General features: G+C 37.5%; 1 protein-coding gene across 2 annotated transcripts; it reads right to left on the bottom strand.

The window, feature by feature from the left end:
- Positions 1-20,351: 20,351 nt before the first annotated feature.
- LOC131984035 (glypican-6-like) lies at positions 20,352-209,611 on the bottom strand. 2 transcript variants are annotated; one of them, XM_059348900.1, is made up of 10 exons: positions 209,109-209,611; positions 171,896-172,054; positions 116,829-117,220; positions 92,633-92,798; positions 70,228-70,358; positions 65,460-65,603; positions 61,858-61,887; positions 29,614-29,744; positions 25,756-25,931; positions 20,352-22,475 (listed from the first exon to the last, which is right to left on the bottom strand). In XM_059348900.1, exons 1-10 carry the CDS (start codon positions 209,266-209,268, stop codon positions 22,252-22,254), a joined length of 1,713 nt encoding a protein of 570 aa, XP_059204883.1. In that variant the 5' UTR covers positions 209,269-209,611; the 3' UTR covers positions 20,352-22,251. The 2 variants fall into 2 exon arrangements, with proteins under 2 accessions (XP_059204883.1, XP_059204891.1); XM_059348908.1 differs by lacking the exon at positions 61,858-61,887.
- Between the last annotated feature and the right edge of the window lie 38,919 nt (positions 209,612-248,530).

Genomic DNA, 248,530 nt, shown 5'->3' with positions numbered 1-248,530 from the left:
TGTGGCTCGCAGTACAGCGGCACTTTCTAAAAATAGCACACATGTACAGTCTGCGGTTGTTAAAAAAGATTCTGCAGATTCTGTGGATTCATGTTGTTAAGCCGCTGACCTTAGGTTTAGGGCAAAAAAACTTCTGGTTAGCCATTATAAAAGATAGTTTAAACAGTAAATAAACTGTTACATGAATCATGTTTTTGAGCGTAACTGGTTCAAGTGACCCTTGTAACTACTTCGCTTCCAGCATTTACGTACATTTATTTACTGTTTAAACTGTCTTTTATAACGCCTTACAAGAACGCTTTTTGTCCTAAACCTAAGGTTAGTTCTTTTACAACATTTTTAAAACAGCAGACCATTCGTTTGTGCTATTTTTAGAATGCGCCGTTGTACCGCGGGCTGCGTCGTGATACGTACATATATGTGCCACGACCTCTTCTGCCGTTTATGCGTTTATGGAGAACTTGTTGCAGCCTTTATCAATCTGGACTGTTTTGGTGTGAGATGCAGTGTGTGATGTCTGTCTCAGATAAGGACATAAGAGTGGGTTGTTTACTCCTGTTCCATCCTTTTCCTGACCAAAAAACCTTCACTAAAGGGCATAAAAAACATAATAACCAATGGTCCCTTTACTTTTTCTAATAAGAGGTAACACCTAGTTCCCTGTTTTAACACTTTTGGAGGGCTGGACTCTGTCAGTGACATCATTTATTTATAAAAACTGTTATTATAATTCGCATTATATGCTGATGTATTCCTTATGTCCTGTCAGTCACATGATAAATAGTGAAATTGACTCCGATCCCGCGGGAAACCCACAGGAATCCTTTGACCCACAGGATTCCTGAAAAAATGTTGGTTTCTAGTCTGCCTTTTCTTTTATATAATCGAACTAGACAACTTGGCTTGTAGTGCTTAAAGCACCAAAGTAAAAACATTGGAAAAACTTAACAGGAATGTGTCTTTACAGAAATCGTGAGCTGGTAATTCATGATAATCTACAGACGTTGTGAGCAGTTTCATGTAGGAATAAAATCGCTTCTATTACTGCTCACAGCAGGGTCGATCTACTGTAGATTGATACATTACATTGATACACTAAATGTAAAAGAAAATACTGTTAAGTTCGGGGTGAACTGTCCCTTTAATAGAAATGCCTGAAGATGTAATTCAAGGACATATTAATCAATGAAACACTTATTTCACATGTTTATTTCACATATTTTATTATGCTGGGGCTGTTAAAATCAGGTAAGATTTGATCTTATATGTTTCTGCACTAGAATTGATAATTTCCCAAGATGTATGACTCTGGGTTTTTTTTTTTTTTACTGTTTATCTTTGCTGATCATTTGATTTTTAGTTTATAGTTTACTAACTATACCATGTGTTGAATGGCTTGCAGCCTAAAAGCAACTATAGAAAACTATCACGTACAGTGGAACCAGTTGGCATTTCCATAATTATTTTAATGACTGACTGGAAAGATTGGGCTTTTCACGTTAGTAATCCAATTAAATGAAACAAAAATACTGACTACTCTAAACACCAGATGATGTGATTTGTTGAAATATTTTGCAAGAATGATTGGAGCCAAACCACATCAACAAATCAATGGGTCATGATTTAATGTTTAATTTTGGACAGGTGCTCAAAATGCAGTTTTTTTTATGTGGAAACTGGCTTTTGGCATTTTTCATCATCAGTAATTGGGAGATGAGAAACCTGGACAGTAATAAGACAGTGTTTTTTCACTTTGCACAGAGAGATCGAGAAATAAAGGGTGATATTAATGAACTCCTGCATTTTAAAAAAGGTAAAGAAAGGTATTTTTTTGAATAGCTCTCCTTGAAGTCGTTTCTCTGAGCTGAAGTGAGTCCAATTACAATACACTTTGGTGTCTTCAAAATTTCTCTGAGGTAAAGCCTCGATAGTATGAGCCGTTGTCTTTGGAGTCTTTTATCTCTGCACACTGAAGAAAAGGCTCCTGGGACCTTCTAAGGAGAATAGTGCTGAGCGCTGCTTAAACGTATACAGAGATTAATTTCATATTCCCATCGAGGTTTCTGTTTCACTCAAAATTATTACTATGACCTTGACAACGGCTAACGTTTAGCCTCAACTTAGACGGGAGCTTTAATCATCACAGTGCAGACGCAGTCGGGGCTTTGTATCGTTCTTCAAGTTGTTCGTGGTAAAGCCAGTGTTTTCACAAGCTTAACTCACACAGGGCATGTCTTTCAGTGAGTCAAGGAGATATATTGTTGTGAAATATCAGTGAGGTCATTTTTAACTAAGGACGGATTATTATTAGGCAATTCCTGAACAAGTTGTTTTGGCCTTGCAGGCTTTTTGTATATTGTCAAAAATGTATTAACGGCTTTTTTTGGTGAATTTAATTAGTTTCATCATGCTTGTCCTTGTCTTACTACATTTTTCCAGCATGAACATGGTACACAGTACACCTGTTAAATGCATTAGCATTAACATAATGATGCATTTAGCTTAAAGATTCATTGTTGCTAAGTACAACCTCACAGAGCTGCTGTCCTGGCTGTAGCTTCTTAGTGTGGTTTTATTTTAATAAATGCACATCCATTTAATGCATTTATTTATTTTAACTTTTTTCAGTTTTGCTTTTGTTTCAGGAGCGGGCGGTAGCTTCTGGTTTCTTGGCATCGGCAGACTAATTCACAGCTGCATGTTTGTCTGTTATTTCTTCGCTCATTTTTGGTTTCCAAGGGACATTATCAATGAGTGCCGGGCAAAATACCTCTGAATAGACCTACAACCAGAGCAAAAAAAAGCATGTGACATGGCGCTGAGTGACACATCCAAGCTATAACCACACTTAGTCACTTTTCAAGCAAAGTAAAAAGTCTTTGCCCTCAAGTCAAGTCCCAAGTTCTACAGTTTGAGTTTTGAGTCCTTTTAACTACAGAGTAATAATACTTAATAATGGGTTTTTTTCTCACTAATTTAGCAATGTTGTCTGCAAAGGTACTTAGCAGAGCAGCTAGTTAGCTAGTTCACCGTTCTTTGTACAACTTCAAATGTCGGATGAAGTGGACAGTAGTATGTTTTGCTTACTGCAATTTGTTTTTTGTTGACCATGTCGTAGTTTTTATACCAAACAAAACTATCTTTGGTATCATTTTTACCAACTGATGCCGTTTTTTGACAGTTGTTCTTCATTTGTTTTCCTGCAATTTAAATGGATGGATGCTGTCGGATCAAAATAAAGTGGATCGAATTTGATTGGATGTCGTGCCGACAGCAAACTTCAGACACACACAGACAGACACAGCGAGAGACGCACACATTTACACACAGAGAGAGATAGGACTGTCCTTAGTAACAGACTTTTTAATCTTCGGTTTCAGGGAAAGTAGCAAGTCTTTTCAAGTCCAAAGGCTCAAGTCCAAGTGAAGTCACAAGTTATTAGTCCAGGTCGAGTTGCAAGTCTCTTTACATTTTGTCAAGTCGAGTCAAAAGTCAAATTCAAATTCATGACTCGTGGTTTCAACATTAGTAAAGCTGTTCACGTGTAAATTCTAACCGTACAAATGTTATGTGCGTTAAGGGGTTAAACATAGTGACATCAGACAACTTTTGCCTCTGTTTATGATAAAGGAGAGAAAATGAGTCATCTTCAGCACTCGTCTCATTTATGTTATGGTTTTTAAAGCGATGAAGACAGTCAGAGAACAGTTAGATGAGAAATAGGATGTAAGCTCTATGGGAGGATGTTTTTTCCCTTGGCAGCTGTCATGTTTTTCCCAAATGATGTAAAGATTTTCATGTATTTTATTATCAAATGGCTTGAAAAACAGTGCATATAGCTCCCCGGGCTTGCCTAGGTATGAGCCCTGAATGTTTATAACTCCTGGTCCTGCTCCTGATGTGCATCATAAAAGTGCACTGGTTTGAATCTGAAGTGTTGCTCTCTTTTTATTTGTTTTAGGTAAGTCCACTCTGGCGTTCAGCTGCTTACTCACAGGTCTGAGCTCTGTGTAGCATTATGTGAACTTTTAATTAAATGCACTCCTACACACACACACACACACACACACACACACACACACACACACACACACACACACACACACACACACAGACACACTGTCTCTCTCTGTCTGCCCTGCACTATGCAAACACTGTTACAAACTGAAGTAGGAGCAGTAGCAGCGGTGGCAGCGGGTGGAGCTCAGGTCAAGTGCTGTTGTCGACCTGTTCAGTGTAAAAATACGGAGACATTATGGATAATCACAGGTATATTTTACTGAACATTCACAGCTTGGATCCAACAGTAAGGTTAAGAACCTGCATTTATTCATGACTGTGCTGTGTCGTTTCTATTATTCATTTATTTCATTTTTCATTTTCAGACAGTAAGCGAACAGTCAGCGTCAACGAGCACCAAACCGAGCCACCCCGCTGGCCCATAGGTACCTTTTACATTTCTTGATGTGTGTTTTCAGACATTAATGGCGAGCTGGAGACACAATGACACACACACACACACACACACACACACACGCACACCTACCATCACATAGATAACAGCCTGTACCTTCTCACTCTCATGTTTTCTCCCTCAGAGAATGGAGTAAACAGTCCCATCAATATAGTGTTTTCCCGCTGTCTACCCACCCACTGCTTCCAGATTATCAGACAGGACTACAGCACAGGTTTCACTATAAATCCTCTCATCCCTTCCCTCCCTGGCTTTCCTCTTCACTCATCTTCTTTTTTCATCAATCCGACTTTACTCCTCCTCTCCCACTGAGATGAAGTTTAGTTTAACAATACACTATTTCATTCACAGTAATACATTTTAATCTTTTCTTTTTCCCAAACATGTGCATATATATATATATATATATATATATATATATATATAATATGCCTCATATAGTGTATCAGTTTGATTTATCTCAGCTGCCAGAGTATCAGTCATTGGTGTCTGCCAGTTCGACCTGAAATCTAAATGTGGCAGACTTGCTGGGACGTGAGCCATGAGTGCCGGGTTTATTCTCCACGAGCTGGGGACTGGGATCAGGTGTGCGAGGATAAGTGACCATAAATAAGCTTGAAATATGTGTGCAGGACATTTATGAAAATGTAATTTGATGTACTGCTGTGGTATCGAGTGAACCTGCTGTCTGGTTTAAAAAAAAGAAGATGAAGAAAAAAAAAGTCTGAGCATAAAAAAACAGACGGATGATAGAAAAGGACAAAACAGAAGAGCATGGAAAAATATTGAGATATATTGGATTAGAGAGATGAAATCTCAATTGGTGACAAGGCTGGAAACACACAGTAGTATATGGTACAATATAATTTTCAATGAACTTAATAAGATTATGTTAACACTTTATACAAAGGAACTCAGAAAATTATGTGCACAGTGTTTTACCAGCAAAGTAAATGTGTTGTGCTGCAACATTTTGATTTAACAAAATAATCAAGATCTTTGTTGGGTAAAAAAAAATGCAACATATTACAATTACTGTAAGTTTTAATACAGTGTGCAGAGTTTGTTTCTTATTTTTCTTTATCCAACTTCTTTATTTCTTTATGTAAAAGCATTTATAATGACTTATAAGGTCATCATAGTCACTCTTGGACTATTAACATACTTATAATGTGTTACAGGATTAATAGTATAATGTATTATAACTGCAAGAATGACAATATGACCATATATTATTAAAAAATGCTCTATGCCGTGTGGCGAATGTTATTATATTGTAATCAAGATTATTAACCATTCTATGCTAAATTAATATTTTGCTTCTTTTTTCTTTTCAGAGCAAATTACTGTAAGTTTTAATACAGTGTGCAAATCTTTTCATTCACGTTTGTTTCTTGTTTTGTTTAGTCTAATGGACTATAGGCACACTTATAGACAGTATTAATATTATTATGTATTTCAACTGACAATATGAACTTATGTCATTATTAAATGATTTATGTTGTTATAGTGTCATCAAGATTATTAACCATTCTGTGCAAAATTAATATTTTTCTTTTTTCTTTCTTTTTCAGAGCGTTTTAAGAGGTTGAGACAAATTACAGTAGAAACCGATTTATTTCTTCCTGATGCGCCTGAAGCTTGAAGAGAACATTGTCCTCATCGTCTTTATCTCCATGTCTGCCCCTGGAAGGCCACACAATGCAGTATTGAACAGAACAGAGGGCTAATTTGGCACACGGTGCTGTCACTAATCCTTGAGAAGATTTAAATCACATGCACACTAAATGCTTTCTTTATAAAGGAGGAGCGAAAATATAGAATTCATCTTCTCGTTTACACCTCACTGCTTAAAAATCTCCAGTTATAACTCACTAAATGCTTCTGTAAAGCTTTGTCCGGAGTGAAAATCTTCCCAGCAGCAGCTTTACCATCATCACTTTCAATGATGTTCTGGGAGAAGAGCTCTATTTTATTTACTGACCTACTTATCACAGCTCACACAAGCATGGCTTCCACTACTAACACCATCCCCATGGCCGCTGACCTATTTGCCAGACGAGCCAACCTTCGAAAATTTTAAATTTCCAGATCACATAAGTCATGCTTAAATCTCTTCCCTAATATTTCTCCTCGGCTGCACACCACCACCTCCTTCCGACTCCCACCCGCTCTCTTCTCCCAGTTCCACGGTGCAAGGTGGGTGTCCCGCTGAACATCAGTTCGTGACTGAGGTCTGACACATCTTCTCGCCGCATCCAGGGCGAACATACTGCCAGTTCCATTTACGACACAAGCCGATACATTATTCATGCTTCTTAATTAGGTAGTGAAGCAGCAGCTTATGCTGGTGAGACATTTAGTAGATCAGGTTCTTCAGATGCTTCTTTCAATGTGCCTTTGCCGTCGCCGCATACAAAAGCAAACTTGATAAGAAATGGCACTGTGACAGAGGTTGGAGAGGATGTATTTTTAACTACAAGCGGTTATATTATTGCGAACATTTTAAGAAAGGTGCAGCTGAAAAGATATCAGAGCAGACGGAGTAAAACTCACAGGCAGGATGATGAATATTATGCAGGACATCAAGGACACGCTGAAGATAATCAGGTGGTTTTCATTGATCGAATATTTGCTCCTGATGATGCAAAGAAAGATGAAAAAAATGTATTTTTCTAACCTATCTGACCATGTAAGTGTTTGTTCCTACCCTCTAAATGTAACGGTGATACACATGTGGTTAACATCTTGGTTAGCTTTGGACAACAGAACTACTTGGTCAGGTTTAGGAAAAGATAGTGGTTTGATTTAAAATAAGTACATTTGTTTCATTGCTTCACTTCTGGATGTTATTACATGATGTAATAATGCATGTGACATACAGTATAACATGACACAGGTACAGCTTTTGCTAGAAAACTGATTGAAACAGTTTAATTTTCAAGGTAATTGCAGATTAAGCTTTTGATGCATGTTAAAGTATAATCTGTGACATAAAAACACTTTTGTCAAAAAAGGTCAAATTTTAAAATGCTTTAAATTGACCAATTATAGTCTTTGGTACTTAGTTATTTTTGTATTTAGTTACTTTGGCACTTAGTTAATTTCATATTTAGTTATCTTAGTATTTAGTTACTTTTGGATTAAGTTACTTTGTTTTAATTACTTTTGTATTTACTTACTTTTGGATGTCCAAAAAAAGGAAAATAGGTCAAACTATACTATATTTTGTCGAAAAAGTTCATATTTTAAAATGGCTAAAAATGTTTTATGTTTGTTGCATTGCTTCACTTCTTGATGTTAGTACATGATGTCATAATCCATGTGACATACGGTAAAATGGTAATTGGACTGCACTTACATAGTGCTTTTATCCAAACCGCTTTACACTACAGACTGCGCTCATTCACCCGTTCACACACACATTCATACTGCCCAAGGATACTTCAACATGTAGGCTGCCATGGTCAGGGTTCAAACCACCAACCTTCCAAACAACGACCGACCGCTCTACCAATTGAGCCACAGCCGCTAGAACGTGACGCAGGTACAGCTTTTGCTTGAAAACTGATTGAAACAGTTTAATTACCAGGGTAGTTGCAGATTAACCCATAAGAACCCAGACCCAGTAATCCTTGAAGGAAAATGATGGGGGATATACCACAGACCAAGTGGACCACATGATGATTATGTTTTAAAGAAAAAATTCTACCCCTAAATGTCAAAGATCTGTGATGTGACATAAATGTTACATTGGGTGTTTATGGTATTTATGTTTATGATATTTCTTATTTTAAAATTAAAAAAATAGACACATTTTCTGCTTACAGAAACACAAATCCGCCTTTGCATCTTTGCATCTCCACAACATTTAGCAAAATTGTGACTTTAATTTGTTCAGGAAATATGGTCAGAACAAGTTAAATGCAATAAAGGACATTAACGGATTGTTACAGACATTAACAGAATTGTTAAATGGGTTTAAATTTAGCCTCAGAACAAAAAATAAGCTTTTTGAAATTAGCTACTTTTTCACATTTCTGTTTACAGTCACAGGCACATTTTGGAGAAGTCACTTCTTGTTAAAGTCACATGACCACACCAGGGTGTTGAGTATACATTGCTTAGGGATTTAATGAGTTAATGTGAAGCATAAAGCTGAATATGGGAGATTATAGAAGATTTAAAGTGTTTGTTACACGGGTGTCACCATGGGTTCTTATGGGTTAAGTTACTGCCAATTGGCTAATCAGTTAATCATTCATTCATTATCCTGTACCGCTTATTCGAACCGGTCGCTGGAGCCGATCCCAGCTGACATTGGGTGAGAGGCGGGGTTCATGCTGGACAGGTTGCTAGACTATCACAGGGTTCACACAGAGACAGAAAAAGCTGCATGTTTTTGGACTGTGGGAGGAAGCCGGAGGACCTGAGGAGAACCCACGCTGACATGGAAGAAAATGTAAACTCCACACAGAAGAGCCGCAGGCCGGAGTCAAACCAGCGACCCTCTTGCTGTGAGGCAAGAGTGCTAACCACTACACCATCATGTAATACTCAACCAATCATGTTAGCTCTAACTTTGATATTGTTTTTAAACTATCAGATGTTCAAAAAGACAACTATTAGGAGGAAAATTGATGTTTGTCTCTTTAAGGCTTACTCCTTGACACAGCAGGCTCGGGGTTCGAATCCAGCTTGGAGCCCTTTCCTGCATGTCTTCTCCTTTCACTCTGTATCTCCACCACGATCGAATAAAGCCAAAAAAGCCCAAAAAATCAGTTATAATATTAAAACTTGTTTATTCATGAACATATTCAACAAAAGGCTGAATGCTGGCTGCAAATGTTGTATTTTCAGAGCCAACTAATCTGGGCTGCTCTGGGAGCTAAGCCTTTTTAGTTTCCTCTTGTCAAATGAAAAAAAAGCTGAAAAAAGCCTGTGTGCTGTACCTGTTGGCACTGGAGCCGTATGCCTCTCAAAAGGCAGTATGCAAAACCTCTTCTGGTTTTTTTAGAGTACAGATCAGTGTGGTGACAGGCCTAATATCCACTGCAGATTCCTCTCTTTCTCAAGTCAAGTGGTGGGTCAAAAGGGATAAAACCGCTTCCTTTCTCCTCTCTGATACGTGCTAATACGCAGTCTGTCAGTACTGAGGTGGCAAGGCCCTCAGGGAGGGTTTTGCACTGAACTATTTCTTGTCTGTAGAAAGATCAGGGAGGGTAATCTCTGTCTCTGCTATCCAGGACTGTGCTGCTGTGTAATTCAGTCTTTATCCTAAATCCGGGGAGAGAAAGACAGCAGAGAGGGAGAGATAGAGGGAGAAACATTTGAAAAGCTCTAATGTAAGAAAAAAAGGAGCATATTTGCAATAGTTACATGACTGCAAAGAGGTTAGGGCACTGACAGGGGGACACATTTTCACATGTAGCTTGAAAGAAAATCACAAAGACTCTTTATACTCAAATCAGTTCACAACCAATGAGTAATATTTTAAACAAATGAGTCCAACAGTCTTGTCATTCTGCATTTCATGCATCAAATGAGCCGTTCAAAGACAATAAACGCTGCAGAGCAAGGTCATATCAGTCGGAGTGTTGGTGTATTTAACCTGCAGTGTTGGTTTTAAAATGAAGCATAAACACAGAGAGTGGGTGGAGAAAACAGCAGCATCTGGTCTTATTTTTTCCATCATAAAGTGCATTTTTTGTTCAAAAAAACAAACAAGGGCGGACTTTTTTATTGACGCCTGAGAGTCTGAGAGAATATGATGCTCGAGATTCTCTTTGAAACTTATTTATGTCTTATTATACAGTACTGGGTTAAATCCATTTAATTGCTCAACTCTTGTGGGAGTGAAAATTGAAAACCAAGGTTTAATTTCATAGGTCTCTATTTTCAAGGGATTTTGCAGCGTCTCTAAAGCCCTCGCACTATTACTTGTCATGTAAAAAGCAATTACAATCAGTGCGTGGATGAAATGTGTCATCAGAGAATCCATTAACAATGTCCTCAGACCTTAATATTTACAGTCACCACCCTACTTTCAGAGGCAACACTGAGTTTTATGAGTTGTGAAGGACAATTAAAAGGCATTGGTCTCATTGTCAGACCTGCAGTCTATTTGAGGCTATTATGATTTCACAAAGGTTTTTATTACCGTACTATTGCATTACATCAAATTATACAAATGTTCCTGTTGTGTACAAGATTTGATCTGCTATCAAAAGCTCTTTTGCTCACACATCATTAATCAACTTAGTGCAATAAAAAAGGTCTTTAAAAATTTGCAAAGAGAAAACAACATTAGAGTGTAATTGACATTTTTGTTTTTTATCTTTAAGAAGACATTAACCAACAATTAAACTTTATTATGATCAGGCTGATGAAGTTAGCTTTGTCTTAAAGGAATAGTTTGTCATTTTGTGAAATAAACTTATTGGCTTTTTTGCCAGGAGTTGGATTAGAAGAGTTACCACACATTAACGTTTTAAGGTTGAGGGAGAGACAGCCTGAGACCATTGACCAGTGCTTGTGTTTTTAAATTTGAAATTGTTGTCTGTTACAGTTCCCACACTTTTTATTGTAAAACACTTTTGAACGTTGAAAACTGTATGTTTTAACTTCTACTGTCACCTCCCTGTAATTGTTTCTATGATGTGTGCTGCTGACCTCTTGGCCAGGTCAGCCTTGTGAAAGAGATCCTGATCTCAATGGTTTTTTATCTGGTTAAATAAAGGTTATAATAATAAAAAGGTTGATTCAGGAGATTTGGATATTACTTGGTTCTAAAATTCTCAACTTCTAAGAGTAACTCTTAATCTAGTCTTGTTACAAATCTCTGCTACATTTATATAAAGAACATTTGTTCCAAAATAGAATACTTGGAAATTGATTGAAGCATTGATTAAAATTTGGACCTACAAACACATCAAAAACATCAATGAGCTTAATTGAGGTTTTCATTAATTAATTTAAATGTGTGATATGGGGGTGATACTCCTGTGCAGTGACAATAGATTCTGATTCAGATTCTGATTCACTCACTCACTCTCTCATTTGAATACTAAACGGTGATTGGGTGTTTACTGGAGGGAGGTTTGGGTTAAAATAAGTACGTTTGTAGACAGTAGATCACATACAGCCGGCACACAGCAAGGAGCTGAAGCTTTGGGATGTCCAAAAATGTAAAAAAAAAAAAAAAAAAAAAGTCATACTAGTATGTCAATTTTTGTCAAAAAAAAAAAGGGTAAGGTTTCTTCAAAACAAAAAGTAAACAGGACGAGTCAGTGAAATACAATGCATCTTCTCTGGCACTTTGTATTCAAATTAAATGTCTACAGATTATAACCACTTGACTCTAACTGGTTATAATATATGTAGAAATTATGTTGTATTACATTGACTTTAAATTATTTTATTGCATTAAATTTTAGATGAAGAAGATAACAACATTTAGAACATGGGTCTCAAACTTGTGGCCCGCAGGCCAATTGTGGCCCTCGTGATGATATTTTGTGGCCCTCACCTTGATATGAAAGTTTAATGTGATTTTTATATGAATGGCACTTTACTGTGTTATGTGTGGAAGGTCCCTTTAATTACTTTTTTTGATCATTTTATGTCTTTTTTTGGTCATTTTGTGTCTTTTTTTGGTAATTCTGTATATTTGTTTGGTCATTTTGTGTCTTTTTTTTAAACGTTTTTTAGTGTTTTCTCTGTAATTTTGTGTCTTTTTTGTAATTTTGTGTCTTTTTCTTTTGGTCATTTTGTGTCTTTTTTTTAATTACTTTTCTGTCTTTTTTGGTCATTTTCATACTACCTCCAGCGACCCCCAGGTGATTTGAGTTTGAGATTCCTGATTTAGACTTAAGTAATAAAAATTGGACTTACATTCCTGCTTTCGTTTCCTCGGCTCCTCTGATAATGACACCATATAAACTCTCAGGTCTGAAGCCTCTGTGCTAAATTAAATGGCAGCCGCAGCTCTGCTTAAATACAGATGATCATACAGCTCCTTAAACACCACAGTTAGACCTTAAACCCACTCACAAAAAGTGCATCCATTTCTTCTTTGCTCAGCTGCTAATCTGTATATTTAAACTGAAGACAAGTATGTGGACTGCTGCATAAATCCTCAGTAAGACAGTAAAATATAGCTTGAAATAATGCATTTCTAAATGTCATATGACATGTTTAAGTATTTACAAACACTCACCAAATCATCTCTGCTGTCTCTTGATGACATTGTGGCCCACATGCTTTTAGCAGCCGTTTGCTGAAACAGCAACAGAAAATCTTAATCACTAAAATTAATAGAATTCTAAAACTGTCCAGTTGTGCGAAAGTTATTCAAATATTCTGAATGCAAAGATAAAGCGTAGAACAAATGGTTTCAATTAACTTTTTTCTTTTTTTTATTATTAAACTATGCCAGCAGATCAGATGGCGCAGCTGCAGTTACAGCACTCGTACTGTATTTCTCCGGCACTACAGTGAAGCAGAATTAATTCTTTCCACAGTCACAGGGGGGTTTTGCCAAGAGCAATCCAAAATTATCAAGTGGATCCTGCAAGAAAAACTCAGCTCTCTGTCTTTGAAATCCATGAAGTTTTTGTATTTCGTCTCGAGTTTGGCCCTTTCACACTTCTTTTCCATAATTGAAGCACATAAATAATTGTACAGAGAGAAAGAGAGATTATAATGAATAATTCTGGTTCAAATGTGAAGCCGTTTCGTGTTGTCCCCGTTGCTGTTGTCATGTGAAAATGAATAAATTGATGTTTGGTGGAGCTGCTAAGATGTATTGAATGTTGCAGTGCAGTAAGCTTTTTTTTTGTCTCCGTCTTTTCTGTCAGCCAGACGTTTTGCTGCCTCCCCTGACAAATGGTGACAGCGAGTCAAGTTTGACGACTGATAGATTACAGGTAGCACTTTATACATTAATCTCAGCTCCACACTACATGTTTCTTGCCTGTTTTTCTCTCTTTCACTTAATCTTTTAGTGGAGGAGAGGGGTTCTTCCCTTTCTTTCAGAGCCAGTAATCTGTAATCTGCTGCAAATACTGTGACACGATGGACAAATAGGTGCCAGAAATGTAATTAACTCCACTGAAAAGAGAGTTCATGCCAATCCACAACAATATTTATACCTTACAGATAGTATATTTTCTTATATAACTAAATATTTTATGATTGACGTAGCCCAAGTGTAGCTGAACATGAATGTATTTATATTACTTCTTTTGCCACTGATGGCAGTCTCTAAATATATATCACCGCAGAGCTGTTTTTGTTTACAGTTCAAAGTAATTTGTGAGAGAATGACTCGGTGAGAAATGACAAACTGACTGAAAAGTAGAGAATTAATATTGAAATGATGTAATTTAGCTTGAAGACGAGACATAAAAGAGTTTTTTTTTTTTTAAATCAGAGCTCCTAAGAGTTCATTAGTTTGCATGCAGTAATATTTCTTTTAAAGAAAGGAATCCATTTCATAAGCAGCGGTCTGTAGTTTAGCCTCAAACTGTATTTGCTCAGCTCCTCATCACACTTTTTAAAGTCTTCTGAAGGAGGACCTCCACTATAATCTGCTGTTTTAATGGAGGGGAGGAGTCTGAAACCCGGAAATTTAATCTGATGGTCAAAAATAGAACTAATTTAACCTCTGTTACTCAGCAGCTCTCAATAACTTTACAAGGTAAACTGAAATTATTTTTCTTATCTAATGGATATTCAGATATAAAGGCTACTATGCAGTTTTAGAAGATAAACTTTAGTAGCTGTGTCAAGATGTTAATTGCTGAGTGGTTATGAAATGTCAAACATGCAAAGAATTCTTATTACAATCACCTCAGGGTTTCTCAGAGTCACTTTATACTGAACTAGAGAAACCATGTATCTCACAGTGAGACATTAAGAACGATAAAATCAGTGATGGCTGAATTCCATTTAGCTGTTTCTTTTTAAGAGTAGTTTGGGTGCTGTCAAACTGTCATGGCTACTGGGACACTTGAACAGAACAGAGACGTCATTATTGTTACTAACACCTGTGCTTGTCCTGCTATGACAAGTCAAAATCTGCTGAGAGAAATGTCCATATGTTGGGCTGTCGATGGTGTTTCACTCAAAAGAATCACAAAAGACAGGCTTTCAGTCAGCTTCTCCCGGTCAGGTTTCCTTCAGTGTTCATCTTTTTCTCTTTTTTTTTCTTTTTTACCAGGAGCTGATTTATCTGCAGACGTCTCCTCCTCTCCAAAACAAACAGACCAGGTGATTAAAATCGATAAAAATACTGAATAAAGCTGCTTCAGCTAAAAAAAAAAACCCCAGTGTTTCTACAATGCTGTTAACATTTGCTCAGCTTGTTTTTCTGATAATTTAAGATCCAGACAATTCAAATCCTTCATCCAGTTAAAATTCATAGTTAAAAAAAATCTACAATGTCATTTAGCAGATGTCTTTATCCAAAGCGACGTACATTTGAGAAATCATACAACACAAGCAAGGATGAAGTCCTATTAGGACGTAAGTGCTTTTAGGACTTAAGTGTTTTTGGGATGCAAGTGCAGGTTTTTTTGTGTGTGTGTGCTGTGTGTTGATTATTTGTGTGTTATCAGTAAAGAGCTTGGTTTTCAACCTCATAAATTTATCTAAAAAAGGATATCATAAAAATGTGGCTTGAAACTGGATAGAAAGTTGCATGTGCAAAGGGGGTATGATCAAAACATTACCTTAATTGAAATTACAGAATTCTCTGGGTTTGAAAATTATTAGAAAGATTTGGTATAATGTCACTACACAACTCAACTAAACGTATTACATCATCTTTCCAATGCTAATATATTGATTAAAGAATTTAGATGGACGGAAATAAACTGCACATAAACATCCAGAACCCCTGATAGTATGTTGATTTTTGAAAGAAAATGACTTTTTTTGGTCAAATTTTTGGACTTCCTAAAATATGGTGTTTTTCTGTCATTTATGGACAAACAATGCTATAATATGTATCAACATACTATCATAAAGTCATTTTTAGCATTTTAAGGCATTTTTTAAATTTGACCATTTTTGACAAAAATCGACATGCTATAGTATGACTTTTTTTTCAGGGGGGAATTTTGGACATCCCATAATATGGTGTTTTCCTGTAATTTAAGAACAAGCTATGCTCTAATATGTATCAACATATTATAATGAAGTCATTTTATAGCATTTCAGGCATTTTAAAATCTGACCATTTTTGACAAAAATCGACATGCTATAATATGACATTTTCTCTTTTTTTGTTGCATTTTTGGACATCCCATAAAATGGTGTTTTTCTGGCATTTATAGACAAACTATGCTCTAATATGTATCAACAGACTATAATAAAGTCATTTTTAGCATTTTAAAATTTGACCATTCTTGACAAAAATCGACATATTATGTATGACTAGTATGACTTATTTTTTGTCTAATTTTTGGACATCCCAAAATATGGTGTTTTTCTGTGATTCATGGACAAACTATGCTCTAAAATGTATCAACAGACTATAATAAAGTCAGCAGGAGATATATTTATATAAAAAGTTTGTTGCCCTGATAACTTTATAGCCTTCATAGAAGGAAGGTTGAAACGGTTCAGATATTTAATTTAAATTTTTATATTTTATATGTTTTCATAGGACAGCAATAATAAATGCAGACACAACAGAGAAAATCGAGTAAACGTCATTTTTTTTAATAAAATGTTTATTATTACCTTTGTATTATTTTCTGTATACAAGAATGTGTAACAAAAGCCAAATAAGCAATCCATTTTAGTCTTTTAAAAATGGTAAGGCATGTCTGCTTATATAACCATCAACTTCAGTTCCCCCAAAACACTTCAAACAGCGTGCACTGACAGCTCCAAAAATCTTAATGTGCTCCTTAGTTATCTGATTTTGCAAATCACAACAGTACCACACTCACAGCATATGTTTTTTAGCAAAAGTGCAGCAAACGATTAACATCAAAATGGAGAAGACCTTGCATAACACGTTTTTCTAAACATTCTGTAAAAAACCTCAGCCGACCACGATTTTACTCTTGTTTTTTTTTTTTTTTGTCAGTTTTTCAAATGCCAAAGAGAATGAACGAGACAAAAACAAACAAAAAAGGCTCACAGACAAATTAAGTTAAGCACTGAAGCGTCTCAGACTGTGATACTGTATGTCTGACCAGGGTAACGTAGCTTGTCAGGAGAGAGAGAGAGAGGAATACACAAGGCAGTGGGAAATGGCAAACATTCCTCTCATCGTAACGAGAGAAGCCTGTTGTTCGAACCAATACGAGCTCTTTGGAAAAACTCAGCCTACTTCTGAGACAGTCTGTTCATGATTCACTTTCTTTACTGTAAATAAGGAGCAGCAGTAAAGACCTGCTCTATCCTCCAAAACTCTTGTTACAATCACAGATCTTGTTGAGGCTCTTACGGGTGCTTTCGACCTTTGTGTGGCTGCAGATGCTTAACAAGTTTTTATACTTTCAAAAGGTTTCTGGCTCACTTCTGTTATGATTCCACATTGTTTTTTTTAAATACTTAATTTATATGGCTGTGTTTGACTGCAGTGATTAATAACCCACTAATTTCTAACACTTCTAATGTACTCTTTTCTCTTCCTGCTCTATACTGTATTTTTATTCACTTATCTACCAATTATAAAAAAAATAGCAAAAGATCATCTGAATTCAACTCTGTTTCTGCCCAGTTTAATCTAGTTTTAGGGAACAATATGACAGAAAACATATATTTGTGTTAAATCCTAAATGTAGAAGGTGTATTCTGTAAACGTCTGAAGCTGAAATTGAATCATCAGTCTGAGCTTCAACAGTCCAACAGGCCCCTATGTAACAGAAGATGATTTTTACATGAAATGATTCCAATGATGTGATATTCAGGCCTGCACTCGTGGGTGTGTAAATCCTGACAGATCAGGAAAACTGTTGCTGCACATCAGGCTCAGCAGCTCGTTACGTTATTCAATATTCATCACATTATAAATAGTTACTGCTGGATGTCCATCCTGTCTAACTACCTCCCATCTGTCTGACCCACTGAGTGAGTTCAGATCAGGATCCGTCTGCTTTCACCTCTGCCCAACACAGCTGGGTGGTTGATGTTCTGTGTTCATGTAAAGATGATTCGGTGGAGGACACATGAGCAAAACAAAAAGTGAGAGAGAATTTAACCCTTGTAACTTCTGCATAAACACTGTTTTACATTTAGATTTTGAGAGGTTGGTATACGGCTCTGGAGCCGTGAAGCTAAAAAGCCAGGACTTTTTCAGACTCATTTTCAGTTGATTCTGTTCCATAAAGTAAATTTTACAAAGTACAAACTTAGAAACAATGGCTAGACCTGTCACAATAATTACAATTTTCATCGATCAAGCTCACCAAAAATGATTAAGGTCATGTCCATTTATCGTCCGATATTACCGATTATATAGACATTGACATGATTTAATAATCCACATGGGGAGATTTTGGTATTTTGGCATATTTCTTTCCATAACAATGTCAAAAAAAGTCTTAGAATATTATGTTGGTAATAGTAACAGTATAGTTAGTCCAAAAATATTTAAAAATCACCATAATATAGTATATTCAAAAATTGAAGGTAAAAAAACGCCATGCTACAGTACGTCAAAAAAATAGTCATAGTATAGTTTAAAAATGCCCACAAATGGAAAACATATTTCATAAAAACATATATATATATTAAAAAAAAGCCATAGTATAGTATGTCGGAAAAAAGTAAAAAAAAAAAATGGTCATAGTGTGGTTGGTCCAAAAATGCCATAGAATAGTACGTTGATAATGGTAATAGTATAGTATAGTAAAACAACAAACAAACAAACAAACAAACGCCATAGTATAGTATTTTGTTTTTCACATTCAAATTTAAGTGTCTGAATAAGAAATTATTTTTTTAAAGGGCATACTGTCAATATTATGCTGTAATATCACCATTATATTAGTCGCATACAATTGTCTTAAGATGAAAATATCATTTATCACAATTTTTTGTGACAGGCCTAGCTAACTGGTGTAAACTAACTGAATTTACTTTAAGGAACTGAATCGACCAGAAATGAGTCACTCAAACTGAAATCGGCATTGATTGAGGTTCTCTTAGTCACCACTGTGCTGATGTTTGCATGTACTTTTTCAGCCAATCAGAATGGATTTTCTGACCCAGATCTTACGATTGCTGATTGCATCCTAACTTTACATCTACTTTTTCCTTTGTGATTGAAAGGACTAATGAGATGAATTTGAGATTTGTAGCTTAGGGTTGTTCTTGGCAGTCGTCTCCCATTGCTGCCGTGTGACAGATGGCTTTGTTTTATGCAGAAATTGAAAATATACATAAAAACAAATCTGTCTTGCCTTTGCATTGGTTTCCACAATGGACAGTAACATTGGGGAGGACGTTGGTGATCAGTTCAATGCTGGATGGAGGCTTGTCTCCTTCCACAGTTAAATTTTATGCACCAATGATTTAATTGTGTCGTGCTGATTTTGGGGGGAGGCTGCTGTTCAGTCACCTTCTCCTAAAGCAGTTTCTGCAGGGAGTGAGGCGACGGAGGTCAAATGTTTTCCCATCTGTTCTGCACTGAGAGCTTCCTGTGGTGACTGGCGTCTCTCAGGTGAGTCATACGAGCTCACTGAGGGGAGATTTTCCCTTAAGGTGCTGTCTGTGAAGAGAACCATGCTGCTGCTGCTACTGCTGCAAACTCGGGCTACTCTAGTTGTTTGATCATTTGAGGGAAAAACACAAGCGCCGCTCTTCATCCGCACCTGTAATTTGCGCTGTAAAACATCAAATATGTTTTCAGGTTTGCAGCTTGATGCTTATTTTTTTTTTAACTTGTGTGTCCCGTGCTTGCTTCAGTATGCTGCTTGTGAAGTGCAGTCTCTTTGAGATGCTCACAGCAGCTGTTAATATGTCATGGCGATGGGTTCGGGGAAGGCCCCTGTTGAGACAAGAGACTTACTTATTGGCTATGTGAAAGCATTTCAGGTGCTTATGAGCTGATGGGATTGGATCCTCCAGGCACACTCCAGCATGAGGGCTGGCTGCCTTAAATACCCTCTTTTGTGGAACAGTGAACATTCGTCTCTTTGTTTGTTTGTCTGTACGCCTGCAACATTTCTGGATCCTCCTTTTTCTGAATAAAGGCCACAGAGTTGTGCTGGGGAAGTGCGAACTACTGACTTTGCTCCCTCCAGAGCTTGTTGTGAGATGGAATTAAGGTTATTAATAGTAACCCTAGTTAGCTGTAATGCCGAGACACTGCCTTAACAGATAACTTTTATTTTGCTGTAGAAACAAAACTCACACTCACAGAAAAATAGTAAAATTTTGCTCTCGGGGCGGGGCTGCTTGACCACTGCCCTCTTCTACGTTGGCACCGCAAGCCTGTTTTCAAACACTTTTTACATGTTAGCACACCCCAACTTAACAGAGGTACAAAAGCACAAACATCACTGCTAGCATATTTCATTATAATTATCAGGGCCCAAGCACAAATCATACACTGAACCCTACTGTAACTAAAGAAATGATTAGGGCCCAAGCACCAAGTGGTGCAAACACACGATTGTTCCCCTAAGGTTTATTTTATCATTAAGCGTATTATTACTTGCTTCTATTACTGGAACAAAAGCATACTAACTACTGATATCCAAAATAATGACATCATAGACACTCCCATTAACTATTTCTGTAAGCACTGACCAAAGGCGTTGTTTTAAAAAGTTTTAAATTGAATACATTTCATCTAAAAGCCATCATCACGATGCTGAAACATGCTTGTTTTTTCCCCTGACAATAATTTTCTGTGTATGTTTCTACGTATACTTGCCACTACTGCGCACCCAGATGCACTAATTCAAGATTGGAGGCTGCCAACGTTGCTGCTTACCAGTATATTTTTTATTTCAGCGCCCATGTTAACAGGTTAAAGCAGCTACACAGCTTCGACATGACTAATTCGGCACATCTTTAGCTTATTTAACATGTTAAGAGCATGGTCGCCAGCAAAAATAGACTGTGAAAATGATTTCTTGACAGGTAATTACACCTTTCACAGCATTTTCAGTGTCTGTCTGTAAAATGTGTCACAGACATTAACAATAATTATCCTTACAATTAGTGTTTGTTTCAAATGATAAACCCTCAACATTTCCGTGGAAAGGGTCCTGTCATTTAATAGCACAAGGCTCTGAATTAATTCTGTTGTTGATTATCAAAGGCAAACTCAATGTAGAGAGACAGGGCTGGCAGCAGCAGAAACGCTGTCTGTGTGGACACCACATATGTGCAAACCACAGCAGTTCAACATGGTTTTTGTCACACACAGGTAGAGGTAGGCATGTAGCCTGGGCATAAAGAAGCATGAGCACTTATATATAAGGTGGTGGGTCTGTTCTGATTGGCCGAAAAAGCAGATGAACATTTCAGCGTGGTGAACCTGCAGAACCTGGCAGAGGGCTGTGTGCGAGCTGGAGTCGGGTTACAATGCGTAACCTTGGATATATTTGATATGAACAAGTAATGAAAACATTCAACATAAGTCAAATTCATAAATAACTAAAGCATGGGAGCCAAGGAAATAAATGAAAATGTCATGAGCATATAATATATCACTAATATACTCTGAGTCCTCTGAGAACTGAAAAAGAAATCTGAACTGTTTTAGTTCATCATATAAGTAACAGAAGAGAGTAAATCAGGAATATAGTTAGCAGGCAATTGTAGTATAATGGCTTAGTGTTGTTGCAAAAACTGTTTTTTTCCCTCCATTTTACAGGTGATCAAATAACTTGTAAAAACAAATAATACATTTATATAAAAAAAAAGTAGCCATTAACTAAACCAGTAAGATTACGTTACAGTATCTTCCAGTGAAATACATACTGCAACTGTTTATAAGTACAATACAATCAGTTAAATGATCTGAAAATATAGCTCTTCTGTCTCTATGGGGTGAATGTTTCCTGTAGCTTTATAAACTTATGAAGCCGACAAAAATAATCTGTGCAAAGTAGTTCTCTTAGTGCAGTACATTAGCACTTTCTTAGAGATAATCAAATGTGCAACTATAAAGTGGCTGTAAGAACTGCAACCTGAAGCCACACTGATATGACCAAGCGGGAAACCAGGTACTGCTAGCACTGTACAATCCCGTACCAACCAACCTAAAACTGTGTAGCCTGCATTTATTAAAAAAAACAAAAAACAAAACAACAAAAAAAATGTTTTTGTCAGGTAACATCATTTCCACGCATGCACACAGTAAGACTTTCTCCTTTTGTCTGAGGGGGACAAGACTAAAAGGACAGGAACGGGTGCCGTCTCGATTTCACAATTTCATCATACAAAGGAAAATAAAAATTAATTAATTCCCCCTTTATCTGAAAAATCAGATCACATGGTTTTCACTTTCTAGAAGAGAAGTATGTTCTTTAAAACCCACTAATGAGAAACACAACATTTTCTTTTTTTTTTTTTTTTCAGAGATGTGAAAGCTGGTTCAGTGATGGCACCGAGCATTCTTTGGGGGACGAGCAGGATGCAGCGCTGCACTCACTTCCAGTCCGACCGTACCACACAGTAAGCCATTCTCGACAGGTTTCCAGGAGCTTCTACATGTCCAGAGAGGGAACAGCAGTAGAACTTGCTGTTTAACGTACTGTAAGTAACAGTACAAGAGTCAGTGAGCAGTTCACACTCGTGTATTATCTCCATTGAGTCTGCATTGCCCAGAGTGGGAGTGTGAAGGCTGCCACCACCAGGAGTAGGGACGGTTCGCGGGAAAGGGACTTTCCCGCGGCGGCCGCTGCTGCGCGCTCGTCGCTTCTGTCGGCTCCGATCACAGGAGCCTCCGTTCCAACAAACACAAACTCTGTCGTGCAGCCGTCAGAGCAGCCGCTGCCGCTGCCGGAGCTGCTGCCTTCATCACCTGCAGCAACAAAATCACACAACATTTAAAATTGAAATCCTAAAGTACATTTTTGAGTTTAAAGGGCCTTTGCAGGTACAACATTGGTAAGATTTTTATTTAAAAGGAAAGATAAGAGCAAAGGACATTTATTTTTTTTTATTTACTGAGAGTAACCGCCATGAAGCAGGTGACTAAAGCATGGAAACAATCAAATACACCAAAATTAAGAGCATTTGTATTAACAGCAGAACAAAGTTTAGAGATGGAAAGACTAACTTTTAGAAATAGGGAACAAATACATATTTGGAATAAGTTATACTGTAAAGAAAGGCTGATAAAAACAGTGGAAATATTTAATCAAATTAAGAAGATGAACTAAATGGTACCAACCCCAACACTAACACTCACATGCACACACACACACACACACACACACACACACACACACACACACACAGATACAGGAACATGCATACAAGCACCACCTTTTATTTTCTCCTTAGTTTATTTTAGTATATCTTAGTATTTTTTATTTTATTATTTTTATTTATTTATTTTTGTTGTCGTTAGTTTGTTGTTTATTCCTCATTTGGGAAATACCAGTTTGCCTTGTATATATGTTTGTCTGTTTACTCTATGTTTTGTTATTTACTTTGTGAATATATACCTTGAAAAAAATGCAAGGTACAATATTGTTAAGAAAACGAAATGATTATGTTTGATTATGTGTTGATTATGTTTGTGAAAGTAAGAAGCCTTGCAATAAAGTATTAAAAAAATGTTTTAAATTGACATAAAAATAATTGTGATCCAAGCAGTAGTAATAGTTCACATCCTAGTAATAGAGGTGGTGCAATTAATTTTGCTGATTAAAATGATTTTGTTCAGTTCAGTAGAACATATTTGCACTATTTTTTTTATATGACTATGCAAATACACTTCAGTACATCCATCTGAATTGATCACATCACCATCCTAACTCTGTTCTTTGGCTCTGATTCTGGCTGGTTCAATCTGTTCTATTCCGTTTAGTACAGAACTAGGTGAAGCACTAATTGTTAAAGCCCCCCTCAAGACACATTTTAAAATATGTAAAAATACCCTGCCATGATTAATATTTTGTTTTACTAGATGTTCCAGATAAAAAAGTAAAATTAAAAAGACTAAAAATGGACTGGAAGGAAAGATAGACTTGTATTTTCAGTTTGAATACTTTGCACATATATATGCACTCTCCCTTTCTTTTATTCTGTTTTGTTGAGCTACTTCTGTGTTGCAACAGCCTGGATTCAGACTTTTTGGAAACTAATTTGCCTTAATTCTGCAAATAAAACAAGGTCCAGTGCAGTCTTATGTCTTGTAATACAGTAATCTCTTCTCTGTGTAGGAGGGCTAATGTGGACCAAAACAAAACTGTGAGGGTTTTATTGTGTTCCAAAACCTCACAGTGAAAGCTTCACACACTAATTACAGTATGTTGAGCAAAGAAGGCTGAAGCTGATGGGATTTAAGACTTTCTTAAATGCATCATTAGTACTTCATTTCTGTGTACCCGCATAACTTCTGCACATGCATGTGTTTACTTGCCGATTTGTTTATTCCAGCAGGCGGAACAATGGATGTTTTAAAAGGAGAGGGGGACTCATTGAGACAGCAGTGATTGAGTAAGCTTTCCAGAAAGATTTCATTAAAATTAATTGACTTCCCTGCAAAAATTTCTTCTCCACACAAGTGCTGGTACGACACCTTTGCAGGTGATGGAGTAAAAAATAGGTTTTGCATGATTGAAAATGACCAAAAAGTGTTCTAATTAACAGCAGTGTGTAGCCTGGCTAACACCAGACTAATCTCAAATGAGATTTAGTCTGGAAACCAGCCATTCATTTCTCCGTAGAGGAGGTGTGGTTTACGATCCTCCGGAGCCGTTTATTGGGCGCTTAGAATGTCAAATATCAAAAGCGTCTGTAGGTAGCTCTTAGCCAATCAGATCAGTTATACCAGATGACGTATGTAGAGCGACAGAAATTGATGTTTGTTGTGTGTGTGTCTGTGAGAGAGTGTTGCTTGCTGCTTTGCTTCTCCAGTTCTCGCTTTCTGCAAGATTATTTATTTTCACGCTTTATTCCCCCTCATGTCATTCAGCCACACACATCCACTGATTTTATGGGCAATAAACAAGCTGCTGCGGGTCTCTTGGAGGCTCCGCTGTCCCCCGGCTCGTAGCCAGATCACCGGCGTTACGGTAGCGCCGGTGATTAGCGGCGCTAGCGGCTAATAGCCCCGCTACCGTAACGCTGGTGATCTGGCTACCAGCCGGGGGACAGCGGAGCCGCTGAGAGACCTTTAGCCTTTCAACTTTCGCTCTAAACTATTTAAAACACCATCTACAGCTAAAGAGAGTTTCGCATCTGCAGCAGCCATGTTGGATCCGTAAGAAAACTACAAGCTTCTAAGTGCTGAGTAGTACGCGTCATCGTCTTGCCGTCCCTCCCCGCTCTGTGATTGGATCCCTAAAACAGGGCTAAGAAACGGCCCTGGTTGCCAGACTGGATGGAGGTTCGAAATGAAATTCAAGCGCGCAAGGCAGTATGGGTATACCGAGGCTAAGCACTGTGTGCAATAGGAAGATCTTTAGAGAAAGACTGTTCCACTAACAAAGCATTATATAGTGTTTATTCTTATGCATCCTGCTTCTGTGAAATTTTCACCTATGCAACACATTTTGTTGCTGCAGTTTTAGGTCTCTGGTGTCAAAGAAGACACCACCCCTAACAAACAGAACACAACTATGACAGCAACAAAAATGGAGTTGAGGTAGAAAATTTAGTGGCAGTAGTCGCGCAGACACACATTTCATTTGAAGCTGTGAGAAACCTGCTCGTTGTCAGCTGAATGGGATCCACATAATCAGGAAGAAAGAATGGTTTCTGTCACGGCAGCATTGGAGATGTACATCTTCCTAAACATAGCCCTGGCTGTCTGTCATTGTCGGTGTCACCATACCTACAGCTATTTATTCTCCTAATAATGTCAGTCTTGCCTCGGTGCAACACTGATGCATCCTGTGGAGTTGTATGATGAGTTGCTACATGAATGACACCTGAGATCTTATTTCGGTACAGTTTATATTTCTGCAGGGATATTTGTATGTGTGTGTGTGTAGTCTGGCCCAAATCAAAACCAACATGTAGTGACAGAAATCAATACAGAAACTTTTCACTCTGTATTTTACTTCAAATTATTGTTATTATCTTGTCTCCAACTGCACTTGCAAACATCCAGAGGTATGAGAACTCACTTGAGTCCTGAAAGTAGATGTCATTTCCATTGTAGGCGTTCTTTAGCTTGTTGGTCATGACACGCAGAGCCATGATCTGCTGTCGTATCAGTGTGTCGGGCCGGGTGATATCCACATCCACCTCTGGGTTGTTCGCCTGGTTGGTAAGACCCTCCTTCACCACCTCAGGGAAATATCTGGACACATGACACAGCAAAAACTTTAATCACCTCTGGCTGATAAATAATATCACAATATTTTTAGGCTAGATTGTGATACACAATATGTATCTCCTCTGAAGCAGTTCATAAATACCCAAGTTAACCCTTTGATGGATACTTTTCACACCAGTATGATGATTCTGGTTGTCAGTGGTGTAATGTAAGTAAGTACATTTACTCCAGTACTGTACTTAATTTTGAGGTACTTGTACTTTACTTGAGTATTTCCATGTAATGTAACTTTATACTTCTACTCCTCTACATTTAGCTGACAGATTTAGTTACTTTTCAGGTAGAGATTAAACATAAAAGCATGATCATGAATGAATAATACATTTTTTCATAAATTAAACCTCATAACAGTATATTAAGTAGTTAATATGAGCCCTATCTTTCCAAAATGAAAATGCTGCTTACATAAATGCATCAATACGAATAATCCTATAATATAGTTGGAATACATAAAACAATCTGATGAGGCCATTCTGCATAACGAGCACTTTTACTTTTTATACTTTAAGTACATTTTGATGCTGATACTTTTGTACTTTTACTTAGAAAGTTTGTAATGCAGGACTTGTACTTGTAGTGGAGTAATTTTATAGTGTAGTATTAGTACTTTTACTTAAGTATGGGATCTGAATGCTTCTTCCAACACTGCTGGTAGTCCCTGTAACACATGTCTGCATTATAACATTCTGGTTTATATCTATAAGAGGTGTCTAATGGAAGAACTTTAAACATTCAGGGAAATAGCGGGAAGTCACAACCTATTTAAACAAAACAGTATTCATTCACACCAGGCAATTGCACACATGGGCTCTTAAATAAAAAAAACTATGGCATGATTCCAGTTACTGTTGTAGATGGCTATAGTAGAGCTGGTAGTATTGATGCGTGGCTCAGCGTCTCTCCAGATTTTGCTAATTTGTAGTTATTTTCCGATTAGTTTCAAGTCTCGTCGCTGTTGCCTAAGTATCATATAACCAACAGGAAGTTTTGACATCAGCTCTTGCGATGCTGATCCAACTCGTTCTAGAGATCACCGAGATAACGGGGGGATCTGCTGATAAGAAGTGCTCACAGGCAGCTTCAAGACCGCAAGCAAAGACGAGGGCAGAGAGGAGGGCTAAGGGCAGCATTTTCCTCGCCAGTGTTTGGCTTTTGGTGAACAAAATGGAAGAACTGAAGCTCTGGAGCACCCCTTATGAATGGATTATTGATTGCAACTCCTCTTTACACAATTTTGTTTTGTAATTCTGTATTTAATACAAAGTACGCCCCCTAATGTCCATTGAAAGCAGGGTTCATATGGATGCTTGAAATCCTTGAAAATGCTAAAATTTTAGTGTTGTATTTTCAAGGTTTGAAAAGTGCTTTTGGATTTTGGATAAAGTGCTTGAAAATGCTTGAAATTCTTACTTTATTTCTCTTGCAATCTGAATATAGATAATCACATGTTCAATGAAAAAAAAACTGAATTGAATATTGAGATTAGCAAACTGTACTTTTGGTTGTTAAAAGTGTAAAACCATCACTGTTGGTATAGTTGAGTGAAATTACCCCTTTTAGCATGTAAGTACTCATCTAAAACATGCAACTTTACAGCCGTTGTAAGGTCCTGGAAAAGCTTGAAAATGGACCTTGAAAGTCCTTGAAAAGTGTTTGAATTTGACCACTCAAAAAGTGTATGAAGCTTGCAGGAAATTCATGTCTTTACAGAGGGATGAACTTTTCTACTTTTGATTTCATCTGCTGCAAAATTTTGCATTTTTTAATGCACACAGAGCTAAGTGGAAACAAGGTGTCAGACCACAGTGTGTGACCTACACTACAGCTCAAAAAATTTGGGGTCACTAAGAGATGTCCTAATTTTCTAAAGAAAAGCACAATCTTTAAAAATTAGAATAACAGACTTACAGACTAGACATTGTTAATGTGGGAAATTACTATTCAAGCTTGAAACGGCTGATTTTCTTATGAAATATCTATTATTTATTGTCAGCAAACATCTCTTGTGTTCCACATTTATAGTGTTGAAAAGCTTATTGATCATTAAAACACCTCTGCATTATGGTAGCACAGCTGAAAACTGTTCTGTGCTGATTTGAGAAGCAATAAAATGATCCTTCCTCAGGCTAGTTGAGTATCTAGAGGTAAAGTTGGAGATTTGTACAGATTAAAATGATTATTTCTACCCTTGTCAATGTCTTTACTATATTTCTGATTCATTTTGTAACTCACTTCATGAACAAAACAGTTTGTTTTCATGGAAAACAACACAGGCATGTTCTGGGTGACCCAAAACTTTTGAGTGCTAGTGTACGTTTTTTTTCTCTCTGTCTGTGAGAGAGTGAAAGTTATGAAACACCACAGTGACTCCCATGTCAGACCTTAAAAAAAAAAGGGACAATTTGTACTCCATGTCATAAATGAGTCATTAACTACCTTCAACATTAAACAAGTCATGTTGTCAAAGCCTAGAGGCTGTTCTCTTTAATTACTTGTTCCCTTTTATATGTGTTGTCTAACATTACTGTGTTGTGCTCTTTCTGCCACCAGAACAAATGCAATCAAATTACAGCTCTGATCCAGTTATCTGACCTTTCACCCATTGGGCAACCATTGTGTCCTTCTCTTTCACTTATTAAAGTGTGTTTGAACAGTGCTTTGAATCCTTGCTTACTCCACAACACCACACTTGTGTGAATATCTCATGATCTTGGTGTAACAGGCTGAACAGAACTCACAAAGTAGACCAATTGAAATTAGACAGAATCATAAGAGCTACTCTTTATTTTAACGTCGGCTCCTTAAATCAAGCAAAACATAAGTGTGTAATCAGGCTCAATAGCCTATTTAATGTTGGGAGTGGTTGCACTTTGCTACTGAGAGCCCTTAACATGTCTGATGCCCACAAATAACTACTTTATTTCTATTTTAACTGAATAAATCAAAAACAATTTAACTGCCGTGCAATTAAAAATAATGAATCTGCGATCACAAGACAGGAGCGTTTTTTTAAATTGCAATCTTTCTTTAAGTTTTTTTGTGCATATATGTCGATGTGTCACCATTTCAGCTATTAATTTGATAAGTTCTATAAAAAGTGAAGTGTGCACTGTGCATATTTGTTGTTAAGTAACAAGAGAATCAGATTTTTTCATAACGCATTCCTAACATGGTCTGATTTACAATAAGGTTTTTATTTTTTATTTTTTTATCATCTCTGGGCAATCAATTTACCTTCCAGATTTAGAGCGATGCTTAAAAACGTTACTGGCACAAACAAGAAAATTAACATGTCTTTTATTGCACCATCTGGTGATTTTGTTACTTGGAGAGGGCCAAAGTGATGGGGTGATATATTTCCTCTGCCAGCATCTCTGGTTCACTGTGAGAGGAAACAACTTGCCGCCCCATCTACTGTACGGCTCGGCGACACTCCACACGCTGCAGTGGTGATAAGAGGTGTTGGAAACCCAACAGTCCTCTCCGAATTCGAGCCTCGGAGCTTATATAGAAATATAAGCACTAACTATTGTACTTCCAGAGAGAGTGTTAATCTGGGAACACAGTGTGGTTATTTTAATCCCTGGCAGGCAAAATGTGATAACCGTAGAGCCGGGTGACTTTGCTGTGGTTATAAAGTCCTCACCTGCCCTTCGTGTGGCTGTTCCAGCACTGATCCTCGTCCGACTCTGTGAGCTTGCCCTTGGCACAGATGTCATCTGGCAGGTTGGACCAGAACCTCTTGGACTCCTTCAACTTCTCTTTGATGTCAATCACCTGCCATGGGCCAAAACAGAAATGTAATATATTAAAGTTGATCATTTTCAAGGTTAAGAAGTCAGGCTGAGAAGTGAAGCGAGTCAAGTTTTTCGGCCGTGACACAGAAGTACATAAAACTTATGCACATCTCTGAATATTAAACTGATTCCAAAACTCTGAACCTCACAACCTGTCAGTGGGTTTGAAAGGCATGTTTTCTTTGAAAAAAAAATCTACCATAATAACATGTATCATAGTTATACATTTAGAAATATAAATGATTGTAAGATTTTCCCTAATAGAACATGTTTGACAAAAGCTGACAGGATGTTTACACGGCACAGAGATGAGAGGATGAAGAGGTTGTAAGGACACTCTCAGAAATCTTATTCTTATTCATTTTAATGCCTGGTACAACTTAAGGTACATTTGTTTGGACAAATATCATGATAACAACAAAAATAGCTCATAATGTTTCATTTAAGATATATAGCCATTTTCCATGGTCAAATCATTATAAAAAAGCAAACAAACATGGGAAATAGCTATATATCTCAAATGAAACATTATGAGCTATTTTTGCTGTTATCACTATATTTGTCCAAACAAATGTACCTTTATTTGTACCAGGCATTAAATGAACAAGAAACCAAGGATGGTCTAATATTTTTTTCCATGGCTGTACTTTTTTAAAAGCATTTTTTAAAAGTTAATACTAGTAACCGTGTAGAATTAAAAAGAACAACATCTATTTTGGTTGATAATAAAATAGTAATGCTTGTTTCCAAAAACTACACAAAATGCTCCAAATGATGCTTCATTATATTCTGGCTTCCTCCTGGGTTTATTAATATAGCAAGGATGATTTGTAGAGCTACTTGAAAAATAAACTTTAGCTGTACCAGGCTTTAACATGAACAATAAATTGAAAAAAAAACAAGGATGGTCTAACAATTTTTTCCATGACTGAATTTGTACCCTTTTTAGGACCAAAAAGGTCTAAATATGTTCCCAAGCAGTAAGAAGTACATATATGTACCGTTTCTTCTAAGTGCTAAGGTACAATATCAGGAGACAGTGTGTTTTTGTTGAAAAAGAGAAAGTTGTGTAAAATATGAATTTTACCCTTAGATTTGAAGTTCTTACTATTTTATGTAAGGAAGATTTTAATTTGCAGGCTATAGTTGAGTAGCTTGAAATTCACACTGAAACAAATACTTTTAAAATGTTTATTATTTAATAAGTAGTTCGGAATCTTAGTGGTAGGTACAATAAATACCCTTTATCAAGGGTAAAACAGCTGTATCTTAGAGGGAACTGCCCCAGTGACAAGCCATTGTACCACTAAAGGTACAGATGAAAATGCAAATACACAAGTTTAGTCTGTATAGGAGTCCCCTTTTTTCAACAAAGGTGACAGATGTAGGCACTTAAAAAAAGTCTGCATATAAAAGTATGTATATATTCCATTTTATTTACATTTTCTAACTATAAATCAGAAAGATACGTTTTTCTATTTTGATGATTTAAGGTTTTACAACTGTTATACTGCAAAAACACCCCAAACATTTTTGAGTTCTCCCTACATCGAGCCATGATTGTGCTGTTTCCTTTGAGGGGCAGGGATATATTTATTTATTAAAGTAAAAAACGAGGCCACATGCTGCTTGGGTTTCAAAACAACTTATCAAAACTATAGTTTGGAAAATACAGTCAACAAAAAAAATCTATGTATTTGGTAAGACAAATTTTACAATGGATAAAAACCCCCAGAAAAAACTTGGTCATACGTGCTCTAGGAAAAAAAGAAAACAGACTCCCATTTTAAACATTCATGTGGCAGCAAAAGTTTGTGTCGTTTCACAACCCCTTCTGTTCATTTATTCCACCCGGACAGAAGTACTGTTGGACTGCCCGGGGTGTTTTTTCTTTCCATTTTGCTTCTTGTCCACTTCTGTCCATATTGTGTTCATCTCTGATTCATACAAGGCAGACAGACTTGAGGTTTGGAATTTGATATTTGGCATGGGCGGTCACTCCCGACTGATTCCATCTGGACTCAGCAAGAAGTTCGAGCGGGTGATCACCAAAAAGCCAAAAAAAAGGAGGAAAAAAAAAAGAATATGAGGACTCATCATGTGCAGAAGCACATTGTGTCACAACCACGAAGATACACAAAAGCCATACTCATCTAAACATAAGGTAAGATATTCGCTAAGGTATATACTATTATTTACCATATACAGTATCCACCATATGTGTAAATATGTTGGATAAGCAAATGTTCATAATATAAACAAAGTCACTAAGATTATGTCACATACAGCATGAACACACAGTATATTTACCTGCTGAGAGTTAAATGAGAAGATGGATAACACATGTCTATTCTTAGCAGCTTAGTTTAGCATGACGACTGGTAACAGGAGGAACTTAACATAATAACAAGCACCTTTAAAGCTCACTTATTAACACTTTATATCAGACTTAGTTATCAGTTCAAAAGACGATGTGTATAAAAACAACAAACTCAAAGTGCATCTTCAAAAATCTTTTATCACGAGTTGCGATAAAGCGTGAAGTCTCCTGTAGGGTTAAGATAAAGATTAGGTCAACAAAAAACTTTTTAGGAGAGTTTATGAGAGGACAGTTTTGCCTGATCAAAATGTGACAAGATGAGATGATGTGAGGCATTGAGAACGTGCATGAGACACAACACTTTGTGACGCAGAATGTCACTAGGAGAAATACCAGGTTTTTAGGGAGTACTAGTCCAGCACAGCACCCCCAAGAGAAACCACAGAAACGTGGCATTGTACAGTCATGGAAAAAAGAAAATTAGACCATTGTTTTCTTCAATTTCTTGTTCATTTTAATGCCTGGTACAACCAAAGGTACATTTGATAGGACAAATATATTGATAACAACAAAAATAGGTCAATTTAAGAGCTGATATCTCTGATAATAACCAAAATCATGATCAAGAAAACCATGGAAAATGGCTAGATATCAGCTCTTAAATTAACCTATTTTGAGCTGTTTTTGTTGTTATCATTATATTTGTCCAAACAAATGTACCTTTAGTTGTACCAGCATTAAATGAACAAGAAAGCAAGGAGAAAACAAGGGTGGTCATATATTTTTTTCCATGACTGTACTTCAGCTTTTTTTTTTTTTAAAGTAACTATTACTAACAGTGTAGAATTAAAAAGAACAACATGTATTTTGGTTGATAATAAAATAGTAATAATAGTTTCCAAAATGACACAAAATGTTCCAAATGATGCTTAATTATATTCTGGTTTCCTCCTGGGTTTATTAATATAGCAAGGATGATTTGTAGAGCTACTTGAGAAAAGCCGGAGAGAGACGAAGAAAGAAGGTAGTCATCTGCTTAACCCTGTAAGACCCAGTGTTGCAGAATTACAACAATTTTGGTTATCCCCAAAAAACCACATTCAACCACATTAACATGATCATTGGGTCCTATTGTTTGTTCTCACAATGCGTTTGGATCCAACATTTGTATATAAGGCCCGCCCTAGGGTCAAGAAGTCACACAACTTCCAATTTTTTGATCGAGCAACATCCCTTCGATTTACTGGACTGGATTAATCTGATTCAAGTAAGTAAAATGCTTTGAATATTTTTTTTTGTGTTTATTACAGTGTCTAGAACATGAACATATGTAGTGTTTGTGGAAAATGTGCCCTACATTTTATTTAGAGCTTGTTTTATAAGTGTTGCAATATTACAACGTTGGGTCAGAGTGGTAGTCAAAACAGCCCTGTTTTTGAGAGGAACTTCAATTAAAATTTTTACAATATAACTTTAAACTACACATGATTTACACATTCTAGCCTGAGCCTTATATTGAATTACATATTTATTGTATTAGAAACTAAAGTGCAAAGATATATTGCTGTATCTAAACATTTTAATTTACTTATAATGATTTTTAACCACCTTCAACACTCTCAGTATTTTCTCCTTATCACAGAATGCAGGACTTTTTACCAAAGAAATTCTGTTTGTACATGTCTGCCCTTTGTCTTAGTCTCTATTGATAAGAAAATGCTCCTATCAATTCATAGTCAAAGCAGTTGTGGGGGATGCTCCTGGTGCACTTGTTGCATTGTTCTGGAACAGGTGCTAATGTTCAGGAATGTAAGGTGTGGTTGTAAGGTGGAGGCTACATGCATTCCTATTAGGATGATAATCACAGTCTACGATAGGTCAATCATACAGTATTGTATGGCCTGTGAAATGTGTGAATTGGCTACTTCAGTGCAATGTATAAACACTTCAAAATGAAATCAGTCTCCCCACCACCCCATCTTTCCTGCTCGTCATCCGGAATCTAGTAAGCATGTGTGCTATTTGTATATACAGTGTACATTTGTTTCAATTTTATTTTTTCCATTTCAGAATGCCACCAGCAAAGAGAGCTTGCATCCTCTCTCATTCTGGTAATTATCTATTCCTGCTATTTACCTTGTTTGTGATATATTTGACTGGTATCTTCATGCGTATTTGAGATGTATATAAATTGATATATTTGTTCTTTTTTTTCCTAATCAGGTGGGCACAGCACCCAAAACTCCAAAGAGAGGACGGCCATCGGCAGGCAACAGGAGCCCAGACGCAGCAGGGAGCCCTTCGGATGCTGTAAAGAGACCATCCTCTGGTGATGGGAGTCCAAACGGTCCTTCCTCCAAAAAAACATGTGCACACCCCCCTCTGGATGTGCGCAGAGACCTCACTGGACACTTTCCATACAAGACGACAAGAGGACGCTGCAGACATTGCAGTAAAGGGTATACAAATACCCAACGCAGCAAGTGTGATGTCCGCCTCTGCTTTTCAGAGGACAAGAACTGCTTCTGGGACTATCACTGCAACTGACTGCAACTTAAAATGTAAATAATGTAAATAAATGTCAAAATGCTTGTTTGAATAAATCACACTTCATAACAACATGACTAAGATTATTATTCATGCTATATACTGGTTTGGGAAAAGCAAAACCCTGCAAATGAATCCTTAGTTATGTACTGTTGTTCAGACAATGAGTGGAAATACAGGAGATTCTGCTACCCATTAAGCCCAACGTTTCAATATTACAACGTTTCCATAAAAACTTACTAAAACATAACATTTTTGAAAACACTCCATTTTCACCCCCAAAGACCTCCTACAACAACATCTTAATGGTTGAAGAATTTTTTTTTTGCGTTTTTCTATATCTGGGTTTTACAGGGTTAAAAAATCTGAACAAATACACAAACAAAATTCCACCCGCAAAGAGCCTTGTGGCAGACAAGTGATGTATTCATCGTGTGTGTGTGTGTGTGTTTGTGTGTGTGTGTGTGTGTGTGTGTGTGTGTGTGTGTGTGTGTGACTTGCCAAGAAAGAACATCGTTGATGGGTCACGACCTTCTCTCTGAAATTCTATTGCTTTCAACAGTATTGCAATTTTTTCTGTAAATTGTTTTGGACTTGAACCAATTTCAGCTGCTGAATTCCTCAAGGCTCTGAAAAACATAGACTGCTAAATATCTGTCTCATCCACTTTATTCCCAAATATTTCAAAAACAACATCTGATTTAATGCAAAGCCCAATGCCTCTACTCTTAATCCTGGTAATATTTCAGCCAAGCTGCCAACCGATACAGACACGGATATATTTTTCCTCAATTTCAGAGAATAAAGCCTGTTATGTTAATAGTTATTGCTCTTTGCTGAACCTGCCCCGGCTAAAATATTTGATCCACGCAGTTAAAAGAGTTCATTCATATCTCAGCTGTAGGCAGAAACTTTATTAAATGTCTAGACATATAGAGCAGAACACAAGGCATTGCACACCTCCCACGCCTTTAATTAACGAGTAAGGAGTGATAATCAGCAGTTACCACCTTTAAACTCTGAGAAAATATAGCTAATGCATCCAAGATTCTGCCATGTCAACCTGCTTGTTTATATAAATATAATTATCTTTAAAGCAGTTACTTGTAAATACATTTTATTCCATAAAATATTCCTACTGCAACGTTAAATAAAATAAAAAATCAAGAATTAATTGCCAAAAACAACTCAAGCTCCACCTATTAGCTTTTCCTGGATCATTCTTCTGTATGCATGTTTGGTAGTGATAAAATATAAAGCGTGTTATGGTTGAAAGCTGAGTGGACCTCAGATCTGGATTGGTTTGCTAATCTTCTATTTCCAAAGGTGGTACAGAAATTGGATGCTTCAGTTTCAAGGCTACAGGAATGTGCAATGAATAAAATCAGAATTACTGAGCTTGCAGTCCCCGTCTCATAGAAATAGAAGACTAGAAGAGACATTTAAATTCAAATCAACAAAGCAGGATGGCAGGTCTTTCACATTAACTATTACTACTACTAATATATTATATATATATTATTTCAGAAATAATTGCAATAAAGTATAGGAATGCAAGTACACCCTTTTTACAGAGCAATGAATGTTTAAGTGTGTGTAGAATCACTCTCTGTTGTAGTCTTAGTCTATTTCTATGCTCCATCTGTTGACGAAGACCATGCAATAAGGTTGAAAGTTCCAGAAAAAGCTACAAAGTGGATCATGAGTTTTGTGACAATCTATGAAAACAGTGACGCAATCAAAATACACTTTTGTCAATAATATTACAGACTGTACAACATGCATATGTATACATATAGTGCAATTACTAAATACAAAACTAGTCTATAATAACAAGGTTGAGAGCCATGAAAATGTATTTTATCACACTCATTTTATACAGAAAAATCGTCTCTGAATAGATGTGTGTTTAACACCTGCTCTTCCTGTATGTATCGCATTAATATATTCAACAATTAATCTGAACACTGTATATTTCAAACAGTGCAGGGATTAATAAACGCTATTTTTCTACTCATAACAGATCAGTTTTCATACATTTTTCACCTGTGGTATCTGTGCTGTAGATTGTTTTTCACGCTATTAACAGATCAGGAACAATGTATATGCTTGTCTTACACTTGAACAGAAAACTGTGTTCCCCAGAGTTGCACCTTAGCTGCTGTTTTATAATACGTGTTCATCAATGATTTGGAAGAGAATATCTTATAAACATTCAGTTGTATATTTCAGTATGTTCAACATGGAAATGTTCAGTTATTTAATTACACTTTACCCTTAAAGCTAAACTGCTCTTAGTTACTATTGCAGTGTTTCTTGAGCTTTCCATTCTGTGGCAGATTAATCACTGAAACTCTCGATCATTTTTGAAACAATGGGTCTTTGACTTGGCACAAAAGTAAACAAAATCAGCCTCTCATTTCTGACAGCTGACAACGACAACTGCTGCTAGCAGAATTTAGCAGCTGTAGCTAGCTAGCATTACATTACCCCTCGATGGCTGAAGACTGTCTCCAACTGACTTGTTTAGAAAAAAAGAGAGAACAATGCAAATGTATCCCAAATATGCTGTTCTGTAGCAGGCAAAAAGTAAAAGACATGAAAAAGAGGAGTAGCCATGCTCTGATTGATACACGATCGCTCATAAAGTTTGAATAATTTTGTTTTCAGACACAATCCTCTGCTAATTGAGGTTTAATTTTCATTGTGATATGTTTGGAATAGATTGATTAATAAAGTTTTGAGAAGATATACATTTTCACTGTCTAGAATAAATCACATTTTCACAATATTTTTTTCATGGAAAGAGGTAAAATAGATTTTTTTCCAACTTTATGAACAACCGTGTAGTAAACCCCACTATTACAGTAATGAACAAACACTGATTTTGAAGTTAGAATACAGCAACAGGTAAGTAAGAATTTGCGACACTTTCTTTTTGGATAAGTGTTGTTTGAGGGCTATTTTGGGCTGAGCACTTACTAGTTTCCCTCTGTGAATTACAATTGGTCGTCAGCTCTGCCTATTGGCTGCCTTGCGGTGAAACCAAACAGTGGAAAGGTTTTTTTTTAACTGAAAGCCTATACAGACATCAAGCTAAAAGATCAGACTAACAAGCACTGATTTTGACGTTAGAATACAGCAACAGGTCAACAACGATTTGTTGCACCACACTGAGCTTCATTTTGGCTCGCATGGAGAATACATCCAAATGTTATATCTATGGCACAAATGCGCCAACATCACCAATCTCTTCAACTCTTTAAGATGGCAAACATCACTCTAACTACTAACCCCAAGGCACACCCAAGGCCGTAACTAGTAGATGAAGAAAACCACTGAAATATACAGCACAATGCTCTGCTGTTCTGCAGTAATTGCCGGCTTCAGATCTTCAGTCAACGATCATGTACTGTTTCTATGAAGTCTGTCAGTCATGTCAGCTGTAAATTACGGGTGCACTCTGCATGTTAAAGCAGTGTGCTTTGCGGCTGGTGTTTAATTCAGGATGTGGGAGCGACACCTCTGCTGTCTGAGACTGCTGCTGGAGAGACAGTTGAGAGAGAGAGCGGGAGCTATCAGGTTAGCTCCACCAAGCCTGAGGTAATAACCCAGTGAGCAGCAGCATTTCTTTATCTTGGCTTTGGCTGCAGGCCACAGTAGCCTGTGGTTCATTCAATAAGGCCCTTGCTGAATAGAGTAAACACCTCATACAGTATATATCAACTCTGCTTCTTGAGGGTGCTTAGAATTTGACAGGTTATATAACTACATCCCGTTATGCTAAATATTTAACAGTGTTACACATCTGCATGAGCCAGCTGTTGTTTTAAAAAAATAATCTCTCACAGAGATATTAAGAATTAATTTAGGAAAAGGTGGGAAATGGCCTGGTCATCTATTTTATACACTTAAATGTTCATTAAGGACCTGTCATCTCTTTCTCTAATCCAATCCTACCTACCTGGAGTCTAAAAGCGTGACAAACTGAAAGATTTTAGAATCGTTTCATTGGATTAACATATTTTAGTGGATTCATCTCTTCATACCCATTCCTTGGACTTATTTTATTGGACTCCTTATACTGGATTTGCTACATTAGTTTGGATCCGTTATAATCCTATTGTAGAATTTTAATCCCATTGCTGCATTTTGTATTTCTGCTAACTGCTACAACTTTCTGTTCATGTTTTGCAATTGCCACTTTCCCACCTACAAGTCCTACTGAACTCCCTGCTGTCTGACGAGGAAATTTGTTTTTTCCTCCTGATGTCCTCGGGTTTTTTGTTTTTTACTTGGATGTTTTGTTCTTTACTTCAGGATTAAAAACACTCACCCAAAGCCAATTCATACATTATTCTTTGGCTTCTAAAAAAAACAACAAAAAAACCCATTTCTCATCTTTAACCTTTTTTTTTTTTTTTTTTTTTAAATCTTCACTCCCGTGTTACAGTTAAAACCCTTATTTAAAGTGCACATGGACATTACCGATAGCCAAAAAAAGAAAGATGCACATTCACACTAACACACACACACACACACACACACACACACACACACACGCACACACACACAAGCGACCCTCATCATGTCTCAGCTACACTGGGGATTTGGAAGAGAGCATACAGTGAAGCCTCGGGTCTTAACAGGACATGAAAGGCCCTGTACCAACAGGATGCCACTGCAGGAGACTGCCCTCACATTTGATGTGGTAATCCTGTCATGGAGACACCAAAGCTGGTTAGGTTTAACACACGCTGGTGTAGCTGTGATTCATGATGGCCTGAAGCTTCCCGGCATTGACAACAAAATATGGATCAGATCAGAATGTGCTGGGTTATTATACTTGAACTTTAAAATTTAACCGGAGTAATGTGACATTTATGTGCTCCTCTCTGACAGCGTGTCTGCAAACAGGTGCATGTCAGGTGAAGTGGAGGCAGGCAGGATAAATATATGTAAACACAGAAGTAAATAAATCCATTTATGATTCATTTGGGAATCGATGCCTATGAAATGATAATGCAGTGTATTCCATGTGTGCAATATAATGTGGTGTACACGTAAACAGTGTCAAGAGTTCACATTGCAACACAGCAGTAAACAAACACTTGTTCATAAATAAATGCAAGCAACACACATGAACACACAAGGAGAAACACACACTGTGCTGGGGGTGGATTGTGAAGACTAAAATCCAACCATGAGACATTACATGAACGCCCAGGGCAGTGAGTCTGACTATAGCAGTTACTGCTTTCACCGCATCTGTGCTGCTGCTGCTGCTGCTGCCGCAGGATGAGACGCAGCCGAGCCTTCAGTGTCTCTGCTCGTCTCGCTGCAGCCAGAGTTCAGTACCGCACGGCTTTACACAAACCTCTAAATAACTGATCATATCAACCACAGGTTCATTGGCAGAACAGATCGAGAACAGTGATACAGTTGGACACATTGTACCCGTTAATTCGCTCAATTTGAGATTTTACACTCAGTTGCCAGTTTATTAGGCATACCTAGTTGAAATTGATGCTGTCTAATATAACTGCCCTGCAATAAATCATAAAGTTTTCAGTTTTTGTTGTTTTAGAGAGGTGTTGTTTTAACTGTATTGTCCCTCTGGAGGCTGAAAATGTTGTTTTTTTCTTTATCTCTTTGCCACTGTTCTGACATGTATGAGAATGTCACTAATTATTATGTGCTTAATTGCATTAATATATTCTTGGTTATGATGAATCAACCCTGTAGCCAGAATAAATGTTGGCATTGTACGTTTCTGCAAAGCACAGATAACGATGAATCACTATATTTTTTAATTAACTACCTATCTGTTGAATATGTTCTCATTATGACACGTGATGACTATTTTAAATGTGACACTGAAAACGTGACAACAACACATTGTAAAAATTAAAAATTGACGATTGCTGTTTTTAAGACATATAGATCGCTGTTTTTATCTCTTTAAATCACTTTGGTTAAGGTTAGGCACCAAAACCACTTGTTTAAGGTTGGGTAAAGATAACAAGGTTATAGTTAAAAAACACTAATTCCAGGGACACAAAAACACTACAACTGGAGAGACAAACACAACTTCCTAAAGGTCAAACAACGGGATACAAACAAAGATTAAAGGTCCTGGGTTGGTTGGTCCCACCCTCTCAGACTAACAATATATTGCAAAAAAACAAAAACAAAACAAAGAAAAAACAGCTGTTGCAGGTTGACATATCTTTGATTTGCAGAAACATACCATGCAAACAGTTTTTGCCTGCCACTGGGTTGTGATTATATGTTCATTTCTTTTTAATCAGAAAAGCCTAACCAGGGACAGGGTTCGCAAATTAGCTTTGGCTAGAAGTCCTGTACCCAAATGCCTGTGGGTGTAATAATAATAATAATGAAAAACAAATTACAGCCTTATATCCTTAAACGATTTTTTAAAACTCAACATAAAAGCTGAGATGCATAATGTCCCACATGTTGTCACCCTCTATAGATAAATGAGATGTTTTAATTACAACAAAGATGGAGAACATCCACAGTCACATATGTGACGTTGTGTCATCATGTACAGCTGAGCAAACTAATATTTTACACAATCTTTGGACTTGACATACTACAATCTTTTACATGTATGCTGACAAATGTGTGAGTATGTGCTAATACTTTTTGTCTATCAGTGAACTGCATGGTGGTTGTGAAGAGCTGTATACAGAGTGGGAGTGGAGCAAGGTTTAAACACTTGCTTACATCTCTGTTAACAACAGCTAGCCTCTGCCAAAGAACACACATGGGTCAGTAACAAAATCTTAATCGATATCACAAAAACAACGTGATCCACTGTGAGTCACTGTGAGCTATCTGCAAACCAGATTTGATGGTAAAAAGCCAACAGTCCTCTGGGCTAAGGTTCCTGTGCTTATGTTCATCTTTCAAGTCTGACCTAATAATTGAGAGGGCTGCTGTCATCATCCCTCTTCTTCATGTTAGCCGCATGTGTAGTTGCACTACAAAGGCATCTTTTCTCAGGCAGCACGGGGAGGAGGCTGATCGCAGTGACCCCGAATACTTTCAACGTATGCCTCGAGAGCGCCGTGTTAAGAAACTGAAAATATCTGAACCTGTCTTGTAACAGTCTGAAAATGTAATTTAAGACATATTAGACATCAATTACCCATACATGCAACTATTTACGCATTCAGTGATCCTTTCACATTTATCCTATTGCGATTTAAAAGCTAGTCCAGGCAAGTGTGACTACGCTGAAACCTGCGTTGAAAGTCATATACCGATATATTTAATAAATATTCAAATATATCGGTTATTGTATTTAAATTACTTTAAAAAGACACAAAATGACAAAAAAGACACAAAATGACCCACAAAAATACACAAAATTACTGAAAAAGACACAAAATTACAAAAAAAGACACCAAATTATAAAAAAAGACACAACATTACCAAAAAATAGACACAAAATTACATTTCATAACATTTCCACTTTTTCAGGTAACAACAACATGGCAGATAATAAACTGTCCAGTAGCAGCTGCCTTTCTTTTTGTTAACGTCGTCATAGAAACAAGTGAAACAAAGCTCCAGTTTGCGCAATAAACCTTCCACACACAACATAGTTTGAGACCAATGATCATTAACCAAACAGCAAATACCAGACAAATAACAGAACATTGTGACAACATGAAGTGGACTCAAAATTAGTAGTTTCACTGGAACAAAATCCAAAAGAAGAAGTGCAGTTTTACCATTCTCATCTATCCCCTCTGTCCTTTCTGTACTGCCTGAATCAAATATTTTAGTCAAACAAAGCTTAATCTTAACCTTCCTCCCTCTGGGTTTGCTGAGTCCTGGAAGTGGTGTCAAGTGCTTGTTGATCCATCAGAGCATGTAGGGCACCCTCCAGCAATGTATGTTAATGTAGGTCCAGTTCTTTTAATTAGGACTTCCACAGGTCACATCCACCTGCTTCAGTTTAACAGCCATACAGGCAGCTCCAGCCCCAGCTGCTTTAAACTTAGCAATTAACTAGCCTCATTAAACACAGGGACAGCAAATCAGACAGAACTCACTAAAGGAAGTCCAGCTTCTCATTATAATCCTTTTGTTTTGTTAAGGTTTTGTCTTGGCACATTAAAAGCCCTTTCTTATATGAATAGCTATGTTTCCACCAATAAAATCCTGGTAATGATTAGGCTCCACTGACTAATGAAAACGTAATATGACATGGGACTGCCCGTCACACAAACAAATGAACAAACAAAGCAAAAGGAAGGTTTTGTCTCATTGCGACATTACTGCTGCTGCTGTAGAGAATGAATTGATGCACGTTGGACGTTATGAATGAAATGTACAGGAGAAAAATGAAACTACGAGCCTCTGTCTTGACAGTAAATCATGTTCTGAGTGTTTGATTGTTATTTATTTGTGCTTTAGAACGTAACAACCGTGAAACAATTAGAAAATAACTTTTTATTGCTGTCATTCACCGGCTGTCTCACAGCACCGCTTCTCTCGCCCTTTAAGCACCGGACTTGTGTGAGCTCTTTATCTTTTTCGCTCTGTCTTTTTTAAAGTGAGTCAGGACATCGATAACTTTACTTTTAATGTCGTCATGGAGAGATAAATCTTTTCCCCTCATCCTAAAATAGTCCTAAATCGATACTAGAGTACTTCCTTGTTTTATGAATGAAGCAGTAGATAAGCAGCTGTGATCCAATCAGTGTTGGTCATCCCTTCAAACCCTACCCCGAAAGTTTCTGAACTTTCAGAAAGTACGAGCCTCTGATCAGGGCCTATTTGGGGGTTAAATGTCCCCAAAACCTAATTTAGACCCTGAGGTCTTAACCCTCTGGAGTCTCCAAAAGCACCAAAGCATGACTTCTCCTTCACATCCAGACTAGAAAACAAAGCAGCGTGGAGCCCTACTGTAAATTTACCTCTAAAGTTCTGGCTGTAAACTCCATGAGGCCAGTTTCAGTTTGATGATGATATACCAAGTAAAACTGGAGACAAGGTCAAATATATTTAGTATAAAATTATAGAACTGGATGTTATATTTGCAACCTTTGTTCACATTTGCAACATTTAAAATTCTTTATTGAGCATGGTAGTGTTTTGAAAGTAAAAAAAAAATTCAAAGTCACATTTTATGTTGGACTAAAGGACTAAAAAAGACACAAAATGACCAAAAAAGACACAAAAAGACACAAAATGACTAAAAAACACACAAAATGACAAAAAAAACACACAAAATGACCAAAAACACAAAAAAATTTGAAGACAGAATGACCGAAAGAAAAACCCCACAGAGGACACAAATGACCAAAAAAGACACACAATGACTTGCAAAGACATGAAAAGGATTTAAAAAATGGACAAAATAGCCCAAGACTCCATAGAGTTAATGCAATAAGTTCCTCTAGTAGTCCCGAGGGAAAGTTTGTGCGGCCCAAAAGGAACTTATGCTAATAAATGTCAACAAGACACGTGCAGTTGCTTTGTGCAACCTCAAACTGCCTGGCTGTGTGAGGAGACGTATACAGAGTGGGAGTGGAGCTGCAGCCCAGTGACGCAGGGATTAAACACGGTGATTGACCCCTGCTTACATCTCTGTTAACAACAATGATTCTCTGCCCAAGAACACACACGGGCCATTAACAAAGCCTATCTTAATCGATTTCACAAAAACAATGCGGGCCAGTGTGACTCACTGTGTTTGAGAAGAAAGCATTAATCGAAACCAAAGCATGCACCAGCAGCCTGTCAGGCCTGTCAAATGACTCATACAACACATAGTTTGTTTTTTTTGGGAAAAAATGAATAATAATAAAAAAGAAAACAAGGACATCTTTGAAAACAAGCACTTTCCGAACAGCAGATGGCAATGAAGTGAAGTAAAGCAGGTTTACAAAAAAGGTTGGTTAAAAGATTTTTTTAATAAAAGGATACCGGGGCACAACTCGCCTTCACTCCACAGCTTACAGGAGCTAACTGATAAATCCCAGTGCCCCCTGATCGGAGTCTAGACAGTGCAGCAGCCACACAGGTCTTGCAAAATGATCTCAATGTGTGTTCAGGCTCATGTTGATTTAAAAGCCCAAAATGTGGTTTGAATACGAACAATAGAAATAAAATCAATACAGGTTTTTCAGAGGAAGCCAGTGTTGGAAGGCCACAAAGAAGATAATGTGTTTCCTTATTCTAGATCCAATAAGAAGCCCGGCTGCAGCTTTCTGAGTTATAAATATGTCAACACAGGAACTATAATCATGACCATGTATGATGGTATCCTGGATGTTTGGAGGTAAACAGGTCCCTTTAAACCATGGGTCTCAAACATGCGGCCCGCGGGCCAATTGCGGCCCTCGTGACGATATTTTGTGGCCCTCACCTTGATATGAAAGTTTAATGTGAGTTTTATATGAATGGCACTTTCCCGCGTCGTGTGTGGAAGGTCCCTTTATTGCGCAAGCTGAAGCTTTGTTCCACTTGTTTCTATGACGACGTTAACAAAAAGAAAGTTAGCTGCTACCGGACCGTTTATTATCTGCCGTGTTGTTGTTACCGGAAGAAGTGGAAATGTTATGGAATGTAATTTTGTGTCTTTTTTGGATAATTTTGTGTTTTTTTGGGTCATTTTATGTCTTTTTTTAAAATCATTTTGTAGGGTCCTTTAATCACAAGGTTGGCCGTTTGTTCCCTGGCTCCTTCTTGACTCTTTTTCTCCGAACATAGAAGTGTTACATGCAGAGATGGAACGAATTTCTATGTGTGGACATGAATTCTTCTGGCAAATTGCTGATAAGAGTCGAACAAATCATAGGCATTTATTGGACTAAAGCAAGAAGAATATGCAAAAATAATGCCTTTTAGCATTCACATGTCTTGAGAAAAGGTGAAGGCCATCCTTTCTGAAAGAAATATATGTGACCCCTGAATACATTAGCCTGTAATTGTCAGTCAGGACACTGCAAGTGGACAACAGCCTTGTGTCGGCCAATTGCGGCCCTCGTGACGATATTTTGTGGCCCTCACCTTGATATGAAAGTTTAATGTGAGTTTTATATGAATGGCACTTTCCTGCGTCGTGTGTGGAAGGTCCCTTTATTGCGCAAGCTGAAGCTTTGTTCCACTTGTTTCTATGACGACGTTAACAAAAAGAAAGTTAGCTGCTACCGGACCGTTTATTATCTGCCGTGTTGTTGTTACCGGAAGAAGTGGAAATGTTATGTAATGTAATTTTGTGTCTTTTTGGGATAATTTTGTGTTTTTTTGGGTCATTTTATGTCTTTTTTTTAAAAATCATTTTGTACCTTTTTTTAAAAAAAAAAATTTGAGTTATTTTCAAATAATTTAGTGTATTTTTAAGTAATTTTAAGTATATTTTGGGGTCATTTTGTGGGGTTTTTGGGTCATTTTGTGTCTTTTTTAAGTAATTTAGTGTTTTTTCAGTCATTTTCTGTATTTGTTTTGGTCATTTTGTGTCTTTCTTTTTTTTTTCTTTTAGTAATTTAGTGTCTTTTTTTGGTCATTTTGTGTCTTTCTTAAGTCATTTAGTGTCTTTTTTTGGTCATTTTTATACTGCCTCCAGTGGCCCACAGGTAATTTGAGTTTGAGACCCCTACTTTAAAGGGACAATTCACCCTCAAATCAAAAATAGCGTTGGAGATATTGGCTGTAGAGATGTCAGCCTTTTCTCTCGAATATACTGTGTCACTATTTTCTTTCAATCTGCTTACAAGGTCTGTGGATTATCTTGAGTAACTAGGGCATGATTTTTTCAAATTGATTTTTTGGAAGAAGCCCTGTCTTGTTCCATTATATTCGGGAAAGGCAGACATCTCTATGATCAATATCTAAAACACTTGGTGACTCACATAAAAACAATCTAGATTGATAGACAGAACAACAGGTAAGAGGAAAAATTATGTATTTTTGATTTTAGGCGTGAACTGTCACTCAAAGCATATTTTCTCCAACAACTCCTCACTACAGTATTAGATTAAAGTTTAACTCTATGGAGTCTATTTTGTCCATTTTTGAATCCTTTTCATCCCGCCTGTATACGCCACTTAAAAAAATGTTTAAATTTTTTTTCAGCACAACCTCACCTATATGACCTAATAATAATTGATTTTTTATTCTGACTTACTGGATCAACATTTTGAACCAAAAAGAAACAAAGAAAAACCAACATAAATGTGATCTTGTGATTGTGTGTGATCCTGTCATCCAACTCTGGTTTTTATTCTAGTGTGACTCTATTTTATTTGTGTCTTGTGTGTTTAGTGTGACAATTTTGGTCATTTTGTGTCTTTTTTGGTCATTTTGTGTCATTTAGTCCAACATAAAATGTGATTTTGAATCTTTTTTTTTAAACTTAAAACACTATCATGCTCAATAAAGAATTGAGTGTGAGCAAAGGTTGCAAATATAACATATAAGAGAGTTACATCCAGTTCTATAATTTTATACAAAACATATTTGACTTTTTCTCCAGTTTTACTTGGTTTATCATCATCAAACTGAAACTGGCGTCATGGAGTTTACAGCCAGAACTTTAGAGGTAAATTTACAGTACGCTGCTTTGTTTTCTAGTCTGGATGTGATGAAGAAGTCTGAATGCTTTGGTGCTTTTGATGACTCCAGAGGGTTAAACAGTCCTTTATGAATACACAATTTTCTGCAAAAGTAAAGTAAAAGTGACTAAAGTAAATAAGAAATGTATATATTTTTCTTTCTGTCTTGTATCTCACTGGTTTGAGTTCAACGTGATGTCATTTCTAAGCATCACTCAGACTTTAGCGATATTTGAATTTAAATGTGACGACAGTTTTTGTGGTTTGTTTGGGGTTTGTTCATTCAAATTTGATCAAACCACCCGAACATAGTGAGAGATTTTTACGGTTAAACCCTCGATAAATAATGCATGTTGTTTTTTCACAACTTTATCTTTCCTAAAGCTTACCTAGACGTTGCTAATTTAGTCATGAATATTTAATGTTATGTAGATGTTTTCAAGTCTTCAGACTTAAAGAAAAAACAAGAATTTACAACTGACTTGAAGCTTATGGGCTTCGCTTCTGTGCAATTTCAAATTAGTGATGCAAATGCCTCATATATATCTGTTATTCCTAATTAAAAATGTAAATTAAATAAATAAGGCATACCAAATTGAATGTAACAATCTGTTTAAAAAAAAGAGCAGGGGATTGGAGTATTTTCTGATTGATACCGATGCTGCCAGTGAGAACATGTTCACTTCATCAGCGAGGACGGCGGTGGCTCAGGAGGTAGAACGGGTCGTCCTTTAATCACAAGGTTGGCCGTTTGTTCCCTGGCTCCTTCTTGACTCTTTTTCTCCGAACATAGAAGTGTTACATGCAGAGATGGAACGAATTTCTATACGTGGACATGAATTCTTCTGGCAAATTGCTGATAAGAGTCGAACAAATCATAGGCATTTATTGGACTAAAGCAAGAAGAATATGCAAAAATAATGCCTTTTAGCATTCACATGTCTTGAGAAAAGGTGAAGGCCATCCTTTCTGAAAGAAATATATGTGACCCCTGAATACATTAGCCTGTAATTGTCAGTCAGGACACTGCACGTGGACAACAGCCTTGTGTCGGTTCAAAAGCAAAGCGTGGGATGAAGAAAAACTAGTCTGCAGGAACTATACTGCACATCTTTTATATCTTTAGTCTCAAATTACAGGTTATTTCTTCAGCAGGGACACTTTTTTTTGTCATTTTAAAAGACAGGGGACTCCTGGATGTTTGTATCTGAGAAGTAATATGATTTTATCTACTGGGATATAATGTTTCTAACTGTGGAATCACTGATAATCAGATCTGATGGCCGGGATGAGGGAGATGCTTCGGTGCTAACCACAGCGCTCCCAGGCACAGTTCTTATAACTGGTTCACGCTATGACAGGTACAAGGTAGCAGCGAGGGCCAAGGTAATAGCACAGAAAGATATCCGAGAGCTCGGCAGTCTGCAACTCTCTGGCCATTACACAGAGAATATTAAATATGTTTTGCAGTAAGATTTTCAGAGGTGAAGAGGATGGAGAGGAACCCCTGCTGCTGCCGTGTCGTAGCAGGACAGAGAGCTTCAGAGCTGGCCGCTTTTAGTTTCACATAGACAAGAGCAGTTATCACAACCAGGTGTCGAGTTGTGTGGAGGAATGGCTGACATGGGAAATAACAAGCGCAGGTCAGTAGGAGTTCTTTTAAGGAGGCACAGCTTGTAGCAGGATAAGAGTGTATCAGAGGAGCAGTTTGCAGGGACTTACACATGAGGACTGTTTCAACTGCCAGCTCAAGCTGTAATGCAACATCCACCTAAAGTGATTTGACAGTATATATTTTACAGGGATTAGATGTACAGTATATTTATGTTTCAGGGGTTGTGAAAGCACTGCTCTCTAACTATCACAACAGGTGAACTGTTTAATGCAATTTTTTCTGATCATGTCTGCAGCTAATTATGTAATTAGTGGAGGTTTTGTAAGCGTAATTATATGTCCCACACATCTGTTAGTTCCAACAACAGGCAGTAGGTATAGTTAGCATGCAATTTGCAACCCATCCCCATGACAACTGTTTTTTCCAATAACCTCCATGATTTTTACAGCACTGTTTGTGTTGTGTGTGTGTGTGTGTGTGTGTGTGTGTGTGTTTGTGCACTTGTTATCCCTGTAATTATATTTGCGATATAGTCATAAAAGGATTTGCTCATATTACATCGTATTTACAGTTTGTGTCTGTCAACAGGATCTGACATTGCATCTTCAAACATGCAGCTTCAATGGGAGTGAAGAAATGAGAACCCACAAATGTGCAAAACGAGGAATCTAATCATCACAATCATTTTAGCTGGCTGTTATTACAAATTGTGAATACAAAAATATTTAAATTTTCATCCCGTGAGAACAATGCCAAAAATAACAACAACCCACATTACACAGTATTCTGTTTTTTAAATAATATAAAGCTGTTAAGATTTTTGTTTTTTGCACTTTCCAAATCAAGGACAAGTAATAGTTTTTTAAATGAGCATTTGGGTGCTGGCCTGTGTCTGATTCAACTTGTAAAAGGTCAGTTGTTATCAGTTGTAATCAGGCTTGAGCACATGAATAGATTAGAAGCATAGAAACCTCTAAAATGTGGCGGGGAAGAAGAGAAGAAGAACTCAGGGAAACTAGAAGGCAGCCCCTGTCTGCTGTTTTTTTTCTTAAAGAAAAAAAAGGGGGAGCTCTTTTACATAACCAACTGCTTCTGTCAGTCTTGTCATCATTTCTCATGCAGCAGAGACGGTGCCCTGTCCTGCTCAGGCTGAACAGACAGATATTGAGCAGAGGCGGAGTGCTCGCTGTGCAGAGCTGCTTCAGTTTCACACCAATATCAATGAATATGTGTGTACGCAGCACGCATGAACGACTGAGAGACTTTCTGATTTCAAGTGTTCCTTTCACCTTTGCTCTATTTTTCAGTTTCAGTATCGAATACACTGTGAAACACCACAAACACATGTTAATATTCTGAAGCCCAAAGGAGGACACCTTTTTTCAATTGTGTTAATAAATATGCAAGGTTTAAAAATATTCTGTCACTATTAATATAAGAGTTCATCTCATTGTCTCAAGATAATACTTTGTACTGGAAAAAATAACTTTGTCAGCTGATTATTATTGTAAAATATAAACATTTAGTCTTTCACTTAACTGGAGAAAACTGTAAGTATAGGCTGAAATCTTCCCACGTATTTTCAATGAAGTTTGACCTTTTTTGAAGGTTTTATTGCAACAAATATAAAGAGACAGTATCACAGTAATGTAACCCAATTCAACATATGTCTTGAGCTTGTTACTTTACATTAAAAATAATAAATAAAACAAAACATAGCAGTGATTAAGTTTTTGTGTGGATTGAATAAAGATGAATTTATCAGTTGATTAATCATAAAAAAGAGAGACATAGGTTTTTAAAGATATTCCGACAGAATATCTAACAATTCTCTCTGTATGCCAATGTTTATAACTGGTTTGAAGAACAACTGAACAAAAAAAAACCCCAAACAAAACAAACACCTCCATCCATTAAAGCACCTATCCCTTCAGAAGTCTTCGCACGGGCTGAGAGGATGCTGCTGCTGAGGGACTCTGAATCTGTTCAGGATTTATAATTCAGGCAGAAAATCAAAGATGGAGACCAGAGCGGTTAACACTGAGGTAACGACTTGATTAGGTTTCACCATGAACTTCAGGTAAATGAAAGACGTAGCGTCATTTCTAGCACATCAGTGCAAACAACACACAAACAGACACAGACACATGCACACTCACACACGCGTACGCACCAACTCTTCCTTTAAAGGCCTATATCTGAAACTTTTATAAAGTAGCACCACTGTTGAGACACAAACCTGGCTTGCAGGACATTTTATTTCAACTATCTCTTCAATGTTCCAACAGACAACCACAGTCATGGGGCGCCCACCCGGTGGAGCGTGCACGCCAAGGCTGCTCTGATTCTGACCTACGGCCCTTTACTACACGTCGTCCTCTCTGTCTCTCTCTCTGCCCCCTTTCCTGTCTATCTTCAGCTGTACTATCGAATAAAGGCAAAAAGCCCCAAAATAAACTTAAAAATCGAAAACCACAGATACAAATGCACAGAGAGAGAGACAAAGTAAAAATCTTATATCTTGGGTCTTATGTATTATATATGTATACGGCAAAACTATTGGAAACCGCCTAACTAAATGAATGTGCTTAATAGAGAACATTATAAAAGGGTGAGGCAATAAAAAAACAATGTCATTCTTCATTATGTCTGCATAGAAAATGCAAGCTAAACCTAAATTATATATTATTTTTGTCTTTGATAAAGTATAATTACTTTTCTATTGGACACAACTGAAGTGGTTTTACAATAAGCAGTAAAATTGGACCTTAAATGATAAGGCTACTGAGCAGCTTTAGTGCAGCGCATTCGTGCTAAGCAAACCGTGACCTGACTAATGTAAGCACAGATGGAAGTTTCATACACAGCTGGTTTTGTGTCCCATCCCAAGGGTAAACACACCGTTTGGGGGAAAAGGCTTTATAAACAGATGCTTCTCTGTGAGGTAAAGTTACTAAAGAAACTTTTACAAAGAAGTCGGTTACAGTTTGATAAATACGGTAAAAAGCATAAAAATGAATGCACGCATTAACATCTGGACTAAAATAATATGAATCACTAATTATTCATCATGTGACATTGGAATGTATCCAGCATTACATACCAATATTGAACCCTTAAATGATAAAAAATATGCAGTTCCACACTTCTATAATTTATGGAATAAATGAGTTTAAATCCCATGCATGTGGGTGTTAATTTGATTTTTCATTGAACTATTGAGTCAGGAGACTTTAAATGTCAAAAATGTAAATGTGTTCATGTTTTAGGCCATAAATTGACTGGCAAAATCTCCAGCTCACACTGGAACAGAGTCAACCCCCTTCATCAGTAAAAACAGTAATAAGCAGGGATGGAAATGGGTGAATAATTAACAGTGGGGGTGACATCAGTATTGATTGACCCTGGGCTAGTTTTAGGCTCAAAGACAACAGAATTGACTGTCGTTTCTTCCTTTGGATTTTTTCTTTACTTTTAATAAATCCTCTTTAACTATTCTAGTATCTGTTTTGAAGCATATTCAGCTAAGTAAACTTCTGTCATCTTGGCACAAACTTTATGGACTGAAGCAGAAACGGCATATAAATGGAGCAGAGACTGTGGCACTGCTGGAAAGAATGGAAGATTTGACCGATCTTCACCAGAGTTATGTAATCTTGATAAATATGCAAGGAAAGACAGCAGGATCACTCCAGTTTCTAGGCCACATGGACACCAACAGGATCCACTTACTGGTACGTGAATTGGTCTCTCTGCATGGAGGGATTTACACTATATAAAGCTTGGTTAGGACTCATTCTAAAAAGTAGGAAAACCTCCAAAGGGAAGCAGCACAAAATGGTCAGTTCCTCGTTATGCTCATAGCAATTGGGTTAGCTTACCTCCAACACAATGGCCCTGCATTTTGTGATTCAGTGCTTTGAATAATGCACTTAATAGGATTTCCTTGAACACACTGTGGTTCATTTCAGCCTGCTTGCCGACCCACATAGATGAGTTTAGCTCAAAAGGCTCTGCTGTGTTGAAGGTAGACACCTTCTACCTTTAGGCAGCCGTGCTAACCGCACTATGTCATGGGAAACAGCGGTGGGCTAAACAGCCTTGTGATGAGCAGAGAGGCCGGAGCTGAGGCAGATTCCAGTACATGCTGGGGCTTTCTGGCAGCGTCTACTGACAAGCTGCTCAGAGGGGGAAAGCAGCCAGGTTTGGTGGACCAGTTTGGGCCCAGATCTAGCTCGGGATGGGAAATTACTCTCACTTACACTGAGCTGAAGATCATGTGGTGCCAAAATTCTTCGCTACAAGAGCGGGTAAAGGCCGGTACCTGCAGGTTCAGTTTGTCAGGTTTACTTTGTGAGCAGCGGATGAATAATGACTACAGAGATGATTAGCTCCTGACTGTTGGTGATTTTACAAAGAAACTTTCACTCACTGCTACACGACATGAGTCTGGTGATTGGTTAATTAATGAGAATCAGGCCAGCACACTGAAAAGACTACAGCAGTGCACGGCCCCCAAATACATACTGGTTCAGGGTGTTATGGCAACCTTAAAATAAAATGAAATAAGCACTAAAAAATGAATGTTAATAGAATGAAACCAAATTAGAACAGTATCCTTTAAGAAAAACTTAAACTAAATTGAAACATTATTATTATTTTATGATTATACCTGTTTCAAAAACTAATAAAAATGAAATAAATTGAAATTAATTTGTGTTTTAGCTATAATATATACATATATACATATATACACACATAATGTATTCTAAATACTACTGAAAAAGGAGATGGCATACATTTCCGGCAACTTTTGTGACATTGAAGCACAGAAACTGATTGGACTTGACAGTAGTCGGTACTACGCTGCAATTGCTTCACATTAAAATAGTGCTGAGATTAAACATTAAAGGGGCCGTACATGACTTCCAGGACATTTGCATAGCAGTAAACGTCCTGAGTCCTCTCTTGTAATCGGAGCTCCTTTGTTCTTTGTTGTAGTGGCCAGATCGGCCGCAAAGGAACCTACTCAAACAACTGATGCACTCTGTTTTAATAGAGACATTCACTCCAAAGGGTTACCTGCCCTTATCCTGTTTCCAACGTTTCATAATGAATGATAAAACTCGGATCATGAGACCGATACACCATCTGTGTTCCCACAGAATGTCCCTGTGTTTATTCATGATACATGTTAGTGCATGTTCGTACCATTAAAAAGTGACACAGAGGGGCATCATTAAGCGACCACATGTGACCAGTCAGGAATGAGAACATGAGCCGCGTTGATGCAACATGACTCAGACTAAACCATAGATAAGCCCTGGATGTCAGGTACAGTCCCTTTAAACATTATGCACCCCCCTGCAACCACATATTATGTCCGTATATGTAGCTGCTTATTTCTGAGACCTTACACCTGCCCTGACAAAAACTAACTACTGTAAAAGTAAAAATAAATAATCAAAAACTACCTTTCAGAATTTTTTTAAAACTGGCAAACATATTCTCAAAAGAAGAGACGAGAAAATCATCACACTGTTGGTATTAACATGCAGCGGGATATTAATTAACCTTGCAGTGTTAATTTATCGAAGCTACAAGGCAGAGATGTGTGATGATTTGCTGTTAAGAATACTGTTCTCTAGTGGCCTAAAATAAATATTGTATCAGCATGTACCCAGCACCTCTCACTTAGCCAGGTTTTATTGGTCTACTTTTAATTATGAGTGCAAACTGCAGAAACCAGCTAATAATCACCTGATAACAAGGCTGTGGTAAACTATGCTGCCCCGAGGTGATGCACACTTTCACATGTAAGAGATTTCTCTACGTGAAAGGCTGCCATTGACGCTCATTAAGTCTGAGCAGGTGAGCCTGGAAATCTTTGAGGGAATCTCACTCAGAACATTTCAAAAACTGTTGATTTTGTCGGTATAAAATCACACAGCACTCTTGTAGTGCAAGGTAAAAAAAAGTTCCCAGAAGAGTGAGCAGAGCAAAAGCCTAGAGGAGCTTGCAGAAAAAAGAGCAGGAAACAACCAAACAAAAAAACATCACGTTGGTTTTGTAAATTACCAGCAAATGTATCTTCCTGCAGCATGAACCATTCTGTACACATCTTGCAGGCAGCTGTCTACCACAATAGGTGTCTCGCACTAGTTATTTTTTTTTCCTTTTTAAACAGAAACAGTCACACACAGTACTGGGAGTTCCTTTCAGGCTAGATTTCTGCTCAATATTATACATTTTTCTGAGAAAATGGAGAATTAAAATCCCCAACAACCATGAAGAACATTTCACTGCTTAATGCATCAGTTGGAGTATGCACTTCTAACTTAGCAAAGCATGAAAACACTAAAAAGAATTTTATGTGAAGAGTATAAACATGCAAAAGAGCAAATTACCCCAAAATAACTGTGAGGAAGTAAAGCAGGACGTAATGATAGGTAAAGGGATGAAGCTGCTTTAAACATGAGAAGTTAGCAGGTGGCCACATCGATCTGTTGTGTCTGTCCACGTACATAAATCTTAATTCAGACCGGTCTCTGTTGAGCGAGCACGGCTGATTACACATCAGTCTCTGTCAGATTTCCATCTCTTTTGACAGACAGGATCACCTCTGGACAGACGGATTCATCGCCCTCCATTAAGCCATGGAGGTGAAAACTGAGACAACCCAGTTCACGCCATCCCATTATCACAGAGGCATCATTAAATGCTTCAAATGAAGATTTAAAAGAGCAAAGCAAAGTGCTGGGATGATTGCAGGTTCTTCAGGTTAATTTTTTTAAATTGAGTTTACACTCAACAGTCATTTCTTTTTGCTTTGCTTTCTTTTCTGTGTTCATTGCATGAACACAGCATGTTTTTCTTCCTTCTTCTCACTTCTCCCAAACTGTTCAATGTGAAATATGTAATTTTCTGCCACTAGACATCTCAATACAGATGGCGCCAAATAATCCACAGAGGTCTACTCTTCTCCAGAACAAATGGACCAAATTATTAAAACCATTAAAAACAATGAATAAAGCAGTTTCACATTAAAATTGGTGTTTTGTTCCAAAGCTGTTTGGCACATCAGAGGGACTGCTAGCCAAGCTGCAGCTAACGTTTGCTCCGCTGATTTCTCTGATAATTTAAGATTCAGACATTCAGAAGGTTCCGAAATTACCCACAGAAGTCTCCTACGCTCCACAACAAATTGACCTGGTGATTTAAACCACGCTAAATGAAGCAGTTTAATGTTAAAAATGTTACATATATTTGTAACGGCAGCAGAGGGGCTGTAGCCAAGCTGCTGCAAATGTTTGCTCATCTTGTTTCTCTGCTAACTTAAGCTCTTCAGATCTGATGACTAAAATCCTTGATCTGGTTAAAAAACATAGTTAAAAAACAACCACGATCGAAAAGTTAATCACAAAAATAGGGCTTAAAACTGGAAAAAAGTTACCTGCGCAAAAGTACTACGACACCATTGAAAAGCAACCAAATTTATCAGACTGTTATTGTGATTAAAAATACAAGTTCTCTAGGTTTGAAAATTGTTGGAAACATTCAGGATAATGTAAGTGCATCTCAACAAACTATATAACATAGGTCTTGACATAGGTAGCAGGACCACTATGAACGGGACATCCCGGCAAGGGTGGAATATTTGACATCGTGCGTGACGTCTAACACAAACCTCCCACTTGGTCAGACAGTCATCGAATCATCAGCATACACAACAACTGTGGCCGCCATCGCTAACTGTGCAGAGCGTCCACCACTTATTGTAAACAAACCATCATTCTAACTGCACACGTGGTGTCTGCTGCTGATCATAAACAAACAGAGGTCGCTAAGTGAACACATACTGCTGCAGCACATACACACTGTACTGCTCACTATGAACGCACTATGCCCTAAGGAGAAAAGCCGGCACAGATCTTTCCGGCAATATAACGAGACATTTGCGGGACTGCACTATAAAAGGGGCTTTTAATAACAGTCAAAATACAAAGGAGTTACTACGCGGACAAAAACAGCATATAAAGCACAAAAAAGAAACCACCAATTGATTTGGAATTCACTGATTTGGTGGAAAGAGTAATGTTACAAACTGTAGCACAACACATTACTCTCAGGTGGCACTCTTCCATTGTCCAACACTTAAAGACATGTTATTTCAAAAGACATTCAACTTCTGACACCACAAAGTATATAATTCTTTCCCCCCCTTTTGTCAGCACAATGTAAGCTGACGGAGGGTGCTGTTGAGAAACCCCAACAGCACTCACACCCCGTGGTTGTTACTGCTGCTAAAACATTAGCTCAGCATGCCCAGTGAATTGAATTAGTATGCCAGGGCGATTAACTGGTCTTAACACTTGTTCTTTTTTTGCCTGCTGATCCGTACAGAAATTGTGGCTATCGAAGAGAAAAACTGTAGAGAACCGATCTGCAGTACATGCCACAATTCCATTAGAGCTGTAACTGGATCCATTTTATGGCATGACTCATGGATTTAACCAATTTGGCCGTGTTACCATCAGTCATAATTGGCAGTTGTGTCTGCAATTGCACTGGGCGGAGTGATTTCTCAATGACTGATTACTCTGGCAGGAAGAAACTTTCATGTGGGAATAGAGATTTCTACTCCCATTCAGAAGCTGAGGGATGTTCAGCTCTGGGTTTCTCTCCACACATTCACATTCACAGTGTGTTTCCCTAAATCTCCATAAAACCCTCTAGTCCTCTCAGTGTAGTGCAGCTACACATTACTAATGCAAACTAAAGTATACATAGGTGGTGCACATCAACACTGGATTACTGTGATTGATTGAAGAAATAAAACACTGATCATTTATTTTACACTTCCTGAGAAAAATAGTCGGTGCCAGATCGTTTCCTGGCCCTGGCGCTCTGCTAAAACAACGTGAAATGGAGCGTGGAGAAAGGCCTGGCCACTGCTAATGACTGATTTACTTTCTTTCCAACTGCATCCCCATTTCAACAGTGCTCAACAACAAACAACCCATTAGAGAGGCGCAAAATATTTAGAAATCGGTCAAATAAATCAATAATGGATTCTCCTCAGGACATCCATCACGTCGTTTTTTCTTCGAGCATTTGTGTAATGGAGAAACTGACAGTAATGTCCTGTCAGCAATGTTAGTTTAAGCTGACAGAGAACAAAGTAATTTCTGTCAGATTTGCGTCATCAGACATCTGCTCATCATTGGCAAAATAAATGAAGAATATAAACGCTGATGTACACCCAAGGTATGGACTTCTTCACAACACCCTCAGAATGTAAATGTGACTGTGGGACACATGGTGGAGGAAAGGCTCCAATACTACACTGTGAACTTAACATGTTTGTTTATCTCGCAAGGGAAGACTTACTTTTAAAGAGTTGCTTCCCATCACTGTAGCATTTTACCACCTGGACCGATCATCTTCACACCTGACTTGGCGGAGCAGAGATTAGCACAAGGCTGAGCGGTGGTCTAAAAGTGTCACTTAATTTTTTTTTTTTGTGAGGTCATGCTGTTAAGGTTCACCCCCCAATGTAGAACAAGCAGATTGTATATTTCGCAGCATGTTTTCCTTTAGAGTAATAAAGGAGGAATCCATTTACTGCATGTCTCAATCTTTGGGGTTGTTTTGGGGTTATTTCTGCTAATGTATCTCTCATCCTCTTCCTTTTCAACAACCATTGTGTTTCTAACTCTTAAACACCAAAGTCACACAATAACAGAAAACAAAAGAATCGATTGAGGCAGCGGAAGACCAGCAATTCAAAAGGTGTCTGGTGGCTTTGACGATAGATGAGAACGGCTTTAGTTCTCACCACGTAAACTTAAGCAAGACTGTCTGAAAGCAAGGTATAACTTTGAGAATATTCTAACTAAGGCATATGCTTAAACTGGTGTTTATTTATTTTTTAGGTGCATTTTGCTGATTCCCCTTTCCAAAGTGAAGAATTGTTTGGTGTCAGTAATCCTGCCTGCTGCTCCAAACTGGAAAAAAAAATCTGTTTGACAAAGAGCTGTGACACTGCAAAAAAAAAGTTGGTAAACTTTTCAATTGAAGACATGGACGGCCGTCCACCTCAAGGTGTTTTTTTATTAATTTTTCAAAATAGCATTATTTACGTAGGACGTGTTGCGCCATTGCACTGTTTCCGATCGGACGCCTTTCAGGGGAGCTCCGTCCCATTGTGTGATAGGCCTACACCTGGTCAGTAACACAATTCACTCTGGATTTACACGCCTGACTCATCTCATCTGTAAGTCTATTTAGCCTACCTATCTTTCGGAGTTTTAAAGTTCGCTACAAGGTTCGATTTTCCAATAATATTCAAATAGTTTCCAGCGAATATAAATGTTCAATGTGTATGTGCTGGCTGGTGTGCGTACCTTATGAAAAGTAAGTGTTTTATGGAGGTGCAGACGTTGTTGTAGTGCGATTAGCATGCTAAGCGAAGATTTAACTTTATTCACTTCTTATGTTGCATTACTACGTAATTCAGGGATGACATTCGTGTTGCTTAGCGTAATGCCCATAATCATTTGATATGTGATACTTACATGCAATGTCGTATATCAGCTAATCGGGTTCATGTTAATGTACTTTTAGTGCAGCATACTGCATAATGTGCTATCTCACGATTAGCATGCTAAGCAGAGATTTAAGCCCTTTCTTCAGCATCAGTTTGATCCATTGAAAACAGTAAAAACAAAACTTTATTAACTGACACCTAAGCATAATACAGATGGTAATATAGCCTTTCTGTGTTATTTAAGGTTACACTAGCAAGAGGCATTAGCATTACCTACAAAATACAATCTTGCACTATACGAATACATACTTCCTACGGGCACTGGACGACCACCTACTGTTGGTAATACACTGACAATGCATTAGAGCTTCATACATCCCCACTTTGAAAAAAAAATCTCAACTATTCTTTTAAAGCAACAACTTGTTCTTTTGCTGGCACGGCCTCTGGGGCCCATGAATGAACGTCTGTACAAAACTTCATGGCCATCTTTAAAATAGCTGATGAGAATATTTAGTCTGGACCAAAGTGGTTGATCATCCAACCGACAATGCAGTTCTCAGGGCCATGCAACCGCCATGTCTAAAAACGTAAAAAAAAAATCTGAGCTGAGCCAATGCAATGTACAATGTAACATGCAATAATGTTAAATTTTCAGATTAAGTGGGGGGTTGTGGCCGACATTAAAAATGTCATCTTTTTTTAATGAAACATCAGTTTCTGTGTGCTGCCATCACATAATCATCATTTTTTAAACACATCAATATGCAACAAAACAATATGCACACAAAGTATCAGACAAACCGACTCTCTGGGTGCTTCCTCTGCTTGTGCTGCTGTAGACAGAGGGACTGTGGATCAGCCCTCTGTGACTCTAAGAGAAGCTTTCCTTTGAATTAGAGGGAGAAGGTCGTTCAGTCCCAGTGATGAATCAGCACCACAGAAAGACAGATTTCTTTGTAAACACTGTCGGGCCCTACCATTAATATATATTATACAGTATCATACAGTTAATTAGGATTCAGTTGTTTTGAGGCAGAGTCCAGTAATCTCACTTAAACTAAGAATCACAGACGAAGCAAAACAGAGCCAGCCAATCATAAATCAAAGCATATATAAAACCAGAGTACGTTGTTTAAAGAAGTACTACTATTTGTATTTACTGTACATTGTATAAACTGTATGAACTTTATAGAAAACCCCATCAGCTTTAAATCGTTGAGCAAGTGAGGTGGAAAAAGGAAGAGGATTAGACGCTATGTAAGCACTTGCATCTAATTCAGTTCTGATCGGAGTTGCACATGACAGACTGGGATGTTAGAGACACATAAGCACAAATCACCCCAAAACAGACCCAGATTGAGACATAAAGTAAATGGATTCGAGAGGAAAACACTTGAGTGAGTATATAGGGAGCAATGATAACTGAAAGCTTGTTCATAAACCTTGATGCTCAATCAGTAATCGCAGTCTTATTTACTAAACCTTTTGCTCCTTGTTTCTGTGCCTGCAGCCATTCAAAGATTTAATCAAAACTAGCTGATCTCAGACAAATCCCACCAGTGAACTGCACCTTTTGACCTTTTCTTTCCTCACAGAATGTGGGCACAAGTTGGTCCCATTCACTGATTATGTAATTAGCTGCTGCCTAAGCAATGAAAACCTTAATTTAATGCAGATTGTGGGTGCAACACAGAAATTTTGCCCCGTCCTCAGCAATTCTTAGCTTAGCTTCCGTGTCGGTACATACAACCCCACTTCAATATAACCAAGATTTCTGCAAAAGGCCATCATCATGGCATTTGCCATATTCAAGATGATGTTAAAAATGATTAAATATTTGATTAAAATAATGAGAAACCCTGCTCGACAAAATCCTTCAGATTCTCCTTATAGAGGAGAATTAATTAACAAACAATCATGCACAACATCAAGCAAAAACAGGAGAGCATGCTTTGTTTCTATCTCTACCCCACAGCTGGTGCACAGGCTTATCCCAGCATGCACTGGGGGAAAAGCACTCAGGATGCTTTACCAGGTCAGCACAGGTTTAAAACAGTAACACCTGCAGATCGCAGCTATGGGCAAACTATTTAGTCTTCAATTAACCTGAGCTGCATGTCTTTGAATGATGGGAGAAAACGTTTAAGAGAAAATCCTAAATTCACACTCACAGCTGTTCAACTGTAAGGAAATAACAGCCCCAGCCCAGCTGCAAAATCTAAATTATTTTAGACAAAACAAGAAACAGAAAAATTATAAATATTGACTTCAACACCTCAGTTCAGTTCCAGACTATAAAACACCCCAAATAATTCAGCCAAAGAGAATAAACAGCCATGTCACAATCATGCAATCAATATCAGCTTTGAATAATGTAAAGGAGCCGAGCTCTACGGGCAGGTTGATTAAAACACCACAAGACAGATGACTTGGTGAAAGTAAGAGGAGGAATGGATGGCTTACACTGTGTTGCATTGTCTTCCACACAACCCTCTGGGAGCAGCAGAGAAATGAAGAAGAAAGAGATTTAATTGGACATCGGAGAAACTGAGAGACTGAGAGAGAGAATAGGAGCGAAAGAGTGTCTATTAGTTAGTGAAGCAAAAAGTTAAATGATAAATGGTGCAGCTGAAATATTCCATCCACCAGACTCATCTCACTATGAGATTTAGTACCTCGAAACCATTTTATTCACATGAATTTTCTACTGTGCAATCAGTTTAAAAACCTGCTGTCATCAAGTCTGATCGATACAAAGATCAGGCATGCAAACAGCGGCATTGATGGAGAATTAGCCTAATAACAGAAGTTACTGCTTTCAACTCAATCACCTCAGCCTAGCAAAATATTCAATTATTGTTTACAGATATTTTTTGGGATTGTAGCTGTTTTATAGATTTTTTTCAAAGGAATGCAGGCAGAGAGTAAAATGACTGAGGTGTGATTAAGTGAGTAAGAAAGATTTCTCCTCAGCCTTTACAAGAGGTTGGCCTGAGAGCTTGTAAAATGGAATTATTAATAATAGTGCAACCTGTGGATTTTCTTTAAATGTGTTTTTGCCTTGTAGTAATCTTTTCCTTTCACACTTTGTCTGATGTGTATGTTATAAAGCGAAGAGGGTTTGGCTCCATTTTTTTTCCTGCCAAGCAAGCTCTGCATGTAAAGATATTCTTAATTCAACAATAACATTGCAAGGATGTGGCCATGTATCACACATTCTTCAACTAATTTATTTCTCACAATTAATATAAGAGTTTCAGAGGCGACACATAACTCTGCAGCCTTTTATCTGCTTCTTTGCTCCTGCATGGTTTCCATTTTAATCCTGTCAAACAACTTCAGTGGAAGATTATCAACTGTTCCTTTTATTTCAAAGAACAATAATGTATTTAATAAGTGGATTTGCCAATTGGACAGAGGATTACATAAAGGAAGCATTTGTAAAAACGGACTGGTCAAAGGACAACTTGGTGACATAAAAAATATGGTTTAATAATATCCAATCCATTGTCTGACACCATGGTGTGTTATTTTAATTCAGAAGAACTAACAGTGTATCACAAAGATGTCACAAATTATGTAACTCATTATCTCTGCTTAACTACAGGAGATTGCTTCTATGCTAATAGGTCCACCTTTTGACATTTGAATGGATAGCAATAATGCAGATTGTCATGGATAAGTCTAATTCACTTCTTTTACCATTACATTATGCTATATTTAAAGTTTGATATCTATTAACCCCTTGTCAGCACCTAGAGGTACAGGGCTGTAACTAATAGTTTCAAGCTTCAAAACTCTAATTTATCATGCTGCACAGCTTTTTTTAATGTCTTTTTTATGTTTATTCATTCTGTTTAAACCTGGTATTTATGCACAGTTGCACATAAATACTGGGCTTTACCAATATTACACGGTTAAGTGAATAAAGTTGGAATGCTTTTGTTCCAGACACAATCCTCTGTTAATTGTGGTTTCATTTTTATTGTGATATGTTTGAAAGAGATTGATTAATAAAGTTTGAGAAGATATACAATTGTTTCAATACACTACAGGTGACCATGGATTAATTAATTATACATTTTTATTATTATTAATTCAGTGATTTCTGTGTAGGATTTTTTTCCAAAACATCAAAGGTAAAAGTCAATATTATTTTTGTGGGGGGAAAAAGTAGATGCAATCATGCATCTCTTTTTATCTGAAAAATTATTATGCTTCAGTCCATCTTTTTTGGCATTCAGCTTTTTCAACATTTTCACTGCACTCAAATGGAGGCACATGGGACTGTCTAGCAGTGTCCATATATGACATTTATATGACTACAATAAAAAAAATCTATTTCTTTTTATTTATCAGGCTAGGCTTGTTTGTGACCTTGTTATCTAGGTTACAGCCTCAGCCCTTTGCACAAGGAGGAAGTGTTGGTCGCAGCAAACTTCTGCACCAGACTGTTCAGATATTGAGTGAAAAAAAGTGCAAACATTTTATATGTTCTGATTTATTGTATTGTCATTTCTTGCACAGCATGATGTCGAGCCTGAGGATGCAATTATAATTTAATCATTGTTTTATTTGTTGCTGTTTTATTGAATTAGCCCGCTGTCTGCATGTGTTTATGTTGAGAAAACTAACAACTTATATTTAAGAAAGAAGAAAAGAACGTTGATTTTATAATGTAAAAAAAGCTGACACATTTAAATTGATTAACCCAGTTATTTAAACTAAGGATTTTGTTCAAGGATTTATTTTTAATAAGGGGATGAGATGCAGACTTTTAGACAACAGTTTTGGGTTTGTGGTGACTGATTTAACCCCGTGTGGAGTTGAAGGCCTCTGTGTTGCTTAATAATGAAGCTCGACACAGACTGCCTCCTACTCATTGTGTTTCAGTGGCATAGGGTGGAGAAATGGATCTTTTTATAGCCGCAATTAATGTCTTAGGATTTGCCATCATCCTGAAGTTTGGTGGGTGGAAGTGGAATCTATTTAAGCCTCCTCCAGAATGATTCTCTGAGAGCAGTACAAATTCTGGGTTATGGCACGGGTCACATTTTTGGTGATTAAGTACATTTCTTAATCTGTTAAATAGTGCCTTCCTGCAGCCCTGCACACTCTGAGGAATATATCCGAATCGACATGTCTAAAAGGTTAGTGCAAGTCATGCGCTTTCTGCAACCTCTGGCACTGAAAGTGTAGGAACTGAAAATATTTTAACTCTGAGCACAGCATGGAGGCACACGGATCCTGGTCTCTACATGGACTACATGAACTACATGAACATGGATTTACAGTGCTTTTTCTTGGAATCTTTGAGGGCCCTGATTTTTTTCTGGTCTTTGGACTGGAGCCCTGGTAAGTTGGCCTAAAGCTCAGTTTGCCTCCACCAAGAATGTTTCAAAAAAATTCTCAAGACACTTCTGTACAGTTCTGAAAACCAGCTGGGCTGATAATTTACAGAGGGAGAAAAGAAGAGACTTCAGTCTTAATTAGGCTTCAAAGTGAAAGCCCAACAATTAGAGATTTATTTTAGGAACGTATTGCTTTTCTTACCTCAGATTACTTTCTACTTGACTGTTATCTCTCTCTAAGAACCTCTCGAAGGATCTTTACATGCATATTTTATGTCTTACTGTGTTGTATTTTTCCACTATTCTTTTTTCTGTTTAGCACTATAAATGGAAACTAAAATGGCCTTTACCTTTGGTTCAAATATTTTTTCTCTATTTTGTCCATTTATTTCTTTATGCACTTTCCAATAATAATTTCCAAACTTTGGAACTCTCTGCCTCCACCCACACGGTACGCTATTTCTGTTTACTCTATAAATCACCTTAAGACTTATCTTTTTAGACAGGCATTTGGATCACCAGCTTGCATTGTACATATTATTGTATAATGTTATGTTTCATTGTGTTTTAATAGTTTTTTTATTGTCTTGTGTTCCTTTTTTCTGTAAAGCACTTTGTGATTTCATCTGTGAAAAGTGCTCTATAAATAAACTTACTTACTTACTTACTTACTGACAATAACAGTTTACAGTACTGGGTCTCGTCTCTACGTACCAGTCTGTCCAGGCTTGTTCCAGCTGCTGTGGTTGGCCTCTCTTCAGGGGTGTAGGGTCGAAAACGAGCACTGAACACATCTGAGATGCCACGTGCAGACCTGCCTATTCCTGATGGCTTTGGTTGGCCACACCCTTGAAAAACCTAATTAGAACATAAAATGAACAGAACACAATTACCACAAAGAGGAGACAAGCACAAGGGGAAAGTGAAAGAAGATACAGATTTTTATGTTTAGCATTTACAATATCTGGAGGAAATCATTAAGGCAACATTATTTGTTCACAATATTTTTTCATTATTGTGAGATGTGAGCTTTCACCAGCCTGAAGCTGCACAAACTCTGCACCAAGTCAAGAAAAATCTATTTCTTCATAGAACACGCAGCCGTTTTGACCCCACAAAAGTTGTAGTTTGCTTACACTGCTGACATTTCCCCCTTCAAAAGCTTGTGTCAATTTGCTCACAGCCCCATTTCTGCTGTGTGATCTGAGATAGAAAACGATGTGGAGCCAGCCTGGAACTAATGCTGTCTATCAGTGCCTGAGTCTCCATTTACAGGAAGTGTCATATTGGTGGCAAAAAATGAATTAACCCTTAATATGCTGTTATAATAAGCCATTGTTACACTTTTACACGGTACAACATAGTGGCTTCAAATTTAAAATGAAAATCATACCTTTGACCTGGATTTTTGGCTCAGACTGCAACCAATTTATCACAAAAATACAATAAAAATGAGCTATTACTGAGTATAGTTGAGTCATCGACTCAGTCCTGACAATTGTGCCACTTTAACGCATAAGTTGGCAGTTTTTCGATTCAGGTCTGGTGGTTGACTTCCACATATATCGGGTGGGTGCATATTAAGCCTGAACCTGCCTCAAGCCTCAACCCTGAACCATGCATCACTATTAGGGAGGAAAAGTAGCCTGAGGAAAGATCATGTGCGTAGGTGAGAATGGGATGTGAATGGGCTAAACTGAGCAAAAAATAAAAATGTACCAAACACGTGTAATATGCATTAATATTATAGAAGAAAGTATAAATAATACAACAAAATCATAGTACATGGTGATCATCATATGCTACCCATAAAATATCTGCTTATGGTTTCAAATCAGAACAACATGAGTCTATTAAACATGACAGTTTTGGCTTCAGAACAGAGCCGCAACAGTTAGTCAGATACTGGATTTGTCAGAAAGAAAAATAATCCCCAACAATTTCGATTAATCACTAAAATAATTTTTCATGCAAAAATGGCAGCAAATACTGTTTTTGTTTGTTTTATATCGTATCAAATTGAACATTTGGTGCTTTTGGACTGATTTTTTTTTTGGACTTTGAAAAATTGGGATAAACATTTTTCACTATTTTCTGACATTTTATATCGACCAAACAATTACAAACAATTATTAATCTGATTAATCAATAATGAAAAATAATCATGAGTTGCAGCCCTACTTTGGAAAGCATAACATTTCTGTATTTTATTTTAAAATGTAGTGATAGACTGCTGAGTAATAATCAGTACTTAACATATCTATCAGAGAACGCTCTCTTGAACAAACAGTGGATTTTCACAAAGTGAAAGTTATTCAACTCTGCCAAAATAACTAAAGTTTGGCTGTTAATTGTGAGACAAAAACAGAAGTGTAGATCTATTATTGCTTGAACCTAACACTAATCAATGTTTAGTTCATAGAGGTTCATTGTGAGAATAGATTGTTTTCAGATGGCTTGGTCTCTACAGGCTCTTAGGGCCCACACAACACACGTCCAAACCACAGAGCTCATTAGCATTCCTCTCTGGCCTGTCTGCCGGCCCCCGGCTCAGTATGTGATGGAGCACTCTAATGTGCTGCATGGCTGTCATGACAAGAGGCTGTCTTTTCTCTAATATTTATCAATTCTTCACCATGATTACAATTCTACTATACTGTACATCATGCAAGCAAACCGATTTTCAACAGGTCAGAGCAGCAGGAATGAAGGCAGGTTTGGTTAAAATGTGACTGTGGGGGAAAGATTGTAATCTCAGAGCAATCTGTCAGCCAAGCACAACCTTGCAGGGATGGAGCGTCAAGAGCATAGACAATAGGTAAAGTTATAAATTGCAGCCCTCTTCAATTGGGAAAGTATGTGACATCTAATTCACACTGACCTTTGTAACTCTGGCACGAGGATAAAAAAGGGACTGAATCAAAAGGTGAACTGAAAAATCTGCCTTTTACAGGAAGACAAAGACAAACTATTCTGTGTGTCATAATATCCCGAATGTGCTGCTTGAAATTTAAAACGGTTTCAATGACTAAAAAACAAATCAGTAATAAAGAGGAAAATAATTGCTTCCATTTCATGGGAAACTGTCTCCTTAAATCGCCTCTAATACTAGATAATTATTGAAAGACTATTAGTATGGTTATACTAAGATTCAAAAATACTTTTATTAAGGTTCAGGGTAAAAGGAACCAAAAAAGTATTTTTATTTTTCAATGTTAAGAGAAATTGCTGTTTTTTCTGTACTGTGCAACTGTCAATATCTTACTACAACGTGCTATGACATCCAGCAGTGAAGCTAATGCGTACAGTAAAATTATAACATCAATACAATGTTCAACACGCTCATTAAGCCATTTTTAGTATGATAGTTTTCTTGATGATATTTGATTGATTCGACATGTAAAGTTATCTACAGTAGCTGTATGAGAAGTCGAATAATCTAATGCTACGTTAGCAAGTTAGCATGGCAACATAAAGTAACATTACTTGCCAGTATTTCATTAAAATGAAATGACATAATGTGAATAAACATGAGTACGTGGAAAACCGTATGATATTTTGTTGAGTTGCTTATGTGTGAAATACTCAGTGATGGAGTGTTCTGTTTAAGGCTTTTATTGTGAAAGGGAAGAACTGAGGGAGTGAAGCTGTTATGTGCTGATATTGATAATGTGGGCAAGAAAGAGTTCGCTGTCTTGGTTCAGACTACAGAGCCTCCGTGTTATTATTTTATTACCTTCATAACTATGGGCACAATAATAACCCTCAGCTAAAATCCTCTTTACTTATAATAATAATGTTAACTCTCAAAGGATATTGTTTCTGCCTGGTCATGTCGGATAGATTGATGCCACGCTACTTCATGAAATCATCAGAAACTAATTCTGGACCCTATATTTACCTTTGAAACTCAAACTTTGTACTCCATAATAATGTAATATGCATACTCAAATATTTATGACTAAAAATGCCTATTCCTGATGGATAGATTGTGGTTTTTGTTACATCTTGAATAAATAAGAACATCCTGCCTTAGGCGTTGACACAGAGTTGGTATGAGTAAAAATTTTAGAGAAACAAATTAGATGCATTGACACTGATGGTTTTTGCAGTATATGTTCAGTTTCACCATTTTGTGATAATATACATTATGAAAAACTTTTCTTCTTTTATTATGATTAGAAAGATTATTGTGATGTGTAAGGGTGTGATGAGTTATAACGATTATTTCAAAATCTTTGCTTGTAAATATATAAATGTGATTTTTAGGAGACAGATTTGTATATTAAAGCCTACTATGTCTTCTAAACAACAACAACACATACATTCAAACAATAACTATTGATTTTTCACCCATAAATTAACAATTCAGGTTGAATAAACAACATTGTATTAATTAAAAGTTAATGAGTTGAGGGAGGCTCAAAAAATGTGCTTATTATGTCCTGTCTTTCTCTTTTCATGTTTTGTATTGTGTTGTGTTATTTCAATTGTCCTGTCTTTTCATTTGTGTCATTTTTATGTTTTCCATTTTGCACTAATTAATATAGTTAAAACTTCCAGAAATAGATCCAATTAAGTGACCCATCCATTAACCCGAGCCTCCTCTCTTTGCAGACTTTGTCGCTCTTTATACTACGTCAACAAATGTCAATATTGGTAATAAAAAGCTCCTGGCTGATGATTATGTGAATTATATACATATTATATTGCATTTCATGTATGAGCAGTGAATAAGAGCAGCCGGATCAGAGAAACTGTGTCTCCAGTATGTACAGTAGTTTGGCCACCAGAGCCCAGTAAATCTTTAATAATCAATTTGAACCCTCTGGGGTCTATGATAACGTGGCTTTTTTCAAAGTGCCGTAACAAAAACGAGATCACGTGGAGCGCTGCTGTCAACTTCACTCCAAATTACAGATGTGAAACTTTCTCCAGTTTTTTTGTTTGACGTTCTGAGGTCACGTAAAACCAAAGATATGATCGTTTTAATTTGATAGTACAAAAAAATAAAGTGTAAAGAGGATGGGACGAAGCAGGCGTAGCATTCTGTAAAAATGGAAAAAAAGGGTCTAATCATCTAACACTAACATGTTTTATTATATTTCAATTTTACCTTTTATATGTTCATATTTGTAACCTATGTTTACATTTTCAGCTCTTAAACAGTTAATTGAGCACATTTGTGTTTTTTATCGTCATAAATAGTATAATTTTATTTCAGATTTCATGATTTTTGGGCTAAATATGTTATTAAAGTGGGTTAAAGTGAAAAAATAATTGTCAGATCATGTTGAAGTTCTGCTGAGAAAATACCAAATACCAAAAATGAGTATAGTTAATATTATGTGGTATATATAAAGGGTAAATAGGCTCAGACCCCAGAGGGTTAACTATGCAGTGTTTTCAATATAACGATATACTACCCCTGAAGAAATTCACATCACTGCATGGTGAACGAAGCTAATTCAGGTGACTGTACCTTGGCTGACACTTGCATGCTGTTGTCCTGCATGGTCATGATGGCCTCGGAGATCTTGATGTCGACCGGCTCTATAACGGCTTCGATGTTGAAGGGTCCCTCCAGTCTGTCTGCCACCAGTAACATAGCATCTGTCATAACACAGAGGACACATGTCAGCGCAGAGATATTAAACACTCACAGACATTTTACTACTCCTGTTTACTCACACACGTCAATATGTTCACATCATCTTTGAGCATTACCAATACTCAGCGCTAAACCCTCAGGGTGCTTTGCTCCGTCATGTTTGTATAACATGGCTCCAGCTAAGAGAACAAAAAAACGGCCGCCCTCTCCAAATGTGTTGACTGCCAATAATCACAAACACAAAAGGAACCTGCCAGTACCTTCATCTAAACACACAAACAGACAGAGATCTCTGGAGCAGCTCCCGTGTTTGTAAGAGGATGTGCAACATCAAGTAGAAATTAAATTTCAATGTGCAAAGCTTACAAATAGCTTATACATAAAACAAATCATTGACTTGCATACATGCTAATCACTCCAGAGAAACAACACTCCTGATTTATTCATCTATTTGCATTAGTATTTCCAAATTGTGAAAGCATATCAGGGAATGCATGAATTCATGTCTACGTATCAATCTTATAATTACTTTTTAATTACATCTCAGACCCTAACTGAGTTCTTTATTTCAAACATGAGTTTTGCAAGACACCAAAAGCATGCAAATACTTTACTGTTATGCATCAGTTCTGATGGCAAGTGATGCATAACAGTAAAATGCACACAAGTGTTGTATTTGTTTTGTTTTTTTTGCCAAAACCTACATTTCTCACATCAAATCTGATCACGTCGTTAAAAAACAAAAAAAAATATTGACTGTGCTTCACAGACAGGTGTAATGAGAACAGGCAAAAACAAACCAAAACACAAACAAAAAGGGACCATGACCTTATTTTTCAATAAAACAATGTGATATTCATTTGTTCAGTCAGAAGAACAGCTCTATTGACAGTGTCAGACTGGGAGGACATAATGTGTTTGATATTTTTATTAACACTTTATCTTGTCTCTCATGAAAAAGTAATTAAAAGTCCACCAAGTCTTGTTTGAGGTGTTAACACTAGTTAAGTAGTTAAAGTGAGAACAGTGATATCAATAAGACTTCCATCTCCGTGCACTGACATTTGCAGCGACCAATTAGGGAAAAGCCTATTTGCCCCTACGGGAGCTGCTCTCTGCAAAAGGGCAGCAGAAACACTGTTCCTTATCCACTGAGTCTTCAGCAGCAGTAGGATGACAGTGCAAATCATCATAAGCGATCATAGCTAGAATTTTGATGCGGGGTGATTATTGGCCTCTTGTGCAGGTTTCAAAGGGATTCAAAGCCTGATGACTACACTCTGGCAAAAATCAGAACATCCACCATGCCTGCTGGTTTAGGCGAGGCAAACCAAATAACCATATAAACTGCCAAAAAAACTTTTGAAAAGACTTCTGCTGACATTTGATATTTTATTTAATAAATATAATACATAGTCAAACAAACCCGATGACCTTCTGCAGTACATAGTGTTTTTTTTTTTTATGCAAACCTAATATTATTATCCATTTTTTTTTACTTATTGAGTTTTTTTATTAGTTCAAACTTCTGTAACTGTGACCTTACTCAACACTGAGCTCAAAATAATATTTCATTAACACAGATGAAAAATATAAAATATGATTAATATTAAATTAACAAGACAATACTTTCTAATCAGTTATGATATCAATTCATCGTTTGTTTGGGTCAGTGTTTGGCTCTTCAGACCATCTGCAGTGACTCCCTGTGGCTGTGACTAACAAAAATGATATGAAATGAAACGCTTATTTCTTTACATTTTAATTTTCATTCATCATTGGTCTAGGCCCGAAGCAATTTGTATTCTTTAATTGTAAAAATGTGTAGCTTATATATGGCATAAATGGTCAACCTAAATGTGCATCAGAGCTTACGGCTCGGCCTAGTTTTGAGTTTCCCTGACTGGGCTAGCTTATAGTTGCAAAACTCCTGAGATATTTCTTCGGTGCCCAGACTCTTCTGACAAAACCATATTAGTAAATGCACATTATGATCTATAAGTGATGTTGATAGGCTCATTTAGACTTATGGGGCTGTTTTTGTCCTCATTGTAAGGCTCAAAATAAGGCTTCTGGTTCCGAAATTCTCTTTTTTGGCCAACAATGGATCTTTTGTTAGTAAAGGATGTAAAGTGGCATTTGTTTGAAATCTATATTGCAGTAAAATATTCCCAGCTCAGTTATCTGTTACTGACGTGTCACTGTTGATGTTTTATTGTTGCAGCACAGCTCACAACCAAAAAAAAAAAAAAAATCACCAGTGAGCTGAGAGAAAATGTGGGACTTTGGGAGCATGAGTGAGCACTTCAACTAAATCAGGGCAAGAAGAAGAACGATGAAACAGGTCATTTGTCAGTGCCTTCCACAGTGGTATGACTCAGTCAGTGTTTTCTGATCCTCCATCCTGTGGGTTAGGTATGATTCTGTTTATGTAACAGAAACTACAACCCTGATTCCAAAAGAAGTCGGTTGCTGTGTAAAGCATGAATAAAAACAGCAGGAAGTTGCACCTTTGCTGCAGTGACTTTGTACAGAGCTTTATCTTTACTTAATCCTTTTTAACATAAATAGAAATGTTAATAGTTTTAAATTCAAAGTGAGTGAATGGAAGAAAAATCTAAAAAAAATCGATATTTGGTGTGATCACCATTTGCCTTCAAACTAGCATCAATTCTTCAAGGCATTTTTTCACACCGTCCTAAGACTTTTGCACTGTACTGTATATATACAGTGCTTAACAAATTAATTAGACCACCCTTTTATGCCACAGCTGTAAATTAACAGCATTAGTAATTACCAAAATAATTTTCTATGTTTCTGTAATGATTGATACATGAGTATATAGAAGCTCTTTAACTGAAAATATATTTTTAATACTCAAATATAATTATTATTGAATTTTCAAATTTACTGTTTTACAAAAAACCCCTGTGAAAATAGTAGAGCACATAACTATTTCTTCATTAATATGTCAAATTATAGTTATTTACTTTCATTCCTGAACAGAAAAATGAATTTTAGTGGTTGAATGTTATGCTTGATTAATTTCTGACTTCTCAGAGAAGCCCAGTGAGCCGGCTCAGATTTGGGTATAAAAAGGTGAATTCAGTTTGTTATTTGCCAAATAAATAACAATAACAGAAACTACAACCCTGATTCCAAAAGAAGTTGGTTGCTGTGTAAAGCATGAATAAAAACAGCAGGAAGTTGCACACTTGCTGCAGTGACTTTGTACACAACTTTATCTTTATAAATCCTTTTCAACATATTGTATTGTGACCTGGTGTGGAACTCTTACTTGTTTAGTAAAGGAAAAAAAAGAAGCTAAGGAGTCTTGTAAAATTGACAAATAAGATCATTGGGGTAAGTCAGGTATAGCTCTCACAATTACAGTGTAACAGGCCAGCACCGAGGAAAGCCAATACTTTTCAAGACTGTCCTGACCATTCTGCCCCCGCAGAATGAGTTTGAGCTCCTGCCCTCAGGCCAGCATTTCAGAGTGCCTGTCATGAGACCCAAGGAACATAAAGTCTGCCTCCTCTCAGTGGCTATTGACAGGGCAGGATATTAAGCTCACCCGCTTGACTGAGCGGAGTGATTTAGAGGACAGGTGAGTACAGAGGAGAGAGCATTAGCCCGTTTAAAGAGAGGCGAATTAAAAGCATAAAGATTAATACTCATACCTGGTATTGCCAATTAATATTGAATTAAGACGTAATAATATCCAGCGGGCCCTGTCTTTGCCTAACAGTTGTGCAACCAACCTCATCAGGAAGGAGGTAAATTTAAGCATATATCTGTTCAATTTAAGACTACATCAAGTAAAAACACATACCTTGGCCAACAAGGTTTTTGGTTTAGAATACTAGAAAAAAGTGACAACAGATTTGGTTCAAATCAGGAGGACAGATGGTTGGCGATAATCAAACTGATGAGATTTTGGTGGTAATTTGAATCTGGATGAGACCAAATCAAACAATTAATGTGTTTTAGACAGAACGATTGGTGGGAAATCTGGGACTTCCAAGTGTTAATATGTACAAATATAGATTAACATACAATTTTCTCAGTGGCTGAAACCCAGAAGACTGAAAAAGTTTCTACATCATGAGACAAAAAGCGCAAAGTTTCCACTGTAGACTCCATACGATGTTGAAACATGTAGCCTTCTCATTTTGGTACATGATCATTGCAGCATTGTGTACTTCAATTGTCTTCATGTATGTTTTAATGTAATGATTCGTTTCTTTTTTATCTCATATTCTGTTCATATGTTGCCTGTGATTTGCAATGTATTGCCAACTGAGCCTTTAAAAGATGCCTCCTTTATATGCACTCATGAAACCATTACCAAAACTTTTACACTCTTTTGTTGCCCCTGTTCCAACTTTTCTGAAATGTGTTTCAGGCATCAAATTCAGAATAAGCAGATTTACAAAAAACATTAAGTTGATCAGGTAAACATAAATATATTGTTTGTAATTTAATATCTGTCAAAAAGTTGAATATTGCAATTGATAGATCAGTAAAAATAATTGGATTTACATATTTTTCCAAATCATTTAGCCCCATTTCAAAGATATAAAAAGTATATAAGTTTTAGGCAGGTGTGAAAAAATGCTGTATAATAAGAATGAAAAATCTAAATCAAATAAATATTTGGTGTGAGCACCCTTTGCTTTCAAACCAAAATCCACACTTTTAGGCATTTTTTCACAACTGACTCAAAAGACTTTTGCACAGGACTGTATATATACAGTGCTTAACAAATGTATCAGACCACCTGTTTATGCTACAGCTGTCCTAAATCAACAGCATTAGTAATTACCAAAATCATTTTTATGTTTCTGTATTGGTCGTTTGTAGAAGCCTGTTAACTGGAATTATATTTTTGATGCTAAAATACAATTATTATTTTTATCCATGAATTTTCAAATGAACTGTTATAAAAAAACCTGGAAAAATAGTAGAGCACATTACTATTTCTTGATTAATATGTCAAATTATACTTATTTACTTGCATTGTTTTAGTGGTTGAATGTTATGCTTGATTAATTTCTGACTTCTCAGAGAAATCCAATGAGCTGGCTCTAAACTGGGTATAAAAAGGTGAATTCAGTTTGTTATTTGCCATACAAATAACAATAACATTTTAGATTGAAACAAGTTTTTGAAACATTTTTATGACAGGTGGTCTAATAAATTTGTTAAGCATTGTATATATACAGTCATGGAAAAAATTGTTAGTTAGCTGATATCTAGCCATTTTCCATGGTTTTCTTGATAATGATTTTGGTTATTATCAAGTAAACCATGGAAAATGTCTAGATATCAGCTTTTACATTAAACTCTCATGAGCTAGTTTTGTTGTTATCATTATATTTGTCCAAACAAATGTATCTTTAGTTGTACCAGGCATTAAAATGAACAAGAAATTGAAGAAAAAGCGTGGTCTAATAAGTTTTTCCATGACTCTATATCAAAACACTAAGAATTTTGAACAGCCATTCCCAAACAACAACCAACACATTAAACCTGAAATCTGTCAACTCAACTTGCCAATCCCTCTCCCCACCTGAAAACACTCAAACCTAGCAGTCTAACAACAGTTTATAGTAGTAGAATATAGATATTTTGAGACTCTTAAAGAACAAACACATAGTACCTTCTTTGTTTTAGATTGTGTAGGTTGTAAAGGCTTGTGTTTTAACGGCGTACTGAGTGAACAGGGCTGCAGACAGACCCCACTCTTCTGTCTGTTAGTGGCTGTACCTTTGAAGAGCACTCCTGTTTGTTTACTCTGGAGTCTCAAATTGGGCGTGATGCTTGGTTAGATTTCCATCAGGAGCTGGCTGGAGGTCACTGCGGGGGGCCAACCCGAGTCCTGTGAAGTCTTCAGCTGCCTATGTTTAGCAGGGTACTGCTCTAATGCTATGGCAGAAAGAGCCTCGGTGGAATACAGTGAGAGCAGGGAGGAAATTGGCAGCAATTCTGTTACTCATTCTATAAAAGACTCAAAGACCTAAATGATATCCTCAACTGAGTTCTGACAACCTATTTTTCATATAGCTTAATGAATATTTGATGGATTGTGAGTATGAGTCAGCCATATGAATTGCTGCGAGGAATTGTTTCTTCTACATGCTTCAATAACTTCTGAAATGATTTCACATACGGGAACACTTTTTAAAAACGATTAATCTGTTCTAACGATAGATCAAAGCACAGATCATAGTGCACAGGCTGTGATGTTTTCATTTTGCACATGTTTAGCTTTTAAAGCATTGGAACTTTCACTTAGTTTGGTCTTATACTTGTCCTGGAGCCCTTTTGTTTGTTTTTCAGCAGTTGTTACTGATGAAAAACTATTGTTTGAAAGCATTTGATGTTATTTTTTGGTAATTATTTTAAGATTCCCAAATTTCTGTGACAACAGCTGCTGACTTTGTAACAAGAGTGTATAGAAGAGAAAGAAAAATAGCCAATATTTGTTTTCTCATTTGTGCTATGTTAATTTAGTTTAGTATCATTTTCATGCAAACTAACGGTGACCTTTTGATGGTGAGTTCAAAGAGTTACTTTTCAGAAGGGAGTGGGGTCAGGACTTTATTCAAAAGGGTTAAAATAACCATTTTTTTTTTTTCAAATTTTGGTTTATAATTTCAAGGCTTGCAGACATTAAAAAGGGTGCTTGTTAAGAATTTCCAAATTCCACTTCTAACTTTTTATTTTATTCAGCCTGCACTCAAGGGAAACTGTTTCTGTCTGTCTACTGACTGCCAGATTTGCATCATCAAAAAGCATTTCAATATTTTTTTAGAAATATACAATTTACATAAAAAGTGTTTTTTGGTACGGCACTGCAAAACCCAGCTTTGAAAACAGTTTTCCTGATGGTGTAAACAGAGTCAACTTAAAAAAGTGCAAGTTTAAAAGTATTCATATTTCACTTTTCCCATCCTTTGTTGTACATCAATACTATAAACATAACCTCTTAACCCTTTTCTTCTTTTTAAATAAATAAAAAAAAAGCTTTTACAAAAATGTTTTTCTCTCATCCCCCATGAACTGAAATTGACCTTGACTGATTCAGGGACATATTTGTTTTGGCATCAGTTTCATGTAATGATTAAATAATTATTTTGCCTTTGGTATTAACAAACAAACAATCAATTTGCACCACCATCCATCCATCTATCCATTGACTGACACAGTGGGTTGCATTGGCATGCTTGTTTACTGCTGGCTGCACGGTGCCAACATTTTTTTCCTTTTTTCTCTTGCTCCAGGCTGCATGCTCCGTTATTTTCTAATAGAAAACTCTCCTTTTTTTCCACTCACCTAGAGGGATTTGGAGCGACTCCAACAAACTACCGGCAGAGTCTCTGGGGGGATACAGCAGTCATTCATGTGTGAATCTGTGACAAATCAACAACTTTTATGTGAAGAAATTGATAAACAAATAAAGGATTCCTGATAATCAAAAGCATTTAACCTCTTGATTTTTTTTATTTTATGACTGTTTTATTAACTTGTGCAGGTATTTATTTATTGTCTGACCTCAGTAGCAGATCAAATTGACTTCTTTTACCTCTGGTCACTGCTCAGTCAATACAATTTTGATGTGGTGAGTTGTGCTGGAGTGTTCAATAAATACACCCACTCTAAGATCAATTTCTGTCACACACTACTAGATCCATTCTGAGCAGGTACCTATAAAATCAGTTATAATATATGTGCTCTCTGGTTTCCTGCCCATTGCTGAGAAACTACATAGTTTAAGATATTGACAAGAATAATATTGACAAAAAGTGAGTTTGTGCCCTCTTCCACTTCATTTATAATTTTACTGAGGTGAACTGATCCAGGCACTTTGCTGAGCTCTTTGAAATATAAGAGAAATGAAGGTGGAGACATCTGAGATTTACCTACAATACGTTAACCGAATGGCCAAAAATCTTTGTGAGTGGGAGTTCATAATGATTTCTCTTCTTGTTCATTGGCTGCTGCCAGGATCTCAGATATCAGTGGTTGGGAAATCTTGGACTATTTCACACCACACACTGGCCCGAGTGAAATTAAATCTTACTAGGCTCTGCATGGCTGCGCTGGAGTCAATGGGAGGATCAGAGTGTCAAGTCTTGCTCAAACCCAGAGTACAGAAAGGGTCCAGTCAGGCTTAGACTGTGTTCAAAATCATGCGGTGTGACCTTGTTTTAGGATTAAAAAGGCATATCACTATCTAAATGATGTGAAGTGGAAGCTCCAATGTCACATACTCTTCAGTGAAGGAAAGAGGCTTGAGAAAATGTGTAAAATACTGACTGAGGTGAAAAGTTCAATCTGAATTAAAGCAGTGGCTCTCTTTTTAAAAAACGTATTATTAAATCAGTGTTTCCTCAACCATTATATTAGTGGGGCGATATTTCGATATAAAAAATATATCAATATATTTTTAAATGTTATATGGAATTAGACCATATCGCATATATCAATATAGTTAAATTTTTTCCTGTCTTTATATATAAATGCTGCCTGTACGAGGGTTTGTCATATTTAGTTCTTTTGTAATGTTTGTTATTATTTTCTCGTACAAATATATTTATTTCAGAAAAAGATTGGAATGATTGGAAATTTAATTCCATAGACTATTTTTGTTTAATATATTTTTTTTTATTTAAATGTGCACTAAATGAGCTCTGATTTTTCTTTAAATACTCCTGTTGTTATACAGTATTTATATTCACTTAAATAAATGGTTTCAATAAAACTACTTGTGACATGTCATATTTGACTTTGACTGAACATTTGCTCGCACTTTGCGATAAAAATAAGAGCACAGTGTACTAAGAGAATCCACCACAGAATTTACAAGAAGACCGTCAAAATAAAATGCCTTAAATAAAATATACAAGAACCCTAATTCTCCTTTACAATATTTCATTAAAATATACAATGATTAAGATCAGTGTAGGTCACCAAATTTGGGATTTTTTTGGAAAGAAAATTCACCGGACCCCCTTAGCCAGCTATTTGCAAGTTGGAAAATATGTCACCCCCCCTCTCCCCACAAAAGCTGTAACCCTAGGGGAAACACTGTAAATACAATAAAATCACTAAATCAGTAAATTCATCTTTCCAGCACAGCTTCGTTATTGCAGCAATGGCCCCTCTGGTGTTGATGTGAATTAAATGGAGGGTAATTCTTTTATATTGGAAACGATGAACATAATGCAAAGAGAACAGCCATCCAGTGCCCACACATTCAAGTTAAATAATAATAATTCAGAATGGTAGTGATGAAAATGGAGAGAAGAACTTTCACCATCTGCCAGTGCAAACTGGAGAAAATGTCTGCACACAAACACAAAGCATCTAACAATATAAGTTGATGACATCCTGCATAAATTTGTGTTGACAGCTGATTATTCTGTTGCCAGGGCTGGTGTCTCTCTGCATGCTGACAAATTGCACTCATCATGACAAAATGTCTGATAATGATGTCTAAACAGTGCATGACTGAGATCAGTTTCTCTGCACACATGTCATGAGGACGATGGAGTCTGCGCACCGAAGATTAAAAACTTTAAATCAAAATTCAATTGGGAGATTTTTCATTACTTCATGTTTTGCTTTAATAATAATGACACAATGATTAAGAGGACATTTAAAGAGTAATACTTTTGATATATAATGTAAAAACAAATTCACTTAGAAGTGGTAGCAGAGTTTGTATTCGAATTATGCAATCTTTTTTGGCTGGCATATTAAATATGACCAGTGTACAGTAGTTTATTACTAAATAACAAAAGCAACTCTCCAACTGTGTCTCCAGTGGTGCGAATGTCTCAATTTTAGAGACATCACTGCATCACTGAGCATGCTCAGAATCGTTGTTTACATGGTTTGCTAGTTTGACAAGCTGAGAGGAAAACTACGATGGCTTTGTTCAGTGAGGGAATGTGTCACCTAAGTACTGTACAACAGCACGGCTCTTTGATGTACTGTCTGTTACTGCTCTCTCTTTTATATCACAGGATATAATTGCTACTCAGCACCTGCAAACAATTCATGGAGTGCCTCTGGGGAGATTATGACTGTCCAAAGTACAAAACCTGGAAAAAATCCAGATGTTATTGCTGAAAGAGAAACAAACAAAAACGTCTATTTGGTAACAATTCCTTGTGCATTTACCTTTTGTTTAGCTCTTTTATCTGTATTTCTCATCATCAAAAATACTGTTTCACATTACCAGTATTGTGGGTGTTTAGTGCTGTTGAAGGTTCTGGGTTTGATTTCCGATCCAAACCAGAATGTTTTCTTCCCGCATTTTGAAAAGAATAACAAATAGATCGGAGAGTGAATATTGATTAGTGACTAGTTAAAATGACACTTAATCTGTGTTAGCCTTACAATGACTCCCCGTCTCTCCCTAATACATGTTATAAAAGGCTACCTTAGAGCATTAAATGCCTTCTAAAAGCATAAAATGGCCAGTGCAAATGACTAAAAGTCAGTGCAGTTTACATCCACTCCAGGATTACAAGCAGAATAAAGCAATAGCTTCATTACTGAAACTATTGTGTAAACACCTGAATTGTATTTGCAATAAAGTTGTAATCAGAATAAGCACAGTATAACTCGATTAACAGAGCTGAGTCATTCATCTGTCTTTGCATGTAAACAGAATCTTATGCTTTACTTTAGCTTCTTAACTGTCTGCAGAAGCCACAGAAGGTCAAAGGCTGAACCTGATGCTGGAGAAATGACCCCGCTACTTGCTGTATAGAAACAATCACGCTTGATTTTGCAGTGATAGTGAAATGGGTTTAGGTCAATTTACATAAAAAGTAAAGAAGCCTGTGAAGGGGTTTCATAAATAGGTCAATGTTGGAAAACAAATAACTGAAAAATACATTAAATTTAAACTATAAAATAAACGATTTAAAAGCAACATATTCTGATCAAGAGTTTCACATCATATATTACAATATCTGACTATTCTATTTAATGTTGTCAAACAGTTGCAGCTGCTGTTTAAAACACATGGTTAATGTTGTGAATTTGAACTACTTGGTGAAGGTTAAGGCAGCAAAATTACTTGGTTAAAGACAGGGAAACGATCACAGTGTGGCTTAAAATAACTTCTTCTGTACATAACTACTGGATGCAGTTACGTGACTGGCAGAAGTGACGTAGACATGACGTAGGACATGACATATCTAAAGCATTAAGTAAATCTACGAGGCACTAGAGACTGCCTACAAACGTATGGGTGATAATACGCTGTGCCTCCTGGCTCACAATTAGGTGGGTTTTTTATGAATATCTGCATTGTTACATATTGTTTGACAGAGATCTGTGCCATGACTCAGCTGCTGCTGCATGGAGCTCTACTTTCCATTTATAATTGCAGAGCCCTTCGTCTAAAGTATTGATGTCACAGTCATACATTGACTTTTTTTATTTCATGAACCTGGGTGCTAAAACACAAAAATGTACTAAAAAAAAAAGCAGTAGTAGTGGTAACATAAACTGCCTTGGCAAGGCAAAGCAGACACTAAAAATAACAAAAAAAGGGACCTAATCAATATTTTTCCCTTCGGGGCAGGAGATCAGAAAACACGTTTTGTGAATGATCACGAGTCTCTTTTTGAAATGCATTGAAAAAAAATAGCAACTGATTATAAATAGTTTAATGCATGCTGCTTCTTGAGCAATTTATACATTTTCTAACATGAAATTGTAGAAAGCTGAGATGTGTAAAATGTAAGCACCATTAAATAACATGTGGAACCCTGCAGATTATTCTGGAGAGCCAGTGCAGTAAAACTGCTCTACAGAGACTAACTGCGGTAAAGCTGTGGATTATTTTTGTGCAAACAGACCACTGAGCTCTCTGACCTTTCTTTGAGGGGCTCAGTCTCAGCGGATGAAAACACGTGCAACATGCAATAAGAGATTACAAACACATTATGTCTCTGCCAACGTGTTCTCCAATACAGTGACACACTTGTGTTTTTATTTTAAGTACCAGAGGACAAACTGGCTTGCAGATGCTTCATGTTATTCATCAAGACATGATGTGAGAAAACTTCAAATCAGCTTTAATCCTTGTTCTGCCACGTTTCATGCAGCATCAATAACCCTCAACCTGCATTCTTCACCTTTTGTTAAACTAACTTTTTAAACGCATCCACATTAGCGCACATGTTTTATGTTGGAAACGCTGATTGTTTGTGTGAAACAAGCCTTTCACTCTAACTCTGAACACTCCTGGTCTAAACACAAACACTGCCAACACCACTCTACTACAAGACGTCTGACGTCAGTTCTCTGCAACAAGTTCTCCTGTTTACAGCTGCAAGAGGTGAATCAATCACCAAAGACTCACTAACTTGCCAACATCTCTGTCTGTCTTTGGGGAGTCTCCAGAGGCCTTCTCTCATGTACTTACAGCTGAATCGCAGCTCAAAAAACAAATATTTTGTGATAGGACTTTACTGGCTTTCGGCTATGTCTGGATTACTTTAACTCATCTGAAGTCTCAAATACCATGTCTGTTGTTCCTGACATATGAACTCTCATGTCTTTTTACATTAACACTTTTCTCTACTGCTACAGCTGTAGGACACGACTGGATAACTTTATTTTCCTGTGCCTCCCTTCAGGAGTTTGTTTTGTGTTTTACAGTAAAGAAAACAGTGAGAGGAGATGTGATGTTCACTGTGATGGATTACTAAATGAACTCAAGCATATTCGTCACACATGCATAAATGAATACAAACCTGTGGCTGCCCGGAAGCTATTAAAAAGGACTCCTGCTATAAAATATACAAACCCCAATTCTAAAGTAGTTGGGACGCTGTGAAATATGTAATTAAACAAATCCTTTGCAGACTACATTCAGTTGAATACAGTGGAAGGAAAAGATATCTAATAATCAAACTGGGAACTTTTGTCGCCCATAAAGTTGGAACAACTTTGTTGTCAGACACAATCCTCTGTTATCTGTGGTTTCATTTCCATTGTGATATGTTTAGAAGAGACTGATTAATAAAGTTTTGCGAGGATATACACTTTATCTGTCAAGAATAAATCACATTATCACAATAATTTCATGGAAAGAGGTAAAAAACATTTTTTGTGTTGTAGATTTTTGTGTTGTACCGTATATTTATATATATACACATCTCCTGATCAATAAGCTACACCTGTTTGTTCACACAAACATCTAGTCAGACAATCACATGGCAGCAACTCAATGCATTAAGGCATGTAGACATGGTTAAGGTGACCTGCTGCAGATCATAGCGAGCATCAGAATGGGGAAGAAAGGTGGTTTAAGTGACTTTGGTTGTTGGTGGCGGACAGGCTGGTCTTAGTATTTCAGAAACTGCTGATCTACTGGGATTTTCATACAAAATCATTTGTAGGGTTTACAGAGAATGGTCCGAAAAAAAGAGAAAATATCCAGTGAGCGACAATTCTCTGGGTGAAAATGCATTGTTGATGCCAAATAACCACTTGTTACAACCAAGGTATTCAAAAGACCATCTCTGAAAACATCCAACCTTGAAGAAGATGAACTACAGCAACAGATGAACACAATGCCTCTTTCTTAGGTACAAGCTGCACCTAATAAAATGGCCAGTGACTGTGGGTGTGTGTGTGTGTGTGTGTGTGTATATAAATATATATAAAGGACACTGACTCTGAATTTGATGCATTCATTTTCATTCATTCACCCATTCTTTATTATGTCCCAACTAGGGTTGTAACATTAATGCTCTGGAAATGGTTTAATTGTTTCCACTAAGGTTAAAAAAAGGAAACATGTGGTGGTCTGTAGCGTAGCGGGTTACACAGGCGCCCCATGTATAGAGGCTACAGTCCTCGCTGCGGTGGAGCCGGGTTCGAATCCGGCCTGAGCTCCCTTTGCCGCATGTCCTCCCCTCTGTCACCCCCTTTCTATCTGTCTCTCACTTTCAATAAAGCATGTAAAATGCCAAAAAAATAATCTTTAAAAAAAAAAAAAAAAGGAAATATGTTAACATTGTTAAGCGATACCAGAGTGGTATCAATCTTCTCATCCAACTCTCAGAAAGAAAACAACTACTTTTCCAAAAAATGTCAAAATATTACTTATGGTATACATGATCGTGAACAGACTAAAATATGGAATATAGAATGGTAAAGAACAAGTATGCCTTCCATGAACATATTTTTTTAGGTAAAAACAGCATTCACTGTGTATGTGTGTGGAGGCTATAAATCTGTTAAATAAGGTATAAGTGGCCATCAGCTGTGGTAACTCACAGCATTATGAGGATGTATATAAGGTATAGCTGCCTAAGCATTACTGCCACTTGTACAGAAAAGTAGCATCTTGCAGACTCTGCACAGCCAGTAGCAATTAGAAAGAAAAGATTCCTCATTCTTGATTATGCTGAGGATATGGAGATCACTTTCACTAGGCTAAGTGAGTCACACAGCCTTCAGCTCACTGACAGGCACAATCCCACTAGCTAGCTTGTTTGTTCCTGTCATGTCTGTTACTGAGACCATCATGCTTGATAGTCAGTTTGAGTGCCTGTGGGTCTATGTGTGCGTGCGGTAAATGTCTCAGGTTTCACTTTAAGATTCCTCAAGTATGACAGAAAAATGCAGCATCTTTAAGCCCACTGAATTACTCTTCAGTTAAAGCATGAGAATGCTAAGTGACATTGTGGAGCTTTTTACAGTAAAAAAGGTTGAGAATTTGTCGACATCTTTAAGGCTGCACTGTGCAGTGAAAGCAGAGTGGGAGCTTAGTTTCTGCCAAGCCATCTATATCATTTAAAGCAAAGCACTGGCAGGGCGTTCATCTTCATAATCTCACACACATCACTGAAAGTCCTTCTTGGAGGACAGATAAAATATTGCCTTGAATGCTCATGAACTGGGGGATTGTGGGGAGGTCCAGTTACACTGGGACACAATCCGCGCAATTAAAAAGAAATGAGCAAATAAAATCAATGAGGATCGCTTACACTGTGGTGTCAAAGGACTCAACAGAGGACAACACAAGCCTATATCTTAATTAGGAGAAATAATGTACAAGGCTCAGAGAAAGTAATAAGGGAATACAATGATATTTACAAATCACTTCTCATTTAAAAGGGACAGTGAGTTAATTACTTTACTGTAAATACAGAGAAAGGCCTTCATCATACACCTGCTATGTCTGTCAGTTAACCATGATTGTATGGCAACATACATACAATAAAAAATGTCAATACTTCATTCAACAATGATTTCTTGATTTCAGACAGAGGTAGACAGAAGCAGGTATTGACAATGTGTACTTAGATAGCTAATTAGGCTAACATTAGCTACACAAGTTGATTTGAAGCAGTGTCTCCAGCAGACTTCCCTGTATTCAGTTGGCTTCCTTCAAAATAAAATCTTGCAGAGGGAGATGATACAGATATAAGGCTTAAAGACAGGAAATAAATAATTATATCTATATCTTGATATAGCTCTTTAGTATCCAAACTATGATGAGGAATATTGACGCATTGTTTTGTTCTAACATAACATTATTTGACTGCTAAACTTACTTACTTCATCATTTTAGATAGTATCTTTTCACTTTTGGTTACAAGAAAATATACTTTCAGGATGATAACTTAACTGTGAATGTATCGAGTAAACTTCCGGAAATCTAAAAAAGGCTAAAACAACTGCTAACATTGATAGCATCCAGGACAAGTACAAACAGCCTGGAAATACACAGCGGATTTTCTAGTCCCTATTTTTCTCATAACCTGCAATCCCACAAAGAAATATACCCTACATAGTTAATGACATGCTAATGCTAGGCGTTCAGTTACTAAGCCAGCGAGTAAGACATGCAAATAATTGCAGCTTACATAAGAGCCTTTCCTTACACTTTTGTGCTTGTGTCTTTTTGTTTTGGAAAGACAATGAAACCCCTTACACGTCTGAAGGCCAAGTGTTGCTCTACTACAGCCCCATGCACACCACTTGAATACATTCATGTCAGGCCTGTTAAAGCACATAAACCCAGGTTGAATTATGATAACCGTTGTTGTTGTTCAAATTCAGAAGGCAACTAGCAAGCAGTAGAAAAAGCAAAAGGTATTTAAAATGGCAAGTTCAGCTACAAAGTCCTGCCAAGACAAGACTCTTGTACCCCTCAAACTACTGCATTGTTAGAGTTCCAGTTATAAATCTACCTACATTTGCATAAAGCAAAATAGCCTTGTTGAAGAGCCTCCATTTGGTTTTGTCTGAGATAAGCACTGACTTAAGGTTATGTAGTTGGAGTGAATCAAATAAAGATTGAACACATTCAAAGGCTGGTTGTGTTGATGTTGCAGAACAATGTCATCAATATAAAACTGTGTCATCAGCATATACGTGAAGATATACATGGCCTGATGGGCCTGCTGTTCCGAGTTATGGTGGTTGGGTGGTTGCAAAACTGATGATTGGACAATCACTGTTTGGGGAACGGGTTTATCAAAAAATCAATCAGAATCTGCGATTAACTTTGGCCATGTATAGCTGAAAAATGAAAAATGACGTTGATCATGGTGTAATCCTGAAAAACTGCAGTAGTGTGTGAATAACAGCATGTGTCCTCTCTCTCTCTGTCTCTCTCTGTCTCTCTCTCTCTCTCTCTCTCTCTCTCCCTCTCTCTTTCTGAGGGTATTTTAACAAGGTGCTGACAAGAAAAATGATAATGATGTGTCTGTCATGATGCAGAGCCTGCGAAATTTGTCATGATGGCAGGTGACTGATGGTCTGGTATCACCCATTGGCCAAACCATGAATTCTTTCCCTGAACATTCAAACACACACACACATACAGACACACACACTTAAAAGTCTAGATGTCTAAAATCACTCAGCACAGGTACGAGGAGGTAAATCACATCCTTCCTCAGGTTTATGCTCATTGTTCACTGACAGTCTGTCTTCCATTTTCAGCCTGAAAGGTGTGAAGTCATTACGGTAACCTTTACAAACTGTAAACTACTGTACTGTGACTGTAACTTTGAAATGTATGACATGGACGCTGTAATCATTCTTCTTCTTTTCTGCATGGTGATATGTAGGCTACATCAAAGTGCTCACCAAGGTTATTATTGTCTCAATGTTACACAGATTTCAGGAGTAAACACAGCAGAGGCACATTAGTTCTGCTCTCCTCTGTATTGCTTGTACAAGCCGCAGTGTGGTGCAGACATCTTAATATCCAAACTGCCTTTGTTTATGTATGCATATTAAAATCATGAGCGGTTATCAATTTGTCAGATTGCCTGAAATTTACTTTCAGTCTCAGGCTTGTAAGTCTTGTTGATTTGTTTGGTGTTACAGCGTGTCTCATAAATTCCTCTGGTTGTGCGTTGTTATAGCTCTGTGTTAAGTGACATTTTAATGGCTTTGTACAGCATTTAGAGCACTTGAGAAGAATCCGACTTCACCCGCTCGACATGCTTACAGCTGAAATCATGTTCTTTTGTTATTGTTTTTATGTCTATCCATTTGTTTTCTACTATAAATTGCAAAAGACAAAGCCACTATGTGATATGGATAGGGGATTTAAAAAATAAATCAAATTTTATTGAGTATTATTGAGAAAAATAAGTTTAAAACTTTAAGTATTAGTGTACATCATACTAAAGGATAAGTAAAAGATAAATTATAGGGTGATGTATATTCTAGAAGTGATACAAAAGTGTCTCTAAATACAAGATAAAATAAGACTTCACTGATCCCACACCAGGGAAATTCACTTGTTACAGCAACTCAATAGTCAAGAAAGAGTGACCAACATGCAAATGAAAAAGTAAAAACAAATAAACAAACATATAAATTCTACACTTATACAGATATGACTAATTGCACAGGTAATCACACCTGTGAGTGTATCAAATACAATACAGGTTATCACTAGGTGAAGATTTTTTAGTTTGTTTTGGAAAGAAAAACAGCAAATGGTAGCAGGCTTTGATGTCAATATTACATGATTTCAATGCCTTACGTGCACTTACTTGATGATACATTCATGCACAGATAAACTGTAATAAAATTAGGCAGGTTCACTATGTGCGTCTGTTATTGGGGACATGTATTGCATTTAGTGGCAGCATGAAAATAAAACAGCTACAACTACTCAACTGTTGCAATAGAGTTCTCTGTTTTCACAATTCCAGCAGAGGCACCATGTGTCTTCTTCTGTATTGCATCAGATGAAATACATATTTTTTGTGGTGAAATGACAGATAAGTCCTGATCTTCATTTTTCAAACAAAATAGAAAATCAGCTTTGTGATGTGACTTTCATGTGTTGCTGTGAATCTGTTTTGTGTGTCTGAGAGCGAGAGCGAGAGAGAGAGAGAGAGAGAGAGAGAGAGAGAGAGAGAGAGAGAGAGAGAGAGAGAGAGAGAGAGAGAGAGAGAGGTGGGCTCCATTTGTTGTTCAGCACTTGCCAGAAATCGTTCTCTACAGACATGTCAGCAGCAGTAGTTGATGTCTCGTGTGTTTTGTGTTTTGGGAATGAGGGAACATGCAAAAAAGCTTTCTATAAATGTTTTACAGGAGCAGAAAAACAAAAGTTAGTTCATACAGTGCAGTTGTTTTGCTCTATTGCTGTGATTATTGAAAACTAGTTTCAAAGATTTATTTTTTTGTTCCGACAGTAAAACTTATATAACTATATATAGCCCATGTCTATAAAGCTTATAGACTCTTAACGTGTTGTAATCTGCTTATAGGACTGTATTATTATAGCTAGTTGTATAGGCACTCATTCATTTCATAATGTAAATAAAGCATTTTATAAAGACTTAAAGGTCACTCATAAGTATCATAATACTTCATAATTTCCAGTCCCTCATTGACATTGTTTTTTCAAGCCCATGTTTATAATGCATTATAAATATACTTGCAAATAGTTATAGAGTAAGGATAAGCACTATTATCACAATACAATGCTTTCTGGCAGATAAGTAGTAAGTCATTATAAAGTTAGAATTGTTGCTATATAGCATGATAGTACTTATATCAATAATTATACAGTGCTATAAGCCTATAATAATGCATTATAAGTATGCTTACACACAGCCATTTAGCTATGGGTTAGATGATTGTTTATACTCTGTATTTTTATTATTATAGTATTTGTTTTTAAAGAGTTATTTAAAATGTGTTTTCATGGGTTTATGAAAATGTAATGCCATTAATTAATGTCTGGTTAGGCTAAAATATATTTTCTTATATCCTTATAAAGCCGTTTCATTATGGCTTTACAAATGCTAATATAAAGAAAAAATATTCTAAAGCCCACTGTTAAACTGTATTGAGCTGGGAATGAGTCAAGGACACACACACACACACACACGTGCACACACACACACACGTGCACACACACACACACACACACACACACACACACACTTACCTCATTTGACACAGTATGTCGCTGCCAATCATTATTTAGCAATTATACTCAAAGAGAGAAAAGTGTCTAGAAGCCAGCTTGTTATATTTATTCTCTTTCAGAAGAAAATGCTTGGCAGTGCTCATTTTCTGTTTTCCTGGCTATAATCACAGCTGATATTTCTATACACTGTAAATCACAGGCATACGAGGTGCTGTACATGCCACATGTAGAGTTTCAAAAACAGGCTGCCATTTTCACTCATCATTGAAAAAACGTACAGAACTTGAACGCAGTCCTCGTGTATCAACTGTACCACCATTTCTCTGCAATGACATTTCAAAAATGCCTATAAATGTTCAAGCATGTCTGTAGATCAGTATATACTGTACATCATAATTTAATGCAGCTTTGGCGTTATAAAACTGGCCTCTTTTTATGAGATTGTTGCATTTTGAGTTTTCAGTAGCAATTTCTCCATTTGACAGATGATTGTGTTTCTTTTTTCAGACTCAGTGGGAGATTTCTTTTCATTGGAATTAGAATTCGTCAAAAAATTCGCTGAATGCTTAACTTATAACATAAATTCCATATATAATGAACACAGATGACCATGAATTTAAAATGAATTAAAGTAAAATTCAACGCTGATATGAGGAAACCTACATTCTGGGTGCTGTAAATCCTCAAATGATGTAATTTTTCATGTTAATGAGTTACACACGTAAAAAGCTCGGCTGACCAAAAACATGACCACGATAAATTAACTTGCTCCTCTAGTCTGTTATGCACAAACCCTTTAGAGTTATTCTATTTTAACCTTGTCCGAGTTTCCTGGATGACGTTAAATGCTGCACTACAACATACTGGGAATAGAGAGAAAGGCTTCTCCTGATTTTACTGATTTTACAATATGTCCTGATGCCATAAAATATGATGTTGGATTGTTTAATTACCTGGTGATGTTTTGTTTTTATCGATTGACTTCTAACAGTACATTTACAATGTTAAGTATAATACTAATCTGTCGGCCATGTGTTTTATCTTCATAAATCTCTCTCCAAAAAAATGTAAATGTTGCAATCGTCTTTTTAATTTTGATTTGTTCCGCTAAGTTATAATGAGGAGAGCTCAACTTTGACAATAAAACATTATCTGTTTTAATAAAATGTTATTTGCTACATAAATATCCCTGATTCTGCTGGATTTAGAAAGATTATAGACAATTTTCAGACCTCATCTTTCTCCTGCTCTAGAAGTTTAAATTAAAACCTTCACTCTTCTTCTTTCTCGTGCCTTTACAAATTAATGAAATCAATAGTGACATTTAGCATGAACAAAGTCCACAGGTAGAGTAAATATCATTAAGGGCTCTTAAAAATTGAAGGCTGTGCCTCTTTCCTTCTCTAATCAGTGATGATTTGAAGGGATGGCAGAGACAGACTGTGCGGGCTCAATCCATAAATTTCTATAATGCAAAGATGTGCTCCAGTGGCGAGAAGTGACCTGTGATACATTTAGAAGTTGTCTCTGAAAGGCAAATCAATATTTCTTGCAAGCTGCATGGTAAGCAAATCGAAGTTCTTTAGCAACAGATAATGAATACAAAATGTCAGTAGACATCAAAAAATTAGTCTTTCATGGTGAAAATAAACATCCCTTGGGTCCTAGATTTCTAATTATAACTCCCTTAACAACAATGTCTTTCCAAACCCCCCAAAAAACAATGTCTGCACAAAAAATGGTTCAAAATTAAAAATGCACTTTTTCTGCACCCCAAGGGTGTTTTTGTCTAACCAGATTCATCATTCTGTTGCAACAACAGCTTTTCCCATTACTGTCAAGCAGAGCGTCCCTTTGCGGCAATAGATTTGCCTCTTCACAACCGAACAAGACACTAACTTTTTAACACATGTCATAAAGCTGCGAGACATCTCATTCAGTGCATAGGGGCCTGTGTTGATCTGAGACTTCAGACATGCCATCGGAGAGAACAAGCGGTACGTCATCTGATGGTTTCTCAAATGACAGGCCTGTCACAGAACAGCCAAAAGCTTAGAAGTGCAGTTCACTTGACACACAGTCTTCAGGGATGTCTTTTTGAAAAAAACGACGCCCCATTTATATATAAAAAAAAATCTGTTAGTGTGGGTGGGAGGATGGGATTGGGGTACATAACAAATAAAGCGCTGGCCTACAAAAGATCCAGAGGGAACACTCTATGTGCCTCCTTGGTATCCATTTAACAGGAGGGCTTACAGCATCCAGCTACTTACAGCCGAACCGAAGTGCTATATTACTCACCGAGCTCAGCTGGAAACACTATAGAAAATGTGTTTGCCTAGGATCTGCTCTCCTTTATCAATCCCAAACAGCAGGGACCAGAGCTTTAAGCACTATGCCAGGGTTCCAGCAACAGCAAACAACATTTCAGACAGAAAAAAGAAGAAATGGTTGCACAAATAAGATTTCAGTTTTGTCTCTGTAAATCCTTTAAAGCTGAATCTAACACAGCACATCCTACTGAATTCCCACAGAGACTATTCAAAGAGACTGCCTTTGAAAAGTAACATGCAGACTTAGAAGTACAAGTGTGCAGACAGACAGACAGACAGACAGACAGACAGACAGACAGACAGACAGACAGACAGACAGAGAGACAGACAGACAGACAGACAGACAGACAGACAGAGAGACAGAGAGACAGACAGACAGACAGACAGACAGACAGACAGACAGACGCAAACCTCAAAAATATTACAAAGAGAATGAGAAACAGGTGCAAGCGCACTCGATTTTGAATCAGAATCTTTTATTTCTTACCGATGAAGAGGTTCCATTCAGCGTCTAGGTCTGCCTGGTTTGCTAGACAGCCCCTCATAACGTTGTGACAGTAGTTGTGACAGGGTTTCAGCCCAGGCATGCCGCGACAGTATGAGCAGTACAGCATCTTGGTCAGGGCTTTGACACATGCTGGAACTACATTCACCTGTGAAGCAAACAGACATTCAGTTTTGTCAAGTCTTTCTATGATCATTACTGTCTCCCATTCTAACCCTCCATACCAGAGATGTATTTTGTCATTTCTTTAGCACTGTGTGTCAACTTTTTTGTAGACATAAATCAATAATAAACATTCTGTTTTTTGTTAGGCACCTATTCAAATGTTTAAATTTAGGGTGTATAATGGTTTAAAAAAAGATAATGAAAAACACATGATGGCCACTCCCATGCTCAAGTATGTTCCATAAGTGGTTACAGCTAATTCTGGGTTGATACCATTTGTTTTACAGGTTTTGGGCCAGAAATTTAACAATTTTATTTCCACTTGAGAATTGAGAAAACATGTCAAAAATCCTTCTCCAAAATACCACAATAAAACAGCAAGACCTTGAGGAAAACCATAATAAAAATTCCATAAGATTTCTATTTTCAGTGTTTACATTGCACTTTGTTACATTGTTCAGTAAACTGCAGAGAAACTCCCTTATTGTCAATAGACATCCCTGAATGCTCCAGGTCTCTAGTTTGTCTGAAGGTCACAACAGTTCATTTTATATAGTGCGTTTAAAAAAAGTTCTCACTACAATGACACAACAAAAGTCTCAGCTTTCCAGTGATACCCAATGTATGCCATTCGAACACTGTTCAGGGGCCCCAGTAAAAAGAAATATTCAAACACAATAGGGGAAAATAACACTTATACTGTAGAGAAAAACTGCATGGTTTCTGCCCCAAACTGCATGAGGTTATCATAAAGTGGCCATGTCCGTCCAAAGAAGTCATTTTTACTCAGATATTTTGAGGTCAGAGGTCAAGGGACATCTGTGAAAATTGCCACGCCATTTTTTTCTTTGAAAAACAAAAAAATGAAATAGAAGAATTTAGCCTACATTTGAAGCATTATTTAGCCCATAACATGAAAGGAATTCCTAACTATATCTTCCAGATTCATATGATACCAGTATCTTCACAGTAAAAGCAATAATAGCCTGTAAAGCCTGTAAGACAGAAGGGCGGCTGCAGACGCTGGCGTCTGAGCAGAGTTAAAAAAGTTTAAACCTCAGTAATAGACATGATGTATGATTTCTAAAATGAACATGAAAGTTGGGATTAAAAAAAATATACACATAATATTTTTTGACATTTCTGTATTTCTATAAAACGCCACAGAAATGAAGCATCAACACTGAGGAACGCATATCCCGACTGAAAGTTCAGGGGGGGAAACGTCAGACACATCTCAACTTTTGACAAACATCCCCACACTACATCACATCTCCTGAAGCTTGAAATGTGAAAACCCACCAGATAAAACTATATGACAAGACGATGTTTACAACTCTGTCCATCTCGATTCCTTGTGAAGGCTGTGCCTTTTGTTGTTGGGCCATGTCATTGTACCAGCTTGAGTGAAAGCGACAGGATTCTCACATCTGCTTCCCTTCAGAGGTGGGGATGCAGAACGAAGAGTACATCTGATAATTGGCCTGTCAGCCTCTGTATTCATGCTTGACTTTAGATTTTGTCCAGCACACACCCTGGAGACTGATGGTGTTGGTGTGTGTGTGTGTGTGTGTGTGTGTGTGTGTGTGTAGAAAAGGATGTCAGATTGGCCAGTTGTCATAAAAAGACCATACAACTGGATACCATCTTGTTTACTTTGAAGGTTTATCTGTGAGGTACCAATCTAGCCATCACCAAAAGTGATTTTAAGAGACACTTAAAAACACAAATTTAGTCAAATTCTAGAGTAATTCCATGTCCACTCATCAGACCAAAACAGTGATTCATTTCTAAATGTCAAGTCAAATATTTTATTTTTTCTCTGGTTACTTTAAAAATGTGTTCCAATACATTTACCAGTTACCTCAGGGATGGGCAACTTAAATGCTGGAGGGGGCCGCAATTTTTCATCAACACTACATAGGACCAGGCACTTTGAATATGTTTACAGTGCAGTAACTTAACATATTTCATGCTCAAATGCATGTTTAACAGTATAAATAGGAATACAAAAGGTTTGAAGCAAATAAAAAATAACCACTTACTGTGATTTATTTTGTTTTCAGTGCAAGAACAGCAGACCAATATTAATTGCAAGAAGTAATTTTGTGCATTTTTACACAGCAATTTTAAGATTTCATGCTCAAATGCATGAGGTTGTACTGAGGGCCACTTCAAGTATGCCCCCGGGCCTCCAGTTGCCCATCCTTGAGTTACCTTAACAATGTAGTCAGTTACCTAATCCAAGTATCACAATATTAAAGTAACTTAAACTGATTATTTTCTGTTACATTTGTACCTAATTTATTAACTCATTGAATATCAACTATTGAGCTGCGAAGTGCACTCAGAGAGCACAAACCTCCACGAGGCGTGCCCTATCTAAGGTTCTGTCTTAAAGGGACGTTTACATGAATTCTACAAGACAGGAGTTCATTTTTCACATTATTCTCACACTACATGCTGCAGCACAGATGCCCTATCGTTAATAAAAGTTCAAATAAATGACTGTATCTGCCCTGTGATTTAGTTCCGCTACAAAATGATATGGGCTCTTCCTTGGCTCATGCTCCACCCTTTCAGAGTTGCATGACAATCGAGCCAGTAGTTTTTTCATAATCCTGCTGGCAGACAGCCTGGAAACCAGTCAAATCTGCCAGGCTCATGTTTTATTTGCTCTGGCAGATCAGTCAAGTCGAACAGATTTTCACTCGGCCTGGTCCTGAACAGGTTAATCACAAATGTTTATCTCTTGTAAATTTATGACCCGGCTGCCGTGTTTTTCCTGCATGAAAACAGACCTACCACCTCCCCAACTTTCCTGTCTCACTCAGTAATATGTCACATGCTTGGTTGCGGGTCTTTTCAGAGGCATTTAGCGCTGTGCCCATTGATGACGCACCTTGGTAATCAAAAATAAACTGAGAGGTTTCAGACAAATTTAGGAATTAGTGATGTCAAATAAAGAAACAAAAAAATGGATAAAACCTTCAAGTGACAATAATAATTATTATTAGTGCTATTGTGATTATTATTGACGCTAATGAGTAGTAGCTGTTGTAAAAAATGATGCATCTTTTTTCCTAAACAGATAATTACTATTTTTTGTATTCTAATTAGGTAATCTCCTTCCACGTGTAAAGTGTTAATCTTCTGTTTTATAGCCTTAAATTTCAAGTTTTCCTTAAACAATTTAACAGTCTGGACAGCCTCAAACACACATTACCCTCAATTCAGACAAGGAAACACTGTTAACCAAGAAAACAGAGGGATCTCTTCACCAGCATGCAATTCAGATGAGTTTGTATTCTGAGAAGAAATTTATTCATTGCTCCTTTTTTGTTTTACCGTATGTTTGTCAAAATTATAATTGCTAATTTGACTTTTGTTAGTTTTAATAGCGTTGAAAGAAAGACCAAAGAAACCTGCAGAGACAGGCAACACAAAGCCCGGTGATATAAATGCAGCTGAAGATAAAAGTGAGACGGAGCTGAAAACAGAAAACATCAGTGCACCTTTGTAGCTCCATGGCAACATCTGATGCTGTACTGTGACACTACATCCACTTTCAGACTTGTCAACAGTCTGTAGTGTCTTTGATTGTACTGGTACAATGGCCAAAACACCTGTGTGTGCTCATGTGTGTGAGGGAGAAAAAGAGAAGAGAAAATGGGCTGGAGGAAGATAAAGAGACACTGAGAGCAAGAGGAAGACAGATATGTACATTATTAGTGTACTTGCTTCCACTACAGCAACAACAAGAAACCCATGGACCCTCTTTGACATTTGCAATCTGCCGCTGACATCACGCAATGTCTTGTAAGAAGGCCATTAAACTAGGCTGCTAGTTGCCAATTCCATTGCTGCATGTCATCTGCTGGTATGTGTTGGACTAAATTGTTTATATCACTCTGGGAGCGTAGTTAACATATGGGAATTTCTTACAAACAAGGTTCATTTCACAGCTGACATGCATAGAAACCACTAATGTGTCATTATGTTAGAAACATATTCTGATGTTGCTAATGGAGCTTTAGCTGGTTTTAAGATATTACTTTAGGATTAAATACAACCAAATTCACCATTAATGTGTGTGTGTGTGTGTGTGTGTGTGTGTGTGTGTGTGTGTGTGTGTGTGTGTGTGTGTATGTGTGTGTGTGTGTGTGTGTGTGTGTGTGTGTGTGTGTGTGTGTGTGTATGTGTGTGTGTGTGTGTGTGTGTGCGTACCAACTGTATTACTGTTCATTGTGGAAAATAGTAAAGTTTATCTATTTATGGCCAACAAACAGTTAATTCAGTTTGCTAGTCAGTAAATGAAAACCAGCTTGTGGGAAAAATGTAAATCATTTATACCACTTTACTTTAAGTCCCTTTATAAGCATGTGTAAGCATGAGGGCTATGATGGATATTATCCTCCATCTTTTTTTAAATGGGTACAAGTATCTGAACTGTGTTTTGGCGTATTGATGTAAGAAGCAGATTGTGAAATAAAAGGCAAATTCTAAAAACAGAAATTATTATCTGACTTTAAATTCCCAACTGTTCTTCAACAAATCATGCATGACAGATGCTTCCATCAGCGAAGATAACATAATCAAAGCTTTAAATAGCAATATTTAATCAAAATCACTTTATTCTACTTGACTCATTTAAAGTTTGGCAACAAGAAGCTGTTCTAACCAGATCCTGTAAAGACATTGAATTCTGTGCTGCTCCGTGCAGCTGGGAAGTTGAGATTAACAGTCACACCACAAAACTTCAGTGAAACTGTGACTTAACTGTAGGCTGGTTACACAGAGCAGAGAGGAGAGGACAAGAGGACAAGAGGTTGAGAGTAGAAGTTGTATACATATGAATAGTTCAGTATTTACAGCATATGGAGCTTATATTTTTTCCAATATTAGTATTGCTTGTGGGCACTTGCATTTTTTTTTTTTTTTGAAAGCTACATTTTTTTTCTTTTTCATGATTAAGGACATTATAACAGTGTTATACTGCACAAAAGACAGTTTTGAGTTCTCCTCACTACTAGCCATACTTGTGTTTTTTCCATACAGTTGCAGGAACATATTTATATATTGCAAGTAAAATGTGACAGGAGTGAATAACCCCACTGACAAATTATAACAATAAAAATTATTATCTGATTTTTAAATTTCCAATTGTCCTTGAACAAATCATGCATGATAGATGCTCCCATCAGGGAAGATAACCAAATCAAAGCTTTAATCAGTGATATTCAATCAAGATCACTTTCTTCTACATGACCCATTTAAAGTTTGCCAAGAATAATCTGTCTGCACTTACCAGACCTTGTAAAAACATTGAATGCTGTAAGCTGTTTACACAGAGCACAGAGGAGAGGACAAGAGGTTGAGATTAGAAGTTGTATAAATATAAATAGATCAATGTTTGCTGCATATGGAGGCTACATTAATTTCCAAATATTAGTAGCACTTGTGGGCACAACGCTTTTGAAAGCTAAATTACTTTTTTTTTCATGAATTAGGGCATTGTAACAGTTTTATACGGCACAAAATACAGTTCTGAGTTCTCCCTACTTCTAGCAATGATTGTGTTAGTTCTATAGAGTTGCAGGAAAATACTTAAATATTGCAAATAAAATGTGTAAACTGTGACAGGAGGGAATAGCACCCTGACACTGCTCAGGGTTCGGAGAGTTAAGGGGAGGCTGGACTAGATGTTGGGTTGCTGTTCTTATGTCACACTGTGCTTCAGTAAATGCCCATATAAGGGCCACACATCCTCATTCACATTTAAAGGTCACAAGGACATTTACTTATTATAACTTAATTATTACAACTGTCACTCATTATCTGTTTACCCCTCAGCCTAAACTTTTAAACAGATATAAACATTTATATTGGCCTACAATGACATTGGCATTGCATTGTGTTATAAATAATATATTAAATGTTTATGTATTGTTTACTAATGCTGAATAGAGGTACTTAAAGTAAAGTGTTGCCACTTTATTTATTTATCAATGATTTATATATTTATTACAGTGGGATAGGTTTCTAATATCCATCTGCATGGACCCTTCACAGTCATTAGATTTTATGCACAACATTAACTCGCATTTAATTTTTACATTTTGTGATTTCCAGGCTGTGCTGGAGGGAGTGCAAAAGAAAAAAGAAAAAGAAAAGGAAGAGCAAACAGAGAAAGAACCGGCTGTGTGGAGAGCCAAAGACGCTGCCAAAGACGCGGAGAAACAAACACCAAGAAAACAGAGAGACAGATACAGATGAAGCAGACGGCGAGAAAAACCGGACAAGACACAAGCAGACAAACAGAGGGAACGGGCAGGTGTTACCGCCACATTTGGACAGAGAAACACAACCGAGTACATGCCAATCACAATGTTTGCTTTGGAGAGAGCTGTCTCTTCTTTCCCAAAGAGTTTTTCACTTGCAAATTCACACTTAATGATTTCTATAATGATGCATTATCTTAAAGTACGTGTCAGGTTTTGTTAGCAGATTATAAAAGGAGCAGATACCAAATTAAAGTCAGTTTTTTATTCATAAATTGACAGATTTACAAAGCTTGTATTAGTACTATCCGTAGCCCACATGCAGCTGTTACCTTTAGATCTCAGTCTGGTGATTCTGTGCCTGCACTTCACTTTCTGTGTTGACAAAATCAGTCAAATCTGACTGCTATATGCAATTCACCAGTCTCCTGTAACTGAGACAGGGACGAGACAGTTTTTAGATTGCACTTCCACCTCCACCTGCATCTCCAGCAATCTTTACACCCCCCCTGTCCATGACTCAAACCCCACAGATTAAATATAACATTTTCCTATCAAGCTATTTGAATCATTTTATTTCACAGGCTAATTTGCATATAAATATATTTGTTGTAGTGACAGAAGAAAGAGAGAGGCAGAGCTCATCCCTTTTGTTTTCTCTGTCGGCTCAGCCCCACCCGGTCACTGTACCTGGGCAAGGACATTAAATCCAGTTTAAACCACTATCATAAAACACAAACTAGCCGACAGGATGACTTTGGAATATATTCCCTTAATAAATTCACTGTTCCTCTGCTATGGTATAAATGATGGCAGCATTTCAGAGGAGCATAATGAATATATAGTATACTATATCATCTACTCAACATCAGAAAACCATTGCAAATGTCATTTTGTACAATTTAACACCATCACTTTTTCTTCAAACTTTTACAATAAAGTACAGTATTAATTCATGAGGAAATTAAATAATTAAAGAAAAAGTTCTGGGATTAATCTGTCAATTCAATTAAACTTGGCCCAGTTTCTAGACGGCCTATTTAAGAGACATGGAGAAAACACGGGGAGAATTTTCTTAACTGTAGCCCCGCTCCAACTGCACTCTTTACATTCAGTGTGGCGTTTTTAGTGGCAACCAAAGAAATATATTTCATACAGCGAATAGGAAAAAAGCGTTTTAAGCTGCCCTTGAGCTTTGTGAGCCTTTAGAAAATTTGCATTAAAATGGTTCCTCCTAACACAATTATCTTACAGCGATTTTTACATCACTGCAGTTAGCGCACCCAGCAGTCGCTGTATGCCCTGGATGAAGGGTAATCTGATAATCTTGTTAGCACTTATTTACAGTTGAGTGGATGGAATATTTCACAGCAGGCTGAGTGTTGGACTGGGGCGCAAGATGCCTCAGATCCAGAGTGAGATTAAAACACTAATCTACTCATCTGATGTTTAAGTGCTGTGATAACGCCGCATGGAGAGCATGTGTTTGTGTGTGAGTCGATGTGTGAGATTGGCAGCGGTGGAGGATTCAAATTCTCTACTTAGGTAAAAGTACTAATACTGCAATAGAAAAATACTCTTTTTCAAAAATAAAGTAAAAGTCCTGAAACATGTTTATGTAAAAATACCCGATAAAACTATCAAAGTGCTCATGAAGCATAACAAATACTTTTACATATTAATTAATTTGTATATTATCCTCAACCGCTTATATGAACTCAGGTCGCAGGACTGGAGCCGATCCAAGCTATCACAGGGCTGACACTAGAGATAGACCGATATATCGGCCAGCCAATATATATCGGCAGATATTTGCGTTTTTTACTTGTATCGGCATCAGCCGATACGTGCGTGCGTTTGCCAGTCAATTAGCCCATTTTACTGAACCAACACCAGATAAGGCTCAGTGCATCATCTGCCATTTGCTGGTGAGCTGCTGCTGATACCGGAAAAAAAGAGAAAACACGATATGTGGACTCATCAGTGGCGCCACCACCTCGAGGCCTTTAACAACATACAATGTTTGCTATCCAACTGTTAATATGTTTTGTTAATAAATGTTCCTTTTTTGTTTAAATTGAGACTTGTGTAACATTTGTTGTCATTGTGTCATTTTTATCATGTAAATGGAGGGAGAAAAGTCAATATCGGCTTCAAGAATCGGCCCCAAATCTGCATCGGCCTTAAAAAACCCTTGTCGGTCGACCACTAGCTGACACATAGACACAGTCAACCATTCACACTCTCATACACACCTACGGGCAATTTTAGAGTCCCCAATTAAACCTGAGCTGCATGTTTTTGGACTGTGGGAGGAAGCCGGAGGACCAGGAGAGAACCCACGCTGACCTGAAGAGAACATGCAAACTCCACACAGAAGAACCCCAGTTAAATAAATATAAATATAAATATATATATTTATAATATTGGATTGTCATGTATTAACCCTTTGGAGCCTTTGGCTATTTTGACCATTATTGACTTTTCATTCTGCCTGTATCTATAAAATGTTCACAATGCCATGTTGGTATCATTTAGTTTGGCACAATCCCACCTATATGACCTGATAATGATTTGTTCACACTGACTTATATTTTGAACGCAAAACACACAAAAAAACTGAACATAAAATTGGATTTAGAAAATACAATACTGCTCAATGAATAATTTTAAATGTTGCAAATGTGAACAAAGGTTTCAAATATAACACATAAGAGGTAAAATGAGGATAACATCTAGTCATATATTTGTATACTAAATATATTTTACCTTATCTCCTACTTGGCCTATCATAATAAAAAAATGTACAGCAAGTAGCTTTTTACTGTTGTGGTTGGTTGAGATGAAGCTAATTTGTAGTTTATTTTATACTTAAAGCATCATATCTTATCAGCCTTTCATGCATTTGCTGTATAACAACCTTTACCAAAGTTCAGTTACCGATCGAATGCACTTAATTATATTTAGTGTTTCGTAAAGAAACGCTCTGCTTCCAAATCTAAGTCGGGTGAGAAATAAACAGCAGCCTACTCATTAGCCTGCTGCTCCAAAAGAGCAGCTTGACGATGCAGTCAGCGTTTCAGCCAGACTCCTGATGTGAGCATTAACTTTATTGAGGATTGGAAATGTGAGATTATAAACGCAATGAGCCCGAGCAAAAATAAAGCAAGCCACTTCTCATTTGATCCACTAAAAGGCCGCAGTCGGAAGCCATTACACTCACCTGAATTCAGTTTCAGCAATGAGACGAGTTCAAGATAACTAAATCATTATAATAAAGGACAAGGCTCACTATCATAATGAGAGATAACTCTAAAAGACAATCTTGGAAGACATCACCTTGTATATCCGACAGGGTGTTGTCATGCACATATGGCGTGAACTCCCTTTAGGAGTAACAGAGTGGGAAGAGCACAGACGATGGAAATTGCTTTGTGCCACAAAGTAATGAAGTTGTGAGAAATGACAATGACTTTGCAAGCTACCAAGGCCAATCAAGGGGAACACTAGTGGGACAGCAAGACCGTCGCCAAAAAATTGTCTCAATAGTTCTGTCATAATTATTGTGACAGGCTGCGTTACTTCACACTGATTGGACATGGATGTAAGACTGCATTGGTGCCCCAGTGTCCCCACTCAATTCCACAGCCATTAGTGTCAATGGCAATATGAGTGATCTGTCACTGTGCAAATCAGACGACCATCTGCTACCAAGAGAAACATGTGCCTGGTCGCACCCAACGTCTGTGTAAAAACTTCACTTACTTCTTCTTACGCAAAGGATTACATTAAAGGGTGCTGCAATAAAAATCTGAAATTAATTCCTTAGGTTATTCATAACATCAGCTGGAATATGTTCACAGAAGGTAACAGTAAAACCTTCACACAGTAGCCTACTGCTGCACTGATGTGAGCTAATGCTTTTTAATCATAAAAAAGAAGAGACTGTGAAAGAAATAAGGCCAGTGCATAGATAGGTTTACTTTCATCATATAATGTAGTGGATATGATTTATGGTTCGCCTGCATTTGCTTTATGTGCTGGTTTTTGTTTAAAAAAATCTCATAAAGCTCAACTATCAGTATGCTATCGCTTACGGAAAAATGAACAGCATGGACTCTTATGTTTTCTTTTGTTAGACTATAGTTTTCTGAGAATAAAAGCGTGTTTTCTTTCCATTACATTTGACAGCTGCATTTAGTACTAAGAAAAGGGTTATATTCTCACATCCAATGAGCTCATAAAAATGAGATGCCCCGTTAGATTAAACTTAATTCAGCGGTTAGAGCAGATTCTTCTCACAGGTTAATATGTCAATTTGATTCTCTCCAGCTTCAACACAAGGTGCAGTTAAAACAGACTAAGAATACAAATCTAAAGGAACACCTTCTATGCAACAATATGTCACAGATTTTTAATGAAGAACTACTTCATAGAAGGCTGAGACTAGGGAGAAACCTAAATAGATGTATATATAGATATATGTATGTATGTATGTATGTATAGATGGTTAATAGATGTATAGATGTATATATATATATATGTATATATGCATATATGTATAGATGTATAGATGTATAGGTGTATAGATGTATAGGTGTATAGATGGATAGATGGATAGATGGATAGATAGATAGATAAATAGATAGATGAAGTACTTTGAATACTTTTATTAGATGGTTACTCTCTTACTTAACTTCCCCATATCACGCTGACTTTGTGAATGGCCTAATGGAAACATTAAATATGATAAATACTACGTAATAAAAACTATTAAAGGCATACTATGCCTATGACTAGGACTTTCTGCTTGGTGTTTGTAAACACAACATTCAAACTAGGCCCCTCCCCCCTGCCCAGTGAATGTGAAAGCACTTGACTTAGCTTTTATCCCTGCTTTATTTACATTTTTTTCTGTGCTAGTTACACCATTTTCATAGCTTAATTTCCAAAGGGTGATGCCCAGAAGCATCCCAAACACACACAAAAAATACAGGAGGAGGGCAGATGTAGATACCACCACACACTTCAAAAGTGAGGATTGAGAGGGATAACTTATGTATTGGGCTATAACTTGATTTTTAGGAATGTCCTGCATAGTAAACGCTAATACTGCTGTGGCACATTGAGTCTTTGTAGTTGTTTAAAGAGGAAACAAAAGAGGTTTAAGGGAACATGGGAACAATCTTTGTGATGAATGAACTCTAATGCTAAAACTGTCCTCTCCAGAAAGTATTGCTTCCCTTCATCCATGAAGGTAATCTGACCTCAACCAAGTACTAATTGCCTAAACATAGCCACAGAATCTGGTTTGTAGTAGAATTGTAAATTGTTGATTGAGCAGTAGCATATACTTCAGTTATAATTTATATTAAAAACTGATACAATATGTGGTGTTTTTTTCATATATTTGGACATATATTTGAATACATAACACAACATCACAAAAAAATATTTGCTGCTGTAAAAGACAAACATGCCATTTTGCAAATACATTTAGAGACTGCGAGGTTAAACCAATGTGTAAGCTTGAGATGAGTAATAACCCGTTGGAAGTCGGGAAGTTGATAATAAAACACGGTCTATAGCACATTCACTAATCACGTCTCCTTTCTGTGCTTCTCTGTTGAACTTTAGAGTCTTCCCTCATCTCACAATGTTAAATATAAGATGGAGCCGAAGACAGTTCCAGAGAGGCTGCATTAAAATCACTTCCTGTCAAATCAATGAATGTCTGCAACTGACAGAATAATCCACATGTGAGCAGCTGTGCCTCCATGACACAACGCAGCGGGCCCGGCGACCCACACTAGTCAGCTCTTTGGTGAGGCATGGGATCGCCCGTTGATCCACCCTGACGTGTGCCATGTTACGTGGCATGTCTGGAGCAGCAGTTGGGACTGTTTCTTTTAATTTACCAAGACAAGTGCAAACATGTAAAAAGCCAAGCCCGTGCTGCTCGATGACGAGGCACAGTGTACCATGAGCCACTGAGCATCTCTGCTGGGAACAAGACCTGCATACACTATATTTTTATCCATCTGTCATGGCGCCTCCTGGATTAAAGCAAAGCACTCACCCCGTGTCCATCTGACTCTGGAGGTCTGCAGCCAGGCTGAATGTCAGGGGCAAACGGGTCTCATGTGGCTGCCAAGAAACCTCTGAACAAATGTCACAACATCGGTGCTGACAACCTTCTCTAAGTGCTTGTTAAATAAAGATGTGGTGCCATCCACTTTAAGTCAAGGTGCAAAAAGTGGTCAAAAGACATGATCGGAGCTGACACAGTCAACTGATGTGACATATTTTCACTAGTTTTGGGATAAGACAGATTTTTTCTTGAATTTGATGCATATTTTCCTTCATTTCTAACCATTTCCCATCCTTTATTTTGTTCTAAATGCCCTCCCGTTGAGCCTGACTGACTGATTGATTCAGAATGAATTTGAAAATGATATACTGTAAAGAGATGTATCCAGTATATTTCTTTACTATCCTTTCATATCATGTGCCTGTATTTCAGACCACATGCTGTCTCTCATTCTTTCCAGCATTCTGCAGTTCACCACAGATCAAAATCTTTTAATTAAAAAGGACATCTTTGGTGCAGCACATTTCCCGATGACGTGCCAACCTTTTTGAGCCAGTTGCCATCTGCCGTCACAGCACTGTGGCTGAGGCCTTATCCCCAGCAAGCTGTGTGAGCTGTGAGCCAGCGAGAGAGAGAAGGAGACAGACAGACAGACAGAGAGAGAGAGAGAGAGAGAGAGGGAGGGAGATGGAGAGGGAGACAGACAAGTTGTCCGGTGCATCTGTAGAAGTGGGCTTCAGCTGAGAAACATGGATGAACCATACTCTCTTATGGAGGAGGTCACTGAATCTGCCCTGAGCAAAATCTGCTGTCAGATTGTTCTTGTTCACTTTCTAGTTGTGTAGCACATTAGCCACAAATACTCAGCTACACAAGACTTGATCACATAAAGGACAATGCAATATATTGTCACTTTGATGACTATATAAATGGCTTTTTTTGTGTTTCTTCATCAAATACTGCTGTTGAATTACTGATAGGAAATAACTGCAACCAGTAAACCAGTGTTGAAGAGCAAAAAAGCTTTTAGGCACCTCCTTGAGTGTGATTTAGTTACTCAAGCATGTCTTTATTAATTTTGCTCAATTACCAATAATTTTATTTTTTAATTACTTGATGAAATATTTAATTGATTTATGTGATTTTATCTGTTTGAAATGTACCTTAAAGGGAGATTTTTTAAAAGTATTTAGTGCTCTCATTAGTGGTGGGTACGGCAGTTCTTTTCAGGGTACTAAATCACTTGAATTCGTCCATTAAAAAGATAAGTACAAAAGATTTGTTCATCGAATCATTCAGTTCTTAACCGGAGCTATGACTGCGTATCAGCACTCAATGAGCTGAAATACGGCCGATCTTTCAGTTCTGCTTGCTAAGTGAACTGAGAACAGCCATTTCTTAATAAGCCAATGACCTGAGTATTTAGTTGGCTAAAGCCACAGTTTGTAAACTGAAAGCTACTACAAGAAGAAGAAGAAGAAGAAGAAGAAGAAGAAGAAGAAGAAGAAGAAGAAGAAGAAGAAGAAGAAGAAGAAGAAGAAGAAGAAGAAGAAGAAGAAGAAGAAGAAGAAGAAGAAGAAGAAGAAGAAGAAGAAGAAGAAGAAGAAGAAGAAGAAGAAGAAGAAGAAGAAGAAGAAGAAGAAGAAGAAGAAGAAGAAGAAGAAGAAGAAGAAAAGGAAGTAGTCTTGAGTGGGGGGAGTGTTTGCATCTCCCGTGTTCAGGGTTGTCAAAAGTATTGATAGTCAAAAAAGTATCGATACTAAAACGTAGTATGATACAATACTCATTTTCAAAATTTTATTATCGAACTTACCAATTACTGATGTTATTGTGGTCGGTGGCCCGCATTAATGTTGGCCGTGTTATTATTAGCCATTAGCCGCAGCTAGCAATTAAAGGCTGACGTCACGTTAATGATTATAAACAACATAAATAAATAAATCAGGCACGTAGTATGCCCATATTATGGTAATTGACACAGTGTCAGTATACATAAGCATAGAGTTAATAAGTTTACATAAATGTTGGTGACTGAAAAATGTTATTTTCTCTCTTGAAGTCTTCAGAATGAAGCAGAGAAAAGTCGACCTGCAACCAAACAGCAACACACACAGCCGACTCTGTGTTTGACCAACAACGAAAATATGCCTGTTACTTTTGACATGTTGCATTTTTCTTGTTAAGAAAAATATTTCTGTTAAATTTTGTTTTTATCCTTGTGGTACCGAAAATGGTATCGAGTATCGAATATCAAGTTGAAAATTTTAGTATTGTGACAACCCTACCCGTGTTTAATCCATCGCGCATGTGATCACGGTCGAAACTGTTGCTAAGCGACTACCGAAAACTAGACGTCACCTCCGGAGTCTCATAAATCCCTCTGGAGCCATTTTTGGAGATACGCAGTGAGTGGACATTTGAGAGGGCGTGGCCTGAGACTTTCCCAGCGGCCACTCTTCCCCCTAAAGGAAACACGGCTATTGATCTTAGCTTCTGTGAACTCAAAATGATGGAAATCCGTTGTAGCGACAGAGAAATTTAATCCATGTGCAATTATATGCAGATTTATTACTGGAAAAAAATTAACAACACAGTCGTTGGAGGGCTACGCACGCATTCATAGAACATGGAGTTACATGCAGTAACTACTGTTTCCCACTGCTGGTTTGAAATAAAATGCTGTACCCAGAGGTAGCTTTGATTGCTGAGTGAAGTCTCTGGTGAGGGCAATGTGCTTAATGTTCTTTGAGAAAGTTATTTGTTAAGAAAGCCTTCAGAGTACCTCAGCAGAGTCATATCTGTGCACATTCCACATTGAGAAGGCATGTTTTTAATTCCAGTTTAAATATTCACACTGGCCACCATATCAGTGGACAGTGAATTTTTCCACTCTTAAATCACCATCAAAGGACTGCTGCTCAGTAGAATCACCACTCAAAAACCTAAAATCTGTCAGGCTCCAGTACATACTGTTGGCTTGTAGGATGGAACAGAGACACAACTAGCAAATCTCACACTAATCATATCTGCAGTTACTTGCTCTGTGGCAGAAATTTAGTGCAGCGAAAGTGAAAATATAAATGATAAAATATATAAATAAATAAAATATATAATATAAATTACATTAATAAATGAAAACAAATATAAATCAGCACACATAGCGTGTTAGCCATCTGTACTTGTTTCCATCCCTTTACTCACATTTATTTTTTATGAATTCAAAGTACTGATTCAAAGTGACACTGTTGTCTGAGTTTGTATTATTGAGTGTTATGTGCACTTTACTGTGTTGTCCTGACAGAGACTGGGCTAAATATGGGCTGATGTATGGCACAAAGCAGAAAAGACAAAAAAAAAAACGCCTATGGGAACCACATGTAAACTGATGCTGATATTTCTCACATGTCAGCAAAGACTGTAATCTGGCAGAGCATTAATCTAAGGTAAATGTTGTGTAAAGATTAGAAACTGCCCTGGAGCTTAATGTCAAATTATCTGACAGTTCGTGGTAGGAAACGAGTGTATAATGAGATCAACATGACAGTGTAAGCCAGCAGGAAAAAACAAATCCCTGAGTACAAAATACCTTCCTTCCTCCCATCATCATGACTAAATGTGCACCGTGGACTTGGCCGGCTTCCCGTGCGTATGCAGAGTGAGTGATAAGTGCTCTAAATGCCTGAACTTTAAACCTTTCAAAAGGTCCAAATCCCTGCAATCTTCTCTGAGCAGGTCTTAATGTGGTCGGACTGTGTTTTAAGTACCCACAGGATAAAACTCTTAATGGTCATCATAAACTGTAATCCAGAGAGATTCTGCTCTTAATCCAGGATCGGGGTCCAGGAAACTGTTCAGTGCAAGTCGAGAGCAATCCCATTTTATGGAGCGATATCTCTCCTGCTCTGACTCGGCTGCATGCAGCGCTGTCTGTTAGCAGTAATTATGTATGGCTCATCATCATCAGTGCGCCATCCTGTGTAAAAGTAACGCGGAAAATTGAACAGACAGATGGTTGAAAGCAGCCATTTTATATGAAAGGCACATTTTGTCATTTTAAAACCGCGGGTTTTCACGAATGATTTGGTTATTTGAGTTAGAGCCTTAATGGTGGCTAGTTAGAGTCACTCACCAGGGGCCATGTACAGTATGCAACACTTCATGGAAAAATTGCACTAAAGACCTATGGCGGAGACAAGATAATACTTTCTGCATTTTTTAATAATGCTTCTCAAAGACAAAATTGGCATTTTAAGCTCACGAACTCTTAAAGTATGCCATTATTGTACATCTTTGTGGTAAAATGGTTATGGCGAAAGGAAAGAGAAATGGAGAAGCTTTTGACTGATGTAGAGCCCGATGGAACCCTTTGTATAATTAATCAGATATATATTATATATTAAATATAAATCAACTGAACATTTGTGTTAAAATCTGTCTGTGTTCCACAAAAGGTCAAATTACTTAAAGGATTCTCAGTGGTGCAAAGAAACTAAGTACATTTACTAAATGTACTCTTCTCGTCTAGGCACCAATTGGTAGAGAGTTCAGTGGTGGTTTCTGTCTAAAATATTCAAATCTTCACCAAGAAAACAAAGGAAAAGAACAGAGTAGAAAAGAATGGAGACATTTTATTGCTACTGCTGCAGTTTTATTGATGCACATATATTGAAACTCTGCATTTTAATTATTGTATTTTTATGTTATTTTCACTGTTAAAGCACATCTTATTTTACATTAATTATAGCCGTTTTTATGTTCATTCTACGTCTGTTTATGCCATGTAATTTTAATTATTTTCTTTTTTTTTTCCAAACACTTTGTGCTGCTACATATTAGGTTTATTATTATAACAACATCTTGAGCTTGTTGTATTTTACTCAAGTATTCTCATTTTAAGCTACTTTTTACCAGTAATCTACAAAGATATCCATCCACTACATGATGCTTATAAGATATGACTTCTAGTGGTATAAACTACAATAACACTAATCCAAGAGCAGCTAAAAATCAGCATCAGAAATCACACAATGCAATCGTATAAATGATACAACACACTGAAGTGCTGCTATCAACCATTTTCCTGATTATCCATTATTGTCTCAATTAACTGATAAATCCTTTTAATGTAAACTGTCAGAGACAAAGAGATTTACTTTAATATTATTTAGACCAGAGAAAAGACACAAATCCTCACATCTGTCACGCTGAAACCAGAAACCAGTTACCAGAAAGAGCCTTTGTTAAAAAAAAAAAAACTGCTTCATGGTTAATCATTTATCAGAAAACATGCAACTACATTTTCTGTTGATCAAATAATAAATTAATTGGCTCGACATTGAACACACATGATTTTGGTTTTGATTCATTGGAGCATTTTGCTGTAAATCATTTTGTTTGTTCTATTTTTGCTTTACTTCTTTCTGAAGAAATATTTTAAATGGCTGGATTTATTATTAAACCACTGCTACAGAATAATAAGTAACCTTCATAACAGTTTGTCCAGCATTGAGGCGTGTGTGACCTCCCTTTTCTCCGAAGCAAACTAAATCAACAGACACAGCAAATACAGTGATTCTTCAGAGTAATTGCTAGAATACGACTCACACTATAAAGTATATCCTTTTTGCTAATTAATCAGGTGGCAACCTCCAGGTCTGAGCAGGAAGGCAAACCAGGAAGTGCCATAAGCTGCTTTCCACCAAAAATTCCAGCAGGGGGCGCTAAGTGTGGCTGCAAAAACATTTCTGTCCATTTATTTCAATGCAAAATGAGAAAACTTCTCACTTGATTTTTTACCTCAGAATTTTTTTTCAGGACAACACTATGGCCTCAATCGCTAGTAATTTTTTTTCTTTAAGATAATTTGATATTAATGGTGTAAATAATGGCTCCATTTAGAAGAAAATAGAAGATATAATAAAGAATCATATGATTTGGGGCGTGGCTACCTTTGATTGACAGGTCACTAACAAGGCGAGCCGTCATCAGGAGAGAAGCAGAACAATGCGTATCCATGGCAACGTGTCAATAAAGTTATATATAACGTTATATAGATATAAAAAAAGGACGTTTACCGGTTTGGTCTCATAACTTTGACCCTTTCACTGTATTTTCACTTAATGACAGTTTATTTGAAAGTTTTGTTCAGTAAAAATGTCTTCACTCCAAGGAGTCGCTGTTCACTTTTCTTCAGTAAGTAAAGTACATTTAGTTTTTGTTTTTAGTTAGACAAAACTAACATCCCAGTTAATGCTAACATGAATTAGCAGCGGCTTCACTCAGTCAGGTTAAGGTGTAGAGAGGCTGTAGTCAGTGATCAGATCCCTCTCCTCCTCCACAGTCCAAATATGGTCTGCTCCCCGTATCGGAAACAAGATGGCGACGAGTGTAACGCTGAACTCGAGGCTTCCAACGGGCCACAAACCAATGGGTGACGTCACGGTGACTACGTCCATTATTTATATACAGTCTATGTTATTAATCTGAAATTGCACACAAAGTTTCTAATACATCGGTGCTGAGTTTATTTCTAAGAAGAATCAGTACTCAAAGGTTGTTTGCAGGCAGCTTCCTGTGGCTGAAAGCAGAAAGTATGTGGGGTGATTCTTAGGTCAAGGTGATTCGTCATGTCAAGCAACTCTTCACCTCCACTTCTATCGTTGTTCACCAGCCTGACAGCCTTCAGCAGTGCCACACCGTTTCCTGGCTCCACTTCATAATTAATGAGGAAGCAAGGAATATGGGATTTGATCCAGAGTGAGGGTGCCTTTTAGGCTGGGGACAGATGTATAGAGGTGCTCATTTTAACTCTTCATCTGAAGTGGCTGAAATGCCACTGAGGGATGGTGGAAGGCTCGCTCAGTGCCAAGATAAAAAAAAAAACCCTAATAATAAACAGTTTAAGATGAGGGACTCTTCAGAGATGATAAACGGCAGCAGGAATAGAGCACTTTAATATGTACATATCATGATGTAAAGTCCCATGAGCCTCCATTATTATGTGAGGACAGTGGGTACAGGAGGAGGGTGATAATATATCAAGCTGATGGTTCGGTTTCAGACACAATAGTAATAAAAGCTGGCAACGCTTTAGTGTCTGGTCTAATGAAGAAAAAAGGATTAGGAATTTGAATATGGAGTCTGTTCTTGGCGGTAAAGAAAATGCCTTTTTTCTTTACAATATTCAATTTCAAGCCATGTTTCATTGCCACGTTTTTTTTCATAGAACTACATTATAAAAAATCTGAATATTTAGTTTAAATGAGTAGCATCAGCAAGAAGCGTTTTCTTTAAATGGCATATCCATGAAAAAGTAAGTAATAGTCTCAACATGTCAGTTAAACACCATGACTGAAATTGAACACTATATCCAAGTGTATTTATTCTGTTCAAGGTTGATGTTAAATGACATTTCCCCATTGTGGACTTTGAGGAACTCTCAATGGAATAAAACATTGGCACAACTTGATAAAATAATATTTGATTTAAACCTGAAAGTATGTTTATTAACTCAAGGAAGTGTTAACATTATAATATAGTGGCGTAATCTTGGCTGTAGGACCACAATGACTAATCAATCAAGAGAAAATGAATTGATTGACAACTATTTTGATTATTAATTAATGGTTCCAGTCATTTTTCAAGAAAAAAAGGGATGTTAGAATTTTTTTTGTCATAAAATAAAAATGAATAAATCATTTTTGGATGATTTTTGTTGACACTACTTTTTGACATTTAATTGACTATTAATTAAGAAAATAACCAACAGATTACCAACAATGATTATTAGTTGTAGCCCTCATTAATTGTTTTTGACTAATTTATACAAAACAGCATTTTCTGTAATATAACAAAGATTTCCATGAGTCAAAACTAAGTTGAGATATTATATAATGCATACAGTTCTGTTCATAATCTGCCCGGTTCTATGATCTCTCTGTCTCTGTACAGCCGGAGCTTAACGCAGGAAGTTGGTTAAGCCTCCAACATGAGATGATTAAAGTTCTTTCTGAATCTCAGCACATCTCATTTACTTTTTGCCCTCTCACTTTCTTTCTTTCCTCTTGTGACAATTTGTCTCCCCTCTTCGACTGAACGGCACAGAGAGCTTAAGATAAAAGCAGATAAAAAGGAATCAGATCACTGCTGAACTCTGAAGACATTTTTAAAACTGATGTTTGAACTTGTGAAAAAAAAATACAGTTTTATATCGTCTGTGTCAAACTGCAGGTGAAAAATACTCATTTGGAGGGAGACAACTTTTCAGACTGAAACTGTCATCATAATTTATCAGCAATTTAATGACATTATTAGATCAGTAAGTGTTGAAAAATACCTTTTATTATAGCTTATGTTTCCAAAGGCTATAGGCTATAATGGGACTTAATGTGTCACATTTAAAAAAGTATTTTTGGGAGTATGTAATGAGTATTTTTGTACTGATTTATTCAATGTTTATAAGTGCCATCATAGGCTTAAAAGTATCTTATATAAACTAGAATCCAAAAGACAAAATGTAATATATGTTGATGATGTCTATTAGTGAAGTTGGAAATCTAAAATGACCTTAAATCCTAAATAAAAACTTGGTAAACTAAGCTTTCCAAGCACTCATCTTACATCTTTAAAGTCATATTTTTTAATTTTTCATTAAGTGATGAAATTTGGCTTTGAATTCAGCAACTGGCTATTTGCATCTATTTCATTAAACAGAGCAAAGTGCTGCACCACCAACAGCCAACATCTTTGGTTATATAATTTTTTATAGTTTAGACGTTGATGGAAAACTGTTGCATAACTTTCTGTGTTTAACATGGAATTAGAAAACATATCCGCTAAGCTTTTAAAAACACATTTCTAATCTCTTGTGTTTGATAAGGCTCAAAAAAACACATTTATTTTTCAGAATCAAATCAACCAATTTCTAAAACCATAAACAACAGCAAAGAAAAACATTCTTATTATCATCAAATTAACTGTCAGTGTGGAAAATGTCACTTATTTTTCTGATAGAAAATGTCCAAAAAGTAACAAAATGAGAAAAGCAAAGAAAAACACTGCAAACAAAACCAGATCCAAAATCTCTGGGGATGCACGCTTTAATCTTTCCTCTTTTGCAAAGCTTTACTCTCAGCGGGTGAGTCTTATGAAATGTGGAGCATACTGTGTACTATGTACTGTGTTCTGTGTACTACGCCAGTTATATGAGAAAATGTCTCACACTGCCCCTCACAGCCGGAGATCAAGTGCATCCAAAAAAAAAAAAAAAGAAGAAATCTTTAAATGGAATCAAAATGTTTGTTCTGTATTTCTGAGCTTTTAATAAATAATTCAGATGCAATCTTATCTAATGGAGTATGATGTAAAGTCCAGTGAGGAGGTTTCAAAGACTCGAAAGTAGGACTGTTGCGGATAAACCAAAGGGGCGTAGGTGGACAGGCCATGTGTGTACAGTAGCAGAAAATAGCATCACATGAATGATTTAATATTTTCTTTAAACCATGTTTCTCTTGAGTGTGAGTCAATTAGAGTATTCAGATAATATGGAGTAGAGTAATTTATGGCCTCATGAAAACAACCCAGTGTTTTTGAGAGTAGGGCTGGGTTTAAAAAATATATAAAAACAGATTGTTATTAAATTTAATTTTCCATTATCAATTCATACATTCTCAGATCGATCTTCATATATCTGTACATTCCTGTGTTTGTATGAAGCTTTTACCCAGCCTGTTACTCTTCTTTGGCCAACCCCTTCTTCTCCTAGATCAGGGATGGGCAATTCATTTTCTCAAGGGGCCACATGAGAACTGTGAAGGTTGCGGAGGGCCGGACCAAAACTCTGAACTAAATTCTGCTCAGTATTAATTTCATTGCTTTATGAAATGCAGTAAGCTATCTGGTTTTGAGCTGTTACTGGTAAGAATACCTGTTATGATAAGGCTATGTTAATGTGGAGGAACTCAAATATAGCAGTAAAAAATTGTATAAATCATTATCTCACTTTTCCATTTATTTTAAACTGAGAATACGTTCAAACCATAAAAACAATGGAGAACATGTATGTTCAGCAGTAAATCAGCACTTTATTAACTTTATGCAAAAGCAATACGTGTTTTTGATAAGGTAACAAGGTAACAGTGTTTCTGTGCAGGTGCACATGTGTCCATGCATATAAGTACATCGCCTTCAAAATAAAAGCACCGTGGTTGTATTGATTTCTAATTTCCGAGTAACCTCATGTGGGCCGGACAGGGACAGCCAACGGGCCTGATGTGGTCTGCCCTAGATGCATAATCTTTAACCCTGTTAGTCTCACGTGGCTCTACATGCTTACATCACACAGTTTTTTCACACAGACCGTGCAATCACTATTTTTAATGTCTAAAAATACCTGAAAATAATAAACAGAAAAGAGATCAAACAAGCTTGTCCTCTATCGGCAAACCACAACAATCCATCTTTTGTATATTTATTCTAAAATTGTTCCTCAATAAATGTTCTTTAAGTTAATATGTGTTTTAGTTATATTCTTTATCTATACACTTTTTGTTTTTTACCCTAGACTGGCGAGAAACCATCTATGGTAACTTCACTGACCTAGATTTGGAACATGAATTTATTTATTTATTTATTTATTTTTTAAGTCACTTAAGATAAATAGTCTTTTAATATCCTCCAATGGTTGAAATTTTGAATTTCAAAATATTTCAATGAGTGCCCTATAAAGGGTTAATAACAATTAATATGCACACACCACCTGCTGGACAGGAGTGTAAATTGTTTTAATTATGGTAGATCACAAAATGTCAAAATGACGGACAGCCTTCAGAAGGAAAATAGAATATTTGGTTAACGCAACCACTGGTCAGGAGCTGCTCAAATGAAAGTACCGCAAAACCTACAGGCAGATGTGTGGTTGCATTCTGGATAACACAAATACTTTTCCTAATTCCTCTATTCTGGACAATGCCAGTCATCCTCTGCACACTGTCATCAGTAGCCAGAGGAGCTTGTTCATCAACAGGATGCTCCTCCCAAAGTGCAACACCAACAGATTGAAAAACACCTTTGTCCCCCATGCCATTAAACTGTACAACACCACACTTGGAGGTAGGCGGTGGCAAAGGAGGTCAGAGGTCGGGGAGGAGCACCACTGCCTGACCCACTACACAATATCAACCACAACTTGGCCATTTCATACACTGTTTTTTTTTTTTTTTTTGCACTAATTTGCAATTTCCAATTTTGCACTCCCTCATGTATATATCCACTTGTAGTATTTATTCTTGTAAATTATTTCCCTGTATTTATGTCCTTTGCATTTTGTAATTTTTCACATCTATCTCTCTATCTCTCTATCTATCTATCTATCTATCTATCTATCTATCTATCGTATTGGGTTGCTTGTACAATTTACAGCATTAAGTCTCTGAAAATCTCTTGCATATACAAGATTTTTATTTTATTTTAACTGAAATATATGCAATTGAATTGATATCAGAATGTGGATCTATAAAAAAAATCATCTTTATACCCAGCCCTAAAAGTGAGAGATATTCTATTTCAGGATATTTGCAATGCAATTAAAGCACAACTCTGCTTATGGATTACTTAACAGCTATGAGAAAAAAATGAAACTGACCTTGGCGACCCTGTTGGCGACCTCCCGTCCCACCATTAGCCCCTGGACAAACGTCCGTGCGGCGATGAAAGCCCTGGTGACCTGGGCCTTCAGTTTCCTGGGCACATCTCCAAAGGGCTTTAGCTGATCTGCATATTTACTGACACACTCCAGGTAGTCGTCTGTGAAGTGGTACTGGGAGTTGAGTAACTGGAACATGCGCTCCAGCAGCCTGGACCAGAAGTCGTTCAGCATCTCCTCCAGGTTGACGTTGCCCCCTGTGTAGTAGCGCTTCAGCTCAGTGAACAGGTCCTGGAACACCTCTGAGTTCTGCATGTACAGCTTCCCGTACGTCCGTGTGAACATACTGTTGAGAGACTTCTCAGAATTGTCCAGCAGCTCCAAGAAAAACTCTAGATGGATGGATGGTTTGGGGAGAAGAGGGAGGGAGGGAAGGAGAAGACAAACAGCCGGGTCATTGTGCTGGTATTTAAAGTATCTGATGTCTTTTCCTACAATATAAACCAGGCAAATACTTTCAAATGCACACTTTAATCTAGTCTGAGTACTGCCGTTGTACTGTTATGTCTCATTTTATGGCTCTGCCTGCGTATACAGGAGCAATGTATAGCAGCCAACAATAGGTATTTGATTATGTGAAGAAAGTCAGTCCAAAGCATTAATAATTTAATAGTAGAAATAATGGGCCACAAGGACTATGAATGATTAATGTAAAGGTTCTGATTGCATACTGTAACAAAATATTCATAAGTTTTAGACACAGACACTAGTGTACATTATCATCCTGAGCACCCACCATTATTCCCAGACGCATTAGTCCCTCACTGAAACAATTTATTTGTCCACCGAGGCAGCTGGCCTATGAGCCTATAATTGAATATTGTGTTACCGTATATTGAAAGAGGCTTCATTCGCTCCGAATTATCTGAAGAGTATGCTAAACATTTCAGATACAAAATTTCACAGTGAAACAGGGACATCTGTTTTATTTCTAGTATTACTTTTGCTGGTGATTCAGTTACCAGTGGCGGACTCAGGCAGGTCTGTGGGGCAGCTGCAAAAACTAAAAGCAGCACCAAAGGTTTACTACATGGCACTGCATCATGTTTTGTCAATTTTAAGACCACTCTGTGGGACACTTTATTATGTTTCAGCTACCATAGGGGCACTTTGCTGTGTTTTATTTCAACATGAGAGCACCAAGGGGGGCAGGGCACCCTTGAGTCCTTCTATGTCATTCATTAATAAACCCTCCTTAATTTTGCTTATCTAAATTCAGGTTGCAGGTAATCCCAGCTGACATTGGATAAGAGGCGGGCACATGCTGGGCAGGGATTACCATTTCCGCTCTCATTCACACCTACGGGCAATTTAGAGTCGCCAATTAACCGAAGCTGCATGTCTTTAGACGAACCTGGTCTCACAGGAATCCGTGGAATAGCCACGGAATCACTCAAATTTCTGTGAAACTGACACGGATTTCGCTACAATGCAAGTTAATGACAGTCATATCCCGTGGCTATTGGTTTGTTCCAAGTCATGTGACTTTCAAGGTCCCGGCGGTCAGAACAAAAAACATGGCGGACAGTTCTCTCATTTTTAGTGAAAAAAATCAATATTTTGACTTAGTTTCTGCATAAAAATGGATTTTGATCACATTTCTAGCAATAAATATATGATTTATTTTCTAAATATTCACTCAGTGAATGTACATAGTCACTTTGTGTGTTGGAATAGCCACGGGATATGACTTGTATTTGTATATACTTGATATAACTTGCATTGTAGCGAAATCCGTGTCAGTTTCACAGAAATTTGAGTGATTCCGTGGCTATTCCACGGATTTTGAGTTAAGCAAATCCGTGGTTATTTCACATATTTCTGTGAGACCATGTTGCTTTAGACTTTGGGAGGAAGCCATACACAAGCTGGCGATGGGATAACATGCAAACTCCACACAGAAGGGCCAAGCCGGATTTGAAATGTAAACCCTCTTGCTGTGAGGGACACCTTGTCTCTGCTAAGTCCACCAGTGCACCTTAAATTGTGCAACATTGTCATTCAAAAATAAAACACAATATGAAATATCTTTTAAAAATCCTTAAAGCTGTGCAGAAATGTAGATTCTTCACACTTCTCAAGGGCGAACAAACTAACTACTCTTCAGTTCAAGTGAGGATAAAACCATCTTCAGACATCTGTGGAAACTGTCTCAGCTTCAAGCCTCTGGGCAGGATTTTCCCATGGCAACAGTTAAGTGGCAACCGTTAACTTAGGTGGTGGTTCGCTACTGATTGTTGAGCGTCAGACTGTAAAGCTTATGAAAGCTTCCTCTGCTTTATCAGCAAGCTTATGGTTATGTATGTTAGGATCTTAAGAGGTCTGTTTACTTACATCTTTCAGCATTTGGGACCATTTTTACTGTCAAGGTTGTGTTCTTGGAAAATGACTTTGAAAGTGAAAGATAGTCTAGATTGCTAACATCTGCACTGAATGTTATTTTCCGTCCCGATACCTACATATGCAGTAAAGTGCCTACTTGTGTATTATATCTCTGGTAACTGCCACAGAGCATAAGAGCCTGTCAGGCTGTACGCATGTTGAAATTTATCAGAGCTCCCGGGGACACTTGATTAATAAGGAGCTGTTACTCGCACATATAAATACTGTATGTGGCTCAGTCGGGTTCCAATGATTTGTTGGAACAAGTGGAGCTTTAATACCCGAGAGTTCGTTGATTTGATTATGTCAAACTCACACTTCATATAGAGTCCATGTGTGTTGAGCCAGTACATATGCAGAAATCCCTATTGATCAAGACAGATGAACTCATAGAAACAGTAATCAATCTGACACAATGAAATTAGATCAATAATCACAGAAGTCAGTTAATCAAAGTTCATACAAAGAAGTCACAAAGTTAATCATACTATGAGTATGACTAACTATACAGTATTACGTGTACATTCTTACACACTTAATAAAGCAATAAAATCAAGCTACATACATGTGTCCACGCAGAGAAGACATGACATTATTTTGAATGTTTTTGGTCAGATAACATCTTTATTTTTTTTTATATCTTTGATAAATGGATGTGATATTTAATATTTTTGTTGGCAGTTTGATATATATGATTTAGACATCAAACTGCACATCAACCACAACAATGCATTTCAAATTTAACATTCCCAGCAATGATATTATTGTTTCCTATAATCTACCCAAGTGGCTTTCTTCCATGTGAGCACCTGATCTCCTGAGCATTACCACAGCCAACAAAGAAGAAAATAATAGAGGAAAAAAAGCAGCGTTAGCTGGGGAGTCTCACTGACGCTAAGCAAATAGGATCCCATGGTCCTGAGTGTACAGGCGTAAATGTTTGGAAGATCATAACACATCTCTCCATGCACAAATGCCAAATATTTCTCCTCCCTTCTCTGTAAACAAACACGCTGCAGACATTTATCGTGCCGTGCTTGCTAACAGACCATACGGGGACTCTGCTCCTCCTCGGGTATTCTGGCTGGTTGACATTTCTTTGCATCGTTAACGATCGCTGTCACATGGTGAACATGTCTACTTCTAATAATACATTTCCCTCCTGTGGTTATATAACTAAACCATAAGGAATGATGAATCAGTTTACACAGAGTCTGATTTGTTTATAGTGAAGGTGGGCTGTGCTGTATGTGATCAAGGAAAACAAAGGTTTAAGAAATGCTTGAAAAATAAAAAATGAAAAAACAGTGGAAGCTCAGCTTACACAAACTTTAAGATAAACTTGTTAGAATATTTCATTTCATGTTTAATTGTTATTCATTTTCAGTTGATGTCATGTGAAATACTATCAAAGTTGAAAGGTCAAGTGAAAAATCACCATCAACAACAAAATAAAGCAGTTACATTTAATCCTTTTTTATTATTTTTTATTTAACTTCAGATGTGGCGACACGGACAGGACACTGTTTGCTGAAAAGAACTGCGGCTCCTACAGAAGTTAGCATAGATGCTGCAATAGCACCAGTTACACTCACGCTCATAAGTTTGGGGTCACCCAGAAAATGTCTGCATTGTTTTCCATGAAAACAAACTGTTTTATTCATGAAATGAGTTACAAAATGTATCGGAAATTTAGTAAAGACATTGACAAGGGTAGAAATAATAATTTTAACCTGTACAAATCTCCAAATTAACCTCTAGATACTCACCTAGCCTGAGTAAGGATCATTTTACTGCTTCTCAAATATAAAATAATGCACATTTTAGTTTTAACGACCATTCAGCCTTTCAACACTATAAACATGGATTAACACAATGTGCCACTGGAACACAGGATTGATGGTTTCTGAAAATATGTAATAGATATTTCTTAGAAAATCAGCCGTTTACAGCTTTTTATAGTCATTTACCACAGTAACAATGTCTAGACTGTATGTCTGTTATTTTAATCCAAAAATTCTAATTTCACAAAAAGGGCATTTCTAAGTGACCCCAAACCTTTTAGTGGTCGTGTATATTAGAACAGGTGAGTATTTCTTTATTGAAAGAAGAGCAGAGAACATCACTGAAGTCTTTTCTCAATGGAAAATATGTTTTTCCTTTTCTCAGACTGACTTTGGCAAGAGTTTGATTTACCAGCTGTCCCCGCTGGTTGTGGAGAAAATGGAAAAAGATGCTGACTGGTTGAAGTTAGCCCCTGCTGGACAGTGACTGACTGATAGTTTATCTAATCACCTGCCAAGCATTTCTTCTGAAAGTGCCTGCCCTTTTTCCAAACAGTTTCCTTTGACGGCTTCTCAGCCGGTTCTGCGTAACAAACCAGTGCCTAAACTGGTTCCACATGCTAATGTAAGCTGAGGTTTGGTTGCACATCACTTCCAAAACTGGTGGGAGTTACAGTTCATGTTTAACTGCTCTGGAATCCCTTTGATTCCCTTTTCACGCAACTCTTTTAGCCAATCCTCTTTTCTCACTAGTGAAATGGCACAAGATGTTCACACCTGGAACAGGTAGATCAGTCCCTCGACACTTACTCTAGTTTCTTTAGAACTGAGTGACCTGCCATTACACCCACATTTGTTTAAATATTAAGACCCCGCAGGGCCTTTTTCATTCCATTTTTCCAATTGGACCCAGATCAAGGACATGTAAGCCCCTGTGTATTGTGCGTACAATTTTATATCTGTGTTGCAATTTAAGTAGCTCTCAGGATAATTCATATTACAAAACAAAAGCAGCACAATATTATTCATATTATTTAGTTATGTGTAAAAAGACACACCGGTGCATATTATTCAATTCCAAAGACGTTCCTTAAGACTAAACAAGAGTTTAGACTGATATTTTCTCTTCTACATTTGACACTTTTTTTTTATCTGATAATGTGAATTATGAACTATATTTTCTACCAAGCTGCTAATCCTTAAGATACATGATGTTGCAGGGTCCTCTATGAAGTACTGACAATAATATTTTTAACTAAAATACATACAGTACTTTAATAAAAGACCTGTCCCTAATACTTTGACTTCCTTGCTTAAAATAAAGTTCTTCTCCATGTAACTGTTGATTACAAGGGGGTAAAAATGGACTGTGTTTCATATTAAATGATCAAATCCAACACAATTACTCCTATAAAAGAAATTAACCAGTAACACAAGAAAGACTGGGCTAAGACGAATTGTGCTCAGCAAAAAAAAAAAAAAAAAAAAAAAAAAAATCTGAGCTCATGAAATTAAGTTTTATAAAGGCTAATTGAGTCCCAGGGAATGACATGAGAGGTCATTAGGAACAGATCAGCAGCAGTAGTGTGAAGTTACTGAGACAGATAATAATTACATAATTTAACCAGATAAAATAATGGCTTTGAGAATGTTTTACCTTCAAGCAGGTAGAAGCCAGAAGTGCCTCACTCCACATAACGACATTCAGGGTTTCTATGATTATATGCAGCTGACAGAAAGCAGCTCGGCTCAAGCAGTTAGATTGTGGTGATTGATTTTTCAATCAAAAATCACTTGAAAATGACTGACTTCAGTGGTCTATTATCATTTAGACTATTGTAAAGTCCAGAAACCAGGAACATTTAGTACCGCACGTCATCATGATGCATCTCAGCAACAATGTATGAAATTACACTTTTCATTTCAGAATGTCTTTCTAAGCTCCACTAAGTGCTAAGTAACAATGATCCAGCTGATTGTGAGCAGGAGCATCACATACAGGACTTTAGGATCTTCTTTCCCAATAATGAATGTGTGTCATTTCCTGCTTACAACGTCTGTGTGCGTCTGTTTGTAAAACAGTCAAGTTTTTATTTAATTATCGTGGGTTTACCTCAAGGGGAAATGAATTGTTGGGTATTTTTAACACAATTTAAAGCCTTTGCTTTGGTAAACTAGTCTGCTTTTAAAAAGTTGCTCATGACATATTTTACTTTTAAATCACCATCGCTGAGAGAACAAACCAGCGAAATCGTTTGAAAGTTTAACGTTACATAATCTGAAACCAACTGTTCTTGAACTAATGAGCAGATACACGGAAAAAAATCAACACTCTCCTCTTGTGTAACTGTTGGGTCTTTATGTGATTTCAAGGCCTTTTTACCTGGAAAACAGACTGGAGAGTTTCAGATAGCAGCTACAGCTTGCCAACTCATGAAGACTGAATTGCTCACTGTTGGCCAAAACACATATTTGGCCAGGGAATTATCATTGAGAGTTATTGACCTTGGACAACATTCAGCTATCCGGCCTTTAGGGTCTTAATACTTGGCAACATGTCGATACATGGGTGTAGGCCACTGACAATACATTTTGGAATCGTCCAAATCTCTTAAGCAATGGGGATTTTAAGAATCAAAATAAGTTAGGAAAGGTAATGTGGATGTTGCAAGGACATGGAGAAAAAAACAAGAGAAGGCTTCAATTTCAGAGCTGAACTATCTCTGTGAAGCAGACAGGCACCCTGTACTAAAAGGTTGCTCCAAAGTTTCATCGTCTTCCTTTAAGTTATACCCCAAAACCATACATACAGCACTATATGAATTATGGAATATATATATTACAGCACAAAAAAATTTGCTCGGCTAAAATTGAGAGAAAATCAAGCCCAGAAACAGCTGGTTCTGCTGTCAAAAACCTCAACATTACTCATGTGTACAGGCAGCCAAAAACGAGCTGTGTCTTCATATTTCATCGTCCGCAGAAATGTGTCTGCCGCCATCTTACTGACGTGGTAGTGATTGACAGCTAAGAGAAGTTTAAAAGGGTGGATTCCCGTGTTTGGTTGGAGGCTGGGGTGGTGCATGGGTCGAACACACGGTGGACTTTTGCACCGGGGAGCGGGGTTTGCGTCCCGTGTGAAAACAAAAGTAAACCATTTTTAACTTAACTACGTTGTTAAGGTAAGTTACGTGAATCACGTTTTTGAACGTAACTTGCGGTTACGAAAATAAATGCATATAAAAGCATGTAAATGTGAGGGTCATGTGACTGCTGTAAGTTACGAAAAATATTAATTAATTAATTTTTTACGTCACATGACCCTCACATTTACATGCTTTTATATGCATTTATATGAATTTATTTACTGTTTAAACTGTCTTTTATAACACCTTACCAGAAGTTTTTTTCCTGCGCCGTTGTACTGTGAGGCCCAAGTTGTTATACGTACCTACAGTCATGGAAAAAAATTATTAGACCACCCTTGTTTTTTCAATTTCTTGTTCATTTTAATGCCTGGTAAAACTAAGGGTACATTTGTTTGGACAAATATAATGATAACAACAAAAAACAGCTTATGAGATTTTAATTTAAGAGCTGATATCTAGCAATTTTCCATATTTTTTTTTTTATAATGATTTTGGTTATTATCAAGAAAACCATGTTAAATGTCAAGATATCAGCTCTTAAATTAAACTCTCATGAGCTATTTTTGTTGTTATCATTATATTTGTCCAAACAAATGTACCTTTAGTTGTACCAGGCATTAAAATGAACAAGAAATTGAGGAAAACAATACTCTAATATTTTTTCCATGACTATACGTGGTGTAATTTGTGGTATGACACACGACCACTTCTGACGTTTATGTTGGAGAACTTGTTGCCAGAAAATCAGTGGGAGTGAGGAGTCAGAAACAGAAAATGTTAAAAGTCGGGTTTCTGATCACAGAGAGACACTGAATCTCTGAATCACTGAAACTTTGGACTTTAGGTTTGACTTGCACCAGTACGTATTCAGTCAAGTTCAGACTGCATTTACTCATGGAAAGCATTTTTCTAAACTCCACTGATCACTTTACTAAAATCTTTTTCTGTCCTGTCTCAAAGCCTGGAACAACTTTTGCATTAAGTTGCAATAAACACGCAGCCTCGTCCAAAACTCTCCAACAGATCTGTGATCTGAAGATGAGAACAAACAGACAGTGTGTCATTGTTGCAAAGAATGACTATTCTGAAATGTTTTGCCCTTTGGATGAACTACACAACTGCTGATTGTTGAAGGCACTAAGATGACCAAATTAGCTGTTTTATCTTTTTCATTGCCATGTGTTCTGTTTGGACATGATTATTTCAGAATAGATATGGTAAATTGAGTTTTTAGGGTTGTGCATATTTTAACAAGCCATATCAGAGTTAGAAAGTTAACAGGGAAAAAGAGAAAGCTTGTGATATTATTGTGCGTCACTAAAATAAAAACTTTCTTGACGTGGATTTAGTGACTCCAGTTGATATTTGGTTTAAATTTATTTTAATAAATTTAATTTATAAGATACTAAGTGACTTTGTGTGGTTTGGTTACATTATTATTTGTGTGTATAAGTGGGAGTCTAGAAGATAATCTGAAATACATTTACATTAACAGATGTTGTAACATGTTTCTCTCTTGTATCAACAAATAGAAATAATTTAATCATAAAGTTATGTCAATCCATCCAATTACATTTTAACACATCTTCAGGTAAAAAAAAACAAAAACATGTGTTAAACTAAAATGTAATGTAGTCGTGTTCCACCTGACACAAGTTGTTATTCCTGAGCTGCATGTGTTAAAATTAACACATTATGGGTTTTTTTTTTGACAAAAAAAGGTTCACAGCTCTTCAATTTTTCTTCAATTTTCAAGCAATATTGTTACATACAGCTGCTGTTTAAATCCCACTTATGATCATAATTATCATCATGTAGCATCTTGACACCTTTAGATATTTTTCCAAAAGGGAAGCACAATAAATCAAAAGCCTAATAAATCAGTATAAAAATGGTTGTGAAGTAAAAGAGCACATTTGTAGCAGTCTTGATTGAGGTTGAGGAGATTGAGGTTGGACTTTGTTATTTTCATTTTGCGTACAAAATAGAAAACGTGTTAGTACCCTTGAAGTAATTCTGAGCATGAAGAATCAATTTTCTCTGAGAGCGGTTACAAAGTGCTCCTTTGATATCTGGCCTAATTACTGTAAATAATTATCATGATTAATAAAGGTGACCTTTCTGTTGCTCTGATAATAACACTTTATCCAAAGAAAAAAAAGACCTGCATTCAAGCATTAATTCTACTTCACCCCACTTGAAAACTCATTTTTTATTGGCTCAAACAATGGAATCTCCAGTTCATATTGTGGTTAATTAGGACCAAATTTCAATTAATGGTCCAAGAGCCTTGAATGACCAGAGGGTAGTTATTGTACAAAGCTTAGCCTGGATATTATTACATCTTATATCTTTTAGTCTGCTAATGTAATGCATTTTGAATGGAGTGAGAGAGACACAGAACTGACTGTATAATGGTCAGAGGATGTGAAACATAGAAAATGAATAAAAGTAAGATTAATTCACATTTCTCCTCACATAATCCAGAATCAAGACCTGGAATATTGACATGTGAACTAGAACCTGACCGATATGGGGGTTTTGAGATGGATACCGATATTGACTTTTAAAGGGGAAAAAAATTTAATTGATAACCGATATGAGATCTGATATAAAGACTCTTTGAGCTGAAATGAAAATAAACCTTTTCTAATCGATTCTGCACCGATACAGCTATGGACTGGTACCCAAAAGGCTTCTTTCTTCAAGAAACAACCTCAAGAAAAGAATATTTAACGTATAACTACAAAGCCTAACTGCAGTAACTACGCAAAGGGTAAAACTGAGGAAAAACTGCTTTATTACTTATTTCTACATGTATTGATGAAGACATTTTCTGCTCAAAAATCATGACGATTTATTTAACCTTTGACCACAAAAATGTAGTAACTCCATTCCGGTTTTGCATTGCTGTAAAATGTTCCAATAATGACTGCAGTAACTACAATATTGTTGTCCTTTCAGCTTTTACATTTTGTTTTCAGTCAAACATTTTCAAACTGATTCTCTTATAAGTGTGTTTAAAAGTGTTTAACAACTCTATTAAAAAATGTGTCTATTTTAGACTTAATATTATAAAGTAATGTTATATTTAAGTCTTAATATAATTTGAAAAGTGAGATAACTTTTCTACTTAATCACTGATAATAATTTCCCTATCAAATAAACTTAAAATTTCTATTATTCTTGTCTTTACTATTCAGCACAATGAAGAAATACAAGGTTGGGGCAGTATACATATAATGTATTACATTGTTAACATAGAAATAATAAATGAGAAAATAAAGAATAAAGAATTAAATTAAATAAATGGCTAAATAAACATAGGTACAGTCAATTACTGACATTAGAATAAAAAAAAATATATTATTTAACATTATTTCTAAATATCCCCAAGTATCGTTTTCTGCATTATTTAATGTGTAAAACATATTTTTTCATCGCAAAACATATGCACCGGTACTGAAAGATTTCAATATGTCTCTGATAGGCAAATATGGGTCAATATAAACGCTCAACTGATATTTTATTTGTGCTCTAATGTGTGTAATCACATTGACACTCATGTCCCTAAAATGTAAATCATTTGAGGCTCACTTCTTTCACTACAGTTAGATTTATCTTATCATTTGTTCAAGCTCATTTTTGTTTTCAGTCTCTGTGTTTTAGGGCTTTTTGACAGCAGCACTGATCATCCTCAATCATGTCAAAGGGGGAAAGTTTTCGTCAACGTCAAGTTAACAGTGCAGTTTAGCCGCCTAAACTGTTTCTAGAGTACTGAGGCACTGAGGGAAAAGAATGGGTTTAAATTGAAATAACTGTTGTTTTTTTTAACACAGTTGAGTGCACATGGACAATATGGCCAAGGGGGGGAAATGAGACAGGGGAACTTTAATAACATAATTTGAAGCCATGGTAACAGCAGGACTCAGTCGGACTATTCGATGGATTGCCAAGTTTTGTGCAGGAATGTTTAGTCTCCAGAGGATAAATCACACTGTCTTTGGTAGTCGAAAGACATTTTTGTGTTTTTAGAGAAATATTTCAACATCTATTGGATGGATAGACTTTATTAAACATGGACATAGTCTCTGTGACTGTGATGGCTCCAGCTGAAGCCATCTTGTTAGTGCCTGACTTAACTCCAGGCTAATCTAAAAATGGGCAAAGAGAAGGAGCGTGGGTGAGCTGAGTCGGGCTGAATGAAGCCTGGTTGCTGAAAAGTGACATGTCAAAGCACCCATGGCCTTAATTATGTTTAATATACACAGGTCAGTTATATAAAAACTCAATGCTGTGGAGCTGTCATGAATAATAGAGACCAAAATGGGTTGTAGATGTGTTTCTTTCTGCTGTAATATTGGTAATTTAACATGGGCGTCTATGGGGCATTGCCTATGGGGCATCGCCTTAATTATTGAGCCCCAGACGGAGCCGCTTTGGACAGCAATGAAATTTGGCCCAGACAATCAGGGTCCCCACAGGGGGAGTAAAAAGCCAGTCATCATAGGGAATGGGGAGATGCAATATTGCTTAAATTTTGGGATAATTGTGCATATTTTTTAGATATTTCTGGCGGAAGGCATTCAAAGTGTCGCACTAAGTTGTCCAGACATTTTATGTAACAGAAATTGTTGTATTAATAATAAAAAAGACAGCAAGAGAAATAAGTTCAGACGCTTTTACACCTTTGGCCAATTACTGCATGAAGTGAGCATGAATGTCAGATTGTTCGTTTCGGAAAGTTACAGAAATAGTCGGACAAAGGCTTCCCTGATCTGACCTCAGAAAGGAGCAATGTGTTTCTGGAGCTATTAAACCATCTGAAAAACACTAATGAAGAAGCACAGTGGCAATTTAAGTCTTGTTCAATCATAAGTTTTTTAACATTGATGTAATTTAATGAAGAGAAATACACTCCTCTCCACTCTCTTCATTCAAAAAACATTGATGCTGAGACTCTACTGGTCACCTTCAAGGCTGACCAGTAAATTGTGCGAGACTAGCAACTAACCACATGTGTGACCTTGTCAGCCCCTGTGATCCAGATCCTGTTACAGACACGGTTAGTGTTTCATATTCCAGGTTGAAGACGGAGGTGTCACATTTCACCCACTGTTACGTGTTTTGTATTTGAGGAAAGGAATAAAGCTATTTCAAAATAGGTTAATGTGAAGACATGCTCTCATATAGTGAGAGCAGTGGCCCAGTTCTTATATTAAAGATATTTGTGTTTTAGCTTGTATGCGTCGGTGGCAGAGTCACTGAGATGACACAACATGTCAAGTGAAATCATTGTAGTCTGACAAAGAGCATTTTGTATTTCAGTGTAAGGAATCAAAACCAACATCTGATGTTTACCTTTGATGTTTGCTGTCAACCTTAAACATCCAACACACAATAAGTGTTGTGTGTAACAGCAATTTTACAGTATGCCTCAGATGCTCAGGCTGCAATATGTTTTTCCATCGTGTCCTTATCTGAATCTCCTTTGCTCTGTCAAACCCATCAATCATTCTTTTTATTTCTTCTGCTTTTTTTTTCCCATGTGATGAAATGTTGCAAGCGACTCGACCCAAAACGATGAACAAAAAAACAAACAAAAAAAATAATTTATAACCAGTCTTAACAGATGTATATATTATATGATGCTAAATCAAACAACCTTTTTCCATTTATAACAGTTTTGTAATACAGGAAAAAGTCAATGGAATGTTATATTTCACTCCAATAATGGCCTCTATATATAAAATATACAAAGCAGGTGTGCTTTATTATATACTCCTTTCATCAAAGAGCCCTAGCACATGTTAGCAGTATGTGCACTGTGTACCCAAACACACCCTGGTAATTTACATCTCATTGTTATTCACAATTTAAAGCCTGTACCGCGCTATATCACAACAGATACTTGAAATGACTCCATGGTTTGTTTTGTTTAGTTCTCTCCAATATTCATTACCTGCACAAGATACAATGGAAGTGTGTGTGTGTGTGTGTGTATGTGTGTGTGTGTGTGTCTTCAGCCAATTATGATAATACTGTTTTCCGTCCTGTTTGTTACCCTGAACAGATTGCGAGAGTGGACAAACAATCTGTATATATGTTTTGGTTCTCTCTCTCCTCTCTATTTGTGGATACTTATTTAAGTATTAGTGGAAAACCAAACAATGATCAGCATTATCAATACTTTAAACAGGATTGATCCATTTTCATTTTAAGATTGACTGTAATTACTGCGCTTGCAATTAGTGATTTTCATTTATGCAATTGGTATTGTATGAATGGTTGGTCAATCGTTTAGTTTTTATTGGCCTCCTGTTATACAAACTATACTAATATATCCGAAAGATTTTGCCAATACTGTGAGAATTCTGCCCCCTGCTACTGTGTTCCTCATTAGGTTTGGTTCAGTATTACATAAATAAGATGCACAACAGAAAATGGGAAAGTTACCAGCACACAATTCTGAGCTTTCTCATTACTGTCTGTCTCACTTTCTTTCTCCCTTTGGAAACACATTTACACCGTAGCAAAATAACAGCATTTTCTTAATTGTTATAAATTGCATTGCAGAATATGATTTTGGGGTGAAGAGAAAAGTTTGTAAGCAGGACAATACATGGTGGTAAACTGGAAGACAATCGAGAAAAAAAGCATTTTTTAAATTATTATGGCTAAATAGTTAAAATGTTCGACCACTGTGGGTCTTTTTCAGGGCTTTAAATAAAAGGTTTTTCTGCTTTCCAAGGGCACCTGAGGCATTTTTTAATCTAAAAGTATAATATAAAGAGCAACCAGTTATCTCTTTTTACCTAGTACATGGTGATATTTAGCGTTTCTACAAAAAAGATGAATAAATCAATAAACAAACAAATTCACTCACTCCTCTAGGGTTTCTTTTTGGGATGAAAAAATGTAGAATACAAGTAGAAAGAGCTGTACAACTGACAAGAGACTCATAATGTCAAATGATTTAAAAGGGCGCAATTTGCTGCAAGACACTTAAACAAAACTAAATGATTCAAAATATTTCCTACATTAATAAAAACACATTAACTACATATTGGGAATTTTTGAGAGATTCATACTGTATTCTCTCAACTAAAGAGTTTGATTTTAATCTTCTCACCGTATCTCAACTCTTCATGCACCTAAATATGAACCATACAGTAAAAATAAACAGTCTCATTCACAGAATGCTTATTACTTCCTGACTAAATGCTCTCGCTCTTCATTAAAAATTCAGAAACATCTGTTTTCAATCATGTTGATGCTGATGAATCCCAATCGTTCATTAATGGAAAGCATGATAACAGGACCTTAATTATCATGAATTAACATATCCTAATGACACTGGATGAGAAACGTCACATTAGTCGGTGGAGAACACCCACATTTATAATCAAGAGGACCATTGAGGCATTGATGAGAGTAAATAAGAGCTCCAAGCTTCAGGGGCCGCAGATCCAACTATGGAGCAGCAGCAGAGGCATTAGCGCCTCACAGAAGAACAACCTATGACAGAAGATCACCGAGGAGGTGAACTCGCATTATTATCCCTTCAGAGCACCAAACAAAAAGTTATCCTGACTTTCCAATAAAGTGTAATACAGCAATGCAGGGAAAAGTTAAAGGCCACAGGAGAAGAGCCCAGTGTGCACTCGCAAACTGACACTGGGCCTGTTTCAGTTCCTGGCGTTGTTCCAAGTCAGAACAATGACATCATACCCATCGCTGAAGCTTTTCACCAGCCGATGAACACAAGGGAACAAACCAGATCAGACTGTGGGCTGAGGAGAAGGACAGCCAGTCTCCCATGATCTCACTTTCCTTCTTCAAATTCAGATCATTTGGGACTTTTGTTGTAAGTCGCCAATTCCATAATAAATCAGATAAAAATGGCATTTATAATAAATGGCCACTTTTGCCAATATTCATTGCATGCAAAGGGTGCTCTGATTGATCAGCCACCAATCGATATCAAATGATTTTCAATCTAAATAGCTTGAACGGTTGTCTCGATAAAGTCTGACCAGAAGAGCAAATCAGATGATGCAAAACAGGCAAGATATTATATATGCCACTAAAATGATTTTACCAGTCTGGCAGTTCTACTATAGGTGTGAAAATGACAATACATTAAAATACCCATTGTCTTCAGGTTATGTGATAGTCATACTTGGACACATATTAAAAACTGCCAGCTTGGCCAACTTGTCTGACAAGTGACTATATCTAGTTAGCAGCTGTGTAATTCGTTCACGATTGTGTTAATGTATAGACCCAAACACATTTTAAAATTAGCTAAGCTACGACTATAGCTAACTGGAGAGGGAGGGGAGCTTCTGGCAGTGGCAGCATGTTGCACCCATCACATAGCTATAGTAGTGAAGGGTGTGTATGTGATACAACAGCCTTAAAAGTGGACATTGGCTAACTGAGAGGCTCAGCAGCTAGAGATGTTCTGATACCATTTTTTTTCCTCCGATACCGATTCCGATATTTGCGCTGTGGGTATCGGCTGATACCGAGTACTGATCCGATACCAGTATGTTATAAAAAAATATCATACTACACCTGCATGACTGTGATATGATTATCATTGTGGTAAGGCCTGGCTCAGGTTAAACCCTTTGTAAAACAGGAATAAATACTGCAGATTCAAGCCATTTATTTTAACTTAAAAAAAAAACAAAAAAAACAGTATACAAAACAGTTGTGCAACTTAAATAAATAAATCTAGGAATATATTTAAATTAAAGTGCAGCCACAATGTTGTAAAATGAAGGTACAGTATAAAAAACAGTAGTCCAACAGCAACTTAAATAAATGAATCGCCACTGTTTTAAGAGTGGCAAAGAACAACTATGCCAGAGCTTAACCGAGCAAACCAGTAAATAGTTTACTAATTTAATAAATTAGGTGGTATCGGATCGGTGCCTGGAGTCCAGTACTCGACAATACCAATGCCAGCATTTTCGGCAGTATCGGAGCATATCCATTCAAATTGAATGGATATCGAAGCAATTTCCGATACTGGTATCGGACTGGGAACAACTTTATCAGCAGCCCAGTGACTGGTGCTGCTGGTCTGTCACAGGCTGCTGCTAAATATGGTCAAGTGAGCCGTTGTCAGCCTCCGCCTGTATTTTGATGGCTGTCTATTCATGGTGTTACGGTAAGGGTGTTTGGAGAGACCAAAAAGGACAAAGAAATAACCTCATTTCAGCAATTATTTTTCCCACTTGATATACCAAGTAAAAACAACATTATATGAAATGAACATTAAGAAAATACTGCATGTCTTTTTATCTGGGATTACTATAGCCAGCCTTCTCTATGTAATGTCCAACTTAAACTCTGCTCTGGTAAGAGTCAGAATAAATTGGACCACAGAAAGTGTTGACAACTACAGCACACTCACTCTAAAAAAGTTTTTTCCTTTTTTTCTTAATGGATAAGGTGTTATCTTGCCTGTGTGACTATCTTGCTTTTTAACATGGCATGTTCAGCTGCACAGCATGAAAGGTTTCATATTATTCTTTGCCATTCATGTTCAGTCTGAGAGAAACCAGTGAGTGATTGAGTTGGAACTAGCTCCTCGAGGGAAAAGGGAGGAATCAGAGGAATGGGAGCACATTTTTAAAGTCCACCCCCCCCCCCCCCCCCCCCCCCCCCCCAGGGTAAATAGTAACCAAAGCCATTTAATTTATGTGTTATTACATTTAAAGTAAAAAGACATTTCATTACACTCTCATGAAATCAATTAGACAATAGACATTTGTTAGTTACCAGAGAGAGATATACTCTCTTTAATATATCTGGTTGTATTTGTCCATTGTGATGAACACTGCATATCAATGAGTATAAATACTTTATGGCAACATTGAATCTATTTGTGCACCAATGAGATAAAGTTCCTTGATTTTAAAAGGCATTAAATTTGCTAGAATTGCTACAAAAACACATTGCCATCTGGTGTTTAGAATTTCCTGAAAATTTACTATTTCACATTAATTCTACATCTGTTTGAACATTTTTTTTCTCCACTGATGAATAGTTTTTATTCATTTAAATCAAGACAAATGGTGCTACTGATAGAATACTGATCGGACCCAGTTTGTTCACACCACAACTTTCTGTATAGCCTCCACCTATACAGACTGCAGATGAAAATCGCTTTAAGAAAGATCTGGTGAAATATCCCTATAAATAAACAATAAAATCACTATTTGCACACTGTTGCACTGCATACATGTTAGGCTGCAATGCAATATCCTACTTGATTTTTCATAAGCATTCATTTTATCAACATCAGTACAATATCCAAAGGTATTTTTATCCCAAAATTGCCATGACCAGATTTAAAGCTAAGGTCACTTGAGTCTCTAAAAGCAGCTTTTACTGCATCCACTCAGTGCCTTTATTGGCTTCTCTAAACCTTCAAAATGAATGGATAAAGAGACACTCAACTCTGACATTTGAAGGGGATCCAAATTTGCGTTCCAAGTGCTTAAAATGTTCTCTTTGGATGCACAGGGAGATTTAAATCAACTATTAGCGTGGAAAATACATACACACAGAGCAGATATTGATTAAACGGTAGGTCAGTTCATGCATGAATGTTCATCAATCAAAATCAAATTCACTTTAAAGTCTGACTTGGAGCAAAGAGATGAGCGAATACATGAATACCAAAGGCCTTGATCCTCGGGCTACATCGCTCTACTTTGATGACAATGCATTTTCAACTGATGACATTGTGTGCAATGATACTGTACGGAGCGGCGACCAGGTGGTAAAATCCATTCTCGCCCCCATACATGATGCATATCACACTGGAGCTGACAGCATCAATACAGGGGGCTCGTAATTAAAGCCCTCTGTTGTAGGATATAGAGTAAAGGGAGGCAGGTTTCACACGGCCCATCAATCACGCACTGGCAGCTCATTTAAAACATCTTTAAAATTAAAGTTGCACCAGCCACCGCCTTTTACAAAGAGCAATTGTTTTCTGACAGCTAAGTGAATCTCTGCTGAAATCTCTGGGAGAAAGGTTGAGTGTAGAAGACTTTTATGCAGAGAGCTGACAGACTGAATTGAGAAGGAGCCCATTCTCTGTTCTCAAAGAAATAACTCTGGCTGTACTTGATGCTCTGTGATAGCAGCAGAGAGGGGGTCACATATTTGCCTTGGATAATGGGCTTTTAGACATAATGGCTCACAGCCAGCTAGCCAAAACAGAGAAATTTCACAATTCAGCATCTGTTGTATTAGAAGATGCTTGATGGTGTCCAAACATACCATCTGGCTCTGTAAATAAAGGATGAGTGGATATTGATGCCAGTTTCCTCTGCAGATTTGTAAGGTAGCTGAAAGATAATTTGTATCCAATGAAGCGTAATGAAGGAATGTTATCACATACCCATTTCACCCACCAAGCACTGCACGCCTTAGTAAAAACAGGGAAAGATGAAAATGATAGTATTAGTTGAAGTCAACAAAAGGTGGCTAAATGTATGCATGATTGCTGCCATCATACACAGTAATAATACAATGTATTATACTTAAAGTATAACAAATTAGGTTACTTACAGGAAAGTTGGTGAAGATTTCAGGAATAATGATTCATTATCCCTTTTCGAAGAAGCTCTTTAAATATAAATTCATCTATTTATAAGAGCAGTATACAAGAAGATTCACATTCTAATATAATCACTGTGGAGCCAGGCACACGTTGTCATTCCCCGCATAAAGAACTGCTGTCATTAAAACCTGATGCCGAGCACCCTGGATTTATATTCCACCATGCAACTGTTAAACCCCCATAGCAGAGGCAGAAATACTGTATGTTTCAGTGACAGGACAAATCACCGAGATGCATAAAGAAGAGGCGCTTTGCTTTATGTTATCTGTATGTGTTTGCTTGAGATGCAGAGCAGCTACATGATAAAAATAACAGGTACTGTATGTTAAACAGGCTCCCTGAAGGCAGGCAGGCAGGCAGTGATTGGTCATTCCAGTGAGACTGTCAACACCAGAACACGACGTGTCCTCCATAACATCCTGTTCCTTTCCTCTCTCCGGCTTAGCTCATCGAGTATGTGGTCGTTAACTAAATTACAGATCTATTTCTATACAAGTCAAATCCACAAGATATATAGTATTATGGATTAAAAGGAGTCTTGATTTTCCCGTAGACTCTCGTAGGGTCAATCACCAATTAAAGGGATAAATAACACCTTTAGTCTGCAGTGTAATCACCTATCTTGGTCATCAATACTGTAAATGTGCAAATGCAGATGCAGTCTAGATGCTGGTGGCAGTAGGTGAAGAGTGGTTGTTTAACACAAATGTATTTATTGATTCAGCAAATCCTGACACATTCTTAGCATATTATTCTTCAAAAACAATATATAATATGGCATGTAATCAGATTGAAGCTCAGTAGGTTCAAACTCTGGGCAAAACCATTAGTCAAAATGAGCTACTTGTGGGTATCTAAATCAGAGGTTCTTAATCTTTTTTCAACCAAGGACCCCTTACAAGATGAAGAACATATCGAGGACTCAGACATATACATTCATAGAAAAAGATATTAGACCAACCTTGTTTACTTCAATTTCTTGTTCACTTTAATGCCTGGTACAACTAAAGGTACATTTGTTTGGACAAAAATAGCTTATAAGAGTTTAATTTAAGAGCTGATGTCTAGACATTTCCCATGGTTGTCTTGATAATGATTTTGGTTATTATCTAGAAAACCATGGAAATAGCTAGATATAAGCTCTTAAATTAAACTTATATGAGCCATTTTTGTTATTATCATTATATTTGTCCAAACAAATGTACCTTTAGTTAACATGAACAAGAAATTGAAGAATAATATTTTTTTTCCATGACTGTATGTCCCTTGGAAAATTAGCCTACTTATTTTGCACTTTTACACTTCTATAGTCTATATCTTCTATATCTATTCAATAGTTTTGTGGGAGAGAGAAATGTATTAGAAAGATTGTAGACGAGTATTAAAGACATGCACAGATTATAATATAGTTTATTTGCTTGATTATGAAGTAATGTATGACCTTTTACAGATTTAAACATTACAATGACAGCTGAACTATAAAGCCTTTTGTAAAATAAATAAAGACACATTTCAGGTCATGATGATTCAAATGAATGAATTTGAAAACCTTTCACAGACCCCCTGGCAGAGTGCCACTGATTTAAATTTCATGCTACCCTAATGGGCCTATGTGTGTGTAACAAGGGAGTGAAACTAAATTTCCCCTTAAGGGATTAAAAAATATATGCTGTTCTTAGTATTGTTTACTTCTAAGATTAAGATTTGGAAAATCTATAATGAGCATATAAAACACAAGGCACTGATGTACAGTAAGACGAACCATTCAATATTATGTATGCAGCTAGCAACAGCATTAAAAATGCAGCTTACAGTTACTGCATCAATAATAGTAATCCTATAGGACTGTATAATACATTTAAGTAAGACTTTGAATGCAGGACTTCCACCTGTAAAGGGTTTTTTTTAACAGTGGTATTTTTACTTATGCAAAAGCTCTGAATGCTTTGAGTCCCACTGTCCAAAATTAATTTTGAGGACTTAATAAGCAGAATTTTAAAAAGCATGTTTTTTATATTTCCTCGTCAAATAAATTTGGTTCTGATTCAGCAGCGGCCCTCTGTACCCAAACATATAGTGTGATGTTGGCGCCAGCATAAGAAGCAGCAGGAGGCACGATAAAAGAACATCTAAATCATTTAAAGAGAACACTGATTTGTGATTGCCTCCGGTGTGGATAAGACAGGGCAATGATAGTTTAAGACTTGCTGAATGATGGCGTGAACCAGGAGGGAGCTGCCTTTTAAATAAAGGACGGTGGTAAATTATATGAGAAGACTGGAGCCAAAAGGCACGGCTTCAGCATAATAATGAAATAAGAAGGAGAGGAGGAGGAGGGAAATGGCCTTTGTAACTGATCTTTCATCGAGCTCCGTCTTCTCTTCTTCTTATTGCCACTTTTACATACATTATTCTCCAGTATGGAAAAATACGACCAAAACAGGATTTTTAAGATATGTGTGTAAGGCAGTATGCAGTATTAGCCCTAATATTACAGAAAAATTGCCGTTAAATGGTAACCTGAACATTTTTTGGGCCAATGGCATATTGTGTTCCTCTTTTTTGCACTTTGCGACTGCAGCATCACTGAAGTGCTTCTGACAAAATCCGATCCAAGTGCCAACACTTTCTGACAACCTCATCAAAGAGATGAGACCAGTAAACCAACAAAGCAGTAGAAATATTGGGCAGAAAACGGGCATTATTAACAAGCACGCAGAGATAATAAGACCCACTGAGCGATGAGTGGAAGTGGTTCTGACGGCTGTGACCAGGCTACCGCTACACAGTCGCTAGTTTGAATCTTTCCCTGCTCTGTGTCAAAACCAACAAGTCTCAGCTCTTCCGGCATGCAAGGTCTTTAAAGAGGGAGGCAGTCTGTCCCCACATTCATCACTTCTGCCACCCATCAGCAGCCTGTGTGACAGGGGTGGAAGCAGAACAGCGCATGCTACATGAGCCTTTCATTGTGAACCACAGGAGATGTGCAGTCCGCGGGCCACAGAGCATGATGGTCAGCTGGTAGTTTCAAAAGTTTCTGTCTCCTCTTACATTCAGGTCAAATAATAGCATCAATAGTGCATTTTTTACTAACACCTTTCATGTGTTCATTGTTGGAACATAATCAAGTTATCATTGCACATAATGTGATTCAGAAATATTAAGCTTAATGGAAGCTTAATGGGCTTGTTGTTGCCATTTTTATTCACCTTAATATTCAGTGTAACAAGGATATTATGCAGTTATACAACCCTGGTTCCAAAAAACGTTGGGACATTGTCTAAAGCGTAAATAAAACAGAATGCGATGCTTTGCTAATTCTTTGTGACATATATTCAGTTAAAACTATACAAAGACAATTATTTAAAAACCCACCTAACCAACAGCAGGTAAAGGTAGGGGTAGTCCAAAGGTATTAAGAGCAAACAGAGTTTTAAAAACACATTCCTCTCTTGCTCCACTCTAGAGATGGTCCATCCTGGGTGCAAGTCGGCATAGCACTTACGTGCTAAAACTGGTAATGGTAACACAAATGAGGGTGGCATGGTTTGAGTTGGAGCGACCAAAAGTGCCAAATGGAAAAGCCCTATTGGATTGTGGGTCTCTCAAGTGAAACCAACATCAGCTTGTCCATCATCTATATGTCCTTGTTTCGGCTTAGACAGCTTTTACCCCTCTCCAGCGTACGGCTGAAATGATTCGCTGTTTTGCTCTTTGCTGTTGTTATTTTTTGTTAAAAAGTGGCCATAGGCCAACAAATGGTTGTTATGTTCTCAAAATGGTCTATAATGGCAACTAAGGCAGCTATTACTGTCGAGCCCTTTCTATTAGTGCCTTCAAAAACTCAACAATTTACGGATCTGCCACCCATTATGGTATGCTTAAGTTTAGGCAACAAAACTACCTGGTAAAAAAAAAAGGGAAAATAAATTGCTGTTGACTATTGTTTGACTATTGCAAACAGTCTAATTTTTCTGGTGAGGACAAAATAAAACCGTTGGTGCACATATTTACACATTGTGACAGGAATTTCAGCATATTCAGAAAGTGAATTCAAGTTAAAATGGGACATTGTCTGCCCTTGGCAGCAAATTTAAGGTGCCATATTATTTGTGCCTTGCAACTCCCAGACAAGGACATCTGTTTCCTCTTGGGAGAAGCCAGTCTTAACTCCTCGCTCCATTGCAAAACTGACGGCACACCATGTGGGGGAGAGCTCTGCTTTTTAACGGGAAAGAGAGGAAGTGATCTGATAGACCGAGATTCACACTGGCCCCTAACACACCTGCTGATAATGTATTTTTTCTGATCTTATCCCACTCTCACCTGCACTGTTAGAAGTTTGCCTCTGTTCTTTAAAGTAACCACACTGCCTTGTGTGCCTGTATGTCCTTAACTTCACATTATACACAGCTGATTTGACATAACAAGAATTTGTGGTATTTAAATTAAATCCACATACAGTAATACCTTGAACATTTTCAATTACCTTTGTGAATTGGACAGTAGTGAATACGTGAAACAGCATTTTTTTTAGCCTTTTTCTAGGTGGCTAAATTACATATTGATGCTCCCCAAGTCCACAGCAGCACATTGCTTAGCTCTGTGTTGGTACTCCTGCCTGCTTTTCCGAACTGGAGCCGTACGGACCGTCATCTATTGTGAGTAATACTCTGACAATAGAGACAGAGCACCACACATTATACCAGAGGGGAAAACTATTGGTGCCATGGTTTCTAGCTAAAACTATTAGATTCAAGAATATCATGTGATTATTTTAGCACTCTGTGTCTACCAGAAAAAGTAAAAAATGGCTGTGGGATAAATTTTAGCAAGCAAAGGCACTTACTGCATAGTTTTCTGAATCATCCACATTCTGCAACAACACGAGTTACATAGTGTTAAAATGCTTCAGCTAAATTTACAGAAATGTAGTTAGCCCGTAACTTATTTTGGAAATATGACTTGGTGACACGGCATAAGTAAGTTAACATTAACCCTCTGGAGTCCATTGATTCATTGAAAATATACTAAGCATGTTTTATTTACAGTAATAGCTTTATTTATATAACAGACAAGCTGAGAAGCCAGTTTAAAGTGCCATTCATGTTTCTAAATGTGGATTTTCTTTTCTACAAAGAAAACCATTACTATTTTTAATTTACATGCAAATAGACAGTTTTATAGTTTTATTTATCTATTTTTTCTGCTGTTTTTGTGTGTATAAATATATATTTTTTAAAAGATACATTTCCATAGAAACATGTGTCTTTTGTTTGTATTTTGGGTTCCTGGCAGCTTTATACTGTACTATAATTTGAAAAAAATAAAAATCAGACTGATAGCAAAGTGTTTGTGGAGAGAAAGGAACCATGCATGTGATGTAAGGACAGACTGAAAGATGGTAAACACAGACAGAAATTAAGGCATAGGAAGTTGACAAATTTGAACCAAAATCTCCTGGACTACAGAGGTTCAAATATACTTTTTTTGAGTATCAGGATTTCCATTGTAACTGCTGACTGTATATGTCTGTTTCCAACTCAAGTTTGTTTTTGTTTTTTCGGTTTGTCAGCTTATAAAAACTTTGTTCTGGGTTCTTTACCCTGTTGGTAGTACATTTTACCACACAGCATCTTTTAGACATTTTTATGTTGTTTGCTAACAGATGGAATTGACAATGAGGCTCCTTCATTCCATACAAAGTCAATGGAGATCGATGGATAGTTTTCCCCTCCGGTGGGGACGGGGCTTAAGTGTTCTCTGTCTCTATGGATAAGTACCTCATACAACCCCACTTTAATAAATCCGAACTATCCCCTTAACTACATGTCTCAGTTTATCCTTTAACTCTGATAGTTGCTCTTGCTGCAGTATAATATTTTTAAAATTATTTGACAGTGTGAATGGAGTAAGTTCTCTCAAATAAATCTCAGCCGCACGGTGAATTAACTTTGTCACCAGAGATGACGCAATGCTGACTCTAAATTGGGCCTTTGGGGATCATTTTCCTTCAAAACCACCTACAGTATCAACTGAGATTGAACTTTGAGGAGTTCTTGTCATTATCTCAAAGCACTAAAATAATTGTCCTTGAGGAAATTAATTACCTTTGTGCACTGTTGCACTCTGTGTAGAAAGTGATTTAGAGTTAATGAAAGCTGAAGCACTGTCATCTCCTCCACCGTCCCTCATTTTTCAGGCTAATAAAGTCAGTTGAATTGGTGGGTCACTGCAAGCTGCCCAGAGCACAACGTGTTTGTGCACATAAAGAGTCTGACAGATATTTATGTTTTGTCTCTTCCTTGGCTAAATGAAAAAGAACAACAAATTGAGCCCTTAAGTTAAATTTGGAGTGTAAAATCATCTCAGCCATGCACATTTCTTAACTCATACCTGCAAAACAAGCAGCAGTTTCCACCCCAATGGAAATTAGTAATGTGAGGAGATTAATCAGTGACGGCTAATTGCATTACACTTCAAAGATTAAGATAAGATTATGAAGGATGTGACAATCCATAATGTTATCAGAGGTAACTGTCAAAGCAATTAAAAAATTCTACCATTATTGTATCCCAAAGCTTAAGTTGAACTCTTTGATCCGATGTCAGCCGTCAACCGTCTGAGGAAAGTTAAGGCTGGTTTGAAGCTGAAATGAGTATGAGATGTTTATTGGCTGATAAGCTTCAGTCCCTCCAAATTGCTACATAACTGCACCAACCTTCATTATCATAATAAAGCACGCACCCGCACAAAATCACACACGTCCATCAATGAAACAATCAAGCACATCGGGATATTTCAGATACAAAAAGAGGTGAAAAGAATAGCTTGCTATTTTTAACAGCACTCTAAATTGTCAAAGCAAATTGAACTGCTTCAAGAAATTTCACCCAACTCGGGAGAACACAGGCTTATAGACACTGTCCTCTTTTCCCTCCTAATGTACTGAGTGACTGCACTGCACTGCACCCACACCCATTTCAGTTTGATCCTCTTATTTATTGTGAATAGGGCCCATCCGCCTGAGGCTCAAGATTGGAGGGGTGAAATCCTCCACTCTCGGTGCCTGTTGTGTCTGGTAACCGAGGGGAAATGAAGGTGAGGTGTAGCCAGGGTGGCCGCAGGCTAGGGACGACTGCCAGGCATAAACTAATTATCACGGACTGTGTTGAATGGGAGAACATTAGTGGGGTTCAAGTTGGTAAGCAGCTACAACCAGTAAGTAGTAAGTAGGGTATGGGCTTTATAACCAGTTGTGAAAACGTAGCCACTGTTTATATATTATGTTTACTGTACATGGTTTCATGATGACCAGGAGGGATATTTACCCCTTATTTTCAACTTCGCTGGATTCCGCCTGGCAGGTCACATAGAGTTTGCCCTGTTTTCTTGCTGGAGGTTATTTTGTCCGCTTTTCATTGATGTGAGAGAGCTGGAGCGAGGCCTGATGCTAATTTGCCCCAGTGGCAAACCACTGTATTGCATTAAAAAAATCCCCCAGTGGCTCAACAGGCATTTTCAGATAAACCGAGTGTAGAGTAGACACATCCAAAAGACTTTACAGGTCCTGGATCAAAAAATCAAACCAAGATCTGCACACTGTATTAAAAGCTCCCAGCAACAGTTTGATCCAACAGATATTTTTGTCAGGCATTGTCAAAATGACTATCACAGAGCACAGCCAGTAATATCATATAATATCATTTTAAAAGCTCCTTTTCTGTTGAGGATTTAATACCGTTTTCTACTTTGCTATTTTTCTGCCATTTCTGTTTTATATGCTTAACTAAAAGCATTTTCTGGATGAGCAATATAATACCATGGACTAATTTTCTACGTTTTCCCCATTTGTTTTTCTATGCAGTAGTTTGGTTATGGTAATTTTTTTTTCTGTTTAATATTTATGATATTAATTTGACTTAACATTTGATGTAAGCTTGATGTTTCTAATCACTTTCAAGTGTAAAATCTAAATAGCATAGAATACATTAAATTCAGAATTCAGAGTATATATTTACACTAACAAAAGCTTATCAGTTTGAACATAAAATATACTGTCTTTGTACAGTTTTCAATTGAATATATGTCACAATGGATTTAGAAATTATCACTCTCTCTGTGTAATTTACATTTTAGACAACATAACAATGTTTCTGGAGTTAGAATTACTCTAATCTGTACTGAAAGCTGCAGTCACTAATCAGAGCTTTAAAAAGCACTGCGACCATACATCTGTGTATTTCAGATACAGTATTAGAAAACCAATAAACCTAAAAGTTGTAAACATTCCACATATACCAAAGATAAGGCAGGAAAGTTCAGTGCTGTTTACAGTGAAGACAGGAAATGAAATACAATTTTAATCAGGGTTTAATATGTTGCAATTTACATTTTAATGTTTGTTATTCTACCATTACTATAAATGGCACAATAACCAATTTACAACATTACACAACAGCATTCAGTCTGTTTGTCTATTTGTTTGTTTTGCTCAGCCTGACTTCTTTGTGCCCTCAAACCTACTTCTGATACCAAACATACACCCTTGTGTTTCGAACATTACTGCTGAACAGGTCATGAAATTAAGTGCAGAAAATGAAGCTGGAGCCCAGCTGAGTGAGAGTGGGCAGCATAATCCCATTCATGAACATTTACTTAAGCTGTCATTTCAGTGCCTTTCACTCAGTTGCCTAGCTGCAAGGGCCCAGCTTCCATTAGTCACACCTCTGATGTTCTGTATTTGACATTAATTAGCAGGTTGACAATAAGACATAAAACACAGCCTCTTGGAGAATTAAATTATTTGCATTTTTACTTTTTATCCAAGGCATATATATTTTGTTTCCCCGGCTGTTTTCCATCATTTAATTATAATTTTATCATTCATTTTCAGTCTTCGTCCAAATTAACATGCTTTCTGGTGCACAAAATATATTCTATGATTTATCTTAAAGTCCAGGTTTTATTTCAAAACAGATCTTGATCGACCTTTTCAGAGGGCCGCGCTGCATTTTCACTCATATTCAAGCCACACAGCTGGCACAAAGTTGGATGCGATGAAAGAATCCAAAAGGCCAAATCATGTTTAAGTGGCATTTTGATGACATTTCTTTGGCCTGTTTAACCTTTGGTGAGTTTCATTTTTCTTGTGCATTACGTCTTATCCATGCAGACCCATTTCTCATTCCCTACATCACCAAACACTATTTTTCATGACTTCTCTGAACAGAGCCGGCTGGATAACTGGAGTCACAGACGCATCAATACAGCTGCAAAGAAGAGAAAACTAGAATTTGAACTCACTTGAACTGTTGATTTAAGTGGTTTAGGGACAGAAATAAAAAGCACAAGAGTGGAGCGTTTTGAATTTTTGGGGCATTTTAGTATCACACACACTGGAAGTAAGAAATGGATCTTAATTTTCCCTGCTTGTACAAGGGTACAGGCTGTAAACATGATGTAAGCCTGCTAACTCTACAGAGAAAACAAAGGGATAATCACTCTGGCAGAGAGCATGGTTGGTTTGGCTCGGACCAAGACTTGTTCGCCTGCTCTCTAAGGTTCATCTCTGAGAATGGAGTCAGTTTTGGACATATGCATTCATTTTTTGTTTGGGGAAAGGGTAAATGCTCTTAAAGTACCAAAAAAGACCAACGTGGTGATGTCTGGTGATAGATAAGGGTTTATGAGCTAAATGTGTGTATGTGGGTACCAGATTGCCAGAGAGCAGCACTTGTTTTGAGAAGTTGAGTCATTGTCAGCAGCCAAGTGCTGAATTGAAGAGATAAGGTCGGTAACAATGGCAGTGAGAGCAGTTTTTATTTATGCTAGCTTCGTGGTTCTTGGGATGGCAAGGTCATTCTGTCAGTCTATTGGTTCACTACTTTGGTCCACAGTGAAATATCTCAACAACTCAGATGGATTGACATTTTTTTTTAACAGACATTCATGGCACCCAGAAGATCCCCTGACTTTTCCAACACTCACTGGTCAAAGTTTTCACTTATCCTTTAAAATATGTCAAAATCTACTGGATGGATTGACACAAAACTTTGGAAAGAAGTTTGTGATTCTCAGAGGATGGTGATCCTTTGACTTCTCTTCTCTTACCATTGATGCTTTTCAGTAAAATGCCTCAATAACTGCAGCATGGGTTGCAATGAAATTTGGTACAAACATTCATCTCAATAACCTTTACCTTAAAAGTCAAAAAACATTTTTTTTTTTTACAAAACTATGTTCATAACAACATCCCTATAAAATTGATGGCACTACCATCAGCCCCAGCTGCACTTTGTGTTCAGTCGTGATTAGCAAATGTTAGCATGGTAAGACACTGTTTTTTTTCTCGATGCAATGCAAAAACCCATGCAACTTTGCATACCTTGCTGGGTGCAAATTATCCTTGTTGCTTTGGTTCATTTTTGACTCCACACAACAAAAACCATCAAGATAGAGAAGCTACAATAGAGACCTTGAGATCGGCCAGCAGCTGGGATACAATGACGATGGTAATGTCGCTGATATGCACTTGATAACATTATATCTTGGTCACAACAGCTGGCGTTGGCATTAAATATTGAGTCCAATTAGTTTATGTATTGTGTGGTAAATGTCAGTAGGCTTTTTTATTGCATCCTACTGTAGCAGTTATCTCAAGCCATATATGTTCGCAGTGTTTGGTGTGCAATATTGGGTTGAGAAACCAAACGTTATCCTATTTTGGCAGCAAGCTAGCTATGACCTTTGATGGTATAACATCAGTTGGAATGAAGGATTTGATATTTATGTATTTATTCCCCTAACAATGTATTGCAGCAGTGTGCAAGCATTCCTAAGAACCCATAAAAATAAATTATTTCCTTAAATTTCCTTGAACTAAAATCCTGTCTCGTTTGTATAATCAAGCTTAAAATGGCCTACAACGACACATTTCAACAGAACACGTGCATCATACTGTACTTTTACTGCCATCGCTATAGTTAACTATAAACCTCACCACTCAGCACATAAGACATCATCTAAAACATGAAACTTTTCCCATTATCGTCTGCCTCAGTGGTTGCCTGCTGCAGCAGGGACTCCGTCTCCCTTGGTGAGCTACAGAGCCTTTTCTTGGCTCGAGCAAATGCTACAAACCATTCACAGCAGCTAGTTGGCTTGTTTTCGTAGTTAATGAGGCTTGAAGAGTTTTAGGAATGAGAAAAGTAGAGCACATTCTCACACCTCACTTTTGCAGTGAGGAATGGACACTGTTCTGCTTCAGCACAAGGTCGTACTTTGCTTCGGATTTAATGAGACGCCGTTTGCATATTTGGGCATTTAAATAAATGCTGTAAGGCTGAAACATGAAGCCCAAATAAATTTAAGATCTACATTTAAGATTAATAGCGGGTGTTCCCCACTTCTTGGCCAATGCCTGCTGAGCGTAGGATGACATATCTCCACTTCCTGGGGAATTTCTGGGATTTTTGGAGAATGTGTTCTCTTCCTTAGAAATCCACTTGTGCATATTGCACAATTGTAAAGTGAGAAGCAGCACTGGAGGTAATGTCCCTGTTGTGTACAGCATGTACTCCGGCCTCCGTGTAAAGAACACATGCGGGGTGGTATATTCTAATGAAACAGTACGTGACATAGGAAGGGAACCTGATTGGCTTGTTGAGTCACATGTTTTCTGATTCAGACAGCCCACAAAAAACTAACTGGGTTGTAGGAACTTCAGACACCAACATTTAATGAACAAGCAGTGAAAATTTGAGTTTTTTATAAATATGTCCTGCTTAAAATATATTCAGAATAAAAAAAAAAACCACACACATCAGAGAGCCTAAGCACAAGCAAGGTGCGTTTTTCCACTGTGTCTGTGATTTAGCTTTGTGTCAGCTGCCTTGTACTCTGTGTTGCTCCTTAGCTCTCAGTTGAGAGCACTGTCCAAAAATTGGTCATGATGGTCACAAATTTAGGATAAAAAAAAGAACTTAAAATGTGGCTTTCAAGAGCGAAATGATACATGCCAGTGGCGCTTCTACACAGGGGCCTACAGGGGCCCCTTTCCCCTGTGTAGAAGTCGTTGGCCCCTGCTGTGGCCCCTGTGTCAAATTAATAATAAAATGATCAATTCATAACAATGACAAAAGGAACAATTCTTACCTATTTTTTTGTTCAAACAATATCACATTGTGCACAAAAGGACCCAGAATCTGTACATTGTACAATAGTTTTATTGTGCAATAAAAGATAGTGTGTGTGTGTGTGTGTGTGTGTGTGTGTGTGTATATATATATACAATTCCTACCTATTTTTTGAACAAACAATATCTCATTGTACACAAAAACACCCAGAATCTGTACATTGTACAATAGTTTTATTGTGCAATTATTGTGCAAGTGTGTGTGTGTGTGTGTGTGTGTGTGTGTGTATACAGTATATATATATATATATATATATATATATATATATATATATTGTGCACAAAAATGAGAAATGTCATTGTCGTACAAAAATAATTGTTATTGTTGGTAAGTCTCATTGTTTCAATCAAATGTATCTTCCAAATATACTTAGAGTTTTTTAAATTAGCTAAAATAAAGGTTGTGAATGCTTAAATATCGTCTTTGCTGCTTTTTAATGTGCCCCTCTGATTAAACACTGGCCTCTCCTTTACCCCCACAGTAAAACTGGTCTAGAACCGCTGCTTCATGCCACTATATGCGTAAGTGAGGACTGGCAGGTTAAAGCTACCCGGCAGACACATATCTGAAAACATTGCAGCTAAAGCAGTGGTGGAGACTTGGAGACGAGACAATGCACACAATATGGTAGCTGCGATACCGGTACAAGTCTGTAGCTGTCTGCAGTAGGTGGATAGTAGTATTCTTTGAGATGGGGGAACTGGGACAGGAGTTGCCTGGTTGTATCTTAAAGATTAATGATCGGTTGACACGGGTTGGATATCAGTCTGAATAAAAATCCAAATGAGCATCCCTAGAGTTGACTTAAATCTCTGGTTATTCTTGAGGCTGTATGTTGTCTCACTGGGTTACAGTATTGTACTGCATTATATAGTAAGGTGTTCTTGTTATGATCTTGTTCATTGTGGACAAAACAGCCACCACAACAGCAAGCAATGACCCCAGTAACCTTTCACAGCATTCTACTAGCTCCAGACCATTATTCAACCCTTCACGCTGCTGTGTTTCTTCTGTCTCCTTTCCTGACACACGCTGAAAACCCACCTCTTTCAGCTGCACCTTACTTCCTGACCTCTAGTCCTCCACACTACTACATAATCACCATCACTGCTTGTTGCTCTAATTTTACTCTTCTTGGTTAATGTTGGCACACCAACAAGCACAACTGGGAGAAAGAAAAGTGGTTTATTGTATGACAAAGCCCAAACACTGTGAAGTACAAAAGACAGGATTGAGAGCAGGTTTGTTCAGGCCGATAACAGTGCAGTTCAAATCACTGCGTGGTGTGTGTGTGTGTGTTTCTGGAAGCCCAGCGAGAGGCCCAAGCTTGGACACAAACCAAGAGATAAATGTTCTGAGGTTGACTGGCTGACACACCTGCAGTGTAATGGGTTCATGATCTTACTTTGTTTCTCTGCAGAATACTTAGCTGAATCTCTGCACCGAACGACACGCCAGAACTGAGAACAAGCTGTCAGAACTGAGAGATAACAGAAATCTGGTTGTTAATTTGCACAAAGATGGCCAGAAACCAATTATAGTTGCTGCATCAAGAAATACACAGTTGTAAATGTGGTCATTATGAATGCTGTAAATCTGTGAACCATGTGTGGACAAGTATTTCTGCTAAACTTAGTGGGGACCTTGAGCAATACAAAGCCATGTTTTTTGGTTGTTTGATCCCTTAAATTCCTGGAATTTGTAACTGATCCTCAGTTGAGAAACATTTAAACGTTGGCCCTCAGGAACATAACAAAGAGAACTCCCACAAGATCCACAGAAACATTCAAACTGCATGAAACATCATAAAAGCAAAGCAAAAGCCTGCCAGTGTCCTCCACCCAGTATCTAGAGAACACTGATTTTTGAATCTTATTAGCTTGTTCGGCTTCAGTTTGTGCTTTAGCATTACAAGCAATTACATTATTACACAATTACTGTAATTAGGCAATTTCCCAGTGGCTTCATACCTTAAAATGCTTCAATGAATTCAGCCAAAAGTGATTATTGTCCAGTAATTATATAATGTTACATAATGATTTGATTACAATGGTGGTTATAGTGTTGCAAATTGAATATTAAAATAAACGCAAGAGGACTATTTGCATTGTTAAATAAGGTATTGTTTCTTAATTTGCCTATTCTGTCACTTTAATCTCCTATGATGATGGAGACAGAACCCATAATCTATTTGAGTACATACTTGTGTTTACTCACATGAAAAAGTAGCATGAAGATACAATCATGAATTGGTAATTATATTAATTAATACAACAATACAATTACATTACTGACACAACGTGTTGACTTTATTGTTCTACAGCAACTCTGTCTCTTGAAATGTTCTTTTAATAACTGTTGCAGTTTACATTGTTTAATGGTAATTTGGTTAGGTTTAGGCAGTAAAACCACTTGGTTAGGTTTAGGAAAAGATGCTTGTTTGGGTTAAAATAAGTTTGTTTGTTACATGGGACAGAGACAGCAGCCTCTTGGGTGAAAATCCTGTGTTTGTTTGACCCTTTGATTATACCTAACCTCCTCGATGCATGGGTATATAGACTTAGAAACCTTTTTGTGATACGTCAAGAACAATTTCCCTTTCAACCTACCTCATTTTTTTATTTTAAGGTAAAAGATTTTGAGTCCAGATTGGTAAGGATCAACACATTCTCGTCAATATTGCTTATTTTGGAATTCAGAATTGACATTGTGATCACCCTTAATGTTTGAAGGGGTAAACACTTGTATTTGTAACTATGCACATTGAGTTCTGAATGTGGAATGTGAAAAATCTGAATTTTTATTTACAAAGTGTTGTTGAAATCAGGGTTTTAACTTTTGATAAACCATGCTGCCTACAGCCAGTGTAACTGCACTGGTTGTGAGCCTGAAATAAAAAAAAATAAACTTGTGCTACATTGATCTACAACAAACAAGGGGTATATGTCTGTATGCTTGTTCCAGTTGTGTTTGTTTAATGACAAAACAAGGGGCACTGATCAAAAGTGTGTGTGAAAATCGTTAGTCATCGGGCCTGTGCAACCTGCATTGTAATTATTGCTCTTTGGTCACATTGCTCAGTGCTCCATATTAGCATATACATAGCTAAATGCACAGTATTATGTTTGTGCGTTAATACTTTCTAATTAGCAAACTCATGTGTCAAGTCTACCAGTAATCAATTTTATTTATAAATCTGAATACTGATGATGACTATTACATAGGTGACATGATGAATATTACTTACATTTAATATTTTATTTTGAATGTTGACATGTTTAATTTTAACATTGCAGAATGTAAGTATATGCAATTATATCCCCCTGCAGGAAATGAGGAGATGGTAATCAATCAATCACCTGCTGAGCTGAACGAGGCGCATCTTGTTATCAAAGAGGACTAGATGATGATGATTTAAACAATTGCCTCACTCATTACATGCACGGCCTTGTTTTACTCAACGGATTTAATACATCAAAGTACGTTTACATGTGGTGCATATCACAGGTAGCAATTGTGAGCAAAGGTGAACGAGCCTTTGCTGTTAGGGACCGTGAACACTTGGATCAGACAAACTCCAATCTCTAGCATCTTTCACATCCCTTCTTAGATTCAGATTCAGACAAGTTTATTTATCCCAAGAAGGGCAATTTGGTTGCACAATATATATACAAAATACACAACAACAAAAACTCACAGAGAGAGTATATGACACAGGCAATAGATCAACATATACATGGGTCAATACATTGTTATGGTTTGTATTAGGGATGGGTACCGTTCACATTTGAACCGATACGGTACCAATACCCGGTACCTGCGAATCGGTATCGGTACTCAACGGTACCAATTTTCGGTACTTTTGCGTTTGAAAATATAAACTTTAAAAAATATATCAAAACAATATAAAATCCAGGATGAGCAGTGCTTTATTGTTGAGTGAATGTGCATTTTGTAACATGAAGGTTGGAGTGTTATCAAAGAATGCAGAGGAGCGCTCTCAGGTGGCAAGTGCACGGAGAAAAAAAAAAAAAAAAAGGTTGGAAGTGCACGTGTGATTTGTTGTGATGACGTCGTAGCTGTGCGGCGCAGCACCGGTCAGACAGTATTGTGGGCATAGCATGGTTGGAATAAACAAAGTTGAGTCGGGCTGCTCTGTGAACATATCGAGGATGACGCAGGAGTCCGAGGGATTTCATTTCAGCGAGGCAGTTTGGAATAAAGTGGCAGGTAATATTCCTGAGTTGAAGATCGGAGTTTTAGCGGAGGACCAGAGATGCAGCAGCTAGCTGCTAGCTGTTAATGACTGATCTACAGAAGAATGGAGAAAGCAAACGGAGTAAGGAAGGTCCAATCTGGAGGCAGACTAAGCCAAGCCCGGGTAGAGACATTGGAGAGATAGCAGCTGGCGGCTAGCAGGCCGAGAGCCGGCTGTTCGTCTCTGCGCCGGGTTGGAAGAGGGCAGCAGCTAGTGGCTAGTGGCCGCGGTGAGCAGACAGGACCAGACGAGGAGGTAAATAAAAAAAATAGTGCGATCGTCAGCACGCTTGTTAATCAAGACGTCAAATGAAAACAGGTTGAAATCAATGATCAGTTTAACCCTGTAAGACCCAGTGTTGCAGAATTACAACAATTTTGGTTATCCCCAAAAAACGTCTAAAATTTGTTTTTTTTTTTGGTTCAACCACATTTACATGATCATTGGGTCCTATTGTTTGTTCTCACAATGCGTTTGGATCCAACATTTGTACATAGGGCCCGCCCTAGGGTCAAGAAGTCACACAACTTCCAATTTTTTGATCGAGCAACATCCCTTCGATTTACTGGACTGGATTAATCTGATTCAAGTAAGTAAAATGCTTTGAATATTTTTTTTTGTGTTTATTACAGTGTCTAGAACATGAACATATGTGGTGTTTGTGGAAAATGTGCCCTACATTTTATTTAGAGCTTGTTTTATAAGTGTTGCAATATTACAACGTTGGGTCAGAGTGGTAGTCAAAACAGCCCTGTTTTTGAGAGGAACTTCAATTAAAATTTTTACAATATAACTTTTAACTACACATGATTTACACATTCTAGCCTGAGCCTTATATTGAATTACATATTTATTGTATTAGAAACTAAAGTGCAAAGATATATTGCTGTATCTAAACATTTTCATTTACTTATAATGATTTTTAACCACCTTCAACACTCTCAGTATTTTCTCCTTATCACAGAATGCAGGACTTTTTACCAAAGAAATTCTGTTTGTGCATGTCTGCCCTTTGTCTTAGTCTCTATTGATAAGAAAATGCTCCTATCAATTCATAGTCAAAGCAGTTGTGGGGGATGCTCCTGGTGCACTAGTTGCATTGTTCTGGAACAGGTGCTAATGTTCAGGAATGTAAGGTGTGGTTGTAAGGTGGAGGCTACATGCATTCCTATTAGGATGATAATCACAGTCTACGATAGGTCAATCATACAGTATTGTATGGCCTGTGAAATGTGTGAATTGGCTACTTCAGTGCAATGTGTAAACACTTCAAAATGAAATCAGTCTCCCCACCACCCCATCTTTCCTGCTCGTCATCCGGAATCTAGTAAGCATGTGTGATATTTGTATATACAGTGTACATTTGTTTCAATTTTATTTTTTCCATTTCAGAATGCCACCAGCAAAGAGAGCTTGCATCCTCTCTCATTCTGGTAATTATCTATTCCTGCTATTTACCTTGTTTGTGATATATTTGACTGGTTTCTTCATGCGTATTTGAGATGTATATAAATTGATATATTTATTCTTTTTTTTCCTAATCAGGTGGGCACAGCACCCAAAACTCCAAAGAGAGGACGGCCATCGGCAGGCAACAGGAGCCCAGACGCAGCAGGGAGCCCTTCGGATGCTGTAAAGAGACCATCCTTGGGTGATGGGAGTCCAAACGGTCCCTCCTCCAAAAAAACATGTGCACACCCCCCTCTGGATGTGCGCAGAGACCTCACTGGACACTTTCCATACAAGACGACAAGAGGACGCTGCAGACATTGCAGTGAAGGGTATACAAATACCCAATGCAGCAAGTGTGATGTCCGCCTCTGCTTTTCAGAGGACAAGAACTGCTTCTGGGACTATCACTGCAACTGACTGCAACTTAAAATGTAAATAATGTAAATAAATGTCAAAGTGCTTGTTTGAATAAATCACACTTCATAACAACATGACTAAGATTATTATTCATGCTATATACTGGTTTGGGAAAAGCAAAACCCTGCAAATGAATCCTTAGTTCTGTACTGTTGTTCAGACAATGAGTGGAAATACAGGAGATTCTGCTACCCATTAAGCCCAACGTTGCAATATTACAACGTTTCCGTAAAAACTTACTAAAACATAAAATTTTTGAAAACACTCCATTTTCACCCCCAAAGGCCTCCTACAACAACATCTTAGTGGTTGAAAAATTTTTTTTTTGCATTTTTCTATATCTGGGTTTTACAGGGTTAAAGGTAACACCGTTTAGGTACCGAAACATGGTACCGTTTGATTTTACTTGAATCGGTACTCGGTAGTACCAACGGAATTCGGTCGGTACCTATAAAAGTACCGAATTCGGTACCCATCCCTAGTTTGTATATATAACAGTTTAAAATAATGCAAGTTATTTATATTTAAAATCAATTTAGATGTTTAGATGTATACAGATAGATAAACAAGTAAGTAAGAGGACCACAAGAACGTTCAATTGGAAAGCTTGTATTAATATTCAATATGTTTCTTGGTTTTATCATGCCTTTTTTTCAACTTTATTCTATCCTCAGGTGTTTTTAAATGTTTCTATGTCCCCTCTGTTGTTTGTATTTTGGTTTTTATCTTTGTAGCACTGTGTAACCTTGTTAAGAAAAGTGCTATATGAATAGAGTTTATTATTATTATGTAGAAAAAGTTGTAGAAAGTCTTTTGTGGCTCCACGGGGAGAAGTGTGATTTTTAATGAATTGCCTCAAGTGATGTCACTTGGGTCAGCAGACTACAAGTGTGAAAATGCAAAAAAATCTCTGGAGTGGAGTTAAAGTGAAGTGAGACAACTGTCTCTGCTTATAACTGCTATGCTACACAAGTTGCTTCTATAACGCACTCAAATCTCTGACCGAACCATTGGTGGTCTGGTTGCATTGTGGGAAATGTAGGCATTATGTTGTGAAAAGACAGAAGAATGCATGAAGTAAAAAAAAGACTACATCTTTAGTTCTACTGCACTGATTTTGATACTTTTCAAAAGAGATGCACCGGATCGGGTACAGTAACAATGGGTCAATATCTTTATTAATTTTTAATAATACATTACTTATGGGTATTTATTTGTTAGATTTTGTTTTACAAAGTTAGAAAAACAATCGTTACTGTAATTTAAGCCTGAAGTACACATTAAATAATAACTTACACACACACACACACACACATATATAAAATATAATTAAGTTCACGTATCAGGATCAATATCGGGACTGAAAAAGTCGAGTCGCTGCATCCTTCATTTTCAAATAACTGCCTGTTGTTAGTTTGACAATATTATAGGAGTGTAACTGAAGGAGTATTTTTTTCTGCTTCATAATCCAAATATTATATCTCATGAATGCAATCATTTCTTCTCTTTACTCTTTTTTTTTGTTAAAGTGTAGCACCTCCATTATAAAATTCTGCAAGAAACGCTGTAATTTGTAACAAAATAGTTTGCTTCCATGATATATTGCAGGTCATTTTTATCCTCCAACAAAGAATGCAATTATATAATTACTTTAGTATAATAAATAATTATAACACCATTAAACCGCTACCAGCAGTGTTGCCAAGGGCAACATGCTGACAATCTGTTGACACGGCATGAACCATTATCCCAAGAAAGTATTGATGTAATTAATTCTGAGTGGTAAAATGTAAAGTAGTTACCAACTTAACCACTTTCAGAATTGGCTCTTAACCAAAACTCGGGGCAAAGCCACAGTTCATCTTGTCTGTTCAGTTAATTATATTGACAAAATCCACCTTTGCTGAGGGCATCTCTATGTCTTCCAAGATCTGAGTTCAGTGTTAAGAGGCACTGGAGAAGTCAATTAGTAAGGCTCAGAAAATCAAAGTGATTTCCTCCCATGGATGATATTCACAGCCGTTGAATAGCAAGGAGCAAATTGGCTGCACACACCATTACATTACTGTGACCCCGTGGATAAGCAGCTTTGTCTCAACCTGGCTGTTGGAGTGCCTCTCCCTATGAAAGCCTCCATGCAGAGCTTTGTTAGACTAATCCATCCTGCAGAGTGTTTCCTGCGCCTGAGTGAGGACACTGAGGTTCTCAGAAGAAGAAAAAAGCACAGCATGTGTATTGTTGGTTTGTGTCCTTGTTACTGTGTCAGTTCTAAATGAAGGTTAGCCTTTGTCTGAGCGTGAGCAGGACTGCAGCCGCGCAGCCAGTCACCACACAGCCGTGGTCGCTCATTCACTTACTCAAGGACGGAAGATGGACACTGCATGAGCATATTGCTGCCTTCAAATTCATAGAGTTTTCTTTCAAAACAGCTTTAGACACTTTTACCAATGCCTTAACACGACTATTTGATCTCTGATTTCGATTGATGTGACTGACTCACATTTTGAGAAAGTGAACAAATGTGTGGCTTTGTGTCCCGATTTTAAATTGAAAGCAGGCAAACGACACCCACATCTTCCTTTGACCATGTCATCCGTTAGTGAAAACATTTTTGCCGTACATAATGTTCCAGTGTTAAACAGCCAGAACCTGATTATTGGACTCTAAATCTAAGTTTATTCTGTTTGGTTTTATTAAAAACATTAAACAAAAGAATCTCGTCCTGGCAAATCTAAATGGCAGGAATTCATTTACGGCTCTCAGTCTTAATTATTGTTTTCATTAAAAAAATATATTTTTGTACACACGTACGTCATTACAAGATATTTTGTAGATTTGTTTCTCAAAAGTACCATTTCCGATGAAAATGAGTCATGGGCTTATCATGTGGTATGGCTGTGGCATAAACTGCTTGTGTGCCTGTTATAATGCTCCCTTAATTATTTAAAATCACTGTGTGTCACTGGAAAATGACTCAAGCTATTACTACATCATTTCCTATTCAGCACATAAAGTATAGGCAATTTACCCTTTCTTTACAATCATACCTTGTTGTATTATAACTATACTTTAATGATGTCTGATTACCAAACCATAATTCACCCCACATTCGACTTTTTAATCTCTCCTTAGTCCCAATTTAGTCAGTTTCTTTTCAACATAAATTTCAATCCTGCAACATTTACTGCAACATCTACTAACTACCTTCTCCCTTTCCTATTGTTTCATAAAAATGTCAAATTCTAGTTAGGGTACTTTATTTATAGAGAGAACTTCCCTGACGTTTCTCATAATCGGGTTTTTAAATTCATCACATGCATTTTCACCACACGTGACGTGCTAAAATAAAAATTATGCCAACCCGGCGGTCACCACATTCAGTCAATTTTTAAATGATGCATGGAGATCAAAAGGAGACGGAACAGTGGAGATCTATGAGGGAGGTATATCACCACCTTTGCAGGAAAAGGAGGGAAACATTTTTCATCTGCCTCAACAGACGGCACGATCTCAGCTGTAGCCCGGGAAAACTCAATATCCCCGGGACAGAATTTTTTTCTTATAAGTGAGTTTTCACAGTGTATAGGTTTCAATATCTGACACAAAGTTTAAATTTAATAAATATATTGAAAAGAAGAATCACATTGCAGCATGCCCGTGGCTTTCCTCCTCATTTCTGCTAACGTGGCTCGTGTAAAGGTACGCCTCTTATAGCCTCTCCTTGAAGCTCACCAGTGGGACAGAGTTAACAGTGTCCAGGCCTCACAGAGCCATCCATCCTGAAGTACGAAAGTGACACCGGGCTGCAGCCTGTGCCAGATGATGGAAGCTGCCACCAACTCTCAGCTAGAGCACTGCCGGACAGACCCCATTCCCTCCGTCCTCTGAGAATTACAGTCTTCCTGACATTCACTTAGGATAACACAGGGACACCAAAACAGAGGTTATTTATTTATGAACGCTTCCAGGAACTTCGTGTCCACATGGTTTCAGATTTCATTAGAAATTGACATGCGACTGTCAGAGAGCTTTCAGCTTCATCACTGAACTGCAGGGGTTAAATCAATGCATGCCCCGTCCTCCCGCGTGTAATTTAGCGACATCTCCAGTGTAATAAGGGTCCGGTACCATCAGATGGTTACAGAGTCCTGCGGTGTCCTTTGAGTCCCGTGTGTTTGTTTTATCCTGTGTAATGTGTCCTGCACTAGCAGGTGTATGCTGCAGTGTCATGGGGTCAATGTCACAGTTTTTTCAGTTGTTTTTCTCCATTTAAAGAATTTTCTGCAGAATAAAGGGTCTAAAGATTGTGATTTTGGATACTGGACTATATAAATTTGACATGTATTTTGTCATAAGAGCTGTTATTGGATTGACCTAGTTATTACATATTTAACACAAGTAAATAAAGCAGGTTTGCAACATGTTATCCCACAGACTGAGCTAAAATGTCGTATCTTATATATAATATTTGTGCTGGACATACACATCAGACATTTTAAAGCTTCCATGCGACATATTTGACCTCTAGTTAAACTATGGAGCCATTTTTTTTTTTTTTTAATGAATGGGCCTCTTTTTTGTTTGTCTCGTGCACACACACAAGGATCTTGAAGCCCACACACGTGCATGCAAAAAATCTTCTACAATGTCGTTTAGCAGACGCTTTTATCCAAAGCGACATACATTTGAGAGATCATACAAAACAAGCAAGATGAAGTCAAGAAACAACACAAGAATAAGCAAGAATAAGTGGCATATACTAAGCTGAGTCCTGTTGGGATGTAAGTGTTTTTTGAACATAAGTGTTTTTGGGACATAAGTGCTTTTCAGTGGTGAGTGCAGATGGTGTAGGATTTTTTATTTGTTTGTTTGGGTTATTTTGTTCTGTGTGTTGATTATGTGTGTAGGTGTTCAGTAAAGAGCTGGGTCCTCAGCCTCTTTTTGAAAAGTGAGAGGGATTCATCAGATCGTGTGGACTAGACCCCACCAGCAATCAGTCTGTCGACAATTTAGCCTCTGGGGGCACAAAGGTTTTTCACTTGCTCCATCAGGCAGGTCTATCAGAAATCTATTTGCCAAAGTCAAATTTTACGTGCCCCTATACGAAAAAAATGTTATTTAATAAGCACTGATAAATAAAACAAAGACTAAAGTCTAATCTATATTTAAGTAAATTAATCAGAACAAGGAGGACCCGGAGAACCACCCTGTTTTTTCCCACTTTGCCCTTAAACTTGCAGCAAATTGTGCATAACACGGTTGGAGTTCCACTGACATCAACTAACACCACCAAATGAAACTTCTGTGTGCAGTAGAACTGAAATACTATATGCAATTCAGCTCATAAACTCACAACTGCCGCCATATTCTCACAACTGCTGCACATACAACTCTAAACAGAGAAGACCAGGAGGCCAGATGACTCACTCCGTAGCTACTTCATCTTTAAAAAAAATCCTTTCTATTAAACATGTAAACTATGTGAACAATGCAGGTTTCAAACTTTTGAAGAAAAAAAAAGCGGCCTTGCAAATATAATGCAATTTATGAGGAAGGAAATGCATTCATCACATTTGTGATGTGACTCCACAATGCACACAATATGTTCCAGTGAGTGACCCTGAATGTAAACCTAACATGTTTCTTTTCAAGAAAACTCAACACCTTTAATGCCAGCTCGATTTTTGTAGATTTCTGCAGGAACATATCCATACAACTGCATATGCGTTTTTGGCACCACATCACCTTGGGAACAGAATCAGAAAAAGGGGAAATCGGCACAAAAGCCACATGCTGCCAACGAATGAAGGACATGACATGAATACAACACAATAGTTGTGAACCTTCAAGGTGCAACGATTTTTCTGTAAAATGTTACAAGAGGAAACTGGTAAGTGACAGAATTCATATGTTGAGAATGCATCCCTATCTTATATTTATATTTACTTGTAAAGTGTAATTTCAGGGTTTTTTAAAAAGTATTATTTCTGTCTGTACATACATCTATTACATGTTTGTCCACCCTGGAGGAAAGACAAGTTGGACACTCCCTCGAGATGTTAACTTTGCGCAAAGAATATCTTTTGATATAACATCCAGATTTTCATAAAAGTGTACTTTTCAAAGGGGAATTTTGATGTTAATTTCCCCCTTGACTTTACTTGAAATGAAATCCTCCTGTATTTCTTAGCTCTGTTACTTTATTATCAAATATAGCAACAATAAGGAATAGCAGCTTCATACTTTTAGTCTTGTTTATCTTATAAATTAACTTGAGGAGTATAATGACATAGCAAGATATACTCCACGTGGTTGGCTAATAAGTGCCCAGGCCTCGCAGCGTCCAACGTATTTAGCAAGTTTACCTCTGCCAAATTAGTGTCCAGCGGGCCAAAGCAGCCAAACTTTCAACAAGAGTGTAATGTCTAAATGGGGCCAAATCTCATCAGAATCTTGCACTGTGTATCAAGTGTAACCTCTTTATTCAATTTATTCATAGTATAAATTAATAATGTTGGCTATTATATTATGCACAAAGGATAATGGGAATTACAAATCAGTCCACAAACCCAAGTCCTCAGTCTGCAGCAGTGGGGCTTCTGCATGGCGTAATTAAATGTGTTCAAGCTATCATTCAAGTTTGCAGAAGCAAAACAGACAGAAGTTGTTACATTGAGGATATTAAGGGTGATGTATCAACATGTTAAGTGAACAAAGCGTTTACTTTCCAAAAAAGTATTATAATGTTTGTTATGACAAAACGGGTCATTATAATTTCTAGTTCACAACTTCAGAGCTGAACTGGGGCGAGTTCAGCATAATGAGGACCTTTGAGATCTTGTTTTGATGTACCCACTTGATGTCAGCTATGAATTGTGGGCATTTTTCAAAATTTTACTTGGTAAGTACTTCAATGAATTTCGATTATGAATAATAAATGTAAAGACTCAGAGTCAGTGATGTCGGGGGAAGTCAGTAGATTAACAGAGGTTTTATATATAGATATGTAAGAGCAGGACTGCCTTTTGGATGCACTTACTTTTGATTTGATATTTTTGAAGTCAGACCATTTACTACGTTCTGTATTCACTGTCAACCCAATGAATCTATAGGCTTCAACTTGATTAACCTCAGGAATAAAAGTCAACTTGGATTTTACATCAAGCATTAAATAAATCCGGAGTCTGAAAGTCACATTTCGTGAAAAGAAAAAGAACAATAGCGATGAGGCGACAGCCTGATAGTGCTCCTCTTTGAGGCAGAGTGGTTTTCTTAAGGAGTCGCACACAAAGAGATGCTATAAAGAAAGGGCGATCCATCAATGTGTAGTGTCATTCAATCTTCCAAACCAAACCTGCACACTTGTGGCACAGTGGAGAAAAAGGCGGAACATAGTTTCCCTGTCAGTCTGACACAAAAGCAATCAATCTTTTGAGGTTATTAATAAATGATCCTGTTTGAAGGCTCTGGAAGTTGTAATATTTATTTGAAGTATTAGCATTGTCAAAGAACATAATATACTACTGCACATCTCCACAGTTACATTTCAATCCAAGGAATTTTGATTAAAATGGTTCTATTTTATGAATAGATTATATTATAGCACTTATGTCTATTCATATCTTACCGATAAAGTATTTCTAGACCTCATTATTAGAAATATTCCCCTCTCTCTCTGCCTTGTTATTTGACAATAAGACAGACCAATTTACATTTCATTTTATATATTCTCGGGGGATTGTCATTGAGAAGCAACCTTGTTTTGCTTCTTGTGGACTGGATTCATACAGCAGTTATGGGTGGGAAGATCAATGGAAGTCTGTAGATTTACCTCCAATATATTTATGGTTCTTTCAACAAACAAGGTTAGATCTATTAAGGATGGATATAATTTGAAAAGGAAAATATGCCTTAGTGAAATTAAAGTTATTCTCACAATCAAGAAACTTTTATTTGCAACTGACAAGAAGAAAGAAATACCCCTAAAAAGACCAAAAGCGGGAATTTATCTCCTGCACTATGGTGTCAGTTTCATGGAATTTGACAAGTGACTGGGAATCCTCACTGGGAACGAGACGTGAGCAGCATGTATTCGTTCTATTGCGCAATCCACACCGACTCTGTCGTCCGTTCCATTAAGTGAAGTATAATCTGGATAGACAGCTGTTTAAATCACACAAACATCCCACTGTTTATGTGTTTTCATCTTAATAAACATATGTTAATTGATGAATCAAGGCTCCCGGTCTGTTTGTCAGAAGGAGCTCGGAGCTGAGAGGACCTGCCTTCACCAGGCTGACTGACAGCAGATATTTACTGACATTTACTGAATAGCTTTCATGTCGACTCCATGGTAAGAAATCAACAATGTTTGTATATATTGATTAATTGATTTTATTTCTCAGCCCACTGTAGAGAGTGAGGGGAATTTGTATTAAGTGAAACAGGAACACAAACAGACCGGGACCGTTGATCAATCAATGTGAGTGTGGTTAGTAAGTAAAAAAACAAACATAAACAGCGGTATATTTGTGTAATTTAAACAGGTGTCTATGCAGAAAAACACAAAACTAGACTTGACGCCTATAAAAATGCAGGGGGACCACCATGGGACACGCACTTTTTCTCATAGTTACAATATAAAAAAAAGGCATTTCTATACTCAGTTATGTCTCATACATTATTACAGCAATTTCACAAGGTATTATAGTTTTGTCACCAAACAGCAGATAACAACATTATTATAAAAAAAAATATTGTTTTCCTAAGTTATTTTCTCTGTTTTTACAACTGCCTAGGTGTTGTCTGTCGAAAAACCAATTAAAGAGTTGATCATAAAAGAAAGGTCTTCGGTTAATTCACGATCTTAATTAATCTGTTTTTGAAGGGCTCTTGGTTTAAAGTAAACTATTGCCTCGCCCAGTGCAACAACCTGCAGTGCTCACGGAGCTCAAGCTGTGCGGTTTGGTTCAATGGATATAAAAGATCAAAAGTGTTTGATGATTCACCAACAACATTAAATAAAAGTTAAGCCTAAATTATACTTTGTTTTTTTGTTTTGTGATGAGATGTGTTTCAATAGAAGGAAAATGATTGTCCATTACTCCATGAGACATTACTGTTGAGATAATAAGTTACAACATGTTGGTTCACGGATCCTCATCTTTCCCTCTGTTGTTTTTAATGGGGTCGATTTTAAAGAGCACTGTTGACTGTGACTCATCACTCTCTGATTTCCTGTCAAAGCTTTGTTTTTCTCCTCTCTTTGTTTAAAAGGGGCCACAGTATCTTGCACAGAGCCATTGTGATGACTATGAAGAGTCAAATATTTTAGGTCTCATTTGCTGCTCTGTTATGCGTAAAAAATGTGCTTGGTGCTTATTGTTCAAATGATTCACTTAGTATTCTGTTTTGCACAAACAACTTCAATGCACCACACAATTAATGTAAAAACTACCGAGATAAAATGCAATACTGAGCCCAGGAAAAGCTGCGTCTGCTGGTCTCCATCTGACAGAAGAAAGATGTATTCTTTTATTTTCCACTGAAACCTAATAATACAAGATTTCCCATCTCTGAGGCATTTCACCTTGAGCTAAAACGTTACAGATACAGAATGAATCCGTGAAATGCAATAACTGAGGCAGAGTTTTTTTGCTCTGTGTGTTTGGCGTCTTACACAGTCCAGCAGGAGCTTGTGAATTTGTAGAGACCGCAGATTAGAGAGAATGGGGTGTTGTGTTTCGAGTCAGTCCTGGTTTAAGTCGAGTGTGAATAAGGGATCGCTGGAAGTGAATGAGGGGCACTGCAGCTCTCATCGTTGAGTGGAGAAGCTCTACTGGGGCAGGATCAAAGAGCTCAGTCATCCAAGGCTGCTGCTCAACCCAGACTTTAGTCAACCAACCACACACGCTAATCTCTTTGCGAGGTCTCCACAGAAAAGCATCAACCAAACTGAACCTAATGAGCATCTACTATACAAGAACAAACAGAAAGGGGATACAAATAAGACAAACTTGTTTAGAAAGCTCTTACACTCCAACAGACTTGGTGGTTGTTGTCAAAGACACTAAATATACGGAAGAATTGCAGGGATGTATAAAAGGCTGAACAAGACACTTCAATTGATGTAGAGTGCAGCCATAAAACATATGGCATATGTAATTATTTCACTCAATGCAAGGTAAAATATTGTAGCTTCAAGCAAAGGAAAGGAACAAAACGATGTAGGCATTAAATTGTTATGAGGTGGAGAACGATTATTTCTGTACCTTTAAGCTATTCAAGGGGACATTTAAGGTAAAACTCCAAGTTAGTATTTCAGATCAGTACATCAATGGATTTGTGAAGGGAATTAGGATGATTAAGATCTCTCATGGAATGAGGGCCACTCTGAATAAAAGTGAAATGTACAATTAGGTAAACTTCCTATATGCCAGTCAATTAATTTCAATGTTAGCGCCACAATAAGCAGATTTGCCCGCATGAGTCCAGTACATCTAAATCTGGATTTAATCAACAAGTTCACCAACATAAACAGCACAGGAGGTCATGTGTCAGTACCACAAATTACAGCACGTAGGTATGTATTGCACACATACAGTCTGCGGTAGTAAAAAAAGGCTGCAGTTTCTGTGGATTTATGTTGTAAAACCACTGACCTTAGGTTTAGGCCCAAAACTTCTGGTAAGGCGTTATAAAAGTCAGTTTAAACAGTAAATACTGTAAATGCATGTAAATGTCAGAAGTGAACTAAGGGTCACATGACTAAGGCAAGTTACGTAAAAAAAACATAAGTTACATTCAAAAACATGATTCACACATTTGGCTTAATTGGTAGAGCTGTTGTCCATTGACCGGAGGGTTGGTGGTTCGATCCCTGACCATGGCAGCCTACATTCCGAAGTATCCTTGGGCAAGATACTGAACCCCAAATGGCTCCTGATGCTGCGTTCATCGGTGTGTGAATGAATTCCCAATGGTGGCAGGTGGCACTATTGTAGGATAGCCTCGGCCACCAGTATGAATGTGTGCCTGAACGGGTGAATGAGCGCAGTCTGTAGCGTAAAGCGCTTTGGATAAATAAAAGCGCCATATAAGTGCAGTCCATTTGCCATTTAAAAGTGGTTTTATTTTGTTTTCACACGGGACTTGAACCCCACTCTTCTGGGTGAAAGTCCGCCCTTTGTTCAGCCTATCCACCGCCCCATCCTCCAACTGAACGCCGAAATCCGCTTGGCTGTCAATCACTACTACGTTAGCAAGATGGTGGGCGATGCATTACAGCCCACAGTGAATTACAGCTGGATTTAATACACTTTGGTGAAATGTAATAAACTAAAATAACAGTTTTAACAGTTCTAAATGAGGCCGAAAAAACATGACAACGTCCAATCATCTGGTCTAGCAGTCTATCTTCAGTGTCTGGTGAATGCAGCACTATTCCAGGAGCAAACACGACCATCATTGGTTTTCTGATGCTGTGGGTGGACAGACACCTTGTGAGGAGCAGTGAGAATGATGGAGGTGGCGGTGCTTGAGAACAGGTGGTGTAACCCCAGACGTATGACCGGTAAATAGAAGCATCTGTAACCTGGATATCCAGCGGTTTGCCACAAGTCTCCGCCCGTATAATGGATGTTTTTGTCAACATCGTGACACTGCATACATTGATAATGTCGACCTTTTATTCCACAGAGAGGAAATAATGTGAAGGTATTGCCCTGCTCTGGGACAATGTCACACGTTATAATTTAATTTTGGTAATGGACAAGTTAATCTAATGTAGTGTTCTTTAGTGTTATCATTGAAGCTGATTTAATAAACTCCAGAACATGTTTTCCCTGTTTTTCTTATTCATCCACCACCGAAAAGAAAACTGGGTATGAGCTGAACTCTCCGGTTTGACCGAATGTCTTTGTTTTTTACTGATCAAAACTGACAATGAATACATATTGCAGCATCACAAATACTTCAGGTTACATTCATATGAAACCCCCTTTTTTTTCTCATAAAACCACCTTGTAATGGGGTCATGGGGCTAACATATTCAAGGCTCTACCACGCACACCAGTGTGAGATAGATGAGACTGATTGAATTTTCAGTGTCATTTTCAATATGAATACAAGAGCAGAAATCGAGAGAATGAAAAATATATCTAAAAAAATAAATAAATGACAGCTTCACTGGACCCAAAACAATCTGTAGAGGCGTTTTAATCTTCTATCACTTACTGACTGAGCATGAGGAACCTTCATCATGGTTCATTCACTGCAATTAATCTTAAAACAGATGTGATGCAAACCTCCCCCCTCTGCCTCTTTCACACAGTGTTTCACCATCTTTACCTCTGTCACTGTCTCTCCAGTTTTAACTTTCACACACAGATAAATATTGTATACATTTGTCTCGTTTCTCTTCCTTAATTCAGGTTGCCTCGGGGCAACCACTGAGCCACAGCAGCGAACACTAATGCTTTCAGAGACTAATAAAGCAAACCTGTTGGGAGTGGTACCCATACTGAGCCAAAGACATACAGACATGCACCACTGTTGGGTTGCTTGTGAATGTCTTTCTCCATACCGTGCATCACTTGGACTGAAATATGACCGGACTCCAAGTCTCTCAGGGAGAATACAAGGCACACAGAGTGATGGGGAGGAAAAGATTTTTCTCGGCCAGATGATTGGACATTCAGAATATCCAAACCTTAATTCTAGTGTGCAACAGTCATTTATGGCTTCAGGATTGCTCAATAATGCATCAAAACCCACAGGCCTCCAGGGGAAGCAGTCAGTAATCAAAAAGTAAGTTAAGGTTTTCATAATAGGGCCCTATAAATAACTGGGGACAGAAATGAGGGCATGTAAAATTGATGAGGGATGATTCAAACCCCACGAGGTGGAGGCAGCTTAACGCAAGGAGAAGGAATGTGATGTTGAGTGGCCTTGCAATATGGGCATGTGTAGAAGATGGAATTGCATAATGATTTGTGTCACCAGTGTCACTATATAACTGCACAGAAATATGGAGGCGTTGTCTTTGAAATGGTGATATTAACGCAGTCAAAAACACTCCAGCTTTTAATGCATTTTCCTGCCCATTTCAAACTATTTTCAAACACCTTCACAACCTATGGCTACCAATTAAAAGTTTTACAGAGGAAGAGCTCAACCTTTTATATGTTGTAATTATATGTTGTTTCTATTACAACCATTGCCCAGAAATGTATTTTTCTTGAGTTTCTTGTACATCTGAAGGACACATAGTTCTTATTATTTCGTTTAAATCAATACCAACATCTGAGGTTTATAAATTCTACACATTATCAACTGCGATTCCTTTTTTTTATATTTGACTTTTGTTGCAAACTGTATACATGTGTAAAGTACAGTTTGTTTTTTCACTGTGTTCACTCCTAAGTTGAAGTGAGAAACATACAGAAACATGACTTTTATAACTTGAAGAATATGGGTTGAAATGAGCACCTAAAACAAAACTCCCACACATTCTTTCGAAAATGCGAAAAGAGTGAGCTGGAACTTCTTTGCATTTTCCGCAGGATCCCGAGTTCTCCAGTGCTCCTAACACTGACAACCCTCGGCTGTGAAAAAGTATTTTTAAAGTGTCTGGAAACTAGGGGGAGGCTTGAGGCGTTGTAAAGCATAACCTTTAAAGCAACTTATTTCCTCTCCTTTAAACAAACTTAATCTTGTAATCTTTTACTGTGTTGGGAAATAAGGATTCCATTAGGACTGTTTAAAGACAATATATAGTGAAATATAAAATAGCATATTGTCATATTTATATGGAAACAGTAAGAAGATAAAAGAGTACAATTAAAAGTAAGCAATAAAATCTCACACCACAGTAAAAAAAATACTCTTACAACAAAAAAAGAGGGTCGATTAAGTGTTTTTTTGCCCCCTGATCCCAATCTGAGTTATAATAAAGTCTGATCCAGTACTTATATTTACCAAAATGACAACTGAATATATTTCTGACACATTGAACTAACAGTTGTCGCCGGCTTAATCTGACAAAGCTTATTTTTTTCATGAGCTTTTTGATCCAAATGCTGAAGGGCCTGGTTCTAAAATATTAAGCCTAAAAGCTTAAATTAATGATATGATGTGAATGAAAGTTTAATTGCAGAATGAGACTGAAATTGTCGCGACACGATCGGCTACAGAGAAGACGGATCTGTCTGTCGGAGTCGTGGGAACTACAGAAACACTCACAGGTTATACAGTGATGTTACTGAGTGGAGCTTGAGAAGCTGCTACTTGAATGTTTTGTACACGGTTCTTTGCTAATGAGAAAGAGAGAGGAGAGATTCATTAGAGTGTCTCTCATTCTTCACATTCACACGCTCTGACTTGCAATTACATATGCAAGGAAATGCTTGAACAGTAGGCTGACGTGCGGGAGAGGAGAGCAGTGTTGCAACACTAGCAGGCTGATGTAGACAAACACAGGAGAGTAAAGAAAGGATCGCAAGAATCTGTTTGCAGTCCTGTGATTATTACAACATGCAAAATTCAGGTGGAGGGCAGGAAGTGATGAATCCATAAACAGCTTGAAGTGGAAATAGAGAAAAGTAGCTACATAAAAGGGCTGCATGAACCTGAATGCAACTAGGATTGTCAAAAGTATCGTTATTAAAAAAAGTATCGATACTAAAACGTTGTATCCGGATACGATACTCATTTTCAAAAGTATCAATACTTTATTGTATTTCTTTATTTTCTGCACTACCTCAGACTTGAAGCTTGTTATCATAGTTGGAGTTTCTTTTTGCACAACTGCTTTTTATTATAAATATTTAACCGGTGGTTCTGTTCATTTTTACATGTTGCATTTTTCTTGTTAATAAAAATATTTCTGTTAAATTTCGGGGTCTTTGTTTTTATCCTTGTGGTATCGAAAATGGTATCGAGTATCGAATATTTTCCTGAGTATCGGTATCGTGTTGAAAATGTTAGTATCGTGACAACCCTAAATGCAACACATATGATCCAACATAGACGACAGAAGTCATGTGTCAGTAACACAAATTAAAGCACATAGGCACGTATGGCGGCTCGCGTTTCACGGCACATATTAATGTATCGTGGCGTGGCTTTCAGCATTCTAGAAATAGCGCACACGTACGGTCCGTGTTTGTAAAAAAAAGCTTGCAGTTTCTGTGGATTTATGTTGTAAAACAACTGACCTTGTTTATGGAAAAAACTTCTGGAAAGGCGTTATAAAAGAGAGTTTAAACAGTTTATAAATGTACGTAAATACCAGAAATTAAGTAGTTACAAGGGTCACGTGACTTCCATAATTTATGTAAAAGTTACGTTAAAAAATCATTCATGTAACTTACCTTTAAAACGGTTTACTTTTGTTTTCACACGGGACGCGAACCCTGCTCTCCTAAGTAAAAGTCCGGCACTTGTTTGACCCGTCTACCACCCCAGCCTCCAACTGAATGCAGGAATCCGCCCTTTTAACCTTTGCTTGGTTTTCAATCAGTACTACATCAGCAAGATGGCGGCGGCCACATTACAGCGGACGATGGGATTCATTAATATAGCTAATTTATCGCTGCCTGTACACACAACCTATATTGACGTTTTTGACGGGAGAACAGGCTGTATTATCCCAAAAATTAATCTCATATTGGAAGTGAGCCATACAAAATTTAGAAGGTTTTCGACAATCCATGCCCAATGTGTATGCAACAGTCCAGATCTCCTACTTCATAGAACAACATGTTCAAGTGTTTAACGTGGTTCGGTCCACGACCCCAGAACCAAACTTTAGCTTCTACTCACTAGGTCGATAATTCCTTAGTTATGTTGAAAAGCTGTTTAAAACCTGAATCGGGCTAAAAACAACAAGAAATTCATCACATCATTATTGTAATTACATGGCAATACCAACTCAAAACAGTTTAATGCAATGCTTTGACTTAATATTAGTTGAACTCAGGAATTAAGACAGGAGGTTTTTGATCAAGGTCTGATACTGCTTCTCTTTTTTACTTGTCCTTTTTATGTATCACTATTCAAAACTCAAAGGTAGTCATTGATTTTTCCGATTTTGCTCATTGGAACAGCCGTAAACAGAGAAAATCATAGAGATTTGTGCAGCATCATGAATCATTGACTCAGATCTGCCTCGAGTTGCCTGCTCTCCACTTGGAAAGCAAACTGATGTATGCAAAGAAGCGGCTTTATTTTAGCCAATACAATCCACTCAAATATGTGGAGTGGACCAGATACAGATGCAAATCCGGTGATCTTGGATCTGTATCCTGTCCATGTCTCAAATTATATCCAGGAGGCAATATTATATGTTATTAATGCTTCTGACATACATCCTTACATCATCATGATTCATGCAGGTATTTACATGTATACTGGCACAGGATATACTGTACAGCAGCCTATTATCTTCATTCAGGCATTTATTATTGCAAATTAAATTAAAACAATAGCAATTAAATCTGCTGTCCTGTATTTCCAGGGACATGCAGGTATTGTTCTCAGTTGATTGCCAACCTGACAGATGGATAATTTAATACTCAGCATTGACAAACTTAAAAGACACTATTTTTGATGTTTTTTGGCCAGGTGAAATGTCTATGTCTCTTATTCCAGTAATATCCTCTTTGGTGCAGTATTCGGTTTTATCACACTTGACATCAGATGAAGAGGAAAAGTTGAGTGGAATTTAGGCATGTGGTTTTGCCAAGGACCACAGAAAATGTCCTAATTCAACATTCATTAACGTGTCTTTTCTCTGCTTGAAGGACCTGAATTCCTTCTCCGATCCGCACACAGATCTTAGCTTCGCAGAGTCGCAGATGTCTGAGTGATACAAAAGCCTCATAGATGTTCTGTTACATAGGGTCACAGCTGCACTTCCTTGATCTTTTTTCTAAACAGCAGGTACATTTGCTGTGCACTGTCAAGGAAAATGTTTTCTTGATCAAAACCAGACACTTTGATGCTATTCACTGAAGTTAATATGAACCTGAGAGGCTTTTAGTTTACATAAAGAGTAGAATTGTAAATTAAGCAGGTGACTCATTATGAGGAGAGAGAGCCATAGACCAGAATAAACACTGACTAACAGTATAAGTGGCATGAAGACACTGTAGCACCTCTATAATACAGTGCACCGTGACTTGAGCTTTGCTGACAAGTTTGCATCCAAGCATACAGAATGACGATAGCGTTTTCCACCACAAAGCCACATTAGCGCTGTCCTGTCTGTATGTGAGTGGATTTACAGTGGCTCCTTTGGGACAAGTAGCAGAAAGCACCAAAACCCTGAGCAGGATTCCACCAGTCAGTCGCAGAAGGCTTATAGTCTGTTTGTGAGCATGGAACAACGTAAATGATATAAAGTTAGACAGGCTTGATTGAGTCTCAGAGTAGCTGGTATGAGCAGCAGAAAAAAAACAACTATTTTCTGAAAAAGAGGAGGGCTAAATGTAAGAAAACCCGACATGTTTTCGCCTCAGATGGCAGAACAGCTATCTTCAAAACCAATCTCCCCAAAAAGTATCTTATTAATAACAGTAATTATTAAACCTGGCAGCAGCTGTATTTACAAGTTTGACAGTGCTTGCCTGGAATATATTTACTAAAAATGGAAGCGTCTGAGATTCTAATTAATATGTATGTCATTCTCTGCATGTCAAACAGATACATGGAGCTTACCGTCAAACTTTTTATGCCTCGAGACAAACGTCGTCCTCATATTGCGGCTGCTCTCCTCGACCAAGTTCTCGAACTCCTGTTTGCTCTGCTGGTTGAGTTTGTCCTCCATCTCAGATGTGCAGCAGGTGTATCCCTGAGGACAGACACGCAGGTGCTCACCTGAGGGAGACAGAGACATAGAGTGTCGGTTTTCTTTTTTTTACACACATCACTGCCACAGGATTTGGTTTTTCAAAAGGCTGAGCTGAGTCTTTGATCAAAACTCTCCTGTGATTTTGGGACTATCATCACGGAAGCTATCAAAGAGGGACAGACCGTAACAAATGGGGAAGGATAATATTTGTCGGTACCCTGCTATCGTGTGAAACAGAGAGAAACGTTGATACAGCAGTGCATACACCGCATGCAAGATTTTCTTTGTATCACAGTCTGACAGCACTGTGTTAACGGCACCTGAGCTCATGTACATCATCAGTATTACACACGCTGAATGAAAGTGCAGTGCATTCAGAAACTAGATTTCAGTTTCTAGAAGGTGTGAAGACTAATCCATCTAGCAGACATCATTCAAAATCATCTTTAAAGGAGCATCTTTTTTTTGGTTATTTGGGGCCTAGTCTACCATAGCCAGAGCTAAACCCACAGCTCTGAGTCAATGGTGGAGAAACCAGTCCTGGCCACACCCGTTATCATTCTGCTATCAGGGAAAAAATGCTTTAGCCTGTTGGTATTTCTTTAAGCCATCACAATCGTCTTGAGCAGCATTAAGTCCTGGATGATGCAACGCTGCCCCTGCAAAATAGATCAAATATACTGCTCGATTTAGGGCATAGGTCTCAAACTTGTGGCCCGCGGGCCAATTGCGGCCCTCGAGACGATATTTTGTGGCCCCCACCTTGATATGAAAGTTTAATGTGAGTTTTATATGAATGGCACTTTACCGTGTTGTGTGTGGAACGTCCCTTTAATTACTTTTTATGGTAATTTTGTGTCTTTTTTTTATAATTTTGTGTCTTTTTTTTGGCCATTTTGTGTCTTTTTAAAGTAATTTAGTGTTTTTCAATCATTTTGTGTCTTTTTTTGGTCATTTTGTGTCTTTTTTTTTTGTAATTTTGTGTCTTTTTTTGGTCATTTTGATACTGCCTCCAGTGGCCCCCAGGTAATTTGAGGTTGAGACCCCTGATTTAGCGGCATTAAAGACCATCTAAGATTTCACTTTTCCTGCCTCGTTTCTAAATTATGATTATAGTAAATGAGGTTACCATGTCCAGTGAGCTGGACATTTCTTTGTAGCCATCTCTTGACTTATACTTTCAATGATCTTTTCTTTGAGTTGTGTTCTTTTTTTCTTTATGTTGCAATTGTAGCAGGAATACTGATGAACCAGAGACTGGACCTCTCAGACACATGTTATTTTATAAAATAATCACTTGATCTCTATTTCACTAACTGTGACACTGCTGCATCAACTACCTGGAACTCCGTTGAATTTGGTCAGTTACTTTAATGGGGGTGACTATTTATGCAATCATTTATTTTACCTTATATATTTCTAATTAATTTACATTAGTTTGAACAAATCTGTTTTCACTTTCATATTAAAGAGGGTATTTTTTTCAAATTCTTGTAAAAAAAGCCAAATTATATTGATGATGATTTCACGTGTAAAAAGCAACAAAGGGGTGAAACATCCAAGGAGAGTGAAGGAGGTATATATCCTTAAGGCCTTAAGAGTCAGATTTCTGGCCACTTTAAAGAACTTCCTTAGCAAATTACCTTTTCATTCTCCTTTTAACTTCATTTTTGGTCTCCACCTACTTCTAAGATAAATATCTGTCTCTTAAGCTGCTAAATGCTAACTGTGCTCACTAGTTATTAACTGTCTGTCTGCCTGTTGCTTGGTGCTGAGCAGGTAGTGTACAGTGGGTTTATTGGAGCTTTTTTGCAAAAAAAACAAAAAAAACAAACCCCAACCTAAAACTGTCTGCTTCGGCTGAAAACAATGCAGATTATGGCAATCACAGTGAACCAAAAAACAAAAAAATTGCAAGCCAAAAAAGCAAACAATGAGCCGACAGACACCAGAACACTATGTACTGTAGAGCTGAGGAGAACTGCAGAGTTGGGTGCTATTTCTCTCTGCGTCCATCACAATGAGGGACCCCTGAAAAATGGATCCAAGTGCCAAAAACTGCAATTCCTCCAGTGGCCACTTGAAGCTGGCTCCACAAGAGAGTCAATCCTCATCAACCCCCCTGTCACACTCACTTTACTCTGTTTACACACACACAAATACTGATTAGGGCAAGTTTAAGCAGGAATATTTGAATTTCGGAATCGCAGCAATGGACTCTGCTCCCTTGTACAATCTCGGTAAAAAATGTGTTTGCTCTTAGGTTAAGAAATGTTTGTTGTTCATTTTATTTGCTGAGGTTAAGAGATGCCCACCACTGAGACTTGAGCTGCAACTCCAAATAACCTCAACAGGAACGGCATGTCTTTTTTTGGAAACAATAGCCAGGTTACTAAGAACAGACGTCACCTAGCATACTTCAACAAGAAAATAGTTCCCAATGAAAAGTGCCATTTGTGAGCTCTATGGATTGTCTCCACTCACCAAGGACACGGTTTGTTTTTTTCAATGGTTTGCACCCTGAAAACAAAATTCTATCTATTGTACTGAGGTAGAAGCAGAAGGATCAGAGGTCGAGATCTCAAAATCTCACCACATAAAACCCAACACTTTCTACATGACCAAGTACAACTGAGGGTGAGTGGTGAAATACTCAACATCAAAATAAATAGAAACTGAAAAATGTTAAGTGTTTTCTTGACAATGTGAAGTTTTGCAGCGCCTTCAACTTTTGACTCTCTTACATGATGTTGTGTTGATGATGCTTCAATTCAATACGTGTAAAAGAGACTGTGAGATGTTTATTGCGAATAGGATTTATCCAAGGTGAGTGAAGTTCCCTTGAGTTCACTTTGAATATCTTTGAGAAGTTTCTACAAGTTGCACTGGAGGACAATTAAAACGATTTGACATATAAAAGAGCTACTTAATATATTAAATACTTATAAAAGAATATTTAAACATCTATTCGTTCACAAAAACTGCATGTGGTATATCACAGTGTAATCTTGAGCAAGGAACTATCTTTATAATTCAGAAACAAGTATTGGATCTGAGGGAGGGTTTAAATAATTTGTCAAAGTTCACCAGAGTACAGGAGACACTTAATTATTTAGAATAATATTTAGAAAGTGAGCAGATTTGTTACTATATTTCTACCAATCAGAAAATTACCTCACACGTCTCAAACCCCTCTTGTTAGAAAGACTGTGGATTATTCTCTGGGTGTAAAACGGGTAAGTGTTCAAAAAGGCGTGAATTACTTAAGGGATGAGGGGGGAAAAAAAGATTCTGAAGTCTGATGTAATGAAAAATTCAGCTTTACAGCAGTAATGCACAGCACTATCAGACAGAAACCAGGCTTAACCCATCAAGCATTTCACACAATCTCTATCTCAGAGCACGGGGACGGCAGCGTCACCAGGCAGGTGTGCTTTTAGGTATCAGGAAGAGACATGCGAGATTAGAGAGGATTATGATTTGGGCCAGATAATAACATCTTTTTGAAGCAAACGTTGTGAGGGTGCTGAAGAACCTTTGGTTAAGACAAACCACGTCCAAACACCAGGACGGTTTTAAGGACAAGAGTGGGAAAGTCTGTAAATCAGACAGATATTTGTGCAAAGACTGGCACTGAGCAACCTCACAGACAATGCCCAACTTCACCAGGCTTGACTGAATCTGAATAAAAAAGCAGAAAGACTGCCAAAGCTGCTTCTATACTGACATAAAAGAGTTTTTATTCTGCACTCATTGGCAAAAACGCTTCTTTTGGTCCTTTCTGACTGTTTTAAAAGAGCAATAGCAGTCCGTTGGCCAGGTCCGGAAACCTAGGATTAAAAAACATTTGAGCCTCTGACGAAAACTTCCAACTTCCAATATGACCTCATAACATCCTCAACATCAATCCTCTCTAGTCTTGTGGTGCAACAAAGACAGATATCTGCATATGGGTCAGTGACAAATAATGGTTGGCATGATGTCAAATGGTGTAACCACAAAAAAATGATAAATATTAAATACTTCAGCCACCTACATTGTATTGAAGTGGACGTATACATATAAATACTTCATTTTAAAAAACATCAAATTAATTTTTTTTTTAGTATTTCTACATTTACACATTTCGTCAATATTTGAGGAGAACATATTCTAAATACAACCATTTTTTCTAAAGTTTTGACAAATTATGTAAAATTTGTTATATACCATAGTTTTGCAATGTAAACGTGGATTGTATTTTTTTCTCATTTTAGTTCACATTTATTTTCCTGTATATAATCAGATTTTTATGGGGAAAAAAATTACTGGTTACACCAACTGACTGCGTTAGATCACGACATTGACCCATACATCAGTCCTTTTTTCAAAATAAGATGTGAACATAAATTTATCTACAATGTTTTATCTCATGTCATAGCCCAAAAGTATTAAGTCAAATTCCACCAATATAAAAAAGGATTCTAAGCATTGCTTTTCCTGCTGATTTCTTCATGGTGACACAACGTAAAAACAAAGCAACGGCTTGAAACTCCATGCCAGTTATGGTAGTAGTACAGACAGTAGTACAGACAGAATGAAAAGTCAGAAATGGTCAAAATAGCCCAAGACTCCAAAGGGTTAAATGGATAGTTCACCCCAAAATCAACCTAAAAGTTATTTCTCTTAATATATATTATTTGGTGTGAACTGCTGAGTGTTGGAGACATAAGTCATAGGGATGTTGTCTTCTCTAATAGCACTTTGCTTGTAGTGCTCACTGCAAAAACTCAAATGCAATGTCTCTTTCCAGAAAGAATGTGTTTTTTGTGTTCTTTCTAGTAGAGCTCCTACATGAAACTGCTCACAACAAGGTCTGGGTTACCTTAAGTAACTGGGTCATGATTTCTGGGGAAAAAACATCGCTGTTAAGGGAAAAAAATCGTTGTGTGGGGTTCCATGCTGCTTTGTTGTTTACAATCTGACATAAAATGTAGAGTTCACTGCCAAATCAGTTCGATTTGTTGCTCCTTTTATGGCTTTTAGACTTTCAGTGCTATTACTACAGCAAAATGTCTGAATTTACCAAAAAACAAACTTAAAAAGCTTAGAAAAAGATCAGGTAAAGGTTGCCAAAATTGGCCCATTTACAAACCAATACATAACATGTTTTCTTTCTTAAATATAAGGGTCTATTCTAGTTGTTATTTCTTACAAAAAGCACTTCAATATGAAGTTGTATCTATGAGCTTGTAACTCCGCAGCCAAAATTTATGAGACAGAGTTAAGGTCTCCATCATGGACTACTTGTCAGTCTGAAGATGAGACCCATAAACAACAGACAAACAAAAGATTGAGATCGTGTACTGTGTGAACAATGAAAGTACACTGGTCATAATGTGTATTCCTGAATGTGCGGAGCCGGCAAAAGTTGTTGCTCAAAAAGGCAGCAGTTGTGCAAATTCTTTGGAAAAATAATTACCCCGTCTTCGACTCGTTACTGATACATACAAATATAGCAATTTTCGAGGTGCCACTTTTTTCTGCATACGCACTGTATTATCTCTCTGCTGCTCTTCGTCTGAGAGAATCAGACATCATTATCAGAGGTTAAAAAAAAAAGGAAAAGTCTGAGAGAAAGATGAAATGACTGTCGCTGCACCAGCGGTGGATTGGTGCAGAACAGTCTGAGGGGCTTTTTTTGATAGATCCTACTACACGATGCAGGCACTGACATTCCCACTGGCGTTGTGTGTGCATATACAGTAAGAAAGCTATAGATAAAGGAGTCGTGCATGGATAATGAAACAGGGAGGACGCACCATGTACGTGTTGGTACTCTCAAATGTGCTTAATCCTTAATCAGTCCTAAGAGAGGCACCAAGATACAGTAATGAGGTGCCCCATCCACGGCTCAACACTAACCTATTGTCTCCAGAGTAATGCATGAGCCTCCTGGCCACAGAGACCAAACTCCCCAAGACAACAAAATAAGCTGAAATGCACAAGTCGATTTCCATTTGGTGATTCTTTAAGGCTCTTTTGTTCCTCAACAAAACAACAATGCTGTAATCTCCCAGCAATGCAACAGCAATCCTCAACTGTCACACATTGTTTCCACTCTGTGGAGATGCAACACCGTGTGATAATCTTTATTCCAAGCTGTGATCAGTTTAACACACGCCTGCAGCGAAAACAATATCGTGCAGGTACAGAGGGTGCCGTTAAGTGTTGCACAGTGGTGTTATTCCATCAATGTGGCTTTTTTCATCAATTTATTTCATGTTTTCCTCACATAAATCTCTGCTGTTTATCTTTATTGTTTGTCTTGTATCAGTTTTGCTTAAATTTGAGCGCTTATTCACTGAAACACTGCACCTTTAAAGTATCACTCTCATGCAACATGGTCCATCACATTTTGTTTTCAGACGGAGACGTTTCCTTTGAGGAGTGGGGGGATTATTAAGGCTGACTTGGGGTCAGTTTCAACTGGCATGCATCAGCTGGTTGGCAAATGTCAAAGAAAACCTTCATTTTAGCCTTTTGGACCGTGTTTCCCAGGATGTGGAGCTGCAGCGTTTGAAATAATGCCAGAGAAAGAGTTTGGCACAAGAGTTTATGGTTTATTGTCATAATGATGGATAACTTAAGAAAAATTACATTTGCTGGCCGTATTAGGAAGCCCTGCAACTCTGAGGAAAGTCAATTTCAATTTGAAGTTTCCGTTGATGCAACAAATTGACTTAACTTGTCAAAGTAGGTAGAACACCACTGTCGGCCATTAAAGGTTGGCAAAAAAAGAAATAAAGAGATCAATAAAAGGCAGAACCGTCCTTAAGTGCAAATGACAGCTGAAAGGAAACCCTGGTGCTTTTAGCTTTCATGGGTTGTGCGTCCCTCTGTTCCTTTTCAGTCTTGTTTTTGTATAAACACATAATGTGACATATCCAGCTTTTTTTTTCACCATTTTTCAAAAAGGTTCTGCTGCTGTTACATAAACCAATATATACAATCGGGCTTTGTGAGGAGCAGGCCGAAGTGTGAGCCGCATGTTTATGCTTTTTCGACTTTTGTCACGTTATTCCATCTCTCCTTTTCTAACTTTTTTTTCTGGCTGCTTTCCACAATACAGATACCAAAATAAGCAGAATATAAATAGCAGTAATGTAAAAAAAAAAAAAACTATTGAACATTTTTCCTCATAAAACTTGCTGCACATTTTCCACTGTGTTTATACACGGCGAGCTCTGTTTCAAAGGCACAATACAAACATGAAATGCCTACCTTGGTGAACTTGGGGAATAATCGTCCCCAAATCTAGATGGGATTTTGGCTCACTAGACCATATCTGTCCCGTTCTAGTTGGTTGCTTTGCAGCCAAGATGGAATCTGAAACCAAGCTGTCAATACACTGCACGCTTGCAAGATCACAGTTGTGCTCAGCCTCTATCAGGCTGAGTTAAACTTGTGAGACTCAATACCAACTGTTCCAACAAAAATGGAGACAAAAGGTTGGACACAATCGAAAGCAAGGGAAGTCTCTCTGGGTAGGAAGCTCAAGTGGCGTTAAAAACACATAACTGAGGAATTACACAAACAAGTTGGAGTGTGTTCATGATCCAAAGCAAAAATATGAAATGAAAAGGAAATGATGCACGCATTTAACAGCCAACATTCAAACCTTTGTCAACACATTCTGATAATACGTGATTTTATAGTGCAGTTCCTTTTTAATGTCATTTATTTATATAGCATCTTTTAAAACAACAAGGAGTTGCCCCAAAGGGGTTAGAATGTGTCTCGATATAAGATACAAGAAGACATGATTAGAGAAATAAAAAAACAATAATGCAAAATGTAATACAACACAGAGAAGACAAAACTAGATATTACATTAAAAGCAGTAGGAGGATGTTAAAAATGTAAGTGTGGGCTTGACAAAAGCAAGATTAAACTAAAAGCAGGCGAGCTCTTTAAATTAGATTTAATGTCAAAGGTGGAACAGAAAAAGCTTGGCAGATGTTGCCACTATAAACAGTTGCAGTGAGCAGGCTTTACACTAAAGTTCCATAATTGTTTTATAATATTATTATGATAATATTAAAATATTCCATTTGGATCACTTGCTGAGAGTCAGAATAATCAGTTTAAACTGTGTTGATTGATAAAACCTTGCTGTTACTTACATAGACAATAGCCTCAGTAATGGATTTTGACAAGTCAGAGCTGTTAGCAAGGGGAGCACTGAGGCAAAAAGAAAAAGAAAAAAACAAACACTGTTTCTGTCGCAAACCTCGCTGTTGGCTGCAGGTGAACAGGGGCGAGTTGGAAGTTGGGAACAGTCCCAGGGTGCATGCTTTGCTTCTGTTAAGAGGATTGCTAAATCACGACTGCAAACGAATGATTTACTGCTGCTGAAACTTTTGCACATTTGCTTAAAACAACTTCGTGGTTGCACCCATTTGGTAACATATTCTGTCTGTCAGCTTTTTGCCGGGCCCAAGGATGAAAAGAAGAGATGGTTTTACATGCGTGAGCAGCAGAGAAACACATATTGTATGTAGGCCGGAGGTGTCGACACTGACAGAAGTGCTAATATATTAAAGAGGATACACGTGTCACATCCGGTCCTTCATATAAAGAAACGCCTGCTTCCATTTAGATGTAAAAACAACACAGCTGTATCTTAAACATCCGGTCTGGCACATCAGCTCACATTCATGATTCACTTTGCTCTTCACCTGATCACAAATTCATGGATCAGCACATTCAGACAGACCAGCATACATAATGCATTATTTACTCACAGGTTTTTCTTGGACTTATGAGCAAATAATTATGCAACACGAGTGAAAAAAGCATGCATAAAGGCCTTCACTCATGTCTTTAACCCGGTCCGACTTGCTAATGCACCACTCTGTCCTTGCAGCTGCCTCGAGCGCAGATGTCAGAAGGAGCCGCTGCACATCTTTCCCTTTCAGAATGAGCTGATGAGAGATTTAAATGTATGTAATTACAGAAAGGCAAGATAATTAAGGACAAATGCTAATCTTCTTTGGGGATTTTACAGTGAAATGCTCTGGCATTAGCTCAAATGTTTCCTAATCAAAAAGGAAGTGAGGCACAAGAAATATTGCGAAGCTTACAAACGCAATCACACATTAGATGTTTTGTTCAGTGTCTTTGATGCACAGATGTGTTTGGCTTCTCTGGATCACAATCTTCATGGACTAAGAAACATGATTGAAGCGTAGCATTGTAATTAGGTGAAATTGCTGACTACAGTTTCGAAGAATGCTCACATAGGCCGACTCAATGCTAATGAATGGTTGAGGAAGAAAAAAATGGCAAGACAGTGCCTGTTTGACACATGCAATCAGCAACAGTGATGAAGAAGGAAGAAAGTTTACCTACCAATTATGCATGTTGCTTTTATATTATTATGTTTGACACGTATGTTTAACCACAGACATTGTGGTATGCTAAATAACAAAGGAAGGAATATATAGGTCATTGGTAGGAAGTGGGTGGACCTGGAGGAACGATCATGCAGAGATGAAAGAAGAACCAACATACTATGGTGTGCTTTATTCCATAGTTGCCTTGTATTTTGCCTCAGTTCCCTTTAGGTTCACATCCCTTGATGTTAAAGAAGCATGTTCTCTGCGTGTTTGAGGTTTCATACGCAGCCACATGCTGCAGTCATGTCTAACGGGCAGGCATAGAAGATGACACATTTCTTTTCCCTTCTTTCTAATAGCAGTTCATTAAAATTGGCAGCACTGCCTACAGTTTTTTAGGCAGCTATGTGATGTTAAAGCTCAACAATTGCAGCAGGAGCCCTAGTGCGATGCAACAGATTTACAGTTTAGAAGTGCCTCAGATGCACCAAAGTGGAGGACTGCCACTGAGGTTTTTCTCTGCCTGTGCTTTTCCTTGTATATGGCTTTTGCTTTCCATTTCTCACTGCAGATACAAAGATCGTTTGTCATGTTATTTTTTCATTTTATTAGAGAGAATTAACATTGCGTCACACCAGACGTGAGGGGCATTTTTTGTGCAGCAGTGAAGTCCATGGAAGGACCTGAGTAAATGCAGAATTTGCAGGATTCGCATGAAGCCGTTTCACAAAACCTTATCAGCATTGAGATTCTCCTAAAAAACGTAGTTCAAGCCAAACTCCAATAAGAAAACAAGCATTTTAAAAGTTGTCGCTTGTCTGGTTGCAGACAGACTCCACAAAGCATTAATTCTGACTTTTTTTAGAAATCAGCATCATGGTGTAATTAAGTCAGCACCTTTTTTAATCTGTTAATTGCAATGAAATGGCAATAAAATCTACTCCAGCTACAAACCGCTGAGTAGCAACGTAATGGTAGTCATCCAGACGAAGTTCCTGGAGAAAGCGGTGAATTTACCAATGTGGATGATGTTATGAACCCAGACATGATGTTGTTTGAATTTCCAATGTATCTGGGACAAATAGTAGTTATTTTCGGCAATCGTTGAAAGAATTGGTGGCATCTTTTACACCAGTGCGTTTCACCTGAATATGAAAGAAATATGATCCCATGGGCAAACATGTGCAAGTAATTCTGCAAAAATTCACTTTGCATGTGGTGTGATCACAGAAAAACTCTAGACAGGCACATAAGTAACCCCTAAAATAATTCTGTTTTTAAGGTCTCAACATTTTTGTTCTAGTATCTGCTGTTGGGAAGATAATGTGCTGAAATGCTAAAAAAAATCTGATCATCTCATATGAGGTTTCTTATTTCAACTGCTACCATGCAATTACACGAAAACCCTCGACAAGCAGCCTTCGTCTTTGCCAGGACTGAGGGATGAACATTGGGTTCTGGCCAAACCTTCACCATCTTCAACCTCAACAGAAGCGCTTCATTAGTGCAGCCTGGGGGCTTCATGTACCGTGGAAGGAATGAGCTGCAGCCAGGGACTGTTTAGGTTATAAAATGTCTTATCACTCCGGGCAACCACGTTTTTCTGCATTTAAAAAAAAAATCATGATAATAAAAACATGCCTAAATTCTGCTGTAGAAGTGTAATTAAAATATATTCCTATAAAAAAGCATACAAAAATGCCTAGGCAGTAAAGGAATAAGTAGATGTCTTCTAAAATTATACTGCATAGTCTTTGAATACATCTGGTTGTGAACTGAAGTTGTGAATAAAACACCTTTCTGAAATCTTAAGCCTACTGTATTCCATGGAACTAAAACTCCAGGTGTGTTACATAAATTAATTCATCTTTCATGATTCTTATTTTAGGTTTCAACTGTCAAAGCTGAAACTGTGATAAAAGGGCAGAGCATGATTTTCTTCTTCTCATTGACATAAGATAATCCTAGTGGAGATAGTGGGTCCATAAAGTAGACTTTTAACTACAAAAGGTACTAGAAGCAGAATTCTCTAAAAAATGTTGCTTCACTAAGGAAAAAATGTGGCAGAGAAAAATCTCACGCACTATTACCTATTGCAAAATAGCAGGGGGCTAGAAGGACTGAATGGCATGCTGGCATGTTTACCAATCTTGGGCTTGTTGTTTGAAATGTTTTTCTATTTCTGTTATGAAAAGAAAGAAGACAGGCAAAAAATAACAAGGAAAAAGTAGAGAAACCGAGAAGAAAGTTGTTTTTTTGAAGAAGGTAGTGGCTAAATTAAAAGGAATAATTCTTGTAAATGCTGAACTAAAGCAGATGGTGGACAGTTGGAGACACGGACTTACAACCCTGACTTGTGTTTGCTCGACAATTGTTCTGCTTGGTCATCTGCTAAATGGCTGCCAGCAGGTGGGTCTGTGTATTGTGTTGTTGCGCTACAAGGTGTGGGACCTCAATGGTCACAGAGCGGCGAGTTAAACTCTGATTGGTCTCAGTCACTTTGCCAACACATGATAAGGCTTCAAAGGGAAAGCTGGGGATAAGGCATCAAAGCTGAAGTTAAGGAGGTCCTAAGGCTTCCACTACAACGCGGTACATGGAGTTAAGTGAAGATTTAGTGCAATAATCAAAATAAAAAATTAAGGGTGTAAACCCATCTCATACTGCTGCACTAATCTTCTTTGTCACAGCTCAGCTGCAGCTTTTCTCTGGAAGCTGATAAATGTCCTGTTGGGTCATTTCATACTCATTTATTTAAAAGAAAGTTTCATTGTTGTTGTCGAATACTTGTATGGTTCTCTCAGCAAAATAACAAACCGCCACAGGTCATGAATAAAATAGCTGAGCAGCCCCGGGGCGAGACGTCTTTTCTGTGCTGTGCCGTTATGAGCTGCTACAACAACAAACTGAGACTTTGAAAATAGCCACAAGCTTCTGCTCCGTGAAATCAATTTTACTTTCATAAATCTCTATTAAATCCTCATGTTTTCATTGCATTCTGAGCAGCATGCCGACCAAGACCCGACCGGGGGCTGCTAGACCGGTCGATGCCAACTTCCCCGGCCGAAATTCCACTTTTACAGTATCCTGTGTTTTTGATTGTTATCAAATTATGCATTTCGCCTGGGTAAAATGCGAGAAATCATGGATTATTTCAGTTATAAGTTTGCAAGGTATTCCTGTTGGGTTTAATTAGCTGCTCTACACTGCACTTTTACATCCAGACTGTAGAATCTGGAAATGTTGTTGTAATATATTTTTGTACCAAACATCCCTGCTTCCACTGTCAGTGCAGAGTGGCCAGTACGCTCCATCAGAACTGCATCTCAGGCTGCTGAACAGCTTAAAAAAAAAAAACCCACACACTTCCAACATCTGATTGGGGAGGGCTTTGTCTGGCCATTTCTGTCACTTTCTGAAACCAATGATGAGTTGGTCTGCCAGCCGAGTAAAGGTGAGAAAGGAGCCGGGGTTTGTACATTTCCCTCTCACTCTCATTTTTCAGTTCTCACACAACTATTTCTGTCACTTTTCCAGCGCAACACGACTGTGTCCCTGCCAGGAAATGTGAAATTGTCACCATATTTAAACACTATCTAACACCTCTCTATGATATCGACTGTCACCTTTTAATTTCCAACATAGTGGGACAACATGTCATAGAAAAAAAAAAAGACTCTCATTGTGGATACCTTGGCCCTTAAGGATGGTGACAGCATGAAAGCAAAACACATAAATCAGATATAAAAGAAAACATAATTCCTTAACTCAAATTTATATTTTAACATACTGAAACGTGACTACTTCATTATCTTCCGATTGGGAGATTTAAAATGCTAAAGAGACGTTTTTTTTTCAATTTCATTCCCCATAACTACAAACATATGTTGCAGGGAAATGTGAAAGCTTTCAGAATATTTCAGGGCAGCTGTGGGAAAAGAGTGGGTTCAATGCCCATGGAGGGTCTGATGCCAGACAGTGTGATTAACTCCCAAAAGGATTCATTAGTCTACCTGGCCAAAGGGCAAACTGCATATGGGCCATGCCATCTGGTACATCCCTTGACCACTCTTGCCAGCATTTATAAAGTGAGGACATTCTCGCCAGAGCTTCGTGCCAAACAAGCCAACAGATCATGAAGTCAAGAGAGAAAAATGTGTTATTCACCCATGCTGAAAATTCATAAAAAGGAGAAGTGATGCAGTAAATGAAATTAATTTCTGCAGTGTAGCAGCATCTATTGTACTCTGAGCTGGTGAGTTGTATTTCTAGTTTGTTCCCCTGGAAACAGTTTACTATCACGAGCCTAAAGTGTAGCTATACAGTCTGCACTATTTTGATTTAAATCAAGATTTTATTTTTATCTGGATCCAAGATATGTAAGATTGCTACCTGTTAATGGGAGTTTCACACCACAGCAGAGCCAAGCTCAATAACAGGGAAGCAGCACATTGAATGAATCACATTTATTATCATTGATCTACCAGCAGATTCCAGACTCATTCAGAACTGCCTCTGGAATATTGCCCCCTCTCTGCTCTTATAGCCCGGCTGCTACAGAGACTCATTGCCTTCAAATGAGGGCAGAGGCCTGCAGAAGCGGGTCCTCTTGACATTTCAATCCACTCTATTGACTGTACTTGAGCCAGGTCACCTATGATAGCTATAATTTAGCTTATTTGGAAACTCAGTCCCCCAGTTTTTAGCATTGATTCTGTTCAAATATCCACAATTTGCTTGCTGTACAGATCTACATGCCCAGAGGTATGCTGCTAACCACTGCACACACACAGCGAGTCAATACAAAATGCATATTTCAATACCATAATATACCATAAATGCCAACATTAAAAAAAGGTTAAACATTTAGTGTGGCTTTAATATCATAGATGAATTGCATTAGATATGTTTTGCTTCGCAAGCACCATTATAGGTTATATTGACAGAATTAATGTGTTAATTCTGCTCATTTTGAGATACTAGTGGGGAGATATCAGACAATCCATACTTGCAATTTTACATATTTTATTAATGAGCTTGAGATGTGATGATTTATAACATGATACATTTATGAAATACATATGCTATACATGAGATATACATTTTTAAACATTAAAGGTTATGCAATACCTTTACCATAAATCATGGTAGTACATCTTACATACCATTGGGTGAATTGGGCCATTGCAATGTTGCAAATCAATGAGATGGCTTATTCTATGGTAATATATCAATATTATGAAACAAAATTATATATGCCTTGATAGAGGATTTTATCCATACCACCCACACTAATGGGAATAATTTATTTTAGAGTTGATAGCTTTTATTCACATAAATTATTTTTTATGTAATGCCTTCCATCACTTTTTACAAGCTCTGATTAAATGATGACAGGGCCCACATGTGTGCATTGTATTTTTGAAAGGCTTTTGAGGAGAGTTATTGTGTGAAGAATAAATGACAGACTTGCTCTGTAATGCGTAATCTTGAAATTACTTTTAATGGATTTTCTAAAATTGGTATTGGAAAAAAATAAAATCAAGAACCTGTAGGTAATCAGTGCTGGTATTAAAATGTTTCCAATGATAGCCAGGCCTATTCATGACCCTGAATGAATCCAAAGTAAAACTAATCTTATTTCATTGTTGGTACTGTTAAAAGACATGTTATCGTCACTTTTTGGGGGGGGGGTTATAGATTGTATTGTGTGTTAAAGAACAGCACTCTCTGTTAACTAAAAGCATTTCAAGCCATTAAAAAATGGACTCATCTCACCAGGAGAGGAGAGAAAAAGTTAAGAATTTCTCTAAATGACCGTTTCTGACAGTGTTGGTCTTTTAACTTTCTCTCTCTACTCTCTTTGGACTAAATGCTTTAGCCAAGTTTAGCACACTGGACAGTAAAAGCTAAAAGGCTGGCTGAGCCTCAGCTCCCTGTAAAAGGTTGACACCTCTATCTTTGAGATCTATTGACTCAGGTACAGCTTAGGCCCCTCACACATTTGGGCCATGACTGTCCTTTCTTTATTTGGGCTGCGGCACATTTAAAGGGCCCTTTATTCAGCTGACATGACCTAGATTAGAGGGCAAAAGGGAGCAAAATCACACAAATAGAATTAAAGGCTGTTGAGTGATGGAAGGCATTATGAATACTGTGTAATGTTATATGGGAGGGGAATATAGCTTTGAGCAGAATAAGGTAAAAATGATGAGCAGGTACTCTTGTCAGCTTTATACTCCAGATGATACGTTCTGTTTGAAGGTTAACTTTTAAAATCAGCATAATGAAGGATTCCTGCAATCAAAGGCATTCTGGAGGAATCGGGATATCTTCTTCCTCTAAACACATCTAAGTCGGATTTAAAATGCAAAGCTAAAGGAGGCTGCCAACTGTCAGATGATTCTCTGGGTATGTTTTATTTTCGATGATGGACGACATCATATCACCTCTTGTAATCAATTCTACTAAAAAAATGATGTTTGGAAATGAAAAATACTGACCATTAGAAGTGATTTATACTCTTACAAAAATTACTGCACATCTATAACAACGCTCATTTAGAAGCGACTGGAGGTAATTAAAGTTCACAACACGGCACTTTGACAGAGGAGATCTGATGTTGAGGTATTAAATCATGAACTTCTAGAGGAGTTTTGTTGCTTTAGCAAAACATGAAGATGAACACTTTTGGGGCAAAATATATACTTCCAATAAATAAATAAGAAGCAGGAGCATTTCCCTGGTTGTAGTTTAAAAAGCAGCTACAAGGATGGTATGAGCAAGCTTTAAAAAACAGGTTATTAGCTTTAAAGAGTAGGCTGATTGAACCGTGTATATATTTGGAGAATTTCGATTCTAAAAAATCCCAAATGCATCAAAAAAAAAAAAAAAAAAAAAACACTTCAAAGACAAAACAGCATAGCTTAACCTGCAGCTGCACTTTTCCGAGACATTACCATTATAGAAAAACTAAAATTAAAGAAAAAAATGGAAAATCATGTAGAACATTTTTGCCTGTTTCGGAGTTCTGTAGCTGAGGTTGGCACACTATGCCCTCTGCCGTATCGCTATGGCATAAATTATGTTAATAATTGAACATTTTTACAAGCAGCAGCTGAAAGGTTAAGGTCTCAGCTATGAATAAATATGTTCTAATGTACACAAATGTTTTCTAAAATTAAGTGATTCGTGGATAAAGTCATGTTGTGCATTAGTGCCAACCGGCCCCACCGGGGGGAGGGTTGGCAGTCGTTTGAAATGGCACAGTCTTCAGTGCTGAAAATAAGTCAAAACTTTTTAATATAACATTCCCAAATCCCAATGCATTATCCTTGCTCTCCTCTTGAAATAAACCTTACCAGTATTTTTCTTGAGACAGTTGGTTTAAGCTTGACTCTTCACCTTTCAAGGAGTTTATGTTTACAGGTGCATCTCAATGAATTAGAATATGATAGAAAAGTGTATGTATGTCAGTTAATCAATTCTAAAAGTGGAAATAACTTTTTATATAGGTCCATTACACACAGAATGAAACATTTCATGTCTTAATTTATAATTAATTATAATTATTAATAATTATTAATATTATATTTTAATTTTAATGTATCTTCTAATTATAATGATTATGGCTTACATTTAATGAAGACCTAAAATTCAGTGTCTCAAACATGTTTTAATATTACATAAGACCAATTTTAAAAAGTATGTTTAATATGGAAATGTTGGCCTCTGAAAGGTATGTTCATCTATATGACTCAATACTTGGTTGGAGCTATTTGACTTGAACTACTGGAAATGGACTTTTCCATCATATTCTAATTTATAGAGATGCACCAAGCACATGGGATTCATTGTTTTGTTTTGGCATCCAATTGGGTAAAAAGCGGAAAATTTTACTGGTGCCGATATCGTCTTCCAAATTTCTGGAAAAGTTACACCCCTACTGTTTTCCAAAACTTTTTAAACTGAGGAACACGAGTAATGATAATCAATTGTTATGATGAATTCACACATGAACAAATGAATGTTTAAGAGTTCTTACAAACAAGTTTGCCTTCTAAGATGTTAGGACTTGTCAACAGGAATCAACGTATTGGAAGTTAACTCAATTACTGTGGTAAATCACATCTGTCTGCATGTTGAAGTGGGAAAAAATGCATCAAGCTCGATTGATCTCACCGCTGCTCTGCCATCTGGATCTCCTCTCCATCACCCAAATCACCCACTTTCAACTATTTCCACTGGGGCTTGGGACCCAAATTGAATATGTCCAAACAAGATGACACAGATAATTCCCACAATCGCCCCGACCATATGTTACCGCACTTGGAAGCTACTGAAAGATTTTCTCACTTTGAAATAACTTCCCGAGTTGGAACACTGCATGACAGTAATGGATAGATAAATATATGGTTCAGAGTGTGGTGTGAAGCAGCGAGGTAAAGCCTAATGCCCTGAATAAAACCTATCTAATGTCAGCTCTGCCCTCGTTTTAGTCCGATGAGCGGCATGTGAGTCTGAAACATGACAGCCGTGTACCGTATAGGTAAACACACACTTTGCATGTTGAAGACAACGTGCGCAGACGGTTTTGTTTACAATCATCAACTCTGGCTTCCATCAGCGTGAACTGGCAGCATGGCAGGTTGATAATAGGAAGAATGACTTGTTTTTTTAACCTACATATTGTTACAGACAGCACAAGATTCAGGTGCTTTGTTTGGTTGAAATCCCAAAGGGCAAAAATAGTTGTTTTTCCCCATTTTTTGTCTCTGTTTTCCTCCAAACATCTTTTTGCTGAATTTCCCCAAAGATGATGAGTGCTGGAGGCGTCTCATTTTGCACAATGACAGAATTGCACCTGCCAGGTTCAGTACTGGAAAACCAGCTGGGCTAAATGAGAGGCTATTACTGAGATGGAAATATGAAAAGGCGTTATATAATGTAAAGATTGTAGACAAATGGCCATGAACCTCAGATGAAAATTCAAAGATAAATTATTGAAAGAAAAGCTTATTTTTCTATTGCTATTCATGCTATTGACCTGCACAATGATCAGAAAATAGTTTCTCAAAAAAAGAAATAACTGTAGGCTAGGGGCATCAATATTTCAGGGAATCCAGCAAAATTACTGGAAGTAAGCAGGTCTTCTACTGTTTTCACATCATATGGAAGGGATGGAGATGGAAAAGATTCAAATGTTTACCACTTATAAGCATCTGTCATGGCAACAGGGTTGTTTTTTATTGCGGTGTTTGTCAAGTGAGGGTTACATCAGTGCACACCAATAACATACAGTAACACTACATCCATGAAATGTGTGGTTAGTTACCTAGAACGACAAACTTTGAATTGATGCGAGGCATCAATCATAGATGCCATTTACACTGTGGATGCTGTCTGTAACAGAATGTGTCTGTATCACTTTTTAAAAGCATTAGCTGTTAATAACAACTCAGTAATAGCCAAGCTATGTCTTTTTGATGCATTGTTATGGACTTTTTCCCCACATATTTTTGTTTAATGGTGCTATATTACATCATAGGACAATTGGTGCAATAAAACATCACAAAAAGACAAAAAGTCGGACTGCAAAACATACAGACTTTAGGACATTAAGACAAGTACAGTACAGACAAATACACTGACAAAGAAAAGAGAAAGAGCCAAGTAAGAAAGGATATTAAATCATTTTAAGTATTAACAATAATGAAAATGGAAGACATGTGTAAGTTTAGTCTTGTGGGATTGAATAGAATAAAAGATAAACATGGTTTCATGAGTTAGTACTGATTAAATAAAATAAATATATTATTAAATAATTTATCTGGGAGTTAAACTTACAGTCAGTTTTTTTCTGATCTGAATTCTGATCTAAACTATTTTAAACAAAAATGTGCAAAATGTGTTAATAAAAATAAAATAAATACAGACAGCATCATGGTCAGTGCATCATGGTCCTTGTAGTTCCTGTTCAGGTTGCATGTGTCAGATTTTTTTATACTAAATAATAATCAATAATTGTCCTTAAAGATGTTAGCTTCAGCCTTGATGTTGTGAAAATGATGTAATATTAAATAAACATAATTAATGTTAATGTAAAGTCCTGAGCTGCTCCAGTCTGTGTTTGAGCTCCCTGCTCCTCTTCCTCAGCTCATGTAAAGGCACAGAAGGAGTTAATATCTCCTTCAAATGGACCCTGTATATCTTAAACACAAACCACCTTTATTTTTCCCTTTTTCTTTTTATTTCAGGCCATGTCTCTGACACTTCTCAACACAAAATGATGCCCTTAGTGTGAATGTTTGTTTGGTTTTGGGCGGTTTCTGTCATATATATATCAGAGATGTCAGGAAAAAAAAGGTACAATTTCACCTTGGATGTTGACATAAATGCTGTCAAACTGTCAATCAATGCAACACCAGCAAAGCTACTTACCAAAAAAAGATTTTCTGATTGTGAACAAACACTGGCCTCATGAATGCAGATCAAATCTACCACAAATACAGAATCCATCCTCCATACAGAGCATTTCGCAAGAAAGTGCCTTAGAGTTAAGTCTCAATCAAATCCCAAGCAGTTAATATCAAGCTTTCTATTAATCGTAGTCACTAAACTTCAAATACTCTTTGAAATCAGATCAGCGCACGACCTGCTGCACTTACTTCCTCTGATTTACAGGTTGGAGCTTTTTATAAACCTCCATCTGACACTTTAATTCTGGCTAATTTTAACGACATTTCTCATGCATTAATGCTTTCGTGAGCATTTTTTGCAGTTCCTTGACTATACAGCTGGTATTTGAAACCAATATACGTGCTACCAGGTTGGAGAGTCTTGTGGTAAATGTCAAAGGTAAGTTATTGTACCAGTCGAGCACTAGAGTGGAGCTTATGGCCACCAGCTCCAGTCGTGCATGCAGTCCATTAAAGCAGACCTACAGTATACTTCATATAGCTTCATGCCTGTCATGTGTAATGCCTGTGACCAATTTTCCAAACAGAATTTACACCAGAGTCCGGGGTGAACCCTGTATGTGGAAATAAGAACATAATAGCATATGAATTTTCAAATCACACCCGTGGGATGACACACAGTTACACACAGTCTCATAAGGTGTTTCTGGAATAAAGCAATCCAACAATGGCTGCTTGGAGCTTCTATGTTTTCCCCCTTTCTCACCCTTATGTTTAAAAAAGTTTATAAAAGTAATGGATCATATGCATCACAGTCATATCAAACAGATTCAGTGGGGAAAATTTATATTTCGTGAGCACTCAACTAGCGGTGACTAGACTAGAGAATTATATCTTATGCAGGAGTTTGATTCATGTTTATTTAACTGTACTGAGAGTTACATCGCTTAGTTTCTAAAGTATTTAATGGCAAACTAAACATGCCTTTCCTCAATTAAAGCTTCATTTGAACATGAGGTCAATGAGGTGTTGGAAGCCTGCATTAAATAAAAACAAATCAATCTCTGATTCATGTTTTAAATAAAACGAAACAATGGCATCACTTCAAACTGCTGACCCTGCTCCCACTTCTACAGTCGCTTTTCAAATAGTCAAACAAGTTAAACATGATTCACAATTCGAAATTGCTTTTCTGAAGGACAAACATTAGATGAGATAGAGATATCTTCAAGGCTTACACATTCCTGTATCAATGAAAGGACAGTCTATAAATGCCTGTATCGAGTGGATACAGGCATTTGATCTCCCATCATTAGACTTAAGATTTACATTAAGTAGAATATGAGCGTAGCTGCAGGGTCGAAAGAGAGTCTGTTTACTGTAAATCCTTGCTATAAAATAGGGTAATTCATTGCAGTTCATTTGGCAGAGGGGGATAATAAAAGAAGAAGTGAAGTGGCCGCAGTGAATTGATGAAGAGAGTTTAAAGCTCCAACACGTCATCAAAGTCTGCAACACATTTACCCGGCAGTGCTGCACCTTTCCCTTTAAAAACTAGAGCTGGCAAAGAATAAACACACAAATCCTTTCAACTGGAGCTTTTTCAAGTTCGGTGTGTACCGGTGTCTAAACTGGCACATACTTCTTCCAGAAAAGAGCCACAGCAACACACTCTCACACCACCTTGCCTGCTTATTTAGCTTTTACATATTATGTGATTAACTGCAAGCCAAATGTATTAAAGCACCTTAAACAGTACTTCTACATGGTACTCAGATTACTTTCTTTTGTTGTAACAGATAACATAATGTCATAGTTTTGCAATTTAAGTAATCAGTGTTTTAGTTGTGCTTTCAAAACAGTCATCTGTGCCCCTTTTACTGTATTTCCCTGTTCCTTGTTACCACAAAGAAAAAGGAAATTCCTGACACTTTTGCAAATTTTGTTTGAACTCTTAAGGGTATATGCATTAGCTCTAAATCATACTGTATTATGTTTAGTTGTAATAACATTAATTGAGCTATAAAGTGTCTGCCATTCTGTCACTTCAAAGGTATATGCACAGAAGTGTGGGTGCCCTCTGGACAAAATAACCAACATGCACAAGGGAGGTTTTCCTTTTTACACAAGTATAAGTTTAAGCTTTATTTAAGCAATTGAATGGTCTCCAGTTCATTTTCTATTCTATTTCTATATCAGATACTGTCATAATACAACATACAAATGTGTTAAAGTTTCATTTAGCTAATGTAAAGTATTACACAAGGAGAACAAACACAGTTATTACAGCAAAAAGAGTAAAACAACCAAGGGTTTTATAAGTTATCTTATCTAATTTTATATTATTTTATCTTTTTTGCCTGGAGCATTATATTTTTGAAGGATAATGGAGCTGCTTGACTTTACAATTATACAATCACATCTTGTTAGAGCGTCCTGTGGGATGTATGGGGTGGAAATTGGGCGAATGTCCAGCAACTGAAAACACCCGCAAGGAGGGAACCAATGCCCCGGGATTCACAATTTCTGTCATGCTAACTGGGCCCATATGTTCTTGATCAATCAACTTCTAGATGGTGAGTTATCCTAGAAATCTTTACACTGAATAGTACAAATCATAGCTCATTCTTGTCTTCACGGTGTTTGGTAAAAAACGTTTTATTTCAGCTTTTTCATACTTCGAGGCAAGGGGAGAAGAGGGGGAGACATACAGCGAGGTTAAAGCCTTGCACTCGTGCTCTGGATTCATCATGCTAACTGGTGCATGACTCAGTCCTAAACACAACAGCTGGTGGTCTGAAGAGCCCGAGGTAGAGCCCCAGGGTGCTAGATGACCAGCCCACTCATTTACCGGCAGCTTACACAGGGGACAGGAAACAGCGGGGTTCTGGGAGCAGGAGACGAGGCTGGCTTCTTTTCAGATTCTAGCACCCCCCAGGAGCCAAAGAACGAGGAAGCGCCAAGAAGCATCACAATGGCAGATGTTTCATTTGACACATGAAGAAATCCGAGGGCCCAAAAGATGTGAACAGTGGACACAGGCTCATTAAACCGTCCGTTTCAATAACCCTTCCCAAAACGCATGCACTTCCCTTCCAACAGGCCTTGAATTAATAACAGTGGAACGATGAAGGCTGGAGATATTCTTTCTCAAGCCTCATCAACATTCTCAGAACGGCCGGTCCTCTCCTGACATTAACGTTACGTGAGCTTGTCACATTTGTCATGGCGACGAGGCTCCCTGGAGATGCACTATGTGGCCCCGTTCAAGTCAGTGGTGTGAGCCTAGTGAGCCTGGATATTTTTTTTCCTGCAAGACTGCTCTATGCTCTCATCAGCGGCAAGGAGAGGTGATTTAAATGACCTGCTGGTTCGCCCCCGCTGTTCTTCTTTAGTTCCACATGAAATCTGATGTTGTTCTGAAGCACTCTGCAAGTCCTACGTCCACCATGCTTCATTACAGATCAATTGGATTAAAAAAACAAAAAACAATATGTGGCACCATTATCAGGATTGGGGAGTGATGTACAAATAATAGGATTACATACAATACAGGCCAAAAGTTTGGACACACCTTCTCATTCAATGCGTTTCCTTTATTTTCATGACTATTGACATTGTAAATTCATCAAAACTATTAATGAACACATGTGGAATTATGTACTTAAGAAAAAAGTGTGAAATAACTGAAAACATGTCTTATATTCTAGTAAGCAAAGGGTGGCTACTTTGAGGAATCTAAAATACAAGACATGTTTTCAGTTATTTCACACTTTTTTTGTTAAGAACATAATTCCATATGTGTTCATTCATAGTTTTGATGCCTTCAGTGAGAATCTACAATGTAAATAGTCATGAAAATAAAGAAAAACGCATTGAATGAGAAGGTGTGTCCAAACTTTTGGCCTGTACTGTATTTAAATTGCTAAATAGGAGCAACTGTATTGCGCAACATGATCTCCACCTAAACGACAGAATAGGTCGCTTGTCAATCACCCATAAGGACACATGTGAGCATTTCAGGGTTTGCGGATGGGTGGGCAGAGAGGTACTGCCTCAAGCGAAGCAGATCAAGTATCTCGGGGTCTTATTCATGAGTGAGGGTAGAATGGAGCGTGAGATGGACAGGCGGTTAGGTGCTCCGTCAGCAGTAATGCGGGCGTTGTACCGGACCGTTGTGGTGAAGAAGGAGCTGAGACTGAAGTCAAAGGTCTCGATTTACCGGTCCATCTACGTTCCAACCCTCACCCTCATGCACAAAACCTGAGGCACAGAAGTTCAGACACGAATGTGCCATTCTCCTTTGTGAAAGTCTCGACCTGTCCACCATCACTCCCACCTGCCCAGACTGCAACTTCTGCCTTTTATAAGATGCGTCGACATCATTGAGTATTATTACGGCAGCTAGAGGGCGACGGAGGACAGTCTGAAACGTAAATGTGAGTCGTATTTTGCTGCCTGTACAAAAGACCTGTGGGGTCATTTTATAGGGGAGACCAGTCTCATATAGCATTACAGATAAAATCAAATCACATAGCACAGTTTCTTATACAGTCATGGAAAAAAAAATTAGACCATTTCCCTAATTTCTTGTTCATTGTAATGCTTGGTACAACTAAAGGTACATTTATTTGGACAAATATAATGATAAAAACAAAAATAGCTCATAAGAGTTAAATTTAAGAGCTGATATTTAGCCCTTTTCCATGGTTTTCTCGATAATAACCAAAATCATTATCATGAAAACCATGGGAAATGGCTCTTAAATTAAACTCTTATGAGCTATTTTTGTTGTCATCATTATTTGTCCTAACAAATGTACCTTTAGTTGTACCAGGCATTAAAATGAACCAGAAATTAGAGAAAACAAGGGTGGTCCAACATTTTTTTCCATGACTGTATGTATTCTGAATACAATTATCGTCCTTAACAAAGGGATTACTTTATTTCCCACAGAAAAAAAGGTTGTGTTTCAGTTTGTTTGTGGTTTTATTTTGATTACAGAAAAACTACTGGCCCAGTTTTTACTAAACTTGGTGGAAGGGTGCAACATGAGCCAGGAAAGAAACCTTTCAAACTTGGGGCGAGCACACAAATTATATTTAACTAACATTGCAAGATCGGGCATGGCATTGGCAGAGGTCTGTCCTCTCCAAGTGCCCTTTTAGTTGATTTTTATTTTAGTTGCTCTAAAGTTCATATGAGCCATGCAACAATATGTGTGCATGCAGTGCGCCTTCCACACGAAAACATCAGAGGAGAACCACAACCAGGATACTGTCTGCTATGAGATTTTGGCATGGAAATAAAAGACAGAGAGAAATTAAGTCAGACAACTGGAAAGTATTCTAAAACAATCCAAAATCTTAATAATATGGTATTTAAGTTGAATAATCTAAAGGAATTTACATGTAAGAGCATGTATTCAGTGATCTGTAGTGGAATATCATTAGACATGCAGAACACATCCAGTTATACAGAGCTTTTATAAGCCACTGTAATAAAATATTGCTCTATTGTTCCAGAAAACTACATTTTTAGCAGTTGCTAAAAAAGCCATTTTAATTCTTCATAATATCTAAACTGCAAAACCTCTTCTCACCCATATTGGGTAGTTAAAGTTTTAAGGAACATTTTAGCATTTTTGCAGGATTCAATCATCATAAAATCCATAACATCCGTATTATTTAGGCTCCCACAGATCACAGAATAAAAGGAACACAGCATATAAACCGGGAAAAAAAAGGAAATGAGGCAGCACAGGGTGAGAAACATAGGGTAGACCTCTGACACAAGCAGGAGTGTCATTATATCCCCCACGGCATTTCACTGCAAAGCCTATTATTTAATGTTATAATTAAGGCCCGGAAATGTGACCCGGGGTTAAGATCAGCCCTCTACATTCTTGCATTAACATAAAAATAATAACGATCCCCAATTAGTCTCTCCACCTCAAAGCCGCAAACGAGATCACACTAAACTGGGTCATGAACTCATGTAATCGGTATAAATTTCCTAATTTATAACTACAACAACATGCTTTCCTAGCATGTCTTGTCCTGGCTAACAGCTACTGTTCTTTGAAACACAGTTTTCTACAAATCTGTATACTGTTGTGAATCTCGCACTCTGGTTTTCTATTGCCGTGTTACTTGGGGAGCCATTATCATCTATTCACTTGAGAGATGCAGTCATGCAGTTGGAACTCTTTCTTTACGCCCACTGCAACACTGCTGTCATGAAATTATTGAATTTGAATGCCAGTTTACTGATTTAGGTAAACATTGTAGCGGGCTGCCCCAGAATATTAGCTGGAGATATTTTCCTGTTGCCTCATTTCCAAATGTGCTGGTGATCAATTTCATTTGACCTACAGCTCATTTATTAGAAATGAGAGAAGCAGGAGTAACACACATCTTTACACAGGCAGAGAGCTGAGAGCACAAAGCCCTTCTTTATCACTGAATCTCCTGAACTGAACCCTTGCTGAACCTCCGCTATTGCAGGGCAAAAGATAGCACAAAAGCACCCACACAGCATCAGAGCCAAAAAAATATCTCAATCTTGTGACTGAGTGTGTTACAGGCCCGCTGTATTCCAATTAAGATCCTCATTCCAGTTATGAAAATGGTCTGGTTTGGTCATACATTGTGAAAATAGCACACCATCCCATTCATGTTTCCTACTTACACACAATAAATCATAAACACCAGCTACAGGAAATGCATTCTAATGTTGAGCCCCACCACAGACAGTGTGCTGCTATAGTTACTAGCGTCTACAGTAGGCAGTAAGAAAGAAACAGAACTCTCCACTCAGCCATAAGTTGATTTCACTTTCTGTGTTGGGCGTTGCACAGATTGGGGAGAACGCGACATTGCCTTGTACTTTGGGTCGTGGAGTGCAAGGCGATGTCATAGATTTTTCTTTGGTCTAGAGGACAAAATTAATTGATTTTCTCTGAAAAAAGAAAAAGAACTGTTGTTGCAATGAAACTAGACAGTAGACTGGGAACAAAACCTTTTCAGAAAATTATTAATTAACCTATTCATTTAGTTTATATTGTGTTAAAAGGGAGCTTTTATGCTTTTCCTCAATTTCTGTCATATATATACATATAATCTAGGGATGCACGATATTGGATTTTTTGTCGATATTGGATATGCTGATTTTTTACAACTCATTTAGCCGATTACTGATACTTTTGTCCCGCACAACTAATACCCACAATCAGGGTAAATTTGGCCAATTTCCCAATTGGCATAATAAGTAAACATAATCTGTGTTCAATGGGAACATGTGAAAAGTGAAAGTGTACAGCAATTAAACCCAAATTGAATAAAACTACATGTACCTTACAGACTGCTGCTTAAATTCAAATTCAACTTAAAACAGGAGCCCAATATGTGACAACTCAATCAGCACTGTGCAAACAAAATCACAAAAAGTACAAAAAATATAAGCAGCTACAGTCCCTAATTAGAACATAAATAAAGAGGTGGGCTCAGACTACACTGCACAATTCTATGAGCTACAAACAAGGTGCAACAGAGAGGTGATGTGCACCGCATTATTTAATCTGTTTACTATATCGGCGGATATCAGCTTGTTGGCCGATGTCCGATAGTTCATTTTCAAGCCAATATCGGCCGTTACCGATAATGTGCCGATAATATTGTGCATCCCTAATATAATCTGCAAGTTTAAATGTTCATATTAAATGCAGCCAAGGTTTCAAATAATGGGGTAAACATTTATAAAATGAATCCCTGTGAGAGAAAAAACTCAGTCTCAAACAGGTTTTTCTGCTCCCGGCTCGAGCTGCTATCAGCTTGTGACTATTTTCCCATATCTTCCCAATCTTGGATCACCTCCCTGCTGGACCATGTTCGATTGTGTAGTTTTTGGTTTAAAGCTTTTACTGGTGATTTATCACAGTAAAAACAGTAAATACTCCCCCCAGCTGCACCGATGGACGGTACACAGATGGCAGAACATGCAGAAGAAGAAGAGCCAGAAACACTGACCAATCACAGCAGAGATTCAGACTACAGTCCATTCCATGTCCTGTAGTCCCGATGATATAAAGTTATGGAAAAAAATATAAGACCACTTTTTTTTCTTAATTTTAATGCCTGATCCAAGTAAAAGTACATTTGTTTGGACAAATATAATGATAACAAAAATAGCTCATTAGAGTTTAATTTAAGAGCTGATATCTAGCCATTTTCCATGGTTTACTTGATAATGATTTTGGTTATTATCACGTTAATAATTTTTTCCATGACTGTATACGTTCAACAGGGGAACAAATCCGCAACTGTAAATAATCCCCAACAAATACTAAAACAACTAATTATGTTTGAGTAAAGTCAAACGAAGGAAAATTACTGAATCTGTTCAAAATAAAAAAAAAGGGCCACAGACCTGCTGGGGAATTCAGAAAGTATTGATTGAATATCCCCAGCTTATTCGTCTCTACTCTTTAAATAGACCCCCACAAGACCTAACATAGGTCAACCTGACATAAAGGATGACCTTGTATTTCAAATGAGAAAGAGAAAAGAGGTAGAAAGTATACAAGTGTTACATTTTCCAAACCGTTATAGTATCCAAATATTACATTTTCTGCCTCAACAACTCAATGACAAGAGTATTACTATATTTAGAGTCTTAAGTGATGCTGGTAGGCCTTAAAGTTAGCCACTGATGTGCTGCTGTGGCTTTGCTTGTAGTAAAAAATGTCTGCATGTTGAATCATCTGCACTATTGATTTTGATACATCAAAGGCCCCCCATGGTTTCACAACAGTGAAACCACCACGGAGGCCTTTCAGAGGTAGAAATGTTCCTTCAACACAACAACCGTGTCATTGTCAAGTTTGTAACGCCAGTGCCACCACCGCTGTCAACATCTGTCAGCAGCGTCTGATGTTTCCATGACAATTTTGGCACGCCATGTTTATCTGTGCTTAATGCTTGTTTACTTCCAAGTCTCTAAGGGGCGGGTTATTTAGCAAATCACCTCAGCCATGTGTACTTGTCTGTGTCTGAAAAACAAAAACAAAACGTCCCCAGTGTGAGATGTATTTGCATCCTTGACACCTCGATGTGACATACCCATGTGGGTTTTCCCAAAAGCAATGTGTGGCGCTCATCTCTCTGAGCCTTATCATCGGTGTCAAGCCTGGGACTTCTATTCAGAGACTACCCTCCAGAGACATCGAGTCTCTGTGGGCAAAACGAAAGACCATAGCAATAAACACAACAGAACGCCCTGCTTCTCTAATATACATCATAAATAATGGTCGGAAAACCACAAACACCCTCTTGGCTAGAGGGTAAAAATAGGAGTGATTTTTGTTGTCTGTGTACTAAACAGTATGTTTTATATAGCTTTAGGTCAATCCTGAGGGTCTCCCCTACATACACATTAGTAGGTGGGCCACCTTACCCACCTTCTATTCTCACGTCAACAATAATATGACAATGTGACCTCATCTACAGCATTCCTGCACCACCCTCACCCACTGACAGAGAAACCCAAGAGGGAACACTTTTCCCAGTGGAGGAATACCATTCGTGACTTTCCCTTCTGTTACCTCCCACGGCAGTTTCTCTGTCACTCGTGTATTAATGGCAGAAGCAAAGTTGAGCGCTTCTTTTCTTTTTGTAGAGACGAGTATAAAAGGCAGCATGGGGCGATCCTTGTGTGACACAAACAGCGAGTCAGATCACTAATCCCTCAAGTTCAGATGGATTACATTCTTCCTGACTCCCTCCTTGTATCCCTCACAGAGTTACTGCGATGATGATTTCAACACATGGTTAGTCAAGGATGCTCTCCTTGCCAGTATACTTGCTGTTACAGAGAAAATTTGCTGATTTTCTTACTTATTTTCTCCTACTCTCTCACTTCTAATCCCTCAACATACAGTCACATCCATCCATAGACTTTTTGCTGTTATTTTCTAGTTCCTCTCAAGGCTCGAGAGGGTAGCGATCCTTAATCCCACCCTCCATTACTGATTTAGGCCAGCAGTTGATTGAAAACTGGAAAAAGTGCTATAGCAGTCTCCTACGCTCGCCGGAGGCTTTTCACACAACTCAGAAAACACCATACATGGTGCTGAGGAAGGCTGCCAGGAAGCTTGCAGACCATATGCATTTCAGGCATGAATGCCTGCAGAGGGTTGACACATTGTTCGGGTCAGGACAACTGTCAGATATTCTCATTTGCCAAATCTGACAAAAGGTGGAAGAGCGCAGCTGGATGATTCATACTGAAACTCATTTGGATGTTCCATGCATACAATCTGTCTCAGCCAATGAAAAACAAAACACTTTCTGTCATTTTCCACCACAATAGAGGTGCAAAGCAAAAAAGATCTGGAAAGTGAGGCTAATCTGCTGCACACACACACACACACACACACACACACACATACCTACATACACACACACACGAACACACAGCCTAATCTCCCTCACATCTCATTAACTGTTCTCTCTGAAGATGTATACAGGCTGGCAAGAGACTTATTTCCAATTTGGCAGAGCCAAGAGCATCTTAATGGGCTTTGGAAAAAAATGCCCTACAGAATTTTTATATGGATATTTGCGAGGCAAGGGCTTTTAGAGTGGTATTCCCACACTTTCACTAAAGGTCTCATGTCATTCCATTATTTAGTAATTAGGCATCTGGCTGCAAACACATCTAAAATCCCCCCCAATTTTTTTCCCGCATACCTGCCCAGCATGCTAAGTAAATTAAAAAGAGATCAGTGCAACAGACTGCTGATTACATAGGTTTGTGATGATGTACAGCAGATTAACCATCGACTGTCACCATATTTTCGTTGGCATATTGCATCGTTAAAAATTCCTGACACTTTGTTAAATAGATTCTAACTTGAAATGCTGATTTTTGCAAGGAAATCTTAAGGGAGAACACCAATAATAAACTGTACTCAAAACTTTAATTATGAATATATTTTATCATCTCCTTGAATCATTTCCAATATCAAAGAATTAAAGCCAAGGCCCTGAAAAATGCATTCGTTATGAAACCACCTGGACTTGGAAATGTTTCCACCAGTAGAGATTTGCAATGCCGTTACCACCAATGGATGTATTCTAAGAACTGGATACTGGACCCAAAGGGAGCGCCCAGGCAGTCCAATGGGAAATGCAAACCAAAAAAAGTTTTTGAGCTACCAGGTTTACATACTTCTGTGGTAGCAGCCCACTGGAAATGCACAGTAGTGTTTCCCTCACTTGTTTCTGCTCAGCCCATAGACTTTACAATGTGATAATGTCATAGAATTTTAAATAGGTTTTTTTTGGCTCAAAGAAAATGTTACAAATACAAAACCTCCATGGATTTAAAATTCATAACAGAGTCATAATTCGCCTTGATTGCCTTGATTACAGACGTCTCTTTTACAGAGTGGTGGTCTTTGGGGAAAACACTTTTTGGGCCGCAGTGGGCGCCCTATCCACTTCAATAATGCATCCATGTTTCCACTGCTGCAGCTATTGTCCAGCTGCTTCACAAGGTAACTTGATTTAAGCAGAAATGGAGGAGGAGAATTAAATTGTAAATATAGAACAGGAAGAGGCACTCTGTCAACCTTAAAACCCAGAACACTTGAAATTATGGATCTTAGGGGCCTTAAAGCTTCCATTTTGCAAGAATATTAGTTTCTATTTTTTAAAATCAAGTGTTATCTCTTGTTGGGGAATTATTTTGCTTTGTATGAAAGTTTCAAATAAAAAGAAACAAACCTTGATGAATTCAATGGTGCTATTTCAAACCATTTTTATTTGAATGAACATAGTCACTGTATCTGTATACCGTTACCTTGAAGAAAAAAAACATATAAATACACACACACACACACACACACACACACACACACACACACACACACAGGTGCATCTCAATACAGTAGAATATCATCAAAAGTTTATTTATGTCAGTAATTCAATTCAAAAAGTGGAAATATCACATTATATAGATCCATGACACAGGATGAAACATTTCATGTATTAATTTATTTAATTTCTTCTAATTATAAAGATGATGGCTTACATTTAATGAAGACCTAAAATTCAGTTTCTTTATCTATTATAAAAGACCAATTTAAAAAAATATGTTTAATATGGAAATTTGGCCTCTGAAAATGCTGTCCATCTATATGCACTCAATACTTAATTGGGGCTATTTGACTTGAACTACTGGAAATTGACTTTTCCATGATATTATAATGTATTGAGATGCACATGTGTATATACTATACTATGATAGAAGATTTTGGATAGTGGCCCACCCCGAATATAAAAACAAGATTTATTGGAGGCTTTTTTTCTCCTGAAGTACATCTCAGGCAGTCTCGTAAGAATCCTGCATTTAGACATTAATAAGTGTTGTAAGATGGTTTATTTTAAGAGCTACAGCGATGTCTGTGCCGAGAAAGCTCAAATGCTGACAGCATTAACTGTGCCGTATACAGGAGGTTCACAAGGGTCCTGACATCCATTTAAGTACAAACGGCAAAGATTTCTGATATGTGGGTTGAGTTTAAGGGAATTGGGGAACTGCATGCATCTCACAACCTGCGCAGCACAGATCACAGCGATAAGCAGACAGAGTTTCAGCTTCAGGAATTCACAAGAGGCGAAATTATGCTGGATTGTGTAACAGCTAATAACTGTTCTGTTAAAGAGAAATCAAACAATATTCTTCAAAGTTGCTACAGATGAACCCCAAAGGTAATTGTTATTCTTGAGAAAGGAAATATAAGAGTCGGGCACTGCATTAATAGCAACTGCAGCACATCAAGTGATTTTGTTTCAAAGCCGAAACAAAGAGCCGAGTCCACCCATGAGATTCCCAGCCGTTCTGTGTAAGTAGATGTTGATATTAACAGCAAAGCCTCGGAGCATGAGCCTGGCAGGGCCCGACTGAAGCATTCAGGAGCCGTTGTGTTTATGAACAAAGGGCTGACAATCAAGCAGCATTGTGTGCATGACACTATAACTAATGTGTGACACATGCACACAGGGGTGATCTTCACAGGCAAGCTGTAACGTTGGCTGACTGCTGTGTGAAACACCAAGCAGGCAATGGTAAACTGACAACACTGACACGAGAGCGGAGGAATCATAAGCCGGACCTGGTGGAGTTTAATGAAGCTGTCCAGCAGCCAGTTATGGACGTTTTTCAGTCTTGTGTTTCAGCACCAGCTCTCTATCCTGCTAACTGCTCTTTGCAAACAATGCTGCCACTCTTCTTAGAGACCTCTAACTGTATGAAAACTAGTCCAAAGCTGGTAAGATTTTTCTAATTGGCCTCTACCTCTCACCATGTATGTCCTGTAAACCAGCTGAAGCACTCAAGAGTCCTTAGGCAAAAAGAGAAAGTAGCACTCTTTAATCAGTGAAGTGGGTAGTATGGTTGACCTCTAACTGAGTCAGCCAACTCAGCCAATTACATTATGTCTGCATCAGTGCTAAACAGTTATTTCAATTCAGGAATAAAACTAAGTATGATGACAATTTGCCGAGCACAGTAGCGAGTATGGCGGAGGTGTTATACTGCTGAGCGTGCATTACATCCATTCATGGTGAAACCACATACAGCACGTAAATCCCACTGTCTTGGAGGCAGCGGGAGACTGTTCCCTGAATGCTCCTGCTTTCATCCGGTGCAACATTTGTAAATGTGAGGGGTTATTATTAGCCCAGCCGCTCTGTCACGGAAAAAACAACATATCGGGTAGTTATAAATGGAATAAAAAGCGTAGAAAAACAACAACTTTACAGATTTAGATTAAAAAGGGAGGGAAAGCCCCAAAGAAATGACCTCGCCTCTTGGTGTAATCCCTGAAACATCAATTTTGTGTCTCTGCTCTGACGGTTTACCAGGTTCTTTATGATATGGATAAGTTTTATGACTCTGGAGCCCATGAGACCCATTTAAAACACTGCTGTAATATTTCAATAATGGATGGCCTGCAGAATTTGGATAGTGGCTGTGTAAATGTGCTTATCCAAAAGTGCAAAGAAAGAAACTTCTATTCAGTTTTACACCAACAAACACATAAATAAAAAGATGTATTTTTTACATAGGAACAACTGATTTAAATTGTATGACATCTGTGATGAATTAAAGTTAACATGTGGATTCATTCCTATTGTATATTCATGTGCAGAAACTAACATCTGTGTAAACACATCTGTGTTTGTCACCACTTAAATAACGTAGCTCAGGTTGTCAGTGGCTGTCAAAACAATTAGCTTATGCAAATGGGAGCTTACGAACTGAGGTAGTCACCTCTGCATAAGTATTAAACCTGTGTGTTTAGTATCTAGAGGCATAGCAGTAGCATGACACGGCAAATGATGAAGGGATGAGCACTAACGCTGCACATGCAGCTTTCCACACGTTTGTATTAGCATAGCTAATTAGGCATAATTGAGTGCTCTCTACTATCCCATCTCCTGAGGCCGATATCTAACTTCTGTTGTATTTATGCAAAGGTTATTTGGAGACAACAAAATCCAATTACTCACAGTGTACAGGCTGCACAGGAATTGTAATTAGGATTTGATCACAAAGACAGAGGCCAACAGACCCCTGTCTTTGACTTTAACTTGCTAAAGATCCAAGTAGATGAGTAATGTTGCATGACATGGGATAATATAAACTGAAAACTCCACTTGATCCCATGAAAGTGTGTCCAAGTATTTCCAAATCATTTATAAATATTATCTGACACGATCTGTGTTATGTTGTGGGAAATGGAAGCCGTCCAGTGCAACGGCGAGGTGGAGGCCAACAAAAAATCTGCACTCAAAATACTGGAAAACTGCACGATTTTTTCACTCCCATAAGAAATGTTAAATCAAAACAGCTGCACAAGTTAAATCCACTGTTCCATCTCAGGATACATTAAAATAATCAAATGAGATTGAATAAATAACACAAATATAAAGCACTTAAGCATAAATTTGACATGAGCAATGGTCATGTTTATATGGCAAAAGTATTTTAAGGCTTGTTCACAGACTTTATAACACTGATAACAAAAAGGAAAAAGTGGGAAACATCAGAAGCCACCATGTCTGTCTAGCTTGTCATATCAGAATCAAATAATGAAGTAAAACACAGCAGCTGCGCTCCATGACTACTTTTAAAGTATCATGTAAGTGTTTTAATAAAAGACTCTGCACACACTCCACAGTCAGGTAAGGACTTGATAAGATTTCTTGATACTGATGCCATAATCCCTTCTGCTTTACAGTCTGATCTGATTCTTTAAAGTCTCCTATTGATTCCTGATCATTTTCTGTGTGAAAAAAATATGCCTGGAGTGTAGAAACAGAGTCTGTCTGTCAAGAAAGCCTCGCTTTAAAGTGTTTTCTTCCTCATCTCCATGGCTCCTTCTTGTTGCAAGTTTCCAGCAACGTTCACACATGAGTTCCATGTCATTGTTTTGCAATACACAGCTGTTCAGAAAAATATGCTGGCATTGATAAAAGGAACTGATAAGCTTGGAGGCATATGATTCAGATGGAATGGACAATTTGGAACTGGTACCCATTCCTAAACCACAGTGTTTTTATTTGAGCAGTCTTCTGAAAATGTTCCCTTTTGAGTAGATGATGAATATCCAGTGTATTACTGCCGGAGCAGAATAAGTGTGGGAACAAAGTTTCCCATTTTGCTTTTACATACTTTACTTTTCCAGGTGAATGTACTAACCTCTGTATTATCTGAACAGGTTGTTAGATTTTTTTTTGTATATTATAGCAAATCATCATTTAGTGAATTTAAAAAAGGTCTGAAAATTTACACCACAATCGTTTAATTCTAAGAGGAAATTATGAGATTTATTTGTAAGGCAAGGATCGCTCACAGACAGACAGAGGCTTACACGCACACGTTCCATCAGTAACAAAACTATCAAATTCCCATCCAGCCAAAACCCTGTTAAAAGCAAATAAGGCGACTCTATGATCATTACTGCCTGACACTGCCAATTACCAATCCTGTATCTCTATTTTGTCTGGAAGAGGCAAAAGAGGGATTAACTTCAGGCCTCTCTGCCTCCCCTCTTCCCTCTCATGGAGCTGACTATGTTTACTGACTAATCTCCTTCCCTGCTTTGACCATAAATGTGATTACCACCACACAAGAGATAATAAAACCCCATATCTCTGCTGTACCAAAGCGCATGAATTAAAACCTAAGCTGTAGCCTTGAGGAATATCAAAAAAGAAGAAGAAAAGACACCCTCAACATAAGGAGTATTTCCTGCTGAGTGCATACAGCCCCCTACTGGTAGACTGCATTCACTATTTAGCCAAGTACAACACAACAAGCTCCATGATCTTCTGTTGAATGCGAGCAACAGGTATGCAGCTACTTTCAAAACATGTCTGGGGTTCCACTGACGCAACGTCAATTTTTCTCTGTCTCCGTCTATCCAGCTTTATTCATGAATGGTCTCAAATCCAGGTGCATGTAGGTCTCACATTTGAGTCTTTTTAAGCTTTTAGATGTTAAATGGATTTTCTATCAATTCATAGCTTGTGGGTGAAGTCACCTCTCTGAGGAGGAGAACACTTATCTGTAATGGCCCAGAGGCTAAAAGGTAATGTGGGTGCTACATGTATTAGTGTGAATTAAGTTGATTACTCATTTAATTTGGCCTCTCAAATATAAAAGCTAAAACAACTCAAACAAATACGTTAACTATATCAGGAAGAATGATGAGCAGCAAGACAGGTGGATTCATTTGTCTGCAGCCTGGATTTTAAATGCAGTGTTTGGTGTCCACTTAATGGGACATAATGAATGAAATGCAGCTTGCTGTGATTCATCATTAGGCTGTGTGGACATGGAGAGAATGGTACTGACCTTTAAATAGCAACCAAAAAAAAAAAAAAGCATATGTAGTTCCACTCTACTGCAATGCCATGTCTTTGATTTGTCTGAATACTTACAATAAGCCCAACAAACATGATTGCATACAGATTAAATTCAGAGAAATGCTCTGACAAGTCAATCATGAACCAGCAATAGCATGCTGCAGACTTTTGACTCTATCCTCTGATAAAGGGGGATGCTGGTTACAGGGTGAGTTAATGCTCAAAGGTTTGAGTTGAGGTTATGTGAGGCGATCATCATCAGATTGTTTAATTTGAGGGGGAAACGGGACATGGCACGTGGAGGAGAGGGACGAAACGCCCTGATGATTAGTTCATTTCGCCTACCTGATATTTCCTGATGAGGCACATTGACGAGGCTGAATCCTTTAGCGTTATAAGCTTGCCTAGCCTCGCTACAGCTCCGCGCTTTGCTTTCACCAGCAGATGACAGGGACAGCACCGACAGAGTACATAAGGCGACTTGCAGTCTCCACATCGCATACATCAGTGAAATCCTTGATAGTGTTTCACAGAGAAATGCGAGCTCCGTCAGATAGAAAAAAAGAAGCAATCCAAAAAGGTCTGATTGAAAGATTTCTCCTGTGAGCTGGATGTCAGATGTTCATTAAAACAAAAAAATACTCCTCACTTTAGATACTGGTACGTCCACCTCATCGCAAAAAAGCTTCGTCTCTTCCACCTGGAAAAAGGAAAAAAAAGACCCCGGCGAGTCCGATTACTCCCAGCTTGAACAAATCCGTTTGAAGAAGACAGTTGCTACCTGGTGCTCTCTGTGCAAACAACTTCTCCCGCACACACAGCAGCCCCTGTGTTCGTGTCGGTGTGAGGAAAGCGAAATGCAACGGAGACACGCTGCACGGCGAGCAGAGCGCGCAAGGGCAGGGCAAAACATGGAGTGGAGTGGCTGCGACTTCAGCTGCTCGCATCCAGGGGCGCGTACTGTCCTCTGCCTTTATGCATCCTTGGTAATGCGCACCACAGCATATTACTGTGCAGACACATGTTGGTGGAGGCGCGGGGACCTGGAGCTATGCAGGCGGAGTGGAACTACACAAAGAGCAGATTATTTGATTTTACTTTAGTCCACAAACTCACATAACCTCAGGTGACTGATCGGTGCCGTTTGCTGACAATATCACATGGAAGTAATATCATAAAGGCTATCAAATTCACCTAAACACACTCTAAAACACACATCCTTGTACTTCTATCTTTGTGAGGACCCATCATTAATGCGTTCCTAAGTCCCTTAACATAACCTTTACCATCATAACTAAATGTCGAACCCAAACCCTTACCCTAAGCCTAACCTTAACAGAGTTATAAGATGAACTTCAAAACCATGTCTTAACCCTCACACAGACCGAAATGTCCTCACTTCCCAAAAATGTCCTCACATTGTTGGTTAAACACCTGTGCGTGTTCTCACTATGTAAGAAGTACAAATACATACACAATTAGCGCAATTACAGTCTAATTTATACTGATTTTATATGTATATATCTCTTCTTTATGGTTAGATTCTCATTTTGATTTTAGTGATTTTTACTCTCATTGCCAATGACTCCATGTCATTTTTGTCCACATGATTAATAAAGACCTTGAATATTGAATACACACACTTATTAAAACATTTAAACTAGATGTATGCTACCAGGTATGTGCAACATTTCCTGTTTTTAAACACTTTTTTTTTATAATTTTATGATTACAACACCACACTGAAAGTGCTTAAAAGAGGTCTGGCTGACCCATTATCATCCTGCCATAAGGGGAAAAACAATCTGGCTTTTTTTTTTTTTTTAAAGATGCAGCTACAGTGCTCCTGCACAATAGTGGAAGGGGAGGGAGAACGCCGTGTGAGATGCCATCTTATCCCAACAGACTACATCCGGTGAGTCAGACTAGACAAATGCTGAAAAAGAACCTCTTGAATGCCCTTATGATATATCAAGAAGGACAAAGTGGCCTCTAGGGTGCTTTTCAAGTGGAGAAAACATGATGCATAATGGGTGCCCTTTAATAGAGAAACGTTATGTCCACCACTGGGTCAGACCCCAGTAGATAGTGATTACTTGAGCTGTGTGAAATAATCTTCTGACTAATAGCCTGTTTTGCCTAATGTTTCCTAAATTACACAGCATATTCTTATGTACAAAAACCACAATGCTTTCAATTTTCCAGAAGAGGTGTCTGTGGGTCCTGTATTTATGAAAATGATTTTACCCAATTTAATTTCAACAGCCACAAATAATGCATTACCTATGTCAGCGCAGAACTGGCTCATCACACTTTAACATCAAAGTGTGTCATGATTAAAACATGTTTTCTCTTAACAAAGAGAAAACTTTGTTAGAAGAAGAAGGAGAAGTTGTCTTGTTATAATGAAGAAAATCTAACACGAAACGTATCTCGTTATAACGTGCAAGATTTTCTCTTGAGAGTATAAAAGTAGACTGCATTTCATAATATCTGCTGCAAACACTCCCGCGGTGTGTTTTTGTGGTGTTGGGAGCTACAGCTGGCTTGTTAAAATCAACTTTAAAAAGCGCTGTAAAAGTGTAATTAGCCGTGATTCAGGGTTGTGAAACGGACAGGGAATATGTTGCCGGTGCTAGACTGTAGAAATGGATGGGGAAATTATCACATTAATTCCTTTAGGGCTAATACATTATGGAATGTTGCTCCTGCAAAGCAACATGAGAGTCATCAGTTTAGATTTTGGACACAGAGACAAAGTGATTCAATATGTTATAATATTCCATCAGGACCAAGATTAAACTTCTCCTGTTAGAAAGATAAATTCTTAGCACCTCATTTTAAAAATTTCTATACTTCTGCCATAGCTAGACCAAGAGAGACAGAGAAGAGGTGATGTGCAACAAAGGTGTCCTGAAGATGTTGCAATTGTAGGTTAGCATCTTATATCCCTAGACCAGGGGTTCCTAAAGTGTGGTGCGTGGACCCCAGGGGTGCACAAGCTGCCGCTAGGGGGTCGCGAAATGAAAAATTTAATGGCGGTCTGATAAGAACACAATTACATTTTTTTCCCCCACATGTGTGTAAATAAACATTTCCTTTGTAAAATGTGAAATCAAAAACTGTAATAATAATTAATAAATAAATGAAGGCTATTCAAAATGCACTTAAACATCTTAAAATGAAGCGTAGAAGAAGTTATCTTCTTCCATTTTTCCAACTCGTGTTTTGATGACGTGGTTGTGTTAGCGCCACGGTCATTTAAACTTGCTGCAATTTTTGTTCGACGCGGCTCAAAATATTATAACATTTATTTATTATAACATTTTCCTCGACTTATCTGCTTTCTGCCTCTGATCCTGAGCCTGTCATCCATCCTCTCTGCTCTCAAAAGTGGGAGCTTGCACATAAGTTTGTTGCATTATGAATTCAAATGCGAGAGCGCATTGTTGTGATCGTGATTATTTTATTATATGTGTGTTTTGCTCATTTGAGCATAATTAAACATGCCACCTTTAATATGGTTATAAAAAAGCTTATTGCATTTTTTTTTCTGAAGGTGTGGGGGATCGGGGGTGCGTCAACCCGGTTGGGACATAGAAGGGGTGCACGGCTAAAAAAGTTTGGGAACCGCTGCCCTAGACCACTCAGAGCATCCCAGTATCTCATTATAACTACTGGCATTGTAAATACTTTAGTCTTCAGTCAGTTAGAGTTAACCATCTTTAGTTGTTGGTAAAGCTTGTGCATGAATTGTCAGCAGCAAGTGTATTATTAAGGTAATGTGAGTTCAGGTCTGTACAGCTGCTTCACCCACACTGTTAGTGAGTGTTTTGTTCTTCCCAAGCACTTAAAAATCAGACAAACAAAGAAGACAAAACATAAGTAGCTCTGCTCAATGGATGTCAATATCTTTAAACAACAAATAAATAAGTAGGCCCTCTGATGCTTTGTCACAGCGATCCATGTCTGATACTGACGCACAAGGTACCCTTCAACGTCTGTATGAGACGCATTGGGCTTTCAAGTAACTGTAATGTAAAACCATGCACAGCAATTAGACAATCAGAGCAAGTCAGGTTTCGTAGTATAAAGGGCGAGAAAGTCCGCACAATGAGGAGGAACGGCTGGATGGATGGATGTGTCAAACAAACACCTGACTTTATTTCACATCCGTCAAATTTGACTTACTTTCATTGACGACTTACCTTACGTCACAAATGTACTTATTTTAACCCAAACTATGATCTATTTTCTATCATAACGAGTAGTTTTGTTGCATAAACATACATAACAAAGCCAGTTTGTTTGAATTGACAACATTAAAATGTGACATGTTAAAAACAGCCTCCACAGTGGAGTGTAATAGTTTGATGGTCTGCATTCAGTATCAGTATGTGACAAGTTAGGAAGGTGAACTTGTTTAGAAACCAGCTTTGTTAGATTCCAGTCCACCAGTCCCCAAAACAACTAAAGTTCCTGACGAGGGTAGTGTAATATTTTACATAATAACAGGATGCAGGATGACTAGAATTAAAGCTGACAATGCAAATTTGAAGGGCAACATTGAACAATGGTGAAGTCTGATCAGAGTCTGCAGGAGATTGCACCGAAACAGGAAACACATGCAGAAATGTGTCAGTACAATAAATTAGGGACAAAGCAAATATTCACAGGACAAATGTGTAATGTGACAGTGCCGTTAGTTTACAGAACGAGTTAGTTAAGTTGCAGTGAAGTCAACAGCCTGGCCATCTGACGGTGCGACTGGACCTCCTCCTACAGGTGAATGTTTGTTGCTTTGGATCTCCATGGGTCAGTTAGAATTACCCAGCGCAGGTAAATTAATGGACACGTGTCTGAACCACAGCTGTTGCTTAAAGTGGCTCTATGTTGCTGAGCCCAAAAATCCTTTTGGGAAGACTTTATGGAAAATTAGCCGCTTGAAAGCGATTAACTACTCATGAACTTGAGCATGTAAATTAATTCTTTAAAAAACATTTTGAAAGTATGACTTCCAAGGTCAGAAACGTGTAGCTGAGGTAAGATGTTTTTTAATCAAGATACTTAAAGGGACAGTTCACCCCCCAAAAAACAGACTTTTCTGGAAAACATGACCAAGTTACTCAAGATAATTCACAGACCATTGTGAGCAGTGTCATGTCGGAACTATTTTCTTTCTAGTATAAAACAGCCCACCTTGCACAACAGCTATCCTCAAGCTTTCAGGATTACACGCAAGAATCAGAGATCACATATCACCTGAGAATCCATCTTGCAAAGCTTTAAGTTGTGTCCGAACCACACAGGCGACTGTTTGTTGAAAATACTACAGCATCAGCTATATGAGACCTGGAGAGCATTTATTTATTTATTGAAAGAAGAGCTAAGATTGACACTGAAAGCTTTTCTCAATAGAAAATATGTTTTTGCTTGTCGTGCGACTGGCAGGCAGATGGTTCGTTCATTCAATCACCTGCCAAGTAATTTCTTTTTTTAGTGCCAGCCCTTTCCAAACATCCGTAACAAACCAACACCTCTCATAAAGGTCACATCATTTCTACCAAAAACGATTAATCTTAACTGAGCTTTGTAAAACATTGGACTGTAAGATTGGGCCTGGTCCAAATTGTGATTTTAAAAAGAAATGTATTAATTGTGCAGCCTTACTGTAAGAAACCATAGATAACGAAGGTCCTCCCTCCCTGCAGCACTCCCAGTAGACCAGCACCAACTGAACGGACTGAACGAGATATAAATGTAACTAATGCGCAATATTTCCACACTGTGGTGCATTATTTAATAATTGAATATTTTCTCATATTCACTCATTCAACCTTGTGCAATAATGTTAACTACATCTTGTTTATATCCCCCCATGTTATGTGTATACAATTGTTTCTACTTTATATTTATTTTATGTTTATGCTGTTTTTTACACTACCCTTGTTTATACAGATCCTTCTTTCTGCTACCCAGTTGCTGCTGTGATGGTGCAATTTCCCCATCATGGGACTAATAAAGGTTTATCTTATATTATCTTATCACAGCTTACAACATGTTAGGTAGACTACTTTCTGAGTGTGGAAAAAAGTAATTCCAGTGGAAGGCGACTGTCAAAAATATTTGTGTTTTGTGACAGAAAATAATCTTTGGGCCCGAGTTGTGGATTTATGGTGTTGTTAATGCCGTTAATGTTTAATTTCAGTTCATATTTATACAATATGAAGGGCAGAGCTGCCTTGTTTCTGTCTCTGTTACTGCTGCTGATCTCTCTCTCTCCCTCTGTCTCTGCCTCGCTCACTCTCTCTGAATGTTTCCATTGTACTTTTGTTGCATCTTTTTTTGTGCTGTACTTGAGAATTCATGTGATGCAGTTAGAGGCACTTCTTGGTTTGTTTTTCCAGTACCACAACAGCACAGTGACTGAATGTTATTTAGGAGTTAGTACTACATTTTGTTGTTGAACTAAAATGGTTTAAAATGGTTTAAATCATGATGACAATAACAATCAGCAATCAGTGATGCAGAGTTTGCCTTCCACTTAATTGCCATTCAGGTTAACTTCTACAAATCTATATAAAGTTTAAAGTGAGCTGTTAATAGATCTGAATTTTACAAAAACAAAACAAACAAAACAATCAAGATAAGGGCTATTAACATGTGCACTACAGCTATCATTTTATGTAATATATATAAGTATTTAGTATGTTTAGAAAAATGGGACATAACATAATAAAATACGCCTGATTAAACGGTCAGATATGAACACAGAGTAAGCAGAAAATTGACCTCTGTTTGGAAAACTATATGAAATATAAGAAAATAAGATCTCCAGAGAATATTTCTCCTCTGTGACACATCTGGACGTTGTCTTTGTGCTGCTGAGGAAGACAGACTCAGTCATTTGTGAGATCTAAATGAAATGGAAAATGAAATTAATTTTGCTTCACATTATTCTTTTTTTTTATACAACGCCTTTGTTTAATAAGATTAAGAGGGAAATCCGTTTTAGCCTTCGGAGGATTGTGAAAAGCATCACTGACTGAAAATGAAACATTTGCTGATTATTTAGAGATGGCTCAGGAACATGTTTGTCTTCTTTTGAACAACTGTGGCTACATTTATTTCTGTTTTCTCTGTTTGGGAGGTGACTGTCTATGTTGTTTAACTTTAAATATATTTTTCCTCAGGGGCTGTGACTAAAATTGACTGATTCATTAATTCAGTTCAATCACATTAAATTAAATACAACAGAATTAATTAAGAAAAAAATAAATAAAGATTTGCAAAATGACAGCATGTCATGAAAACCCAGTAATAAATAAATAAAGCCATGGTGGTTTGGTGTTAATAATAACACGTTGTGTGCACGTTCACAACTGTTGAACTTTTTACGGAAAGTTGGTCTATAATTACTACAATTATCCATCCATCCATTTTCTCCCGCTTATGCAGGGCCGGGTGGCGGGGGCAGCAGGCCAGGCGAGACCAAATCTAATTGACACCACTATTATTAACACAACAAAAATTAACATTTTTCACTCTTCAAATGTCCATTTATTTTTCTTCTAGTTAAGTATAAAAAAACATACTTTTGCTTTTATACAGAATTTGGCCAAAATAATTAATTAAATACTTGAATTCATAATCTTTCATTTAAGACATGTTAATGTATGAAGCTGAATACTGTTGATGATACACTGACACCTACTGTATCAGAGTGTGATGTGTGCTTGTTAAGTCAATGAAAGCAATTTGGCATGTATTGGTATGTATTCGTACATTACATGCCACACTACAACGTCTGCAACTCCATAAAACACTTACTTTTCATAAGGTACGTACACCATCCAGCACATACACATTGTACATTGATATTCGCTGGAAACTATTAGAATATTATTGGAAAATCAAACCTTGTAGCGCACTTTAAAACTCCTAAAGATAGGTAGGCTAAATAGACTTACAGATGAGAAGAGTCAGGCGTAGAAATCCAGAGTGAATTGTGTTACTGACCAGGTGTAGGCCTATCACACAATGGGGCGGAGCTCCCCTAAAAGGCGTCCGATCGGAAACAGTGCAATGCCGCAACACGTCCTACGTAAATAATGATATTTTGAAAAATGAATTCAAAAATCTTCAAAATCGAGGATGCACACCTTCATGCCATGTGCAAGCCACATACGAAATCTTAGGTCAGTTTGACTAACCATGCACACACACACACACACACACACACACACACACACACACACACACACACACACACACACACACCACACAGGGTCTTGCTTTATAGATAGGTAATTTCCTTACCAGAATAATATTATACATTTCCCATTATCAGTACTGATAGTGTATTGGTACCAATACAAATCGAGCATCCCTAACTATAAATCCTTTTTCTTATATGTTTTTCGTTTGAATGATCAGCAGCTCAAATTAGTCATTGATCTTCTTCCATGGCAACCAAGGTGTCTCATCTCCGTTTTTGGGCTCTATTCAATTATCTATTCTATTCTATTTAGGAAGTCAGGCATGAAAGTCCAAGATCAAATGTGTTTTCCTCATTCACCATTGTTTCATCTGCACAGCACTGTAACAGCCCTACTCAGCTAATAAGCCCTTGCTAATGAGGCCTAGAGATGATGGCCAGAAGGTGATCCTGGTAGAGGATCGATAGCTCACCACGAGGAGTCAGCACGGGGTTCATCATGACTCATGCTCAGTGCACCACAGGGAAAACTGAGCTTTCACCATTCAAGCCTGCTGCCTCACAAAACTGTGATAATCGTCCAAAATTTTATTTCACATTTTCATGGGATTTTAATGTACTAAAGTTGTATTTTAACCGTGTAGACATATCAAGACGGACAAATAAATCTAAATTGATCGGTCAATCGATCACAATCAATTGACAGGGGATCTACACATGAACCATTAAGAAGACAAACAGCTGACTGACGCCTTAACGTTATACTGCGGATGGATGGATACGGACGTCTCCCTGATGGATCTGCATGGATCTCACAGGGAAAGAGGCATTTTAATCATGCTCTTGGCTAGAGATTAAAGGGAAACACACACACACAACTGTTGTTTTTCTCCCTATTTAAAGATCATCTGTTGCCAGTTTTTACTTAAATGTTAACCTGCATTAGAATAAAAAGCACAACCCATCGTATAAACCAAAGAGCCAAGCGATGCAGTTGTATTTAACGATTAAAATCACTGCTTGGTTCAAACAGTGTGGCATGCAATGTCAAAGCTTGTATGTGAGGTACACTGTAAGCAGAGGAAGAATAAGGTCACTTTGTTCACATTAGCACAGCAAGCAAGGAGATGAATAATTAATCATGTACTTATAATTCATGGATGTTTAAGACAAATATGTGCAACTCCTTTTTTCAGAAAGAAGACCTTGGCTTTTTTGACGCCTGTACTGAAAGCAAAACATTCAAAACAAAGTGAGAGAGGGTGTATTATACGCATAAAATGTTTTTTTCATTAGGCAAACTTTAACGTCAAACACATTTGAAGAGCTACTTGAAAGGACGCTGAAAATATGTTTGTGCCACTGATTGAGCATGAGTGTTTTCATTTTAAAAGACCATCCATCCATCTTTTAATTTTAATCCATTTATCAAACAGCATGTCGTGGTAGCAGGAGGACTGAAGAGCAAATGTCCTGCAGCTTCTCCCAGGTGATATCTTCGTTCCCAGACCCTGTAATCCCTGATATAATATACTTCGGCACGCCCCAGGGCCTCCTTCCTGTTCAATACGCCTGGAATATCTCCACATGGAGGAGTCATTGAGACATCCTAATCGTATGCCCAAATCATCTCAACAGGCTCCGTTTAAACTGACAGAGCAGCAGTTGAGGCTCCTCATGCTACCTCGAAATTGAACCAAGACACCCTGCCAGGAGAAAGAATCTTATCTTTTCAGGTGGAATCCGACAAGAAAACCACTTCTTCCTCTTTTCCTGTGTCTTTGCTTTCATCACATCTCATACAATGGCCTTCATTTTATTATCGATTTGGTGCTATTCTTCTGTTATTGAAGGGGATGCACCATGGAGCTGAGCTGCAGAAATTAAAAAGAAATAGTAAGTATAATTAAAGGATGGATCCTGAATCTGTAACACATTTTCACGAACGGAGGAGTAATGTGATTTCTTACAAAAACTCATGCAACACAGGTCATATAGCCACAATAGCTGTTGTTGTTTTAAACACTTCATGATTACCATTTTAAACATGTTTCTAAAGTTGTGATATGGAACTACTTGGTTAAGTTTCAGCAAAAAACTACTTGTGTAAGGTAAAGGGAAAAGAACAGGTTTAGGCTAAATATCAATGTACAGAACTGGACTGATTAAGGGAAAATAACAGGTTTAGGCTAAATATCAATGTACAGAACTGGACTGATTAAGGGAAAATAACAGGTTTAGGCTAAATATTAATGTACAGAACTGGACTGATTAAGGGAAAAGAGCAGGTTTAGGCTAAATATCAATGTACAGAACTGGACTGATTAAGGGAAAAGAGCAGGTTTAGGCTAAATATCAATGTACAGAACTGGACTGATTAAGGGAAAATAACAGGTTTAGGCTAAATATCAATGTACAGAACTGGACACAGTTACATCAAGTTTCTAACAGGACTCAAACACCAGTCTTTTGGGTTTGTGTAGACTACCTCATCCTCCTGCTAATGCTAAATTAATCTGGAGTACAACTTTCATGGAATAGCTATGGTATTCCGTGCACAAGTGCAACTAGCATCTCATAAATTGTAGTGCTACAACAAAAATAGGGTAAAAAGGATCAAAATCAAATATCACTGCTCTTATGTTTTAAAAATTAAGCAAACAAATAATCAGAGTTTTAAATATTTTAGTTTTTAGTCACCAAAGCTCTAAACTGTTGTGGTATCAATACCAGGTACTAAGAACATAAAAAAACAGACACAAATCCACCATTAGACACATAAATTATCACCGTAATGTATATATTACTTACATGTGGGCATGTCCAGTTAAACAATTCCTATAAATTATTTATATGCCAGCAATGTCTGCCACAAAGCATCGTGCACTGTTAAATAAAAGGGGTCTAAAGAGAATCGAATATATTCCGAGACGTCTGCACTGGCTAATGATTTCAGATGTGAAGACACAATCAATAAAGTGCATGCTGGCTCAAATGTTAAATCACAGTATGCCCATTCCTTAATCATTTTCACACAACATGGAAAAGGTCATGTCAGAGCTGCATCAATCCATTGTTGACAGGGTTTATGTAGAAGAAAAAAAACAAGCAGACCAGGATCTATCGGGTTTGATTTCTACAAAGTTCTTAGTTTGGGGTCAGGCTTTCTTTGAGAAAACCAGACATATGAACTCAATATGGTTTGTTACACTGCTACTCAAATCAAATGTACCAGGTTAAAAAACAGCAGTGACAGTTTGTTTCCTCTGATCCTTAACGGAACACTTCATTTTCTCTAATATCCATTAAAGCCTTGGTAATTTATTCAAATTGTTGCAGTGTGAGCCATTTTTATGTATCATACATAATTCAAAATAGTTTCAGGTGGTTGTTTTCCTGGGATGAAAATTGTTTTGAGCTAATTAATGATGTCCTATGGCTTAGTAATTAGGGTTCTGGATCTTTTTTGTAAATAGGGTCTGATGACTTACAGGGAGTGTGGCTGAGGATAAAAATTCATCATCATAACATGAAAATTAGATGCTTAATATATGAGCTAATGTTATGTTGGCCAATGTCAGGAGTCAGATATAGAGGACTTGTTGATGATGATGTGCATTTTTATAAAATATGATTTGGAAAAAAAGATCCATAATACGAACAGCACAGATTTCACAGTTTAGTTCAGTTTACTCCTCATGGGGAAAATATTCTGCACACTATCCGATTCAATTACAGGAAATGTAAGATCCAGTGTTTGGGGCGCTGACCAATGCGAGAGACACAAACTCAGGATATCAGTTCCTCTGTTGCATCATATTTGACTCTTTTTCAATCTGCTCTGCATACAGTAAGAAAAGATTTGGTCTAAACCACAAGTTGTATCAAAGAAGTGGATGTATTCACATTGGAATTACCCATTGCTTTGTCGACTACTGTTTTGAAGCCTTAAATTTGGAATATTGGCTGTAACCATCATTTTTACCCCAAATTAGACTATAAATTACAAAATTAACATCATGCAGTGTTAAAGAAGACTAAAAAAATAGCAGTTGAGAACTTAAACATATTAGGAAAATGTTTACTGAGGTTAAAAAAAATCAAGTAAGAAGCATGTTTTGTCTTTTTTCATATTGACTTTAATACAATCTTCTTTTTACAACCAGTGGAGTCGCCCCCTACTGGCCATTAAAGAATAATGCAAGTTTAAAGCATGGCTGCATTGGCTTCACTTTCACACCCGGAGGTTGATTGAAGATATGAAGTATTGGAATAATCAGGATACTAAAATAATAACTTAATGCATTATTAAAAGGAGAACATCAATTGTGCTTCACTATAGTAGCCTGGTGTAGTACAGAATATAAAAGGTCAGTCTGTTTTGGCTTGGTACATCGGAATAATTTCAATCTTTATGCATCACTTTGTACCACAGGGATTCAACTGGCTGCCAGACAGTTTAAGGCTGTATAATATGTACGCTTTTTGTATCAAATGCTCAAATCCTGTAAGGTCAAAATAAGGAAGGTAGAAGTCAGAATCTGTGTCTTCACAGAGATGAGTCTCTGTTCTTTTGTTTTTGTTTTTCAGCATACATCTTGTGCTGTGGATACAAAGCAGTAAGCCGGCTTTTAGTGCAGTCAAGTGCAGGACAATCAAAGCAATAACAACCACATTAAAGCGAACTATATGCTAAACGTATGGCAGAGAAGCTGTGCAAAAGCAAAGGTGAATACTAGCATTGCCATTTTATTGCAGATTGCCTGTGAAGAGGTGAGCACAGACAATTTACTTGCTTCTCCGACGCCTGATGTGAGCTTTATAGATGCCAGCCACCTCAGGATAGATGCCATTTCAAAGACGACAGCTCATCAAGATGAGTGACAAGTGTTGGGGTAGGAATTTGACCAACTGCGGTGGAGGCGTGCAGGACTAACAACACACTTCCTGCCTCAAGGCAACAACAAAAAAAAGCTGCATTTGTAGGTTAAAATCAGAGATTGCTTTTTGCCTGATCCAGAGGTTTTTTATTTTATTTCTGGAAATCAGAAAATAAATAAAGATTTGAGGAAGATTTGATTCAGTTGGGACAGTTTTCTCATTTTCACAAAACCAGTTAAGACATCGGATTAGATTTATACAGGTGATCAGTGGAGAATGATTTTAAACACGAATGTGCTCTCTCTCTCACCCTCACACACGCACACACACACGCACACGCACACACACACACACACACACACACACACACACACACAGCACTTACTAACAGGACCCCTACATACGACTGTGACCTTTACCTCTAAAGTACGGCATTAAAATTCATAGGCCATGCAACACAGTCTCCACTGTTTATCTTTGTGACAGAAAGACAGCAATTGTTCCACAGATTCATTACTGATTACTCATTAAAGCAGTATTCACAAAAACAGATTATTAACACCATAATGTGAATGAATATTAAGCAGCTATAATCACATGTTCAAGTAATCAGATGACTGTGTCATGTGAAAGGGCAGACACAGTGACAAACACACCTCTGCAGATGGATCTTTCAGATTATTGTTTTGATTTATTCTCAACAAAAAAAAGATCTAAAAAAAAACAGTTAAACTGCAGGCTACCTGCCTGGCACCAATCAGACGAATTAGCAACTGGCTGGTCAACATAGTGGAGTATTTAGCAGCTAAAGAGAAATATTTTTCAGATATCTAATGGAGACCAAAGACGGAGCTGAAAGGAACCTGAAAACTAAATATTGGACTTCCATTTGCCAGAGGGAGCAGACAAAATTGATTGCTAATGTTGCTCTGTGAGTGTTTGATATGTAAACTAGAAAAAGTGCACTCAGTGGCATCAAGATCTCCGCCAGGTGTTTTTCCCTCTCCCCTCCCTCTCTCGTCCCAAATCAAAGAGTTGATGTGACGGTTGAAAAATTGCTAAAATCAGGAAGACCATGACTGTCTGCTCCCACCCACAGCAAAGAGGAGACCGTCTGCGAGATTTGTGTTGTCCCACAGAATCAACCCACTTACATTTAAGACGGCAGTACAGATAACAAAGGGGTCTTTATTAATCCTGTAGTGTACCCAACTTTAGTGGATAATAACATTTGCTCTGATTTGAAATGAGATCAAAAAATTTTTTTGTGGATGTCTTCTGTCTGTTTTTCAGCCATAACAAAGGCCAAAATGTGGCCTGAAAAAAACTAGATGAGACTTGTTTTTAGCATAGCTGACTGCTGGAAACGCCTTGCTACATGATTTTATTCCAAACTTGCAAAAATTGTGGATAAATGTCATGATAATCAATAAATACTCATGAGAGGTCCTTAGGCATATTATAGTCATAAATATGCAAAAAAGTTGCAGACGGACAGACAGAGGCACACACACACACACACACACACACACACACACACACACAGACGTGCACACACACACACACACACACACACACACACACACACACACACACACACACACGATGGAATGCATGATCTTCTCCAGAATTGTGTGGATAATAAATAAACTTATCAGCTCATTACGGCAATATTATGTGCAATGATACACAGCTTATTTTTGTCACCCCCAAGTGGCAAAAAAATGCAGGTTTAAATAAGCCAAGTTTACACTTAAATTAGTCCACTTTCTTATATAGGACATTGACCATCAGTACTGATTAATGAAAATGCTCGATTGACTTTTGAAACTTAAATTGATCTATTTTGCAGCACCAAATAAGTACCATAGCTATTTGTTTTTTGTCCTTGTGGCATAATTTTATGCTAAGTAGTTCAGTTGTTGCAGTCTGTGGTACTGGCCATTGTTTTTAGCTGTGTGTACAACAACACGTAGAGCTGAATAAAGCCATTTGTTCCTGTTAACTTGTCATACAGATAAATGAATCCACACTTAAATGGCAGCTTTTATGGACTTAGTTTGGTTGTATTCTTACGCAGTGTAAATGTACATACAGTAACTGCGACACAGCTTAACTGCAGTTATTCATCATAGAATGATTTTCTGTCTGTACATTTATTTATGGGTTTTAATAATGAATAAAGGGGAACGCGTCAGGTTGAGATATGGTCCTCTGTGCCAAATCTTTAAGCTGCAGTTTATACACTTTGGGCTTTATTGAGACCATGCGTTAAGTCAGGGAAGGCTACTAAAGCTACATTTGTTTTGTGTCCAGCCTCCTCTGTTATGGAGTTGCAGGAGGAGATGCACAGCCTCCTGCAAGACGCAATTCATATTCATCACTTCAACACTTGAGGTGACGAATATGATGAGTCTGATTTACGTCCACAAGACTCCGCTCAATAATGGCACGCTTGGGGGTGACACTGATCAAAGTGTCTTTGGGGACGCTCTGCATAACCAGGTTTGAAGGTGCCTGAGGGCTGTGACACTTCTCTTAGAGGAAACAACAAGGTGGGCAAAGCAGAGTGTGATAGTGTGAGGATGCAGTTTGGAAAGGTGTGAGGCAACCTCTCGTAATATCTTGCTTTGGGAACCCTGTCCTTTTAATACATCTCACAACACTGATGCAGCTGGTCCTTGCGTGTTTCTTTCTCAGACGGGAAGTCTGTGTCAGGTTCTGTTAAAGCTTTTGATTTGTCTCCCAGAACGCTACAACTCCCAGTCCACCCTGGTCAAATCTCCAGGGGATTTTAAACTGAGCCAAATCCAGACCTTGTTATTACTCAGCTCTCCATCTCACTTTACCTGGTAGAAAAAGTGACAACACATCAGTGTCTGTGTTTGCTACCTCACCTGCTTTTTCTTTCTATCTTTTCTGGGCATCACCAATTCCACTTGGTTTAATACAGGGTGTCCATTAAGTCTCTTTACAATTAAAAAAAATATATTACAAAGGCAATTGATGAGATATCGTAATCAGATTTGTTGTATGTACTCAGTGGTTATAAAAGTTTTTAATTATATTGCATTTTTGTATTTCAGGTACCCTGTTGATGAAATAGCTAATGGTAAATGAACCCCTATAAAAATGGACCAGTGGATTGGAAGGGATAGCCCGATTCCCTGGCCACCTCGTTCACCAGATATCCCTCCCCTTTACTTCTTTCTGTGGGGTCACGGACCTAAAACAAAAGAATGCCATTGCAACCACTGATGAGACTATGCAACAGCGAACATGTCAAGAAATCGAGTACTGTCTTGATGTGCTTGATGATACTTCAGTATCTACTCCTCATTTTGTAAGAATTTCCACATAATTGTCTGTTCATTTGCTTTCGTAATATTTTTTTTAGTTGTAAAGAGACTTTATGGACACCATGTATATGATTTTCACAATACTCAACTCTTAGTGGGCTTACTGACCAGGTTAGTGAACATCAAATGACCCATTTCTGATATCCCTCTTATCTTATTTGTGCTTGTATTCATGTGAATCAACATCTAATTTATTAAAGTAGCGGCTGATGACACAATAGTGTGTCATGGACACTGCACTGCGCTTAAAAGGTGCAGTCCAGTGCTGGGATTTGTTAAGAAATAAAATAAACAGCTAAATTAAAGTAGAAATACTCATTAATGATGTAATGAGGAAGCCAAATATTTACAAAGCCAAAATATTTACCAACGCACCTTACATTTTGATGCTGATTAAATACAAATACATTTTTAATACAATTCATGGCCTCAAGAGGATGATTCCTACTGACCATAAGTTGACTTATTTGTGAAACATTTCAACAATTATCGGATGGATTGCCATGGAAATTGGGACATATTGGGAATATTCCTGTTTTTTAGGGAACTTTTGGTGGCGTTTGTTGTAGATGACTGTCTTGCAGTGTACGGATTATCGCAGAATCGCTGTATCGTAATACCATCATTATCATGAGCAATGTATCGAGATAGTATCGCATTATGAGTTTCCCAGTGATTCCCATCCTTACTAACAAGTTAAACTGCACAGTAAACATTATGCCTGCTAAATATCTGCATATTAGCATGCTAAAGTTAGCTTTTACCTCAAAGCACAGCTGCGCGGCCTCATAGAGCCGCTAGCGTAGCCGCACACTTGTCTTGTTTGAAATGTATCCTCAGTGAATGCTGAAACACAGAGCATCACTTTCAAAGGTTTTTGTATCTGTTACTCCCAGCAGGGGTTTGGTGATTCACTACTAAAAAGATGTCTAGACACCGAGGTCGAAACGAGGCTAAATTTGGGAAGGAAGTGAAAGGTTTGGATGAATGTGAATATGTGCTGTGCTGCTCCCCACGCTCTGTCTGTAGAAATCTGCCTCAAGTTTCCTTCCTTTGTTTGCCAAGAATTCAGATTGCTTTAATATGATATTAATTTAATATTATTTCTTCTGAAAATAGAATATTTTTTATCTTTGGTGACAGCTGGCGCTTCTTACAGCATCTGTTTGGATTTCCCTCTAAAAATGTTAAATGTATACCATTAAGGGTTTGTGACACTATTTCAATGGTTTTTATTTTCCATGCATCACTATACTTAATGTCACTGCTGAATTTCTATCTCTTTTTCCCTTACATCTCTAGAGACTGTTATTCTTTGTCTAATGCTGCAGTCTTGATTTTTTTTTTTTTTTACTACTGTAAATGAAATACTGATGACAGCTGTGGTGAAATGCTACAGCTGTCATTATCATGACAAGTAGGGCTTTTTTTAACTTCACCTCATCTTTTATTCCTCAAGTCAGACTTCACAGTGCTTTCCTTTCAGTCTTTTAGGCACTGTCACCCTGTCCCTAACCATTCTTAGAAGAAAATTCTTGGGAGCATCCTCTCTGTCAGATTTGTCTCCCTCTCCTTTAAGACTCTGCTGTCTCTGAGGCTCACTATTCCTTAAAATAAATAACTTCCTTAACTTTGTCTTGGCCCTCACCTGAAACTTCCACACAGAAATATGTAAAACATTACACTCTTATTGCTGAGCATATACTTCGTAATTCTCCCCTTTTTTACATATATTCTTCTGAGAGAAAAGGCCGCAGGGCACAAAAGGTTGGTCGCCTCTAGTTTTAGCTGTTTTTTTGTCTTTCTGTCATCTGACGAGAACAGCTCTCCCAGGAACAAAAAACCAGAACAGTTATTACTTGTATGACCACAAGAGATCAGGAAAACCCAAGCATAGGTCTAAGGCTGCAGCTAATTTTCAATTTCGGCTGATCAATTGGTCTATAAAATGTCAGAAAGTAGTGAAATACCCTTTAAAACAAGTCCTCCAAACAACAATTCCAGCCCCAAAAGGAAGACATTATTAGAGGCTATATTTGTAGTTTTAAAGTTCAAAGTAATTTTAGTTTCAGTGGCAGGAGATCAATGCAACGGTCCCCATTTTAAACATGTTGTAAATGTTATGAAACAGATTAGTGTTTGGTTAGGTTCAGGCAACAAAAAACTTGCTTAATGTTTGGGGAATAAAGTACATAATCAGGCAAAGAAATGATAGTTAAAGTATAATAAATAGACGTAACTTCCAGAATTGAGGTAGTTAGGCAGGTAAAGTATGACATAGCTATGCAGGGGCTATGCATGTAACTTAAGTTATGTGACTTCAAACAACATAATGTTCGTATAGTTTTGAACACTGGTCTCCTGGATCAAAGCCCACCAACACTCCCACCCATGCTAAGTGGACCTTGCCGTTCTTTATACCCTTCATCCTCACTTCCGTCTTTGCTTTTACAGTCCGTAACATCATTCCCGCCTTGGCATCCTTTACTTTGGCCACTCGAGGGCGGCACTAACTACAAATGCACATACAGGGCATTTTAAGCTGCTGTACAAAAGACATGTGGGTCGATTTTGGGGGGAAGACAGTCTCCAACACAATGTTTTGTTGCTGGTTTTGTCCAATAATTATTTCTTTAACCAGAAGTGTCTTTGAGATTGGAAAAAAGTGACCAATAACCAATAAGTGAGTTGCACATAAACAACATACTGTGAATAACCAGCCTGTTCTCCCGTAAAAAAAACGTCAGTATAGGTCGTGTGTATGAGCTCTGTCTCCGTATTTCACCGTCCGCTGTAATGCGTCCGCCGCCATCTTGCTGACACCAAGTGAAGTTTAAAACGGTGGATTCCCGCATTGAGTTGGAGGATGGGGTGGTGGATGGGTTGAACGTGGCAGACTTTCACCAAGGAGAGCAGGGTTCGCGTCATGTGTGAAAACAAAAGTAAACCATTATTAACTTAAGTCACACTGTTTACGTGAATTATGTAAATCAATTTTTGAACGTAACTTACGTTTTTTACGTAACTTGCAGCAGTCACGTGACCCTTGTATCTACTTCACTTCTTTATGTACATTTATTTACTGTTTAAACTGTCTTTTATAACACCTTACCATTAGTTTTTTGCCCTAAACCTAAAGTCAGTGGTTTTACAACATAAATCCACAGAAACTGCAGCCTTTTTACAACCGCGGACCATACATGTGTGCTATTTTTAGAACGCGCCGTTGTACCGTGAGCCATGATACGTACACGTGTGCTGTGAAACGCAAGAAGCAATATGTGCCTAGGTGCCGTAATTTGTGGTACTAATACACGACCTCTCGACATTTATGTTGTAGAACTTGTAAATAACACACAATTACTCCACTAATCAGAATCAAGACTCACAAATCAGAAATGCTTTAATATATACATACATATATATATATATATATATATATATATATATATTATACTCAAAGATCTTCATTAAATTATCATCATTATCAAATAAAAAATCAACCACACTCTACACAGGCCAACTGAACAACCCCAAAATGGTTATCATCTATAAGTCCCTGAGGCAGGGCAAAAGAAGATGAAGAAGATTTTTTACCATAAAAGAAAAGTCATAAACCCAAGATTATGACATCTCCTCTTCACTGGGGGACAGAACTAGTAGAGGATCAAGTTACAGTCCCTGGCCCATCTCCAGTTCTTTATTTAGTCTCACCTGAAAAGGTTCATTCGTGTATCTCCTTTCCAGTGACAAGGTTGGCCTTTCCTACTCTGTGAAGCTTAGAATAAAAAAAATTCATGCATCAGATCAGCTCCAGAACTCCAGAGATTTCACTGACCTTTACAGATGCAACAGGGGAAGCAAGAACCCTGCCTTGAACTTCAAATGCATCACTTTGAGCTCTTAAAGACACTCAGGCAGTTAAAGATTGGCTGTCAAAAGAGTTGATTCAGCAACATTAGATGGAAATATAGTACAGCCTCAGATGATAACAACCAGTATAACAAATGACTATTGAATTGTTTTGATGAATAGAAAATGTCCTCTCTTTCAATGACATTATACATTTCTTTGTTTTGTAAAACAAACACACAAAAAAGGACAATTGCAATTGCGAAGAACAATAAATCTCCTGAAGCAGCAACAAAACACCTCCAAATTGGACTTAAAAGGACAAGAATCCCTCCCAAAACAGCTATGTGGCGTACGCAGCCTGCTGTGCTATGCTGTTTGAATATCCTGACCTTTCACAGCAATGAACACACGTGAGGTAATTGAGTTATCCTTATTTTCAGTTATAAGAGAAGGTGTGATTGCCTACTTTAGAGGTGTAGCAGCAAAAGTGTAACAAGGAGCATAATAAATTGCCTGCTCTCAGGGAATTCTAGTTAAAGCAGCATTATTATGGGTCAACAGTGAAGTTTAGCTTTCGGGGAATCTGTGTTGGGTAATATAAGGCAACTTCTGCTGAAGAAGCTAAGCTTAGGGACAAGATTATGTTGTGGCTGTTAATGCTGAGGTTGCTGCTGTAAGCAATTAAAATAACCTAAAAAGGACAGATAAAAGCTTTGGCATTGCAAGGCAAATCCATAGGGGTATTATAAAATTCCAAAAGGCTGAACTGCTTATATATATATATCTTATATTCATATATATAGATTCATTTCAAAGCTAAAATTGCTGCAAAAATTACAGAAATCACATCAAACACTGCTGTGGTCCAGTGAAAAATCTAAACATGATGGAAACCTGGGGATTAAATGCGTCCCGTCTCTGCCAAAACAATTACCTCGCTCACCCGTAAAGATATCACAAGCGGAGACTACTTTCCAAAAAAAACCTAATGGTGCAAAATAAGACAAAGTGTGCTGGGAAAAGTCCCAAGTGTATTTGTATTACTCAGGATTGTGTTACAGGACCTTAACAGAGGACATCAGACTCATAAATCAGCAGGACCATCAACAGGAAACATCATTCACCAGCCAAGCTAATCCAATTTCTTTGCTGCTTAATGTTTTAGATGTCACCACAGTTATCAGTGGACACCATCTAGTCTGCTTTGGGCCGAGACGAACATAAACAAACAGTGCTACAAATACAAATAAGTTATTCTAATGGTTTTATTTCTGTGGTAAACAGCGGGAGGGTTGGGCTCTAGCTGGTTTCACAAAAGTGAGGTCATAGATTATACATGCTCACACAGAGATGCATTCAAACAACTAAAAATGAAGAAATTATTTCCGTCTCAGTTTACATATTACAAATCTGGACCTCTGTTGGTAATAATGACCAGCACATTATAGTGTGATTCAAGCTCATTTCAAAAGCTGAAAAGAGCACCAGAAACTCTTCTGTAACTGTGTTTTCTTAGTGTTTTTTCATTAATCAAGACAGGTTTCTTCAAGTCTCACAAGATATTATAGACACAAATAATAAAGGTATAAGAAAAATAAATACAAAGACATGTTCAAATAGGAGAAGTCTATCTTTCTCTCTGTAGTTTCCTTCTTGCAGTTATGTTTTTCATACAGTTCACTGCCTCAAGCCTTTGAGTCCATTGGTCCAAAGCAGGCAGGTGAGGTTTAAACCGTTTTGTTAGTGTTTTAGTGTAATCTTTGCATACATGTGCCAAGTAGGAGCCTGTCCCAGACTGGTTCCAGCCAGGTACTTCCACTTCCTCCTTGGATATCTGGAGACACTGAGGATCCTTCCTTGACATTGGGGAACAGCCAAACGGCTGAATCTGAAGGATTACCCGATTACCTATAAAGACTTGCGCACACTGGTCTACCGGGAGATTTAAAGTGGCGAACAAAGGAACAGCGACGCCGGCAGCGCAATATGAATTTAAATATATAAGTATTTTTTTTGTTTACACTGAATGTTATCACATAACAAAACTTGTGTTCAAAGTCAAGCTAAACATATGAACAAGCAAATGCCAGAATATTTAGCTAAAAGATAATAAACATCATCTTGATACATTGCCAGTTAAGTTAATTGATGCCGTTTCAGTCGGCTAAAGTTATTAATTGATAATTCATATATATGCGTCAGATGATGATGTACTATGTGCAAAGTATACGTAGCTATACCAGTCAGAAAGTTATACAGGTGTTTACTGTGTTAACATGGACCGACAGTCCGTTATTATCCGTTATTGTTATTCATAAATAACTGTATTTGTACTGTACTGTAAAATAAAATTAAAAAAATCACAGAACACATCTCCATGGTGAGTTATGTGCCGCTGCTTTTATGAAACATAAAAGCGGCCAAATTCAGCCAGGATCAATGAAATATTCAGGTTCAAACCACTTTGTGGCTTTTTTTTGCTAAATTGTGGGGATTCAACCTTAAAGCATCTTCTTCCATTTCCACAAATATGTGGAAGAGTGCTGATGCCAAAGCCACATCCATGTCCTGAACTGGTTTTCAAATTGCAGCGCTGGATTTAAGCAGGATCGTCCAGTTACATAATGACGCACACCTGTACACTGAAGGCTGTTCCATTTGTGCGTTATCACAGTGAAAGAAAGGACTCTGGCCTCGCCTCTGGAGGACCCGACTCCAAAGGAAGGATCCCACCAAGGAAGGATCCTTGACATTGGGATACAGCCACTAATTAGAGCAACAACCAGTCAAACCCTCCAATCGGAAGAAGCAATCAAGGAACCTAGAGCATGTTCAACCTTAAACAGTGTCAGGGGTGTTACTCAATCAGCAGTGAGTGCTTGCGTACATTTCCATACAAAGTAACAATTTGCTATGTTTGATGAACGCACTCGTTATACATAGTTGGCTAGATTATGAGTCGTGGCATCTCGTGATTCTTTTCTTGCAGATGTTAACTGATGTGTTAACTTCATGAAAACAGTATTGAGGTATTTGAGTATTGAGACTACATACTTGATAAGGTATGGGGTCAATAAGTGATTTCAGACTTGAAGATATTCCTTTTGACACTAGGTGCGGTTTGGACTTCTTTTTAGTTTTAAATAGGTCACATATTAGAATAGAATAGAATGCCTTTATTGTCATTATACACATGTACAATGAGATTTGAGAGCTGACTCCAAAAAGCAGTGCGACAATAAATAAAATACATAAAAATATACAATATAAATATAAACATACACATACTTAGGCAAGTAAATGTAGAAAAAAAAATATATATATAAGATGTAATGTAAAACATAGGCAAGAAAGGGAGGTAAGGTGCACAGTCTTCAATTCAATTTGCCAGAAGCAGATATGATGCTATTGAGGTTTACTTTTACGAAAAACGTACTTGAAGCTCATATTTCAGTCCTCATTTGGTTATATTCATTTCTTTAATAGAAGGTGTTCCCCCCATAGTCTGCCTTCAGTATTTTTGCTTGTATCAACTATGTATAAGCTCCTCGTCAATAAATTACTGAATTTTACCAAACACACATGGTTTAATGTTGCTTCCCTTTCCCTTAAAAGGCTGGGCAGTAACACAATGAATTTGTCTTTGTCCACTCACACAGAGTGTGAAAATATATTCTGCATGCGCATGACTGCAAATAAATCTGTAATGAATCCACACCAGCAGCATAACACAGATGCAGAAAGCAGATAGAAGAGAAAAACTAGAGAGAGACTAATATTTATTGAATAACCATGTGCCGCGCTGTCTTCCCTAATATCTGAAAGCATGACTGAGTATAAATTAAGGCAGTTATTTTAGTTGGATAGAGGCAGCAGAAAGCAAGCAGAACATTTTAAGGACTATTCCTCCTTTAGTCCTAAGAGACACTTTGATAATGGCTTCTTTTGGCTGAACTTTTAAATAGATTCTAACTCTTTATCCTTCAGTATAAAAGACCTGTTGGCTGATATTGAGGTGCTCATAATGTGCAATCATTTTATGACTGTGGATCAGTTAATACTCAAACATTTCTGGTTAAATATAGGAGGGAATCTGGTGCTACAGGCAGGAAAAAAACTGTGCTGAAACTGTAAGAAGTGCTGTCTTTTCACTGACACAGAGTGAGTAGATAATGATTTTTTATTTGGGGATGAAGTGTTCCCTGCAACACAAGCCCTCCTCATAAAGATGTACAATGACTTGACTAATAGGAACATTAAACCCCACCTGACAGGCTGACTGTGCCAGTAGATACTATCAGCTCCTATGCAGATGTGATTAATAATCTTTAAGGCTTTGTATTTGTACAAAGCAAGCCTGTTATGTAGGCTACAAAGAGAAGTTGGTGAGTCATTTATGGATTGTGTCAGGAGTATCCTAAAGTAGAATAATACTGACCAACTTCATTAAGTGAATGACTTGCCTTACAGTTTCATGTGGAAGGCTGGTGTGCATTAATCTGTTCACACAGATTTGTATGTACATGTGTGTATAGGCTCAGTTGTCAAATTATTAGGTACACCTAGCTAAAACCAGACTAACCTACTTTATCTTTAAGGTTATATTGTTTCGTTGATTCAACTTTATGTTCAATTTTGATGCTACAGTTTTCTGTTGAATTGTATTTTGTAATACTGACATGCACTTCTACACTGCAAAAAGGGCTGTCTTATAAGAAAAAACGCAAATCTGACAGAAATGATCTTGCTGCATGGACAGATAATTTCACTTCACAAGATTTCTTGAATTAAGATTGTTAAATCTAGAAATAAGCATGGTGAACGCTTAAATTAAGAAATGTATTCTTAAAACAGGATAAATGATCTAACACTTCTAAATCTAAGTTTTTGTTTATCTAAGGAACAATAATTTGTAAGGAACAAATAATTTGCAGTGTATTATTTTTTTCCACCCAAGTCATATTAAAGAGGCCAGGTTAAATAACAGAAACACCTCTCTGTAAAATGCAATATTGTTCAAAAACCAACATGGTCTCACAGAAATCTGTGAAATAGCCACGGATTCGCTTAACTCAAAATCCGTGGAATAGCCACGGAATCACTCAAATTTCCGTGAAACTGACACGGATTTCGCTACAATGCAAGTTAATGACAGTCATATCCCGTGGCTATTCCAACATACAAAGTGATTATGTACATTCACTGAGTGAATATTTAGAAAATAAAACATATATTTATCGCTAGAAATGTAATAAAAATCAATTTTTATGCAGAAACTAAGTCAAAATATTCATTTTTTTCACTAAAAATGAGAGAACTGTCCGCCATGTTTTTTGTTCTGACCGCCGGGACCTTAAAAGTCACATGACTTGGAACAAACCAATAGGAAAAAATATCCATGGAATAGCCACGGGATATGACTGTCATCAACTTGCATTGTAGCGAAATCCGTGTCAGTTTCACGGAAATTTGAGTTATTCCGTGGCTATTCCACGGATTTTGAGTTAAGCGAATCCATGGCTATTTCACGGATTCCTGTGAGACCAGGTTCTCAAAAACACCATCGGCTACCTCATTAAAAGGTAGGATTTATACAGCACTGCTAGTTGTACAGAACAAACTACCATTTTTTAGGCCTCAAATTTGACATTTTGAAGTCGCCATCTTGGTTTTTTGAAACCAGAGGTGACCATATTTGGAGGGGAGGGTGAAGCTGTGGAGAAGTAAAAAAGTAAAAACAAAAATATTTTGCCCTACCACAGCTCAAGAAAACTATATTCAAATTTGAACATTTCTCTGAGGAGTATCTCTTTTGTTCGAGTTGAATGCAAATGTGAAAATGCATCAAAGTCGGGAAACAAAAACAAACAACATTAATGGGTTTTTTATTAAGATAAACACAAACTGTACTATGAAAATTTTACTGCTCAGATTATTTATTGCCTGCTATCATCTGTACGTGCATACAAACATTCCCACTCTAGGATTATGAGTTTGATATTACCTCACCAGAGACACACGCTGCGGAAGTGGATGAGGTATTAAACAAAACAAGTGTAATTAATGGAGTTGGCTCCAAACACCTAAATCCCCTGAACTTTTTGCCTTCAGTTAATTCTGCTGTTGCCTCGTGACGACTCTGCTCCACCTGATGATGAGCGAGTGATTCCTGCTGTTGTCATAAATAACACTCAGCTCTCCTGGACGACATCCAAGCCGACTTCATATCAGCAATAGTTCCAGAAACCTCCTGCCTTGGCAAACAGCTGGGCTAAATTCATCATTTTCTATTGCTTCTTCTCCCCATCCTGCTTTTTCCCCGCTTCACCCCATTAGCCTCTGTCGCACCATGCATTTAGTTCAAAGATTATCAATCAAAAAAAATCTTTTTCCAATAGAAAGTCACTCTGATGCTGCTCTATTTTCTTGTAAGATGATGGAAATCCACAAATATTAAATGATACCCAATATCTGCAAACATCATCTGTTATTGTGACATTTTAGCAATTATAACCACCACTTTGTCTTTTGGGGTTCAGAAGTCAAAATAGTGCCATAAGAAAATTGTAATTTAACATTACTTTGTTTAATTATATTGTTGGTGAAATTTTTCTTCTGCATGTCTATTATTGACCTCCATTGTTTACTGCTGTAATTGATATATGATCATATATTTGTAGAGTCAATGATGAGTGGAATGAAAACAGCATTTTTCCTATGTATTGCATCTTATCTAATAAAAAAGTTAATCATTTCATAATTCCCTCCCAAGCTGAAAAAACAATCTTATTTTAAGTTGATCAAAGTAACGCCAACTGTCGAGAGTCAGTTTGTTTGTGTTGTTGTGTGACTTTCTTGTTATAGTAATTGTTCCTATTGTTTTTGCTTTTACTGTAGTTAGTTGTTGTCGCCATTTTTTAAATGTTTTTATATAACAATATTGTCTAGATCAGGGGTCGGCAACCTATATGAACAAAAGAGCCATTGTTGGCCAAAATAAGAGAAAAATTGTCCGAATTGAGCCACAAACCTTATTTTGAATGAAAATAAAATAGCCTACTAAATCTAGATTAGTCTACCAACATGACTAATTGGTCAAAATGAGCATTAATTAATCTGATTTGGGAGTTTGGAATCGAAAGCTAGCCTAGCTACAGAAACTCAAAACTAGACTTGAAGCTTGCAAAATTTAGGTTAAGGCTTTTTAAGATTTTCGTAAGCTATATTGGACATTTTAGTTGACTAACATGTAAAAAAAAAAAAAAGCTTTATTGCCGTATATAAGCTTCACATTTTTACAATTGAAGAATACAAATTGCTTTGGGCCTACACCAATGATAAATGAAAATTAAAATGTATTTTTCATTTTTCTTTTTTTTTGCCACAGGGAGTCACTGCAGAAGGCCTGAAGAGCCACATGTTACCACAAGCTACAAGACTGTTTCTTGTGTCTTCATTATGTAAAGTATATTTTATACTTTTATAGCACTATACAAATATGGATTATTATTATTACATTATTAAATGGTTCATTTGGATGCACACAAGTCACACAATATAACAAACTAACTAACTAATGAAGGCAGCGGTAGACCCTGAAACGCCGCTTTCAGCAAGGTAAAATTACTGGTTTTGTCAAAGGAGTCTGGTGGCCTTGAAGAGAACATTGATAACAGCTTCAGTCTCCATCAGAAAGAGATGTCTGATGGCAAGATAGAGTGGGGGCGTATCGACCGCCATCCACTGTAGGAGATACACTGACTATGGATAAGTACTTCAAAGAATTCGGACTATCCCTTCAAACAAATCTGTGCTTTTACTGAGAAATCAAGACATCCTTGAATGTAGCCACACTGGAGCCCCATAACACAATCAATACATCACTTTCAATATTCCATGAGAGAAATTTCATTTCAAGGAAGAATCACATTAAAATGCTATGTATTTATTCTCATTGCATTGAACAGATAACCAGTTTTTCTCCATTTTCTCTCTAACACTGTGCTTAATTGTCTTGTTGACAATAAGACGTTAAGAAGTTTGTCATTGTATTATTTTGCGAATTAAACACTTTAAAATGCTTTGTCTGTAAAGATGAATGAATTAACAAAAATTAACATAAACTCCATTAACATTATTTCAAAAGATTACATAGTTCAGATCCATTCATCAACAAGTCAACTTAGTTTGTTGAGCTAAGTTGCCCTTTAAGAGGAGAAACTGCATTTAAGACCTTCAGAAGCACCTTTTGTTCCTCTAGCTTATGGAAAGCAATTATTACGTTGTCGCTGTGAATCACAGTGAAGACAGAAATAATGGATTTCACTGATTAATTATGGTGAAGGAAACTTAATTGCTTGAGTGCTTCCTTTCAGACGAGTCCTTTTTAAGAAGTTGGATCTATTCATTGCAAATGGTCTGGTATAAAGAATCACATATTGATTCAAAAAAATGAGGGATGTTGCACTTACATAGGGGATGAATATAGCACATACAGATTATCTTTACAAAGTAAGTGTTGTAGGCTTTTTTGTCTGCATGTTGTTAGACTTTGCAAGTTGATATATTCTATCAGTTTTACTTTATAGATTGCATAAGATTAACACTGGACGTTGATTGAAAACTGCAATTATCCCAGGATGTGCCATGCCAAACACTCAGTTGTTCAGCTAAGAAATAGCTAATAATAGAAACAGACTAAAACCCTGGTGATTGATGTACAAAGCATCATCAGGTTCTGATCTAGTCGCAGGATTTCAGCAGGTGCTCTGCTCATTGACACTTTTCCTTCAGAGTGGAGGCCAGTATGTATGAGCCACTGCTGAAGGATCAGAGTGTGGCCTGAAATTAACTGGATATTGATTCAGTGCAGAGCAGTCCCCAAGACAGCTATTTGAGGGTACAGCACACAGATAGTTTGGCAGCAAACTGCTCTGAATTCAGACCACTCTGTGACTCAAAGTGTCTTCTTTTGATCATAGAGTCTGGATTTTCTGTGCAGGTAAAAGGGCCACCTACATCACAACACTGATAGAGGAACAACTACTGTCAATACTAGATATTACGCTTATATACTACAAATAAGAGCAGGACTGATATGGGATTTAGAGGGAAATAACAAAGCTATTTCTTGTAACATGGCAGATATATGGTAGTTTTGAGCCAGAATGAAAAACAGAGCTTGACCAAAACTGGATTTTTTGGGGGTTGATGCCAATACCGATATTGGTTATATATGTCAGTTACAAAGTTATCACTTTAAGGGTTTACACTGTATTAGTTTTTATTATGATGCACATAGGGCAACAATTCCGATGAATCTGTGATAGGTCAATATTGGGTGATACAAGCGTCTGAAATATCCGTGCTTGAGTCAATGGCTGATCATTTAAATAAATAAATAAATAAATAAAATTATATTAATAATAATATATAGATACCTATATGAGACCATTTCTGAGAAAATAAATTAAAGAAGAAAAGCTAAATAAACATCTGTACTGGTTATTTAGTATCAGTCAATGGCTAACCAATTAAATCCAAAATGAATGAGAATAAATAAATACTGTATGGTACTATTGCTAAATCACCCAAAGCATCATTTTCTGCATTATATATATCTCATAATGGCACATATTTCAAAATATTTATGTTGTTACCGATATAACTCTTCTACTAATGTACGACAAATAATAACATTTTTGCCTTTATGACAATATGATGACAAAGCAAGCAAATAAAGACCACATGACATTTCACTCAAAAAGCATTTGGGATAACAAAGAAATATACTCAGAACTTCAAAAAGACAAGGTTAGTAATTATCGTACATACATAGCAGTAAGTGGTGATAATACATGTATTTAGATTTTTGCTTTGAACACATGACAACTGGGAACACAATGACAACTGTTAACAGTAATATTGCAACAATGTTACATGTATATCAAAACTGTCTCCAAAAACTGGTAATTGGGTTGCTGCTGAGCGGGCTATCATGGATGAGTTGTGCAGTGACAGCAGCCATTAAGTTGTGTACAGAGAGCACCAGGCTGGCTGTAGGCCTCCAGGGAGATATGTCAGAGCCTTTTAGTGGAAGAGGAGAAGAGTGATGGAGCACCCCACCCTCATGTATCTCCCACTCAATGAGCAGCCAGACCACTTAAAGAATGCCAATGATTGGCAGCCCCAAATCTACAAACTGCTTATTGTGCTGCTAAAATGTATGAATAATACATGGCCTGCAAAAGGGTATGTTGCAGTGTCTTAAAATGAACCCATGTATCAATAGCTACTGCACACACCTTTGAGGTTAATAAATATTCTGTTGGAACTGCTTTTATAGTGATTTTTTATGGATCTGTGGTTTGTCTTTGTGTGGTTGGCCACTTTTTCTTTGTGGCTGTTGTAATAAAGTGGCAGTTAGAGCAGCTACTCTTGCACCCAGTGATGGTGCAAAATGCTGAGGAAAGAAAGAATATATTGAACTACATAAATTTAACAAAAACATAAAGGAGTGAATGTTTCGGTATTGCTGAATTTTAAATGGAATGCATGAAATGGATTTTTTCAGCTAATATGTATTACTGTTCACTACCTGCATCTCATGGCTGAACACAATATGATTTGTGTGATAATTTCATATGATTGTATTTAAAAAAGAAGTTCCCAGCCTGCAGTTTCTGCACACCTGAGGTTTAGAAACACTGTGATGTGATCAACAAAGATGGATTATTCATTATTAATCCATTGCTGGGATTTAACCAAATATACTAGAATGACATAATTGCCAAATATTTCAAATTCAATATTTTGTGATAATTTTTCAAATCAGACCAGTGACTAGCCGCCCCCACCTACTGAATAGGATTGTGTAGGTGCCTCTGTATAATCTCTCAATCAATAATTTATCGGCTGTCATTTTGTTATTGGAAAAATACAAAATAATCTACATTTTTCAATATCAGCCGATACTTGGCCGGTACCGATAACCCTCATTTCCAGTTACGATGATTCTTGTTAGCAATCGGCAAGAACTTTTATTCATTCATCGATTTTCCTTAACCCTTTATCAGGCGAAGAACCGTATTTGGTAACTTCAGGGGATATAGGAGGTAATATTTCGAGAAAAAAGTTGCAAATTTACTAGATTAACATGGTAAATCTACAAGAAAAAAAATCCCAGATTTAAGAGATTTAAAGTGGCAAATCTGCGTGAAAAAAGTCACAGATTTACGAGAAAAAAGTAGGGGAAAAAGATACATTTTTCTTGCAGATTCATCATTTTAAATCTCATAAATCTGCAAATTTTTTTCTCGTAGATTTGCCACTTTTATCTCTTAAACTTTTTGCTCAAAATATTACCCCGCGTTGGGTACGTATGTTTTTTTTCACATTCCACAGTCCACATTCTGGCTGTATGTAATATCCTCCAATATTCTCTATAGGGTTGAAATTTGGAATCTGCAAGTATTTCAATGAGTGTCCTATTAAGGGTTAACTGCTTATCCACACCCAGGTTGCAGGGGGTTGGAGCCAATCCAAGCTGACATTGGGCGAGAAGCGGGGAACACAGAAACAGACAACCATTCACACCTACGGGGGATTTTAGAGTCCCAGAGAGAACTCACAGTGACATGGGGAGGACATGTAAACTCCACACAGAGGGGCCCTCTCTTGCTGAGAGCTGACAGTGCTAACCACCACTCCCATAAATTGTATTTGCACGGCAAACTCAATAGAGAATGAGGAATAACATGTTCGAAGTACAAATAGCTACAGATTAGGGTTTAAAGCTGGAGTAGGCAGAATACTGGACAAGGAGAAAACACACAAACGCAGACTTTGAAGTACAGTGAGACCTCCCTCTCCACTCTCTGCTGAGAGTGTTTTCAACATGGCGGCAGGCGTCAATCTTTAGATCTTCATCCTCCAAGTTTTCTGACATGCAGAGGTCAATTTATTGTTCAATTTAGGGGGAATACCTTTTCCCATCTGGCAAAGGATTCCATCTCCCTAAAATGTTTCAAAAGATGTCTAAAAGCTCATTTAACTGCTGTCTTAAAATTCTAATTCACACACAAATACACTTTTATAACATGTTCATTTTTGTTTTTCATTGTTTTTGTTATTGTCATCATAACTTGTTGATGTTTTACATGTGTTTTTTCTATTATCAGTTTATTACTTTCTAATAAATATGACATTTTAGGTGGAGGCTTTAAATAACCCCATTTGGGTTTTCTGCCTCTGCCTGCACTTTACATTATATGTAAAGTGCTTTGTCATTTTATGTAATTCTAACTGTGCTAATAAAAATAAACCTAATCCTGAAGGATCACAAACTTTCTTATTTTACAGATCAACTGTACACGGTTTCTGAAAACATCTGAGGTGAGAAACAGGCAGTGCAGTAACATAACCTTAATTTATATTTAATCAGCACTGCCTAGTTTAACAGTCATTGACATGATTGACAGCTGCTTTTGAGACTACTTGGCACTGATTGGTTGTTTTCCTCTGGGATCGGTGGATTCTCGCAAATGCCATTAGGAGCAGTAGGAGGAGGAAGAAGAGGAACATGAGGGTTTTCTGTCTAATACACTACTATAAAAGTTACCATCTATAGCTTTAAGGTCTTTTAGGTGTTTATGTGAAATGTGGAAAAAAAGCAGTAACCCACAGTGTGGAAAATGGTCGTCTAAATGCAGCTACAGACGATGTTTTTCTACTCAAACGGATACAGCAAGTGGTAGCAACCCAGGCTGCAGGTTTCTGAATCGCCCCATACTGTGTTTGAATGATATTTTTGTCACCAGCAAGATGTGGCTGGAGCGCATTCACATGACGTTTTAATCGCTGCAAATCAACCTAATTGTACCCTCTCTCTCATGTTGGCAGGAGGTTCAGCTCATTGGTTTTTATTACCTCAGTCATTGTGGCACTTCCTTGCACATTTCCAGTATACCAAATCATATTTCATTTTGACAGATAAAGGTGGGAAGTGAGAAAAAGAACAACAGCAAAAAGCAAATGATATTGCCTTCATGTATGTTGTGCCTGAGTAGCAATTTGAATGCAAACGGCAGAAGAGCACACACACAGGTGATTAGTATGCGGGTAATATCCATACTCTTAAGGTCATTAGAACAGATAAACACATGCAGCACATTTGCAGAATCCTTAATGCCAAATTGTCTGCTTTCTCTCAGGGCAGAGACAGCTGTGAAATGTTCCTCAACAGGCCCAAGTCTCATAATATTTCCATTTAAATGCTAGGACAAAGAATACCAAACTGCAGTGTTATTCAGAAAGAGGAGCAGGCTTAAGGCTGACAAGATTAGCTTCTTTATCCTCTCCCTCCTACTCCACTCTCTGTGTCATGGTGCCTAAATAAGCCTTTCCTCAAGCTTTTGCCAGATACATGCTAAACTGTGGGTTCTGCTCAGCACCCTGAGGCGGCATCACAGCCAATCTCCCTCTAATTGCATGACATCAAACATGTTTAACCATTTTGAAAAATCACTGCAGAGTTCAAATTAGCTAAATGTTATCTTCTATGTAACATGTTACCAACTAATGAGAACCTCAAATTTCTGGTTTGCCTCAAATGTTTATAGAGCCCGGCCCCCATTGGACTTTTTGAGACCGATACTGATTTTTAATGGGGGGGGGGGGGGATTTTTTTTTTAAGCTAGGATGAAAATGTTCCTTTTTCTATGTGGATTGTGCACCAATTTCCCACTGATATGACTATGCAAATGAATTCAGAAGGCTACTTTCTAAAACAAATAACTAATTAAAGAAGATTTTTGCATTACCATACAATATACATACAATGTATTCAACTGTCAACCTATTCTAGCTATAAAAACATAAATATAAAGACTAAATAAAAATCCAATATGAATACTATAAATAAAATAAATAGCTAAAATACATAGATAACACCATTTCTAAATCATCAAGTGTGTAAAAAAGGGGAAAAAAAAGGTTTTCATATCAGTGCAGATCGGACAACTGGTATGCCAATACTGATTAGAGCCGCGCAATACTGGATTCTCGTATTCTTGATTCTTGTGTTTCTTATGTGTCTGTTTAAATCATGGTGCCTTATTTCGGTAATTGTCATTTTTGTGCTGGTTTATAGTTCAAACCAATAGTGGGGTTGCTATTACATTTCTTGACAGCAGCTGTATTTTATAACAGTGATTGTTAGTTCTTATCCCCTTTGTGGGACTATAGGGTTGGATTTTTTGACACACTGAAAAAAAAAAATTGTTTTTGCCCTGTAATTATTATTTCAATCATCTATATTAATTCTACAAAGAAATATGAATTCAGTGCTTTTACTTTAAAATAGCAGTTTTTCATGTAGTGCATTACTTAGTGATTGTTGGTTATTATGTGTCCTCAGTTTTGTATGTAAATTGAATCATTTGTTTCAAGTAATATTCACTAAACCAGTTCATTAGCTTAATTAGTTGATATTTCCAAGTAAAATGTAATTGAGGGACATCAGTGAATCTGCAATTCACTTGTGTATTTTCATTAAAAAAAATAAGTTGTTCTATTAAATAAATATTACTTAGAAATAGCCTGAGTAAAGCTCACAAACACTTTCTGTGTGGAAAAACTTGCCTAGCTTTTTTTAAGTAAATGTCACTCCATTTTTTTTTCAGTGCACCCTTTCTAAACGACCAGTTCAGAAAGGGTATATCTTTTTCCTGCAAAATTTTTTTTTTTTAAATCATAAAAACATATACGTTGATATCGATGTATCCATAATATTGGTCAACAGATTTATGGGTCTGATTCTGAATGCAATAACCTTTTCACAAATTAATTCATGTAATCCGCCCCTGACATTTTAAGTTAATACATCTTCAATAATCTTTTTCTACAATTAAAAAAAACAAACTTTAAAATGTAAGTTAACAATGCTAAGAGTAACAATTCACCTGTATTTTCACACAATATCTCCTTTTAACCAGTAACAGGGACCATGGGGGGAGGGGAATCACATGTGATAAAGGTCAATAGCCTAAAATTAGTATTGGCTGTTGATCTGTATTACAGGCTCGGTAAGCTTCAACACAGTATGTGTCTTACCCCACAGGAGAGCCAGAATACCCAGCTTTAAATTGAACTGAATTTCCCTGGTTCAAATTAAATTGACCCGTTGTTGTGTGGACACGTAGCCTTTGACTTGTGTCTGTAGCTTGGTCGGAGACCTCTGAAATGCAGTCCACATATCAGATATTTCCAGGTCAAAAAGGTCTTGTGTTGTCTTCCTGGCTGGAAAAACAACAGAGCCAATCATAGCTCTGCGGCACGAGGATTAACAATCAACACGTCGTCTTCCATCTTCCAGAGCCAGACAAACAAACAAAAATAGCCTGGAATCGACTGACGTGGCTGTACGAGTTGTAACGCCTTACAATAATAACATCTCTTCAGATCAATATATTTCTTCAATAAACAAGGCAAAAGGTTAGCAAGCTTAGCTTCAGTGTCAGCTGAAAATGACAGCATGGATAAGTCAAGCTTTACTGATGGCTTAGGGCTAACATGAACATGATGCCAGACTTAATGAGGCGAAACAACAATAAAAACAAAGTCAAAATGTCTGTAAGGACAGAGAAACCATTTGAACTGACGCCTCTATTGGCAGGACAGCATTGTTTGTCTGTATCTCCAAAGCTTCCAATGCTTTGGAAGGGTTCAGTTAGGTTCAAAAACAGAAATGACCTGCTAGGTTTAGGGAAAGTCCATGAAACCACCTGCACATCACTTCTTCATGACGTGAAGACATAAAAATGAAGCAACATTCAGCCTTGTCATCAGCTTCCTTCTAAAGTTCTGGCTTGAGACTCCATACCAGATTTTTTTTTTTTTTAAATGATATTTGGCCAAGTAAAACCGGAGATAATGTCAAATATATTTAGTATAAAAATATAGAACTAGATATTATCCTCATTTTACCTGTTATATGTTATATTTGCATATATTTTCATATTTACAACATGTACATTTCTGTGTGTGTGAAACTTTTCTAGGTCAGATTTTTTGTTTTCCTTTGTTTTGTTTTTTGTTTTCAAAATTTTGATCAAATAAGTCAAAGTTAAAAAATTAATCATCAGGACATATAGGAGAGGTTGCGCTGAAAAAACTGATACCAACATGGCATGGTAAAGATCTTTTAACAGATTTTTAATGGACATAATAGCCGAAGATTTCAGAGGGTTAAACATGGTGGTTTAGGTTTAGGACTGTACACAACAGCGCTCTCCAAGGTGCTGATCCTGCTGTGTGGAGCAGCTAGGGAGCTCTCCTGAGTGCTCTCTGTTTCTCCCACATCCACAGCAGCAGGAACGTATATCCAATAACTACCTTGTCTAATTACAGACTTCACCTGTTTTCTCTACAGCCCCTGTTAGTGTTAACTGTTTTCTGAATCTTGAATCCCCTTTCAAGGGGAAGTAGCAGAAAAAAGTATACCTTACTTCTGTTTGTTGTTTTCAGTACCATAGATTTACTTTGTTGGCTGACATGTTTTTTTTTTCTGTCTTGTTAACCCTTTATCAGGCAAAGAACTGCATTTGGTAACTTAAGGTAATTTTTCGAGAAAACATTCGAAAATTTACTAGATTAAAGTGGCAAATCTACAAGAAAAATGTCGCAGATTTTAGAGATTTAAAGTGGCAAATCTGTGCGAAAAAAGTTGCAGATTTACAAGAAAAAAGTGGTAAAAAAGCAAGTTTTTTCCCCCAGATTCACCACTTTAACCCTTAATAGGACACTCATTGAAATACTTGCAAATTCCAAATTTCAACCATAGAGAATATTGGAGGATATTACATACTGCCAGAATGTGTAAAAAAACATACGAAAATAATATTTTGAGAAAAAAGTTTACAAGATTAAAGTGGCAGATCTCCGGGAAAAAATGCACAGATTTATGAGATTTAAAGTGGTGAATCTGGGAGAAAAAAGTTGCTTTTTTCCCCACTTTTTTCTCGTAAATCTGTGAGTTTTCTGTTTTTCGCGCAGATTTGCCACTTTAAATCTCTTAAATCTGCAACTTTTTTTCTTGTAGGTTTGCCACTTTAATCTAGTAAATTTGCAACTTTTTTCTCGAAATATTACCTGACTCTAACTACCAAATATAGTTCTTTGCCTGATAAAGGGTTAAGAGAATAAAACTCCTTTAAATGCTTGTCCTGCCTCTGACTGCACTCACTGCATTCTTACAGGGTTAAAATAACGACTCTGGTTACAGTTATTAACATGTTAAGGTTAGGGAGCGATCATGCTTTTAAAAAAACTTTCTCGACAGACTGTTCATTTAAAACAGTAAACAAACACCTGCCACCATTTCCACTTTTTTCATTATGACTGATATTTTTTTTCTTGAGAGGAAAGTCTCTTAAGTGAAGTAACACACAGACTTGGGTTTAAATCCTGGCCTTGGTTCCTCCTGCGATGAGTTTGCATGTTGTCCTGTGGGCATGTGGGCTTTCTTTGTAAATCTTTTTTTTTTGTTGTTTTTGTGCCTTTTACTCTTGGCAGGTTGAGATAATCTTTAGGCAGAGTAGACTCAGGAATACTCAGTGGCATAGATGATATCTCAAATTCTCTACGTTCTGGTGGAAAAGGCATTCGACTGGAGTTTAGGATTAATTGCTGCTGAATTAACAATGTTTCAAAAGTGCTTACCATTGCTAATTCTAAAAATACATTTAAACTCTGGTTCCCCCTGTTGAAGAGGCCCACAGGTGGCACAGGGGCAAAATTCACACCAAGCACTGCACATTTTCAGGGTTTTCTTGGCTGTGCAATCTACTAAACAGTGTTTATTAAAAAATAAATTAAGCTTTCCTGCACATGAACCTCTATTGTGTTAATAGCTAGATACATGTACAAATCAGATCAGAAATCCTTTGTTGCAGGTTGTCAATGTTGTGAAAGGGTCTATTTTAATCCTAACTGTGACATTGTCCTAAACCTAGCCAAGTAGGTGTGTTGTCTAAACCCCAAACAAACTGAGACAGAAAATAATAAATCAACTACCGTATTTCCTCAATTTAAAGCCGGGCCCTTATTAATGACCGGCCTCATTTAGTAACCGGGTTTAAAAAGCAATTTTTAGTAAATAAAAGCCGGCCTCTTTTAAAAGCCGGGTGTCTTACTGGTGTTATGTCGAAGTCTGTTCCCCTGTCGATATGTGTCCCCCTTACCTTAACCTAGGGCTGGGCGATATGGACCAAAAGTAATATCCCGATATCTTTAGGCTGAATATCAATATATGATATATATCCTGATATTTTTATCGCAAAGTGAGAGCAAATGTTCAGTCAAAGTCAAATCTGACATGTCACAAGTAGTTTTATTAAAACCATTTATTTAAGTAAAATATAAATACTGTATAACAACTATTTCCAAAATAAATATATTTATATGAGAAAAGAATAACAAACATTACAAAATAACTAAATATGGCAAACCCTAGTGAGGGCAGTATTTATATATAAAGAAATATATATTTTTTTAAACTATATCGATATATGCGATATGGTCTAAGTCACTTTTAAAACTATATCGATATATCGATATATCGATATATCGCCCAGCCTTTCCTTAACCTGCACCAAGCTGACCCCTGACCCCAACCAGTCCTCCTTTAAGTTGTTAACATGACCCCAAGTTTACCTTAACCCCAAACAGTTCTCTCTACAAGGCCTAACCTTAAACTTAAATCCTAAATCCAACCGCAGAGGTGATGCTACGGAGAACACCATTAAGGAAACATCATTTGACGGGTAACAGATTTCGACACAACATCTGTATTTTGAAGTTTCACCACACGAGTTAGTACTGTAGGTAAATATGGTTGTTTCTCCCGCTGTCCTAGTCAATCTCTGTAAAGTCGAGCCATTTACGCACGTTCTTCTGGGCTTTTTAGTAGTTTAGACATTTTAAATCCTGCTTAAAATGAACATTCAGCGTGCTGTTCATTGTTTGTTTACATCCGAGTACTTCCAATATGGCCGACATCAGGGTAACTGGCTACAATGCGCTGTGTAAAACACTCTAAAAATTGCCGGTCAGAGTTGCTCGGATTTTCTTTTTTTAATAAAAGCCTCCTTCAAATAATAGCCTGCCTCTATTATTAGCCGGGTCCCAAACTGATTTTTTATTAATAGAAGCCCCGGCTACTATTAGAGGAAATACGGTAAGTCAAAAAATAAGTGTCTCACAGGACACTAACGCCATTTTCCCAGAGGTGAAAGTCTTGTGTTTGACCTATTTGCCTACCATGACCTCTTCCCTGCATGTACTTTGTCTCTCTATACCACTACAATTACTACTTCTACTAGTGCTAAATCTTTGTGGCAGAACATTTTCTAAGAGAAAGATCTTTCTGGCAGAAATCCCCGAATGCTAAATTCTCT

Source organism: Centropristis striata, chromosome 2, assembly GCF_030273125.1.
Source record: "Centropristis striata isolate RG_2023a ecotype Rhode Island chromosome 2, C.striata_1.0, whole genome shotgun sequence".
In the NCBI taxonomy this organism is placed as follows: domain Eukaryota; kingdom Metazoa; phylum Chordata; class Actinopteri; order Perciformes; family Serranidae; genus Centropristis; species Centropristis striata.
Note: the sequence above shows the minus strand (reverse complement) of the source record. Positions and strands in the feature narration are given on the sequence as shown.

What these genes read in the sequence shown, in the direction of transcription:
- LOC131984035 (XM_059348900.1), bottom strand. Translation starts at nt 209,268, where the DNA reads ATGTATGCGATGTGGAGACTGCAAGTCGCCTTATGTACTCTGTCGGTG. An exon ending in TGAATGGAACCTCTTCATCG is followed by an intron (nt 70,359 to 92,632) that starts GTAAGAAATAAA and finishes GTGTTATGACAG; the next exon opens with ATGCTATGTTACTGGTGGCA. An exon ending in CATCTACTTTCAGGACTCAA is followed by an intron (nt 22,476 to 25,755) that starts GTGAGTTCTCAT and finishes TTGTTGCTGCAG; the next exon opens with GTGATGAAGGCAGCAGCTCC.